Consider the following 288,358-nt stretch of genomic DNA (forward strand, 5'->3'; position numbering starts at 1 on the left):
CTGCGAATTTTCAACACCGTAATGCCTCTTCTATAATTGTCTCTAAACTCTCGGATGGGAAGTAAGATGCTGAGCAAGCTTGATTTCAGGTCAGAGCCGTCTTGAGGCCAAATTGCAAATCCGAGGCTTCGCGTGTGGCGGGGAGGCCAGGGAGACAGAAGGAGGGAACCGTCCGGCATCCGAACGGACTCTGTAAGCAGGACTCAGAACAAACACCTCGCGAGAGGCAGGAAAGAGCCCCAAAGCAGCAGAGTCATCTATTTGAGCTTTAGATTATTCACTTTCCCAACTAATCAATAATTGTTATAATTAAAATTGATAGCTGCAAATAACATGACAGAGGGCCGCTGCCAGAATACTGATTGTGTCTTTGGCTTGGAAAGATAGGCAGCGGCGTGGAACACTTAGTTTCCAATTTGCTTTTAGCTGTGCGCAAATTGCTTTAGCTGTATCCAGCTGATTTAGACCTTGCCTAGAGGTGCACGAGATTAATTGAGAGCCACACATTCATTGCTTACAGAATGGACTCTGTAATTGGCGAAATTTGTTAGTGCCAGTTATAAAATAACTATATAGTTCTGCTTTTAGCTGTCCTCTCATTACTCTTGCCGAGAGAGGGGAGGGGAAACAATTAGGACCCGTCGGACGATTAGGAGGGGCGTTTTTACACGAGGACCGAAAGGAACGGATCTGTGGTCAATATTTTACGCAGGCGAAACTCGAGGGTGAAGACGGTCCTGATTTCTTTTTTTTTTTTGTTTCAAAAACTGACAAAGTACATAGGCATCTGCTCGAGTTTTTCCATCTTTGTTGTGACCGTACCTTCGGTAAGAGAACCCACAGTGTTGGAAAGATGAGCAGACTTTTCACAAGGATTCTTTGTTTTCTCTCCTAACTTCACGGAGTTAACCATGACTTTCTTATTACCAGGTGAAAGAACAACAGTACTGAGGCCACACTTGGGTGCCCTCTTATTTGTCTGATTACTTCTACTTTCTTCTTTGGGTCTCAGCGTAGGGGCAGGGAACATCCACATTGCCTAGTTGACATATCAGATGAAAAGGTCAATGAGCATGAAAAGTCATTTTGGGCACGACCACATTTTTTTTTTTTTTCAGGAGCAAAACTTGATGGGCAAGAACAAAATAGAAGCTCTATTCCATGCTAGACAAACAAAGAGGTGTCTTCTTGGCTTTTAAAAAGTATTCTCTGTCCACAGATGTAAATATGCAAAACGGTCAATTGCATTCCTTGGAGAACTCTTGGTAGATCACTATGCACACCAGACTGTACAAAGGCTATTCCCAGACACATTCAGAAACGATATATAAATGAATATATACACATAGAGTAGAGACATCAGACAGGACTGTCATTCAGGTGACAAAAATCCCAACACCAACTCATTTCAGTTAACAACCAAAGAAAGAGTGGGGGAGGGGTGTTTATTGGTTCCGGTCGTTGAAAAAGCACAGGAGGGGGACCACTTGAGACACGCGTCAGGGGCTCAAAAATACATCGTGAAGTCCTCCCTCCAACTCTTTGCTCAACTTTGCGGCCCGTTGGCTTCACTTTCAGGAAAGCCCTCACCCCATGGAGGGCTCCATCAGACCTGGAGTTATAGTCTATCTGCCCAGCAACTACCCTGGAGTTCCAGCAAATTCTTGGACTGCAGGGAGTCACCTGCCTACTCCTGAACCACTCCCTGTGGCCAGGAGGGCAGAGTATGCCGACCAACCACATGTGAGTCTGAGTGCCACCGGAGCAGGTGTGGGGGAACCTGCCTACAGCTCCTGGACCGACAGTCAAGGACAGAGTCCCCTGGAGGACACAGGGTGAGTTTTAGAAAGCAGGGAAATGAGGAGCGCCTGGGTGGCTCAGTCGGTTAAGCATCCAACTTCGGCTCAGGTCATGATCTCATGGTTCGTGGGTTTGAGCCCTGCGTGGGGCTCCATGCTGATGCCCCAGAGGCTGGAGCCTGCTTCCCATTCTGTGTCTCCCTCTCTCTCTCTGCCCCGCCCCTGCTCATGCTCTGTCTCTCTCTGTCTCAAAAATAAATAAAACATTAAAAAAAAATTTTTTTTAAAGAAAGCAGGGAAATGAAAGCCAGGTGGGAACATTGGGAACAAATGACCACCACACGGACAAACAAATAGGTAGTAAACTGTTGGTATTACTTAGAGACACTTGTTAAACTTCATTCATTTCTGTCCTTGGCATCTAATTAAAACTAAAGGTCTTTTCCTCCAGAAAAATGCAGCTGTGACCATGTCACGCAAAATGTTGCCTTTTATTTCAGGAGGGTTCGTGCACCCCCAGAGCCTAGTTGATAACGTGGAAACTAAAAAATCTTTTTGAGGTAAAAGGCACTTATAGAACCATCTGCTCCTCCCAAGGGTAATGGTTTTAGGTTTTCGTTTTCTTTTTTCTTTCTTCTTTCTTTCTTTCTTCTTTCTTTTTTTCTTTCTTTCTTTTTCTTTCTTTCTTTCTTTCTTTCTTTCTTTCTTTCTTTCTTTCCCTTCCTTCCTTCCTTTCTTTCTTCCTTTTTCTTTTTCTTTCTTTCTTTCTTTCTCTTTCTTTCTTTCTTTCTTTCTTTTTCTTTCTTTCTTTTTTACCAAGCAATTCCGTTTGTGAAGAATTCCCCTTACACAGCTTTCCTTTTTCCTTGTTGTGGAAGAATAAACTCTGAAAACCCAAACTGTACCAAATGACTGTTTTGTCCAAATGATAGATTGTCCAGGGCCAGCCTTTCAATCGGATGACGAAGAGAGTGGCTTCAAGAGTGATGTCTGCCCTTCTTTATTGAGCACAAGAAAATGAGGATTCTGAGGTGAGGCTGTGTTGTGTGTCTAACTTAAGGACTCAGCATGAAGATAAAGACTGTCAAGAATAAACACTTTCTTTGATGTTCTTATTTCATATAAGACCATATGTGACCAGTAAGGAGGAAAAATTATACCTAATAAGGCAAACTTTGTCATCGTTGTGATCAGAAAGAGACACTGTTTAGGGGCGCCTGGGTGGCTCAGTTGGTTAAGTGTCCGACTTGGGCTCAGGTCATGATCTCACGGTTCGTGGGTTCAAGTCCTGCGTCGGGCTCTGTGCTGACAGCTCAGAGCCTGGAGCCTGCTTCGGATTCTGTGTCTCCCTCTCTTTCTGCCCCCCGCACCCCCACTCACCCTGTCTATCTCTCTCAAAGATAAATAAACATTAAAAAAAAATAAAAAAAATAACAGAGATACTGTTTAAACATTAGAGTGAATGCTCAGAACAAAACATTCCACAAAGTTTTCCCTCAGAAACGTGAATTTGGATATTTAAATTAAGATCGTTCTCATTGTTTAAAAAAAAAAAAGTTAACTGCACAGTGGAGGCAAAAATACACTGTTAAAAAAAAAAAATGTAGTACTATTCCAGAATAATCTGCACAGAAAGAGGTCCTATCCTGTGTTCGTGAGGCACCACCGCTAGGAATTGAAAACAAGGATGGAGAGAGACAGAGAGAAAGGGTGTGAGAGAGAAAGCAGCAGCTGAGCAGTTGCTTTCAGATTTGGGGAAAGAATTCAAATGAAAGCTCAAAGCGATGGACGAATTGGAAAAACTGCCACCATCATAATGGTCAACTGTTGGCCGAAAATTCTGTCCTTGAAGACAGAAGGAACTGGTCTATGCCAAGACCAGCAAGCCATTCTTCTAACAACTGGTCAACAAGTTCTGCAGCCATGGAATTAGGGCCAAGGTAATGGCAGCAGGAGATGAGGGAACTGAAAGCAGAAAAAAGCGGAGCATTAACAAAGGTCAAGATGAACGTATGAATTTCAAACTATACACTATCAATGCCACAGACACCGTGAAATATCTAGAAAGATCTATACTGACCAAGGACAAATGGTTACTGGTTTTAGGTTGCCAGGAGGCAAAAGGGGGACTTCATTTCCTTTAGCCTTCTGTGTGGCGTAAAATAGTTATTAAAATAACCATTGAGTTATACGTGATTTATGCAATGAAAAAAAATCACATAATAGAAATAAACATGTTTAAAGTATGAGAATAAAATATGTTTCTGATGAGGTGCGTCTGGGTGGCTCAGTTGAGAGAGCGTCCAACTCTTGGTTTTGGCTCAGGTCATGATCTCGCGGTTTGGGGGTTTGAGCCCCGCATCAGGCTCTGTGCTGACAGCCTGGAGTCTGCTTGGGATTCTCTCTCTCTCTGTCCCTCTCCTGCTTGCCCCCCGCCTCTCTCTCTCAAAAATAAATAAATAAGTATTTTTTTTTAAATGTTTCTGATGTAAACACAGGGAGTCTGGTTCAGAACCTTTCCCTTCCAAGAAACTATACTGAACAACCAGGACTATGAAGAAAAGCATTTTGCATAAAGCTTGGATACTACAAACTTATTATTGTTTAAAATAAAATGTTTTAATTTTTTCTTTTTTTTTTTTTTTACCGTTTATTTATTTTTGAGACAGAGAGAGACAGAGCATGAATGGGGGAGGGTCAGAGAGAGGGAGACACAGAATCCGAAACAGGCTCCAGGCTCTGAGCTGTCAGCACAGAGCCCGATGCGGGGCTCGAACCACGAACCGTGAGAACATGACCTGAGCCGAAGTCAGACACTTAACCGACTGAGCCACCCAGGCGCCCCCAAACTTATTGTCAACGCTGCCTCAAAGAGCTGAAATGAAGCAGAGCCCCAACAGAAGCATTTGGGAAGCAGCACAGAGCCACCCAGGAAGGGGTGAAGGGAACCGGGGAGCCAAAGATTCCAACAAACATAAGCACAAATACGCTTAGCCTGAAAGGAATCCGCTAAAAAAGTGAAAGACCAAAGAGAATGTTGGCCCTGAGGTGGGTGAGTTTTAACAGAGCTAAGATCACACACCAGGAGGTTCAGAGAGGCACAGGAAGCCAGTGACTGCACAGCACAGAGACGCCACGTTGAAGGAAAACCTCTCTACGGCAGCAAAGGAAAGGATCTCGTTACAAAGCCTACAATTTCATCCTGCCCTCCCTCCCACCCTTAACAAAATATCCTATAAGCAGAGGGTCCAGGAAAATCTAAGCCAATCAATCATGCAAAACATAATTAGCATGAGGCTGAAAAAAATTCAAGCATCAAACTGAGCAACAGATTAAAAGAAACAACACTCTGAAAAACATTGCCACGGGGTAGACAAAATCTGTAATCACAAATTCTACCATGATATTTAAGAATTAGTAAGAAAACAATGATATCCCTAAAGGAAGACTTCACCGATAAAAATAGGAGAACACAGAGCAGAGGAGACCAAACACCAAACAGTGACAAATATGTGCAACAGACTTGGGAAAGAAACATAAGAAAAAGAAATTTGGGAAATCACATTTTTTTTTTAATGAAAGGAGCAAAGAGGAAAATAGACACTGCAGAAAACCCAAAAAGGAATCTTAAAGCTAGAAATGAAATAAGCTAAGAAAACGAGAGAGAAATAAAGAAAAACTGGGGGCGCCTGGGTGGCTGAGTTGGTTGAGCGTCTGACTGTGGCTCAGGTCATGATCTCACGGTTCATGAGTTCAAGCCCCGCATCTGGCTCGGTGCTGACAGCTCGGAGCCTGGAGCCTCCTTCGAAGTTGGTGTCTCTCTCGCTCTGTCTCTGCCCCTCCCCCGCTCATACTCTGTCTCTCTCAGAAATAAACAAACATTAAAAAAATTTAAAAAAAAATAAAGAAAAACTTTTTAAAGAATTGGAAAGACAATAATTATAAAAGGTAAAATGTATCTAATGGCTACACAGTAAAAGGGTATCCAACCTATACACACTTGGAATCTTCAAGAAGGGAAAATGACACAGAGCAAGTATTTTTAAATCCTCAGTAAGAAAACTTTCCTGAAATAAATGAAGACTTGTACCTACATACGCAAATGGCATATCATGTACCAGGGAAAATAAAACCAGAAAAACCAACGCTGAGACATACTCTAATAAATCCATAGGGATTTGAAGACAAAAAATAATCCCCTGGATTCGGGAGGCAAAAAGATCAAATCAGGTACAATTCTTTTGAAATGCGGAAAATGTTTTTATATAACATGTTTGTAGAAAATAATGAAATAAAAATGGAGAAGAGGGGCGCCTGGGTGGCGCAGTCGGTTAAGCGTCCGACTTCAGCCAGGTCACGATCTCGCAGTCTGTGAGTTCGAGCCCCGCGTCGGGCTCTGGGCTGATGGCTCAGAGCCTGGAGCCTGTTTCCGATTCTGTGTCTCCCTCTCTCTCTGCCCCTCCCCCGTTCATGCTCTGTCTCTCTCTGTCCCAAAAATAAATAAACGTTGAAAAAAAAAAATAATTAAAATAAATAAATAAATAAATAAAAATGGAGAAGAAAAGGCAAGAGGTAGAAACAAGGTGAGGACAGAAGAATGTTATTTAATGTCGGCAAAACGAGGGGCAGAAGTGAGGACATAATTAACACTGCAAAAATGACAATCAAGTTGAAGGAAGGAGTCTATGATGGAGATAGAAGAACACCTAAGCTTGTTTTATCACTGAGGATCATATTTGAGGTTATTATATTGCATATACCACTGTATGAGGTATTTCTACCTTTCTGTAGTACAAAAGAGTTGCATAAAATATTTATACAAAAATACAAAATACAAACCTTCTCTAATGTCAAAAAAAATGTTAAAATCAGCAAAAAGAAAATGTAAGATAATATGACAGACCAGAAACAAACAAATCATTCACAGCCATACATAAAAATGGGCTAAACTTAACTATTAAGAGAACTGGATTTTCAGGTTGGAATCTACAGAGAAATTCATCTCTGGTCGGCGTAAAAGAGAGACATCTACAACAAATGATTCGGAAACCTTAAAATCGAAGGATAGGCAAAGATTTCTCCAGGCATACGCGAAATTATAAAAATGGAGGCTTGCCTCCATTGACATAGAAATATATACGAGTTTAGGAGACGGAAATAGAACATATTTGTTTTGCCTTAAGAGGTATCTTAAGCATGCTTACAGCTCCTGGCCTATCAGGTACTGCCTGTGGGTAGATGCTGAGCAGGAAAAAAAAGAAAAGGAAAGAAGTAAGACTGTTAAATCCTGGCATTAAGTAACCTTAACTCCTCACTAAACTCAATTCTTGCTATGCATCTAGGCCACTATATGTCCTCTGTCTCCAAGGGTTCCAAAGTGCCCTTTTCAAAATGGCAGCCATTATGCAGATGAGTCCACTGCTCGTGCCTCACAGCCCATCACAACTAGGTTTCTTAAAATGACGAAACTCTCTTATTTCAAAATGAGGTAAAACCTCTACTAAAAGAACTTTAGATAGACCTCTTCACAAGTGGTATATTGTATTTTTAGCTCCAAAAGATTAAGCACCATAAGAGGGTAACTGAACCTATTCTTTATTATTATTATTATTATTATTATTATTATTATTTTTATATTTGAGAGAGAGACAGAGAGCACGTAGGGGAGAGGCAGAGAGACAGAGACAGAATCTGAAGCAGGCTCCAGGCTCCAAGCTGTCAGCACAGAACCTGACACGGGGCTCGAACTACGAACCGTGAGATCATGACCTGAGCCGAAGTCGGATGCCTAACCGACTGAGCCATCCAGGCGCCCCTGAACCTATTCTTAATAAAGACATTTATTTGTCGGCAACCCCACTTGAGCACTGTCCTCATTAAGCATGTAAGCATGTAAGAGTATGCATATGATGTTATGCTAAAATACTATACACAAATAGCCAAGGACCAACTTTGCAAAATAAATTTAAAAGCAGTTAACGTCACTGTGAAAGATTCTAGAACTAGCTAATAAACATTCTCCCTTGATGTACTATATATATATATATATATATATATATATATAATTTGAATAGAGATGAATTAACTAGAGACAGTGAAGAGATAGCAACAGAAATAGAGGTAAGATAGAAGCACAGACAGATTTCATGCTACGTGATTTGTGTCCACCATTTAAAAAAACCCAACAGTTCACAATACATTAAAGACAAAGCCCCTCCCTGCTCTAGGCTACTCCCCTGCGCCCCATTCATGGAAGGTAACCACCGTAAACAATCTGAGAACCTTGCTTTCCAGGTTGTTTCTCCAAACACAAATATACCGCACACACACACACATGTACACGCACACACACACAAACCATACGTTGTGGCCACCGTATCGTGTGAATAAACACTAATCCCTTCAAGGCAGCACACCAGGGCTCTCTACCTTTGCTAGATCACGCTGATGGACATTCTAGTAGTTTTGGGTTGTTTGAAATGATGCAGCGAACATTTTTGTACGGTGTCTTCGTGCAATTGAGAATGGCGGTAGGCTAAATTCCTACAAAGGAAGTTACGTGTGCTCATATTTTTGACAAACAGCGCCAGATTCTCCTCTCACATACATCTCACTAACAGTGTGGGCACCTTAAGCCACACCCTCAACTAACACTTAACCTTTGTGGGACTAACAGGTGAAAACAAAAAAAAATTCTGGTGTCCTTTTCATTCACCATTTGACCATCTTTTTATGTTCCTGTCAGTCATTGTGTTCCTTATCTATGAACAGGTTTGTTTATATCCTTTGGCTCTCTCTTCTATGAGGCTGCCGGCTCAATGCTTTTAAAAAATAATTTCAGTATCAAAATTGGCCCTTTTGCCTGAGGCAAATGTTGCAAATATTTCTCCCGGTTTCTTGTCTGTTATTTGACTTTACTTATGATGTTATTCCCCAAATGCAACTCCAAATTCTTTAATGTAGTCAAATTACCCACGTTTTCCTTTGTGGCTTGAATCTGATGCAATCTATGTACAGAAACATCACTCCCACCCCAGAAATAAGAACAAATCACCTGTGTTTTCTTCTAGTGCTGTGATACTCCCGCTAAATGTTTGATCCTTCTAGAATTTATCTGGTTGTTAAGGAGTTCTGTTGGATTCCAGACTACTTCTCCCATATGGCCAAGCAGTGTGTTAAGGTATATTTAAAATAATAACAGACAACATTTGCTGGCCAGGCAGTGTTTCACTAAAAATAAAGATGAAATTACTTCTATGTTTTCATGCATTGATTTTCGTGTTCAGAAATATTAACAGTAGACTACAATCATTTTATAATATATATTTTATATTATATAAATATAATATATATATTATATATATCGCTTCATAATATATATGTTACATATATCATTTCATAATCTATATTTCTTTAAGAAACATCATTATCATAGGGTTATTAACTGGCCTAAGTTAAAAAAAAAGAAACACAATTTTCAATTTAAATAACATGGAATTATTCGTTCTGTGTTCTAGGAACATGAGAAAGGAAGGTATAACCCCCAAATTCTTTTGCAACAAGAGAGGCTCCTAAAAAAGTGAAATCAATTATGTTCCGCAAATTAAATTACTTCCAAGCGAGCTTAAATGGATTTTTTAGGGTTGTATATCCATTGAAATCGCTATACCCTTTAGCTTTCTGAACAAACAGTGCAAAACTTTGATCAAAGTAGTTAAATAGGTTGCTTTTCTGCCCCGGCTAACCCAAATCACAGAAATGGGGTGATTAATGCAATCCTGTTTCATTTAAAATTCATTCGAGTGGAAAAAAATAGAGAAGGAATAATTAGAATAGGACATCTTGGGGAGGCAAGTTAAGCTTACTGCAAAGACTGAATGATCAGTTAAAAATAGCAGCACCTCTCCACCTTCCAGGTACTATTTTACCTCCCGCCTTGCACACTTCTTCCGTTTAACTTCCTCCCAGAACTGGCTGTATCTGTTCCCTAGGCTGACTCCTGTCCACTCTGTGCCCAGCCCCTCCCTTCACATCATGGGGTCACTGCCTCACCCTGCGTGTTCTTGTCCCCATGCCACCATAAGAGTGAACAGCTAATAGGCAAACAAACCAAAATAATATCTATGCCTCATCACGCACAACCTACCTTCTCAGCCCACTTTATACTACACAGGCCTCTACAAAGAATCTGCTGGAACCTGCTTCTTGAATCGTTCCTACCTCCTGCCTTTCCTAAAATTTCCCAGGCATGTGATGAAATTTTAGCCTCATCTAAACACACAGCTCCCTCGCCCCCTCCAGGGTAAAAATGAAGCCCTTACGACGGCTCCCAAGATGCTAATAATAGGCGAACCCTCTGTGTCCATCAGACCTCGTGAGACGCGCATTTGCCACAGTGAGAATATGAAGTTCTACTAGAGAAGACAAGAAAACAAAGGTGATGGATGCAAATCATTAGATGTGTTAAGCATAGATAATTAAATTACTTACCGAGGAGATAGGTTAAGACAGATAAATCAAATAGAGCATATATGTGTGAACCTAGATGGAAAGGAAATGGAAGAACCAAGTAAATACTAAATATTCATGATCACTAAATATATACGAGACACACAAAGCACTGAATATTCATTATATCCTAAATATAGATGAGGACAAGAAGCACTCAATATCCACGAGGCCTTACTTCGGCCGCTCATTGATGACACTCACGCAAAGCCCACCTGCCCTGTGTCCCAGACATGCAGATAAAGGCCGGAGCTGCTAATCACACGGATGCTACAGTGCCTGGCCAGGCTCTCCGACAAGCCTGTGCTGACTCCAGACATCCTCCAGCTTCCTCATTGTCACGTCTAGTCCTCCTAACCACAGGGTCACGGCGAAGGCTAAGGCCCCACACAAACAGGACAAAAGCATATGCGTAACACAGAACTCAGGGGGCGCCTGGGTGGCTCAGTCGGTGAAGCGCCTGACCCTGGATCTCGGCTCAGGTCAGGATCTCACCAGTTCGTGGGATCGAGCCCCGCGTTGAACTCGGCGCCGACTGGGGAGCCTGCTTGGGATTCTCCGTCTCCCTCTCTCTCTCTCTGCCCCTCCCCGGCTTGCACTCTCCCTCCCTCGCTCTCTCCCCCAAAATAAACAAACGTTATAAAAAATAAGTAACACAGAACTCGGGGTGTGGGGCCTTTCCGTTTGCCCGTGCCCCAGCCTACGTGTGTTAATCCACTCCATCTCTTTCCACGGGCTTCTAACCCTACGTTTCAGTTTACGTTGCCTCAATAAATCGTGTGATTTGTGCGTCTTCAGTCTGTGAGCTTTCCGTCCCACGGCTATGGACAGCTTGCCCGGCTTGTCAACATCTACCTTATCTACTATTTGACTCCTCACCTGTGCTCCAGCAACACTGTTCTCACTCTCCCTTCTATATTCCAAACACGTGCTTACCTCAGGACCTTTGCACTGACGCTTCCCTTTGCCTGAAACACTAGTCTCCTGAACATCTCTACGTCCTGCTCCTTCATTTCCTTCGGGTAGCTATGTCCTGAACCTCCTATATAAAACTACATCGTTTTCCAGCAGTAATTTTCAGACCCTGTCCTGTGTCAGCACAGACCCCACAGGTTAAGGATGATCTCTTTTTAATTTATTTTTATTTATTTGTTTTCCTTTTCTTGAGACAGAGAGAGCAAGAGAGAAAGCGCGAGGGTGGGGAGGGGCAGAGGGAAAGGGAGAGCACAGAGCCTGCCTCGAGGCTCCATTCCATGACCTGAGAGTAAGCCAGACACTTAGCTCACTGAGCCACTCAGGCACCCCTGTTGAGACTTTTTATCAAATTTCATTACATAGTCATGCTTTATGAAATCATTGGCCATTGATGACTGAACTCAATCTCCAGTCCTCTTTCTGAGAGTGCTAACCTTCATTTTTTAAAAAATTTGTAATGCTTAATTTATTTTTGAGAGAGAGAGAGAGAGAAGGGAGGGACAGAGAGAGAGGGAGACACAGAATCTGAAGCAGGCTCCAGGCTCCGAGCTGGCAGCACAGAGCCCAATATGGGGCTCGAACCCAAGAACCTTGAGATCATGACCTGAGCTGAAGTCAGATGCTTAACCAACTGAGCCACCCAGGCGCCCCTGAAAGCTCCAGCCTTCTAATCATGTGGTTGCCTCTTCTGCAACCAGCCCCCAAGGTGAGGCTGTGAGGCTATGGAGAAGCCCTCCAAGGGTCACCTCATTACCATACAACTGGGCATGGCCACAAAGGGCTCCTTATAATAACAAAAGGCACCTCTATTACTCAGGCAATTCCAAGGGTTTTAGGAGCTTTGTGCCAGAAACCTAGACAAAATCAAATGTATAAATATTAGATATATAATATATAACACATATATATCATATATAATATCTATTACATATGATACATATATTACATACACACACATCTAATATGTATGTATTTTATATATATTATATATTATATATGTAATATTATATATTATATATTATATATGTAATATATTATATATTATATGTAATATATATTATATATGTAATATATATGTAATATATACATATATACATACAATATATATTATGTAACATACATATATTATATATACATACAATATATACATATATATGTAATGTATACATATATTATATGATATGTAATATTATATCTGTAATATATATAATAATACGTATATATTAGATGTGTGTGTTTGTGTGTATATACATATACATAAAAGAACACAAAAATAGGAATTTCCTCTCCCACACACTAGATATTCCCTGTCCTTTTGGCTCTCCTTTGCCTGTCTCTACATCATTTACTACCACCTGACATATTATATACTTGTTTGCATATTTCTTTTTTTTTTTTTCCAACGTTTATTTATTTTTGGGACAGAGAGAGACAGAGCATGAACGGGGGAGGGGCAGAGAGAGAGGGAGACACAGAATCGGAAACAGGCTCCAGGCCATCAGCCCAGAGCCCGACACGGGGCTCGAACTCACGGACCGCGAGATCGTGACCTGGCTGAAGTCGGACGCTTAACCGACTGCGCCACCCAGGCGCCCCTTGCATATTTCTTGATGGTCACCATCTCCCAGTAAAATGCTAAAGTCCATGAGGGCAGCGTTTCGTGTCTTTTCTTGATTGTTCTCTCTCCAGCATCCAGAACAGCCTTTAGTCTACAACAGGTACTCCATAAATATTTGTCGAATGAGGGACAGAGTGCCACGTCAGGATACAGGAGAGATGCCAGGGACGCGCCTCCTTTCTTTGAGAATCTGCCTCACCGGCAGTTCTAGGAGGGACAGTCCTGACTTCTAGGATTCTCTCCCACCTCTCCCACATGTGGCCAGCCACATGGGGTTACTGCAGGGGCAGAAGGCCAGTGCCCCTGTGCATCCGGGGTAGGAATTCGGAGGGGGAACGGAAAGGCTCAGTCAGTTAAGTGATGGTGGGAAACGGACCACAGTGCTCCCCAGGGCCAGCCCAAGCTGTATTCAATAACACGAGTAGGGAAGCCATGAGGAGGTACCGCCAGTCCGTCTGTCAACGGAAGCAGGGGTAAGAGATTCTGCGACACTCGAGAGAGATTGAGGCGTTTTCTAGACACCATCACTGGGACCTGCCAATTCCTTTCCTACCTTTGGGCATTATGAGACTGACTCCTAAGCTTTCAATAGACCCTCTTTGTAACTCAGCTGGTTTGAATGGGCTTCTGTTCCTGTCCCTAAGTGCCCCTTGGATGCTGGGCTTGGGCGGCACTGGGGCGGGGCTGGCCCAAAGGAGCTGGCTGAGCGGTGCGCCCATTCCCCCTCCCTGGCTCCCTCCACAGGCAGGTTCATTCACAGCCTGGCTCGAGGGACACCAGGGGGCCACTCGTGGAAATCTGGACTTAAAGCCAAGACGCTAGGAATACTGTAAGTCGAGTCAGGCCGGGCATCCAGAGAAGGAGAGAGAGCCCTGAGCAGACACAGAGCAAAGAGGCCACGATGGGGAGAGGGGAGGGGAGAGGATGAAGGAGAGGGAAGGGCAAAGGGGCTGCCAACGTGCCTGAAGACCTCGCGGGTCCCAGGGCCCGCCCCCTGCAAGCTTATGCATACTTCCTGCCCTCACTCCCAGAAGACACCTCTGCCCTACATTGAACCTGCCTATTGTGCTTAGGTTACTTTGACTAGGTTTCTGTTATTTACAACTGAAAACTCTCTGACTAAGACATAGTCTTAGCAGCAAGTCTTAGCAGCAAGCATCCGACTTCAGCTCAGGTCATGATCCCACAGTTCGTGTGCCGGAGCCCCGCGTCGGGCTCTGTGCGGACAGCTCAGAGCCTGGAGCCTGCTTCGGATTCTGCGTCTCCCTCTCTCTCTGCCTCTCTCTGACTTGTGCTCTCTCTCTCTCAAAAAATAAACATTAAGAATTTTTTTTTAATTAAAACAAACAAAAAAGGAGGAAGTACCCAGGTAAGCCTGCCAAACAGTCAGAAGACAGAGGCCCTCAGAGTTGCCTACATGGAACGTGGGGTGAGGCCGGAGACACTTGGCCTTCCCGGAGAATACTTCCTTCATATTAAATACCAGTCATCAGTTTCCACCACCAGATGACGAAAAGGAAGTCCCTCTTGGCTGACCCGGGGGACGCTACTTGGCCACCTGTAGGATCTTGGCCCACCCCACCCTCCAGTCGGTCATGGAAATGTTCCTGGGTTCCCTGAATTGTCACATGGGGTTTCCAGAAGCTTCACCGCCACAGCAGGAGGACTCTCAAGACAGAAACCTGTACAAGCTGGCCGCTAATAGGCACCGAGACTTCCCCCGGCTGTGTGTCATTTTGTGTCTCTGATTCTGCCCCTCACGGACTACCACAGAAGCCAGGCAAGGGGCACGAATGAGTCAGACATCGAAGCTTTCCACATCTGGGCATGTCTGCCACTCGCCAGCGGCCTGGGGACTGAGCTCACAGGGCCCGCGGTCAGCGGGGCTGCTGGGGACCTGTCCATGACTAATCCCGCTTCAGCCCCCAGACAGTCTGGTCACCAAGCTGTTGTCATAAAATACATCTTTCATTGTGTGTCTCTTATCACTGACGGGATGGTGGGGGGTTGGGGGGCAGCTGACATACAGGCACTTGGGGATTTCTGAGGCTGAGCACATCAGGCTTGAAGGTTTATGAGCTTTGGTCGCTGAGTCTCCAAAGCGAGGGCTCGTGTGCACATCCATCTTCCCAGTCAACAATAGGTCTGCAGTGCACTGCAGAGACATGCGGTTGATGCACAGGGAGGAGCGCCGTCCCCTCTGACTAGAAGGGCTGAGCGCACAAGGTGTGGGCACTGTGTCCCTAGGAACTACGTGGCCCTTTAGTGGCACCTCAAGATATCCATCCTGAAAGGACTCTGCTCCTGTCCTGTTCGCCCACTTTCAAAATTCCTTCTTTGGAAGGAACTGAATCCCACCCAAAGTATTGCCGGTCACTAGACCGGCATTAGCCCACCCCTCACCAACTCAGGGACCGCCACATGGAACCCCTGAGCTATCCACCCTCCGCGACAAGTGCACCTCTATACGTGGAACCGGCAACGACTGATAGAGGGGCAGGAAATTGGGGCCATTCGTCTCCCTTCTTCCTACCAACTGCTGTGATCTCGGAGAGGAGAGAGGGGGTCAGAGGTCAAGAGAACGAAGCCCTCTCTGCATCCCTCTCCAAACCCCACCATCGAGGCTACCCAGGAGCAACCCGCCTACTCTTCCCCCTCAGCAACCACAAGACTGGTTTGCAAGAACCACTCAAGGCTCTTTCTCAACCTAAAGCTTTTGGTAACCCTGTGTCAAGGACCACAAGCTAACGCCTGGTTTCTCTTTCCCTCTAGGAATCTTCCCAGGGGATTCTCCCCCCGGCCAGTGAGCTAATCTGACCTTGCTCTTGGTACACCAGTGTCTGACATTTACCCCTCCCAACGTGCCAGTGCCCTTACCGCCCCCCCCCAACCCCGCTCCCCATGACTTCAAGCTTGTATCTCTATTCCAGTAAGGAATCCAGAGATCCTCTCTTCTCTTCGGATTACAGGCTACTTGCTTGGGGAAAAGGTAGGTCCGTCTTATTTCTTACGGGCTTTAAATTTTAGGGAACTTCTGGGGCGCCTGGGTGGCGCAGTCGGTTAAGCGTCCGACTTCAGCCAGGTCACAATCTCGCGGTCCGTGAGTTCGAGCCCCGCGTCAGGCTCTGGGCTGATGGCTCAGAGCCTGGAGGCTGTTTCCGATTCTGTGTCTCCCTCTCTCTCTGCCCCTCCCCCGTTCGTGCTCTGTCTGTCTCTGTCCCAAAAATAAATAAACGTTGAAAAAAATTTTTTTTTAATTTTAGGGAGCTTCTGCAGGGAGAAAAGAACATACAACTGTGTGTGTGTGTGTGTGTGTGTGTGTGTGTGTGTGTGTGTGTTTGGGGCGGCAGTGAAGAGCGGTATCATCCTTCCCCCCCCCAGTAGAGTCCCGCTCGCTAGGTTTCTGAATCCCTTTGCCGTCTTTCGGATGTTCAGTGTGGTCCATGACGTGGTAGCTCACCCCTTAATTCCGCCCAATCACTGGATTCTCTAGAACAGAATCAGTCACAGTGGAGGGGCTCCCTGAGTTTCGCTTACGTGCCAACAACTGCCTGCTTCCTACCCATACCCCATCCTGTGTGCACACGTAGTTCAGGAGGAGCACAGGACAGCAGGAGAACCTACCCCAAGACCCACTGGGCTCAAGGAGAGGTTGATCTTCAGACAACACAACATTCTACTCCTTCCTCTTCTTCCCTAATGGAACCCTGGTTCCAAGCCCTCGTGCGTCTCTCCGAGGCACGATCCGGGGGCAGATTCTCACCCTTCTGAGCCCGAAGAAGTGGCAGCAATCTCATCCTCTTGTCCATGATGGTTCAGGAGTGAGCATGTGCCCTGATTCTGGTCAAGCAGACATGAGGGAATGTGTGTCAGGTGTCGGAGAAAGGCTTCTCAACTCCTAAGACAGAGACACAGAAAGACTCATTCCTGTCTCCCAGATGTGGATGTCTCTGGACAGGGCCCCTGGAACTTCACGGCCATTAACACAAGGGATCAAAAGACTAGAGCAAAGAGTATTCCAGAGAAGCAGACCCGGTGGCATGGAGGACTGCATCTGGGGCTCACTCTGCTTTCAGCTTTGCGTCATGGAACAGAATGTCACTCCTCGTGGGTTCAGGCCATTGGAGTCAAGGTTTTGTTACAGGCAGGGGAAAATACCCAAACCCGCAACGACCAACTCCACCAGAGATGCCGTCCCTCTCTGCGATCAGGTTGAAAAGCCATCCCTGCTGGGCTGGGATTGCACCCCTCCTTCCCCACCTGCCAACCATCACCCTAGAAATAAACCCTGGAAACTTCAGGATCTGATCTAGGAGGATGGGGGTGGGTGGGTGGATGACCTTCCCTGGGGAGGGACAGGAAGATGGGACCACCTTCTCCTTCCAACCTGCAGTCTTCTGATGATTCCATGAGGCTCAGGGTGCCTGAGCCACGTGCCTCCTGCCACCCTGAGTAGGAAGAATTTTTGAATCAAATAGTATATCTTGCCCACAGCACATATCTTCTGGAACAAAGTCGTCTCAGAGGCCAAGAAAAATCAAGGCCATTCATTTTTTTTAGGCGTCCGCTATATTAGAATAAGGTAGCAATTCCAATCCAAGTTTCTAGAAACGGGGGTACGGTTTACATGTTTACATCTTGCAAATAAATATTTCGCGCATCTCCCTCGGCACACAAAATGCACTAGAAAAGGATCTGGTTACGGGAAATGAATCTGAAGCTGTGGTTGGAACTTCTTCCTTTGCTAGTCTTTCTTTTTTTTTTCTTAGTAGGTTCTACGCCCTGCGTGGGCTGGAACTCATAACCCCTCAATCAAGGGCCACATGTTCCACCAACCAGCCAGGCACCCCCCTACCTTCACTTTTTTCAAAACTTAACTTTTCTGGGGTGCCTGGGTGGCTCAGTCGGTTAAGCATCCGACTTCGGCTCAGGTCACGATCTCGCGGTCCGTGAGTTCGAGCCCCGCGTCGGGCTCTGGGCTGACCGCTCAGAACCTGGATCCTGCTTCGGATTCTGTGTCTCCCTCTCTCTCTGACCCTCCCCAGTTCATGCTCTGTCTCTCTCTGTCTCAAAAATAAACGTTAAAAAAAAAACTTAACTTTTCAAACCCCGTTTTTCCCGTCAGCCTCTATCACACGAGCACCAGTTCCCACCACACCAAGGTTGGACTGTGAGCTTCGAGTTACCAGCTGCGTGTGGCAGTGTTAAAAGTAGCGGGGACCGCTCGGACAACCAGGAAAATAGTGTAACTTCCAGCAACTTAGGCCAGCAATGAGCTGACGACCCTCCAAGCTCTCAGGGTCCTGGGTCTGGACTGCTACCCAGCTCTGGGAAAGGCTGCACCGGGGTTTTGTCTTCTAGAAAACTCAAGACACAGACTATATAGTTCCCCCATTTGCCCCTCTGAAAATAGTGAAGAGTTTAGCAAAGAGGGGTGCCTGGGTGGCTCAGTCGGTTGAGCATCCGACTTCAGCTCAGGTCATGATCTCACACTCCATGAGTTCGAGCCCCGCGTCAGGCTCTGTGCTGACGGCTCAGAGCCTGGAGCCTGCTTCAGATTCTGTGTCTCCCCCTCTCTCTGCCCCTCCCCTGCTCATGCTCTGTGTCTCTCTGTCTCAAAAATAAATAAATTAATTAATTAATTAAAAAAAAAAAAAGAGTTTAGCAAAGAAAGCGGGCTGGGTCGTATTACTTACTGAGCGACGTTACGATCCCTCTTCTGAAACACGAGGGCATCGTGCTTGTGAAGCCTGCCCCTGTCCTTGAGGCCGCGTGGACTGCACTGGTTTTACCTCTGTGCCTCAGTTTCCTCAATTCTGAGATGGGAACAGTAATTGGGTTTTAGGAGAATTAAGTGCCGAGGCTGGGAGGCCTTGCTTTTTAGAGACTGCTTCGGTGAAGGAAAAGAAAGAATCCATGCTAAGGGCCCTGCTAAGCGCGGGCTTCACTTCTGTTTTCCCTCCTCAAGTTAAGGAAAGTAAACAACATTTACGACTCAGGCTTCTGCGGGAAGCAGGGAACGGATGACTGTTTGGTGACAAAACAATAGTAAATGGCTTCGCCTGCCTAGTCTCTTTTTCAGACTCAGGGAGGGAATGATACGACCGGGAATTATCATTTAAACCGCTGTTTTATCCTGTATCAATCATGGCCATTCCTTCTGGTGACTCTCAGACCCTTGGGCCGAAACCACAGTAAATCAGGGTCACAGCCAGGGTGAACGCAGAAGGCCAGCCTTTAACTCCCTGCGCGTTAGTGAGCACTGCTGACCAGCACGGGCAAGTTTCCACGAGAGAGCCATCTGAGATCCAAATGGGGGAACCGAGGGTTCTACGTGGAGCCTGTTCCCTTGTTTTTTTTTAATATTCTGCCGTCGATGGGACCACAGCTGTAAACAACTCTTCACTCTCATTGCTCCGTGAAGTTAATCGGCACTGTGTCAGCACTGCGGGCTTTGTGCATATGTTCAGGACAAGCTGATATGAGCGGGCCTGGAATGAATAATGTTTAGTAAAATCAATAAACCCTATTATTAGTCACTAAGGGGACTGATTTTATGTCCATAAAAGTGAAACAATTAGAACCGCATTAATGGCAGATTCATCATAGTAATATAACGGAGCCAAGTATGCCTGTCTTTTGGGAATCTTTAATTTACCATTCAGTCCTGACTATGTACTCAGCTAGAGAATCAGCACACATAATATAAACAGACCCCGGCCTTTGGCAATTCGTGTTGTCACAAGCAAAGACAACACTGTAACAGTTTCGGGGGAAGAAACAAAACTTCATTTAGTGATTAATGTAAACCAGTCATGAATAATGTTCCCCGTAAAAGCCTAGGGGGAGAGACTGTTCAAATCGCGCTGTGCCTTTGGTCATATATCGCGCTGCGCTTATCAGCACTCCTGTTTATTACGGGTGCAGAGCTAAGCATGGTCGGCCGCATCTATTTATACTCTATTTAGGCACCTAACTAGCAGTGATTAAAACGCTGATATGTAGTAAGCATACACCCAGTCATTTTGCAGCTGAAGGGGAAGACCGGCTTTTATGAAAATTGTCTTGAAAGTACTTATTGCGAAAACTAGGAAAGTCCTCAGGAACCCGTAGTGTCGCCCGGGCACCGTAAGGAACACGGTAAGTGAGCGGAAGACTTAAGGCGCTCTTGGTCTGCCGTTGCGTTTTGAACAACTCGATTGTCTGGTCTGTTCCAGAACTACGGCAGCACGTAGGCCATTAACAGACATACTTGAAACTGGGTTTCGAACAGAGGAAACATGCTTGTTGAAGCGGCATATGAAAAATTACATGAGCTCTTCAAGGATACATCAAGATGTGGTCTACAAACTGAAAACGAAAAAACGGATTTAAAAATGCGGTTACAAAATGATGGGAAATACGTGAAATTCTCTTAAGAGTAGGAAAACACCAGAGAGTGATTTTTTATCAACAGTCACGAAGACGAAATTCAAAAGGAAACCCAAGTGAAAATTCAAAGAAAAACGTCCTTCTACAGAAATCTAGTAAGAACACTGGCTGGACCCGGAAGGCGCCCGGCAAGGGTAACACTTGAAGGTGATTTTCTGAAAGTGGAGAAAACATGTGGCTTGCACAGAAACCTACCCGGTTGTGAAGACAAGGCCCCTAAGGGGGACAGCAAGACAAAGTCCAGCAACTTAAAGAACTTTTTAGAACCCCAAGTGGGAGAACTGCCATTGGCAATTAGAGTAAAATTAAAAACTTAAGAGTTGCAAAGAAGCACGGAGATCAACCAGTCCAGACACAGAAAGCACACCCCCACTGCAGCGTTTCTTAGTGGCTGCGTTGCCTCCCCACCCCCACCCCTCAGATCTGTGCATGGATCACTTCTCATCTCCAGTACTGAGGCTTCTCTGATCGCTCTATCTACACTCGCGGACTTTCACATCCCAATGCCCACTCACGTGCTTTCGGTCCGTAGTGTTTATCAACCATCTATTATACTCTTATCACATAGATATTTTATTATGCTTACCACACCTAAAAATGCATTTCCGTGAGTACAGGAATTTCGATCTGTTTTGTTCACGGCCATATTCCAGCACCTACACAGTGTCCGGGATAAAAGTAGGTGCTCGGCGAGTGCTTCTTGGAAGGGAGGGAGGATGGGAAGGGGGGGCAAGGAAGAAGAAAGGAAGGAGGCAGTTAATTCTGTACATTTGGCATAAAATCCGCTCATGGGACAACTTAATGGCGAGTCAAATAAATGGCTAGCTGACTTTTTACACACTTCACCTACTGTCCACGCATTGCCAAGACTAACTTTGCAATATCATTCCGTATCACAACCACCTGTATCTACCAATCTGTAGTGATGTCACGCCCCCTGTTCAGAGTAAAGACCCAGTGACTATGGACATGTCCTCTGAATTAAACACACCGCTTGGATGTTATACCCGCATATCATATAAGAAAACTTAGCATGTGTGTACTTCATGAACTGAACATTCATAATATCAAGAAACCACTTTTTGAAAATTGGAGTCACTATCAGCCAACTAGAAAGAAGTCGAGACAGACAAGAAGCCGTTATAAAAAAAAAAACCTTTTTAATTCTGATTGCCAAATTATTTAAGGCAGGTATAAAAAAGGAAAGCATTCAATATACATTTTACATAAAATAAACTAGATTACAGCATAAAACAAGTAACCAGGCAATGGCGTTAAAGTCTCTCTCTTCTAAAACTGGATAATTGTAAACATTAAAAAAAAAAAAAAAAAGTTGGCGGTGGGGGGTGGGGACTGTAAGACTATTCAAGTAATAGAACAATCACAGATGTCTCTGGTACGCAGGCTATTGGGTTATTTGCCACTCAAGATTATCAAAAAATGACACCTCATTATTCACAGATGCTCATTATTTCCCCATTTTTAATCTTTACATTATCTACAACACAGTTTTTGTGGTATTGGCAACCCCATGCCTTCCAAAAGTCATTTTTTTTCCACAACACACAAGTACAAACAGTGACTACAGGAACATTTTACACGGATGTGTCTTTAACGGGAGCCACCAAATAGACATCTAAATTGTACCCAAGCGTCATCATCACAGCCAGCCTTTCTGAGGGCCTTGCGGGGGCGGGGAGCAGGGGGCGAGGGGGGGGGGGATCTATGAAGGATATGCAAGGTTCAGGCACACGGATACGTCATTTATTTACAATCGAAAAGGAAAAGGAAAAGAAAGTAGGCAACCTTTTGTGGCTAACGCTTTTCAACATGACAGATACATTTTTTTACTTCCTTTACTGAGTGGTTTGCAACGGGATAGCAGACCCTGTGTGTGCGAGCCTGGTTACTGATACAAAAAGTAAAGAATATATATATATATATATATGTATATACACATATATGTATACGTATATATATATAAAACAGAAGCTTAATTACAGCAACATTTGTTACTCTGTGATAAAATCTGTAATTTACAAAAATGAAATGACTGGTTCTTGCCTGCCATTAAAGGCATTTCAAATTAACACCATGGAACTGATGTCTGTATAAAAGCGCTTCCCCATGTGATCCAGTCACATGACAACGTACATTTCCAATCTTGTTATTCTCTGCAAAGGAAAAAGAAGACCTTAGCACAGGGCTCCATCCGCATCTGACGCCGAAAATGTGAAAACCCTAAGACTGACGGGCTTATCTTAATTCTATTCAAATCATGGAACTCGCTTATTCAAGAAAGGGAATGCACACGAGGGTTATGATCTACACTGTGGAAAAATAAATTATGTTCCTTTCTGACACAACTTGAGGGATAATTAAAAGTATCAGAGAACAAACATGACCTTTAGCATTCTGAAAATAAATGTCTCCCTTTGTGACTTTATTTTGAAATGTGATAAAACAAAGGGAGTGGTGGCGAGAGTGTTTTAACAGGGCTGGGAGGGTAACCTAAGAGGCTTTTCGACTGCTTGAAAAATAAATAAATAAAAGCACTCATCAGTTAATTACTAACCTATATTACAGCTAAAGAAATGAGGGTCCGGGAACGTAAGCTGCATGTAAAGCAACGGGCCATTAAAAGCACGTTCGTTACAAGAATATAAAAACCCAAAGAGCCAAGTTTTTGGTCTAAAAGGCCTACACTTAACTGCCTCCCACCCATTAAGATGTCTCTAGGTAGAAAAATGTAGATTCAAAATGTAAGGATATTTACCTTCTTTGTGCAGGAAACATTCCTGATGCAGATGCCTGGGCAGCCACCTGCTGAGAGGCAACGAGGGCGGCGGAGGTCAAGCCTAATGGGGGAAAAAATGCAGGGTTTCTGTGACACTCGGGAAAGATAAGAGCAGGTGCAGGCCCAGGGGTGAAGGGCTGCAGCAATCCGTCCTCTCCTAAACACACACAGGAAATGTTTCACATAGAAGAGACGGAGCCCACACTGCTTAGTCTAACCCCTATCTAGCCATTTATCCGATACTCTGCGGTTTTCTTAATAGCTAGGCAAAGAGAAGAGAGAACATTCCATCTCTGTGACTCTGCATGGTACTAAATGGTTTGCTCGCATTCCTGAATAGGAAGCTCAGGAGACATAATAGGTCCCCGGCAACAACAGGAATCAAAAGTCACAGTGAATTACAGAAGCAACACGCCATTTGCTTAGCATACAATACTTTCATAATAACTTTGATCACTTCAGCATTTCCCCAGTGAACGAACACAACGCATCCTGCATCTCGTAAGAAACACAGAACTGGTGAATGGAACTTAACAACAGTCCTAACTTCTACCTTGCAAGAGAAAGACAGCAGTCAGAGAACGGAATGGCTCCAGATGGCGCAAAGCTGCCTGATAGGAAATTATTTTTTAATTCTACAGAAAACAATCCTGGAAAAACAAGAAAAAACACATGCAAAGCTAGGGAAGATAATTCTCCTTCTAAGCCCTCTATGTTCTTTCTGAACGCTACTAGTTGACTGTGAGTGGTAACGAGGGGTAAACAAATAAAAATGACCTTTCCCATGTGTAGAGTACTTCCTACTCCTGGAGGTACCTTTCACACATGGTATCTCGTATTCACACAGCAGAATGAGGGCCAACGTGGCAAGTGCTATGGGTTGAACGTGGCCCTCCAAAATCCCTATGCGGACACCCTAATCCGCGATGTGATCATCTGAAGATAGGACTTAAATAATTAAGGTCAAATGAGGTCATGATGTCCTTATAAGGAGAGACACCAGAAGGTAGCTCTCTCACAAGCTCTCCTCCCTCCACCGCTGCCCCTGCCCCCTGCACACAGAGAAGAGGTCGTTTAAGCACAAAGCAAGATGGCAGCCACCTACAAGCCCGGAACCGAGCACTCGTTACCAAGCAACCGTGCTGGCACCCAGCCTCCCAGACTCCAGAACGATGAGAAAACTTTCTGTTGTCTAAAGCCAGAGAGTCTGTGACATTTTGTCATGGCAGTCTGAGCTACCTAAGTCAGCAAGAACCTAGCGAGTGGATCTCTTGGTAGAGATGGGGCCACCACCCACCCCCGTAAGGTGACAGAGCTGGGACAAGCAGCAGGAGGTCAACTAGAACACCACAAATCGAAGGCTATCTCACAACGATTCTATGGCTTTTTCGCCATCATTAAAGTCACAGCAATGAACGGCTGAGAAGAGCCCCCGAATTACAGGGGATTAAAAGTGTTGACCCTGTCCCCATCAAATAACCACCAGCATTTTTCACAGGGCTAGAACAAACAATCCTAAAATTTGTATGGAACCACAAAAGACCCCAAAGAGCCAAAGCATTCCTGAAAAAGAATGGTAGCCACCAAAACTGGAGACATCACGATTCTGGACCTCAAGCCATATTACAAAGCTGTAATCATCAAGACAGTATGGTACTGGCACAAGAACAGACACATAGAGCAATGGAACACAACAGAGAACCCAGAAACGACCTCACAAACGTATGGCCAACTAATCTTCGGCAGAGCAGGAAAGAATATCCAGTAGAAAAAAGACAATGTCTTCGGCAAATGGGGTTGGGAAAACCGGACAGCAACATGCAGAAGAATGAAACTGGACCACTTTCTTACACCAGACACAAAAATAAACTCCAAATGGATGAAAGACCTAAATGTAAGACAGGGAGCCATCAAAATCCCAGTGGAGAACAAAGGCAACAACCTCTTTGACCTTGGCTGGAGCAACTTGTTACTAGACATGTTGCCAGAGGCAAGGGAAACAAAAGCAACCATGAACTATTGGGACCTCATCAAAATAAAAAGCTTCTGCACAGCGAAGGAAACAACAAAACTAAAAGGCAGCCTATAGAATAGGAGAAGATATTTGCAAATGACATATCTATAAAAGGGTTAGTATCCAAAATCTATAATGAACTTAGCAAGCTCAACACCCAAAAACCAAACGACCCAGGTAAGAAACGGGCAGAAGACACAAATAGACATTTGTCCAAAGAAGACACCCCCGAAAGATGGCTCACAGACACAGGAAAAGATGTTAACATCACTCCTCATCAGGGAAATACAAATCAAAACCACAATGAGATACCACCTCACACCTGTCGGAATAACAACTCCGGAAACAACCGGTGTGGGCAAGGGTGCGGACAAAGGGGAACCCTCTTGCACTGCTGGTGGGAATGCAAACGTGTGCAGCCGCTCTGGAAAACAGTGTGGAGGTTCCTGAAAAAGTTAAATTTGATCCAGCAATCGTACCACTCGGTAGTTACCCAAAGGATACAAAAACACAGATCTGGAGGGGTAGAGCAGCGCTATCCACAACAGCCAAACTGTGGAAAGAGCCCAAATGTCCATCGACTGATGAATGGTGGATTCATCGACTGATAAACAAGAAATGGATACACACACACACCCCTCTATATACACACACAATGGAATATTACTCAGCGATCACAAAGAAGGACATCTTGCCATCTGCAATGTATGGATGGAGCTAGAGTATATTATGCTAAGGAAAATGAGCCGGAGAAAGACAAACATATGATTTCACTCATACATGGAATTTAAGAAACAAGACAGATGACCAGATGGGAAGAGGGGGAGGAAAAGAGAAGACAAACCACAAGAGACTCATACTGAGAGAGAACAAACTGAGCGAGGGGTTGATGGAGGGAGGTGGGTGGGGTAGGCAAGATGGGTGATGGGCATTAAGGAGGGCACCTGTGATGAGCACTGGGTGTTGTGCAGGAGTGATGAATCACTGAATTCTACTCCCGAAACCAATACTGTGCTGTGTGTCAACTAACTGGAATGTAAATAAAAATCTGAAAAGAAAAGGTTAGACCTAATCATGTCACTCCCATTACTTTCGGGGTGAGGGTGGGGGTGGGGGCAGATACAACGTAAAAGGCCTGCAGAAACCAGTGCCATTTCACCAAAGCCTCTCATTATGCCTCCCTTTTTTCCCACAATTTCCCTCAAGCAGCTATCTGATCTTCTGATTGTTATATTCAGTGCCCCAGACACTGGCCGCCACCCTCAGTCCATGAGATAGCAGGAAGCCACCGATAACATCAACCAGTGACAATTATTAAGTGGGAGTCATTTCCTGTCTCAATAGAACACAAAGACGCGGGGAATCGCCTTCATTGTATCACTAGGAAATACTAGGAAATAAGAATTAAGAACTTATTTACTCCCTGGAGTTCATGTTAACTCGAAGCTCAGTGTGTTTATTTTAAGACGTGAGCGGTCCTTTGGGCCCATAGTTTTCCAAAGCAGAACGAACAACACAATAACGACAGAACCGCTGACCTTGGAAAGGGTCATATTGACCAGGGATGAGTGGGTAACCCATGCCCACGTGGGTGTGGTGGTGCGTGTGCAGGTGCCGCTGGCTGAACGGCGAGTGGCGGTCCCTCTCCCGTTCTGCCTCCCGCTCCCGCTCTGCTGTCGCCTTTTCCACGGGCTGCAACAGAAAAGAAAAGAAAGACGGGCCCCTCTAAATACTCTGAAAAACAACCGACAGGAGTGCTAACCCACTTCTGTCCTTTGAGCCCTATGTGTAAATGATTCAGAAGCAAACACAGAGATACTTAACATTCCTTACTAAGTGAAGATCATTTCAAAAGGCACGCATGAGTTCCAGTTGGAAAAAAGCCAAAGCTAAAGAAACGCCCCACCTAAAAGTTAACCAGGTGGCATCAGGGTTTGCCTCAAGTGATGGAAATAAAAGAACTTTTTCTTTACAGTCGCTCGAAATTGCAAGATTAGGATCTACCCGATTTCCTCCCAGAAACAACACTTATACATGGGTCAAGAAGGTTGAAAAAAATTTTCTAATGACTGTGTATTTTACTTACATTTTGTGGGGCGAATGTATCTCCCAATTCTCAATACACCTTATCCATTTTAGCCCATTGAAAATACACTTCTCGGGGTGCCTGGGTGGCTCAGTTGGTTAAGAGTCTGAGTTCGGCTCAGTTCTGATCTCACCGTTCAGGAGTTCGAGCCCCACATCGGGCTCTGTGCTGACAAGCTCAGAGCCTGGAGCCTGCTTCAGATTCTGTGTCTCCCTCTCTCTCTGCCCCACTCCCACTCTTTCTCTCTCTCAAAAATAAACAAACGTTAAAAAAAAATCTTTTGAAAAACAAATAAACAAAAAAAGAAAATACACATCTCGACAAGACAGGGCAATACCAAGTACGGGAAATCATCGCCCTGTGCCTCTGAAAGCATTCCGGAATCCGGCAGCTTCTGAAGGCTGAACGAAAAGCTGTGGTTCTCCCGAATCACAGTTTACGACTGCCTTTCCTACACGTGTCTGCCCACTAGAACCCGGCCCACCTGAGGTTCTCGTTGTCACGTGAAAAGAAAAAAAATGCCTGTGCTGGAAGGAGTACGCACAGAAATAGATTCATGAATCCCCTTTCCTCGCTTACAGAGTCCCTGCTGGACTCGTCCACATCAAAGTTCTTGGATCTTACTCCAAACTTCTTTTCTAGGCAAGAATGGCCACACCCTTTTGTGTCTCTTGACACCAGCCTTTAGGACTAGTAGTTGCCCTCTTTCACGGAGGGGGTGGTGCCGGGATGGGAGCGAGGGTGCAGCCATCTTTCACAAAGGCACGTGTCTCCCTTGCTTCGGGAAGTTACAGGGACAGGACGATGGGTCGAGGCCAAAACAGACAGGTGCAGCCGTCCCTTCCCCACGCGACTCACCCGTGCCAGTGCATCAAAATATCCGCCATCAGAAATACTTCGCGCCGCAAGCCGGCTCCTATGAATTTACATGTCCACCTAGCAGACGCCCTCCTGGGCAGTCAAGGCACGGTGCATTTTGCGACAGAAAAGCTCGCCAGCACCATATACGCTTTGACGATTTTTTTTCTTCCCCCTCGCGTGTGAAAAAGCATCTTACCTTTGAACATTGCGTTCTTTATGTGCGAGGATAAAACAGCACCTTGAAATCACAGCCGGGCTCGAAAACCATTTATATTTCAAGACCGCTTCCTAGCTTATCCCCTCTTCTCCCCCAAAACACGGTACTTTTAAGTAACAACAAAAGGAGGCTTACGGCAGGAGACTTGCTATGGTACTGGTTGGCGTGCTGCTGGAGCAAGTCCAGCGCTTTTGATTCCGATGTTGTTTTCGTGTTGATGCTAGGGCTGGTATTGACTTTCTCTGCCTCTTCTCTCCCTGACATCTTCCCATAAACAGGATAATGAAAGCCTGGAGAGAGATAGGCCCCTGCAGATAAACAACAAATGCCACATCAAGTTATGGGCTCCATTTTTTAAACAGGAAAAAAAAAAAAATCACTCGGGTTACAACGAATTTGGGCTAAGAGTCGGAGACCTTAAAATAGGGGATTACATTAAGAATGGGCTACATCATCGTTAAAGCGCACGACGGAGGTTCTCCGATTTTCTTCTCCCAGTTAATTCGTCCTGATGAACGGAGGTTATAAACAGAATTGAGCTTACAGCCATTTCATACATTTACGCATCCGCTTAAGTGAAAGGAACAGTAACTATAATGATTATGACAGTGAGCGCCGAGAATATTTTCATAGGCAATAAAGTATCTGTCAGTCTAACAGACGAGAGCATCAGAGTCTATGGAAACTAGAGCTGGGAACCGTTGACGTTTTCTCTAAGACAAAACAAAACGAACTCATGTTAAGTAAGTTTCATCCTGGGGACTTGAAGCAGCATAAAGACAAGCAAAACAAACGCGACCACCGAAGCATCTTATTTATCCTGAGCTTTTCAGTAACCACTAAGTGAATGTAGCCTCTTCCCTCTAAGAGAGCGAGAACCCGCGACACGTACCAGGGTAACTGTGCATTAGGACAGGAGAAACAGCCCGGTATGCAGGGTGGCTGGGGTCATACATCTGTGGGTAAGGATAAGCATGCAAGTACTGTATGTAGGGCTGATGCTGACTCAGAGGCGAGGAAACTGCCACTCTCGTTCCCCGAGAGTCCTTCCAGTTCACAGGCGTCTTCCGATCATCACTCTTGAGCTTGTTCTCCTCCGTGGACTGAGAATCCGGGCGCTTGGCCTCTTTGGGCTCCTCCTTAATGCTCGTTAATGACACGGGGAGGCTGGACACACCACTGTCTTTAGTGGGAGTCTTCCTGGGACTATCTTCTTTTAATTTCTTTTCCCTCTCAAGCTCTTCTGACTTTTGCTGATCCAGGTATTTGGGCTGGTATACATAATGATGCCAGGTCCTTGAATCTGGATCCTGATTGAGGGGAGGGGAGGGGAGGGGAGGGGAGGGGAGAAGGAGGGAGGGGAGGGGGAGGGGAGGGGAGGGATGAGGAGAAGGAGGGGAGGGGAGGGGAGGCGGGAAGGGTGCTAGGGGAGGGCGAGGGGAGGGGAGGGGAGGGTAGAGGAGGAGGAGGGGAGGGGAGGGGAGGGAGGGGAGGGGAGGGGAGGGAGAGGAGAAGGAGGGGAGGGGAGGGGAGGGGAGGGGAGGGAGGGGAGGGGAGGGAGAGGGAAGGAGGGGACGGGGAGGGGAGGGGGAGGGGAGGGGAGGGGAGAGGGAGGAGAAGGAGGGGAGGGGAGGGGAGGGAGAGGGGAGGGGGAGGGGAGGGAGAGGAGAAGGAGGGGAGGGGGAGAGGGGAGGGGAGGGGAGGGGAGGGAGGGGAGGAGGGGAGGGGAGAGGGGAGGGGAGGGGAGGGGAGGGAGGGGAGGGGGGGGAGGGGAGGGGAGGGGAGGGGAGGGGAGAGGAGGGAGAAGGGGAGGGGAGGGGAGGGGAGGGGAGGGGAGGGAGGGGGGAGAGGAGAAGGAGGGGAGGGGAGAAGAGGAGGGGAGGGGAGGGGAGGGGAGGGGAGAGGGAGAGGGAGAGGAGGGGAGGGGAGGGGAGGGGAGGGGAGGGAGAGAGGAGAAGGAGGGGAGGGGAGGGGAGGGAGGGGAGGGGAGGGGAGGAGAGAGGAAGGAGGGAGGGGAGGGAGGGGAGGGGAGGGAGGGGAGGGAGAGGAGAAGGAGGGGAGGGGAGGGGAGGGGAGGGGAGGGGAGGGGAGGGGAGGGAGAGGAGAGGAGAGGAGAGGAGAGGAGAGGAGAGGAGAGGAGAGGAGAGGAGAGGAGAGGAGAGGAGAGGAGAGGAGAGGAAGAAAAGAAAGAAAAGAAAGAGAAGGAAAAGAAAAGAAAGAAAAGAAAGAAGAAAAGGAAAAAAAAAAACTCGTTTTAAATCTCCATTTTTAAGCAAAACCCATTAATCACCATGACAGCATTATTACTCTTACTTCTAATGCTAAGTTAACATGTATTTATGTGCTCGCACTGTGCAAAGAGCTTTACCTTCCTCTCACAAAGTAATAACATCTGAGGTAGGCATCGTTATTAACCTCTTTTACACAAGACAAAAGCAAAGCTTTTAAAGCTCAAGGAACAGCAGGGTCGTGCTGCTGACCAGGGCGCAGCTGGGCTTCCAACTCAGGTCTGAGGGAACTCAGAGCCGGGCCCTTCGTGGGATCTTTCAACGTTAAATAACACCCTCAGACATAATTTAATCTAACCCTCATTTTCCCTTCATTGTCTCACATAGGCAAAACGAATTTGAGAATTCGTCAGCTCAGGGGGCGCCTGGGTGGCTCAGTTGGTTAAGCGTCTGACTTTGGTCAGCTCAGGTCATGATCTCACGGTTCAACAGTTTGAATCCCGCGTGGGGCTCTGGGCTGACAGCTCAGAGCCTGGACCCTGTGTCTCCCTCTCTCTCTCTGGCCCTCCCCTGCTCACACTCTGTCTCTCCCTCTTTCAAAAAATAAATAAAAGTTAAAATACATATACATATTTAAAAAACTTCAGCTCAGGCCACTGAGTCACGAATAGATCACGTAACATCATTTATGGGGAACGGGGCGGGGGGGGGGATGGAAACTCTTGGTTTCCTAATGTATTTTCTTCAACTACAGCAGCTGAGGCTTAATATAGGGGCTCACATCTCATGTGCAGACATCTTCATCAAAACAAAATTTCAAAAATTAATAGCACACATCATAGCTTTTCTTTTAGAAACCAAAGGCATCTATAACCCCCCAAGTTAGGACGCAGCCCTGTGAAGCCACGGCCTGATTCAGGCCTCCAGAATTGGGGCAAGCGAGGAGCCCAAAAGGCCTCTGCGACCCCCATCCCATTCACGACAAAAACCCCCTGGGTATTTAAGTCCTGAGAGAGAACATTCAACCTTGGGCCTGAGTCTCAACCTCTGGGCAGAAATGAGCATCAAGAAAGGATTCTGGTGCTCTGATTCACCAGAGGTGAAAGCGTGGGAGGGGGGGGGGGGGGGGGTCGGGAGGCCGGGAAACCCCAGCGTTAACTCTCGCGGGACCGTAGTGAGTCAGGATGTGTGCGCGGTGACAGAAAGTGCGAGCACACGTGTGATTTCGCGGTGGCCGATTTTCAGGTGTCTGCACAGGGAGCCTCAGGCTGGCCGAGCAGGGGCTTCCGGGATGGCTGCGGGAGGCCCACGCACCCAGACCCCCCTGTTCTCCTCACAGGCGATCGGCACGGAGCCTCGCGTTGGGGCTCTTAACCCCTAGGCATCTCAGACACCGTGTGAAAGACATCCGGGCCCCAAGTGGTAGGACAGAGCCCAGTGGGGAATGTGGGTTTAAGGCCCCGGTCTTATGCTCCTCGAGGCTGCCGGGAGAAATTTGGACACGAGAAAGAACACACGCGGTAGAGATCAGACTCAGGATCTCAGCGGCCAGGTGGAAGGATTCCCTCAGTCTGGGCTCAGTAAGAAAGTAAGGGACCTCGTCAGGTTCACAGCGAGTGACCAGCACGGAACACGAGTCTGCGACGCACAGGTGCGAAGTTCCTTTGACTACATACACAACCCAAGGCAAGGGTGAGTTAGGCACACTGGAGAGGTACACAGTGGCTCGTGAGAGGATCTTTGCGAATACGTTTCAGGAGGAGAAGGGACCAACCCTAAGGAACCCTTGGCTTATTTCCTGGGAAGAAGGCTAACCAGATCAAGCCCAGACATGTCCAAGGGTCAGACTCGCTCTCTCCCTGTGGGGGGCCACGCTCCACAATCTTACTTGTTTAAATCTCGAGGCTGGGTCTACACCTGTCTGCTTCATAGAGTCCATGACAGATTTCATTTCTACAGCCTCCTTAATAAGCTGGTGGTTTTCCATCTGCTTAGCTTTGAAGCTGTCGGCCTGAAGCTGCTGCTGGTGGCCGGGGAGAAGCTGTGATTTACCTGTGTCCTCAGTTTTATTAGGCACTGGCGGCCCTAGTTTAGAATGGGTTTTGTTAGGCTCTGGGGTAGAGGGAGCTTTTGAGATTGTGGCAGACGGCAGGCTTTTCTGTTTACTGTCCTCCTTGCCCAGCTCCTTCAAGGGGAGCTCGCTTTTCCTGTCGCACTCTCCTCGGCCAGCTTGGGCCATTTTCTGCTCTGCCAGCCTCTGGTCCTCATAGTACTTCTCATACTGCTGTCTGTAGGCAGGGCTGGTGGCCATCAGGGACTTCTGGTCCATATAGAGCCCGTAGGCGTACTGGCCGTAGTAAAGCGACTGCGCCAGCGCTGGGTGTCTCTGCGTGATCACCGACTGGTGCTGAGGCTGTAAGGGTGCCGGGTTGTGGTCCGCTTTCTTGGCATCCAGCTGCTCTGCCTTGTCTTTCCTTTCGGCCTCCTCCTCGGACTCCTTCTTGATCTTCATCGCCTGCGTGCTCCCGCCGTTCCCGGCCGCAGGGGCTCCCACCTGCCCAGGGTGCATGTAACTTGGAGAATAGTAAGGATCGTAGCCATGGTAATAGGGAGAATGGGACTCTTTCAGCTGAGAGGACTGTGCTGTAGCTGCAGGATGCCCTTTGACGACGCCCTCCTTACTGGAAATGATGTCCGACGGGGAACCGGCCTTGGACCTCACGCCCTCCGACCGGCTGTCGGACCCACCGTCGTCGGCGGCGTCCGAGATGTCCGAATAGGCGGGGCTGCTGGTCTTGGCCGCGGTCTCGGCCCCGTTCTGCGTCAGCACGTGCAGCGGGGCCATGGGCGCCTGCCCGTTCACCAGCGGGTTGCACTCCATCCTCGAGGCGCTGCCTATGGAAGGGCTGGGCGCGTTGTCCGTGAAAGTGTAAACCTTGTCGGCCTCGGCTTTGATGCTGGCCATCCGGCTCTCCTGAGACTCTGAGAGTCCGTTGGCCAGCCCTTCACTCTTGTTGAGATGGTCCTTTAAAAAATGCCCCGGTAAGTCTTTGCCGGCCCCCTTGGCGTCCTCAAGTTTGCCCAGCTTGGCATCCATTTTCGGGCTCCCCGACTCCTTCCCTTCTTTGTCCTTAAGCTTCCGCTTCTCCTTCTTCTTTTTGTCTTTGAGGGACACGAGAGCTGGGTTCACGGTGATGGGCTCCCCCATGATGGTGGGCTTTGGCTGGATGGGTTTCAACGGAGGACTCTTTGGTGTGGCCTGCACCACGGTGGTCGTGAGGGAGGGCAGTCCGGGGATGGTCCCCGTGGTGGTGCTCGTGAAGGCCGCGGTGGGTATGGCGATGAGCTGCGGCGGGGTGGGGGCCGGGGCGGGGGCGATGGGCCGCGCGGTTTTCAGTTTGGAGAGGTTCTTGTCCATTTTGCAGTTGTTGGCTTTCTTGCCCTTTTCTTTCTCTCCCGCGTTCTTCTTGTCGATGAGCCCTTCTGCTTCCAGTTTGGGCATCTCGGAAGCCAAGCTGCCATCTGCCGCGGAGCAAGCGTCTAGGGTGGCCGTCATGTTGGAGATGACCGGGAGGTTGTTCAGCTCGCCGTGAAGGCCCTTCTTCTTGCCAGAACTCTTCCCCGCTTTCGACCCGACGACAGAGCCCGGACCGTTGCTCATCAGCTCTCTCTTCCCCTTGGGGGTGCCAGGGGGGTGCCCGGGGCCGGGCGACACCGGCGCCTTCACCTGCTCGTAGGCCGCCAGACTGGCGCTGGGCTCGCTGCATTCGAGCGCCACGTGACTCAGCGCCTCCTCGCAGTCCGAGATCTTGTCCTCGCTGTCGGGCTCGAACTCCAGCTTGTTCTCCGGGTCTAGGTGCGCGTGGGCCTGGTGGTACCTCAGGCCGTTAATGTGCTTGTACTTTTTGTTGCAGTTTGGGTGGGGGCAGTCGATCAACACTGGCGAGGAGCAGCCCTGGTCCAAAAAAGTCGCCTCTGGTTTCCCTTGAGGAGTGGTCGGAGTGCTTCTGGAGTTGGTGCGGACGCGCTTCCCCGGCTTATTGTCCTCGGAGCTGGAATTCAGGTCCAGCTCCATCGGGGGCTTGTTTTTCCTCTTGTTGGTGGAGGAGGGGCTGGCTTTGATGTCCTCAGCAGCACAATTTGGGGGTGTCCTTCGCCCGCTGGCGTTGAGGCTGCCCCGCCTCCCTTTCCCATTGGCCCCCCCTCTGTTCTTGTTCTGCAGCCCTCTGGACTCCGTGAAGCTGGCCTCTGAGCCCGGAGCCGCCGCGGCAGACCTCGCTCTCTTCCCTCGGCCCCGGCCCCCTCTCATCTCCAGGTCGCTTGTCGGTGACTCGCAGAACCTAGGGAAACAAGCGACAGACGTCAAGAGGAGCATCCCCCAAAGAGCCGGGAGACAGCGCGAGGCACAGAATGCCGGCAAGAGCGGCCAACACCCCAGGGGCGCGAGGGCTGGGCCCAGAGAAGGAAAAGACACCCTGTTCTTGCGCTGACGGTTTTAATCCCTGCCAAAGAACTGGCAACGAATGGCCTATGTTCTTCTTCGGAACACCAAAGGAAAACGGCTCAGGTAGCTAGCTTCAAATCCAGTTCAAATTCCCATTTTGAGAAAAGAAGAAAACAAAGGAGAGGGGGCGAAGGGGCAGGGAGTGCATTTCACTGTGTGCAATCCTCACCGGCTCCTTTCTCTTTTGCCTGGTTTCAATTACGGGCAGACTTTTATGCATTATTAATCTACCTCTATAGTTTCTGTGCAAAGAGAGGATGGCGGAAGGAGAGGGGCAGCGGAGGAAGGAGGAGAGCAAACAGAGCCTGAAATAAAAGGCCCCGTAAGTACGTACCTCGGAGGGGCCCAGTCGTGCTTGGTGCAGTCCAGGAGGGTCCCTACGTAAGTTTTGTTCCTCCACGTGACATTGACCACTAGAACACCTGCAGGAATGGGGAGTGAAGGAGGACCACTGTTAGCACTGATGACTCTGTTTCCAGTTTATTATTAGTATTACTGTTGTTGTTGTTGTTGTTGTTGTTGTTGTTGTTGTTATTTTACCAGCAAAATTCTGTTCTCATTCGCTTTCAAAAACTGTGGTTTGCATTCTTCCTCTTTCTGGTTTCAGTGACCTCAAGTGAAAACCCACAGGAAATTGTGTGCGTGTGCGTGTGTGTGTGTGTGTGAGAGAGAGAGAGAGAGAGAGAGAGAGAGATCATGCCTGTGTGCATGCGGTACAAAAGGGTAAGACTGCGTGTGAGAGTGTAATCAAGATACTGCTGACAGAAGGAAATGGTTTTTGCCATGTCCTGCTGTAAAACAGCAACACTCACCTCTTAATTTTTCTATTATTACACATAATTGCTTTCGTTTGGCAAGCAGCCAACAAAAACTAAGCGCCAGTTACCAGTGCTTAAACCAGAAGGGGACTGAAAGGAATCGGCTTTGTTTCCCATTCAACAATATAAAATAATGGTGATTTTTATTTAGGAAAAGATTATGTGGGTGCACAAAAACAGGAGAAGGGGAGGGCAGGGGCTGAGAGTCCAGATAGCGGACAATCAGCTATGATTTCTCTTTCCTAATCCTCCCCTCTCTGGCTTTGTGAGACAAGAATCAGCCAGGGTATGGTATCTGTTTCACTGTTTGGTCTTGTTTCATATTAAGGACTCCTAAAATAGCCCTCTTAAGAAAATAAATGTGCACAATAGGTTTGCTCTTGGGGTTATCTTTAGAATCAACTTTAGTAAGCATTTGCCACAGAGGATTAGAAGGAAAAAATCTCAAAACCAACACACTTGCTTCCTGCAAGCTATTCTGCTTTTCCCAACTGCTCTGCAGACAGACAATTAAATTTAGCACTGCATCTGTGAATTACTAAACTAAGTGCACTAGTATACTAAATGTCACAGGAAATAAAATAGAACATCCTCTGATTTCTCTGGAGGACCAAGTGCCATATATTTTTTTAATCACCCCTTTACAGCGTATATTAAAAGGACCTGGGTTTTTGAGACACGCATAAAATACCAGGGTCAATCAACGCAATACTTAAGTGAGCCTTTGTTTTCTTTTCTGTACCTACCTACCCTCCATTCTATTTTGCAAACACCTAGGGACATCACTCAAAGTCTACTTCTAGCTGGTTTGCTCACTTGCTCACTGCCATTTTGAATTTTATAGAAACCCTGTATTGCACTCCTTTATGGTAAGAGACACCTCACGAGGTAAGACTAATTTCCGTGGGAAATGTTTTAGCAGCAGGTAAAAATATCTGAATGGCTGGGACCCGAGCAGTGGGGAAGGAAGGATTTCTTTCAAAAGTCTCTAAAAGAGATTTAAAAATTGTTTCCCATATGGTCTATGGTGCCATTAGGTGACAGCTGAATTTACTCACTGTAGCAATAGTCGGGGGTGGGAGGGGGACGAGAATGAAGCAAAGCAAGCACTTCCTCAAATCTCGGTTGATTCCATTCTAATTCCCTCAGGAAAATTTTCTTTTAAACCACTGAGTATAAAAATTCATATTGAGATGAGAATCAATGGTAATTAGGCATTTGGTCAAAATTTGCACAGGACAGAACAATTGGAGGAAAGGATTCTTTATGAGCACATCCCTCCAGAAAAGGGAGGGGGTGGGAGGGAAGGCGAAGGGGAAGACGGAGCTGGTTTTCTCATCATGTGCTCTCTGGGGCACTGTGTGTGGTGTCAAAGACCTTTGCAGCTGCTTAAAATTCTTTAGCATGTCAGCTATATTTACAGTGCAGGAATATATCTGTATTGCCAGAAGGTTGCTGCATTTTAGCTTGCGACGCAATAGGCTGAAGCACTGCGTTCCAGAGTCCCTGATGTAGCACAAATGTATAATTAAAATTGCTTGAAAGGAAACATGAAAGAAACAACAAACCCTCCATTCTTGCAGTAATAAAATTAAAAACAGGAAAAGTCTGCACAGACACTTAACATTTGTCTGCAGTGAAAGGCTTTTGTTATTGCTTTTCCCCCAAGGGTTTCGCGTTTCCAGCAAACGCGGGCCGTGGATTGGTCGGCGCCTGCAGGGAACGCTCGCGTCTGATTGGCTGGGCCGAGGGCGGCCGCCCGGAGCCTCGAGGCGGCGGCGGGGATTAAAGGGGCCGGCCGAGGGCAGGGGCCGCGGGGCCAGGGGCGGCCAGGAGGCCGCCCGCCGCCACGGGACTAAGGGGGGGTGGGGGTGGGGGTGGGGGTGGGGGGGGGCCCTTGGCGCGTGCGCGGCCCGGACAGGGCTACCCGCCGCGCCCCACGCGCGGCCGCTCGCGGCCCCCGGGACAGAATCGGTGGTCCCCAGACAGGACCCGGGGAAGCTGTCCCCTGGCGACGTGGGGCTGCCGCTGGGAGCTGGTCACAAAGGCTGGGCTCACGCTGCGGCCGGCGCACTGTGAAAACCGCTCCCGCCGCCAGATGGTTTTCTAGTAGCCGCCCCGGCACATCTCGCGTGGCGGCAACAGCGACACTGTAGCAGCGTGGTTCGTTCGTTATCAGCACTCGCTGGGAAAGAAAACGCCGCCAGTCAAGTCCACCCCCAACTTCAAAAGGACCTCAATCAGCCAGCCTGGTTTTTCTAGAAGCCCTGGGTCTGTGAAACGCTCAGAAGAAATGCTCTAACTCCCGGGGAGATTCTGAAGAGTCTCCATCAAGCGGGGCTAATTGAATGCGTGTGCTGGTGTCTATTTTTCTTTCCGCCGCACGGTATACTTCGATCAGCCTAGCATTCACGTGCAAGGGTACACACGCACATGTTTACACAGCCAAACTGGCAAGGAGGCTGAAGGAATGCTTCTCGCATAAACTACAAAGTGTATTGTTTCTTTGTAAGCGAGCGTGTGTTTATACAACATCCTATTGTGAGGGGCCAAGTAGAAAGGTGGTGTTTGGGCTCCAAAACCTGTGGATGGTTGATGGTTGATGGTCTTGCTCAAGTCTCGACATCTTGAGCGCTTTGTAACCCACGGGCATATAAAGCGGACTCTACTTTTTAAATAACCGAAGTGAAAATGAAGCCTTTCAAAGTTCCACTTTGAATTTTCATCAGTCTGGACAGAGTTGTGGTTCTCATTTACCTTACATTAATTGGAACTAAGTATACATTTATTCCACAAAGATTTAATATTTCATTTAATGCACCTCTGTTCTTCCAAACGTCTAACCCATGAACCACGTGCTGGGGACACTCTACACAAGCCTTTTTCGTCTTTATATTCTCCAGTGTCCCACCAGGTTTACCATCCCCTTTTCCCCACTGACTGGGCACGGTCGTTCTCAAAATGCTAAATAATGCCTGCCCCGTAACGTTTTATATTTGGAAAATATCTGAAGATTATTACCAATTAAGTAAGAATAGAGCTGAAGACATCAATGGGTGGTTTGAATGTACTCACTGACCACACAGGGTTTTCTTATTTATATTGTCTCTGTCCTACACACTGATGATACAGGATTTAAGCTACTGCCCTACCCCATAAAACATGTATTACCTATAGGGCAGTGAAGAACATGGTCTGTGTTGTAAAACCTAAGCCTGTTGCCTCTACGAGCCAAAAGAGCCCTGTTATCTCATCAGGATTCCACAGTCACAGTGTCCTATTATTTGCTCTTGTCAATACTTAGCAGTTAAGTGCTCCCAGAGAGATGGTCAGGCGCATTAAGCATTTACAGTCCATCCTTAGGGTATACACTAGGTACTTATTTGGTGCTACGGAATCAGCCACAGTTCTGGCCGGACCTCCATCCAAACTCTATTCTTCAAGAGCCTGCAAACTTGTAACAACCAACACAGGCATACCCTGTAATCCAGAAAGGGAAGTATAGTTTACGTATCACCTACACCTACAGAACAGACCTCTTGATCCATGATATTAAACTAGACCCTGGAAGAGATTTTCCTAGGGCTTGCCCTGCCCACTGTCCCCGCTCAGAGGGTAGTCCTAGGAGATAAGGCTCCTGAGCCAGTAATCCTAACCTTAGCGTCGTCTGACGGTTGCAGGGACGGGTACGTGAAACTGAGGCAACCAAACACGACTTACAACGGGAATCTGAATGAGTCACAAGGCAAGTTGACAAGAGAAGGAGAAACCTCAAGGTCACAAGGTCACAAGCCTCTAAAGTCTGAGAGGACTACAGTGTGCCAAAGCCCCAAGGGCTCAATAGCTATGATATTAGGAAGTCGATGGGTGCAATGCCCTAAGTGCTTACGTGTGTGTGTGTGTGTGTGTGTGTGTGTGTGTGTGTCCCCTCCCGTCTTTTAGCAGTGACAAGGGCTTACCAGCACCCAGGACGGTCCTATTGTGTGTGTGTGTGTGTGTGTGTGTGTGTGTGCGTGTGTCCCCTCCCGTCTTTTAGCAGTGACAAGGGCTTACCAGCACCCAGGACGGTCCTATTATTTTCCATCCATCTTGTTCAAAAGGTGTTCCTGGTTCTGAACTTAACTCTGTCTTTGAATAGCTTGGTCCCGGAGGTGTCCCTGCAGGGACAGTCTACCCATCCTCCACCTGTCAGCCTCTCTCTCACCCAGGCAAACACAATGACCACAGTAACATTCTCACCTCCAGCTCACACGTTTTTTTTCCCCTCTCCAGCCAAAAGAGTTTCTTCACCCACTACTTAGGTCACAATTTTAGTCCCCCGAAGTTGTTCTAGTCCAAACCTCCAAGGAAAGCTAACATTCCTAATGAGTTAGCACCAAAGACAGACACAGGGCAAATGTCATCTCTTCTGTGGATGCTCTCCCGTCACACACCGATGGTGCGCACCACCAAAACACGGCCACTCCCTCCTGGGTCCCCATGGCACTCCGTGCCCGGTCCTCTGGCCAAGGGACACTCACCAGAATCCATGCTTCCGTCTGGGCCCAGAGCTGGACACGTCTCAGCTTCCGGCCCAGTTAGACGTGGGTCTGTGGCACACTCGGGTCTATGACAGCTAAGCGACTGAACTGCCCCGTGCCACTTACAGGCCTGGCTCACAGTAATCTCCTGTTCGTGTTCTTCTACTTTCTTCCTCTTTCTGTCTGGCTGGGATGGAGACTGCGGTGACCTTGAAGGCCCGCTGAGAATCACAGAGCCTCCTTCACCTGGGACCCTGAATGACAAGGAGAGCCCACCCGAAGAATACCACACTCAGTCTATTAAGGAAGCAGCGACTCATTTCCTCCCATGTTTGAACACTGTTGAGCCTCTCTGTCTTGCCCTCACACACAGCCCCCTTCACATTCCACTCCTCAGATACATGGTACGCCTCTCTTCCGGCCAGACTACACTCTCTGAACACGGGGGTGGGGTCCGCACCTGCTGCACCTGTGAGCGCCGTGCCCGGCCCAGAGAGAGAGTTCGCACAACCCCTGGTGGCTGTGGCATGGTGACAGAAGGGGATCCAGACTTGAATCCTTCTTTTGACTATTACCGTACTTTTTCAATAAGCATCATCTCCCACTAGCTTGGAGACGACAGAAACTCTCTGTGGAGAGACTGTACTCCAAAGATGTTATAAATATGGTTTATGAATTACTGTTGCTGGTTATTTGTGAAGATGTTTCCTCAAGAACTGGGCAAATGCCTGATTTCCCAGTGGATCAGCATCACTCTGTTTGTATTACAGTTTAAAGACCGTTTCAGAGTCTTTAAAGTGCCTCATCCCTGGGACAGAAGTCTCTGGCAAGCGTTGCAAACGCCGAATTTGGGATCAGACATCGTTTTGTTTTTTTTTTTTTTTTTGGAACTCTTATTCAGACTACCACATCTGGATGGACTTCGTGTGCACTCATGCAGAAAACAGAAACCTCACTCTAATAACACCGAAATGTAACCCATTTATGCTGCAATCCTTTTTTTTTTTTTTTTTTTTTTTTTTTTTAAAGTTTACACATTTCTTTCCTCTCCTATATTTTTTTCCAGCAGACACATCAGTGACAGGAAAAAAGGGGCCACAGTAAGCTGGTTTCTGCGCACAGGATAAAGTTCAGACATTTCGGGTATCCTATTACCTCCTATTTTAATACATGACTATTGTACAAGGTAGGACTTATCACCTTTCCTTTGTACCCAAACGCCCTCCCCCCCCCCAGAAGTTTATTGCTGCGGTTGTGCTCTATCCAATCCTGGTACTTTTTAAAAAGCGGAGTCGTGTATAGTACACTGGTTCCTGTTTCTGGCTTCAGAGCATCTCATCTTCAGAAACATCTCTCTCCAAAGGACACAGCTGAGTTTCTAATTATTGGGGGAAATATTTAATTTACAACTGAGGTTGCCGATGAAATACCTGACGGCCAAAACACAGAGGGACTTTCCTATTCCCTATGCTAAGTATCTCTGGGGCACTAGGACAAGAAAAGTATGGTCACGTGACCAGAAAGAGCCCTACTGCTGAGCTGCATGTTTGAAGAGTCACTTTAACCACATCCTGTAATCAAACCATCTGGAACACAGTGCTGTGATTAGTCACCCTGAACATTGGGCTTTATCTGAACAAATAGCGAACGGCAACGGGGCTTGGGAGATAGGGCAGCACTAACAAAGGGAAGTGTAATGAAACACTTTATGCCCTAGTGTGTCGCCACCCCAGTCATAAACCCCAGACGCACACAGCTCTGGTGTTAATGCACTACTTTAGGAAAGCACAGTGCGCTTAAAGATTAAAGGAATGCGGGGCTAAAAATTGCTGGTTTGGATAGACGTTCTCTGTCGGCCGCTGGAACATGTTGGCACCCCTCTATCTGCGTTAATTATAACCTCTCAGATGACAATTCAGCAGTCCTTTTAGGGTCTGGTGTTATTTCCAGGGCACTGGGAACAAGGTTCATTGATGGGAGGATAGTAGTGATTCTTTCTTTGCCAGAGGTTAATCTGAACAGGGAGACCATTCCTTTTTGGTTCATCCAAGCCCTATCCTCAAATAACAAGAACAAACATCCAAATAAATGTGCTAATCCAACATCAAAAAGCGATGGCAAAATGCTGTTCTCATCTATGTTTTGAAAGATGGGATTCTTCCTTAACTGACCTCATCTCTTTCAAAAGTACATTTGATCACTGGGATGCCATCTATGGACATCTTTAAAAAAAAAAAAAAAAATCCTGAAAGGATTTCCCCCCTAAATACATTGAATAAGCCCTAAAAGGGGAAGGGGGGGGGGGGGAAATGGCTAAAGAAACCCTGTTTCCCCATGGGCCTTATGGGTTAATACACAAAAGAACACAGAGCTGTTTTTCCATCACCGTCACCTCCCCCGCAGCCTTTGTTCTGAGGCCTGATGAGCTGTATTGATTTGGGAAAATCATTGAGCTTCTTGGAAAACTAGACTCTCACTTATTCACTGCCATCTATTTCTTTCCCATGAAGACAGGTGGTCAATATCCAGTTGACTGGTCAGCTAAAAGAGGCTCTTGCTGCTTTTCTTTTCTTGCCTCCCCAGTAACATTATCCTTTCCCACTTCTGGAAAACACAATGGCCTGTTCCAAAGTCTTGTGGGTAAGAGGAGGGAGCAGAAACAAGGCTTTTGTAAGGCACCTCCGGGAACACTGAACGGCTGTCCTAGACATCTGCACGGGAGCCCACACTACATCCCTACATGCACGGCTGGTGACAGGATTTTCACTCACCGAATGTTAGGCACAAGTTCTGGCATTAATGGAAACTTTGAGAGCCCAAGATAAAACTCAAAAAAAAAAAAAGAAAGTATATGTGTGTGTGTGTATGTGTATATATATATATATATCGAATCAACACAGATCATTAGAGCTTCCTGTGAACTGCAGAAAGTGATGTTTTACTTCTTTTAATAATCGGTACATACGTTTCAGCAAGGTTTTCTCATTGTCGGATGCCCTAAGTGTCATTATAGACATTTGGGGGGAACAAAGAGCCTAAGAGAAAAAATAACATATATCACACGGAGATCTTTACAAAGCAACTTTAAACACGACGAGAACAAAAAACACTTGATTTTAGGTTACACAGGCATACACAGCCTAAAGAAACACTGTCCTGGATGGCTTGAGGCTACTTTTTAAAGGTATAAATATATACATATATATAAATATATAAATATAAACACACACACACACACACACACACACACACACACACGCTACAACCACTCACACCACAATATGTAGCCCTTAATGTTTAGGCAGTTCCTCTTTCTGCTAAGGTGCCACAAGTCCTCCCACCTGAGGGTAGGCAGGAGGACAGGTTTCAGGTGACCATGTTGCTAAGGAGGGGAGGACACGAGCCCCTTAAGCTTCCTTCCGCAGGGCGGCAGGTCACAGACCCTCAGTCGGGCTGCATCCAAAGCCACCCCTGCATCCCAAGACGATGGCCTTCAGGCTGTGGTCTCCTAAGGCTCAGCCAACACACAGTAAACTGAAGTGATATGCTCAAGTACAAGATAAACGATGAAGGGGCGCCTGGGTGGCTCAGTCCGTTGAGCGTCCGACTTTGGCTCAGGTCATGATCTCATGGTCTGTGAGTTCGAGCCCCGCGTCGGGCTCTGTGCTGACAGCTCGGAGCCTGGAACCTGCTTTGGATTCTGTGTCTCCCTCTCTCTCTGACCCTCCCCCATTCATGCTCTGTCTCTGTCTCAAAAATAAATAAACATCAAAAAAATTAAAAAAAAAAAAAAAAAAGATAAACGATGAAGTGGCCAGGGCAGGGGAGGGTGCGGGGGATGATGGCAGAGGGAAAGACAGGGAGACAGGACAGCAAAAAAATACAAAGTCTTCTGAGACAGACATTTGGTATAACTGAAATGCACAAAGCCAACACGCACACAGACGGAGCCTACGTATGTAGGTATACACTTGTAGAAGGAGATTTCATTTCTTGTCTGGGATCAAACTTCCCAGCAAGTAATGCCTTGAGGCTGGTGGGCATGGAGAGAAAGCTACGGAACCCGATTTCTGGTGCAAAGTTCTAGGCCTGAATTCTCTCCTGCTCTTTTGCAGGAATGCATTAGTATTTCTGAGAGCTGCGGAGTTTAGATGCATGGTTTGTAGTTCTTCAAACCCTCTCCTTTTTTAAGGCACAGTTTCCCCACTTGGAGTAGCGCAAGGATTTCCCATTCCCCTCCTCCCTTTCTTCACGGGAAGACCAGGATTCAATGCCAAATGTAACGGAATTGACTCATGTCGCCCAATCCAGTCTCACAAGCTTGAATTATTAGCTCATCTGGAGATCAGTTTTTTTTTTCCTTCCTTCACACAAAAGCATTCAAAATTTGGGAAACGTATCTTTCCCATAGTAAGTCGGCTTACTATGAGCCACGATAATGATACGGTTCTTATTCTATTATTACCTCCTAACATGGTGTTCCCTTAAGAGTGTCATTTTAGGAGGCAGCCGTGTACAAGGGGCCCAGGCCCACAGCACATAACCAGAACCCCCCCACTTCAACGGAAAGGACGCCGCCTCAACACAATCCCACTTTGAGACCTGCCTGCCACAGAAGATAAGCAGCTGAAAAGAAGGCAGGCCTTTCGTTTCCTGCACTTAATACTAACCACGGGATCTTTTCAGCTTACAACTTGTGCGGCCAGGATCTCTACAAGCCCTGACGTCAGCTTCACAAACAGGTAAAGAGAACAGAACAGCAAGAGCAGGCAAAAAATTAACAATCCTCCAGGCAACAAGCCCCACCCTGGACCAGTGCCCCTAAAAGAGAGCACTCGAGGGCTGAAAGTGGGGAGAAGGGTGTGAGGTGATGAGAATTTGGAAGGTCGCTTAACGGGGATCTCGGCCTCCCCATTTCCTGGTGGGGAAACCAGTCTGTTCTCTCCACGGGCAGGAGCAGGGGAGGGAGGGGCAGGCGGGGAGGCCAAGTCATCGCCGAGATGAATAAAATAGCAAGACGCCAAGGAAATAAAACAGAATGGAAAAACTCATATACTTTGGGGAAGGAGAGGAGACTCAGCAAAGGGAATATGGAGGGCTCTGCGTCCTAGCCTCAGCTCACAAACCTCCTGTGGATCAGTCTAGGTGGGTGATTAGCAGAGTTCCTGGTTTCAATGCTTGTGAATTGCTTGTCAAAATATGCGTATACAACTATAGACTATAGGACTGCGTTTTCAAGTGATTTCTTACCATCCCCAATCCTTGAGCTACAAGGAGATGGTGGGAACCAATCGACAATTATGCTCACATCAAAAAGCTGCTACTGATGCGTGCATCTCCCTGGGACCGAAGAGCCAGGCTTGATATAAATTATGACGCTTTATTGAAAGTCAGAGCGCTTATTTGCTTTTGTGCCAGCTCTGGGCCCTTTTCATCTGGAGCTCTCCCCGGCCCAGGAGAGCACACATTCCTACAGCTCTGCTGGCCACCAGCTGTGTCCCCCATAAATCATAAATCCTCTGAACAAGCCATTCTTTACAAAGACCAACAGCATTTACTGGAGATGATCACTCTGCTATTACTCCACTTGCTGAAATTTAAAATAGCAATTTACAACAGCAGCTGAAAACCAGGGAACTTGTGTGTGTGTGTGTGTGTGTGTGTGTGTGTGTGTGTGTGCGCGCGCGCGCGCGGGTATGAGAGAGAGAGAGAGAGAGACAGAGAGAGAACAGGAAGGCTGTGCATGTCTGCAGCACACAAAGGGGCACATTTTGTGTGTCACCTTCAAGTCAGCAACTCTGCGAATCTAAAAAGGAAACAAGGGGTGTAAATGTCAGAGGAACCGGACTCAGCACCCTCACAATTGAAGGCAGTGGGGTGAGTGGGGTCTGTGTCGTGGGTAGACCTCCTTGGTCTCACCCGGAAGCGGCCAAGCCCCCAAGGCAGCGTGGGAGGGGGTTCACACAGTCTCTAGTGAGGCCACATAATTATGGCTCAGGTTCAGAATGTAATAAGGAAAGCTGAAGGAATTAACTCCAATCAAGCTCAGTCTGCAGCCAATTTTATTTTGAGGACTAGGGAGGAAGACAGAAGAAAAGAGTGATTGGTAATCCCACGCAGCACCCCGAGCGCCTGAGAAGAGGTCTCTGGAGGCAGACGCACCTGGCTCCCAAGCCCGCTCTGCAGCTGCTGCCTCACCTTCAACTAAAGCGCTCGGTGCCTCAGTTTCCTCATCTGTAACACAGGGAGGATACATACGGGTATCAAATAAGGTGTGATTTGTGTAAAGCATTTAACACGGGCGCTGGCACAAAACAGTCGCGTCGCAAATGGACTTTGGCTTCCTCATCTTCCAACTCCCCTGGAGCCCCAGGTCGCAAGCTAGGAGAGCAGAGGGAGAAGCCAAAATCCTAGGAATTCCGCACTCAGAAATACCCTCAGCAGCAAGCGCCACTGGGCTCCTTCCAGGCAAAACACCCTCGGACCTGGGCGTCCACAAAGATTATCCTGGACTCCTGGTGACCAGGCCCCTGCGCATACGGCACATCGATCCTGGCGAGTCTCACGAGCCGCCAATTCCAACGTTAAGGAGTTGTGTGATTTCTACACCGGTTTCAACCGACACGAAGTTCTCCTTCCTGACAGACCTCTCCTCGTGCCACCACTCAATAGTACAGCCGACAGAGAAATGCAGTTCCAAATCCCTCAAGTCTCCCCTCTGGACGTAGGACAGGGAAACCTCACATCCGGTTTTCAGAAACGGCGACTGGAACTGGATGCCTGGCATTGGTCTGCACGACCAAAGGCAAAATGGTGACAGCAGAGGGGAGAACCCCAGCAGCCAGGCTCCTGGGATGCTGAAGGCGTTAAAGGCAAACTCATCCTTCCCAGTTACCATCGGAACAGACTAGATTTCTCAACAATGGTCAGAGGCACCCCCCCCCCATTCCGAAGTCCCTATCTTTCAGGGAAGAATAAAGCCCAGCAGAGTTACAAGTATTTCAATAATGTGCTTAGAGACCAGCTCTTTTCTGTAAACAAGCCTAATGAAGCATGACTAATAGTGCTCTCCGTAAGCAGAGCCAGGGAAAAGGGCCTTTGTTAGCACTTACTGGAGCAAGGCATCATTTTGCTGGAGCAGAACAAAACTTAGCTGGTTATTGATTGACCAGCCTCGCTCGGGTGTCACCGCTCTGCTGTCCATTTCTGTATAGTGTGTGTAGGCAATACATGTGCTTCCGTAGACGCAGAGACGTTCTGTACACACACACACACGCACGCACACACACACTCCCACGTACACAGTCAGTGCAGCCACCAAGCTAACTTTGGGCTACATTTCTCCGCAGAAGGGATCAAGTATTCCAGGCCTCTCGCTGAAACCGAATTGCTCTCCGATACTCGCGCGTCTTCTCGTCCTCGATATCACCTAACATTTCTCTCCGCGTTGTCAGGACCGTGAACCTCCTCCGCCTCCGAGCCTGTAAACCGACACTCCCCATGGACGCTTAACCGTTTCCAAAGTCACTACGATTTAACCTGACCTAGTTACTACCTACTAGAGGGGATTTCCTTTTGTTTTTGCAATACATTCACAACGGCTGGTGTTTCTTTTCCCCATTTCGCCTCGCGGTTCTGAAACTCCTGACATTTGGCTCCTAGTAACTGCCACAGACACGTTCCATGATGGCTCTAATTCTCTTCTGCAGTTCAAGTTTGTCTTAAATGTTACCAATGCACACACGCCAGCAATGTTAGCAGGGAGAGCCAAAGTTGACCTGGGCGTCTCTTCCGAACAGGCAGGAATTCGAGTCAAAACTTGCTTTCCTTGCGACTCTAAGCACAAATTTCCGTATAAATTATTGACCGCACTTTGGCCTCATCTGAAACATTAGCCCCGCAGGCTGATAAGTTCTGACCCCAGGTGGCACATCAACCCTCTCCGAAGAGGCTGGAACATTAGTGCTTTGCACTGGGGACTAAGGCGTGAGAGCCAATCAATCAAGCTCCTGACAGCTTTTACGGCCTCTGAGCATTAGGCCCAAGTCAACCTCCAAGACTCCTATTGTTCGCATTATTCTCTTCTTCTCTGGTCTGATGAAGTTAGGGTTAAGTCCAAGGCTTCGGTGAGAGAGAAAGGCTATTGTTAGTAACTCAGTCTTTATTGACTCTGACCTGCAGGGCAACCAGCTTGAAGTCTTTTCCAGAAAGTAATGCACAGTTAATTGGTGCTCATCATCAGGGTATGTTTTCTACACCTCTCTTCACTGAAAGGAGACCTGGCTGAACATTTCAGCATCTTTTCCAGGTTGCCTTCTAATTCTCCCAAGCATTACACACACACACACACACACACACACACACACACACACACGCACACACACACTTTGGACAAAAAATCTGATTTGTACCCATAACCGTCTGCCTGAAATAACTGAAGATCTTTTTCAGCTGAAGCTGGGGGCAGGGTCTGTGAGCAGCCGGCAACAGATTGCACGGCCTGGGCAGGGAGAGGACACAATCCCACACGGGCTTCCTTTGAAGCACGGAGCCGCCCTCTGAAGGGGTTGCAGAATTACTGGACCCAAAGGCTTTCCCTTTGAAAGAAAAACCAGGCACACCATTATCTCTTCCTACCCAAACAGGCCTCTCAGGAGAGAGGGAGGGGGAAGGTGGTGGCCAGACAGAAGTTGGCCACCAGAGCATCCAGTCTGTTTCTCAACAATCCTGGGCAACGGGTGCTCAGACGAGCCAGCCACACTTCAAGGGTCTTCCCCCACAACCTTTGTTTGCCTGTTGAAAGCACTGAACAACAGGCTACCCACTGAACGCTTTGAAGGAGAAATCACACGTTGACATTTTGGAAATCGAAATTTCTTGGATGGGGGCGGGGAAGCACAAAAACCAAACGGCTTTTTTTTTTTTTCTTTTTCCACTTAGCTTTTGCTTTAGAAATTTTCAGCCACCCGGCTCCCTGGGTGGCTGAGTCGGCTAAGCATCTGACTTCGACTCAGGTCATGATGTTGCGGTCTGTGAGCTCGAGCCACGCACGCGTTGGGCTCTGTGCTGACAGCTCGGAGCCTGGAGCCTCCTTCAGATTCTGTGTCTCCCTCTCTCTCTGTCCCTCCACCGCCCGCACTCTGTTCTCTCAAAAATAAATAAATGTTAAAAAAAAATTTTTTAAAGAAATTTTCAGCCACACAATCCTACATTTAGCCAAGAGACTGATCATGCTACTTTATTTAGTACATCCCGGTAACTGAATTAGCACAAATAAACGAGTACATACTTTTCCAAATGAGTGAAGAGGAAGCCATTTTTCAGTTAAAGTCTGCCCCATTTGTGTGTTTGACAGTATACTAACTCCAAGATATATGAATCTAATATTAGATTGGATAAGCTTTCCGAAAAGGCGGTAGTTAAGACAGCACACTGATAAAGTCTCCTGCTGCAAAGGATTCCATTTTCTGGTGCCGATCGTTCAACTCAACTTCAATATTAAAGAAAACTACAGCCTTCTCACTCATTAAGAATACACAGTCAAAGCACATTAAACTCATGAATCCCAGGTGCTACCAAGGCCAAAAAATGTTTGCAGACTCTTCAAGACAAAACTGAACATGCGGCCCGTTCCTGTAGAGGAGAACTTCCTCCAGGAGCCCTACTTTCTTACAGCCCAGAAGTAAGTGAGGAAAAGATGCAAAGAAAAATCAACTATAGTATTCAAGCGAGTGCTGTTCCTAAAGACCGATTACGAAGGCTAAGTCTTGAGTCAAAGAAGATGCAAGTTTCAAGGGAACAAAACAGGTATCAGCTAAAAATGTTTAAACCTAGGGGCAACTGTGGGGGCTCAGCTGGTTGAGCATCCCACTCTTGGTTCTGGCTCAGGTCAGAATCCCAGGGGTTGTGGGATCGAGCCCCGCGTGAGGCTCCACGCTGTGGAGCCTGCTTAGGATTCTCTCTCTCTCTCTCTCTCTCTCTCTCTCTCTCTGCCCCCTCCCCAGCTCATGCTTTCCCCACCTCCCCCCAAAAAATAAATAAATAAAGTTTAAAAAAGTAAAAATAAATAAAATGCTTAAACCTATAGACAAGCTCAACGCAAGACTGAATCTTGATATAGTTGAACGTGGGGTTCCCGCTGAAGCTTCAGTGAAGGCAATTCAAAACTACTACGTTTCACACAACAGGTGGTTAACATTTGTGTTACTGTCCCCAGGGAGTAAAGACAGGAAATAAATACGAGGAATTCTGCCGGAGCGCTTTACTATCTGTAGGCCATCAGTGCCCTACGAGCCAGGTCCTTTTACTGTTCCTCTTTTACTGATGAGCAAATGAACTCCAACATTGCTTAACTGCCAGGCTTGCCTCAGACGGGAAAGTCAGAGATTTGAACACAGGCAGCCCGACTTCTGATACCATACTCCTAAATGCACGGTGTAAGGTTACTTACACCTAAGTTTATAAAGAACACAATTTCATGAAGGCGCTGCATGTGCGTGGATGGGGCCCCATGAGGTTGAGTGAGTCCGTGCAGGTGACGCACAGGTGTCTTCGGAGGCTTGTGCTGTGGATAAACCAGTGACCTCACACTGGAAGCTTGGAACGGACCATGGGGAGAATACATATACCAAAGAAAACAGCAAACACTGCAATTCAGGGTGCCCCCCCACACAGCCCCGACTCCAGGGCCGGCTGTTAACCAGCACACCGACAGTTAGTAACCTTACTTTGTTGAAATACTATTCTTCTCTCCCACCATGTGACGTGTCAGAGAAACTAGGGGCCCGGGGAAAGGAGGGAACGTGGAAACCCTTCCCTATTTACGTTTAGCTGCTTAGAAGGTATCCGAAGGACAGAACTGAGGGACGATTCTAGAACCCACTGGAGACTACCCACTGTTCTACCTACTGTAGAACCCACTACAGTTCTCACTTAGGATGTTGGCTGTTTCACAAGGAGTCACAACGCACAATCCTGGATGCCTCCTGGTTAAGCACTCACACCTAATTCACTGCTCACCAAGTCATGACTACCTTGCTTCCAGGCTCCGTCCCCTCCCTCTCCCTCCAGACCACCGTCCACAGTCAGGGGATGGTTCCCTTCCCACTGTTACCACTCACCCCTCCCCCGCCTCGCAACGCCTCCAACTGCCTTTAAATGTCCCCAGCACACAGAAAGTTGCTTCAGGCTTCAGGCTCACCTCCTATCTTTTGCAGGGAGAGCCTGGCCTGCCTTCACCTTCGCAGTCTGAGTCCTGGTGCACAGAACTCCAGGCCGCCCTGAGAATGGCTGAGTGCCCCTGCGGCTATTTCTACCGCAGCACTTACGTGACATCCAGGACGCCTGATTTTTCCCTGCCAACCTCTGTAAGAGACCATGTAATAAGCACCATGTCTTTCGAATTGCCTGGCAAAACCCAGAAGCCCCATACATGTCTTTTTTTGTTTCCTAGGGCAAACGAAAAATTGAAATGAATAAAAGTGCAAAAGAGCCCCTGTGTTGTTATTAGGTACACAGATCAAAACACAGAAGTGAACTGCGATGCTGACAATTCTTTGTCACCTGATTCCGATACCTCCCGAGCAAAGGAGCCCGTCTCCGTTGATTCTTCCCACTTTTCAAATAACTGGTAATGATGCCAACGTAAACGATTTGGTTTCGAGGGCTCTTCTACTTTTGGTTGGGAATTTTTGTGAAATAAGTACTCTTACAAGGGAAACAAACCGGGGACCCTCCTCTGAAGATTTCAAAAGCCATCCGCTTTTACTGAACTTATTACGAAAGCAACTGAGGAGGTCCGTGTGTCGCTCACCTGATGCAGACGCTCTGAACACAGACCATAACCGCCCAGCCGCGGTAGATGCGGGCCGTTGGCCTCTCCCACTACACTCCTTGTAACGTAATGAACAGTCACATCCAACAAATCTCCTCCCAATGGGCTGCCAGTGGTTGTTCTCCCAGACTCTGGGGCCCCAAAGAGAGATCTGTCATTGCTTAAATAAATTTTACAGATGTAATAGATAAAGGCAATAAAGAAAACAGAGCTTTTATAAAACAAAGTTGACAGAGCAGAAAGCCATCTCTCCATAATGGGCGCGTACGCTCGTGCGTCCCGGGCTGCTTGTGTGTACCAAAGGGAAACAGACAATGAAGGTTAGGAAGCATGAAATGACAGCCTTCTTTGCCTTTCAGGGAACGTAAATTTTAGTTGCTGAATGTAAATCTTCAAGCCATGGTTTTCAATCTGCCTGGCTGATCACCAGCCACTGATTTCAAGGAGACGGAAAATAATCTCACTTATTGGCCAGCTGTGCAGATCCCTGGCTACAGGTTTGTGACGACCCACCGTGCAAAACTCGGGTGGCACTGGGAGTGATGTTTCCCTGTCGTGGTTCTTACAGGCATGGGTTACGTCACCTGCCCCCTGGGTAGTGTGTGGCTGGAAGGGGCGCCGGTACTCGGAACTGGTACTAACTGGAAGCTAACATTACTGGCAGTGCATACACGCATCGCTGGTCCTCAACAAGTGGCCCGTGACTTTTAACAGGGGCTTTCTTGGTGCCAGATTAGACAGAGACAGGGCATTTTCTGTGCCACTGTGCTTTCTGGTGTCTCATGCTCTGCCCATAATATAAGCACATTAGCTTACTTTCAAGTGTCAGGGCTTCAGGCTATTAGGATCTTGGACCTGGCTCCTCACACAGGGGAAAGATATGGCAAGAACATTCAATCCTGTCGCCTTCCTACCGCGGTAAAGAGGCAACGTTTTCCCCCAGAAGATCGGGAACCCATTTTGACTTGTTTCTTTACAACTCGAACGACCAAACTGCAAATCAGGGTTGTCGTGCATGTTTTAATCTGTCCTACACCCTGCAGCGTTTGTTGTTTAATTCCAGTTAATTGGGTGAGTCTAGTTTTACGTGAAGGCATATTTTGAAATAGAAGCTTGGTAAATATACAGAAGTCACAGTGTGCTGGTAAATATGCTACAGAGTAGAACAAAAGAACACTAATTTAAAAAAAAAAAAAACCAACACACACACAAAAAAAGTCATGCTAATAAAAACATGGCCTTAACAGCAATAATGTAAATACCAGCCATCAAGACATGGGGTAAGTATGGTCAATACGGATGCAGCATGTGTCCTCTGGAACAGATTATACAGATGCAGATTTTCACTGACTTATTATAAATTAGCAATTCAATTGAAAGCAAAAAGGAATCACCTGATCCCTGAATGCATGAGGTACAGAGGATCAATCCTTTAAAATTAACTTCTACTTAAAACGCACTTCCAACCGCCGTCATGATATAAAGGAAATAAAAGAAAGAAATTTACGAAGGTAGATTTGGGGACCGGGGAGGAGGCAATAAATATTTTTCACAAGGCATTTCCACGTGAAGTACTGTTCCCCACCATCTCTTCCTGTTGTTTACATTCTATGTGACCCCCAGAGAAAAGTGGCTTCTGACAAGGAAGGAGGGCTCCTTCGCTGCAGATCCTAAATGCGGTCATTGCCTGACCACGGCTTCCCTCTCCCCTCACGGTCACCTTTGTTGGAAGGACCTGCAGTCAAGCCTCCTGCCAGCTTGATGTGGCTGTCGGAAAGGACACACGTGGCCGTGTTAACACATGGTCAATAGTGTAGGAATACCTACTGGTGGGAGGGTCTGCCCATCGTGGAGGCTGGAATCCCAAAATACAGGGAACATGTTGGCAGGCTAATGAAAAGCATTCCTGTCTCTGCCTAGAACAAAACTCTACGGCATTGAGAATTGTACTTTTGTTTGTCCGTTTAAAAGTGCATTTAGGGCTAGCTATTGGGCACTCGTTGGAATGTCTTAGAGTAAGCTTTCTAACCACCCAGTGAGGAGGGTACTATATTCTCCCCATTTTACAAATGATGGGGCCAATGCACAGAGGCAGTAAGTCACGTCCTGAGGTCACAGGGGCAGTAAACTGCGGCACTGCGATGGAACCCAAGGGGACTGGCTCCGGTTTGTGACAAGGACCCAGGATCACCATGTAGAAGACGCCGGGGCAAAGAGGGTGAACACACACACCCGGCCCTCAATTCAAGGGGTTTTTCCTCTTGCACTAGTTTGTTGGGGTGCCAGATCTAAAGGACAAGGTGCACAATTTACTCGTTCAATTTCATCCTACCATGTCCTGAATGTTCAAACAAATGAACAGACGAAAGAAATCACGTTATTTTGGGGTGTGTGGATGGCTCAGTCAGTTGAGTGTCCGACCTCAGCTTGGGTCACGATCTTGTCGTTTGTGAGTTCGAGCCCCACATCGGGCTCTGCACTGTCAGCGTGGAGCCTGCTTGAGATTCTCTCTCTCTCTCCCCCTTCCCCACTCGCACAGGCACACGCGTTTGCGCGTTCTGTCTTAAAATAAACAAACTTTTAAAAAGTCATGTTATTTTCAAGCACAAAGGAATCCTAGAGATCATTTATTCAAAACTTGCTGTCTTTATCAAGGAGAAACCGAGGCCCAGAGAGGTTACGTGGCCGATCGTAGCCCCCACGACTAAGGAGAAAAGAGCCAAAACCGCAGCTAGACCTTTCGCTTTCTTCTCTTCCAGCGATCCTGTGGGTCCATACAGCAGCACCCAAGGTAGGTAGGTAGCAGCTAGGATGTCCGGTGATAGGCTCCCGATGACTCTCCACTGACCAAGAGGTCCCTTTATTTATTTTTTTTTATTTTTTTTTTTAAATTTTAAAAAAAAAAATTTTTTTTTCAACGTTTATTTATTTTTGGGACAGAGAGAGACAGAGCATGAACGGGGGAGGGGCAGAGAGAGAGGGAGACACAGAATCGGAAACAGGCTCCAGGCTCCAAGCCATCAGCCCAGAGCCTGACGCGGGGCTCGAGCTCCTGGACCGCAAGATCGTGACCTGGCTGAAGTCGGATGCTTAACCGACTGCGCCACCCAGGCGCCCCCAAGAGGTCCCTTTAAAGGCACTCACAGCCCGAGGCCTTTGCAGGATTTTGCCCCAGGGAGACTAACACACATCCAGATGATTAAGAGTTGCTTTGGAGAACAGAGGGTAGGTCAAGAAAAGGCTTCTTCGAGGTCTGGATAAAGACAGAGCCAGACCACCCGGCAATAACCAAAGTCCCACGGGAGGTGACACAGGATTTAATCAGTCCTAAATTTCTTGGCCCAGTTTGGAAGGCAGAAGGTGCACGTCTCAAGTTTATGGCACGTGAAATGACTGAAAAGAAAGAATCGGAAGACTCTTTGTCGCAAAGGACATACCGCGAAAATTCGATTCCTTTAGTGCCACATTTAGTGCACTGAAAGTGGGGGGGGGGGGGGAGTCAGATGAAGCTGTCCCCGTTTCCCTTCAGTGACTACGACCACAGGCTTCCTGGGACGGCGTCCTGTTGAGAGGCAACAAGTGGCAGAGGAGTAGTCTGGTGAGTCCTACCGCCCCCCACCCCGACCCCCGCCACTGCTGCCGACACCCACGACCTGCCAGAAATCACATCACACAGTACAGTTTCAATCAACTTGCGCTGACAGCCTCTTGCTCTGTTTGCTTCACAAAGTAGCCCCTGATGCCTAAAAGGTGGGGGCTACATCCCCAGTGTTCGCGGTCTTTGCTTTGGAAGAGGGGGTGTTCTCAGAATGGCAGTGGGGTCATCACACCCTTCTGGCCTTAATGGCCACGGGACACGGCCAAGGGACCTGGCAGGACTGGGAGGGTAATGAGCAGCACTCCGTCCAAACGGAGCATTACTGACAGCAAAATCCACAGGCTTCGAGGCTCTGGCTATTTCTAAACGTTAAGAATCAGGGCTCCATTTCTGAACAAAATATAGAGCAGCTTTCCAGATGTGGGTTCCTGGCTGAACTACAGAGAAATCTGTGAATCTCTTGTCTCGCTCAAACACACATGCGCACACACACACACACACCCCGCCCCTAGAAGACGGCACGTATGGGTTTCAAACCCAGGCCTCTCAGACTCTTATGTTTCCCCAAACTCCGTGGGGGCTAAAAATCCTCCTGAGTCCTTATTAAAACTACGGATGCTTAGCTCTACTCCAAACATCTAAGGTGATTCTTAGCGGAGCAACTGGGTTAACAGACTTTAAAGAAAAACGTACACCATACAAAGTAAGACACACATACACCATGTTGAGTCTTTCCAGGACAGAAACGGGGAACAAGGATTTTGATTAATTACTTGCCAGCATCTTGGGGGATGGGGCGGCAGGTGGGGAGGGGAAGGCATTATGCGATTCCTTTAGGAAAAGTTACCAAGGAGCCTGGAACGAGGCTCAGGACTTTTTATCTGCTGAGCCCTCGGACAGTAGTATTAATACAACAGCTTAACTTGGTTTAAAGAAAGGATTATTTCGCCATCTGCAATAATCGCTTCTGGCAAGAGGCAGGCTCCGCTACGGCCACTCACAAAAGATGATGGAGCCCCGCAATCCTTTCTTCACAGACAGGAATTGGGGGCTTTTCCAAATATTAATATAATCTCACTTATTAAGATAAAACGATGTGCTAAAGCACTGGAAATTCTCCCACTGGAGCCGCTGTACATTTTCTTTGACTTTTTTTCCCTTCTCCTTTTAACAGAAAGGATCTATAAATCCTAAATCAGAGTGTCCGTTTTTCCCATCACATCCTAAAATATGAACATCTTGATATGCCATGTAATCGTGTGCTCTTTTTACCAGAAGTCAAATAATTGAACAGGTCGTCGGGCAAGATAAAATAAACTGCAGTTCAGGGCCGCCTAGGGGGCTTAGCCGGTTAAGCATCCAACTTGGGCTCAGGTCGTGATCTCTCGGTTCAGGAGTTCAAGCCCCACATCGGGCTCTTGCTGACAGCTCAGGAGCCTGGAGCCTGCTTGCGATTCTGTGTCTCCCTCGCTCTCTGCCCCTCCCCTGCTCGCGCTCTGTCTCTCAAAAAATAAATACATGTTAAAAAAAAAAAAAAGTCTTTTAAAGAAATAAATTGTAGCTCCAAGGCAAGATTAATAGCAAGGCTAGCCTCTACATCGTTACAGGCAGGAGGGCCCTTCGGCCAGGGACACCGGCCTCCTCCGGGAGGGTGGGTGAGTGCCTGAGGGTAACTTCTAACTCGTCTAATCACCCTACCATAGAATCAGAGTTAACCAGTGCTTTTCATGAGGCTTGCCAAAGGCGAGGTGGACAGACAGAAAGGCAGAAAGAGCGAGAAGCAAACCAGCCTGCCGCTTCCACGCTGTTGCACCACAAAAACCTCTTGTGAGGTCTTCAAAACTAACAATTCAGCAAAAAGTGACAGGCAGAGTAACCACTGAGTCAGCTCTTGTAACTCCTCTTCAAAAAGCTGCTTTCAGTGAATCAATTTTCAGTGTTGTTTCGGTTATTCTTAGATAGAAAACTTGCTACCCCCTCTCCTTCTCCTTTGGAAATTTGGTAACCATAGTTTCTGTATCCTGCTGAGACTTGATATGTGGAGCTGTATTCTACCTGCTATTAAGCTGCTGATAGCAGTGTTTCTGTTGCAATTTATGAGCAATGTCAGTTGAAGGCAGAGAGTATTGTACACGCTATATTTTCCCAGCTGGAGATCTCCGTGAATGGAAAGCAAAAACATGAATACACATGCACTGTGGGCTTGAAGGAATAAAAAGGCAGGGAGAAAAGTCAGCAGGCGAAAATCAGGTGGGTGGTCTCGATTATAGACCAAGGAGATAATAAAATATTCAAAGGAAGCTCTGACTAAATGGCCGGGAAAAGGAGATAGGCAATATAAAGAGAAGCCTGATAAAGTCTTTTTTCTACCTGTAGGTCTCTTGCGCGATTCTTAGATTGGGGACGTGCCAAGATGCACCTTGCCGCCTGGGGTTTTAAATAAGCTGCCATAACCGAAGAGTCATTTGAAACCACAAAAACAAATCCCATTCCACATTAAGTTTCTAATAAGGGCTGCAGCTGACAGTGAGCACAACACATCTCATTTCCAACCTTCTCAATGTCTCCACACACGCTATCTCAAGAGGCAAATTTTATCTTTTTTTCCTGAACCAAAAGCATTTTATAAGGAGACAGAAACTGGGTTTTACTTTTGTGGTTAAGAAACAGACACACTGTATTGTCCTTGGACCCTGATACCTGTGTCCTCATGGAGCGCACAGGATAGGTAACGGTCCTCAGAGAGACCCAATTCTAGAGAGAGAGAAAGGATCAAATAATCAATCAGGAAAGTGCCCAGTGAAATTATTAAAGAGCCAAAAGACATTTTCTCTCCCTAAACACTCTACTGAGAAATATAACATAAAATATTAATAGGGACCTCATTAAATAAGCTTGATGTAATTCTTTCCCACCTAAATAAAATGCAGAACCGGCCTGTGTCAATGGTTCCCAAACCTACATCAGAAGTATGGGGGAAAAGGCTTTTTGTTTGTTTTTCAAATAACTACACCATACCCGCACCCCTAAATATTATGATTCGGCTTCCTAGTGCTTTTTAAAAAACATGATTTTAATACTCTTCCTCCATGAAAACAATAATCCTCTAAACAACAAGTCAAACTGCACTCAATTATATCAGGAGGCTCTATTCGCTGGAAAAAAAAACTGTCTCCAGGTACTAAAGGAAAAATGTGTCCAAAACAGTCGCAAAAAGCAAAACATTTACTTATTTAACATGGAGCATTAGTTTATGATTTTTCCCAAGTAACACTGGAACACCATGTACTAACGTATGTATTCAACTGACTTCCTATTTTTTTTTCATTCAGACCCTCACCCCCTAGTACCAACAATATAAAATGAAAATACTTGAGCCTGTTAAATTCACCAAGCCCAAAGCTAACCCAGGAGAAAAGTAATTACCATTTAAATAGCAACATGAAGTTCTTTGAAGGAACAGCCTTTTGATGTTAGCATCTCTAATGGTAAAAGCCAAAAAAAAAAAAATCTCAGATCTTAAACATCGTTCATTGTCTTCCAACCCAGAGAAAACAAACGGGTCTCCCAAAAGTTCTTTCATCACAAAGAAGTAGGAACCCAAGTTGTTTATCATGGGCTTGTGGTAACATGGTGACGAGGTCCAACTAAATTTCAGTGACACTAAGAAGAACGGCAAAGTGCAACGAACGGGCTTCTCACACGACAGAAAAAAATAGGAGCGACTGGGCACAGGCAATTAACAGATTTCTGGTGCCCCCGTCCAATGATGGGGACCCGACTGCTGCACCCGGACGTCACGACATCCCCCCCTGGGCTCACCGGCAGGCAGCCCTTCATCCTTACACACCCTTTCCAGTGCATTCAGCACCAAGTTGGAAAAGCTTGTCCTTATTAAACTCAATCTCTTAATTCACAGGAGGGATGGGGATCTTGGGCCAATGAACGATGGAAAACCTCTTACAAATGACTAGACACGGGCCAGTACCACGTGGTATGTTTCACACAGCTGCTACTCTTCATGATGGCGCAAGTGACGAACCAGTTGGTATATTCAACAGGCCGTACGTTATTCAGCCAGCGCAAAACCTTTCTATTCATCCACAAACCCCAAGACACGATCTTACGCTTTTAATCTCCTTCCTCCTGGCTCACACAATGCTAGGCACTTAACAGAATCCAATCGATGCTATCCCAGCGCTCCTGTCTTTTCACTTTTGCTCCTTGACCTGTTTTTCCCAGAAAGCTCCGTTTGAGTATCTCCACAAGACCGAAATCATGACAACAGAGCGAAACACAAACCAGGTTTTAAATTTTTTAAAACTGGGGCGCCTGGGTGGCGCAGTCGGTTAAGCGTCCGACTTCAACCAGGTCACGATCTCGCGGTCCGTGAGTTCGAGCCCCGCGTCGGGCTCTGTGCTGACAGCTCAGAGCCTGGAGCCTGTTTCCGATTCTGTGTCTCCCTCTCTCTCTGCCCCTCCCCCGTTCATGCTCTGTCTCTCTCTGTCCCAAAAATAAATAAAAAACGTTGAAAAAAAAAAATTAAAAAAGTCCATGGGGCGCCTGGGTGGCTCAGTCGGTTGAGCACCGGACTTCGGCTCAGGTCATGACCTCACGGTTCGTGAGTTCAGGCCCCCAGTCAGGCTCTGTGCTGACAGCTGGGAGCCTGGAGCCTGCTTCCGATTCTGTGTCTCCCTCTCTCTCTGCCCCTCCCCTGCTCACACTCTGTCAATCTCTCTCTCAAAAAATAAATAAACATTAAAAAAATTTTTTTTTTAATTTTAAAGTCTGCGTACAGGGGAGCGAGTAAGACCTTCAAGTACAGTAAGACCTTTCCCCCCCCTATTGGTTTTGGCTTTTAATTACCCATGACATCCCTACATGTTATAATAAACAGCTGACCATGTGTCATATTCCAATGATCAAATGCTTATCTCTGACCAGACTTTCTATTTCAACCTGTAGTTTATTATCATTTAACTAGAGAAAACTAAGCAATTATAACTGTCCACCAAAATGACATAATTGACAGCTTTTGGTTATATACAATTTTCCTAAATCTGAAAGGCTTTTGTTTTATGTGGCTCCTTTGCTCCGAGGCAAACCAAAGTACATTTTGAGAAAATTCACCCGCGACCAGAATTTGGTAAAAAACAGTTATTTCCTGGATTCGGGCCCATGTCCCCCAAACTTGCATGATCATAAACCCAACCACCCCTCTGGAGATTCTGGGGAGGGGCCAGGGAATCTGCATTCGAGGAGGCATTCCAGGTAAGTTGTACCAACTGGCAAAACCACGCAGGCCTTTCTGAGTCAGCTCTGGGCTCACGCAGCTCACACTTGAGCCCAGTGGTTCAAAAACTGGGGCGCGTTAAGTATCACAGAAGAAACCTTTCACAGAATCCTGGGGCCCATCCTACTTTAAATCCAGACCACTGAGAGCAGGCCCCCGGCGTCAGCGTCTCCTCACTCACCAGGGTGATTCCAATAGACAGCTATGTTTGTAAATGAATTATCTCTTCCAGGGCTTCTCGACCCTCACTGCTGGTCAGAACCACCTCAAGAGTTACAAAGACGCTACCAAACAAAAAAACAAGGCTAGCTTCCATCTTAAACCAACTGAATTGGACTATATGGATGTGAGGCCTCGAGCCATGGCATTTGTTTTCTAGGTTCCTAAGATGATTTTTTTTTAAAGTTTATTCATTTCTCAGAGGCAGAAAGACAAAGCATGAGCGGGGGAGGGGCAGAGAGAGAGAGGGAGACACAGAATCTGAAACAGGTTCCAGACTCGGAGCTGTCAGCACAGAGTCCGATACGGGGCTCGAACTCACGGACTGCGAGATCATGACCTGAGCCGAAGTCAGACGCTTAACCGACTGAGCCACCCAGGTGCCCCCAGGTTCATAAGATGATCTTAATGTGCAGTCTGCGTTGAAGAGAACGAGCCTAGTAGATTCCGAGGTTAGTACCAAGTATTTAAACAACTTAATAAGCTTTTATCCAAAAACGCTTTCTCTGCCTGGCACATGACTGTGTTTGTCCAATAGAATAAAATTACAAGACAAAACAGTCTCTCCTCTGAAGGCTACTGCAACTCAGCTGGTCAGAGGAATGATCTACCTAGATGGAAGAACAAGAGAACAGTACAAAGTATCAGCAAGGGTAAAGTTTACAGAACTCTGAAAACCCACACGGGGAAAGGAAAATAAACATGTTCGTGGTAAGTTTCCAGTTCATGTCAGCTAGATGCACTTATCATTCAAAAGTGTGCAGACTCTCGATGAAAAATTACTCACACTGACTTGGGAGTCAGAGGTTGGACAGAAACAAAGTCTTTTGGAGCCTTCCACCCTGACTGGTACTTTTACCTTTAAAGATTAAAAAAAAATTCTGAAAGCTTTTCAATCCAAGTTCCTTTCAACAACCTTGGGGCTCGTATACAGTCAGCAGCAGTTTATATAATGTCAGCAACACCCATAATAACAAAAATACACCTTTCTCCTTGTTTAAAGGGAATGTGTATCTACTAATGTTTTCTACTTACTACGTCCATAACCCCATTTCACAGATGAGAAAACCAGGGCCCCAAGAGTCTGATGACTCACGTTCAAGTCTCCAGCAGGATGTGGACGACATCCTTTACTTAGAAATATCCTTGGGGCACCTGGGTGACTCAGTGGGTTCAGCATCCGACTTCAGTTCAGGTCATGATCTCACAGCTTTGTGAGTTCAAGCCCTGCACTGGGCTTTGCGCTGATAGCCTGGAGCCTGCTTCCGATCCTCTGTCTCCCTCTCTCTCTGCCCCTCCCCCCCTCAAAAAAATAAATAAACATTAAAAAAAAAAAACAAAAAGAAACATTCTTAATCTAGCTGTTATTTCAGAAAAATTCATCTCCTCTATCCATTTCTACCCTTTCCCATATACTAGGCACTAGAGATAAGACTCTGTGCCCCTATGACACATGGAATGAGACAGGTAATGGCCGTGGTGTCTGGGTGGCCCAGGGGGCTAAGCATCTGACCCTCGATTTTGGCTCAGGTCATGACTTCACGGTTCATGAGATCAAGCCCTGCACTGGGGCTCTGTGCTGACGGCATGGAGCCTGTTTGGGATTCTCTCCCTCTCCCTCTCTTCCTCTGCCCCTACTCTGTTTGTGCACTCTCTCTCTCTCTCAAAATAAATAAACATAAAAAAAAAAAAAAAAAGGACAGGTAATAGTCAAGGAAGCAACTATAGTTTTAGGTACTAAGTTCTTGAAAAAAATAAAGTAGAAGAGTTTAGGAAGTGATCAGAGAAAAGCTAGTTTGAGGATGGGAGACAAGGAATGTCTTTTTTGGGGAGGTAGCTGATGCAAGACTGCAAAGGTGTGAGAAAGCGGCTGTGTGGCAGCTACGGGCAGAAAGCAAAGCAAAGCAAAGCAAAGCCCCACAGACAGCAAGACAAGGCCACAGAGGACAGGCAGGGTCCTACTTATGCAACTCGGCTCATCTTGGAAGATATGTTTGAAGAGTGGTACTCAGTTCTGGAGCAGCTAGTGTATTCTCAACGTTCAATGACGTCAGTGGAGATGCCATCCAAGGCCTTTAGTCGATGCCAATAGAGACACGACCAGAACACCCGGTGGCAAGTGTAGGCAAGAAACGCTCTATTAACTGAGGAAGGAGAGGTGAACGCAGCACATGTAAATGAAGCAGGTATTTCTTGTGGGAGGTTTTCTCTTCCTACCGGTTATCTTTTAGATCTTAAAAATTCCACTGGACTCTTCAAGCTGGAGTTCTAACAAACATTAATGAAATGCCTTTTGCAGAGCAGCAATGACTTTTATCTGGACCACTATGAAGGGTGGAAACACAAAGCTACTGTTCTTTCATAATGCTGTGCAAATATGGGCCTTTCTCTGAAGTGTGTAATCAATGGTCATTTTACAATCTAAGATACCTGAAATATTCTGTGGCCTACCCTCTTGACAAAATAAATCATTAAAAAAAAAGAAACACAAAAAACCACCAGCATAGTGTTTAAAGTAGATGGGTTTGTTTAAAAACTGCCTTAGATACCAGAAGACATGTACAAAAATGTTCACGGGGACAATGTTTGGAATAGCAAAGAACTGGCCACGATCCAAAAGTCCACAGGCACAAGAATGGATAAATAATAATGGTATATTCAAACAACCTGACACAGCAGTGAAAATGAACCAGAGCTTAATGTTGGGCGAAATGTTGAGTGAAAGAGAATTACTGCGTATGATTCCATTTATACGAAGTTCAAAACCATGCAGAACAAACAGCGTGTTTACCTAGGAATTTACAGGGATGCAGTACAACATGGGGGAAAAAAAGCCCCACGAGATTCAGGTCAGTGGCTTCTCAGAGAGGTTAAGAAGCAGAGTGGGGTGAAGGCAGGGGCACCCCAGGGGTTCTCAAAGGTCCTGAAACTGAGAGTTTTCTATGTCTTCACCAAAGTGGTGGGAAATACACATTTGTTTTCAGGTCGTTCCTTATACCGTACGCAAGTCTGAAATCGCATTTTACACACATATTTGTTTCGCATTCTGCATATATTTAATATTTGGCAAAGCCAGTGTTCAGAACTGCCTTTGAGGAGGAACTCGGCTCTTCACCCAAATGCTGCTCTGGCTTATTTCACGTGTGTATACAAATGCCTTTTTAGAAACAGAAGCCGAACGCTCTTTCTTCCATGTAGCCAATATGTTGCTGGGCGCAGCCCGAAAAAAAGAGAAGCACCTAAAAACTGCCGGGAAAACTGCACAGGAAATCCATGCTCCCTGAAAAGCTGAGGGGAAATGGAGCTCCCGCTCTCCTCTTGCACCCGACCTGGGGTCCACGAGCTCCTGACCTAAGGGACACAACAGTCCATGAGGCACACGAGGCAACATTTGCTTACGAGGGCGCATTGTGCAGGAAACCAAGGACTGATGTTCTCAAGGCTCCCAGGCAAGAACTTCCACAAAAGGGAACAAGGAAAACTATTACATATCCGTGAAAATCAAAATTCATAGAAGAGTGGCAGGCAGCCAAGCCAACTACTCCAGGTCTGCTTGGCCTGCTGACTGTCGGAAAATACAAGCAAATCACTTCTTCTGCAACTAATTCTCAACAGGGCTCCTAAAAGCCAGACTCCATGATGCAACTTTAATAAGACAGAACAGCTTATTATGATCAATAAAGCAAAGGCTTCCAGGAGTTGCAGAGCCGAAAGCTGGCTCAAATGCGTCTTCGGTGGACACAGAGCATGAATGCCATCCTTCCCCGGCCCTGCGGAAGCCCCTGGGCCAGCACACGCTCAGATACCGGGAATCAGCTCCGTCCTCACTCCCCTCCACGGATGGACCCAAAGGCTTTCTCATCCTGCTGGATTTTATTAGCCCCAATATATGGTAATTAATTTACTGCGGGCTCTTTATTCATAAATGGAATCAAATAAAGCCTTACATGGCTTTTGGCAGCTAACCCCTCACTAAATTACGGTGACTCGAAGTTTGCTCAAATGCTGCACGTAAGTCAGCCCCTTCAGCTTGTAAAGTTCAATTAGAGAGTTCTTAGCCTATTGTGTGCCTCAAAGCTTCAAAGAAGGCATTATTCATGCATTTGCCATTGCCAAAAAAAGAGGAAAGCTGGCAAAGGAGCAATTCCTAGAGTGTTGATCTAGGCACCGCTCAGAAATCTTAAAACTCCAGCTCTCAGTACCCAAACACCTCCACTTTGGGGCAAAATCTCCGTGAAGTGTAAAGGACCAAAATTAATCTGATTGACTGCGGAAATCTACATAATAATGAAAGTTCTGACCAAGAACACAGCCACCTGCTCCGGTTTCTTTTTCTATATTCCTCTTATAAGTGGCCGCTGGCAGGTTCCTGTAAATGTGGCCTGAACATGCTGGGGGCTCAACCGGAGGCCAGAAAAGACGCCTGGGAACCGCCATCCCCACCACGATGGGCTGCCATCTTGGTGCTCATGACCCGATCTCGAACTGGGGGGCCAGGTTACGACCTGACGCAGGCAGGTGTGAATCCGACCGGCATGTTCGGAGGCTATGCGTCAGGTGCCATGTGGCTCTCTTCCGTCTGCGGCCTGCATCAGGCAGGGCTTTGCCCAGGGGCGCGGGCACGAACTTTCGCTCTGACACTCCCCTTCCCGGCAGCCATGGGACTGGATGCTGCGGTTCTGCGGTTGCCCTCAGGTGTGAAAAGGGGCCCGTGTGATTTTCTCAAGAGCGCACCATTAAGCTAGAAAAGTCCCCGGCGACCAATCTCCCGGTCTGTCTGCAAAAGAAGAATCTGGGGCTGCCGGTTCTGCAAACAGCCAGCCGGTGTTCCTACTGCCGGGCAGGAGCCTAAGAGAAAGGAGCAGGAAAACAATTCCACTGTGAGCCACTGCCAGGGAGGCCACGGCTCCAAATCTCCTCGAAGCTGAAAACAAATGAGCGGCTTTGCCTGCATCAAGCCGGCCATCAGAAAGAGGCTTTTTTTTTTTTTCACTCCAGCATTACAAACTGCTCCTCAAAGATAACACTTTTAAGGATATGAAAACGTTTCCTTCGGCTTACTGCCTGTCACCTATTGACTCGACTAGCAGAACAGCACGAAACCCACAGCAGCTCCCTCGGAGCGCCAACACGGGGAGAGGGAAGGAGAGCAGGTGGCTTTTAAAGTCACGCCCGACCTGACCACCTTTCTCTTCACCACTCATTCACTCATTTATTTATTCATCCAGAGGACACTGATGGGGGGGGGGCGGGGGGGGGGGTTTGCCCATGTGCTTGGCACTGGGGACACGTGCGTGAACCAGACGGGCAAATATGGGCGCCTCATAAGATACCAACGTGATATTTACAATCATCTTTTACAGCTCTTCTAGTTAAGAAGGAAGTGTCCCAGATGACGCTAAAGTAGGTGACTAAATGAAAAAAGCCCCTTTCCAGGCTGAGAAGGAAAACCTGAAGACACAATTACATGTGCTTTGGATAAATGAGCAGAGTGCTTCCAGATACACCCTGCCCCCTGGGGCCTGGGGCCACCAGAGAAGCCCAAGGAAGGGAACTGGGTTCTAACAAGGGGTCTTCAATGCACCTGTCCGTTGCAGAAGGAAGAGCTGTTACACCTGTCTCAACTTCAGTGTCTTAGAGGTGCAGGTGTTAAAGGGCTAATCAAAACCCAAACGAATGTGACTTTTGCTAGGAACACTGAAAGGAATCCGTGACAGGGCAGTCTGGTGAACAACTTGTGTTGCTACATAGAGATAAAAAGAACAGAGCTCAAGCCCAAAATAATGACCTGGCCAGGACCCATGAGGGCAGCAGGTAGGGATGGGATTAGGAGAGGCTGTTTCAAAAGCCACTAAATTTCTTTTGTTTAGCTGACCAATAGCCAAGCAACGACAACAAGAAGAAAGTTTGTTTCATTTGTATGCCTCTGCTTTAAGCTCCCAAATTTACAGTCCATCTGAAAACGAAGTATAGCTAAAACCACGTGAGGGAGAGGGTGGCAAGTAAGCCATGGCAAAGATACACTAAATGACTCGATGTCCCTATAGAGGTGAAGGGATCGTGATGATGGCACGTTCCTAATCAACGAAAACGATCTCAATTTCAGATCATGAAATAAATGGTAACTACCAAGAAAACTCAATAAAGGAACTTGAGACTCTGAGAGTTTCCTCATCTGTATAGTGCGGAAAATACTCAAGTTACTTAAAAAAAAAAAAAAGTAAGATTAAGTTTTTACAGAATGGAGAGTAAAACCTTCACCCGTGTTTCATCCTGAAATTGGCACCCAAAAAAGTTGATGACCAGGAAATTAAAGAAGGCTTTTCTGGGGAAACTGATCAAAGCAAGAGAAAAGCCATATGGAAACCCCCAGCTGGGAGATCCCCTAGGGAGATAATCCATTCACATCTTCCCATACCATCAAAATGCCCCCCCACATACATGGGACTTCAAACCAGCTTCTGAAAGCATATTGTCCACACGCAGACAGTCAAGGATCATGGGGCATTTGAGGAAAGTCTCTAACAGGAAAGACCGAGGACAAAGCAAACACACAAAGGAACTTAGAAACAAGGCTGAGAAAATGAGGAAAGGAAGGAAGGAAGGGAGGAAACAGAGAGAGAGGGAAGGAGGGAGGGAGGGAGGAAGGAAGGAAGGGGAAGGAGGAAGGGAGGAGAAAGAGGGAAAGGGGGAGAGAAAGGAAAGGAAGGCAGGAGGAAGGGGAGAAGGAAGAAGGAAGGTTCATCCTCAGGGAAATGAGACACAGTATTCATGAAACTACAGCAGGAGGCTTTAAATCCTCTGACAACAACAAAAAGGAGCTTGCAGAAATGAAAAATTTAAGATTTTTTTTCAATGAAAACATTTAAAGATAATGAATGAGAAAAGTCCCCAAATCACAAAATACATTAAAAACCATATGCCAGATGGGGTGCCTGGGTGGCTCAGTCGGTTAAGCGGCCGGCTTCGGCTCAGGTCATGATCTCGCAGTCCGTGAGTTCGAGCCCCGTGTCGGGCTCTGTGCTGACAGCTCAGAGCCTGGAGCCTGTTTCGGATTCTGTGTCTCCCTCTCTCTGACCCTCCCCTGTTCATGCTCTGTCTCTCCCTGTCTCAAAAATAAGTAAATGTTAAAAAAAAAAAAAAAATTAAAAAAATAGAAACCATACGCCAGAGATCTGAACGAGGAAAGAAAAGGTCAGAAAAGTAGACCGATATAAGAGGTTGTTCAATGTGTAACTAAAAGCAACTCCAGAAAGAACGTGGAAACAGAAATTACACCCCCTCCAAAGAAAGACACCTATAAAATCTTTAACGCGACAGGGCCTGAGTTCCCAGTGAGAGAGCCGAGCTCGACACAAGACATAAAAAAGACTCTTGCCAAAGGATGTCACTGAAAGATATCAGAATGCTGAGGACAAAGAAGAGAGGAAGGCCTGGCAGATCGGGAGGGACAAACAGCCATCACACTCAAGACTTCAAATCAGGATGGCATTGAACTTCTCAGGGACAACACTGGGGAGAGCTCAGAGCATGGAGTAATGCCTTCAAGTCAGACAGAAAATGATTTTCCCCCATTCTTCATCTAGCCACTTCATCAGGCAACTATGAGGGTTGAAGGAAACACGTGCAAACATCTGACATTTGAAAAATTTTACTTCCCATGAATGCTTTCTTAGAAAACTAATGGAAAAGATGGGCTTCACCAAAACGACAGACAGACACACGAGCGAAACGTACACAGATCCAGGCAACAGGGCGTCCGACACAAGAATGGAATCTTCAGGGTGGAGGAGAGAGAGCTCAGTTTTTAAAACCATTTCACGAGGCCTCTGCATAATCCCTAAACTAGTGGGCCCGATGGGAGCAGATCCAAAGACTCTGGAGAGACTACTCCAAAAGATAAAAGGCACAGAATGCTGGGGGTATTTTACCAACTTCGAAGCAATTTCTAACTCTGGCAGGACAGTTCCTGGTGAATTAGTGATGGGTACATAGAGCACTAAGCAAATAAAAAAACAAGACGATTAACTCCAGAGAGCCAGCTGGGTGAGAAAAGAAAACAATCGTAACACACGGTGCGTGAATAATATGTCCATAGGTACAGTCACGTAAACGATGAATGCTGACCTAACAAAAAAATCACCTACGGTAGGCAGTGTCCAAGATGGTCCCAAATAATCCCTGCTTCTTGGAGTTGATACCCTCACGTGATACCCTCCGTTCCTGGAGTCTGGGCTGGACTTACTGACTTCTAAGGAACAGAGTAAGTGGCAAAAGTAACAGGCTGTTCTCTCAGACATGACATTACGCAAAGGCTCTCGAGTCTATCTTGGGGACTTGTTGTCTCTTGCTGGCGAATCAATGTACGAAGTCATGCTCAGCCCGATGGGGAGGCTCTTGTGCCTCCTGCCCACAGGAACCGCGAGATAATCCATGTTTGCGACTCGGAGGTACTCGGTTTTGGAACCATTTGTTACGCGGCAAGGGATAATACAACTAACTATTTGGGAGAACAGGAGGCAGGAAAATCTGAGTGGGGAGAGGGGAGTATGGGCTAACTCCCCAGCTTCCACATGAAGTTAAGATAAAATGCCTAAGACTAAAAACTTACATCAAGGAACAGCCATAGAAACAGGTGTTTTCAAACTGTAAAGAAAATACAAGCTAACAGAGTTTAAAGCAGTTTATTGCCTCTGGCGAGCGGGAGCAGGTGAAGGCCAAAGTGTAGGTTTTCTGTTGTTGTTACAGAACTAGAAGAACTCTGGCTTTTTCTATCATCAACGCATATAAGCCGAAGACAAGTTAAAAAGAAAATTATACTACCTTCATGTGTTCACGCTCAGGCAGCCCATAAATTCTCTATTTTGCAGCCGTCTTTTGGACACCTTAAGGATTTTTTTTTTTAAGATTTTATCTTTAAAGTAATCTCTACACCCAACGTGGGGCTCGAACTCACAACCCTGAGATCAAGACTCGCACGCTCTACCGACTGAGCCGACCAGGCAACCCCTGGACACTTTAAGGACTGTTTTTGTTTTTTTAAACATTTATTTATTTTATTTTGAGACAGGGACAGAGAGAGAGACAGACAGACAGAATGTCAAGCAGGCTCCACCAATGTCAGTGTAGAGAGCCTGACGTCGGGCTCAAACCCACAAACTGTGAGATCACGACCCGAGCTGACACCAAGAGTCAGACACGCTCAACCGACTGAGCCACCCAGGAGCTTCCAGGGGCTTCTTAACACCAGGTACAGACGGAATAACACAGAAGCAGCTGGAGCCTGTGAGGAGATTTTAGAGCGGGCCCTTCTGACGCAACTGATGATGCGACCTTTCGGGAGTCTTTTCAGATAATGTCTTCCGTGTGCTCGTTCCTCCTTGGAATGTACCAGGGCATAAAATACACGTCGGCCTCCTCACACCAGACTCCACTTTACCTGCCCAACTGCTAACAGTTCAAGAACGGTTTCAGTAAATAAAGAGTTCTAGAAGTAGATCCACTGTGGGACACTTGAGGCATGGCCACCTGCTGTTTGACAGGATTCGGCATGAACCCCGAGGGTGATTTAAGGGTCGTGGCCATCGAGGTGGGCTGGTCGCTAAGAATTCTCTTCAGAATCCTGTTGAGTCTGAAACGATTCCAGCAAGAACACTCTACGGGCGTCACATTCCCTCGTTCTGCACACCTAAACGCTCCCATTTTGCAGAGGAGGAAAGCGAGGCCCAGAGCCGAGGAAACGCACCTGGCTTTCACAGTGGGCAAAGGATAACGTCTGCCAAAGCAGAGGAAGCAACAGACACGCTCTAACAGAACCTCATTCGGTCGTTGTACATACGTGTATTTTTACAACAAATGGGATGGGAGAAAGCGGGGCTTACCAACACTAGCTGAACAGCTGCGTAGTTTCCATTTTCCTTTCAACTAGTCTCCCTTTTCTCTTAAGGCCAGCACACTCCAGTAACCACAGTGTCACTGCAATCACATCATTTTGTTTTAGTTTGGTTTTTCTCAGGGTTGAGCCACACATCTTCTGAGTACCGAGAACTCTGGAGGATTCTGCCACGGTACTTTTAAAAAAAAAAAAAAAAAGGGGGCGCCTGGGTGGCTCAGTCGGTTAGGCAGCCGGCTTCGGCTCAGGTCATGATCTCATGGTCCGTGAGTTCAAGCCCCACGTCGGGGCGTCAGGCTCTGTGGCGACAGCTCGGAGCCTGGAGCCTGTTTCAGATTCTGTGTCTCCCTCTCTCTGACCCTCCCCTGTTCATGCTCTGTTTCTCCTTGTCTCAAAAATAAATAAAACGTTAAAAAAAAAAATTTAAAAAAAAAAAAAAACAAGATCAGCTAAATGCAGGGGGCCCGGGTGGCTCAGTCAGTTAAGGATCCGACTCAATTTGGGCTCAGGTCATGATCTCAGCGTTCTGGAGTTCGAGCCCCACAACTGCCTCTGCGCGGACAGCAGGGAGCCTGCTTGGGATTCTCTGTCCCTGTCTCTCTCTGCCCCTCCCCTGCATGTGCACAGGCGCCCAAACTCTCTCTCTCTCTCTCTCAAAAACATAAATAAAACATTTTTTTTTAATTTTTTTTTCAACGTTTATTTATTTTTGGGACAGAGAGAGACAGAGCACGAACGGGGGAGGGGCAGAGAGAGAGGGAGACACAGAATCGGAAACAGGCTCCAGGCTCTGAGCCATCAGCCCAGAGCCCGACGCGGGGCTCGAACTCACGGACCGCGAGATCATGACCTGGCTGAAGTCGGACGCTTAACCGACTGCACCACCCAGGCGCCCCAAACATTTTTTTTTTTTAATCTGCTACAGGGATAGATTTAGAACACTGCAGCCAAAAAGATAAAGGAGAATGTTTAACAAAGCAATGCCATGTGCTTCTTGCTGTGTGTGCTCACGCCCTTCCAGGATCTTAAGAAACACAGTATTTTGTATGAAATATAAAAAGCTTCCCTTGCTCCCTTCTCATGGGGGGGGCTGTGAAGGTGCATCGGGTCTCATGTGCTTTTTTTTTAGTCAAGTACTGTCACTCAAGTTGCTTTTCGCAAATCGAGTAACCAAAAATTAAGAAGTTCATGTGCACAGAAGACAGGCTTTGGCTGCCTTCGAGCAATTTCACTGTTTTGATGTTGGCTTCTGATCAAGCATCTTACGCTTACCGACTGGCCTGGTCCTCCCACCACCCCTTTGTCACTTGGCATTAATTATCAGAAGGAAATACACGGGGCCATGACACCACACACTGAACTGTACAAGTTGAAGCTGCCAGAATTTATGGACAGAATCACACAAATGGAGACTCCCTGACGATCCCCTTCCTGCGCAAACACGTTTTTCTACTTTCCAAAGTACGTAACGATTTACACTGTGTAAATACTCGACAGTGAAGGGTGCACGGTCCGGGCATGGTATCTGCATCTCCCATGAGTAAAGCGGAGCGTCGAAGCCTGGGTCTAGAAGAATCAAAGGGGTGGGGGGGGGGTTGATAACTTCCCATCGAGCCAGAACTCAGACCCCAAGGGATTTGGATTAGCTGCCAGGCCTGGATTATTCTCCAGAAGAGGACCCCAGGGTGGTCCAGCCCGCCCTCTAATGAAACCTTGAGGTAAGCCTTTGTGGCTCACGAGACCCTTCCCAAGCCGTCACTGAAGCTACTGCAACGCTGTGGTATTAGATTCTCCTTCAGACCCTGTCTCGATTTCCACTCAAGTCATAAATTCCCCACACGTTATTTTCCTCCCTTCGTGAAAATGAAGACGGCGATGTTAACCGCACTCACACTCAACATGTCATGCCTGGTTGAAATTCCATACTTGGAAATGTGCTACCGCAAGGAATTTCAAGCTCAGGAGGACTGGTGGGGCGGACGAGATCTATTTCAAGACGATATTTAATTCAGAAGTCAGATATAAAGGGAGACGTCCTAGAGGCAGTCTACTTTGGATTCTCTAGTAACTGACTGAGGATTTTGTGGTTAATGCTCTCCTCCTGAATCACTCAAGACTTAACGTGTAGTCACTATAAGCCTAAGTCCCTCACTGCATTCTGCTTCTGTGCAAGCTGACCCTCCGTTCCCCTAATCCTACTGGGGTCATCTGTCCCAGTAGAACCTGCCACTTTTTTTAGAACTCCCGGGGAACAGGATACCGCTTTTGTGGTCACCTTTCCCAAACAGAGGCATCATGGAAGAGACAGGCTCAATATAAAGAAGGCTGTCATCAGGGCGCCGGGGTGGCTCGGTCCGTGGAGCATCCGACTTCAGCTCAGGTCATGATCTCGCGGTTCGTGAGTTCGAGCCCCGCGTACGGCTCTGTGCTGACGGCTTGGAGCGCAGAACCTGCTTTGGATTCTCTGTCTCCCTCTGTCTCTGCCCCTCCCTGATGGTGCTCTGTCTCTGTCTCTCAAAAATAAACATTAAAAAAAATTTTAAATAAAAAAAAAGACCGTCATCGTTCCAGTCTATGGCCTCCTCACTTGCCCGCCCTTGGGTATTCAAAGACCCGTGGAGCTCAAAACACCTCTCATCGCTCGTTTCCTGCCGCCAGCTCGGTTCCAGGCTCAGAGTGAGAAACCAAGGCTTCCAACCCCAACGATGGTTCTTCTGTGCTTCCAGTATTCATCCCTGCCCCTGGTACGTTTGTTTGGGTAAGAAACAATAGGTGGACGCTCGAGGTGCTAGAAGAATCCCCTCTCCGTGAGTCCCGCCTGGGACCGGCTGGCTCTTCAAATGTGCAAAAGCTGCGAGGTATTCTGGAGAAGCCGAGGAAGGCGTCGGAGAGCAGGCTTTGTGGTGCTACTCAAGCGAAATAAGACACATTAAATGTTCTCAGTCAGCTCTTGCGACTCAACCTACTTCAAAAGTTGTCTGTCAACGACTATGAGGAAGACATATACATGACAACATACAAACTGTGCAGATGTACAAGTGAGTCCCCGAGGAGCTGGCGGGACACAGGCTGCCCGCCGAGCCAGAGAATGCGTGCCGCTGCCTCTGATGTACGGGAAGCGGTTGGCCATTTTTCCTCTTGTTATGAAACGCGTAGTCAAAAAACAACATTTTGGGTATTTCTGCAAAAATATTTGGTGAATATTAAATTAAAAAAAAAAAAAACACATCTCACTCTATACGCCGAATTAAGTTCCCACATTTGAGTCAAAACCTCCAACTGACAAGCAAATGTTTATTTGCCTCGTAGCCTATTTTTAAAGTAATTGGTTGCATTCGTACATTCATACGCGCACACAGATTTAAACGCGAGGAAAGGCTGATCACATCAGGTACAAACTAGACATCCAGGAAGGACACAGAGCCATGAGACTCAGAGCGCCTGTGCCTCAGTTTCCCCGCAAGAGTAAAAGAGCTCATGAGGGGAGAAAATGCTAGTTAATTAGATGGTGTTGGCAGAGCACGGTGAAGTTCTCCAGGCAAAAGCATTCAGTTGTTCCAACTGAACGTGGCCAAATGTGCCACGCGTCATGTAAAGGAAAGGGCCGCATTTCTAACACCCAGGGAGCGAAAACACTGCGCAAGTGTTTCGGATACGTATTTGAGTCAGAAGGCTTCGCTTGAAATGAATGCCACATACATGGGTGTGGCATATTTACACCTGTTCCACTTACTACGCAGTTACAAGCGATTATCAAATGGGCGGCATGGGTCTTGCCTAACGCACATCACCTTTTATCCGACCTGTCTTGGGTCTTCTGACTGTTATATCGGACTTTGCTAGAGACTCTGCAGTTGTGCCCACGAGCCTAATTCTGCAAGCTTCTTGGGTGAGAACGGCTTTCCGCAACTTCGGACAGGCCTTCCCCTGGATTGTAGCCTACTCTCCTTTGGCCAGAAAAATATCAGCCAATCTTATCTGAGCACAGAAGGGGTGAAGAAGGGTCCAGGTGAAAACACGTTAGTAGATATTACTTTTCTTAAGTTTGTTTGTTTGTTTTTGAGAGACAGAGAGAGCGCAGGTGAGAGCCAGAGACAGCGGGAGAGAGGGGATCCCGAACAGGCTCCCCACCGTCAGCACAGAGCCCGGCACAGGGCTCAAACTCATGAACTAAGAGATCATGACCTGGGCCAAGATCAAGAGCCGGACGCTCAACCGACTGACCCACCCAGGCCCCCCTCGTAGATATTACTTTTAAAAACTACCTGGACAGTTCCTCTCACTGCAGCTATACATGGAAGCAGCCAAAGGAAGAGGCTAAAGGAAAAAGAAAATAGGGGCGCCTGGGTGGCTCAGTCAGTTAAGCGTCCGACTTCGGCTCAGGTCATGATCTCGCGGTTCGTGGGTTCGAGCCCCGTGTCGGGCTCTGTGCTGACGGCTCAGAGCCTGGAGCCTGTTTCAGATTCTGTGTCTCACTCTTCCTCTGACCCTCCCCTGTTCATGCTCTCTCTGTCTCAAAAATAAATAAATGTTAAAAAAAAAATTTTAAATAAAGGAAAAAGAAAATAAATGTTGGAAGCAGGGAGGGGGGGCAAGGCGAGGCTGGGGTGTGCTAGGGCAGAACCTGCACAAAGCCTGAGTATGTCAACCGACAAATCACAGATTATCAACAAATCACAAGGTGCAAAGGATTTCCGTAAAGGTTCTGTCCTTCGCCCATCCTTCTTCTGAAGGAGCAGAACCCAAGACTATGCATCTGACTTACAACCTCATCCCTGTTGTCATGACAACGTGTCAGTGAGCCCAAAGTCAGGAAGGTTAGATGAGAAGGGCATTCGCAACCAGGGCCAGATACACAGGTACAACATTTTGGGAAAGCAGTTACGCACAAGTATTTAGTAACGCCTATTAAAAGTGTTTGCGTCCTTTGACTCAGCGATTGTTTCCCAAACTCTGACCCTGCGATGGTAACCGCGAAGTCATAAAACGATACAAATGCTTCACACACAAACATATACCATGCAGGGTGATACTTATCTCAGAGGCTGAAGGCAATGTAAATATCCATCCTTAGAGGAATTTGCATTAAATTTTGTGTGTCCGTGCCATAAAATGTTTTATATCAACGGAAAGAACGTCTTAGAAAGCGGTCTCATAACATCAGAAATGCTTGTGGTTTAATGTTAAGATTAAAAGAGAAAGCAATATTCAAAAGCGTATTTACCAGATGATCTCAAATACATTTTTTTTTTTTAACGCATATTTAAAAAGCTAAGGAGGGGCGCCTGGATGGCTCAGTCAGTTGAGCATTTGACTCTTGATTTCAGCTCGGGTCGTGATCTCCTGGCTCCTGAGTTGCAGCGTCATGTCGGGCTCTGCGCTGACAGTCTGGAGCCTGCTCAGGATTCTCTCCCCCTCTCTCTGCCCCTCCCCCACTATGCGCACAAACACGCATGCACGCTCGCTCTCTCGCTCTCTCTCTCTCTCTCTCTCAGAATAAATGGATAAACTTTTAAAAAGTAAAATAAAATAAACAAACAGCTAAGGAGTAAACCAACAAATTAAAGTGGTTGCCTGAATAGTGAGATTAAAGGTGATTTGGTTTTTCTTCTACCTTTTGGGTGTTTCCCCTCTGCCGGTGTCCTAAAATGACCAGGTATTCCTTTTATCACCAGAAAATTAAAACCCTACCGAGGGTATGAATGACTGAGGGGAAAAAGCAAACCGAATTCTTTTGTTGCCCCTTTTTTTGGAGATGGGTCTAGGAAGAGCAAGATGGGAAGGTGAATTACAATACAATGTAATCACATTTTATAATGGCTTCCTCCCCGCCCCCCCCAAAAAAAAATCAGTGACAAAGTAGATTTGCAGAGCTGTATTTCCCAGATTGTCTAGGCCAAACTTAATTTAAAAGTAACATATTCTTGACTAGAAAGCTACACTACACAGGTATCAAGACCATACCACTGTGTTCCGTGAATTTATTCAACATTCGACAAATATGTATGGCACACTTACTCTGTGCCAGGCGCTGGGGATCCAACAGTGAACAAAACAGATGGGATCTGTGGACTAAAGAAGCTTCCAGCTTAGTGGGGCAGAAAGGGATGGTTTGTATACATCAACCCAGCTGAAGCTGATTCAGTGACTCCTGCCAATTTCAGACGCTACCCTGATAAAGAATTTCCTATCGTTCTGTGCTTAAAAATAAAGACGCCAGTGACTACATCACATCTTACGGCCCCTTTCCAAAGAGTGCTGCGTGAAATACGTGGGCACTTTTGTGCAGTGGAAATCCCGGACACCTAGGCAGAAGTAGCTGTGAAGAGTAAGGGGTCTCCAGGGCGCCTGGGTGGTTCAATGAGTTAAGTGTCCAACTTCGGCTCAGGTCATGATCTCGCGGTCCGGTCGGGGAGTTCGAGCCCCGCGTCGGGCTCTGTGCTGACAGCTCAGAGCCTGGAGCCTGCTTCGGAGTCTGTGTCTCCCACTCTCTCTGTCTCTCTGTCTGTCTCTCTCTCTCTCTTTCTCCCTCCCTCTCAAAAATAAACATTAAAAAAAAAAAAGAGACAGCAAGGGGTCTCCAAGTCTTGCTGCCTTGCACAGAGAAATCCCTTTCTAAGTCTCCTTCATAAACATACAGATGATAACAGTGCACTTTGCATTCTGTTCTAAGGATTAAAGGAAATTATTATCTAGGAGGCATGTCTAGCACAATGCCTGGTACAAACACTCAACAAATCAATCCTTTCTCTTGTCCATAAAATACACATTAAGGCAACGAAGAGTCAAAGACAACGATGCCAATGAAACGGGGGCTGGGGTAAGCGGGAGTGACTGCTGGTGGGAAACAGGGATTCCTTGAGGTAATGAAATTGTTCGAAAATTAACTGTGGTGATGGTTGCGGGACTCCTTAATACATTCAAAATAAATAAATAAATAAACCCGCTGAATTATCCACTTTAAATGGATGGATTGTATGCTGTGTGAATTAGATCTCAATCAAGTTGCTATAAACACTGTGTGTAAAAAGTTAATGAAATACTCGCCATCATCATTCCCAGGGGGGCCAAAAAACGATTCTCTGCAACCAATGAGAGTATCTTCATTTTTGTGATTAGAAAACAAACAGCCCTTCAGGGGCGCCTGGGTGGCTCAGTCGGTTAAGCATCCGACTCTTGATTTCGGCTCAGGTCATGATCTCGTGGTCTTGAGATCCGGGTGGAGCTTGCTTAAGATTCTCTCTCTCGCTCTCCCTCTGCCCCTCCCCCGGGCACTCCCTCTCTCTCACAAAAAAAAAAAAAACCAACCAAAGGTTAACAAAAGGCCTTTACACGGGGAGTTTAAAACTGACTGCTTCATTACTTAACACATAATGTCAACACCAAAATATACACACAAGTGACACAAAAAGAACAAATGTTTGGTCTAAAAACATGAAGCGGAATCCTAACAGCAGCTTATTTTTCACGCTGACCAGCGGTGATGTGACTGTGGTATTGCTTTCCAGCAAAACGTGCCATCACTCATCCTATCAGATGGTTGCCCCGTTACCTCATCAGGAAAGCATAAAACAGGTAGGTCCAGAGGAACGGAAAGCCCAGGAAGACGGCCCAGGCAAGCCCTCCCTTGGTCCCTTCCTTATACTCCCCTTCATTCATAAATCTTGACAGAGTGCACAGTGCAAGCACCTGGCCCCCATGTTTGATTTCTGATTTTTTGGTGAAACTGGTAACGCAAGTTTCTGTGATGTTAAAAAAACCAAGTAACTTCGATGTGCATTGTAACTGTTTCTAACCGACATCCTCAGACCAAGCTCGTTTTTATTAGAAAAAAAGTTTTTCGCCACCGAACACAGAACGATCACATACCCAAGATGTTATGCGGTCCAGCAAACACACAGAGAGGGTTTGCCAGCTGGGTTGCCTTTCGCCTGTGAAAACAGGTGGGACTTGGGCACTCTGGAGGCCCATCCTGGAGCTGCTCGCCACCAAGGGTGACGAACGTCCGCTTTTCGTTGGCAACCAGCACGGCAAGCGTGCCCAGCGGGGCGAGGATACAATGTTGGCCAATACACAGAGCGGCACTGACTAGTAGTTCCTCCAGCCCTCCAACCCTCTGTTGAGTTCACGTTGAACAGCAAGGCCGGACGCTTTTTTTCCACTAGCTCAGTGACTAACCGGCTGCGCCCACCTGCGAAACTCAGACCACAGGCTGGTTTACCTCCACTTAGCACATCGCTGATAGGAGAAGGGCGTGCGTGAGCCATCTTCACGTTCCCTGCGGCTGCATAGCTCTTAATCCTCCCTGGTGTGGCAGGTAATGAAATGAGAAGCGAAAGCAGGCATCTGACTCGCCTTGTGAGTCAAAGCTGAATTTATAAAATCACTGGGAAATACCTCAATAAGTAATAACATTTCACCTGGTGGAAAAAAAAGTTAACGCACCAACCCCGTGCTCCAATACCGAAAACACAAAGCGGGCCGGGATTCGTATTTAATCTCTCCTCCAATCAAAATTGAAAAAGAAAGCCCTAGTTCCAGGAACAAGTTTGGGCAGTCAATACCGCAGAATAGGAGTAACAACACCGTACGTCAGATCTGTCGTCAATTTATACAGGATCGTTTGCCTTTTAAGGACTTAACTTGGAACCCCCCTGCTTCCCATGTAAACACTGTCCTCTTTGTGACTTTGGAAATGCGGGAGAAGCAGAAGAACTGAAGAGCATCTCTGGTGGTGTGAAGACAATCAGTGACTTCCCCAACCGGTCACCTTTAAAACATTCATTCTTGGGGCGCCTGGGTGGCTCAGTCGGTAAGCGTCCGACTTCAGTTCAGGTCATGATCTCATGGTTCGTGAGTTCAAGCCCCTCGTTGGGCTCTGCGCCGACAGCTCACAGCCCGGAGCCTGTTTCAGATTCTGTGTCTCCCTCTCTCTCTGCTCCTCCCCCACTCACACTCCGTCTCTCTCTCAAAAATAAATAAACATAAAAAAAAAAAATTTAAAACATTAATTCCCAAGACTGCTGTTCTTGGAAAACACACAGAACATCAGATGGAGAAACTCAAAGAACCATTCTTCCTTTTACACCAGATGCTAATAAGTCTTCTCTAAAAAAAACACACTTACTCACTTTAATAAGCTGCCAGTTGCGTTTTCACTGTCCCCTCTGAAAGCTCCCAGTGATGCTGGGAGTCCAGTCTTTTATTTGCTGCTTTCTTATTAACTTTTCTTTACTACTCTGGGTTTCTGAACTCTTTCAAAAATGATTCGGCAGAAACCACACAGAAACGAAGGCACCATTTCTGGCTCAGTGAAGAACCACGTAGGAAGGTCCACACCACCATATTAATAAATCAGGAAGAGTGGTACCAATCGGATGTTCATTACACCCCAAAACCTCTGTGAAGGCCAGGTTCGGGATCAAACGCCGGACCCCCTTTGTCATTAGCACAGGGGTGAAATGGTGAAGTTCACCAGCCACACTACAGCATCTGGACAGACATTATCTACCCTGCAAGGTAAACAGGGCGAGGGCGCCTGTCCACTTCATCCCTGAGAAAATGAGGCAATAAGACAGTGACTTCCTTAAAGGGAAAAGGTCAAGCAGCCTGCAAAGGGTGAGGACATCCCCTCTTTCCCCCGAGACAGTGGTTCTCCATCCTGTTTGCACATTAGAATCCCCTGGGGAGTACTGGAAAAAAATAATCAGACAAAAAACCCCACCAAGGCCAGGTCAGCAAACCAGAGCAAAGTGCCATCCCAGACCAAGCCTAGAAGTGGTGCCCGGGAGTGTTTGAGTAGCTCTCCGGGTGGTTCAAAGGCACAGGGTTGAGAACCCCAGGCCTCTACCTCTAGATGCTTTAAAGGCCACAGTAAATGACAGTTGTAACAAGGAAACACAGCTGTGTAGCTGAACCAAGTATGTTCTCAGATAGGGCCAAAAAAAAAAAAAAAAAAAAAAAAAAAACAGGGAGGGAGAAAAAGTCCAATAAGAAATACGATTTAATAAAATTCCAAAAGAAAATGCGTTCATAAGAGCTAAAGAGCCAAGCTCAACAGGTAGGTATTTACACTCCACATTTTTTCTGGTTTTATGTCCCCCACGCCCACCCCCACCCCCCAGAAGAGCAAATTTCCAAACAAATAACTATACACAGGCATGTGCGTCCCAAATGTCAGGAGTGAAACGCTAAGGAAATTCTTTCCAACATCTGAGAGTAATTTTGTACAATACCTCATTGCTCCTATGTGCTCACCTTAAAGAAGCAAGAGCAGAGTAAAATAACTAAACATCCAAATGCAGTAATAGTTTTTCTCTCCTATTAAGCACGCTCTGAAACCCACTAATTATTTCCAGAGGGAACTTCTCTCGTAACATGGTACTCCAGAGGACAATTTGGTTCTCAGGCAACCAGGACTCCATGTACTGGCGGTAACACTAAGGGGAAAGTCTGTGACTCAAAGAACCCTCCAGAAATGAGAGATTCCCAGCACAAGAAATAATTAATATTTAGTGGGGATTTCATAGTTCAGTCTTGCTCTTCCCCACTACCTTCCCAAAAACAAGAAAAAAATCGTAAGAACACTCAATGTTCCCCCAAAGACTGCAGACACGAGCTCTTAACACTTCTAGGATCTTCAATATAGATGCGCACGCGCGCGTGTGCACACCACACACACACACACACACACACACACACACACGCATACACACACCTATGAATGCACCTAACACATTAGGTTTGTTAAAAACACCACCAGGTACACAATAACCTCAAAATGAAACTACAAGGGAAGAAATTTTTTTCAGCTCAATCTACAGGACATGAGTCCCAGGCAACTGACAGTTTCCTGCCTGTTTCCTAAGTGCTCAGTTTGCCTTTTGTTAATGAAACCCCCATTCTAGAAAACTAATGTGGCTTCCTCTCCCCTCTCCTTCTTCCCAAACCCATTCTCTTTTAACTCTGCCCAATAACCGGCTCCAAATGTGTTTGTTCTGTTTCTCTCTTTGTTTTTCCCCAAAGGGAAAAATTAATGGTCGAGTGGGTTTAATTTTTAAATTGGTCCAAGAGGTTTAAAGAGGCTGTACTGAGAAGAAAAAAAAAAAAAAAAGGCAAATGGAACTCTCTTGAAAATGGTTACACATTAAACACATATCTTACCGTCCAGGCTAAGGAGGGGTTTTTTTTTGTTTGTTTTGTTTTTTAAATAAGGAGAGTTCTTAAATTCTGTTGGAGATCTGAAGTTTAGGTTATTCAGCAAGAATAACTCTGTTCACTGCTCCAGCTCCTTCTTGTCACCACCATCAACATCCACACATTCCAAACCCTGGAAAATGTGAGGGAGTAACAAGAAGGCTGGGGCTGCAGAAGGTTCCATTCCCGTGTCCAAAAAGCACCTAAAGCTGCCAGCGTGCCCCATGGGGACGGAAGACAACCTTGGGGACGGATGGGTCACAGCACACAGAAGCAGGTGCACAGACTCAGGAGACGGATTTCTCAGAGAACAGAGCACAACTGGGGAGGCTGTACCTGCATCACCACCAAAAAAAACTAATAAAAAATAATAATCGTAATAATGACACACCACAAAGCTCTTTGACCGTTTGCCCAGAGTTACTACAGGTTTTGAATACAATTGGCTTTTTTCTCAGTAACCTCATCTCTTCTTAGAAGCTAAGGTTCAAGTCAAAACCAAGCAGACTTCCAAGCCACGGGAAAAATAACCCGAGACTTATAGGCATGCCAGAAAGTTTGTGGCTAATTTTACAACATGCACCGCCCAGTGAGGTCACACTGCAGGAAGTCGATCCTGTCGCACACAGGAATAAATAAAATAATGACAAGCCATAAGCCAACGGGCGCTAAGTCGTAGCTGAGAAATAAATGGGAGGTGGCACCTCACCCAAATGAGCGAGCGATTCAAGTCCAAGAAAAATCTTTCTTTCAAGTTTATGGAAATTAACCCTTAGCCTTTCCAAATCTTTTTCTGTTCCTGAATCCTCGGTACCCGGACTCATAATTTAACTACAACATTAGATTCGTGTGTCGCTTCCTTCTCTGTACTTTTCTCACCAACATACCAGTCGGACGCCCTTAGCCACCACTTTTCTAAGGAAAACCCGAGAAGACAGAGAGTGTGCAATGCAAAGAGAGGCAAGAGGAGAGGAGTTGCTCCCCACACAGAAGCCCTTGCCCAGAGAGGGTGTTTCAACAGGTAAGCAAGAGAGGAAAATTTTCATTCCAGCTCCTCCTAATCTGGTTACAGGGGGCCAAGGCTTCCCCGCTAAAAGTACAAAGAGGATGGGGCCCCAAAACACCAAGCGTTTCTAAAGCTAAAAGTAAATTTTAACTAGCACTTTCAGTTGAAAGAAAGAGAGAGAGCCCTTCGTATCTGCTGCTTTCATTCACCTTCTCTGGTTCCTTCTTAAATAATTATTTTTCCTTACTGACGCTGTCTACGAAATTTTGTACCCGATTACAAAATATACCTTTCAGGACCTCGAAGATTTTTCTACAATTTTTGCTTTTCTTCCTTGAAACGGTGCGCGCTCTTTTCCGCCTTCTGACAATTACACTCACACCTGTCACCGGATATTCATTCTTCGTTGTTGTTCTCTGCTTTCGTTCCCTCGTGTGGTCCTATTCTCACTTCTTTTCTCTCAACTACTTCCTCCCCAGCAATGATCTCCAATTATTCCCCCTTCCCATCCAGGCAGTCTCCTTGGCATATAGTTTTCCTTTCTCTCCTGGGAGTTTGAGCCCTCAATTTTTTCCCCCTTGATACAGAGGGCCCTGAACAGTGACTCTGGGTCTCAGACCTTTCTGGTTACCCTCGTCTTTGCCCTTACTCCTTGTCCCATCTGTCCATGATACTGACCCCGATCATCTCCCTTCTCCTTGACCAATCTAGCTTTGAGGCAAAGAAAAGGTTTCCCCTGTGTTCTTCACTTTTCTTTGTTCACCTGGGGCACATACCTTCCTCACCTTTTCTACTCTCATTCCCCAATGGAGCAACGCGGCTCTCTCCTTGGTATTTAGTTTTTAATGACCTGTTGGCCTCTACCATCAATGACACTGGCCATCTGAAACACACCGTACCTGATGATCGTGTGCTATGAGATGTGGCCAACCAGAGTCTGGGTCCACGGTAGGTATGGTATATGCCACATTTATGTTTCTAACAGCAATGACAGACTAATCCTAATCCATTTCTCTTGTGACTATTGGATTATACTTGCCAGATGGCCTGCTGAGCTTAGGGGCAGGGAAGGTGCTAGGTCCCCAGTCAAAGAAGAGAAATGACTGGTTCACCTCGGGCTGCAGCCTCTGACCTTGGGTTCGTTAGCCCCGAGCACCAAGCAGCCACAGCCATGTCATGGCCATGGCCGTTGGCTGAACGCAAGAACCCAAATCAGCAGGTCAATTTAAACCTCAACAACCCAAGAACAACCACATCAAGACCGAGAGATCGGCTGGCACACCGAGAAGAAAGTGAACTTGAGATCAATCCGTCTTCCCCATTCCCATGATCCCCCTCAGGGGAAAGGGTAACCCTCACCCCTGCTTCCCTGTCTTTCCGTACTGGCACTTGAAACGCAGGCCACTTTTAGGGCCACCTCATCCATCCTGAACGTCAAAGCCGCCGTGAACAGGAAAGAGAAACACGGTTCTGGTTTCAACAAAAATCCACAGACAGTATCAAAACCACTTTTCTCTCCTCTCCGATCACCGCCACACCAAGTCCCCTTACCGGTGGACATAACGAAATACATCAGGGGGGAAATAGATAAAAGTAAAGTGTATTTACCTTCTTCTGTTTCATGCCACACGATCCCTTCCAAATTCACACTGGTCCCAGGTTCACAGGGCCCAAGACACTCTGGCTCTGTCACTACTCCAACTTCACATGTATTGACACCCACGGAACGAGTCCGAACCAAAAGCTGTTCAACCGGTGCTGCAATATTGGATGAAGATGGGGAAAAGTAGGAGGGCAGAATCTGAGGCGTGAGGCTGCTGGAAATCGGCGGTGGTGGTGCTGGCACTGTAAACAGGGGGTCAACCTGAAAGACAGACAGGCTTACTGCAGGGTGCTGCATTCTCCGAGCTCCTTATAATGCAATCTGTTTATATCACTTCTAGAACACATCACCATTCCAAATTCCATTTGCAAGCAGAACAGGCTTCAGGGGTTTTCGTGGGGCCACCACGGAAAGGAGAAGAGAAATGAGCGTTTGAGGTGTTTCACGCCCGGCAGGGCCAACCCTGGGGATCCTGCTTCCGGAATAGATAGGCAGGAACTCCCAACGTCCTAAATTCACCGATGGAGAACCGTCAGCCTCAGTCGATGTGCGTGAACGCTGCTCTGCAAAATTAGCACTCTTGCCCCCTTGTGATGAAATCTTACGTTCAAAACTACAGTATTTTCCAAAGGAGAAGCTCCAATAAACGCCACAGAGGCATCACTGGGCACTTCAGCATGGGAGATGGGCTAAAATCGTCTTCAAAGTACTTTATAAACCGTAATGAATTAAATCACTACGAAAATACATTAACTGACTCTGCTGAATATGTAAAATACATCAACTTGATTATACACACTCAAACACATAAACTGGATATTATTAGCATGTATTAAGCATCGACTCCTAATTAAGTGTTCTACTGCAAAGTTTAGCAGAATTCACCTACGTGGGGAAATAAAGGCCTGTGGCCAACGTCAGCAGAACCGGGAGTTTCTCCAATGCCACATGTCCTTTAGTGGTTCGACTTGGAAAGGTCCCTGATGAGTCTGACCAAGTCCCGGGATTCCACCCTCAAAATCCCAGGAAATAGACATGACAGCCAATATAAGAGCATACGGTGCAATGCCATGTCCTTTGCACCCCTATCCTAGAAAGCAGGAAAGGAGATCTTGAACCATACAACATTCAGGAGTCTGGCCATGACGAAAACCAAAGGCTATGCATGCACTAAGTAAGCACATCTCCAACCAACCCACTCTCTCATCAGACCCATTTCGATTACAGTTATGACCGGTACAGAACAGTTTTAGCCCTGCTGACGGGTGGTCAGATGTAGAAGAGCCCAATGCAAAGCCCATCTACACCACGACTCCAGATCGCTTGCCTGGGTCCTCAAGTTACACACAGGTATCACCTACCTATAAGGGAGGCCATCTTGCGTGCTTTATCAGCTGAGCTAACAAATCCTATGTGTGCAAAGGACACACAGAAACTATTTCTGGTAAAAGGCCATCCTGGTCTGTAGTTCCTATATGCCCAATTAACCTTTGTAAGAAACCAACGCTTGGCTATTAGACGTGCTATTACATAGTCTTTGTTGTTCAAAACACACACACACACGTACACACACAGAGTGCGTTTCAAGACAAGTTATAGGAGGAGGCGTGCTCCTGGTTGAACAGCTGAAGCAGTCATGTGTGTGGGCTCCTTGTTCATATGACTGTAGGAACTATTCCTACAGTTTGCCTTTCGCTAAAATGATCAAGTGACGTTCACTTGCCTGAATGATCCAAGATGCAATAGAACAGCCCTTCGCCCATCTGCATGCTAAAGAAACTTAATTTCCTGCTCTCCAAGCTGCCATAAAACTTCTTTTGCTCCACGCTTTTTATTGTTCTGCATTCTTGATCACAGAGCCCAAGAAAGAAAAGCATTTAACGGTCCCAAACCCCAGATCTTGTGATTTATGCTTCCGCGTAAATGCAGCTTAATGTGGATCAAAGTTCACACTGATAGTTCCTATTTTAACACTGGGCTGACAAATGAAGAAAGGGGTTCCAAGGGAGGAAATGCGGGGGTGGGGGGCATGCAAAAAATCCATTGCTACCTTGTCGTCTGTATTAAACTAAAACATTTAGAACCACTTTCCAGAATTTAAAAAGAAAAAAAAAAGGCCAAGAAAAATTATAAACCGGCTACTGGGTTTTTTTTTTTTTTTTTTTGCATGTTTGCCAACAAATTCTTAATTTGTACAGTTAGTTGTAAAATGGGTTTAATGATTGCTACACACAGAAACTGAAAAGACAAAACAGAACGATACTCTCAAAATACTCTTTAGATCACGTGATTGACAGCCTACGTTAATTCCAAGAAAATACAGTTTCAATTGGAGAAACAAGAAAATAGGATGAAATGAAAGGAGGGAAGGCAGCAAAGAGAGCATGAATTCCCTTTGGGAGATCAGGATACAATGAGGCAAAGCCTGCAATACAAAGTTTTAAGGACAGGGCATGTTGGATGCTAGTATTTTGGCTCTAACTCTGACGATAATTAGCATGTGACTTCGGAGAGTCACTTAACCTCACTAAGGACCATTTTCCTCACAACTGGAAAACGCATCCTCCAGCCGCCTACTGATAACAAATCCTGTTAAAATAGAATTCCTGGGCTAAATCCCTATTTCAGTCTAACTCCAACTACGAATATATCTGCACACAGATACACACACACATGCACCTACTCCTTGGGATATGTAAGTGACTCCAAAGATCAAATTTCTAAAGAATCTAGAAGACTTGAGGGGAGAGGCGATGGTATCCTGGGCCTACGAGCAACTTAACGGTGTTTATTTCCATTCACACAATCCAAGGGCAGTGAACAAAGCTTAGTTGATAGCATTTATCGAGCAGACCTCGGAACCCCGTCCCCAAGGCTTCCAGTGAGAAGCTAAGGTTCGGAGAGTCTGACTATAAACATGAACTTAATCATAAACAGTCCCCCAATACAAGACCACACCCCAGTGGTCTAATGGCTTCCATTAGAAGCCCCTCTTCCCCAGAGGTCACCAACCACAGAGGAGGGTAAGGAATCACAGCCACTCCCAGAGGTGTTTTACACTGGGAGGTATGCTACTTTTTCAAACATTACAAATTTTCACAAACACAAAAACTTAGGGACAAGTATGAATGTCTACTATCTCTTAAAATAATAACGAGATAATGTACTGGGCTCGGCCAGCGATTCCTCGCGGCATCAACTGACAGGGCTTAGGCCTTGCAGTGACCAGCTGAGTTTGCATTTGCAGCCCTCCCCTGAGACAATCACAGAATGTCTGCCCCTAGAAGACCACGTAGCCAGCCTCCTCATTCTAGAGAGAAACTTGGCCTATATTTGCACAAAGGCAATAAGTAAGGTACCTCTGGGGGCAGCCCAAGTGAAAATAAAACAGCATCCTATAAGTAGTAGGAGTTCAAGCACACACACGAGGAGCCAAGAGAGAGGCGGAAGGGAAATAATTCAGTGTCTGAGGGCGCCTGGGTGGCTCAGTCGGTTAAGCATCCAACTTTGGCTCAGGTCACGATCTCGGGATTCCTGGGTTCAAACCCCGCGTCAGGCTCTGTGCTGACAGCTCAGAGCCTGGAGCCTGCTTCGGATTCCCTGTCTCCCTCTCTCTCTCTGCCCCTCCCCGCTTATGCTCTCTCTCTCTCTCTCTCACCGTCTCTCAAAAATAAATAAATATTTCAAAAATAATAATAAAATAAAATAAATAATACAGTGTACATACAGAGTCGCTAATTCTTTCCGCCAGCGAATGCCCCCAGTAAGAGATGCCCCCCTACAAAAGGTTTCAGTTCTCTTGTGAATCTTACAGCATCTAAAACAAAGCCACATGCACCATGTGTAAAGCAGGATCTGGAAGGATTTTCAGTAGTGTTTTTACCTCCTACCAAATATCAACTCCGCTGCGCCAATTTCCAGGTCACTGATCCATAGACGGAATCTTCTTCAACCAATGAGGCTCGTGAAGACGGAGAGAAGCAATGGTCCCTAGGAGAAGCCCCTCCAAGGGGCATACACTTGGACGTGGTAGTGGCGGCCCTCAGGTTGCGATAGGTTCAAATCCCTACCTCCCTGTTACTCGCTGTGGGGGACCCCTGAGCAAATAACCTGGCTACTCAGAGGCCCAACGTCTGCATCTCAGAAATGGGAGTAAGAATAACAATTACACCCACAGGGTCACAGTGAAGACTCAATGAGATGATTCACATAAAGTGAAGGCTCAGCAAAGTGCTTAGCTCAGTAAATGCTGGCTTGGAAAAAGAGGAAGAAAAAAAAAAAAAGTCCCTGGTCTGATATTACAGTTCTCTAACCCTGCATGCAACCTTACAAAGCTCCTTTTTATATCCTACTATATTTAACATAAATCTATAATCCCCTCCAAATGCATGGTTAAGTGCGGTTAAAGTGTGTTAAAAGTATAAGAAAAAGGGCTTAACCCTGAGAAGCGCAGCCTGGGGGAAAATACTGCTCCTTTCATACGTTGGCATCTGGCAGCAGTCGGCCCAGCCTAATCGCCCCCCAATTTTACAGCAGATCTTGATGAGCCCTCGACCTCTACAAAATCTCCTACTAATCTCCAGCCGTACCTCTTTTTCATGTGCTGCCGCTCCCCCAAAAGTCGTCTCCGAGTCGTCACAACTTGATCACATAGCCCCCCAATAAATAACGCCTACACACCCGCTACGTGCCAGGCACCCCGCGCAGGCTGCTAGCAGGACGAGAGCAGGGGCAACCCGAACGGGTCCGTGCTGTCCTGGGCTTACTGCCTAATCAGCAGGACTGTGCCACTCATCATCAAATACTCATGCAAGTACAGCAAAATTCCACCTGTAATTGCAGAACCACAATCAAGGGGCCGTCCGTAGGACCTGAGCGCAAAACATAGCGTGTGGCGAAAAGCAGGGCAGTGCAGGGATCAGTCTTCAGAGCTCGAATCCCACCTCCTTCCATTACATAACCTTTAGGCAAAGCCACCTGATCTCTCTGGGACTCAATGGCTTCATCTGTAAAATGAAAATAACCCGTGCCTAAAGGGACTACTACATGAGCCCCAACAACCCTAGTCCAGGTCTGGGTATGGAGCAGCGCTCAATAAATAAGAGCTGATGGGGCGCCTGGGTGGCGCAGTCGGTTAAGCGTCCGACTTCAGCCAGGTCACGATCTCACGGTCTGTGAGTTCGAGCCCCGCGTCAGGCTCTGGGCTGATGGCTCGGAGCCTGGAGCCTGTTTCCGATTCTGTGTCTCCCTCTCTCTCTGCTCCTCCCCCGTTCATGCTCTGTCTCTGTCTGTCCCAAAAATAAATAAAAACGTGGAAGAAAAAAAAAAAAATTTAAAAAAAAAATAAATAAGAGCTGTTGCCACGGCCAATATTATCATCATTATTACAAATATAATTGAGATCTGAACTAAAAAAGAAATCAATGTAGGATTTGCTACATTCAAAGACAACTCACCGGAGGCAATTATGAATACGCTTTGCAGGGGGAAGGTACTCTACAATACTACTAATCAGATATTCCAGGTAAAAGTCACTGGGGAATTATTAGTCTAATAATACTAACACGCAGGAGAAAAGACCAGAATAGAGAACTGGCCAGCATTAGTAATGGTTCCTTTGTCACAGCTCTTTTCTGTCTTCTTGATGGGACACTGATGTAACCTATTAGAGCCCAAAAAATAGAAGCAGGAAAACAGCCATCTCCAGTGGGGGGGGCGGGGGGGGGGAGAGAAAGAGACCCATAAGTCTAACAGCTGGTGGTGGCAGCCTGTCAAACTGAGGAAAGTTAATGTCAAGAACAGACGCGCGGCAGTCTCTCACTGTTATTTTTGCATGATTATTCCCAGGTGTTGGTGCACGCTGAGCAGTAGCCTGGCTATTTATCACTCGAGAGAGCCGAAGAGCAAGGGAGTGGGGGAGGAGGGGAGGCAGAGAGGCGGGGAAGAAAAGGTTATTTACACAGATAGCGGCACTTAGCGTGTGTAATCAGAGGGCTGGGGGGAAAAAATCCGCAGAGAGATTCTGGCAATATTTTCTCAGTTCACCTTATTTCAAGGGCTTCTTGAGCGCTGATGAGCAAGGAAGGCTACAAAGCAGGAGTGTTCACAGTAACAGCTTTGCTTCACTCCAGCACTGTGTCAGCCAGTGATGGGTTCCAATATCGGAAACTGACAGCCAACGAGGAAGGGTGCTGGGGGCACCCTGGGCCGGCACTCCTGCAGCCAAAGAGGTGCAAAGAGACGGGTGATCTGCAGCGGGATGCGGTGTAGCCAGGCAGAGGGAGAAGGGGCGTCCAGGGCCAGGGGCAGAGACAGGTAAGCCCCAACAGAAGGTCTGAACCCTGACTGGGGAGCTTGCCCTTCTGGTTGCTTCCATCTCTTGCAAAAGTCTCCACGCTCATCTGGCTCTTAACCCCTCAATCCTGGGATTCTCCGGTCAACAACAACCAGGGCGGAAACGGGGTTTTATTTTGCTCGGTCAATATTCTGTGGGCGTGCTGGGGCACAATTACTTAATGCTCACGTTTTCTCCCTATCGTGGCATTTGGCTGTTTTACGAGATTGCCCACAGTCACCTCTTTCATTTAAAACGCATTAGACAGACACTGCACTTCATGCAGGGGAAATCACAGCTCTTTGAGGGTGACCACTGCCACCGTCTCTCACTCTGCATTTTAACCACCCTTGGTGCCGGACATGGCTGCTGCTTCATTAGCGAAGAAGGGAAGCTTAAAAAAAAAAAAAAAAAAAGGGTCTCTTCTCCGAAATGAACGGTCAAGGGTGAATTTCCACCCCCGATACGGAAACCTGAACAAACGTATGCCGGGCACTCCTAACGGTGTCTTTCCTAAATGGGGTGGAGACTTTTCCTTTCGGATCCACGATCAAAGCAACCTTCCACTCTACAGCCTGGTTCTCAAACAACACGGGTGAGTTCCCAGTTCACGGTCTACTGTGCACCACACTTCAGACATTTCCTATCTCCTTTACGTCCCAACATCCCCATTTTATAGAGATGAACACTGAGGATGGACAACTGGTTCAAGGCCAAAATTTTAAAATCCATGGGCTTTCCTGTAAAAATACTAGCAACAGAGGGAGACACCCTTTCACCTCTCTTACAGAGGAGGGATTATACTCCATGTGCTCACGCTAAATCTTCGCAAGATTATGAAAGGCCAAGTATTTACATACGGGGAAAAGGAAATTTGGGAAAAGAAACTTTAAAAAAAATTTGTTTTTTTAATCTTTATTTCTTTTTGAGAGAGAGACAGAGTGCGAGCAGGGGAGGAACAGAGAGAGAGGGAGACACAGAATCCGAAGCCGGCTCCAGGCTCCGAGCTGTCAGCACAGAGCCCGACACGGGGCTCGAACTCACGGACCGCGAGATCATGACCTGAGCCGAAGTCGGACGCTTAACCGACTGAGCCACCCAGGAGCCCCATGGGAAAAGAAACTTTAAAAGGTCACTCAGGGTTGGTGGCCCAGCCAGAACTTGAACCCACAGTGGTCTAAGAGGAAAAGCAAACTCTCCTACATATCAAATACAACATGAGAAGATGGAAGGAAACCTTCCTCCTAGGGTAATTTCTGACCCTTCCTGTAGGTTAGAACTCACACACCTGAATCATTTTTTTTTTTTTTTTTTTTTTTGCACAGAGTTCAGAGCGTGCCTCTGGGGGCATCTCATAAGCAAATACTGCAGTCCCTTCCGGAAAACTCCCTCAAAGGCCTCATGGAAACCAAAGCTCAGGGTTAGTTTTGTTCTTTTAAATCAACCAATTCTAAAAGCTCCAACTACATACGATGGCTGGGAATGACACCATCATTTTCACTTTCTCATTTCGTGAAGACCAGAGGCCACCCTAAATAAAAAGCCACAGATTAAGCTGCTAAAGGGCTTTTACGGACCTGGTAGGGTTGGACCAGGGCCCTGGCCCCAGGACAGCTGCTTCCGTTTCCAATCATGCCAAAATCACAGAATGCCAACCCAGGGTCTCTCTACGGGGCTGCTTGGGGGATGGCAAGCAGCACCAGGAGGAGGTCACTGGACTGGTGAGTCACCTCAGAAGTGTCCCTGTGTGCAGGTCACAAAGCACAGACACATAAAGACCAGCCACAGGACTTTGAACAACAGTGACCAGGTTTAACTTCATTCTCCAGACGGGACAGTTTTCAAAGCCAAACAGAAGGCACAGAGTAGAATTCAACTACTGGATTCAGGGTCGAGTTTTTGTTTTTGTTTTGAAGCCAAATGGAATTCTCCTGCAGAAGGTTGTCAACTGGGTAGGCTCCAGAGCAGGGGCTTCAGGGGCAGGTGCAGGGGACACAAGGGCTCGGTCTTGGAGGTCGGCCGACCCCACCAGCCCACATCAGCTGTCATACCCTTAAGCTTCATTTGTGACCTCTGCAAACAAAACGGGTCGTACTGCTGAGCCACAGATGCCTCTTCTGTTTTAAAAGTGACACTGACATCTTCAGCTGCTCAGAGAGCTGGCTGTGCTCAAACAGGAACACTAAGGGACCAGCGTTTGTTTTTCTTTCTTTTTTTTTTTTTTTTTTATGTTGTCCATAAGGGTTCTCTGATTTTCTCTCATCCTGCTCATTTCCAAAGTTACTTAAAACACAAAAATAAGCCGCCAAGAAAGGAGACCATCAAACAGGTACTTAAAAGTCTGCCTTCTTGGGGCACCTGGGTGCCGCAGTCGGTTAAGCGTCCGACTTCGGCTCAGGTCACGATCTCGCGGTCCGTCAGTTCGAGCCCCGCGTCGGGCTCTGGGCTGATGGCTCAGAGCCTGGAGCCTGTTTCCGATTCTGTGTCTCCCTCTCTCTCTGCCCCTCCCCCGTTCATGCTCTGTCTCTCTCTGTCCCAAAAATAAATAAACGTTAAAAAAAATTTTTTTTTTAAAGTCTCTCTTCTTTCACTAATTCTTTTCACGAGTTCCTGGCCTTTGCAGAAAGCTGCATTCCTGAACATTTCCATACAAATCCCAGTTCCATCAATTCAACCTGGTTCCCAATCCCCTAGGAGTGAAAAAAGCAGCTCGGTGATAAAACTCTGCACGTCTAACTCTGGACCTTGATTAACATGGGTGCAACTATCGTACTAAACAAATCAAGTTCAAAATACCTGAATGAATATCTTAGCAGACACTGGCCATCTTTCCACTGCCCATCTTTGAATGACCCTGACTTCTCCTTGAAAGTAGGCTGAAATGAGGGAAAAGTCACAGGCCTCTCATCCTACTGGACACAGACAGGACTTTAAGGGAAAAAGGAAGGGAGGAATAAAAGGAAAGAAGGGCCTATTTGGAAAAATCACTTTATCCTTATTCTCAACCAAGAGTGGTTCTTTTCTTCACCTTATATTATAGAATCTCACTTGCAACTGCTAAAAAGAGCGTCTTCAATTGAAATTTGAGACATTTGAGTTGCAAATGCAATACATGCTCATCACAACTAATTCAATAATAAGGAAGCTCCTGAGTCACGCTGTATGGGAACCAAGATGGCCTGGGCCAAAAATCTGCTTCTCCCAAGCATGGCAGGTCACCCACAGAAGGGGACAACCTAGACTCCCTGCCCAGGATACCACCTTGGTGTCATTCACCCTCCCCCCTGCAAAATCTAAACTCTGCCCACTTAAACCCATTGCATGCCTAAGAGGCAGTGTGTGACCATCTCACCTCTCTTTCCTCTATACCTCCCACATGCTGATCCAAAAAACTGATCAATTTCAGTGAATTCATGAAAGCTCTGAAATTTTAATTTCACAGTGAACCAGAATAAATGATTCGGTAAGGCTTTCCATGGTTTGTCACAGAGATGCAGGGCTTGGGGAGGGGGAGAGAGACAGAGACAGAGACAGAGACAGAGAGAGAGAGAGAGAGAGAGGAAGAATCACCATAGCTCCTACGATCACCTACACACTTACTCTCAAGGACACTTCAGTGACACATGCATTCTTATTACGGCTCCCAAGAAAGGCAAGGGTATGTCTTCTCATCTGAAGTCTTAAGCGGTAAGTTCGACCTCTCAGGGTCAGGAAGCAAACCAGAGGCCATCACTACCCCAGGGGGGGCTGCTCTGACCTCTACTAAGTACCTACCTTAACTACTACTTTCAAAAGTTTCTTCTCACAAAGCCCCACACAGAAAGAGCTGCTCACAGGACCAGAATTCTGTTTTCCCTCCTGAGAACAAAGATTCTAGAAGCCAACAGGTCACTCTCTAGGGAGAGGCTTTCTCCTAACAGTTTCTTATGCATCCTTCTAAAAATGTGACCCGTATAAAAACGTGAAATGGGGGGGGGGGGGGGGTATCACTTTTTATTTTACAGCCTTCTGCGTGAATTTTAACCTGAACTTGTACTACGTTCACAATTAATTTTTGAAAACTAACCTTTTAATAAAAAGATGCTAAAGCCATTCTACTCCAGGATAAAAGTAAGCAAATGCCAACGCAGAGGGGGGAGGGCCTATTTTTAAGACTGTTATTTCAAGTCCTTGTGCAAAGGTCCTGAAACCAACAAGCCGAAGGTGGGATGTGACAGGAGGACCGTATATTGACCCCATGTCCTCCCCCAGTATAAAGGCTGCCATTTAAACCTACCTCCTTCTGACAAAGTCATTCCTTTCTCCAGCAAATTTTTGCCAGGTACCACTATGTGCCTAGCAATGCTGCAGGAACCCTCCGGGGGCCCCAAGGCCACAGGGGAGACCGGAAGCACGAGGGTAAGAGGTGGCGTCACCATGGGGCGGGGTGGGGGGGGGTGTGAAAGATGGGTCTTAAGGAAGTGCAAAGTGCAGCCTGGGGAGGAGACAGGAGATGAGGGCAGAGCTGGTCCATTCTAGACATCACCGTTGATTAAGGGCCTCGAAGCCCTGGAGGTAAGAAAGACAAAGCAGAATCAAACGCTGGAAAAGCGGGCCTCATGGTGAGCCTGGATATCGCCAAGAACCGGGGGGTTATGGCCAAGCTGGAAGAGAGCGCTAAGGATTTCAAGTAGGGGCATGAGAGGGTCGGGTTGTTCTTCTGGTAAAAAACACAACAGGTGGTGTGGGGAGAACGGAGGACAAGGGAAGCTGGAGGAAGGAGGGCAGTTAGGACGCCGTAACAGGAGTCCAGGGAAGAGACGGTGGGCTTGGTGTTGAGGATAGGCCATGCCCCACTAGATGCGGGCAAGGGGCTAAGATCAGAGCGGTCAGAGAGGTCGGGTGTCCAACACTGTGCACGGGTCAAGAGACGGCCGTGCCCACCCCTGAGGAGCTGGCCCACATCCTACCCCCACGCCTCCCAGAAAAGCAAGACTGCTAGCTTTTTAAAGGCTAGTGACTCTCAATAGAGTTCTTAATTTCAACCCAACAGCTACTAACGGCCACATGGTATGGCTCCAATGGCCCCTTGGAACTTTGTCTCAATCCAGCTGAAGAAATTGTGAAAATAAAAGGAAATCTCGTTTCTTAAAAGAAGTCGAGAAATTCGGCAGGTGGAGCTCTCGTGCCCTATTACTTGTCATCAATTGCAGACCCAAAGGAAGGCAGGACCTTGCAGGTGAATACTACTTTACTGCCCCCACCCCAGCAGGAGGAAGAAAGGCTTTCCTCCACACCCCAGCAACAGCCCAGCCAATGAGAGACAATCACGACTCGGCCAATGAGAAGCCACCATACTTCCAGCTTCCAGTTTCTTCCAACGGACTCTTTGTTTCTAAAAGCCCTGTGGGCGGTCCCCCTATCTTCTATAAAGGGGCTGTCACCTCCTTTGTTCTCCAGAGTTGCCTATGACTTTCCCTGTGGCTTGCTGGTCCGAGGTTGCAATTGTCCTGCTATTCCCAAATAATCCCATTTTTGCTGGTAAAATAACTGGCAGTTTGAAGTGTAACAAAATGATGACGCAACATGGCTGCTGCCACCTCTTTTCCATTAGATTCTTTTTTTGTTTTAAGTTTATTTTGAGAGAAAGTGTGAACGGGGGAGGGGCAGAGAGAGAGAGAGGGAAAGAGAATCTCGAGCAGGCTCTGCTCAGCGCGCAACCCGACGGAGGGCTCGATCCCACCACCAGACCAGACCTGAGCCGAAATCGAGTGGGACACTTAGCCAAATGAGCCTCAAAGGTGCCTCCCATTTAATGATTCTCGGTCTTTGAGAACCCAGACTCGACCACCGAATACCACTGCCCTCCATCTTTCCTCATTCCTGGCAGCCAAGAATATAAAGAGACCTTTATTACAAAACCAATGCATATCCTGAACATGCTTTTTCAAACTGTCCTCACCTAATCCTGCCGCTCCCAGGGTGATGCTCTGACACGTCCCAGCGACCTCCTCTTGAGAATCACTGCCCAGCCAGTGGCAGAGATAAACTCTCCTTTCCTTTCTCTTCCTTCCCTTGTACCTGGTTGTACCTTGTCCTTATGTTCCTACCCCCAACTATAAATCCCATTGTCTCCAATGCAAACACATTCCCTGTTCAGTCTTGGTGCGACGAGCCCTCGGAGAGGAACAGTATAAAGGGCATATTGCCTAGCTTGGGACATCGGTCCACAGTCTGGTCCAAGTGTTGGCAAGCGACGGCCAGTGGCCCAAACAGGGCCCAAACATATTTCCTCTTTAGAGTCAAAAAGGGATGAAGGCTAATGGGGAGTTGGAGAGAGGGTCACACTATCTTAGCACCTGTATTTCCAGAATATTTAATTTTACATGTGTCTTATTTCAGAACAGATTTCAGATGACTATAACAAATCATTGAGAATAATTTTAAAGCCATTCACTCAAACTCATACCTATCAAATAACACCTGCTCTAAATCTTGGTCATATATAACCGTAAGATAGCAGATCCAAAATAAATGGAACACTACAACTTTTAAAGTGGATGCCATAACCTGTCTAAGATTTCTTAACCAATGAATAAGACATTTTGTATAATGCAGCCAAAAAAAAGAAAAAAGCAGAAAACAGTATACATACTCCATATACTATGTCAAACTATAGCACCCTGTGAACCATGTATTTATATTAAAATTTATATTAAATTTATTTATGTGAAAATGCATTTCTGTTATGGTCTCCCTTAATGTTACAGTAATTTCCAGTTAGTCCACAAACACCTGCAGACAGTGTTAGCATGAGACCAAGCTAAATTTAAATCAAGTTCATTTGAATCATGATTTAAATCAGTCAAGAAGAACTGGTAACTGTTTTAAAATTAAAGAATGCATACTTATTTTTTGCCATAATAGTACTACGCTTCATAAAACTCATAGATATATATACACACACTACTTTTTTTAAAGAAAACATCATTTAAAGATGCCAGAAAAAACTTTAAAATATCCCAATTATTTTTATCTTTACTATTACCATCCAGCCTTTACATACACACATGTATTTTGCACCATCAAAACCATACTCTTTCAACAGATTTTTTTCATACTTTGCAGCTACATCAGGAATTCCAATACAGCTGCTATATATATCAAAACTAAATGCAGAATCCATTCACATCAGTAAAAGACTTTCTTCTCTAAGTTAGTCATGAGTATTTTTCCACAGTGTATTAAAAACGCACAAGCAAAACAACTTATAAACTTATAAACAACTGTTTTCTTCAGTAAAAAAGGGTAGGGGGAATCTTCTTCGACTACAAGTCAATTTAAAATAAGAAGTTTAGTTAAGTATCTTTATGCTTCAATAAACATTATTGAATCAATAAACATTATTCCTTGACGATAGTGTTTATTTTAATGATAGCCCTAAAATACAGGGGGGTGGGGGGGGGGGGTAAGTACTCATGTCAAGGCCACTCCCAAGCAGTTAAGGATTAAATGTGGCACCTAGAAGTAAGGACACAAGTTAGAAACCAAAATGAAGAAAACATTTCATGTACGTAAAAATCCCAAATATTATATAAAGGCACATCCGTCCAGCCTCCAACTAGCAATTTTAAGTATCTTTAATAATAACTCTGAAGCACTCGGAGAGCTTATCAAACTTCCGTGTATTTTGTTCTGTTTGGCTGGGCTAAGGGAAATTTGTTTCGGGTGGCTTTGGTGTTAAGTACATTTTTCCTGCATTCTTATATCCTGGAGCTCTAGTAACTCCTTAAACTGTAAACAGGTTATTAACAAAAACACTTTGCCATTTAAGTTCATTCTGAATTCAAGTCATACATTTTGATAAAATATTTAACGTCTGTCACGCCTTAAAAAACGAGTATGTCTTAAATGCAATATGTTTTTAAACCCAGGAATTCTATTTCTTAAAATCAAATAATTATGATATAGCTACTCCTTTGAAATCGAATATGATCTAAAAAAAATAAGTGAAGATGAATTAACTACTGTTAGCAAAAAGACTTTGAGGGGCTCTGGAATAACACAGCCCAAGGATATGCAAAAGTACAGAAGGAGAACAGCAAAATGATCTTGGAAATGATTTTCGCTCAAGGACACCGGAGTTTACAGTAGCAGAAGCTCCCAGTCAAAGCCCAGCATACGTGTGCAAAGTGCAACCTGGTTGCATTTCTGCAGTGTCCAGACGTCTGGCCATATGGGGGGCTCTGGGTGTGTCTGGGGCAAGCAATGTATCCCCACATGGGCAGTGAAGGAGGACAACAGATACGATTCCTGTGTAGGTTACCTCTTCTTGTAACACCTTCTTGCTTTCTCTTGCCCTTCTATAAAGCAGCGTCATACCTTGACGCCTGAGTTCAGTACGCACTACGACTGAACCATGAGGACAACCTCACGATTCTGGATGGCCGGCCCCAGTCATGTCACAATCCGAATATAAGCCCACTATTCTGAGAACCTCCTTCCCCCGCCCCCCCCGGGGCCCTTCTCTTTTTCTTCCAGAGAGACACGGCGGCAAACAGCACGGCCCCACTATGTGCACCTTAGGGAGAGCAGAAAAGGCAAAAATACAACCTGCCACCCCACCCTGTCCATCTTCCCAGGGAGAGCAGGTCATCCTTCTCTGCCTATCATTCTCCAAGTGCCTTGTTAGAGGAACAAAAAAAAAAAAAAAAAAATTCTCTTTCACATGCGTCAGAAAGTCTAATATTTTGTCAAACAGAAATGAAAAATAAACCTAATCTGAGCTGTCATAGAATCATGAAATGCCGCTGGCAGTTCTATCAAAGTATGTAGACATGCACGGACTCTTTGAAGAAATCAAACTGCAGTTTATCAAGTGTGATTTATAAGCAACACTGATGTAGCCGGTAGATAACACTGCAGTCTAATCATTAGTAGTCAGACAACAGCCATGTGAACACATCAATTATGGGCCCCACTGCCAAAAGCCCTTGAGATCTTGGAGATTAACAGCCAATCCTCTGTTTTACAAGCTCACATCAAAAAGAATATTAATAAGAGGAGGGGCGATGTGAAAGCTTGTCAGAGTCATTCAGCCACTAAAACAAGGCATTTTTTTTCCCCTTCGCCTCTCTGTTGAATTGGCCCCAAGAAGAGGCTGGCATCCGTTACGAAGCACGACGTTGCCAATTTCTTGGAAAATGTTTTTCACGAACATATGGGAACTTGCAAGGGTCTGCAAAACTGCTATTCGGTGAAGAAAGACAGGCGAGGCGTCTTCACATCCCTTTTTTAATGCTGAAAACCAAACGAGTGGAGTTATTCCTCAATTATTTTTAAATCAATATGCGCGGTACAGACACCCAGGAGCTCTTCCTCTGCCCTCAAAACCGAAAAAACGTTGGAACACCTCACGTATTTCATAGACTTCCACCATCCGCCAAAATTTAATTGACTGAAAGACACTACGAGTACCAACCTGGACCGTAACGAGCTCCCTCAAAGACACATGGTTCTTCCCAGAGTAGGACAAGAATCAAAATGTGTGGTCTCTGACTTTGGGGACTGAAATTCCTTCTTTCCGACTATCTCTGGACCACAGATATAAATCTCACTGATATCTCTGCAGTTAAGAATAAAACCAGCTCTCCCAGCGCATATACCGAAAGCATCTGCACAAAAACTATGCCACAGCCCTAGCATTTACTTCCGAGGTATCAGTATTTGACATACGCACCAGTGAGGATTGCTATATTTTTGTAAACGATCAGATTAAACCAAACAGCTGGCAACTAACACTTCAGTGGGGTTCCAGCAGGCTCCCTAATAAATGAACATAAGCCCCACTACAAAATGCACGGCCTGAGTTTCCTCTGCCACCAAGAAACTGGTTTGCTATTTTCATTCGTAGAACACTCCGCATTTACACAGTGTTTTCCTAATATTTCAATGGCTGTTCATCATTTCAAAATCAGCATGGCATAGTGGGAGACGCACGAGGGGAGGAAAAAGAAGCATGGGGTTTCTGTTGCTTCTCAGTAGTCAAGCTGTTTGGCCCCTAACTAAGTCACTTAATTCAAGGGCTTGCTGACAAGCAACTGTTAAATCACAAACTCTTTACCTAGGGTTCAAACGGCTCATGGAGTCTGAGACGCCACGTAATTACAGCAGCAAAGGTTTGCATATTTATACACTGGTGCGCTTTCTATTTTTCCTTTCCCCAGGAGAGAGAGCTCATAGATGCTCAATAAAAGTGTTAACGGTTCAAAACAGACTTAAGAAGCAATAAGCTAGTGTTTGTAAAGTCAAGGGCAAGAGCAGGGCTTCTTTCTCATTCCACTGCATACTAGTCATCAGCCTCAGTTTCTTCACCTGTTAAACCAGAGCGAGAACATGCTCGCCAACAACCTTGAAGCCCGTCATAAAACCAACAGGAGAGGTGACTGGGTGGCTCAGTCGGTTAAACATCCAACTCCGGATTTTGGCTCAGGTCATGACTGCACAGTTCTTGAGTTCGAGCCCCACACTGGGCTCTGCACTGATGGAGTGGAGCCTGCTTGGATTCTCTCTCTCTCGCTCTCTGCCCCTCCCCTCACTTGGGCGTGCACGTGCCCTCTCTCTCTCTCTCCCTCCTTCCCCCCCTCTAAAAATAAACTTAAAAAAAAAAAAAGCAGGCTATGGCTTCAGAAGCTAAATGCTAGTGGTTGTATAAAGATGAGTAATTAATGGGGCGCCTGGGTGGCGCAGTCGGTTAAGTGTCCGACTTCAGCCAGGTCACGATCTCGCGGTCCGTGAGTTCGGGCCCTGCGTCAGGCTCTGGGCTGATGGCTCGGAGCCTGGAGCCTGTTTCCGATTCTGTGTCTCCCTCTCTCTCTGCCCCTCCCCCGTTCATGCTCTGTCTCTCTCTGTCCCAAAAATAAATAAACGTTGACAAAAAAAAAAGATGAGTAATTACTGATTGCAATTTTGACATTAGAAAGGATAGAGCCTTTTGAGTAAATAATTTATCTGGGAAACTTACTTAGTTGGGGGAGGGGGGGACTCAAAAGGAAATTATTCCTAGACCTTGTTGAATCTATACTAGAAACTCACTCCAAAAGATGCAAAGTTTTCACTGATGGGCATCAGCGACAACATCTTCTAATAATTCATCCGATTAGAGTATTTTTCACAACTTCTCTAGCAAAAGCTCTTAATGTCAGAAAAGCACATGACTCGGTCGGCACGGGAACCATGGGCGTGCCTTGGCTATGTAACACAGCAATATATCAGAACTTGTTCGGGTGAAAATGGCTCTCAGAATAAACACGTAGAGTTTCAAGCTATTAAAATGTATATTGGCAAGTGTATTTTTTTGAAAAATATTTGTTAATAACATGTTGAGTTTAAATAGCCAACTTCAAGGCTAAAAAATCAAACCACTGTTCCATTTAACAACAGTTATGACCATTAATGACCAACATTGTAATCAATGATTATATACCAAAGCCATCCAAATGGGCCGTGCTCCAATTTCTTATACAAATTTCACCAAAGATAAAGGGGCCAAATTCATCTTTGAGTTCCTAAGATCTTACTACACTCCAAACTCCTGGGCTGGTTTTTTTTTTTTTTTTTTTTTTTTGGTTTTTTTCTTTTGCAAATGAGATTGTTAACTGGGTTTAAACAATTTTCCCATGGTCACACCTAAGCTTTAAGCTGTAATTGGCACTTCTCTCTTACTTGAATAATGACCTCCTTTTTTTTTCTCTTAAGAGTAGCCCTCCATTTTAACCTCGAGGGTTTTGTGAGTGACAAAAAAACCGTCAGACAAAAATCAGCCAGCAACCAGGATGCCAGTGCAATCTGTTATTCTGACACAGCATAACCCTTCTGGGTAAAGCATCTTTATCTTTATTCTTTAGAATTCAACAGACAAGCTCTACCAGACCCAGCAAAACAGGGGCAATGTAGCCGACTTTTCAGATGACGGTGCTTTAGAGAATTAAAAATGCCACATGAATGTGAGATATAAAAAGATCCGGATAATTCCCAGCAATGCTTTTTTGCCTGTGATCTCTACATGGAAGGAAGAAAAAAGATGAGGACCCAGTGGAGCCAGCCTTGAGGCCCTCCTGCTTCTGCAACCCTACAAAAAGCAGACCCAGTCGAGCAAGCATTTACTGAGCATGCCTTGCAATCAGGCACAGTGCTGGGTGCTGAGAAGATCCAAGCGCGCGAGAAGGCATCCATCCCCTCCAAGGTCTTGGGCTGGCAGGAGAAACGCACGGCACATGAACAGAAAACACCAATTACAGGGAGAGGCTCGAATTAAAGATTCCGTCTCCAGGGCAAGAGGGGGAGTGGCTGAACTCGAAGGGCACTCAGAAAACGTAATCCAAGAAAACACTGAGGCCCAGGGATAGAGTGATATTTACCTAAGATCATAAAATAAGTCAAAGTCTGGAGCGCCTGGGTGGCTCAGTCGGTTAAGCGTCCGACTTCGGCTCAGGTCACGATCTCACGGTCCGTGAGTTCGAGCCCCGCGTCGGGCTCTGGGCTGACGGCTCAGAGCCTGGAGCCTGCTTCCGATTCTGTGTCTCCCTCTCTCTCTGCCCCTCCCCCGTTCATGCTCTGTCTCTGTCTCAAAAATAAAATAAACCTTAAAAAAAAAAAAAAAAGAAGTCAAAGCCAAAGCGTCCAATGGCACCCGGTCTCCCCATTCCCATCCCAGATTTCCCGATCCACCTGGATCATGAATGAGCCAGGCAGAAATCGGAGCAAAGGGCTCCGCTCCAGAGGACCCGCTACCTGCAGACCACATGCAGCCACCACCAGCAGGATTAATCGGCTGTGCTCTGCTGACTCAGAGGACAGGACAGCAAACTGGCAGTTTTCTGAAGCTCAGCTGACCAGAAGAGATGACCCCCATAGATCAGACCTACGGCAGTAACACAAGTGCAGGCTTTACAGGCTCCCAAAACATTTCCTCCAGCCTGCCTGGAAATTACCTACACGCTACTAAACGAAAATGGCTACCTAAGCAAAACCGTGGTTCATCTTTACTGCTTTAAGTAGTTGGCTGTGCAACACGTCTCCGCTCTAGGCCTAGAGGAAACACTGGGGAGGGTACGGACCCGGCTGTGAATATTCCTAGGGCCGCTGCTGCAAATCCTTGATCCTTTCTGCCCTGCTTCCCATTGGACCAACCACACTAATTAACCACCTGTAAAGACACTTACCGAAATTGTATTTCAAGCAACAGTGTGGGGATTTTTTTTTAATACTTTATTTTTAGGTTTATTTATTTATTTTTGGGAGAGAGAAAGAGAAGAGAGAGAAGGAGGGAGGGGCAGAGAGGAGAGAGAGAATCCCAAGCAGGCCCTGCACTGCCAACGGAGCCAGACTAGGAGCTCGAACATAGGAATCGCAAGATCATGACCTGAGGTCAAATCAAGACAGAGCTTCACCAACTGAGCCACCCAGGCCCCCCCTGGGAATTTTTCTATAAAGAACCTGAAAAGAGGGGCGCCTGGGTGGCGCAGTCGGTTAAGCGTCCGACTTCAGCCAGGTCACGATCTCGCGGTCCGGGAGTACGAGCCCCGCGTCAGGCTCTGGGCTGATGGCTCGGAGCCTGGAGCCTGTTTCCGATTCTGTGTCTCGTCTCTCTCTGCCCCCCCCCCCCCGTTCATGCTCTGTCTCTCTCTGTCCCAAAAATACATAAACGTTAAAAAAAAAGTTTAAAAAAAAAAAAAAAACAGGAGATTCTAATAACCATTCCTCACATTTGCTTTTGAGAGAGGGAAAAAAAAGACATCTTCAAATAAGCTATCTGAAGCTTTTTCTAAATGCACACAAAGGAGGACCCCTGTAGAGCCAGAGAATCAGAACGGAAGTAGGCAGCCTAGAACCGGGTGGTCTGGGGAAAGGAAAAAAATTAAGCACTCTTTAGGTGATTCAGATGCACAGCTCTGATGAAGAAACGACGGTTTAAATGAAGGGTTTAAGGATTCTGGATATTTGAGCAAACATTATGTTTTATTATTTATTATAGAGGATTCATTAACACCATTTATTATAAAAGCATGACCCCAAAAGCCAATAAGGTAAATATCATACTCACCTTCCAGTTGAAAACTATAAGGAGAGCTAATGACCACCAAAGCAGTAAAAGAAAAAAATTTTTTCATCATCTCAAGAGAAAAAAAGGTCTTCTTACACCTATACAGGGCCCAGAAGCCACAGAGGCAATGAATAATAAACCTGACTACACAATTGAAGACACACAGAGGAAAAGAAAAAACTTGCATGAACAGAATCAAAACGCAAATGAAGAGATGGAAAAACTATTTTGCAAGCACACGAGAAAATTTGCAAAATGTAAAAAAAAAAAAAAGCGTATTTAATTAATACACCTTGAAATACTCTAAGTCAATAAGAAATGGACAACAACTCACTAGAAAATGAGTCAGAGGTTATGAATTGTCAATACGTAGGAAAATAAAGAGATAATGGTTTGTTAACATGAAAAGGGGAAATTAACAAGTTACTGTTGGATTAGCACAAATTAAAGTCAAATTATTCTAATTCACAGTATAAGTTACCTTGGTAGAAATACAGGCATTTCATGTCCCACTGTAAGTGGGAATGTAAATCATGCCATCAAGTTGGGAGACAAATTCTGAGACATATGTGTACAAAGATGTCCACTACAGCATTCCATAGCTGAAAAAGATTGTAAACACCTATGGGCTATTAGTGGAGAACTGGCTAAATAAATTAGGGAATCAAAGGCAGAAAGAAAACATAGGCTATCCAAGATACCCAGTTATGTGAAAAGAGCAAGGTGCAGAGCTGTTTCTTTACTTACGCTCCGATCTGCATGAGGAGACAAGAAATATAAATATATACGCTTGAACATATGGAGACTATTTCAGGAAAGACATACAAAACTGTTCAAAGTAGTTGGCTCTGGGCTCCGGGGAGCAGGTCTAAGGGGGAAGTAAAACCTACTTTCCATTATATAATATTTTAGTACAGTTTAAACTTTTATAGATTCATGTACTACTTAATTTCTTTAAGTCAATTAAATGGAATTTTAATAAATGCAACTAGTTTCTCGAGGCTCTAGACCAGTCTCCCAAATTGGAGGCATATTAAATACCCAGCAGCTATGGAAGAGGTATCCACTGGGGCGCAAAAAAAAAAAAAAAAAAAAAACCAACAACAACAAAGAATAGAATTTCTATTTATACTATTACCCCGTCATTTTAAGACTTTTTTTTAACTTTTTTTTTTAATTTTTTTTTTTTATTTTTGAGACAGGGAGAGACAGAGCATGAACAGGGGAGGGGCAGAGAGAGGGAGACACAGAATCTGAAACAGGCTCCAGGCTCCGAGCTGTCAGCACAGAGCCCGACGCGGGGCTCGAACTCACGGACCGCGAGATCATGACCTGAGCCGAAGTCGGACGCTTCATGGACTGAGCCACTCAGGCGCCCCAAGATTTTATTGTTTGGGGGCACCTGGGTGGCTCAGTCGGTGAAGCGTCTGACTTCAGCTTAAGTCGTGATCTCACAGTTCCAGAGTTCAAGCCCCCACATGGGGCTCTCTGCTGTCAGCACACAGCCGGCCTTGGAGCCTCTGTCTCCCTCTCTCTTTCTCTCTCTCTCTCTGACCCTCCCCGTTCTCTCGCTCACTCTCACAAATACGTATTTTAAAAAATCTTACAACGGTCTCGTTTCCAAGTCTAATAATGATCGATTATATTAACAAATGACACACAAGAGAGGCTCTGTGGGTCTGCACACAACTAGAGACACCTGGAAAACATTCGCTCTGAGGAAAGGACTGGTCTCTTTTTAGTGAGGAAGGGAGCCTCTGAGGAAGCTACCACGTGGTCCACTCTCTGAGAAAACACACAAACAAAAACACTTCATGATCTTGCCTGAGGAATGGAGGCAGAAATTAAGCTGAGAGTAGGTTCTCAAACCCTGAGATCCTTCTTTATAGTCACAGCCCGGCCCTCCCTCCCCCTCACAAAGCCCCACCCCTTCCCATCTCTGACTCTTACTCGGTTCCCCATGGCTCCCTGGAGCCTGGCCCCAGGCTCCCTCTTGAATTTCCTCTCCAAGCACCTCAGCTTTCCCTCACTCCGCTCCAGCACCCTGCAGTCTCCTAGATCAACCAAACACACTCCCTCCTTCAGGGCTTGTGAACAGGCTGTTCCCTTCGCCTAGAAACTTCTCAGGGCCTCCAATGGCTCCCCTCACTGGGTATCAGGTCCCTCCTCCAACACAAAAAGTATAAACTCTCCTTTCCCACCATCCCTCTCCAGCACCTCCTCCCTTCTCAATTCCCCCTTGAAGCACCTAACACCTACCAACACACATTCACTTGTCCAGAATGAACTAGAATAGAAGCTTCCCGAAAGCAGAAACTTTGTTCACTCCTGTATCTCCAGGACCCAGCTGGGGCTTGGCATACGGTCAACGTTCAAACACTGTTCGCCCACTGAAGGAACGAAGGAAGGAATAAACAGAGATCGCACTGGCACCTCCCCGATTTCTAGTATTTCTACCGTCAGAACACAAAACAGTCCAAGATCGAGACCTCTGGGTGGAGGCAGGGAACAAAAACTGTTATCACCGTTGTCCACAGTTTGTATGCAAAAGAATTCCTGGGGCGCCTGGGTGGCTCAGTCGCTTAAGCGTCCCCCTCTTGATTTCAGCTCAGGTCATTATCTCACAGTTCAGGAGTTTGAACCCCGCAACAGGCTCTGCGCTGAGGGCGTGGATCCTGATTGGGATTCTTTCCCTCTCTCTGCCCTTCCCCCCCTAGCCACCCCCCCCAACCCACCATCCCACCCGCCACCCCCCCCCCACCCTCTGGCTTGTGCTCTGTCTCTAAAAGAAAAAAAATAAAAGAAAAAATAAAAGAATTCCTTAACACGGCAAAAATATCCCGGAAAAATGATTAAAAAAAAAAAAAAAAAACAACTCCTAATTTTTGCACCACAAAACCTACCAAACCCCCTGCATCTATACATGTTTTCTGACTTTCCTCCTGTTGCACTGGAGGACCTGTCTCAGGCTCCAGAGGCCACGGATGTACCCCCTGCACCAGGTCTTTTCCACCACCGTCCCTACCTCGGTTCCAGGGCACCTCATCCCCTCTCTCTCTGGTGGATTAGCTCCTCTCCTCTACCTCCCCTGTATCATTCCCATCAGCAAACAAGCTATTAAACAGACAAAAAAGCTATTTAACCGAGTGCCCTACTTTAAAAAAGGACACATAGAATATTCCCCGACTCCATGCTGTCCTTTTCATAGAAAAGTGTGCGATACACTGACCACATTCTGTTTTCTTCACCTTCCACACAAAACCCAAGCCCTCCAACCGGACTTGGATCCCGTCCGTCCCCACCCCCACCCTCACCCGGGACCGCCTGTACTAAGGTCACCAACAACAGCCCTCTTTCCAAAGGCAGCTCTGACTTCTGAGTCTCATCTTCACCTGACCGCCTGGCAGCTTTTGACACATCCTTACATCCTTGTTGGAGTGCCTTCACTGGCTTTCCAAAACACCAGACCGGATGGGTTCTCTTCCCCCTCAATGGACACGGTCCCAGCTTCTCTACCTGATGCTCCACGGCTCCGCCCTGGCCTCATCGTTCCCAATCACACCCACTAGGGGACCTTTTCCAGCCCCCCAGCTGTAAAGCCCACCTAAACGCCACCCACTTCCCCCAATCTGTGCCTCCAAGCACTGGTCACCCCACTCAGCATCATCACTTGGCAGCCATAAGGGACATCCACAGTGTGTCCCAAATCTTGATTCCATCCACCCCCAAAATTCTAGATGTTATTCTTTTTTAAATGTTTACTTATTTTTGAAGAGAGAGACAGAGAGCACGAGGAAGGAGGGGCAAAGAGATGGGGGACAGAGGATCCAAAGCGGGCTCCAGGCGGACAGCAGACAGCCCAGTGCGGGGCTTGGAACTCACGGAGTGCAAGGATCATGACCCGAGCTGAAGTCAGTCGCTTCACCAGCTGAGCCACCCAGACGCCCCTACACGTTCGTTCGTAATTCTCATCCACTCAACCCTCACTGCCAAACACAACGTGAGCGCTTCTCCCCACCTCCATGGCCAAGTCCATTCCAACCTGTCTGGCCAGGGCCACTTGAAAAAGCTTTGTAACCCTGTTCCTCTTTTTGCCTCTGTATAGTCCATTCTCCACACAGCAGTTGAAAGCCACTTTTCAGAAACAAACCAAATCATGTCACTCCCTTGCTCAAAATTCTATAAAGGCTTCTCAACGTATTCAAACTAAAATCCAAACTCTCCACCATGACCTACAAAGCCCTGCAGGATCTGGCCCGCGCCCAACTCCCGATCCAATCTGGGCACGGTCTGCCTGGTACAAATTCTATGTGTTATTATCTGGGTGGATTTAACAGCACGTGCAGTCAGCCAAGAGCGAGACCAGGAAGCACACCCAGAAAAAAAAAAAAGTGCAAACATCCAATCTCTGGGAGAACAGGCTTTGGTTCCCCTCAAGTCACCATCAGGCGCTGAATCTGTTCTTTTTCTCCCATCTCAAGCTTGCACTTGACATAGCCCTCTACCCTGTCATTGGGCTGCAAAACCATAGCTGCATCAGAGCAGCTTCAGCCTCACCTCTTAAACACACGGTTCCCATCATCGAAGATCACAAAGAAATGTCAACAGAAGAGATTCTCAACAAAGAGGCAAATGTTCTCGGTTTTTCTAAGACGTGTCAAGGTTTCCAATGGAAAGAATACCTAACTGTGCATTTCCAAGTCAAAGCTTCAGAGGAACCTTTATAGTGCCTGCACCATGAGGACCCCCGTCCTGGGGTGAATTGAGAGGGGTTGAGAGGTACGCTGGTGAGTTTATCTTTTTGTCCACTGTCCCTAGAATTCCAGTAGCTTTGACCTTGACCTTGTGGGGCTGCCCTCACAGAACCTTTGCAGGTACGTACGTCATTTCCGCTATTCCCATTCCTAAAATCAAATTCATCAGACATACTAGAAACACACAGACTAAGAAACTACAGCTTATAAAAATGTATATGTATATGTAAAATATATTAACGTGGAAAATAGAAATATAGGACACTTATATACTCTCAAGTCCTTGGCTCCGTAACTTAATAGCAGTATCTATACTTAGGATCTCCCATGCCTATGAGGTTCCTGTTTGAAAAACACTCCTTACATTAGTTACAAAACTTCCCTAAAATATCCATTGTGAAATCAAGGCAGGGGGTATGGGGGGAGTCATGTCAGACCCTGCTTCAACATCATCACTTACACCTTGCTGCCGGCTTCAAATGCACTAAGAAACATCTACAGAAGAGGTTCTCTCCGAAACCAGCTTTGGGGGCAGAAAAGATAACTGGCCCCAAAGGTATGATGTAATTAAGAAACCAGGAAAGCTCTCCTGCCCTCTCCTCCTACCAGAAAGTCCCTACACGTGAATTCCATCCCTTGGGGTTTCACAAGTCTGCTCACAAAGGAGGGAGTGTGGCACCACCATAAAATCACCTGAAGGGTCATTCAATGGACTGCTAGCAGAGGGAGAAGCTGTTGATAAATGGAGAAAAATCACGCTGTAAACGAGGAGATACCAGAAGGCAAAAGAAGGATGATTTTATAGCAGGGACTTCACCAAGGAGGTCAAGGCAAAGACCACTTCTGCTGTGGGGGCCTTGACTTTTTGTTGATCTTGCCCTCCCATGCTATGGATGGTAATGGCCTCAAAGATCTACACTCACTCCTCCTTGGGAAGCACCTTCTCTTGGCCTCTGGAACACAGGCTTTCCATCATCTGAAAATCACTGGCTCAACACAGCTGGTCTTTTGCTTATCTTGCTTACAGTGGAAGATAACCTCATGCTCATTCCTGGTGCCACTGACACTAAGGGCTCAATTGTCAAATATTGAGGGGTGCCTGGGTGGCACGGTCGGTTGAGTGTCCGACTCTTGATTTCAGCTCAGGTCATGATCCTGGGGTCATGTGATCTAGCCATGCCTCAGGCTCGGTGCTAAGCATGGAGTGTGCTTAAGATTCCCTCTCTCTCTCTCTCTCTCTCTCTCTCTCTCTCTCTCTCTGTGTGTGTGTGTGTGTGTGTCGTCCTCCCCACTCACGCTCTCCCTCTAAAAATAAATAAATAAGCAAAGAAACAACTTTAAAAATAATCAAGTGTTGGGGGCACCTGGGGGGCTCAGTTGGTTAAACATCCGACTCTCAGTTTTGGTTTCGGCTCAGGTTATCATCTAGCGTCTTTGTGAGTTCGAGCCCCAAGTCGGCTCTATACTGGCAGCACGGAGCCTGCCTGGAATGTTCGCTCCCTCTCGCTCTCTCTCTCTCTCGCGCTCATGCTTTCTCTCCAAATAAACTTAAAAAAAATAATAATCAAATGTTAAAACAGCAGATATACAGTAAACGTAGCACATATAAATTTGCCTCACTTCTCCTTATTTCCTGAATGTTATTTAATGTGTTTATATATAAATATATGGGCATATTTCCATTCTTGTGACAGAAATGCGTTCACCTGCTTGCCTTAGAGATCACTACGCCATAAACCCTGTCCATCCCCCTGGAACAAAGCAGATCCTTTCAGGAGCCCCATGGCCTGACCTTCTCCTGTCCGTGATACGTTACTCTCCTTGCCTCTCCGTCCTCTTACGATTCCAGGTCACATAAATAAAGTTCAATATAGAGCCCTATCAGCCTAACGACTTTAAAGCCGATTTATTGACCCAACATTTAGGTCAGTGGTGTCCCAACTGTAACAGAGGAAGGGGCCAATTTCTATGCTTTCAGCTCCAATCTGGAGCAACCAGAAGAAGGTCTTGAGTAGCTCGAAGAGCTTTGGCTCCCGGCCATCAATCACAAGAACTGTGAAGGCTAAATGGGCGCACACAAGGGGCCTCCTCCGGCCCCTGCCCTGGCCGCCATCTAACCACCCCGTCCTGCCCGGGCTCCCTCTGGGAGCTGCACAGTGGCACTTCTGGAAGGGCAGGGGGACCCAGGCCTCAGAGAGCACCACAGCGAGGGGGGGGAGGGGGGGACACCCGCCAAGGCCTGGGCAAGACGAGCAACATTTCTCTCGGGTCTGATGAGGTAACCGCCACCTCTCTTTCGCCAAGAATGGAAGGCGATGGGAAAGCCCTATATTCTCAACACACCTGAGAGGAAACCTGCTTGGAGCCCAGGGAAGGCCAAACAGACGCACATGAGCAAGTACTTTAAGCAGGACACGCGAAGCCATGAGACATTTAAAAGCCATTCCCTGCTCCTACGTGTTTGTGCTGACTAGCATAAGTCCTCCACACTCCTCCTTGCCTGTGTATACACAGAGCCGTGTACTGTAGGTGCCTAAAAATACGCAATGCACAAATACGCTATATTTAGTGACTTATCGTTACTTTCCCCTCTCTTTTTGTCGCTCGGCTGTTGTTTCCTGCACTCCCACAAAGGGGACTTTGAAATCTTTCCAGTTTTTACAATTAAACCTAACCATCTGGACGAAAATCTTCACATTCACTAAATTAGTCACAGATTTTGTGGGTAAGCTGAGAAAGTAAACGCTGCGCTCAGTGCTAGGATTTAAACCACATCCACCAGAGCAAAACACTCTGCAATAATCTCCCCAATTATGCACGCACAGTCAGGCTCAAATAACACAGCAGCGACCATACCTCGCTGCACAGAATCTCTGCACAGTGAGCATCGCTCTTGGGGTCACGAAGCGACTTACAACACATCCAAAATGAGATGCTTTAAAAAAAACCAAAAACCAAAAAAACAGTCAGAATTCACTGTCCAGACAGAAAGAGAAGACAGGGCTTCTTTCCCACCCACCCCTGAATTCCCTTCCCGCTACCCGTGCATGCTGACAAGCAAGCTGCTTACCAAACTCAGAGGTGATCTGAAAAGATCTGTATCTCGGACGGGAACACCACCCAAAATCGGAGGTAACCACATCGGGCATTTTCTCTAGAGTTCCTTCAAGAGTGAAAGTCTTCACGCCCCTTCAGGTTTCACCCAAAGTGTCAGGAAAAGAAAACTCTAGGTGTTTAAGACTCAGTACAGTCAGGGGCACCTGGGTGGCTCAATCAGTGAGGAATCGGACGTCAGCTCAGGTCACCATCTCGCGGTTCATGAGTTCGAGCCCCACGTCTGGCTCTGTGCTGACAGCATGAGGCCCGCTTCAGATTCTGTCTCCCTCTCCCTCTGCCCCTCCTCCACTCATGCTCGCTCTCTCCCCCTCAAAAACAAAATAAACATTAAAAAAAAAATCCAGTGTACTTAGCAGAAATCAAGAAAAGGCCAGTGATTGTGTGCTGTCATTCCATCCCTAGTAAATACCTGTAGACATGACAGAACTTCAATCCGTCTAACAAGGGACAGCATGGTCTACCCAGCTGTCTGTCTGTCCATCTAAGTCGGCAGCTGTCTAACTCCAGCTAAGTGAAAAACACTGATTTTCACAAGGAAATAAGGCACTTGAATTTATACTAGGCTTCTGGACTCCTATGCCAGGCTTTCAAAGAAGACTTTAAGTAAGCCTTTAATATGAGCTACATAGAAAGTACTAGACTTTGGCATAAAAGTCATTTTCGGAGCATCTTAAAAAGGTTGGCATTCTCCCTCTCACATTTTAATGGGCCAAAAAACGGTACACAGAACAGGTCAGAAAGGAAGAACCAGAGACGAGGGAAACCCTTGTTACTACGCAGGAACTCAGCACCGACTCCCCATTTAAGTACACGTGAACGTGGACTAAACTCGCAAGTATATGCAGGTGGTTTTTAAAACCCTCACAAGCATTCACATTGTGGAGGCGCTGACGATTTGGTATTAAAAAAATAAAAATAAAAAATCTACCTTTCCAGGAGGGATTAAAGCTGTAAAGAGACTTCAAAGTTTGCAGAGCCTCTAGGCTGTCATAAATATTAACACGCACCATGTTTTTTTTTTTTTTATCTCAGCACTTTTGTTTTGGTTTGCTAAGTAAACCTAGGTTGAGCACGTATTAACCGTCAAACAACACCCAAAGAAATTACATTTAGGTGAGCATTTGCAGGGATTTACCCTCTTTGGTAAAACATCATTTTTGGGGGCATGATTTTTTTATTTATTTATATTTTTTTGCATGATTTAAAAAAAATATATCTTTACACCAATGTAGTCAACTTGGTGACTGTAGCAGTGCTAAATTTTGTGAGATTTCAAAGTTTAAAGTTTTAAAAATTATCTTGGATGCTCGCAGAAGTAAAATCCAGTTTCACTAATATAGAAAATATTAATAGGAAAGCATCCAGAATAAACAAAGCACAATGAAAAGTCGCTAGTTTGACAAGACTGAAACCACGTAGAACTTAGTAATCATTATGCCCTCTTTTCCTCCTGTTGCTTACTGCCCCCCAGAAAGATTTGTAAAATGAAGCTATCAGCCATGATTTTGACTCGAAAATCAACCTTTTTTTAAAACGATCATGATACCAAAATAGTAGGACCAGAACTTAGTAAGGAGAAAAACGGGGGAAAAACAAAAACAAAACACAAAACAAAACAAAACCCACAAGGTCACGGTTAAGCCAATCTGGCATATTTAAAGTTCAAATTTTCGTGTGTGCGTCAAATAACATATCATTTTAACGTTCCAGAAGGAGTGGGCTTTTTCATGGCCAGGTAGGATCCAAACACATCATACAGCAACAATACTGTGAGTATTCCGAGTTGTTATTATGGTGACAGTTTATACAGAAAAGAGTACTTGGAGCTAAAGGGTTTCACTCCAGGAAAACGAACGCAAAAATACAAACAGTGAACTGAAGAGCGTTCAAAAGGATACTTCTAGAAAACAACACTTTACTAGGGATGTACCTTAAGTGATTCATACAAGGATTAGAAGGGCAATCTACAACCACAATGGGAACAAATGCCACGATTTCTGGTCTTCTACTGTTGGATATCATCTAGTCTTAAAAACGAAAAAGACATCCTGAAATTCTGGCTTGCAGGCAAACAGCCTGTCCCCCCCCTCCCAAACTCCTATACCCGTTTCACTGCCGTTGCTGGAGTTACTCTCCATTTAGTAGCACGGCCACGAACTAATGAAATAGTGGGGAATTTCTGTAAACGGTCGCAATTATTCAAGAGAATGCATTGTCTGGGGCTGTTTTCACAAAGGCTTTCCACTCACTACCCGTTTTCCCACACACCTTCTTTCTAACGTTTACTCTCCACCTCCATCACCACCGCTCTGTAAACCTGGTAGTTCCCCCCCACCCCGCCCCCCATCTGAACAAACAGGAAAATTCACCAAGAGCCACTGTCCCTCTCTCAGCTGGAAGAACCTCAAGGTTTTTAGCTTCGGGACCAAGAAAGGACGAGCCGCTACGACCTTCCTCCCATCTCTTTACAGCCTACAAAGTACACTTGGGCAGGCAGTTCTCACCGTTAAACAGTTCATTCCCCTTTTGAGCAAAACAGGGGTAAAAACAGCTGAGCATGATCACAAAACAGAACGCTGGGCATTCAAGCCTTACACCTTACAGCCTCGTTCTTTCACTTCCTGGTCCACAGGATTGGCTGACCTAATAAATCTTAATCTGTAAACAAATGGTGTGCCCTACAATTAAACCATTCATTCTTTTGTTGTTGTTGTTGTGGTGGTGGTGGTATGTGTTTTTTTTTTTAACTGCTTGGCGGCTACCCAATCCAGAGACTTCTAGCTTCCTCCATTATTTAGTGCTCCCAATGGTTAAAAGGCAATAAGCTCATTTGGAGTTTATAAAACTACGCACCATCAACAAAAGCATGTAATGCTTCCAAGAAGCACAGTGGCTTCTACAGGCACAATGGGGAGTCGTGTGTAGTCTCCCCCAAAACAAAAATGCCCCGGCCCCAATTAAGCGCCCTGGGGGCCTTCAAAGCAGTTGTGCTAAGTTGCAAATACAGCAAGATCCACTTGAACTCCAACTGTCTTGTGTGCTTTTCCTCCCAAGGTAGGGAAAAAGCCGGGGCAGACTGACCTCATTAATGGGTAATTAGTGAACCCTGGGACTTGAGGGGCTAGCACAATCGTGTCTATTGTGAGCATTTCACTGCGGGGCCACTAATTTCTTTTCTTTTCTTTTTTTTTAACCCAGGAGGTCTCTGCAATCTGAAAGGCCCACATTTTACATTTTTAAGGGTTTCAATCTGGCCGTTTTCTACTACCAGTCACAGAGTAGGAAGAAAAGAAGCATTACAAAGAGCGCTCCCACTTCTTTTGCGGAATTCTGGCAGAGCTAAAAAGTTTTTAAATAAAGTAACGTCAATAATTTATACTCCATACATGAGAAATATTAAAATGAATTATGTTTCAGACAAAGCGAAACAAATGCCCGACTCCTGACTACAAAGATTGAAAACAGTATGTACAAAAACGACATTATAAATGCACGTAGGGCTTTTACGATTATACGTGACCATGTTGGGGGGGTAAAAAAAAACCCAACCGCTCTATTTGTATGTGAAGGTGTTACTTGAAACTAATACAAAGTAATGTGATCAACATAACCACTTTACCGTCGTTAAAATTCTCCACACCTCTTCAAAGCTCATTATTACTGTTGATATCAACCTGCCAAGATGCTGACGTCTGTGAAATACACCACTTTCCATTATTTAACAGTACCAGCTTTCTGTACATCCAAAGCCAGCGAGCGACCCAATGCCTTGGCGCTAATTCACTAATATATGAGAAAGCAGTTTTAAAAGCCAAGTAATAAATAAAGCTAAACTTGACCTTCTCGGCAATCAAGATCTAAACACCTCTAATATTTACATATAGCCAGGTGAATCAATAGTTCCCTTTAAAAAAAAAAAAAGCCACTGACTTTTTAGTTACTCCTTTGAGTAAATGGAATTGGTAGTAATGATCTCCTTCAAAGGAGAACCATTCCAAACCCCCAATCCAGCAGACGGTCTAACAGTGGATTATGTACAGGGAGAAGGGGTTAGCCAATGACTATGCCTGCTGCAGCCCCGGTTCCAAAAGCTTCCAGAGGACAGGCTCAGGATCCAAGCAGAAACCTGTAGGATAACGTTACCGCCCAGAGTGACATCTTTAATGTATTTGCTAAGCCTATGAATCACCCAATTTGTTTATCTGGGGTTTATAGCTTTTGAATATCAAAGGAAAAAAATTAAAAGTGTGTAACAAGTCTTTTGCGTTGTGGCCAAACAGACAAGCCATATTTAGGATTAAATTTGTGTGTATCTGTGTTGTATTAAAACACCACACTGGGACCCCTCCATGAAAACTTAGGCCAGCAGCCTTGTTTTGTTTACTTTAGAAATACTGCAAAATTTATTCGCATAACAAACATATGTAATACATTTGAAGAAATCTTGAAAAGATGGAAAAGGTTTGTTAAGAGATGGGGAGACCACACCATAATTGTTGTGTTTTCTGGTTTTTTGTTGTTGTTGTTGTTTTTCAAATAAACCCAATATATAAGACTGGGGGGGGGGGGACGCAAATCCTGGAAGCCATTCCAAACAGTTGGAAACTCTTCCTCTTAAAGTAAATCCAAGGGCTCAAAAAATAAATATTCAAGAGCATTAATTTGTTTCTAGATGTGTGCGTGCAAGTAAGACAGCAGTCATAATGTGGAAATTTCAGTCACATTTTGCAACTAATTGGAAGCAGATTAGAATTCCGCCTCGGGGGAACGTTGTCAAACTAGAAGCCGGAGCAAATGAAGAAAGAGGTGAGGGCGTCGGGAAGAGCTGACAGATTTACAGCGCTCAGGGCTATAAACGGGTGCTGGGCGGGAAGGAGGGCGCGCCCCCGGCGGCGCGCGTTCCCGCGCCCCCCCCACGGGAGCGCGCGCCGGCAGCGGCGCGAGCGGCCACGCCCCCGGGCCCTGGCACTCCCATCTGCTGCCTCCTGGAACAATAAACCGGCCTTCAGAGCAAAGCAGTGGTCCTGATAAGATAGAAAAACTACAGACTGATAAACTGGAGCGTGCAAAAGTCGGAGGGAGAGAAGGGTTCTTTCTTTTAGAAGTCGGAGATGGGGGGGGGAGGGGGATGGGGGGACGGTGAAGAGAGAAGGCAAACCGATTGTGGAGGATAATCCAGCAATGGAGTAATGGAAACAGCTGCTCGCTTTCTACTTCAATGTCTGGCATCTGCTACGGCATCATGGAAAGGCTGGTGGAGGATTTGGGCAAGGAATGTAAACGGAGACAAGTGGCCAAATGGAGTTTGATGCGGAAAAGCTCGATTGCTGTTTTTAAATCGTGCTGTTCCCTTTGGGGAGCAGAAGCAAACAATATTACTTAACTCGGCTTCCACCTTCAAAGCGGTGTGGAGGTTCGGGAATGTGAATGGCTTTTCAATCAGTTCCTGGAGATGGGAAACAGCATCAAGGGGGAAAACCTAGTCGTTGGAGGAGCAGTCTCCGTTGGTCAAAGCTTTCGGCTCATCTGCCAGGGCTCTTCACGGAAAAGTTACATTCAAGTACTTTCCTATGTATTGCACTTACTTTGAAAACATACAGAGATTCTTCCATCACCACTGCTTACGTCTCAACTGGCTCAAGGGACGATTTCTATTTGTTGTGCCTCTTTTCCCCTTGGTTGCAAAGATTCAGTTCTAATTTCATCTCCATCACAAAGGAACTGGCAAAGAATGAACACGCAGAAACAGAAGTGAAGGGGTGCTGTGCTAGTCAGAAGCCTATAATAAAGCACAGATTTGATAGCATTATCCATGTACTGTGGTGAACCACACACAAATAAACAGTTCTCCATGAAGAATGAAGACCCGAGGCTTCAGCCCTTCCAACTCAAACATTGTTGTTGCTTTTAACATGAGCCATCCATAAAATCGGCCAAGGAGGTGACAGGAAATCCAAAAGTAATCTGGTCTGGCCCCGCACCCTTTGCAAAACAAAAGTTAGGAGCTGTTTTCCAGCTCATCCTGATGATGTTCTAAGAGAAGGATGGGCAAAACTGTAAAACGGAGGCACGGAAATAAATTGTATTTTTATGCCAAGCGAGTTCTAACACGCGGGTGTAGCAACCCAACAAAGTACGGCCTTCCAGAAAGGGGCAAGCTCGCTAACCTCGCCAGGAACAACTTCGACACGACCTTTGAACCTCCAGTGACTGAAGGCGAAAGAAAGACAAAAAGGTGTACCTAAAGGAACCCGAGGGCCAGATGTGCTTTCCTAAGGAACCAAACCAGTTTTCTTTCATCAAAACGATGAAGTGTGACTTCTAGAAGTTTATGAAAGTGTGACCAATTGGAACTTTGGCGTCTGTTGCTAATTGAAGCATATAAAAGAGTCCATTTCTGAAAACATACTACAAACACTTTTTTTTTTTTTTTTAATTCACTGCCACATGACAAAAACCAGAATCAAGTTGACTGGTGGAAGATCGGTGCAACCAAAGACCATGCTATTATTTCAAACTGTCAGGGGAAGGCCGTAAAATTGCTACCAGGTCTCCTTAAGTTACCCTTCAATAAAAAGAAGCCATCAGGGAAATAAGAGGAAAAGAAAACACATCAAAACCTTAAAAGTCCCTTTAAGTAAAATTATACGTCTGTGGCACCAGGCCATCTGCTCTCTGCTTAACATAATAAGCCAATTCCACAAGCTAACTATCTGCTTTCTAAAATCATTAGATACAACACAAAATATAATCAATAGACTTTTAAACCGTAAAAGCTGCATTCATATGGCGTTATCGGAATATGCCTAAATGTCCCTTGTAGGCACATTTTTCTTAGGGTGCTAGCTGACAATGAGGATTCCCAGGAGGCAAAAAAGCTGGGCAACTGAGCCAGAGTAGTCACCGTGAATAATAACCAAACTGAGGAGGAGGGTGGGGATGAAAAGGAGAGAGCAGCTTTGATAAAATCACTACTGTGTTTTACTCATCACTTCAAACTCATTTGTTCTAACGAAAACCCCCTGCCCTTTGAGTTCTCTCTTACAACTACGATGTATATATTTTTATTTATTTATTTTTTTTAAGTTTATTTATTTTTGAGACAGAGACAGAGCATGAATGGGGGAGGGTCAGAGAGAGGGAGACACAGAATCCGAAACAGGCTCCAGGCTCGGAGCTGTCAGTACAGAGCTCGACGCGGGGCCCGAACTCACGGACTGCGAGATCGTGACCTGAGCGAAGTCGGCCGCCTAACCGACTGAGCCATCCAGGCGCCCCTGATGTATATATTTTTAAATCTTCATCTAGCCGGGCACCTGGGTGGCTCAGTCAGATAAGCGTCAGACTTCTGCTCAGGTCACGATCTCACGGATCAGAAGTTCGAGCCTGACATCGGGCTCTCCGCTGTCAGCTCACAGCCTGCTTCCGGTACTCTGCCCCTCCCCCGCTCACGGGCGTGCGCTCTCTCAAAAATAAACATTTAAAAAATAAAACACAAATCTTCACTTAGCTTCACCATGGCGGGGGCGGGGGGTAAAGTCTTCGAAATACCAAAAGCGATGCGGGTACTTCCAGGCCCATGACCTATTAAAATATATTTGCTTTGTGATCCTTTATTTCAGTTCTTCAGGCAAAACCCATAATCTGTTCTCATACCTTACCAGAGGTATTTCTAACCAAAATTTAGCACGTACGCAGAATCCAGCATAAGGAACAATGTGCCAATCTCAGTCCCTTGAAGATACTTTGAGTTCTCCAACAAACATTACAAACAACCCCACTGCTGGTCAATAGACTATGAAGAGTTTAACCTTTCATTCAGTTGCAACAGCTTTGTTCCAACTGCCAAAAAGCTTTAGTTTAGGTTAAAAAGAACTTGCAAGAGACACCAAGCAGGCACTTCGTGAAACTTCATCCGGTTCAGAGAACTGAGCCCCACAGGGGCCTGGGCAGTGACGACCCCATTTACTCGGTGGCGGAGTAGAACGTAAAATTGTAAAATCGAGAGTGACGCTTTTTTGTCAAGAAAAACAGCCCATACCTACTAGATACTTTCGTTCTACTCCCAACCCAGTATCCATATATGCAATTATAACCCTACTGCTAAAAAAGAGAGAACAGGCCCAAAATGGAGTCATTTATGCCAAGCCAACGTCAGCAAAACAAGACTTTACACGTCAATTAACTGCAGTTTTAGCCTCTGCCTAGGAACGCAATCTTTAGGTGATCTGGGATTACCTGCGCATGGTCAGCACGAGAAAGAAAATGTACCCAAAAGACCCTTTCTGTCCGCCTGAGGAAGGCGACCCTGCCTAAAACAAGGTAACTCCACTAATCAACTTTCTTTTCCTACACCCTTTCTACCTTTAAAAACCTTTCCTTTTCTGTGATGCTGCCTGATTCATGAATACTTCAATAAAGCCAATTTGGTCTCAAAAGTTACTCAGTTGTGTTTTGCTATTTAACAGCTTTGGCAAGAGCAATGGAGACAAGGAAGGAGAAATACAGGCGTGGTATCCTCGAAGAAGAAAACTTTTGGGTTATCTTTCTCACCGTTTCCAAAGGCAGGGCCATGGGTGAGTTCCTCTGGGTTCTGAGATCTACTCTCTTGCCTATCTAACCGGCTTTCCGCATTTCCTCATTGGATTGGAATCCCTCTCCAAATTCTCTCCCCACAGTGGTTACCAGGCGGGGTACAACTTAAAAAAACCAGACTGGATCTGATTAAGCTGTTCTGGGTCCAATGCGAGGTCTGAGGTGAAGAAAAATTGGTTTTAAGTAAAGGCTATTGCTCATGGGAATCTCTGAAGACCAAAACAAAACAAAACAAAAACACTCGCAAAAAGCCACAAAACTGATAAGCACGGGTCAAGCGCTTAAAAGCTGTTAGAGCGCTCATCACCCAGGGCAGAGCCTTCCATGTTAGGAAAAGTGGGCGGAACAGGATTAGACTGACCCCAGGTCGCCTGCCAACCTCAAGAAAACTTCCAAGCAACAGGGTATCCCATACAACACCACGCGATCCCCAACCCAAAGACACATCCCTCTTAGGTATCAGTTTGGCTCCAAGCCAACCAGAGACTGAGCCAAAAAAATGAGATCCGGAAAACCTAAAGAACACCACCTCCAGACATGCCTGTTTATTTGGTGTCCAAGAGCGAAGGTCTCAGAAGCCATAAATCGATATAAAAATGGCAACAAAACGAAACAAATGGAAAAAAAAAAAAAACCTTACTGAGCTTGTTTTCTGTGCTAAGAACAAGACAGCATAACCATAGGTTTGGGGGCCTCAAAATATAGCCGGACACAAATGTGGGTTCAACTCCACTGGTGGCCAGGGTCCTACCCAACTGCTGCCGGCCCTCAGGGGATGTAGAACGGCCTTGAAGAGGAACGCTCCTATTAGATAAGAACCCTGAAGAAGTGCGCTTAAAAGCAAGGATTCCCAGATCAAACAGACGTAATGGATTACCTATTTGAAGCCTCCAAAGTCTTCAAAATTCCAAATTGACTACACTGAAAGATCCATTGCAAAGTGCTCGTGAAAAATTAAAACTACAAACGGTACTCAAAAAACTCTAAACCTAACTCCCACTGCTCCCCTCCACCCTTTGAGTACTCATTCTATTGATGCTTTATCTAAGACCACTTTTCACTCTGAAAAGACTATTAAATGGTTTGGAAATAAGACGACCAGAGGCTACAGGTGACCTGATGAGGTTATACCTCTTTCACTCCTTGGACAAAGGCCAAACTAAGGGCCTCAGTTTAAAACTTTGCCAAACCTAGGGCACCTGTGTGGCTCAGTCAGTTAAGTGGTTATGCATCCAACTCTTGATTTCTGCTCAGACCATGATCTCACGGTTCGTGATTCGAGCCCCACATGGGGCTGTGCAGGGACAGAGGGGAGCTTGCTTGGGATTCTTTCTCCCCCCCCCCCATCTCTGCCCCTCCCCAGCTCATGCACTCTCTCTGTCTCTTTCGCTTTCTCTCCAAATAAATAAATAAATGTTTAAAAAAAAAAAATCTCTCCCTCTCCCCCATTTGCACTTTCTCTCTAAAACTAAAAAATAAATAAATAAATTTCCTAAACCCAGAAGACATCCTCCAAAGTTTCTGTAAACAGATTATCTCCTAAGATTAATGAATTAATAAAAAGGCAGAAAATAACATGAGGTCATGACAATAGTTGAACACTTTGAAAAGAAGACTATGGAACAAGACAGTAAACAAAATCTGCCCCATTAGAAGCCTTACAGACAATCCCTTAAACGCCCTTGGAGGATCCCATACAGGCCCCTCCCGGTTGACAACACTCAGGAATTTTCTTTTTCGTTTTTTGGGGTTGTCCGTTTTGTTTTCGTTTTTTAATTTGAGAGAGGGAAAGAGAGAGCGTTAAGTGGAGGAGAGAGAGAATCCCCAACAGGCTGCACACTCAGCACGGAGCCCCACAGAGGGCTGGATCCCACAACCCTCGGATCATGACCTGAGCCCCACTCAAGAGGCAGACACGCAACTGACTGAGGTATCCAGGCACCCCACAACTCAAGAATTTTCTGGTAGATTGCTGTGTTATCCCCTTAAAACGCCAAGGGGAAACCAAAATGAAAATTCATGAAAAACCTTGCCAAGTTCTGGTGCATACTTTAAACCCCCTCAAAGCCTACAGATGGGATCCTGGGAAAACTAACAAAAGCCAGCTAAGGATGAAAATCCTTAACCAGTCAGGTCTCCCAAATGTCTGTAGCACCCAGTAGAAAGAGGAAAATAAAATATGTTTTGCACTCTCTTTGGGGACACCTCTCATGTCCAAGAGGTTGTTCACTATTGCCAGAGATATTTACTGTTCATCCTGGGTGAAAGTGAAAACTGACAAGATATTTTGAAGAATTTTTTTGTTTTTAGTAGATGGCCAAATTGGAAGCTATTATTCAGAGCATGATAACCTTTTTTTAGGTCTTCTCCCCTAACCGAAATAAAACCTCACCCAGAAGAAAAGACTAGCTTTCTCAAGTCTTTGTGTAAGGGTCCCTAAACCCTTAGAAAACATAAAAACCCCAACTTTTTTTCAAGGCCACGTGGTCTACAATAATTTTTTGTGAGTGACAACTAGATTGAGCTTGTTGGTTTAATTAAAATTAAAGTTGCCTTAGAGTTATCAACACTGAATACACAGCAGACGTACAACTTTTATTCTGCCTGGGTTTGTTCATCAAGTAACTTCATGTTATCTCTGCTACAAAATTTGTCAACCAGAAAAATGACTTGGGACGATGACTGAATTTGTCTAATACCTAATGAAATTTTCATAGGTAATTAAACGTAATTGTTAAGCACAAATGATTTAAATAGATGCAAAGGAGATCAAAGTTTCTCTGTGAGCATTTCAGCAATTAGTCTCCAACATTTTTTGGCTACTATTTTTTAGCTACTCTTGCTAAGTTAAAATAAGTCAGGGGCACCTGGGTGGCTTGGTCGGTTAAGCATCCGACTTCGGCTCAGGTCACGGTCTCGCGGTCCGTGAGTTCGAGCCCCGCGTCGCGCTCTGTGCTGACAGCTCAGAGCCTGGAGCCTGTTTCGGATTCTGTGTCTCCCTCTCTCTGCCCCTCCCCTGTTTATGCTCTGTCTCTCTCTGTCTCAAAAATAAATAAACGTTAAAAAAAATTTTTTTTTTTAAATGATAAGTCAGGTCCACTGAATATCTAGATCATCTCCAAATTAAACACTGAAACGTTACTAAAAATAAGTTTATCCATTTTGTGCTTCTTTTACAGAGGAACTGAAGATATCTGGGTCTATTAGTAACCATGTTTCGTGCCACAATGAATTTACTATGAGAAAATGTGTATTTCTACAAATTAGGAAGACTAGTTATGAACTTGCCAAGCCACGAAATGCTAGTGTAAGAGTACACTATTGTTTGCTTCTTCATTTTCAGGAGAATGGAAAGTTTTTAAGGGTTAAAAATTCTAATCTATGTAAGTGAAGCTACTAGAAATAATAAGGGAAACATCTCTGTATTGCGAAGAAAGGATGTGTAAAAAAAGAAATAGATTGGGGCGCCTGGGTGGCGCAGTCGGTTAAGCGTCCGACTTCAGCCAGGTCACGATCTCGCGGTCCGTGAGTTCCAACCCCGCGTCGGGCTCTGGGCTGATGGCTCGGAGCCTGGAGCCTGTTTCCGATTCTGTGTCTCCCTCTCTCTCTGCCCCTCCCCCGTTCATGCTCTGTCTCTCTCTGTCCCAAAAATAAATAAATGTTGAAAAAAAAAAAAAAAAGAAATAGATGAGGAATGGAGATGCATTTTGTTAAAGGAAAATAAAAGTATTCTGTCCTCAAGTGAGGGTGTTTATTTCAGGATGGGGAAATAGGAAAAACAGATGACAAAATCTGAATGTAACAAAGAAAGTTTGTGGGGCACAGGGCTTGGCTCAGTCATTAGAGCATGCATGGTACTCTTGATTTCCGGGGTTGTAGGTTCAAGCCCCACATTGGGTGCAGAGATTACTAAAAATAAAATATGCAAAAAAGAAAGTCTGTGAAATTTATGCATGATCAAGCTAAATAAGATTGAATACATTTGTTATAATGGTTTTTAAATAAGCTTTAATGTCAGCAGTATACTTAACACAGAACGAAACCTTAGTATTTTTTCATCTGCTAAGTTTTCTTAGGCTATTGGTCTGTTCTGTAAGACATCATACAACTATTTAACTTTCTGTATTTGCCCCAAAAGTCTCTATTTTATTTGCTTATTTTTTTAAGTAAGCTCTATGCTCAACGTGGGCTTGAACTCATAACCTTGAGATCAAGAGTCACAGGCTCTACTGACTGAGCCACCGAGACACCTCTGCCTATGACGTCTTAACTGCCACTATGGTTAAACAGATGTTTAACCACATTTTTTCAGCGACCCAAGACCTTACTTGACGACGTATTTTAACACCTTTGATATTTTTGACAAACTTCCCAAAATTAAATCCTAAATGGGGGTGCCTGGGTGGCTCAGTCTGTGAAGCGTCAGACTTGGGCTCAGGTCATAATCTCACAGTTTGTGGGTTCGAGCCCCGCGTCAGGCTCTGTGCTGACAGCTCAGAGCCTGGAGCCTGCTTCAGATTCTGTGTCTCCCTCTCTCTCTGCCCCTTCTCAGCTCGCTCTCTCTCTCTCTCTCCCTCCCCCTCAAAAACAAATAAACGTTAAAAAAAATTTTTGAAAAAAATCCTAAATGAAGTCTTTTTGGCTTAGAACTAACTGACATTTTGCAGAGGGTTCCTAGAACATCTGAAAAGATTTGTTTTCCCTTCTTAGAAAAAGGGAGCTGTTAAACTAAGTAAGTTTATCTGGGGCACCTGGATGGCTCAGTTGGTTAAGCATCTGACTTCCTCTCAGGTCATGATCTAACAGTTTGTGGGTTTGAATCCTGCATTGGGCTGTGTGCTGACAGCTGGGAGCCTGGAGCCTACTTCAGTTTCTATGTCTCCCTCTCTCTCTACCCCTCCACCACTCACACTCTGTCTCTCTCTCTCTCTCTCTCTCTCTCTCTCTCAAAAGTAAAGAAACATTTAAAAAAATTTTTAAAAATTGAGTCAAGGGGCACCTGGGTGGCTCAGTTGGTTAAGCGTCCGACTTCAACTCAGGTCATGATCTCGAAGTTCGTGAGTTTGAGCCCCGCGTCGGGCTCTGTGCTGACAGCTCAGAGCCTGGAGCCTGCTTGGGATTCTGTGCCTCCCTCTCTCTCTGCCCCTCTCCCGCTCACACTCTGTCTCTCTCTCTCAAAAAGAAATACACATTAACAAAACAAAACTAAGTAGGCTTATCTGATATGTTAAATTACACAGGAAGCACTGTCAGATAAAAAACAATACTTAAGACTTCTTTTTTCCCTTCCCCTTCCCCAATACCAAGACTTCTTTACGTTGTATTTGTACAGACTTATATGAGTAGTATTCCAGAAACTGCATAAAATTCCTAAAGTCCAATATGTCCTGCTATAATATTGTCATCATAATTCCAGGTATCATTTTAAAATCTGTGTCAAAGAAACAACCAAGTTTTCTTGTCAATTCCCTTATAATGAACTCTCATCAGATCTTTAACAATTGACTTTTTTTTTGAGTTTTTATTTTAAGTAGGCTCCACACCCAACAGGAGGCTTGAACTCATGACCCAGAAATCAAGAGTCCCATGCTCTAGCGACTGAGCCAGCCAGACGCCCCTACCAATGGACATTTTTTAAGTCGTTTCACTTTCAGACAGTTATTGTTTTATTCAAATGCTTCCGCAAAAGTGTTCCTGCAAAGGGTATGTCATCGTAAGGGCTTCACAGAAAGAACTCTAGCAAACACAACTTTCTGATAACTTTAAGATCATAAAAATGAACTGGTTAAGAATTTCCAGAACTAATGGAAAAAGCGGATTCAAGCAGAACAAAAATTAATAGCATGGGGCTGAATGAAAGGAGGAGGATGATTATAATTTTTACGACACCTTGGTTGAGATAGTGCTAATTCTTCAATGTTATTTTTCCAGATTTGAGGGAACTTTTTCCCTTAAGCTATTAATGGCTTAATAATTTGGTGAGGTACGCCTTTATAAACAAAGATGAAACATTTACTTTCCCCCATTCCTCCAGAATTTGGAAACTCTTGGGTATTCTTTCAATAGCAAAACAGTTATTTACTTAAGTTCAATGAGAATCCCTTCTGTTTGTAACAGGACACAATTGGAAACTGTGTTATATTGCCTAGACTTTGACTAGAATCTTGTATTCGAGAGACGTGTGCTTAGACTCAGGACCAGAGTGTTTTTAAAAAAACAGGTTGACTTTATGGAGCTAGAATAAAGCCCCTTGGAAAAACCGGCATAGTACCTTGCTTACAAGGTGACAGCAAAGCCGTCTTAAAAAGAGCTTTTTTGGTCAATCACTATTTTTTTTTTATTATTTATTTGAGACAGACAGAGGGGAGGGGAGGGGCAGAGAGGGAGAGAGAGAATCCCCAGCAGGCTCAGCACTGCTATCACAGAGCCCTTCTCGGGGCTCGAACTCATGAAACCATGAGATCAGGACCTGAGTGGAAACCAAGTGATACTTACCTGCCTGAGCCATCTAGGCATCCAGGTCAATCACCACCTTTGCTACACTTATGTAAATAATCAGACCAAGTTTAAAGCGAACAAATTACTTTTACTGTAATTATCTTTGGTATATAACATGGAGATAACTGTACAGAGAAAAGACGTTTGCACGTTTATCTGTACGTTAGATTTCAATTCTATTAATTGCCTTTGAGATTCCGTTATTTACCTATAACCGGACCAGGCCCTGAATGCTTGTAGTTTCTTAAATGATCTGGCTACAACTCCAGCTGACGCTTGCAATTTTCTCGCACCCTTCTGATCTGCGATCACTAAGAACAAAGACTGCCCTTCAGTATCTTTGGAAGGGATGGACCAGGTCCCCCTCACTGCCCAGCTGGCAGCCAAACTTCAGAGACTCGAACTTCAGATACACAATGCATCTCAGAGCTGAAGAAGTCTCCCCGACAGGTCCTGTACTCCATACCCCTGCCAGAGACCTCAAAATCAAATCGACTGAGCGGCCAACATCGAGGTACGCCGCTCCTTTCATAATCCAACCTCCAAACAACGGCTGGACTTACCACTATGCTCCTGCCTCAGTGTCTCCCAAACAAATCAGCCCCTCCTCTATTTTGTCAGACTCCCTAACCCTGACGGTCCATTTCCACATCTCTGGTTAACACCCCCAAACCCAGGGAACCTTACAGCCTGGTTCGGTACAAAGAAAGGGATACAAGGCAAGAGTAACCAGAATAAAGACACCTGTGTGGTCTACAAACCTTTACACTTTACTGGCTGCCGCGGCTGCACCAAGGGGCTCTCAGGATTCAAAATCAGCTCCCTTTGGGAGGTCTCAGTTTCCCTGATTAGGAATAAATATGAGGCTATGATTAGGAACCCATCCTTAACTCCTGAAAGTATTACAGAATCCGCTGCTAATGCAAAAGCTGTCCCCCAAACATCTTAGACCCTCCGGCCAAGGTTATTCTTGAGAACAGGGCAGCCCATGCTTATCCTTGAGCTAAACAAGGAGGTGCCCATGCTACAGCCCATAGTGTCTGTTGTACCTTAATGAACACTTCTCGCAGCAGAGTTCAAACTCAGTCACCTAAGATCAGTGAGCAGGCCACTTGCCTTCAAAAGGGAGTCTTTCGTCAGTGGAGTCTTTCTTTGACTTACTCGATTTTTATTGGTTTGGGTGGTGGGTGGGGACCATGGCTTCAAAGTGCACTCCAGGCATTGGGAACTATCCTGATGGCAATAATCACAGTGATCTCCCTGGCAAGCTGTCTTCGCTCAGAAGCTTTAAAGGCATGTTCGCAACCGCCAACCACCAAGCAGATGAGCTCCCTACGACTGCAATGCCAGAACAGGACCGAAGAAAATAACCAAGCAAAAACTGGTGAGCCTGAAGCCATGACCCGAGAAAACCACCCAAAGGATCGACAAGAACTGGGAGATGTCAGAGGGTTCTCCGGCAGTGGTGCCAACGCCTTAAAGTTTGATCATGTCTCTCACAGTTCAGCTAAGTCTAATCAAAGGGGGAAAGTGTTGGAAAAGAAACAACAGGTCCAGAATGGAGTCACTTGTGCTAAGCCCCCCATCAGCAAACCAAGACTCACCAGTAATCTAACCGTAGATTCAGCTTCTCCCAGGAATGTAGCCTTTAACCCATCATTTATGGGATTAGCTGGTTAGCGCTAGTGAGAAAACCAATAGACCCCTTCCATCCCCCTTAGGAAGGCACTCTGCTAATAAACTTCCTTCTCCCGCCCCCTGTCCACCTTTCAAAACCTTCCCTTTCCTACAGCTCTTTGGAGCTCCTTTCTTTTTGCTAGATGAAATACTGCCCAATTCAGGAATCCCCGAATAAAGCCAATTTGATCTTTCAATTTACTCAGCTGAATTCTGCTGTTCAATAATTATACATACACCTAAGAAATGCGAGTTACAGGGCACCAAGCTGATCTGTAGATTAGCCTCTAAATGATGACCTAAGTCATTCCCGAGGGAAAATTGACAGAATAATTCAGGTACTGACTAAAGAGCGAGATCTTTGAAGAGCTGACCCCTTTCCCTGTCTATAACCTGAAATGCACAGATTGAGAATACTCTTTATTGGCCAACAATCCTAACGAAAAAGGCTTACAGCCACTGTGATATTGCTAGGGATTGCCCAATATCTCCTTAGTCTGGCTTCCATGTTCTACAAGAACGCTACACAAGTAATTTACGAATAAACTGTTTATGTATTCAAGCAAAACCCTTGATGTTCAGATCACTGGCAAGTTCAGAGTGCTGGCAATCAAAACTATGTTGTGCCGCGGTAATTACTATGAAAAACTTTCAGGGCTTAATATTAAAGAATAGAATAACATGATCCTTCCACCTCTTCTACACCTCTAGCGTGTGTGCAACATGGCAATTATCTCCGCTCAAGAAGTGGAGTTGAAACTGCAATGAAACTCAATTATACCCATGACTTTTTAAACACACACTTCAAAAGGCAGGTTTCATCACATTCAAATCACTGAGCAAAATCTTGTCCCCCAACTTCCAAAAAATAGATTTTTATCCCTCTCCCACGAGGCAAACTTCATGTAATGAAACGATTTCTGGTTAGCTTCTCAACCCACTCTTTTGGGTCTATTAAAACAGAGGGATGACTGAGGCACGATGAAAGACAAAGAGAGATCCCACCTGGTATAGCCAGTTCATAGGGCTCTACCAGATGTCATTACCACCCAGCTTTAAAAAAATAAAAATAAACCGGATCACACACTTGTTACGCGCGCGCGCGCGCACACACACACACACACACACACACACACACACACGGCTACTTTCCTACTTTTAAAAATGCAAAGGAACTAGGAGCAGTAGATTTATGATTTAAGTGCTTGTGGCTAAAATAGCTTTCCAATTATCAAGGGCCTCTTAGGAGGAGCAAGAATGCATTATGTGTTAATGACCACAACCAGGGGTCCCTTCTTGACTCTTTTGTCAGAACCCGAGCAGATCTTCCCTGCAGCCTCACCATTAACATGTCTGTTTCCTGTCAGCCCACTCAGAGATAATGTCATTTATCTCAGGGAGGCACAAGCCCAGTCATTAGCTTCTATAAAAGACCTCAAACAAAGGCCGGATAATGTTTCACCCAGGGCTCTTACTAAACCCAGAACCAAGCTTAGTGTCTAAAAGTCAAGGACTCAAAAGTTATCATCGTGGAAAGAATATTTTCCCCATTATCAACAATCCTAGATACAGCTCTAAAGGAGAGCGAGGTCTAGTCCAGTAAACACCGGTGGAAAGTGCTATCACACACAATTAGATTAACCGATAAACGCTGACCAGAGTTAGCCTGGAAAGAGCCTTTACCCCTCTGGCCTCCAGGGGGAAAATTGACAGAATAATTCAGGTACTGACTAAAGAGCGAGATCTTTGAAGAGCTGACCCCTCATTGTGACTGCCTGCAGGAACTGAATAGCCATTATAAAGTGTTCAATGGCTGGGCTTCTGGAAATCTTTTAAATAAAAGTGGAACTGGTTAAAATAAATGTAGGAACATGTGTTTTCACAGCGTTCCTCGTATTACTGCAATTGCAAGTTTCTATGAAGTACCAGGTGAACTTTTTTAAATTAAAAAAACACGCACTCACACACAGACACAGTCAAAATTGGAGCAAATCTCGGCCATTCAATCCTTGTTTTTCAAGCTGAAAACGAAGAACAGATGGTCCTTTCCGTGTTGTTTGAATCTGGTTATTGAACACCTCTGTGGTTAGGGAGATTTCTGCTTAGCACTTTCGGCATACATTTCATTTACGAACTATAAAATGCTGCTTAGGAAAAAATAAGTCTTTATAACACTCTAATTAAAACCATCTCGGAGCCAAGCAATTTCACCTGAAGAGCATTCTTAACCTGGTGACATTTGGACAATGACTCCCCACCCCTCTCCCCCCCCTTTTTTGTTCAGACCATTTGCCAAGTTATTAAAAGTTGCTGAACATTATTTATCTCCTTTAGCACAATCTTGATCCGTCGTGCGTAGTTTTTTTCATCTCTCCGGCACACCCGGTACATTTCCAATACCACGTACGCTCAGGACTCGGTGATCTGCCTCGGCCACACAAACGCCCCCAAGTTCCTTGGGTTCTCCCAGAGTATTTGCTTGGGGAAAGGATGGCCTCTGCACCCACCTCAAAAAGCCCTGTCACCCTCAGAGGCAGCTTATAGAAAAGTAAGGGGCGGGATCCACACTGGGAGCCACCCTTAGTTACCAACGTTTTTAACCGCTAAACCCCTTCTGTGGCTTTCCAAACAGTTTGCTGTCCGACAACAATAGACTTTGTTCTTTAATTACGGCAAGTGACCTTTCTGCCCTTTTATTTCACAGTAGATAAACTGCACTCTCTAAGCAGAATTTGTAGGGGGCACTAGCTTTGGGGGCAGAGGGGGGGACGCATATTGTCCCCAAAACTCATTCATCAAAATACGTTCTTCAACTGCTCACGCTCACTTAGAAAATGTGCCAGAATTCCCTAGTGAAGTGTAAAAGGCTTCTACAAGAGAATAAAATAAAATGAATGATATCCCTTACAGACAGGTCCATTTGTCGACACCACCTTTTAGGCTGTTAAGGACCATCTTAATGAAAGCAATAGGATATCAGAGAAGTAATTCTCTTTTCTGAATATGTACTGAGTCGTCAGAACCCTGAGACACAACTGTAAGATCTCCTGTGCCTTTCATGTCTATTGAGGTATTGGGTATTTTTAAGAATTCTTCTGTGTAGTTTTGAATTTTCCAGCAATCAAACAAAACCATGTACCCTGTTTAGCCCCGGCCGAATGCCAGTGTCTGATAAGTCAAAACTGTAAGACGGCTAAGGAGGATACATGCAGAAGAGCCTTAATACAGGCTATTATGCTTCCAAAGAAGGGGGGGTGGGGGGGGGTAAGGTGGAGAAGCAGGTTTTAACAACCCAAAGCCAACCCGTCAAATGTACTTATTCAGACATGTCACTGGTGGCTTAACCACAAAATGGGCTCTAGAAATATAGCTCAAACATCTTAGAATTATGGCATGTTTTGATTTTGCTCACGTATTAAGGGAGTGGCGACTTTTACAACATACTTGTGGTTTCCACATAAAGGAGCAGAACACTCATTGATTTAATTAGGTTTCATAAGGTCCAATTTATCATGTTTTACATGACTTTGTGTAGTGTAGAAACAGAATAAACAGCCCAAAAATAGACATTTAAGCATGCTGTGAAAATTAACCGGTGACAGCAAGTCTTATGAATCTCCTGTGAAACCTTTCAACCAGGAAAAACAACCCCCCCCCCACACACACACACAGAAGAGAAACGCGCACACATACACCCCTCCTTTGGTGTTCCACACTTGGCCCCTCGTGAGCCACATCTGATTGCTGGAAATTAATCATTTTCACTCTTGAGGCACTTACTCCTCACGAACCCCGAAAATCAAGCCAGGCTGAGATGAAAACATTCTACAAAATGTCAAAAGAAACCTTTCTCAAAGATGCCTCGGTGCTGAAATACTTGGTCAGGTAAAGCATGTCCTACTAAATCTTTCACCTCCTAAACGGAGGATCCTCCTATCATTAGGAAGTTGTCCCTAAACTGAGGTCTCATTTTCCCATCCACGAGTTGGTGGGATCAGAGCGACTTCCCTGGGGGACATCTGTCCGAGAGAGTGCCATCTCTGGGTGCTGAGGAGGCAAGCATTCTTTGGGGGGGGGGGGGGGTAGGGAGGAAAACCTAAGGACCCGTGTCCCTGAGCCAACACCTCCCTGCTGGACAGAGAATGGCCAAGACTGCAGGATTCGAGCCCCTCGGAGCCATCCCTGAGGGGTCCCTGTGCCAACACCGGGGGCTCCAGTTGGCGGCGGGCGGTGGAGTGAATCTAAAGGCGCTGTGCTCTCTCCCCTCCTCCACCCCCAGCCCCATCACGACTTGTTTGCTCTTCATTTGTGTAATTCACATTATCGCATTTATACTGCTCCCGACTCCAGATGAGTTGCACGTATATGAATAATTTAATTCTTCCATTCTTCATCCAGTTTCCTCTGTGACTGGAAAGTGAAAAGAACACAAAAACTGGAGAACCGACACCGTGCTCTAATCTCAGTTGCCATGACAGCAGCCTTTGAGATACAGAAATGTTCCGACTGCCAGCTAAACAAAATTGTTGAATGTGAACATTTGGCTGGAAGATTAAAAGGCTAAGGGGAATGCAAAAGGGCAGTACCTCCCACATTCCAGGCAGCAGTGAATCCAATCAAATGGTTCTGACTCCTTAACCACAGCCATTGTGAGCACTGGATTAGGGCAATTCATCTAGATAGTTAGAGCAGATTATAACTGCAATTGGAAGACTATTGGCAACAAAAGTAAATGCCCTACTGTACTAAGTAATAAGATTTCAGAACGCCTTTTAGCAGAAATTACGTGCAACTACGCAGTGAAATGGAAGTATCGAAACCTGGGATTTTTAAAAATGCATTTCAAGTCATCACTGTAAAATGCTGTCTGCCCAAAGGCACTGGAATCAAAGAAGCGCTCGCAGGCTTTTGGGGATGCTGGCATTATCTACACTTTGATGGACCTTCAACAACTGCTCAAATCATAAAATCAGAACTTTCTTCCTGTGCTCCCATCGTTAAAGTCTTCAACACACAAAAACAAAAATTGAAAGGTTTGAGGACAGAGCAGCGAATAACTGTACACGGAAAGAATCACCCAAAGACATCTCACAGTTCGGATCAAGTTAGACATAGCAAATACACCAAAGTATTTAAGAAGCACATTTCCAAACAGCCACGCCATAAATCACAGGATATGAATTTTTGCTTCTGCAAAGCACTACCGGCAGGATTAAAGACCGATTTTACAGAAACGTTACTCACACCCCCAGCTCTCTCCCAACCTGCAGGGTGGACAGAGCACTTTCAGTCCAACGCACCACCGTCACCAGACCAGTAAGTCACAGGCCCCCAGCACCGAATGGCACAGCCCTGGGGGCAAGTTTTCCAAAGGCAGTGTCTAACCAGACTGGTCAAATGCGACCCCAAATTCTCGTCTCCTCTGGCCGTTATCACATTTCAGGAGCACCAATCCGCCAAGCCTTTTTTTTTTTCACTTGTCTTCACCAGCCTCCCCACTACTCCCTAGGCAAGCCAGAAATCCAAAGGAGAACACTCATATCTCCAGCTAAGAACTGGGCCAGGGCACCAGGGTACAGTCCTAAAAGCCACCAAAAACATTCCAGTCATTCTACACGGCGAAGCAACCGACAACACAGGGGCACCGAGCTGGGGTTTAACCCAGGACCAATGAGAGGAACCCATGCAAGGCTGATGCCCTTTGACAGAACTATGTTGGAGAAAGTAATGGAAAAAAAAAATAATAAAAATAAACAGGTTGAGGGGGGAGTGTAAGTGAGAATCCTCGACCTACCTCCCCAGGGAGGGACCGTGAACCCTGCCCCTAAGGACACACTACCAGAAATACTAGGGCGCGTATATTCACACGTAAGACAGCTCTCCTTGGGCGAGAAACCAGGACAGGAGTCAAGTGGGTACATGAGCAGGTTTTCTATTAAAAGCACACCACAACTGGCTGACTGGCCAGAAGCCCTTCTGCAGGGTAAAAGGCACTTTAGGAACACCCAGGACCTCCCACCCGGGGACCCGAACACTCAGCACCACAAGCAGCAGCAGCAGCAGCAGAAGCAAGAGCTAAAACCGTGCACCCAAGGAAGCTCCCCCATTCCAAATTTTCGTGGAAAGGATGCAGAGGACAGAAATCTCACAAAGAACCAGAAAGCACGAATAGGATGTGTTAAGGCACACAGAGGACACCCACCCCCCCCCCCAAACACACACACACACACCCCCACACAAATGCACACAAAGAGGAAAGTGGGAAGTCGAGGAAGGCGACTTTATCCTACCTTCTCGGTTTTCAGTTTCTTGATTCGCCTGTGGCTCTCCTCCTCCTCCTCTTCCTTCTTTAACAACATAGAGTTTCCCATGAGCCCTGAATCCGGGGCACTTTTGCTAACTTCCCCTGCAGCCGCGCCGCTGCCACTCCCAGCGCCCCCGCAGTGGAAGGGGCTCGCGCCACCTCCATTGCTCTTGGCCCCAAAGCCATAGAGGTGCCCCCCGGAAGGGGCCTGGCCGCCACTGCCATTCTGGTGGCCCTGAAGCAGGTCGTGCTTGTCCTTCCTGGATTTCCCCGCATCCTTATCCCGCTTGGCACCTCGGCTGCTCTGGCTTTTACCTGCCTTCTCCTCTTTGCTTTTCCCACAGGAGGCCGCCCCCGCGGTGGCCGCGGAGGTGCCGGTGCCGGTACTATTGCCGTTTGGGTTGCTGACGCCGCCGCTGCTCACACTTTGACCCAGCGCTGAATTCATGCCAGTTGCCTCTCCAGGGCGCCCTTGGACTTCCTGCCTCTTGCCAGTGCTGCTGATCTCGGGAATCCCATACAAGGCAGCAGAAGGCAGAGATTTATTAGCATCCTTAGAAGTTTTACTCCTTTTCACTTTTGATTTGCTGGTCTCTTTGTGTGAATTCCCCTGGGGAGCAGAAGGCTGAACAGAAGCAAATTTTAGGCCATCAGCTAAGGCTGCGGTAGCACCGGCCCCGCTGGAGGCCAGACCTCCGCAATCCTTCGAGTTGCTGCTGCTAGGCGTGTTGGTGGAATTATTCATCTCAAATTTCTGTCTGTCCTTCTCCAAATCAGCGTCCAAATCGATTATTAAATTTCCAACCCCGATTTCCCAATCATCACCACTGTCATAAGCATCAACCGTATTTGGATCCACACCTTTTCCTGCAGTAGAAATGTTCACTGACATCCTGAAGATGAGCTCTCTAGTATAAAAATCCGATGAACTTTCCTTTGGAGATGAGGGGACATCCGTTTAGCTCCGCTGGGCTTTCTCTTAAAAAAAAAAAAAAAAAAAAAAAAATCTTCTAATCTTCCTCTTCTTTTTCCTGCCCCAGGAATGTGTCCAGGGATTTTACACCCTTTAGTCCCGGTCCACCTTTTCCTGTGAAGGGGGGAAAAGTCGGATATTTCTTGTCTGGGTGTTACCAGAATAAAAAACGATTAATACTGGGGAGTCAGTAAGGGGTACAGGGAAAATTGGAGAGGAAGGTGGCTCCTATATTGTCTCCACAGTCCAGTACCAGGTTTAAAAGAAAATAACCAAGCCCAAAAAACTTACCCGTGATAGTAAGCATCTTACAGTAGCTTTAAAAAAAAAAATCCCTTTATCAACAGCACAAGGATAATCACTCTTTTTAAGGCATTAAAATATCTTAAAGATCTGAGTCAAGTCCAGAAAGGTTTTTAAAAAAAAAAAAAAAAAGAGTTTAGGATTTTTTTTTTCATACATGTGATATCTCAACCCCAGAAACACAGCCTAAACACTCAGACAAGAGGGAGGAACACAGCTTTAAACATCCCTAAACGCGTCCTAGATCTTGCAATTTCAAAGACCAGACCCTGGAAGTCCTCTTGAGGCTAGTTTCAGAATTATGTTTCTAAATTTTCCTTATTTCTAATTTTATGACTTCTTTTTACAAATTGTCCGGGCAATCAGTTTTTTGTTCCCAGTAAGGAACAGGAAAAACAACCAATAACTACCTCCCCCCCCCCCAGCAAACACATACCGTCTCTTCCCCAACAGTTTATACAATTTTATTTTTGAAATACACACACACGTCTTTAAGAGCATTTCTCTATAAAAAGACAGTGTTTAAAAAAAAAAAAAGGCTGAATACCTGCCTTTTGAGGGAAAAAAAATTACATGTAAACAATTCTACCGTATTCCTAGGTCACAGACTTGCTCAATCTGTTAAATATGGTGCCACTGACTGTACAGGGAAACTGATTAAGACATGCACTTTAAGTAGTCTGCGCCAAGGTGGCCTCAATGACCGCAAATGAGTGTGTGTTTGACAAAGATCAGTTAAAACGGTTTTTAAAGGGATCAGCCCCTTTTAACAGTTGATTGTCAAGAAAAATAAATAAATATACATACACACACACACACACAGACATTGCTTACCTTTAATCCTTTATCATTTTTTAATTAGGCCAGCAAATCAAAATGCCTTTCCCACTCCACTCGGCAAACAAGCCTGTGCCTCATTTTACTTAAACACCAAATGATCAAGAAGGAAGAAACCAAATAACACATCTCAGCCAGAATAATCACTCGATAACATTATTCCACCTCCCCACCCCCCTTTTGGCAAACGGATCAGGAGTCCTTTTCTCCTTAAAAAAATGTGTCACTGTACAGCTGGAAGATAATGTTTCACATTCACAACAGAAGCACCAAAGGTTTTTTTTCCTCTTAACAAGCATCGAGAATAGTTTTTTATAGATATATATAAAAAAAAGAGAGAGCTTAGAGAAAAAAGTTTTCCCAACTTCTCATTCCGCCTTCAGTTCCAGACTTCAGAGTCACCGTGATCAGTAAGTAATGATCCCATGTAGCAAACCTACAGGCGTCCGCTAGTAACAAGACAGAATGTGCTAACATCGGGATAAATTAGTGAAAGGGAAGAAAGAATAAGAAGAAACGACTGAAAATCTGGGCTGGATTCCGCCTGTTAGTCGGGAAGTGGCATTTTTCCGCCCGTCCTGACAGATTTGATTTCTTGAACTAACTTAAGAGGAAAGGAGGGGGAAGAAGAGGGGGAGGGGAGGAGGGGGCGAAGAGGGAGGAGGGGGGAGGGGCAGGAGGAGGAAGAAAGGGTAGGATGAGAACCCCAGCCGAAGGAGAAAAAGAAAGGTGTGGAGGGGGAGGGGAGCAGATGATTCAATGAGCTGATAAACCAGTTAGAACAGCATTCGCTCGGGGCGGGGGGCGGTGGGGTGAGGAAAATAACGGCGTTTAAAATTGGTTCAGTCTTCGAAACCCAAAGGATGTGATGTTTTCCTGTTTTATGTTGTTTTAAGAAAAAGGAACCCAGTTCCTAGTATAGTCTCCGGGGGGGGGGGGGGGAATCCGCCGTCGCTCAAGCCAATCACTCATGTGGTAATTCGATAATTAGAGTCAAAAAAAAAATTTTTTTTAGGCGACCTTTTTCCGGACAGTTTTTCCCATTGATAGTCGCTGCAAACGGTGCGTCTCCCTTTTATTTATTTTTCTCTCCTCCTCCTCTCTCACCCACCCCCCTCCTGTGTTTAGTCAGATGGCCCCGGAGCTTGGCTTAGTATTTTTAATTAGCTGGCGTTTGGAAGCTAAAAGCAGTAATGAATTGTTGATGGATTGGAAGTGGAGAGTCGCTTTGCTGGAAATGTCGGGGCTGGGAGAGGGGGATGGGCGAGTTAGCAACAACCAACCATCTAAAAGGAGCGATTTTGTTACAGTGCAAGCCTTTCACATCACGTGAGGATCAAGGGCTCAATTGGTTGTCGTGAGAACAAAAATGGTGACAAGCGTATCAAGAAAATACTGATCTGGTCTTTAAAAAAAAGCTGAAGGTCTCTCCCCTCCCCCTGCACACACTCCCCACCCCCCGCCGCCGCCTCCCCGCGCCCCCACCCCCCTGCAGTGGGCGCAGCTACAAGTTATGAATGTGAAACATTTCTCGCAGATCTAGGCTCTCGGAAGTTCGAAGGAGTGAAATGTAATGAGCACAAGAGCAAAGCAGATGTTTTAAAGAAACACCTTATAAACCTCTCCTCAACTTATCTCCAATTTGTCGGCTTTCCCGAGGGGCCAGGGATGGGGACGCCTAGCAGAGGAGGGAGGGCACCTCCAAGCTACTTGGGTTTTAGGGACCCCCTCACGTCTTAAACAAAGAAAAATATTTTGCTAGCTCGCGAGCCAGGTCATGTAATAAACACACCATTGTTACTCTATTTGTGGGTTTGTTTGGGTTGGGTGGGGCGCTTTTTTTTCCCCTTAATGGTGTTTTTGCTGCTTGCTTTTTTAAGGAGGTGGAAAATGGTAATTATAACCATTACATGTAATGGGTGACTATTCCCTTGTTTAATATTAAATTATTGGGAACTAGGATGTGGCAAGAGATAGAAATCGGCTTGTTCTGCCCTTGCCCCCATTTTCCTGGCTCGGTTTGGAAGAGGGTCTTGCCCAGCTAGGACAGGAGAGGGAGGGGGCGAGGTGAGCTAGGGAATGGACACTGCAGATCAGGATATGTAACTGTGTCACTTTTATTCTCCTTGGGTTACAGCCCAAAAGGTAATTTACTCTAAGTTACCCCGAGTGCCCAGTCAAGCTTAATTTGTGTGAAGAAGTTACAAATGCTTCACCCTCCACTGAATAAAATTCACCCTTCTTGGGTTGTTGTTCTCAATGCAAAAGCCAAACCCTGTAACTAGTTCCTCATTTCAATGCATAAAACTCGCACATTCCCCACGCAACCGTACTTACGGTCTGTATTGGATCGAGTTGACCTTTTCCTTCTAACTGCATTGAATGTGTTTGGTTGCAGCCGCTTTATTTTGGAAATTATAATCTCTTCAACAAATTTATTATTAAAGAAGATGGACCATCAAATGTCACAGACCGTCCTGTGTATTTTTTGTAAAAGCAAAAATTAACATAAAAAAAAAAGAAAACAAAAATCCCCCTGGTGCACACACACAACAAGCTTGTTCTGCAACACTGAAATCAGGACTGAAACACAACACACACACAGGGGGAGTGGAGCAAAAGGAGCTCTCAGCCTCTATACCTGAAAGGGACTTTTCTTTGTTCCCATTGCCCTTTCGCATCGGGCCAATCAGAGAGCAGCTTTTATGAAACTGGGCTCTCTCATTGGCTAGCTGCTTTCTCTTGGCTACTGTAGGGGGTTGAGATATACACACGTATAAAACACACACTGAGAGCGGGTGGGGGTGCGGTGGGGGGTGGTTGTGGAGACAAAGCGTTTTATTTTCCAACCAGATTGGGGATGGGGAACCTCCTGCAGTAAGAAGAAAAAAAAAATGGTGCGCCCGTTTCAATTACTACATCATTCACATAAAACACTTATTTATTAAAACAAATCTCAAACAGGCTGCGAGGAAAGGATGTCGGTAAATACAAGTTTGATTGTGTTATCTTGGGGGAAATAATGTATGTGATCGCTCGGTGGCAGAGGGAAGCCAAATGAGCCACTAGCGCGTAGCGAGGAGAAGAGGGAGGCTGGCTGTGTGGAAATGACTGCGAGCGTTTTGCTGGCTTCCCTTCCTTGTTGCAAGGACTCAGCAGCGCGAACTCCCAAGAATGATTTTCTGTATTGCAGCTTCTGGCTTTCAACCCTCCCCCACCACTTTGCCCTTCTTCCAATTTTTTTTTTTTTTTCCCCGTGTCTCTCTTTTTGCTCGCTGATTAAATAAGAAAAATCGATCTGGGGGTAAAGGCGGCGGTGGGGAAACAAGTAACCCTTTTGTTTCCAGTCTTCTGTTGTACAAGCACTTAAGTGTGAACGCTGGCAACCATTTAACCGCCACTACGTGAACACTTCTTCCCTGGAATTTGTAACAAATCTTTTCCACCTGGTTCTAGGCGGCTCCAAAAAAATTAAAAAATAAAATAAGGTCCCAGCCAACCATATTAACACCTCGGGCCAGCCTCGTTTTTTACCAAATCGATTTGTGGGAGATAAATATACTAGAAAGATTAACCCGTTAAACAGTCCCAGTATGCATTTTTAAACGGAAAGATTGTCAGAGTTCCCCTTCCCCCAGATCTTTAACCCTATCTTGGGGAAAGGAGTTGGGGGGGGGGGGGATGTGTCAAAGTCGTCTGACCGCTAGCCAGCTCAATCCACCAAGAATAGAGAAATATTTTACAATCTATTATAGGACGAATGCCAACAACCAAGTTAATGGGACTCTGAGGTCACAGGATAAGAGAGGTTATATAAAATAACAAGTGCAGTATTGTACTGTAACAGCTAATATACTTAAATTAATGTATATATATATATTAAGCCTTTAAAGCACTTTTATTTTTTAATTTTTCACTGTTATTTGCCATTACTTTTAGGAGCTACAAGGTGGAAACCTTAAAGTCAAAGATGTACTCTGAATTTCACTGAAAGCATCATGATCCCAAGCATTAAAGATCCAACACTACTGTAATTTCCACATGACAATTACAATTTGAGGATGTGTCTTCAGAGTCAAGTGGACATAGAAAGTGGATTACTGGTAGCAAAAGACAGCTTATGATGTAAACACTCAGTGATGACTTTGCGGGTCAATAAAAATATTTATGTCACCTGTTTTAAGTAATGTCTATTGACTCATGTTTGAGCTTCCAATATATTTAGTTCTTTTTAAAAATGGCAATGTGTTGTTTCACTACCCACGATGAACTCAACTTGACGCTGCAAATAGTAATAAACAGCACTTTGCTGAGGTATATAAACTAGAGGAATGCAATCTAGACTAGTCCTGAGATCTCCCTAAAGCGATCTGTATTCAAATCAACGCGATACATTAACAAATAAAATGGGGCAAATTAGCCACCTGATATCCACTCACCCTCCATTTTAGCTCTGATGTTTGTTTCTATTTTTGAATACACAGATTTACAATTTTTTTTAATGTTCAATTGATAGGAATAGCACCATATGGTGATTTTTTTTTTTTTTTTAACTTTTCTTCTTTTGGAAGAGTGGTTCCTCAAACGTCCAGATCATTCCTGGGCACTTCCAGTGTCCCTGGGGTATGTACTCCATTTCAGCCATTGGAAGACCATGGCTACCCCCCCCCCCCCAATGTTATATCAGCTTAGAAAAATCAACAGCTAGCTCTTACAACTGGGACTTCAAAAAGCACAGAAAATAAGACCTGAATTTGTGAAGCTGGAAAGGGTAGAAGCAGCCCTCTAACACCGCCTTGGTAAAAAGCAAATCCCTGAGTCAGGGGCATGGATTCAAGGATAACTAAAACCAAAGCTCAGGCTTCCTAATACTCAAATTAATCTGATCTAACCCTAACATTACCACCTAACCTTAAATCTTAAACTTTTTTTGTTCAGTAAACCCTACTGGTCAAAGGTAGGGGCTTATGCCAAACTCCTTCACGAATTTAACTCAAACCATTTTCCTGCCGTCCCAACATCTCCACACTCCATTTGCACCCCACCCCCCATCTCCTGCCCTCCCCATTCTTCTCGAAGATTTGAATAAGCCAGAGTTGTTATGCTGGCTTTGCGTGTGTTTGTTTTGTTTTGTTTGACAAAGGGGGCAATCAAGAGACATCAGAGGGCTATCAGCTAATTGATGAGTGAAACGAAGATAATTAACTAGCAGCTTTAGAAAGTCAGGGCTGCTCCCCTCACAAAAATCGGGACGCTCTCAGATTTTCGAGAAGAAAGTTTTAGCTCTGTCTCTTATCAAGATAACAGGACCACGCCAGTCTCCATATTAATATCCACATGCACATCCTTGGTGACGCTGGCAGACTATTGCATGACACGAGCACTTTGTCATTTTAGTGCCTGTCTCCCCAGAGATGTGGTAGTGGGGAGGAGCCAGCTGGAATTGGAGTCTAGAAGGAATGGAGGGGTGGAAGCCGCTTGAGGAACAGTGGGTAAAGGGGGCAGTTAAAGAGTGTTCTCCAATCACCATCACCAAGAGCCCTGCCCCCCAGGATATTCTGCACCAATCACAAGGTGCAGAAGCTTGCGGCCTAGGACTTTCCCCACTATTTACGAGCCAAATAGCTCAATGCTGAGAAGGCCAGGGCCTTCGAGCAGTTAACACAGAAAAACACAACAGTAGATGTGTCTCCGGTTCCAATTTCCTCTGAATTATGGTATATGAGGGATCAGAAAAAAATTCTCCAGCTTTTATTCGGATGGGAGTGTATACCTGGTCCTAGCTTTTCCAAAAAATCTCTGTCAACATGGACACGTCCTCGCTCAGGACCAAGTGGGAAAAGCGGAAAGCAAAGTTATAAGGAATAAAACCGACCTGGAAATGGGCTTGGTGTATGGGAAAAGGAACTCAATTTAGACATAATGAGAAACTTTGTGGCTGCCCAAGAAGATTGTGGAGAAAGATTCTTATCTGTGTGGGGTTGTTTATGAACAGACCGGCCCCAAGGTAGTGGGCAGGTGACCTGCCCTGGTTTCCAGGGAATGAAAATGTAGAGTTGGTGATTTACACGCCCACACAAACACTAGAAGGTCTTCACTCTTTTTACCTACTGGTAACATTCTAGCTTCCCACTTGCACAAGGTCTTCTAGAGAAAACTGTTTCTCTGCCTTTTCACACCTGCTGACTAACTCCACTTTGAGTTTGCGGGAAGCATTTTTAACGCTATCCCTCCCTAGACAACTATCACCAAAAAGAGATGAGCAGTGTTCTTGGTTAAACATTTGGCATGTTTGCAATGTCCTGAAATATCGCCGGACCAAAATAAAGTGACAAGAAGCAGGTGTCCAGTGGAAAGAGAGGACCTGTACACAGAAATATTTCAGGCCCTTCGCTGGGGGGGCAGAAGGCAGGGGGAGGTAGGGTGGGATCCATAAAGGAAACACACTGATGGTATTCACCCTTCCCGGGAAGACTTGGGGATATTCAGATAACACGTTTTGTGACTACGGACATTTACACACACTGTGTAACACAGCTGTGCTAACGTCTCAGGTCATTTCTATGCACCATTCACCTTCCATTTAATCTCCTGAGAGTCTAACAAAAGGGACCCTCCATTGAGGGGAAGGAGATTAATGGCTATCTTCACACATTTTCATACCCCAGTTTTGTTTCAACAAATTGAAACGATATAAAGCACAATTCCCATGATCTGATGTAAGACTACGATGGAGTTTACTAGCAAAGAAACACAGAGCTAAAGAAGATGCTTCCCCCTCTATGTGTGTGTCTTTCCCCGTCTCTTCTCCCAATCCTCAAACTTGCAGGAAAAAAAGAAAACACAGCAGATCGCATCCCTTTCAGGCCCTGCAGTGCTAGAGAAACTAGCAAATATCGCAAAACAGTGCATTCTTCTAAAGGAAAACATTTGTATACGGCTCACATTGAGAGAACCGCAATGTAGGTCAGTGTTAAGTGTCTGAAATGGAACCTCTGCTTGGAGCAGGCCCTTGCAGCGTCGTGCCCGCTACTATATCTGAACGGGTGCCCAAGCAAGGTCTGCGGATCAGTTAACAAAGTAAGGCAATTTACATCGCATGTAATGAAACCATTTCTGGAAAAGGATTTTTCTTTTATGCCAGTGGAGACTGGGTACATAAAGAAGATCAAAACACAAGCTACAGTTTTTTAAAACTACTTATTGGAGATTGCTGTTGCTGGTTTTATTACAATATGTATTTTACAGATTTAGGTAATAGCCCTGATTTTTCAAATCGACCTCTGTTTAGACACGTTTCACTTTGGGCTGTTTCTTGTCTGCAAAATTACAGTCATTTGCACGTTATTACAGTGAGTAGGAGACAGATTGTATTTAGCGTTGGGTGGGGGAAGGGTTATTATGGGAAGTGTTCTGCTACGGTCAGCACATAATTTCAGCCTGAAGAAAATTGCTTCTGAATGGCTGGTCTGTTAGCTAGCCAAGGAATGGTCACTGGGAGAGACTGAAAAAATACTTCTGCTTAATCTGCATTATAGAATTACTCTCATTTCCAGAAAGATGGTCTGTGGAAAGAATGATCGTTAAAGGCAACGTGAAAACTTGTAGGTGAAATGTTGTCACAGCTCTCTTTGAATCTAAAACAATTCCGACCAAAGACGATGCCACCAAGAAGGAAAGGGCCCAAAGGGAGCCCATACAGCCATTATGTTCCAATCCATCTTTCTTCCTTGCTTTGCTTTCTCAGCTCCCCCTCTTGCGATTTACAAAAATCTCTAGAACCTTAATGACAGTGGGTTTTTAACATGCGTGTCAAATTGTGTAAGAGTAATACAAAATTCACGGGCAAGTATATCTCTAGCTCTCACACATATATGACTGCAAGAAAAAAACATTCCCAATACAGCCTCTTCTTGGAAACAGTAACAGAATCCCCTTAATCGTGAAAGTATTTCATGTACTTTTGGCGCTAGAATTTCAGAATTTCTCGGCACTTTACAAACTACATTCCATTTGTGCAGATTTCAGAGAGCTGCCAGATGAATCAAGCAATGACGCTGTCGAATTTTAATTTAAATCAAACCCTTACGCATCTGCTAAAAAAGTCTCAATATCTTGGTTAGAAGAAAAAAAAAAAATCAGGGGACCAAAGTTCATTTTAAAAAGTAAATAAATAAAAGAGTACCATTATATTCCGCTCCTTTGGCTGAGGAGTATTACTTTTGTTGTGAACAACTGTGCCTCTTTTGTTTTCAAAACAAGCTTTCCTAAAGGATGAATCACTACAAACTTGTGGAGACTAGGCAATGCACGACAGAAAGCCAGAAAGTGATCGTGCTATTTCCTGCAGTATCCTCTCCACCCATCCTCTCGGCTCAGCGAGCCTCCAGCCCACCAGCCAATCATCATTATGGAAATGTGCTTCTCAGCCTCCTGATTGGCTGACTCTTGGGCCAGTATGTTCAGGTTTCTACAGCTCCAAGTACCATTCTTCTGCACGCCAGCCTGCTCTGTGGACCCTCTCCTTCCAAAAATATTTTAATCACTTATTCTTTGCCTTGCTTTTTTTCCCCTTTCTTTTTTTTTTCCTTCTGCCTTCTTCTTCTCCTCCTTCTTCTCCTCCTTCTTCTTCTTCTTCTTCTTCTTCTTCTTCTCCTTCTTCTTCTTCTTCTTCTCCTTCTTCTCCTTCTTCTTCTCCTCCTTCTCCTTCTTCTCCTTCTCCTTCTTCTCCTTCTTCTTCTCCTCCTTCTCCTTCTTCTCCTTCTCCTTCTTCTCCTTCTTCTTCTTAAGATTCTTCAAATTATCCAGGGAATCACCTTTTATTATTATTATTTTCAACACCTTTAAAATGCAATGATCATACTGAGGAACTGCTAGGAATAGAAGTTAAGGTATGAGGACCTTTATTCTAACTACATTTTAATGTTTTCTGTTTCTTTGTATTCTTACGGTGCTTCCTTGGATTTTAGAGGAATCCCACAAAACTTCAATGAACACGTTTGTTCTACCATATTCTTGAAGTTTTATATTCTTAACATTATCGGTCCTGACTAGACTTTTCCCTCAGATCTGTACAATCTGAAATATTTAACTAAAACAAACACTTTTTTTACAATGCTTATTTATTTTTGAGAGAGGGAGAGAGAGAGAAAGAGCAGGAAAGGGCAGAGAGAGAAAGAGACAGAGGATCCAAAGCAGGCACTGCACTGTCAGCGTGGAGTGAGATGTGGGGCTCATACTCATGAACCCTGAGATAATGACCTGAGCCAAAATCAAGAGTCAGGTGCTTAACCGACTGACCCACCCAAGCGCCCCTGAGTTAAAACACTTTTACTTTAATGCTGAAATGTTTTTCATCTGTTTAAATGTTTTATTTAAATGTTTTAAATGTTTTATTTAATTTTGAGAGAGAAAAAGAGAGAGAATGCAAGGGGGGGGAGGGGCAAAAGAGAGGGACATAGGATCCAAAGTGGACTCTGTGTCGAGAGCAGAGAACCTTACGCAAGAATGGAACTCACAAACCATGAGATCATGACCTCGGCCTGAGTCGGCTGCTCAATGAACTGATCCACCCAGATAGGCGCCCCACCCCATTTTTAGGAGCAAAGGAGACAACGTATGTTTGTTCATAGTTAAGACATCGTACATTTATCCATACTTTTCAAGTGTTTAAAAGTTTTTCATTCTTATCCCCAAAGACCCCCAAATATCTTAAAGATGCACAACTCTTTGAAACTGAAAAGAGGTTTGTAATTAAAAAAAAAAAAAAAAAAGAATAATGAATATATGTATGACTCAAGCATGTTCCAGAAACTCTTCTTAATTGTTCATATATATTAATTAATCTTCATAGCAGTCCCATGAGGTAAGTATTATTAGCATCAGATAAGGAGACTGAGATGCAGAAAAGATAAGTAACTTTTTCATGTCTCACAGCTAAATCTTGGTGGAGCCATGATTTAATGTAGAAAGCTACCCTGAATCTGGCCACTTAGATACTGTGTTAGACAGCCACCAGAACATGGCTCCAGACAACTATTCTACCCATTTTCTTGAGCACAGAGACATTAGCAGGTGGCTGATGACTTCTCTTCCCAAAAGAATAATCAATGGAACTGCTTTTCAGTCAAAGGAAAGCCATTTTGATCGTTTTCCACCAGAGATCAATAATATGCCAAAGCTGCAGACATGGCACTTAAGGACTCAGTTTTTTTTCTTTTTTTTTTAAGTTTATTCATTTATTTTGCGAGAGACGGAGAGAGTGCGAGTGGGGAGAGGGCAGAAAGAGAGGAAAGAATCCCAAGCCGCACTGTCAGCACAGAACCCCACACCGGGGCTCAATTTCACAAACCTTGAGATCAGGACGCTGTATGCCTGAACCATTTAGACGCCCCAGAACTCAGGATTTTTTTTTTTAAATCAGTTTATTGTTATTACTCAATTGAAAATTTTTAAACATCAGAAAATATTACCATAATGAGTGGCAGAGTGAGGTTAAGAAATGACATAAGACTGGTTATTACTGATACTGCTGGTACCTATACTGGGATCATAGTATTATTCGTCATGTAATATACACATATATTTGGGCATTTCTATATTAAAAATCAAAAGGAATAAAAGCTACATCTGGGAGAAAGAAGGAGCTATTCGGAGACAGTTTATCCCTTGGCTTTGGAACATTTTTTGTCATTAATCCAAGATTAATCCAAGATTGTAAAAGGGTCTCAAATGACACCGCTGTGTATACAAACAAACAGCAGATTATACTCGCTTCGTACCATTTGTTTACTCAGGTTTTTGTTTATTTGTTTGCTGGTTTTAGGTCAAATTCACTTGGCAGGCCATATATGGTGAAGATCTGTAATGTTCTGTTTATGCGTGCACTCAGGAGACTCCGTTGAACACTTTATAACTTTCTTAAACTATATTTCAATCAATAAGGAAAAAAATCAATCCCATATAGAAATATATTCAATAGAAATTAAGGAATGAAGATGCACTATTTCATTGCAGGCCTATTACATATTGGAAGAAAGGGAGAATATGGTAATTTAGATGTCTTCAGTGCTTTCCATCTTATTCAAAGAAGTAGAATCATAAAAATGAAGCCAATGGTTTGGTCGTAGCAACGTATAGTGAAAGACACTAAATAATATAAGCAACGTTGAACAGAATTAGACCAACTGAAGAGAAAAAAATGTTTAATCTTTTCACAAAAAAGACTATGACGTTGAGATTAAAAAGAGCATTGAAGAAGTTGAAATCATGGTAACAGTTACTATTCTTAACAAATAGGGTATAATTTTGTGAAATAATGAGATTATAACACAAGGAGTGCTGATAAAACTCTTATAGAAGAAAATGGATAAATCATTACATGTAATGAGATTTAACCATCACTGCAAGAGAAATGATATGTAATTAGAAAAAGAAATAGAATATAAAAAGAAAGCAATGTTTCTAACCATGGTTCCACATTACTAAAAGGCTAGTGATAAAAAAGAAAATACTCTGGGTCTATTAATAAATTATGGACACAATCATTAATTATAATAACAATAGTCCTCTCAAATCCAAACTTGTGTCCTATCAACCTTTCATTTTATTTAACAAACACCTGTATAGCCCCTTTATTTCACTCTGTGAAAGGCACGACGCTAAGCATTTTACAAATATAAACTCATTTCTTGTGATTCAGTTTGAGACATTCATTCAACAAATCTCTATTGTGTTCCCCAGGTTCACAGAAGATACAAAAAGGAGTAAGACATCATCTCTGCTCTCACGATGCTTCAGATTTCATAGCTGAGTTAAGACACTTGCCAAAAAGGATTTATGATAATAAGGACAAAATGTATCCCTTTGGGGAAGAAGAAAAGCTAACTTTATCTAAGGAATCGGTGTAAGAGCTTGGGAAGAAGTAAGCTAAATCTTCACGCCACATTAGATGGCAATGGAGACAAGGTCATGCCAAGGAAAGCAACACAATGAACGTAGGTATAGAGGCAAAAAAGAAGAGGAGAGCAGTGTTAGCCCAGCTTAGCTAGATCAAAGGGACCCGGAAGGGAAGGAATGGTGGTCAGGCCATAGGTTGAAGCCTTGCTATGGATAGAACCATTGTGAACCTGCACAAAGGTGTTTCGGTGAGGAAACAATGGAAGATGCCATCCAACTCATGCTCTGCCCACCAAGCTATATGCCCTGCTCTGTGCTGTGCCAGCCTAAGAAAGGGCAGCCTTTTATAATGTATTAAAAGGTACTCTCAGCCAGACTGGGTTGGAAGACTGCCTTTATGCTCTATGAAGAAGAGTTTGAGTGTAGCACATGGCAATGGATGGCCTAGCTCTAGTAGGTCTATAGAAAACCCTTGAATGTCTTCTAAATTAATTTACAGTCATAGAAATATACAGAAGTGCTAGTCAGAAAATGTCCAGGAAGTAGTCAATGCATTATATCTCCCATGTGTGCTTCAGACCTTGAACTGGTCTATTGAGACAATATTTAAGCCAACAAGTATATTCACTGGACAAAGAAGAATGCTAAACATGTAATAAGCCAGCTCTGAATTTAGAAACCCTCAGCTTAGAAAGAACAAATTCTATAAGAATACTCCACAGCCACATTAAATAAACTAACCAGAGCAGGGAGGGGTCTTTATGAATGCAAATCTGTTGAAAGATAGGTCTTTATGAATGAAAACATGTTGATTGAAGCACAAGTTATGTCAACAAAAAGAACATAGGGTCAAAATGGGATCCCTGGGGAACAACAACATCTAAATTTGGAGCACAAAATATAACAGCTTGGATGATGAATTTAAGTGAGGAGACGCACACATACACACACACACACACACACACACACACACACAAATCCAACCAGGTAAGGGATACCTCTGACAAGAACATGACCAACAACTCCAAATGCACCAGGGAAATCAAGTAAGTTTAAGACAAAAAGCCTCCACTGCTTTTTAAAAAAAAAATCTTCTGTTTTGGTTTATTTATTTTTGAGAAATAGAATGTGAGCAGGGGAGGGGCAGAGAGAGAGAGAGAGGGAGACACAGAATCTGAAGCAGGCTCCAGGTTCTGAGCTGTTAGCACAGAGCCTGACGCGGGGCTCGAACTCAGGGACCGCGAGATCATGACCTCAGCCGAAGCCAGGGGCTTAACTGACTGAGCTACTGAGGTGCCCCCGCCTCCACTGTTTTTATTTGGGGGAAGGACTTAGTGATCTTAGAAGCAACAACGTAAGTAAATTGGTAGCAAACACCAATGGCTTCCTTCACCACTGAAATTGAGGGGACCAATGGAGAGATCAAAGGAAGCCTACTCTTTTCAGAAGCTTGCCCTCGAAAGGGAACAGAGAAGGGGAGTTTGAAGAAAGAGTCTGGGAGGAGACTTTTGTTGTTGTTGTCTTGTATTTTTCTAATATGAAACAGCCTTCAACATACGTTTTGAGAGAAAAGAGCCAGGAGAGAGAAAAAATGAAGCTTTAGACATTCATTGATGAACAAAGTTCCTCACTGATAAAGAAGAGAAAGGGAAGGAGACTAGATGGTTGTGTCTTTTCCAAGACCACCCAGCCATGACCAAGGGAGCAAGGATTTCTAGGACAGGAAACCCACAATGGGGGGGGGGGGATGAAGTGGAGACCTTGGGAGCTGGCTCAACAAGGAGCTGCCCCCACGCACCAGTAACATAAGGACATCGGTGGAGCCCAGAACAGTGTCAGCAGGCAGTGGAAGTGAAATGGCGAATATGAGTAGACTGACATAATTTAGAATTTTTTTATGTGGACACCTAAAGCTCGAGTTAAGGGGAAAAGAAACTTCACTGGGGATATTATAAGAGATCTGTCTTCTCAGAGTATAAAACATTTAACATGTATTGTCCTAAATGACTCCGTTTTTAACAGGGTTGAGCTGACAAAAGTAAGAAGGAACTTTAGGGCTTTTCTTTGCGCTCCAACTTTATATAATGCTAAGGGGAAAGGCTTCCATAGTTACCCAGAGAGCTACGGGCAGATCAAAAGTGATGCCGTCATTGATCATTGATCATTGATCATTGATTCATGCAAAATGAAGCTGCTCACGTTAAAATCTCACCAGTTTATTTTATATCGCTATTTTATTCATCTACTTAAACACCATTTATCAAACACCGATGATATTCCAGATGCTGGAATGCAAAAAAAAAAAACCAAACAAAAAAACTTGTTGATGCAAAAAAAAACCCAAAAACCCCCCAGAAAACAAAAAACTTTGTTGGTTAATTCTTAAAAAGGATCTATTTTTAAAATATTTTTTCTTTTTTTAACTTAAATTCAAGTTAGTTAACATATAGCATAGTAATGGTTTCACGAGTAGTATTTAGTGATTCACGACTTACATACAACACCTAGGGCTCATCCCAAGGGCCCTTCTTAATGCCCGTCACCTGTTTACCCCATCCCCCACCTGCCTCCCCAGCGGTAACACTAAGTTTGTTCTCTGTATTTAACAGTCTCTTCCGGTTTGCCCTCCTCTGTGTTTTTTATCTTATTTTTCCTTCCCTTCCCCTACGTTCATCTGTTGTGTTTCTTAAATTCCACGTATGAGTGAAATCATATGGTGTTTGTCTTTCTCTGACTGACTTATTTCACTTAGCATAATACACTCTAGTTGCATCCACGTTGTTGCAAATGGCACGATTTCATTCTTTTTCATCACCAAGCAGTATTCCACTGTATATATAAACCACATCTTCTTTATCCATTCATCAATCCGTGGACATCCAGGCCCTTTCCAAAATTTGGCTATTGTTGATAGCGCTGCTATAAACGTTGGGGTGCATTTGCCCCTTCGAATCAGTACCTTTGTATCCTTTGGATAAATACCTAGTAGTACAATTGCTGGGTCGTAGAGTAGTTCTATTTTTTAATTTTCTGAGGAACCTCCATACTGTTTTCCAGAGTGGCTGCACCAGTTTGCCTTCCCACCAACAGTGCAAAAGGGTTCCTCTTTCTCCACATCCTTGCCAACATCTATTATTTCCTGAGTTGTTAATTTGAGTTATTCTGACAGGTGTGAGGTGGTATCTCATTGTGGTCTTGATTTGTATTTCCCTGATGATGAACGATGTTGAACATTTTTCCATGTGTCTGTTAGGCATCAGGATGTCTGCCATGGAAAAGTGAGAAAGAAAGAACTTGCATTCAAGCCCAAGTGGAGGGAGGGCTGAGAGAGAAAGAGAGACAGAGAGAGAGAGAGGAGAATCCTAAGCAGGCTCCACACTGCCAGCACAGAGCCTATGCAAGGGCTCAATCTGATAAACCATGTGATCATGACCTGAGCTGAAATCTAGAGTTGGCAACTTAACTGACTGAGCCCCCCAGGTGCCCTAATATTTTATTTTTATTTTTTTAATTGTTCTTAATATGAAGTTTATTGTCAAGTTGGTTTCCATACAACACCCGGTGCTCATTCCAACAGGTGCCCTCCTCAATGCCCATCACCCACCCTCCCCTCCCTGCCACCCCCCATCAACCGTCACTTCGTTCTCCTTTTTCCTAATATTTTATTTTCAAGAAATTTTTTAAAGTTGGTTGGTCTCTTAGGGATGAACGTGTGAACATAATTCTACAAAGTCATTAACCTTTGCATTCCGGAAACAAGAAACTAATGAATGTGCCCTTTGCACCCCTTAGTGGAAGCAACTGGGTACAGGACGTCCAATTCCTGAATCCAGCCTGTCGACACTTCAAGTAGAATCAGGTCACAAACACAAACAAAAGAAAAAAAAAAAACAGAACAAAACATGAGGGCGTTTCCGGAAGAGAACAAAACAAAAATAACCTGCAACCTCAGCGTCCATCTCAGAAATAAGTTTATTTTTTTGTTTGTTTGTTTAATTTAAGTTTATTAGTTTATTTTGGGGGGAGAAAGAGAGAGAGAATCCCACGCAGGCTCCATGCTGTCAGCACGGAGCCCAACGTGGCCTCAAACTCACGGACTGTGAGACCATGACCTGAGCCGAAATCAAGAGTCGGATGCTTAACTGAGCCATCCAGGTTCTCTTGGAAAATTTACTTAAATGCGAGAGAATGAGTCGTACAGAAAGAGCAAAGTTCCTAGAATGATAAATACCATTTTGAGGCCAAGTTTAGTATAGGCTGAAGATGATGATACAAATATTCTAAAAATCTGTCCCAAAACATTCAAAGACACTCTAATGAAAAAAAAAATTGGAAGTGGTATATTATTCAGAGAAGGAATCAGAAAAGATTTATGGAAGCCATGAAATATAACTCTGGAAAATACGATACAAAAAAAAATGTAAGACTTAGATACGCATAGAATATCTGACAATAGTACAAAAACGATTAAATGACTTAGCCATTGAAAAACAGGTTACCTAGGGTTTTTCATACCATTAAATATATATTACATCTATTTTTTTATTTGAAAAGTTTGCCATATAACTTGTGTCTGATCACCTTTTAAAAACAACTTTACTTGGGGCGCCTGGGTGGCTCAGTCGGTTAGGCGGCCGACTTCAGCCCAGGTCATGATCTCACAGTTCATGGGTTCAAGCACCGCATTGGGCTCATTTTTTTTTTTCTTTTTTTTTTTTTTTAACTGGAAGATGTATGTAATGGGAGAGAGGACAAGAGAGTTGGAGTGGGAAGAAACAAATGGAAATAGGACAGCGGGGCCCTGTGCTGACAGCTCATATCCTAGAACCTACTTTAGATTCTGTGCCTCCTTCTCTCTCTGCCCCTCCCGTGATGGAATGCATGCTCAGTCTCTCTAAAATAAGTAAACATTTTTTTACAATGTTATTCACCTTCTAGATATACCTGAAAAATTTCCTGCAGAACTTGATATGAGAAGTTCAAGATATGATAAAATCCTGATGGATAGCTCACATGATCTATCTCTAAACTTTAATTCTATGAATAAGAAACAGAAAAGGCATCCGGAACTCACTGTTGGTATATCTAGGTTGCACTTAGATGACTGTATTCCAAGAGAATCTCACATCACTTTCGCTTCTGATTCATTCATTAAATTTCACAATATGTGCCGTTGTGGGTCCTTTAAAAAAATATTTTTATTAGTTTTCTTTATTTTTGAGAGGCAGAGAGAGAGAGAATTTGAAGCAGGCTCCAGTCTCCACGCTCTGAGCTGTTAGCACAGAGCCCGATGCGGGGCCCGAGCTCAGGAACCCTGAGATCATGACCTGAGCAGAAGTCAGACGCTCAACCGACTGAGCCACCCAGGCGCCCCATTTGTGGATCGTTATTTCATGACTCTTGCTCAGCAAACCTGAAGCTCTTTTAATTGGCAGATTTTTATTTGTCTCACTTTCTGACACTATTTGCTTTCTTCCTTCCTTCCTTCCTTTCCCTCTCTCTCTCTCTCCCTCCCTTCTTTTCTTCTTTCCTTCCTTTTTCTTTCGATTAGTCTTGCTTGCAAAGTGTTTATTAAGTTCATTAATCTTTTGAAAGAATCAGCTTTTGACTTTGTTCATTTTCTTTGTTGCTTATTTATTGAATGGTTCCTTCTTGGGCTGCCTGGGTGTCCCAGTTGGTTAAGCATCCGACTTTGGCCCAGGTCATGGTCTCATGGTTCATGGGTTAAGCCCTGGGTCAGGCTCTGTGCTGACAGCTCAGAGCCTGGAGGCTGCTTCGGATTCTGTGTCTCCTCTCTCTCTGCCCCTCCCCTGCTTGTGCTCTCTCTCTCTCTCTCTCTCTCCCTCTAAATAAACATGAAAAAATTTAATTGTTCCTTCTCTGTTCTTTATTTTTTTTTTTTCTTACTTTGGGTTTAATTTGTTCTTTTGTTTTAAGTAATCTCTACACTGAACACGGGACTTAAATTCACAACCCTGAGTTCAAGAGTTCCATGCTCTACCGACCGAGCCAGCCAGGAGCCCCTCTCCTGTTTTTAAAGTTTTATTTATTTAAGTACTCTCTACACCCAAGATGTAGAGATTGTTGATGGGAGACTGACCCCAAGACCAAGAGTAGCACGCTCTTCTGACGAGCCAGACATCCATTATTTCTGTTCTACCCATACGGAAGGCTTATTGAATAAACGTTAAAACTTCTGGGTATATCTTCTGTGTGTCGTAACTACTTTCTCATAACTCCCATGATCTTGTCTGTATTAGTCAGCTAGGGCTGACTTAAGAAAATACCACAGACTGGGCGGCTTAAACAGAAATTTATTTTCTCACAGTTCTGGAGGTTGGAAGTCCAAGAACAAGGCCTCTCTCCTTGGCCTGCAGATGTCTGCCTTCTTGCTGTGTCCCCGGATGGCTTTTCGGCTGTGGGAACGCATCCCTGGTATGTCTGTTTGTGTGTCCAAATTTCCTCTTGGTACGAAGACATGTCCAGTTTTCATTAGTGCCCACTTAAATGACCCAATTTAACCTTAAGTACCTCTTTAAAGGCCCTATCGGCAAAGGGAGTTATGTTCTGAGGTGCTGGGGGTGAGACTTAAACATGAATTGGCGGGGGGAACACAGATCAGCCCAACACATTGTCATTTTGTTCTGCCTTGTGGTAAGAATTCTGGGCTCGGGGCGCCTGGGTGACTCAGTTCATTAAGTGTCCTACTCTTGGTTTTGGCTCAGCTCATGATCTCACAGTTCGTGGGTTCGAGCCCCGCTGTCAGTGCAGAGCCCTCTTGGGATTCTCTCTCTCCATCTTTCTCTGTCCTTCCCCAACTTGCTCTCTCTCTCTCAAAAAATAAACATAATTTTTTTTTTTTTTTTAAGGAAGAAACCCTGGGCTCAATTTTCCTGCTTATTCATTGGATCATAGAATATCCATTCTATTTCTCCCATTAAGGATTTTAATCTCAATAAACGTCATCTTTTTTCCAACAATTCTAAAGTTTTCTTTTTCGTATCTTCCTATCCTTTCATGTCGACAATATTTTCTTGAACCTCTCACAATAGCGTTTTGTTGTAGTTTAAATAAATGATTCTGTTATTTGAGACTCTTCCCTGAGGACTTAGTTCTGCGGCCTGAAGTTTGAGCCTCTTTTTCAGAGTGTTTTTCTTCATATGTCTGGTGACATCTCACCATCTGAAAAAGAAGAGTGTACCCCTGGCTTATCTTCCGGGTTGGGAGCTCCTCTTGGCGTTTGTTAAGTTCCCTGGGGGACTGCCTTCAGCATGCACCTGTAAGATCTCCCACTTCAGGGACCCTTGTTCAAGGTTTTATCCTAAAAGGAGGGGTGGTTGAATGCACCATGTGTCACCCTCCCCCCCAACACACACACACACCCCTCAGCAGACCTTGTGTTACACAAGGCTCCTCTCCAACCTGAACTTCGTGCTGGAGGCCTTCACTATCTGTTTCTTACTCTGTTGCAAAAGCAGTTCGGGTAACCATCTGGAAGTGGAAAGCCTTTGCATTCTACTGTTCAGTTCATGTGGTGAGGGAGCAAGGAACTGGACCCTAGTCACGCAGCTCTTTCACATGTGGATCTTGGGTTGTCCCGAGGATCACACTGGGACCCCTGTGGACCCTCACGAAGTTAGGTCATTGTTGGGATCGCCGCTAGGCCCACAAAGATCCAACGTGTTTAGTGGCTTTCTTCTACCCCTATTTTTCTTTCCTGGTTTCTATTTTCCAGATGTTTCTTGAAGTCTGTGGTCCTTTCATGGTAACCCAGGTTGTTTTGCAGCATTCTTAAAGGTGTAATAGTGTATTATTCTCCATTTCAATGGAGCTTTGGGTGTAAGGGGAGTTAAACAGCTATGCTTTGTCCGCCATCTTTTTTTTTTTTCAATCTTAGTTCAAATGTTTATTTACTTATTGAGAGAGAGAGAGAGAGAGAGAGACAGAGAGCGCATGCAAAAGGAAGAGAGGGGCAGACAGAGAGGAGGACAGAGAGAGAATCCCAAGCAGTCTCCACACAGAGCACAGAGCCTGACGGCAAGTTCAGGGTCACAACTGTGAGATCAGGACCTGAGCTGAAATCAAGTATCGGACGCTTCACTGACTGAGCCACCCAGATGCCCCTGTTTAGGCCACTATTTTAATATAGTCCCTCTTAAGTTTCAAATGGAAGAAATAAAAATAATTAGGTTCATCTTAAAAATTTTTGAAAGGATAAAATACATAGGTATATAAAGCAAACAAGCATATGCTTCCTATAAACGTCCTGCTGACCACACTCCCTTCTCCAGTAGAAACTTCTCCTAACACTTTACTATGCACCTCTCCATACCTTTTCTCCATGCATTTACAAACAGATACATGCTATGCAGAAGGTTTTTTTTTTTTCTTGCTAAAACTGGAATTGCACCATTACAATCTTCCTGCAATTACTTTTTCACATTAAAAAAATTTTTTTTTTTTAATTTTCTAAGTTTATTTTGTGAGAGAGAGAGAGAGTGCACCATTGGGAGCAAGGCGGGGGACGGGGGCGGGGGGGAGAAGGAGGGGCAGAGGGAGGGGAGAGAGCAAATCCCAAGCAGGCCCCGTGTTGTCAGCCCAGAGCCCAACGTGGGGCTCAAACTCATGAATCCACAAACCGTGAGATCATGATGTGAGCCAAAATCAAGGGTCAGACGTTTAAGCGACTGAGCCACCCTGGGACCCCCACACGCTTTTTATAAAGTTTTATTTATTTAAGTAATCTCTACACTCAATCTGGGACCCGAACTCATGACCCTGCAGTCAAGGGTCGCATGCTATTCTAAATGAGGCAGCCAGGCACCAAAATTACTTTTTCACTGAAGAATAAACAAGAGGGGGGCGCCTGGGTGGCTCAGTCGGTCGAGCGTCCGACTTGGACTCAGGTCATGATCTCACAGCTCGTCAGTTCGAGCCCCGCGTTGGGCTCTGTGCTGACAGCTCAGAGCCGGGAGCCTGCTTCTGCTTCTGTGTCTCCCTCTCTCTCTGCCCCTACCCCACTCACATTCTGTCTCTGTCTCTCTCAAAAATAAATAAACATTAAAAAAAAATTAAAAAAAAAACGAATAAATAAGAGGGCTCCTGGGTGGCTCAGTCAACCGAGCAGCCAACTTTGGCTCAGGTTGTGATCTCATGGTTCAGGAGTTCAAGCCCCACATCGGGCTCTCTGCTGTCAGCGCAGAGCCTGCTTCAGATCCTGTCTCCCTCCTTCTCTGCCCCTCCCTCACTTTCACACGTGCACACCCCCATTCTCTCTCGGCCTCTCAAAAATAAACATTAAAACAAACAAACAAACAAACAAACATTTCCCCAGGTCAGTACGTATAAACGACATCATTCTTTTTATGGCTGCAAAGTATCTTTAGCATGGAAATACTGTCGTTTCTTATGCCAACTCTCCAATTGATGGATGCCATGGACTGAATATTTTGAATATCCCTTCAAAACTTCTGGGTTGAAATCCCAATGGCTAATACGATGGTATTTGGAGATGGGACCTCTGGAAGGTGCTTAGGTCATGATGGTGGAGCCCTCACGGATGGGGTCAACGTCCTTATGAGACACAGCCCGGAGAGCTAACTTGCTGCTTCTACGGTATGCGGACATGCGGAGAAGGCAGCGGCCAATAGGAAGCACTTCGCTCACTGAGGAAGTGGGCTCTCTCACCAGACAGGGAATCTGGTGGCACCTTGATCTTGGACTTCTAACCTCCGGAACGGTGGGAAATGATTTTCTCTTGTTTCCAAGCCACTCAGTCTATGAAATTTTGTCAGTGCTGCCTGCCCAGACTAACCCCGGATAGTTTGTTTCCAAAAAGCTTAGGGTTTGCTTTTACCCCCTCAACGGGTTATCAAGGTATGGTATGAATCGAGAGGATCATATAAACGTTTTATGTCACTATAGAAAATACTCTTGGGGCGCCTGGGTGGCTCAGTCAGTTGGGCGTCCGACTTCAACTCAGGTCACGATCTCGCGGTCCGTGAGTTCGAGCCCCGCGTCGGGCTCTGGGCTGACGGCTCAGAGCCTGGAGCCTGTTTCCGATTCTGTGTCTCCCTCTCTCTCTGCCCCTCCCCCGTTCATGCTCTGTCTCTCTCTGTCCCAAAAATAAATAAACGTTGAAAAAAAAATTTTTTTTTAAATAAAATAAAAAAAAAGAAAATACTCTTAAACCACTCTTCAGTATGGAAAATGGACACTATTCCAGGAAAAGTAATTTCATTGTCTCTCTTATGCTTGGGATTAAATTTATTAGACAGAAAATACTAAGTTACAGTGGCCACGGCTGAGCATGAAAGCAAACATCTCCTCAAATATTTGCTTTACATGGGTCATTTGAAGTCCTATCAACTCTGCACACATTGCCTTAAACTGCTGAAAGTCCAAAAATAGTTGTGCCACCGCTCTCCTTATTGTTCCTACTCCTCCCGTATCAGCTTACTTCCGCGAGATGTTGTGTCCTAAAATTTATTTAGGGGCTCGCTGGGTGCCAGCCATTCCACTGAGCCTTTAGTCAGAGGATTTCACTGAACCCAGACACCCAGGAAGGTATTAACCCCATTTTTAAACGCGACAGATTCTGTTCAAATCCCAGTTTTATTCTCTGTTGGCTTTGCGCAAATAATACAGCCTCTGTGAGCCTCGGTTTCCTTGTAAAGAAGATAAGAAACATACACCAGCATTAAATAATTAACAAACATTTACCAGGGTCTTACTGTGAGCCAGGAATTCTCTCCGGCACTGCGCCGCAAGGGAGTCTGGAGGATTAAATGAAATCATGCAGATAACATATGAGGCACACAACGGGCAGGCACATGGTAGTCATTATCATTGTAGTTAGAAAGACACCAAGTGTGAATTTGAATCCAAGTCCATATAAGGCCAAAGGCGCCCCCGCCTCTTTTGAAATGACTCCATGCTCTCTTCCTGAAACCAACAACGTGGGTCTATACCTACAATTGACTGCTCCTTCCACTGGTTTCCACAGTCCAACTCCTATGATTCTTCCAAAGCTAAAAAGCAAACTGGAGGGCTCCTGGCTGGTTCAGGTGGTAGAGCGTGCGACTCTCGATCTCAGGGTCATGAGTTGGAGGCCCACGTTAGGTATAGAGATTACTTCAAAATAAAATCTTAAAAAAAAAAAAAAAAGGAAACCCAAACCTACCATGATTTCGGGTCACGGAGGTATGCTTAATTTTAACCCATTTTTTATTTTTCCAACTTCGCTATTTGTTTGCACCGTGTTCTGCATGATCTAGTTTTCCAAAGGTTGGCCTCCATTTTTTCTCCAGTGCCTTCTTAAACGTACCTCCTCTTTCCAGATTTCACGTGGACCGTACTTTCTACTGCTTTCATGTTGCCTTTTTTTAAAATTTTTTTTAATGTTTTATTTATTTTTGAGACAGAGAGAGACAGAGCATGAACAGGAGAGGGGCAGAGAGAGAGGGAGACACAGAATCGGAAGCAGGCTCCAGGCTCTGAGCCATCAGCCCAGAGCCAGACACGGGCCTCGAACTCACGGACTGCGAGATCATGACCTGGGCCGAAGTCGGACGCTTGACCGACCGAGCCACCCAGGCGCCCCTCATGTTGCTTTTTACAGGCTTACGCTGTGACTACACATGAGGCAGACCGAGCAATACGCAAATGCAATCTGATTTTACGAAGTCTGCAAATCAAAAGAAAGGGAAGGAAGGGCAAGTGTGATACCTCACCGGTGGGAAAGAGGGGAGCCGAGTGCGACAAGGTGGTAAGGGGCAACTTTTAAACGTATTGAGGCTTTTTGAAGTTGAAAGAGATTCAACCAGTGCCTGTAATGTTACAGTAATAAAATTGGGAAGGTGAATATAAGTCAGCGTGGGTAAACATCTGACCTAACGTCACTCTGTTGTAAACAGAAACACCGCCCCCCCCATTCAAATGGTAAGCGTTTTTCACTGCTTCCCTTAGGCAGTAATGCTATTCCTTCTTCACTAGACCCCTAGAGTTTGCTTGTTACCTTTAGTTGATTATTTGATGATTTCTAGACCAGGATTCATACCAGAAGAGGCAATAAGGTCATAAAGCCAAGTATAGCCAGAATTTTTATCCCCAACAACAACTTTCCTATTTTCAGGCTATAGTTCCTTGACTAATTCTACCCCTAAAAAGCAATGTGGTCAGTGGGTAGAAGAGATCTCTTACAGCAGAAGACGATTTGGTGATTTGCTCTTAGTGGAATGAGTAGGCTGGCTGAGAATGGGGACAGGCACCATGGAAAGAACCCTGGATTCAGAGTTAGAATCCTGAATTCTTGTCCTAGATGTCACTAATCAACTGTGGTGCCTAGGGCGAGCCACTTAAGTTTTCTGCTGTGCCCTAGTTTTTCTTGTTATAAATTGGGACAAGAAGGCTTGCTCCACTTACCTCATTAGTTTGTTGCGAGGGTCACAGGAGTTAATGTGCATGAATGTACTTTTAAAAGATAAAGCCATCTGTGAAGGTAATGCATTTTCATTTCCTGTGTGGACTGGTCAAGCGATCAAATAAATGTGTGATTGAATAATACTCCATCTTGACTACGGTGGGTCATATACACAGGTATAATAAATATGCTTATAGTATATACTGAAACTCTATTTCCAGGATTAAGCTGATTTTCAGTATGAACTGACAGAAAGTTTTAGTCATGTGAACTTAAGAGCACTTTAGAAACGGATATCCTAGTGGGATACCTAGGTAGCTTGGTCAGCTGAGTGTCCGACTCTTGGTTTTGGTTCAGGTCTTAGTCCCAAGGTCATGAGATTGAGCCCCACGTTGGGCTCCATGCTGAGTGTGGAGCTTGCTTGAGTTTCTCTCTCTCTCTTTCTGTCTCCCCCCTTCTGTCCCCTCCCCTGCTTGCGCTATCTTGCTCTCTAAAATTAAGAAAAACTAGGGGCGGGGCGCCTGGGTGGCGCAGTCGGTTAAGCGTCCGACTTCAGCCAGGTCACGATCTCGCAATCCGTGAGTTCGAGCCCCGCGTCAGGCTCTGGGCTGATGGCTCGGAGCCTGGAGCCTGTTTCCGATTCTGTGTCTCCCTCTCTCTCTGCCCCTCCCCCGTTCATGCTCTGTCTCTCTCTGTCCCAAAAATAAATAAACGTTGAAAAAAAAAAAAAGAAAAAAAAAAAAAAGAAAAACTAGGGGCAACTGGGTGGCTCAGTCCCTTAAGCGTCTCACTTCGGCTCAGGTCACGATCTCATGGTTCATGAGTTCGAGCCCCACGTCGGGCTCTGTGCTGACAGCTCCGAGTCTGGAGCCTGCTTCCGATTCTGTGTCTCCCTCTCTCTCTGCCCCTCCCCAGTTGTGTTCTGTCTCTCTCTTGCAAGAATAAATAAAAAAATAAAAAGTAAAAATAAATAAATAAATACATAGATAAATATTAAAAAGAAAGAGATATATTAGAGACTGGTGGCAAGGCAAGAGGAGATATTGAGACAAAGATATAATAGCGAATATGAAATCTAGATCAGTTTAACATTTGATTAAATAATAATGAAGGTGAGTGTTTTGCTCTAGTGGGAATTATTTGAGAATTTAACCTAAACGTATACGAAAGGAAAGGAACGGCCGCATAACTAGAATCAAATGTTTCCACTTGGCAAAGACCTTAGAGAATATTCTAATCCAACTCCCTTCATTTCGTAGCTGAAAACACGGAAACTCAACTTCCTTGTGTTTTGTCCAAGACCGCACGTCTGAGGTAAGTGGCAAGATCATTCTAATATTCCGGCTACTCAGAGCTATCTTTGAAACCATTTTTTAAGTGCAAAGGGAGAGACTGGCTCCAGGGGGTGGCTAGAGTAAGGATCTGGGATTCCAGAAATAGGTAAAATGGCTATGGGTGATGTGACTGGTCTAGGAGACTATGTGAAGTCCATGGAACAGCCATGAGCAAAGGCAGCTTTGTTGAATGATTCTTTCCAATATAGAAGCAAAAGTGGGTCAAACAAATTCTAAAGGAAAAACAGGCTGGCTGAAGAGAGACCTTCAGCTGGAGACAATGTAGCCCCAAGGAAGAGCTTCCAGAAGTTACAAGTGGCTAACCCAAATGCTCTTGGGAAGAACAGCAAGAGAATGATAATACTACTCCCACTACTGTGCTACTATGACTTATAGCTAACTTTTATGCCTTTTTATAACATAATTCTGTGGGGTTTTTTTTAGGTTTTTTGGGGGGGGGGGTGGAGAGGGAGAGAGAACCCCAAGCAGGCTCCCCACTGTCCGTGCAGAGCTCTATGTGAGGCTCAAACTTACAAGCTGTGACGTCATGACCTGAGCTGAAACCAAGAGTTGAACGTTTAACTGACTGAGCCACCCAGGCGCCCCCTCTTAATTCTGTTTCTAAAATCTCACACAGATGGGCACCTGGGTGGCTCAGTCGGTTAAGCATCCGACTTCAACCCAGGTCGTGATCTCACGTTACGTGCGTTTGAGCCCCACGTCGGGGTCCTCACTGAGAGCGTGCAGCCTGCTTGGGATTCTCTCTCTCTCTCCATCAGCCTCTCTCTCTCTAAGTAAATAAATAAACATTAGAAATAAATAAATAAAATCTCACACATATATACAAACTTGAAAAAGCAACTATTATCTCATTTGGGGGGAGGAGGAAATGGAGGCAGAGTGGGAGAACTGGAACTTGCATAAGTTCAACATCCACATGCTGAACCACATTGGGCCATGACTTCCAAAAAAGGGAAGGACAGTAAGAGAATATGTGTTGGGTTTAGCAATACCAGACCTTGACTCCTAAGTTTCTTGGTAGGGGTGCATTGTATGACTTCCACACGCTATCAATGAATCTGTATACAATAAACTACCCAGAACCTACGTTAACACTTTGTTTCAAAATTGTAACTTCAGGGGAGCCTGGGTGGCTCAGTCGGTTAGGCGTCCGACTTCAGCTCAGGTCACGATCTCGCGGTCCGTGAATTCGAGCCCCGCGTGGGGCTCTGGGCTGATGGCTCAGAGCCTGGAGCCTGCTTCCGATTCTGTGTCTCCCTCTCTCTCTGCCCCTCCCCCGTTCATGCTGTGTCTCTCTCTGTCTCAAAAATAAATAAAAACGTTAAAAAAATTTTTTTAAAATTGTAACTTCACATATTAGCATCCTGCACCGAATCAGTGTAATTCCTATGTATATGGTTTTCCATTTTAGTGTAGACATGATGAAGTGGTTACAAAGTGGCCATGGACACTGGCTTGCAATTAATCCTAGTGGATTGATGTTTACACCCAATAACAATCAGCATAATCAGGTCATTTCTATACGAGTTAAATATTTATAGAATTATAGGGTCAGAAATTTATCAATTGTTGATATATCATTTTAGGAGAAGCTATTTGTGGACATTCACCAGAGGACCACCATTCATTCATTCCTTCTTTCAACAAATCTTTTTTTGTTTTTAGTGTTTATTTATTTTTGAGAGACTGAGCACGAGCGAGAGAGGGGCAGAGAGAGGGAGACACAGAATCTGAAGCAGGTTCCAGGCTCCGAGCTGTCAGCACAGAGCCCAACGTGGGGCTCGAACTCACTGACTGTGAGATCATGACCTGAGCCGAAGTCGGATGCTTAAATGACTGAGCCCCCCAAATGCCCCTTTCAACAAATCTTGACTGAGCATCTATTGTGTGTCAACCTCTGTTATAAGCACCAGCTATATCTGTTATATATAGCAATGTCCCTGCTGTCATGGAATTTGTATTCTAGTGAAGCTGAGAAACAATAAGAAAGTAAACAGGTAAATATATATGATAATTTCAGATAGTAAGAAATTTTTTTTTAATATATTTTATTTTTAAGTCATCTCCATACCCACTGTGGGGCTCGAACCTACAATCCCCAGATCAGGAGGTGCCTGTTCTGACTGAGCCAGCCAGGTGCCCTTCAGATAGTAAGAAATGTTATGAAGAAGGGGCACCTGGGTGGCTCAGTCAGTTAAGCGTCCGACTTCGGCTCAGGTCATGATCTCACGATTCGTGGGTTCTAGCCCCGCGTCGGGCTCTGTGCTGACAGCTCAGAACCTGGAACCTGCTTCAGATTCTGTGTCTCCCTCTCTCTCTGCTCCTCCCCCATTCATGCTCTGACGCTCTCTCAAAAATGAACATTAAAAAAAAAATAAAGAACTGTTATGAAGAAAATAGAAGAAAATGGCGCGCGGGAACATGATGTGGGCAGGAGGAATTTTAACTCCCTAACTGCCCCCACTCCATTAAAAACCAACAACGATCTCCTTTCCTGTACATGATTCATTCCTCTGAGTTCCTCTGAAATAGGCACCAAAAATATGCTTGCTTTAAAGGGAATACTAACATTTGAAACAGAAGCAGCCCCAGAAAAATCGTATCTTGGTTCTGTGTGGCCAAGGGATGCACAAGAAAGGGCTCCCGAGGCATTGTCCACTCCGTCATTGGCCATGTGCGGCTGCCTCGTTGGGAGGCAAAACAACGTTGGAATTCCAATCAGCTATTCAACAAAGATAGAGTAACAATAACTGCTATGGTCTGGTTAGTTCCAAATGAAGGCACAGCGCATCAGTTTCCTTTGTTCTATCATACCCATCGGACGCAGAGATAAAATTCGGCTAAGCTGATAACACAGACTGGCATTCTGAAGTCACCAGGAAGCTCTCCATATTGTCCGGGTCATTTTCATAACGCTGTCCTTTCCTTTTCGTAAGCAAAGAGGCTCCACTAGGGGAAGAACGCCTGTGACCCTGTGCACCTATGTTCCTTACAATCAGGGAGTTCCCTGTATCAGGTTTACCACAGTCTTACTGGTCGCTGTTCTTCTTAGGACAACAGTACCAGCAAGATCAGTCACCTTTGAAAGATTTCACATATTAACATAAAAACAAAAAAATTTTTTTAACACTTATTTATTTTTGAGAGACAGAGAGGGACAGAGCAGGAGCAAGGGAGGGGCAGAGAGAGAGAGGGAGACAGAGAATCTGAAACGGGCTCCAGGCTCTGAGCTGTCAGCACAGAAACCGACGTGGGGCTCGAACCCACAAACCACAAGATCACGACCTGAGCTCAAGTCGAAAGCTAAACCCACTGGGCCACCCAGGTGCCCCGGGAAAGATTTCATTCAGTTTGTACCCAGACCACATAGACTCTGTGAGGAGACCTGGCCCCCGGTGTGTTTCCTCAGAACCAGCCCAAGGAACGTATTTTCTCTCAGTCGGTCCAGGGCCCCTGTGGGAGGCAGGCCCCATCAAATGCAGATTGACATCTATTTGTAGCACAACTAGAAAAGGCAGTTCCATTCTGAATTATTTAACATGGCAACATTTTGCACATATAAATCATGTCCAGCTTTATTAGATTAGGCCAATTGAAGAAATATATACACCTGCCTGTCATGTAAAGCCCTTCATCTTGGGGAGCCGACTCCCCAGGGGGACATCCCAGGAGGTAAATTGAATACTGAGTGGTTTATCTCGCGATGTGGCCCGGATGGGAAATTGAAATTCCCGCACGGACGCCGAATTTCACATCAAAAATGAGAACCCAGTTCATCGCTCTCGGTTACCAGGGTACTAATCACTCTCAAAACTCGGATTTACATGACCGCGGCCATTCTGTGCCCTTTATGTTGGAGCTGGGCCCTGCCACCGTGATAATGTTCCTAAAGCCCTTTGAGGTCCTCACATGAAAGGCGTTTTGCAAACACAAACTATCACTTGCATCAATCAGCCAAGGAGCTTGATATCGTTTCCCTCCATCACTGGGTTTGCCAGAATGGCACGGGAGATAGCAAATGGCATACAGTGAGACGAAAAGAACAGAGATTTACAGGGACTGGCTGCTTTTTAATCAGGCAAGGCCTGATGATGCATAGCTGATAGGCCTGATTTTCCGTTATGAGAAAAAAAAAAAATACACCCAGGGTTGTTCTCGTACTCGAGATCTCAGAGAAAAATCTCTTTCATAAAAACAGGCTGTACCTCAAATGCTCTTCCTAAGTTCAGGGAAATCAAAAATCAGTGCCACATATGGGGACAGCACTGAGAAAATGGGATCCTATTCCTGCTCCCCGCCCCCCGCCCCCCCCTCCTCCTTTTTTAAGACCTTGTTAAAGGGAGAAACGATGCATTTGAAAAGAAAAACAAGATAAGGAGACCCAGTGCCATTACTCTGGATAGCTGAGCGGTGGAGAATGGAAAACCTATTGGTCTCAGTTTTGCTGCCACAATGGCCTTTTATGAGCGGGATTAGATACGCCGAGAAGTGGGACAGCATTCACTGGTGCCCCCACGACAATCTGGAAAAAGGACGATAAAAATCAGTTTGTCGGAAGGTTAAATCACCCAAGACTTCCTAGATTGGCTTTTCAGATTGTTTTTCCTTTGTAAAGAAGATGAAACAAGAAAGAAATATGGGCTGAAAGCTGATTTCCACCCCCCCCCCCCCCCCCCCCCCGTCCCTTTTTCCCCCCTTCAGTGCAAGATGTAGCATTCAGAAACCATGTTGAGCCAGTTGAGACATTAAAAAGATCAGTCTCTGGCTGTTGAATGAAAGGCTGCTATGCATGTGACTCACATACTAAATGGAAACCTGCCTTCAAAGCCTATTTTACTGCCTAATTATATATACACAAAATGTAGCTGTCTGTTTCAATCAAATCATAGGAAAAGGAATAAAACTCCTCGAAAGATGCAATTTTCATGGTTTGTCATAACCTTAGAAACACTGCTAATGCAAACGGAGGACGTACAGCTGCATGGTCCAGATAAGGTTCTAGTAATTGTTTTTTCTTTTAATTATTACTTTATAAAGACATTATACCTCCTACTCTGAAGAAGGAAAATTAGTGTCCTCTGTCTCCTTTTTTTTTTTTTTTTTTTCCCTTCCCCTCCTCTCCCATTTTCACACCAGGCTTGTTGATATGCATTTCAGATGTGGCTAGAAGCCAGTGTAGCTATGGAAATAATATTTAAGTAACCGCCATAACTACAGGCTTTCAGAGGGTTCCAGGGAGGAAGCCTTTTCCAAATTTATGTTTTGAATTGAGTAGAGCTTTCCAAAGCACAAAACAGAGTGCCAGGGATCAGGATAAAGTGCTTACACCCAAACAAATGTTTGCACTTGGCTTTCACGGAAATCGTTTCTATTCGTAAGAGTGGATGTATTTATTTTTGAAAATTATTAATTGCATAAACATTTTCATTGTCGTCATCCTCGCTGAAGGACCGTGTCATAAAATACACAAAAGGCTCCCCCCCCCCCATTTCCTACGTACAGATCTTTCTTGTGCAATAACCCGAAACTGTAAAGTTTAATAAGCCATTACTAATTTACATATTTTCATAGATTCAAATCATTAAAATGCAATGATATTTTAATGGCTTAATATATATCTAATTGCAGATTAAAACTTTCGAACACTGGAGATGGCAGTGAACGTACCACCACGGGATTCCGTGTATCTAATTCAGAAAACATTGGCAGCTACCAGCCTTTCCGAGGGAAACACAGAGTTCATTACTAGATGAATAAATCGATTATCTTGTAATGTGCCTCTTTTAAAAAAGTCATCATTGTAAGTATACCCACCACTCTGAATCTCCTCCCACCTACCCCCGTTATATTAATTTGGAACCTGCTGTATTAATCCACATAGTAAACAATTTGATTAAGAATTCTACGATGAGGGGCGCCTGGGTGGCTCAGTGGGTTAAGCGTTCGACTTCGGCTCCGGTCATGATCTCACGGTTCGTGAGCTGGAGCCCCACATTGGGCTCTTTGCTGTCAGTGCAGAGCCCGCTTCAGATCCTCTGCCCCACTCTCTGTCTGCCCCTCCCCTGCTCTCTCTCTCTCTCAAAAATAGATATTTAGAAATAAATACTTAAATTTTTTTTTCAATGTTTATTTATTTTTGGGACAGAGAGAGACAGAGCATGAACGGGGGAGGGGCAGAGTGAGAGGGAGACACAGAATCGGAAACAGGCTCCAGGCTCCGAGCCATCAGCCCGGAGCCTGACGCGGGGCTCGAACTCACGGACCGCGAGATCGTGACCTGGCTGAAGTCGGACGCTTAACCGACTGCGCCACCCAGGCGCCCCAGAAATAAATACTTAAAAAAGAATTCTATGATGATGAAGCAAAGCTACTTTCAATGATTCTGAGAAATCCTAGAGCATGAGAGATAGGTAGAAAATCAGAAGCAGGCAAGAACTGAATGAACTGATATGAATGAACTGAAATGAACTGATATGAATGAACTGAAAGAACTGATATGAGATTTCATATCCCAAATTCCAAAGTGGGAGTTGGGACCTGTTCAAAAAAGAATGTCCACGAATGTTCACAGCAGCCCTATTCACAATGGCCAAAAAGCAGAAACAACTCAAATGTCCATCAACAGACGAATGGATAAACAGATTGGTTACACACACATGCACATATAAACACACACAGCAGAATATTATTCAGCCACAATAAAGGACAAAGTACTGATCCATGTTATAAGGCGGATGAATCTCACAACCATGCTAAGCAAAAAAAGCCAGCCGTGAAAGGTCATGTACTATATGAATCTATTTACATGAAATATACGGCATAGGTCAATTCATAGACACAGAAAGCAACCAGGTGCTTGTCAGGGGCTGGGGGAAGAGAGACTGAAATGTAACGATTTAGCGGGTAAGGGGATTGAATTTGGAGTGATGCAAATGTTTTGGCACTGGAGAGAGATAGCACCTAAGCAATACTGTGGACTGACTACATGCCACTGTGTTATTCACTTTAAAATGGTGAATTTTAGGGCACCCAGTTGGTCGAGTTCCCGACTCTCGCCTTCGGCTCAGGTCATGATCTCTCAGTCATGAGATCGAGACTCCACTGGGGCTCTGCCCTGAGCGTGGAGCCTGCTTAAGATTCTCTCTCTCTCCCTCTGCTCCTCCTCCCCCGTTCACACACGCTCTCTCTCTCTCTCAAAAAAAGTTAATTTTACGTGTCTTGCACTTCACCTCAATGAAAACAAATTGTGATCACATTATTTATCACTCCCTTGACTCATCCATTTACGACTTCAAGGAGCATCTATTTACCATTGATTCTGTGTCAGGCAATGCAGTAGTGGCTAGAGCTGTCGTGTTGAGTTAGCTAGGCTCGCCTCAGGGACCTTGTGCTCTAGCTGAGGGGCAGAGAAAGCAAGCCAAGTCAATAGTTACAAACAGAGTTACCTGACAGAGTCCGTGGCATGGATGTTTTAGCTGCAGGGGTTAATGAAGGCCTTTCTAAGCAGATGACAACTGAGTTCAGTCTTGAAAAACAAGCATACATCAGCGGAAGATGGAATTCTCTCTCTCTGTCCCTCCCCCGCTCGCTCTGTCTCTCTCTCTCTCTAAATAAATAAATAAATACATAAATACATAAATTAAAAAAAAAAAAAAGGAAAGAAATACATCAGGGGAAGAGCATGACTCAGAGAGAGAAAAATACATACGCCAAGGCAGGAGTTGGTCATTTGGCAGAAATGAACCCAACTGGTAAAGCAAAATGAGTTCCGGGGAAAAGGACGAGTTGAAATCAAAGACGTAAGCAGGAGCCAGTTTACGTAGGATCTCGTAGGTCATGTTCAGAAACGTAGATTTTACTCCAGTTGTGTTGGGAAGATACTGAAGAGGTTTAAGCAGAGAAGTGACATGCATTTTTCAAAAGATAGTTACTGTGGACAAACTAAGAACCGATGCGAGAGGAGCAGGGCAGCGGAGGGAGGTGTAGGAATAAACAGACCACGAGTAGCCTGCCGTAGTAGAACAGATACAAGATCATGATGGCCTGGGTCAGGGTGTGGGCAGAGGAGGCGGAGAGAAATGGACAGATTCAAGATCCACCTTGAAGGTAGAAGAGTCAGAATGTGTACCGAATCAGGTAGGTAGAAAGTGGATAACAGCGAAGGGATGACACCTATTTTTGTCCTGGGCAGCTGGGCAGATACAGGTGCCACTTCCTGGGAAGAGGGCCGTGTTAGGTTTCTACTGCCACTGTAATAAACAACCAAAAACTTAGCAGCTTTGACACAACACAAATCTGGCACACCAGGGTGGCTCAGTGGGGTGAGTGCCCAGCTCTGTAACTCCGCTCAGGTCACGATCTTGCTGTTCGTGGGTTCGAACCCCATGTCGGGCTCTGCACTGACAGCACAGAGCCTGCTTGGGATTCTCCTTCTCTCTCTCTGCCCCTGTCCTTGACTCATGCGTGTTCTCTCTCTCTCTCAAAATAAATAAACTTCAAAAAATAAAACCGAGGGGCGCCTGGGTGGCTCGGTCGGTTAAGCGTCCGACTCCAGCTCAGGTCATGATCTCACAGTTTGTGAGTTTGAGCCCCACGTCGGGCTCTGTGCTGACAGCTCGGAGCCTGGAGCCTGTTTCGGATTCTGTGTCTCCCTCTCTCTCTGCCCCTCCCCTGCTCACGCTCCGTCTGTCTCTAAATAAATAAATAAATAAATAAATAAATAAATAAATAATAAAACCATTAAAAAAGTAAAAGAAAAATAAAGCCAACACAAACGTATCATCTTCTTGGATGAGGAGTCTGACATGATTCTTAGGAGGCTCAGATCGGGGGTGGGCAGCACTGTGTCCCTTTCTAGAGGTTCTAGGGGACAATTTATTTCCTTGCCGGGACTAGCCTCTAAAGACCACCCATGCTTCTTGGCTCATTTCATCAGATTTCTTTTGCATCTCTTCCCTCCGAGCTTTCTCTTCTTATTTTGTCTCCCTCTGTCCAGAGCTGGGAAGAGTTCTGTACTTTGAAGGATTCAATTGGGCCCATGTGGATGGTCACCTTGCCATGACCTCTAGTTTTCTTTCCCCTTGTTCCATGTCCTCTCTTCTACCTCCTCCTCCCACTTTTAAGGACCCTTGTGATGACATTGGGTCTCCTCAGATAATTCCAGATAATCTTTCCATCTCAAGGCTTTTTTTTTTTTTTTTTTGAGAGATCGAGAGAGAGATCGAGAGAGAGACAGCTTGAGCAGGGGAGAGAGAGAGACAGAGAATCTCAGACACGCCCCATGCTCAGCACAGAGTCCAACAAAGCGTTCGATCCCACGATGCTGAGATCATGACCTGAGCCAAATCAAGAGTCAGATGCTCAGATGACTGAGCCACCCGGGCGCCCCTGTAGGTCTTTAATCTTCCTCGCATCTGCAAATTTTCTTTGGCCACAGAAGAGAACATAGTCGCAGGTTGCAGGCATTGTATGTGCACATCTTGGAGAGAGCAAGAATTCTTCTTACCACAGGGGTAACTAGGAGAAGACAAGGTTTAAGATGGTAAGTAGAGATTTAACTCTGAGATGACTGGGAGATACCCAGTGTGGATACTGGAACTCCAGTTATGTCTAAAGTTCAGGAGAGCCGTCTTGGCTAATAGGTAGAAATGTACAAGCAGTGGTACATAAAACCATGGCACCGGGTATGATTGATTGCCCAGAAAGAGAAGGAGATAGAGAAGAAGGTCTAGAATCAAGCCCCAAGACGCACTCTGGCGTCTAGAATTTGGGAGTGGGAGGTGGGCAGAAACAGAGTAAGAGGCAATTGGGGAATCAGGAGGAAAAACATCAAAGAACATGGCATGTTGGAAACTAACAGAAGAAGAAAAGCATGTTACTAATCTTCATGTGGTAGAGAGAGAGAATAAGTCAGAGAAGCAACCTTGGAATCTGGCAATATGGCAACCACCGGTCAGCTTGCCCAAAGAGGTTTCCGTGGTGTCAGACTGAACATGAGGTGAGAAAACAGAAATCATGAGATTAGGTAGTGTTTTGAGAAAGTGTGGTTCTGAAAGACAAGAGGAAACTAGGGCACCATTTTGGGAGGCATTGGTAAAAGTAAAGGGGACTTGTCGTTTGGTCGTTTGTTTCCTTGTTTTTTCAGTAAGATTGAATATACTGGCTTGGTGCTTCTCAAAATGTGGTCCCCAGACCAGCAGCAGCAGCAGCAGCTGGGAACTTGCTAGAAATGCAAGTTTTTGACTCCCATTCCAGATCCAGTGAATGAGAAGTTCTGGGGGGTAAGACACGGCAATCTGTGTTTTAATGAGCCCTTCGGTGCTTCTGACACAAAAATCAGGTTTGAGACCCAAGACTGCAGTGGTGATGGCTCTCATCTAATGAAGAAGGAGGACCGATGTTACAAAAGAGGGGGGGAACGCTTGAAGTTTGCAAAACGATACAAGGGTGAGACGTCAGTCAAATTAGGGGTGTTTTCCCCTGGACACATCCTCTTTTCTTTTTGTTTTTTTAATGTTTATTTAGTTTTGAGAGAGAGAGAGAGAGAAGGAGGGAGAAACCAAAGCAAGCTCTGTACTCTCAGCGCACAGCCCGACGCAAGGTTCGATCCCATGAACCTTGACATCGTGACTTGAGCTGAAACCAGGAGTCGGATGCTTAACCGACTGAACTACCCAGGTGCCCTGTAACGTCCTCTTTTTTAAGAGCTAAGTTAAAGAAGATGGGTCCAATTGGAGGCGAGCCTGAAGGTCAGACAACAAGATGATAGAAGCAAGCCATGACCCATTAATTTCTTTTTATTAAAAAAAGGGGGGGGGTTGACTAAATAGGCAGATATAAAATAGAGTCTACAAACATTTGATATCTGAATTTTAGGAAGACATATGACAAACTGTCAATTAGCTGCTGAGAAAGAATGGAGACCTAAAAATTGGGGAACAGGAGAGTTGAAGGTGGCGGTTAAGCACCGAGGGGGATTTCTAGCAGTAGAATAGTGGCAGGTCTCCATAGAAGGATTGCCCTGCCCAACCCATTTTACCCTCTACGTTGCTGAAGGCAAAGGAAGTGTACAAATCAAATCTGAATGTGGTATAAAACTGGGAAGTCCACGAATGTACTGGAGGACATAATGTAGATTTAGAACAATGTTGACAGAATAGAACGATGAGCCAGAAACGGAAGCTAAAAGTGAACAAGGACAGGGCACCTGGGTGGTTCAGTTGGTTAAGCCTCCGGCTCTTGAGGGCAGCTCAAGTCATGACCTCACAGTTCGTGAGATCAAGACCCGTGTCAGGCTCTGTAATGACAGAACAGAGCTGGCTTGGGATTCTCTCTCTCCCTCACACTTTCCCTGTCCTTCCCCTGCTCATGCTCACTTGCTCTCTCTCTCTAAATAAATAAATAAACTTTAAAAAAAGTGAACAAGGACAACACTTATGTATTTATAGTATTTTAAAGATTGTTTCTAGGGACAGTTTTGGGATGGGATAGGACTGAGATTTGGATTGACGGAAGTTGGTAGGAGAAAACCCTAGGAATTTTAGTTCCATACGAGCCAAGTAACTCAGTCTTAGCTTCCATTAATAAAAGTGAAGTAACCAGATCAAAAGATGCTTCTACTCTTCCCGAATTGTCACCGAGTCTACCAGGGGGAATTGTATACAGAACAAGAGGACACCCAGGACTAGAGGACATCATGCATCAACATATGAGCGCACAGAGAAGTCTGGAAGTCTTATTGTAAGCGGAATCTTCAAGTTACGTGACCTATGGTGAATCACGCAGCACGTATTTCTTGAGCCAGACAAAGCTCTGGGCGATGGTGACAGAGTAGAAAAGAAAAAACAAACAACAAAAAAAGAATAAGGAATTAATCCAGTTAAGTTTATTTATTTATTTATTTTGAAAGAGAGAGAGAGAGAGAGCGCATTAGGGAGGCACAGAGAAAGAGAGAGAGAGAGGGAGAGAGAGAATCCAAAGCAGGCTCCACACTATCAGGGAAGAGCCTGACGCAGGGCTCGAACTCACGAACCATGAGATCATGACCCGAACGGAAATCCAGAGTCGGACGTTTAACCAACTGAGCCACCCAGGTGCCCTTGGACTAAATCCTTATTCTGTCCCATGGTACTTATAATCTAGTGGATAGATGAAAACAGATCAAAAACAATAAGCTAACTAAATAAAAGAGATCACTTTAAATACTGATCATTCCCTAAACAAATTCAGATGATGTCACTCAACTTGTACATGATGTATCAGTAAGTGCCCACTGCTGGTTGAGACATATAAACTGAGAATTCAGAACCCTCCATGATGAGATATGAATTTACCTTACCCTACAGTCTTTCCATTTATGGGCCCTTTTTTTTTTGTAGATCCAGCCACCAGAAAGGAGGGAGTAAGTTCAGTTTTTACAATGATATGATATTCCATGTATTATTGTCCCCATTTCATAGCAAGATGGCTGCAACAATCTTCCCGTCTCCATTCTCATGCTTTTTGCACTGTGACTTTGTTGATGTCTCTACCCATTGAATCTAGGCTTGGCCAGGAGCCTCACTTTGGCCAATGGGCCATTACAAATGTAAGCAGAAGTTTGAAATCGTTTCCACATGGGTTTGCTTTCTTTTGCTTGTGGCTGCAACTCGGAGACCACTGTGTGAATAAGCCAATTCAGCCTAGTGGAATAGTTATAGGGAAAATCAAGTTACCCCGGACAGACATGTGGGGGAGACCGTCGTAGACTAGGCAGCCCCATTGAAGACATTGTTTGACTTGATCTGCATGGCTGACCCCAGAAGAGACTGGACAAACTGCCCAGTGGAGCCTAGTCCAAATTGTTGACCCACACAATAATAACAATTTTTAAGAAAGATTATTATTTCACACCTACTAAATTTGGGGCTGCTTGGTTACACAGCAATAAATAAGTAATTGCTATCAGAAGGTTCAGCGAATCGCTTATAACCTCATGGGAAGTCCAGCGTTGGAGCTGGGATTCTAACCCAAGTTTGCTAACTGCACTGTCTGTTTGCCAGGATATACACTCATTCTCCCGAAGCGTCCCAAAAGAGCCATCAACGAGGTTAAGCTATATGTGAGTGAAGAATGCATGATTGCACGTTTAGCAATGATCCAAACTCAGGGAACCCGTTCTCTTAGAACTGGCTGTGTGGCAATGTGGTTGGCTTGTTAAATTGAGCAAAGTCACATAACGTCCTTCGCCAAAAAAAATAGGTTCGTCCTAGATTCGGGAAAAAGAACCCTGACCCACTTGTTTGCTGCTTCTAGAAAACAAAATACCTTTGTCAGATGCCTTTTTCCAGCCTTTTCTGGAGCCTCCAGCCATCCCATAGGATTTGAGTTGGAGAGTGGCCCTGGTCTTTCTGCTCTTAGAGCTGCTGGGCAGGATGCTTGTGGGGCACAGAGGGGCAGGAAGAATGGTGAGGTCTGTAACAATGACAAGCCTTCTGAAAATCACGAGTAATTTTGCATTTGCTTATCTCTTTTTTTCTTTTCTTTCCCGCTCTCTCTTTAAAAAAAAAAAAAATTTTTTTAACGTTTATTTATTTTTGAGACAGAGAGAGACCGAGCATGAACAGGGGAGGGGCAGAGAGAGGGAGACACAGAATCTGAAACAGGCTCCAGGCTCGGAGCTGTCAGCCCAGAGCCCGACGCGGGGCTTGAACTCACGGACAGTGAGATCGTGACCTGAGCTGAAGTCGGACGCTTAACCGACCAAGCCACCCAGGCGCCCCTCTCTCTCTCTCTTAAAGAGACCCATCTCTTAAAGAGAGAGAGAGAGAGAGAGAGAGAGAGAGCCCACGTGCAAGTTGGGGACAGGGAGAAAGAGAGAGAATCTCAAGCAGGCTCCACATCCCGGGTGGAGGCTGACACAGGGCTTGATCTCCGGACAGTGTGACCAACTGAGCCACCAGGGTGCCTGGCATTTGTTCATTTTCAATCGGAATGAGAAAAGCGAACCCGAAGGGACTGCAGCTGGCAGGGAAGGCAGACGCACAAAATCCACCTTGCCCGCGAAATCTCCAGGGGCGCTAGAGGTTGCTGAAGAACGGTCACAGAAGTTACCAGCCTTCCCGTCTGAGGGAGCTTGGGTCCTTTCTGACGGGCCAAGGACACCACGTGTTCAGTGCAAGTGTACTGAGTACCTAGGGTGTGCGGAGCACAGCAGGCATGCAGACAAACGGCAATCTGCGAATGTGTGTGTCGTGTCTGTCATGAGCTCTGGCCGGGGCTCAACAAGCCTGACTCTCCAGGGGAGACTCTCCCTCTAGGGAGGAGCCATGAGCCAAAGAGTTACATGAACCCAGCTAGCATCAACCACTTTTCTCGTCAGCACAAAAAAAGCCTACATAGAAGGAGAAATCTATTACCCTGGACATTTTAAAGCCATTAAAAACCTAGACGTAGGCTCACGGTTAGACCACGCGCTGATGGGGAGGATCTGGAACATTACAACGCTCCAAAACGGGAAAGCCATGGGCTGTGCGTCAGAGAGAACTGGGATTGTGTCCTAGTTACAAGTACCACGTGATCTTGCAAGTCCCAGTCTTTGAAAAGTAACGTAACTTTTAGGATCGCGCTCACTCAAGATTGTATTGTCTGCAAATGCCTTGGTACATTGCCTGGTCCCTGGCGGGTCCAAAATATGTGTCAGTTCGGGAGTATGTTCCAGTTAAAAATACATTAACTCCATATTTACAGGGTATTTTTTTTTGAATAGCAGACATTAAACGTTCTTGGGGGAAGCGGATCTTTAGGCCACCACATGGATGAAACCTGAACATATTACGCGGAGTGAAATAAAAGACAGAAGGACAGATATCGTGTGATTGCCACCTACATGAGGGGCCTAGCATAGGCAAATTCATAGAGACAGAAAGTAGAACAGAGGCTTCTGGGGCCGACTGGGAGAAGGGGGGGGCGGTTGGTGTTTCATGGGCAAACAGCTTCAGCTGGGGATGATGAAAAAATGCTGGAGATGGATAGTGGCAATATTTGCACATGATGCATGTCCTTAAGGCCACTCAACGGTACGCTGCACAGGGTTAAAATGGTCAACTGACGTTAGGTAGATTTTGCCACAAACCCATAACGAACCAACAAAAAAACCGATTCAAGCCGCTCGGGATTAAGCAAGGCATGAATGCTAAGTCCTGTGCAACGTGTCACTGAGGATATAAAAGACAAAAGGCCTCCACATCTAGGAGGATAGTGTCAAGTCAGCTTGGGAGGCTAGCTTTGAATGTTAACTACTTTTTTTTAATATCCATTCTCTTTGTCATCATCTCCGCAGCAGGTTGAATGAGAACTGATGAATCGGAAAGCAGTTGGCTCCACCTCTGAGCTTAGAGGTCAAGCTCTCAAAGTGGCTGAACTTATCCGTTCTCTCACTGACTCCGCTGGGACCCATCTCACCCTACGCCGGAAGACACATCTGGAGAACATAAGCAGTCGATAGCCGAATAGGCACAAAAGTTACACGCAGGGCAGGTGTGAGCGCTGGTGACCATGTCAGGGGTCCTGCAACTATCGTGGCAAGAAATCCCGCTCAACCTGGCTTAGGCAAACCAAGGGAATTTATGGGCTTACGAACTGAGTCCTGGCTTTGTGGGAGGCTGGACCCACCGCTCCCAGGATGTCACCAAGGACCCGCATGCTCCCTCTCCCTATTTGGTCCACTTCACTGCAGACATCTTTCACTCGACAGCCCCAGGCTCATAGCTCCCAGGGGCCATTCCTTCCTAAGGCAATTCCTGACCTCGTATCCTCACGCCACATCATCCAGAAGAAATCAGGCCTCTTTGGGTAGCTTTCAGGAACTTCTTTTTGCTAGAAGGGCCAGCAAACATCTCTTCCTCATCTCATTGGCTCTGATTGGGTCACATGCCTATCCCTGAGCTAATCTCTGTGACCAGGCAGATAGGGATACCAAGAGGCTGCAGCCCAGTGTGTGGTTGTTCCAAGGTTATGCTGTAGCCTATACACGAAAGGCTCTCTCTGAAACTCTACAGAGCCCAGCATGCATAGCCCATCAGAATAGCAACCTGCAAATTTATACCGTCTTTTCGCCAAGGGTATGAATTCCCTGAATGTTAAGGGTAATGTCCCCGCCTTATATCCATTCACAGAATCTGACACATTATGGCTGCTCAGCAAAGTCTTATTGAACGAATACATGATTGTGTGAGTGAAGAGAAAACTAGCTGGAATGCATAAACCACTCACAAATCGGGTCTCTGAGGTCGCCATATATCACTGACCTTTCCAACAATTTCTTGCTACTGGACGATAACCAATTGTTAAATTTTTAATATGAAATGAAGGTGAGGCCGAGCACAGATGAATCCAATTTCAACCTTCTGATCTCTTGGAAGGTGACATTTTTGGATCTCCCATTTGCTGTATCTAGGTTGTTAGGAAAGTTGAGTCCTTGAAACGCAAAGCTCCTTGAGAAAAAACTAAGCTCTTACCTGAGCCTTCTCTCCATACTCAACATGGGAAAGAAAGCCACCAAGTCTGATGGGTTTGTGTGTGTGTGTGTGTGTGTGTGTGTGTGTATGTGCATGTGATAGAGTAGTAGTCAGACTGTAAACACTAACTTTGTGTGTATTTTTATGATTTAATTTCTCCTTTTTATGGGTATATAAAACATATTTTTAAAAAGAAATAAATCTTTAATGGAAGTGTATGATGCTGACATGGGAAGTATGTAGATCTATCACATACAATATAAGAACGTATTTAAATATGCAGATTATGAACATGTAAAGCTGCAATGGTTCAAAATAATATTAGCCTCTTACAGGAAATGTTATGAGCCCACCGGCATCTTAAATACAGATGACATTTTACGTAGATAAGCAACCAGTGGTAAAAATGTTTTTTTAATTTTTTTGAGAGAGAGAGAGTACAAGTGGGGGAGACGGGCAGCGGGGCGGGGGGGGCGGTGGGGAGAGAAGGAGGGAGAGAGTCCTAAGCAGTCTCCATGCTCAGCAAGGAGCCCAGTGAGAGGCTTGATCCCACGACCCTGGGATCATGACCTGAGCTGAAATCAACACTCGGATGCTCAACCAAATGAGCCACCCAGGAGCCCCAAATATTTGTTCTTGCATGTTCTCTTTTAGAAACTACTATTCTACGTGTCGAGTTTACTTTTCATTTAGATAGAGAAAAACATAAAAAAATCCCCCGAGCCTCTACCTGCCTTTTTCTGTATGTGAACCCTGGCATACAAGTGATTAAGAGTCTCCCATAGCCCCTTTCCTAGCCTGTCTTTCCTCCTATTTCTACCTTCTTCCCGTGGACGCTCGCATCTTCCCCTATGCTTCAACCACGTGTAAGTTAATGACCCCAAATCACTGTATCCGGTTCTACCATCACTCATCAGTGCCAGAATATTATGTCCAACATCCTAACGGAAATCACTGTTGTAATGTCCCAATGATCTCAGGGGCCTTGGTTGATGGCATTCATCATCTACGAGTCCCACCCAGCTAGATCAACTCGGATTCCTCTTTCCCCCTCATCTATTCTGTGGCTCCCCTCGGTTTCAACTCACACCTGGTTCCATAATATACGTCTCTCTCCATTCCGTGGCCGTGTTTAACCTGCGTTCGCTTTTCTGGACGACTGTATTCTCTACCTCTTTGAAGGGAGTGATTCTAGTTTGTTCCCAACTAACCCGTCATCCACCTGCCCTCACCCTCATCATAATAGGTTTTGAATACGATCTGATTATTCAAATTTTCCTCCTTAAAATTCTTCACAGTCTTCTCACTGCTTTTAGAATAAAGTACACGTTCAGAGATTTCTGTAATCTGGCTCTGGCTTACTGTACAATCTCACATTCTGCTCTTCCCTTCAGTTACAAGAGCCCTCTGCTCCCACCATCTGATCCCTGAATAGTCTGACAACACTCCCCAGGACTCCAGGCCCATCCCTCTGCCTAGACTGCTTTTCTCACATTTCTTCCCCCGTACAGTTAACTTCAGTCAAGTCTTTGCAGACTTCCCACCACAATTAATCATTCCCTCCTCTGTACTCCCACAAAACTCTGTTCAGAGCGTGCACATCTGGTCCCAGTCTTCCTGGGCGCGCCAAGCACTTCTTGGAGGAGGTGGGGGAGAGAGGAATGGGTCTCATTCATCTCTGCACGGACAGTTCCTAGCCGGTGCATGGTGGTTAACATGTACTAAAAAAAATGTTCAGTGAATGAGTCTTCATTTTGAATACTCAGCAAGACTTAACTTTGACCTACAAACTCCCCAAAGGAGGAAAAAGGAAGCCTGCAGGTTCATCATGGTTGTGTTGACCACACGCACTAAAAGCAAGCAAGTTATAAAGACAAGCTACAACAGAGTAAGTCCATTTTGCTACAGTCCCTTCTGTCTTTTAGGAAATGTCTAACTTGAGATCCCTTTCCCGTGCTCCCTTTCCAAGGTTTAATGTACGTGATTAATCTTGACTTGCCTTAATACCGCTAGGAATGTGGCATTGACCTCAGCTGAACACCGGCAAAGTGATTAATGTTACATGAACTGGACGAGATTTTTTTTTTTTTTCTTCACTCTAGATCCTGAATAAACACATTCATGCAAGATTCGGTTGCAGACCTTTGCTCAATAGAAAATGTACCGTGATTTCAAAGGGTAATGTTTCAGATGCAATAAACAACGTTAAAGGAAACATGGCTCTTGTTAAAGAAAATGCTGTTTCAGGCTAAAGTCCCAGTGATCATAAAAGATTCATGGTGCAATAAACAAAATGAACCACAGGCAGGCAGGTCCATTCGGCGACTAACCACTGATTGAATTTCCCAACACTCTTGGACTTTCTGAGAGATAAACTATTCACAAAAGGTCTATGTTAAATATAAGGCTGTCATTTCCTTTTTATGTTTCTAGAGAGGTCCAAGAACAGTAGAGCCCCCCCTTCTTTTTTTTCCCCCCTATTGGTTGTTTGTGTTTTTGAATTTTTTATGATGTGGGAAGACTGGCAAACACTTGCTATGATTGTCAAATGCCTTAAATCAAGATGAGAAAATGCAATAAAACACAGTTTCCATGGTAACACATTGTAACCTAGTACCTCTGGATTATGAGCCAGCTTACATCTGTGATCATTACTTGTTGACAGGCATAAATTGAGCCTAAAAGCATTAATTTTAGAGATAAAACTGGAATGTGGAGCTAAGTTATAATAATGTTTAAATATTTCCAAGGTAGTGGCAGCAAATCAACACTGGTTATGTCACTATTTAAATAATGTTAATAAACTAAGCATAAACACTTAAAAAATTTACAAGCTTTTTTCTAAAGATGGTAAAACACATTTATATAAGCTCTTGAGGCAGCAAGTGGGAGCTGACATGTTTTCAGTGAGGTTACAAGAAATCCAATGTCAGCAATTAAATGGTATGATAGATAGACTTTTTAATGAAGGAATGTTTTCAATATGGAAATAACCCTGAAAAATCTCAGTCGTTTACTTCCTAAAACTATCTTAGGGCAGAAATAGACAATGTTTCTGGATGTTTCTCAGTAGACATGGTTTCTTTTTCTTTTTTTTTTAGGAGAAACCAAAATAAAATATGAACTATCACCTTAGAAGGTTTTCACGCATGCTTTTCTACACATTCACTCCCCTGTTCTCATTAGAAGCATTCATACGTCTGTCAGACATTGTAAGGCTTAAAAACAAAACAAAAAAAAGAATGATTGTCTCTACAGGCTGCCTCCAGCTGGCTTCAGCAGTTAGCCATTAACCAATACGATCAACAATCAAAAAGACCATTTTTTTCAAGGCTATTTGTAACACTTCTAAATATGTCCTTACGATAATCAAGGTAGTCTGATAAGCTACGGCATGATTTCATGCGATACGGTAATAAAACAATGGCTGGTTTTCTCCACGTTTAGACTTTAAGAAAAAGTCCACTTCTCTGGAAACTTCTGAGGTCAGCTTCCATGCTAACACTTAAAAGGATCATGGGAGGGGTGCCTGGGTGGCTCAGTTGGTTAAGGGTTCGGCTCAGGTCATGATCCTGTCGTTCATGAGTTCGAGTCCCGCGTCGGGCTCTGTGCTGACAGCTCAGAGCCTGGGGCCTGCTTCGGATTCTGTGTCTCCGCTCTCTGCCCACCCCTTACCGTTACCGCTTCTCTACAGTGGAGATTAGACCTACTGTATAAGGTGGTTATGAGCACCTAGTGAGGTGGACATGTGCAGGGAGCTGAGACGAGTACTTGGGGCACGGTCAGCCCTCTGCAAAGGTTAACCCCTATGGTCACCATGGTCACTATCACAGTGTCACCCGAGGCCTTGCTCTGTGGCTCTCACCTGGGGGTGCCTGGTAAATGTTAAACTGAGCAAGCCAGCTTATTCGACCGGGTATTGTAAGAGATGACTTATAACTATTTTTGCTAGAATATATAGCGCTTTCAGGAAATTGGGCCAGATTGCTTTTATTCATGTGCACTGTACCTCTCTGAGATTCATCAGACCCCTGGTAAGAGAGCTCACAGAGTTATGCAAGAACCCTATGGCCCACTGTTGCTAATTTGTAGAATTAAACCCTTGGGAACACTGCAGGGTGTCTGATCCAGCGTAACACAGACTTGTGTTTAACCTATTGACCCGGGAAGGGCAGGGATTTAAGAATCCTTCATACTTTGAAGAAGTAGCTTAGAAATATGCCAGCTACTTCCACTTTCTCAGTTCTTTTTTTTTTTTTTTTTTTTGCCCCCCTTCAGCCCTGCTTTTAAAGAATGTAACCATTTTAAGAAGGAAGAAAGCAATTTGCTTCCATTGTAATTGGTACAGATCCTGGATTATGTCAACCTGGCATTTAGTTTGTCCAAAATTAAAAAAAAAAAAAAAAAAAAGATGCTGGCCTCTGCATATCCAGCTCTCAGGGCTCGATGTACTATTTTGCATTCCCTTTTTTTATTCTTCGTCATTTTCCGTTCACCTTCCCCAATGCATACCCCCAAATGCCTACCCACTTTTTTTTTTGCCTCCCCAACTTTTAATCAGATCTCTATTTTTTTTGCAATCTTAGCCAATGACCTCATCCTGTAGACACAAAAAATAAAGGCTGTCAGATGATATCCTGCTCTCTTTTAACAGCACCCTCACTTATGAGAAAGTGCTAAGGTATCACATGACGGATATGCAAAACCATCAATAAATGTCAGCTCCCTGTTTAAAGAAAGGAGTTGCCCAGTTTAGGGGAAGAGTGTCTTTATTTTCTCTTTCTCAGGTTAATCCTTCAACCTATATGCCCAGCTGGTTCCTTATCATCTCTTCTCTGTACCCTGGTTCAACTTGCTATTCCCATTTCTGTATTTTTAGGACATTTCTCTTTTCTGATTCTTCTCATGGTCTTTGTCCTCCAAATCCAGTCTTCCTTCATCCCAGGGAAGTGCTTGGCCCAAAGGGCAGCAGGCGATAGATCAAAGGGTCTAAGCTTTCCCCAGTCGGGTCATCCAACCGAGTGTCTCTGAGCCACCTTTACAAAATTTCCCAGGGAGAGGCACTTGGGTGGCTCAGTTAAGCGTCTGACTCTTGGTCTCGGTAGTTCAGGTCATGATCTCACAGTTTGTAACGTTCGAGCCCTGAGTCGGGCTCTGGGCGGACAGCACGGAGCCTGCTGGGATTTCTCTCTCCTTCTCTCTCTCTGACCCTCCCTGGCTTGCTCGCTCACTCGCGCGTGCACTCTCTCTCTCTCTTGCAAAAAATAAAGATAAATTAAAAAAATAAATAAATAAATAAAAATAAATTAAAAAATTTCCCGGGTAAACCAAAGCAAAACAGTCCTTCCTCCTTGTGTATTACTACCCCCTTTTCATTATGTAACAATGTGTGTAGTTGGTCTCTATATTATCCACACCAGCGAAATGCTGATCATCAGGCTGTTGGCTTCCCCTGTTTTTCCTAAAAGGACATCATTTTCCTGCTCTGAAACTTTCTGGAAGCTTGCAGTAAAGGAAAATGAAAGCTGAGTTCATTGTCTAGCTTGCCAGCCAAAGGGACTTGAACTCCTGAGAGCTCTCCATTCCATTTCTCAACTCCAGGGCCCAGTGTTGGCTTCCTGACTTTGACGTGTCCTAGGGGATATGGTGCTGTCTACCAAGGACTGGATGTAGATACCTACATTTACCACGTTAAACAGAACACCACGCCCCAAATGGCATCACTTAGTACACGGAGACTTAATACCTAACCTAAGTGCAGTTTCAACTCCTAGGAATGTGACCTTTAGCCAGTCAACAAGGGAATTTCCTGGTCAGCACGAGGACATTTATTGATAGACCCTTACCATTCCCCTTAGCAGGGCGACCTTGCCTAAAACAATGGATTCTTTGCTAATAATTTCCTTTTTTCCCCCATTCCCTCGCTACCTCTGAAAACTTTTCCTTTTCTGTAGCCCTTTGGAACGCCCCTCTACTTGCCACATGGGAGGCTGCCCCATTCATGAACTGATTAATAAAGCCAATTAGATCTTCAAAATTCACTCCGTTGACTCTTTGTTACTTAACAGTCTAAAAGAGCACAGATAAGGCATTACCTTTACTCCTCCGAGTTTATATTTCTATCTATATTCTTCTGATGGTTCCACTACCGGTAAGAGACACCTCATTACTCTAATCATTAACTGAAGCATTCCTCTGAATCACAGCTTTGAAACTTTCTCTTCAGATTTTTTTTTTTTCCCCAGGACGAGACCTCTGTTGCTGTTGATGATTTCCACACTACCTCGAAAACAGCTGATGCTTATTGACTGGCGGTAGAATTCAATTGCCTTCCATGTATTCACTGCCAAGTACATACAAACAGCCAGAATGGAACAGCCAGTCAGCACGATGACATCACATTCTTTCTTTGAAAGGCGCTTTTAAAAAAAGAATCTGTGGAACTCAGTTTGCAGGGTCCTAACCTAGCTTTGGCAAATGGCTCCACCATCACCATGAGGCAAAAAAAAAAAGGGGGGGGGGCGGGATGGTTGAAATTCAGATCTTTCCAGATTAGGTGAAAGAAGGAAGGGCAGCTTTGCTTTCTTGCCCTTGGGCTGCCTCCTTTCATCATTAGTAATTCTATCCCTCTCTTATCTGATCAGGCAGGGACACATTATCTCACCAGCAAATGAATACACTGTGGAAAAACTCCCCAAATGCAAATGAACAGGGGGAAAAAAACCCAACAACGTGCTGCCGCTTAAATTACTGTAGCTTCCCCCCCCCGCCCCGCCCCCACTGCCTGTGGATGGAGAAGTTATGGATATTCTGAATTAATTCCACCTCTACTTATTCAAACTTTGTCAAGATAAACCTTTTATCTCATTGTTCTAACTGTTACATAGAGGAGATCATTTACATGACAGTAATTACGTTGCTATATTTAGTAGCGTGCTCTTGGCCCATTTCTGGTAACTTCCCTTTATATAAAACATTGAATGGGCTTTTCAAAACTTGGAAGGTATGTGTATGATATTATTTAAAACATGACAGCTAGAAAGCAGAGCAATTCGGGTAGATTTTGTACACCTCACAGCTTTGGGGGAAGATCAAAAGAGGAATAATAGCTCTAAAGTTCCTTTTTTAACAATGTGTACTATTAGAAGGAAGCTTCTCTAAGTTTTATTGGCTTTCTCCTGTTCCCACAAGCAAACGATATTTTCATTTTTTTTAATATATTGTGTCGAGCTACCAGAAGCTTTTTTTTTTTTTATCTGACATTGATTTATTTTTCTTCATCTCTTAGGTTAAGAACAATGAAGAAAAAGAAACTATTCCTTTGGACCAAACAATTTATTTGAAACTTGGACTTCAGAGAGGCCCTGGTGGCATTCTTTCATTTGTTTCAAGGTGTTAGTTGGCTTAACCCTTTCTAACTTGTCCAAACACAGGGATTTCACTGGCAACGCGGGGTTTGCTGGCCAGCTGAACCTCATCACCTAGAGAAACCATGAGCCCTCCTTTTCTGGTGCCCATCGTTCTGAAGTTTTTAGTCGAGAGAGCATTGCCTCCCGTCTTGAGATGTCTTGTTTCAGCTGCGAGGGTTACCTGTTTCTCCAAATTCTACCTCAAGAATGACGCTTGATTATTCTCTTAGAAGCTTGTAAAGCTTCACGAAATACAAGGTCTAATATGCGCTGACCGTGCGCCATATTTCCTCCATGTGAGTTACCAATCTGGAGTGACTCCCAATCTTCCTAGGAGCACCACCAAGTTCCCCACATTTCATTTTAGTTGCTGAGCTGAGCCTCAACTGGCAACTTCACAGATTTCCCTTTCAGAACTAGAAATAACTAGCTCCTTTACAACACTGTGTTCTTCAAAATACGTTAAGATGGGGGTGCCTGGGTGGCTCAGTCGGTTAAGCCGCCAACTACGGCTCAGGTCATGATCTCGTGGTCCATGAGTTGAAGCCCCACGTCGGGCTCTGTGCTGACAGCTCAGAGCCTGGAGCCTGTTTCAGATTCTATGTCTCCCTCTCTCTCTGACCCTCCCCCCATTCATGCTCTGTCTCTCTGTCTCAAAAATAAATAAACGTTAAAAAAATTTTTTTTTTTTTTAAAATACGTTAAGATGGAAAACTTCATTTAGGCTTTCAGTTGATCTTTTTCTTAATAATAATAAAAAAAAATTGCATGTGGGGTGGGACGTAAGTGTGGAAGAGGAAAAAACCCCAAGTGTAAAACTGCAGGGAGACCATGTGTGGGGAGCATTTTGTATATTATCGTGGGATTAGGATATAAGCTCTCTGATAAGTTTGTAAACCATATGATTGTGTTACATTTCCCACGGAGGTGGGAAATCTGCAAGGCAGCAGAGCCTTCGAAGTAAAACCTTCTTACTCCCACTCCTCATGGGCATGAGTTGGAAATGGTGCTTTTATTAACAGCATAGCCCTAAAGCACGATCGGGAGACATCCTCGGCCAGCCTCTGCCCCAGCTGATTCCCCTTATTCCCTATTTCCATTCGTATACTATTCTTCCCTCTTATTAAACTTATTTTTCCTTTGGACTTTCCTGTGCCTTCCCTGTGCCCATTGGTCCTTAGCCCTTGGTGCACCAAACACTCAATAGTGTCCCGACTCTTAAACTACATCAAGAAAAGTCACAAAAGGCTCTTCAAAGGATCAGATAGAAATACTGCGCCTAAAAATACTGCACACAACCTCAGAAAACAGCTGGAGAGGCCCTCTAATTGTTCCGAGCCTTTTATTAGAATCCCCAGTGCTGGCTGGAGCGGGTGATTCTGTTTTGAAACATTCTCAGGTGATTCCTGTTCGCACCAAGATCCCCACTGAGATCCTTCCCCAGATACCCACGGAAGCATCAGAAATCACAATGAAATGCCAGATTCCACATGACTGTTTTCACGGTGGAAAACAATTTTGCTTCAGTGGGAAACTACGTGCGGTCTGCACACGGCACACCCTTCCTGTTACCTGATTCTCGCCTTTCATTGTCTTTGAGCCATTTCACAACTCACCTGTTACAGGTAACTCAGCGACATGCAGGTGCTTCCCTGGCTGGTAGAGGTTCACTTGATTTCCCCCCACTGCCCCTGGGAAAAACCAGTTTTGAGCCATTTGCATACTTATTTCAATATTCCAGGTCTGTAAACGCGTCGCTTCAGATTCTCTTCAGCTGGTTGTCACATCTGTTGGGTCCTTCTTTGATTAATGAGTAGAATCAGATCCTTAACATGTATATGTTTTTATATCTCAGAGGGTCATGATGTTACCCTTTTTTGAAAATTATGTTTTAACACCATTCTCCCCATCCTTCCCGCCTCATTCTTTCCCTCCCTCGGATGGTTCCTTCTTTTTACAGGGAGGGTGATTGGGATTTCTGAATTCAGCATTTGATGGGCATATATATTTTCATGGGCACAACGGGCCACAGTTGGGATGTATTAGGTTCATCTAGTCCCCTCCATTACTGGAACTAAGTCAACCAAAGCCCAGAAAAAATGAAGACTATTTTCAAGGTCTTTTTTTTTTTCAGGTAGTAACAGAATGGAATTTGAAACAAAGTGTGGCTAATTCCAGACTTCAAAGCCTTTATTACTACAGAAAATCCATTCTTCCTCAAGGGGTGGGGGTGGGGGAGGGGATGAAAACACAAACCTGAAAGTTACCCTAAGACTTTAATGAGAGTCAGAATGTAAAGCCGCTGTAACACCGTGCCTCACGCATACAGGCCCTCAGTGAATAAAACAGAATGACAAAGGAAAGGGTGCCATTTCTGTGTCTGGTTGGTCAACCAATCTCACTGATGCATACAGACCCTTCACACGTCACTTATTTTCCAACAATGCTTGGGCACATAATAAACACTCAATAAAACCCCGGTGACTAGAACTAGGAGCTATGCAAAGGCACCCCTGCTGATTTGAAACAACGCCTCCCTGAACTGTAGAACTTCAAGATGATGGCAGGTTGTTTTCATCCCCAGTTGCTCTCTAATCCATGCGTTAACCGTAAATTCTAAAAGAATCCAACCAGACTTGTCATGAATAATTTACACTCTAGAGCCATTGTTGTAACTCAATATCCCGACCTACTTTTTCTAGAAAATCACTTTACATTGCTGTTCGCACGGGAGTATTGTCATAAACCCTTGCGGGTGCGGGACAGCCTATTTTAGGAAATTGGTAGCTGCACTTACATTGGTTACTGCTTCCTTCCTCAGCAAAACTGCCCAGGTGGACCTTCAGTTCAAGCAGATGACGCGGGGCCACATTCGCAAAGGCGCTCTAAAGCATAGATGCCGGAGAGCTCTTTAGACTGCGTGCTAACAATATTTTTATATACTCTGTTTCCACCCCCCACCCCCCAGCTGTTTCCTTTGCTGCCTGAGCTGTCTGGCCATGTCTGAACTGCAGCTGATGAAGGCCTTTTCTGGCAAGTTGCCCAGGGAGCAGCTCTCCTGTAGATTCCGCCTCTCTCCAGGAGTTGCCTGCCTTCGGTATAATGGGCAGCATTGAAAGCTGCGAGGCGGTCGGTCCACAAGGTCAGAGTGCCTTTCATTCCTGCAATAATCAACCAGTGTAGCTCTTCCTCAGACCTGGGGAGAGAGAAGATAGAGGTCAAAAGAGCAATTACATTTCACATTGACTCCAGAAAAGGCTTGGATCACAAGACTGAAAAGAAAAACGGATTCTAGCCTCCTTCGTATCCATTCCCTTTCTGGTCCTCTTTGTTATTAACACCGGCCCGAAACCATAACAAGTTTTAGCTTGATGACGTGAAAAGCGCATTTTCCGCCTGCAGATGAGATCTTTCTTCGTAGACATTTAGCACTGTCAGCAGATTGCAAAAGAATGCAAATGGGACTGCAGGGTCTATAACCAGAGACAGTAAGCAAAGGCCATTAATTATGTTTTTAAAAAATGTTAACCCTCGCAGACTGGAGAACAAGCAATTGTGCTCATTTCAATCTGTAATCAGTCCCTACATTAGCATAACTTTATTTATTTAGCATTAAGGCAACAATTTAGAGAATATAATTTAGTTGGAAATGTCAGTAATTTTGCAGCGGCAGATTGTTGTGACAAAGCTACCTCTGTTTGACCTTACAGCTGCCAGGACTAATTACTTTAATTGCATTAATTGCACTGACCATTCTGGTGCTCAGCGCAGCGGCTGTGACTCTAACCACTGAGCCAATCAACCTGGCTGAATTCTCAGTAAAACGGGCTGTTTCCTTATAAATCGCCTTTGATTCTTTGCTGCATTTCGAGAACCCAGATAATCCACCGATTATCAGGGCTGGCACTGGGATCAAGAATTTTGAGGAAAGTCCTTGAAGGAAAAAAAATATTTTTTCTATTTCCTACGCGATCCTTATCGCTCATGGCCGACTCGATGATAAAGTAATGCCACCAGTTCACTAATGACCACGAAGTGTTTTCAAAAATGCTCGTGGCAGTTTGATAGTCAACTCACAATCCCTTGTTTCACATTTTGAAATGCAGTGGTTTTTAAAAGTCTGTTTGTTTCAAGGTTTGTTTTCACCTTGTTGAGTGAATGAATACCCACTGTTCCCTGGGATTTGACTCAACACAAGGAGAAAGGCACAGCGAGGCCCTAGGTTAAGACCTGTGGCTTATGAACCTGAAAAAGATATTTTCTCCTGATAAGGAAGCCCCTACAAGTCCTTTAATGAATAATTTGCTACCGGGAACGGATCTCAGCTGAAATGAAGATCTCTTGAAATACCCATTCTTATACATGAAACCATGGAATCAGAAAGTCACAAAGTTTACCAATCGTCCAATTCAATGCCCAACCAAGGCAGGTGTCTGCTCCTCCTTGTTTCTTCCGGATGATCATCTCATCTCTGGCTGAACACTTAGGGCTCTTTTTCTCAGATAACTCGGATTACCTTGTTCTACAATTTGGACTGTGAAAACATTCTATTAGATAACGCTACAAACCTATCTGTTTTATTGTAACTTTTTTTTTTAATTTTTTTTTTTCAACGTTTATTTATTTTTGGGACAGAGAGAGACAGAGCATGAACGGGGGAGGGGCAGAGAGAGAGGGAGACACAGAATGGGAAACAGGCTCCAGGCTCTGAGCCATCAGCCCAGAGCCCGACGCGGGGCTCGAACTCACGGACCGCGAGATCGTGACCTGGCTGAAGTCGGACGCTTAACCGACTGCGCCACCCAGGCGCCCCAATATTGTAACTTTTATTCACCAGGTGCTAATACGTATTGAATGACTGCTGTGTTCCAGGCACTGTTATTATAGACCCCTGACCTGCGTTTATATATTCGTCTCATGCGGCCAGCAGTGCTATGCAATATATATTACAAAATGTTGCAGTTGCTAAACATACCACATAAACATAGGACATAATGGAAATCAATGGAATTCATGGCGGAGCCTGGATTCAAATCCAGATATTTGGGTCTGGAGCCCCTGAGCTTGATCCGGATGCTTGACTGCCTCAGTATGAGATCAAATTCCCCCTCCGTAGAGGAAGGGTTCATAGATCTGATAACGCAGCTCTCCTTCTGTGTCAGTGACTCCTAACTAGCTGCCTCTGGCTTCTCACCTGGCAGAGCTTCCAAGTGGCAACATTTCTCGGGAGAGCGAGGCACCCAGATCCCAAGAAAGACTTAGCACTCCCAGGGTGTGCAGTACTTAAGGCTAAGTTCTACTTTTCTGCAAGCGCTTAGCCCGTATATCATGTCCTCGGGGGAAGTTTTCTTGATCTCTGGTTTACCTTAGGAGGTCTTCTTCTTATTATCGTTATTTAAATGATTATTTATTTTTGAGAGGGGGGAGGGGCAGAGAGAGAGGGGGACCGAAGATCGAAAGTGGGGCTCTGTGCTGACAGCAGACAGCCCAACTCGGGGCTCGAACTCACGAACCACAAAATCATGACCTAAGCTGAAGTCGGACACTTAACCTGCTGAGCCACCCGGGGGGGCCCCTAGGAGCCCTTATTATAAGCTCTGGTGGGACGACAGAGCTTTCTTTATTAGCATGAACTCCCTGTAATTCAACACTTAAGTAACCCGGATAGCCCGCCTTTAATAGGGAAAGAAGTGGTCCTATTCGTGTTCAACAGTTGTACCATTCGTGAGGCAATCCCACACAAAGCACGATAAAATTTGCAGACCTCTCGATGCCTTCAGGTTTGAGCTGTGTATTCCAATCACATGGTGTCCCCAGGAAGAGGTCTATGAATGGCTCTCTTCGTTTTCTTTGCCCCAGCGCGCTCTCAGCCCCTTATCGCATGTGGAGCCCTTGTTGTGAACTTTCTGACGGATAATAAACCCTTTGCACCTAGACTTTATCTTTCCTTCCGTGGCTGCTTTATATATCCAGCTATTTTCCGGAACGTAACCCGTGACTCTGGCCAACCTGGATTCTCGCTGTGTGTGACACTTACCCCAAACTTCTGTCTCCATGACTAGGCTCATGCGGTTGCCCGCTGCCCACATCCTTCCCTCCCCCGTCTGCTTTCTGCTTCCAAAGAAGATGTGCGAAACCCTTCCCTTTTCCACGCCCACCTCAAACAGCACAGGCACATCTTTTTATTTAAAAAAAAAAATTTTTTTTAATGTTTACTTTTGAGACAGAGAGAGACAGAGCATGAACGGGGGAGGGTCAGAGGCAGAGATGGAGACACGAAATCCGAGGCAGGTGCCAGGCTCCGAGCTGTCAGCACAGAGCCCGACGCGGGGCTCGAACTCACAGACTGAGAGATCATGACCGGAGCGGAAGCCGGACGCCCAACCGACGGAGCCCCACATGCACATCTTTTCTAGGACCTTTCTGATGGGCTGTTCTGGTAATTCTATCATCCCTGGCTCTCTCCACTACCTCCTTTCTCTGTGCCCTGGCACCTCTCCTTCGTCACCTCGTGTGGTGGCCCGGCTCCTGGATGTCCCCCCTCTGTGGTCCTGCGCCCTGCTGCCGTCCCCCTAGAGAAAGTCACGAAGGCGCTCGCCACCAGCATTTACCGCTTTGCATTTTCAGTCCTCGGCGCATCTGCCAGGCATCTTCCCATGTTGGGTCTGAGGTCATTCTTCTGGCGGAGAAGACAGAACCCAGCAAGAGCCGAATAGTTCCATTGCCTCTTTGTCTTGTTGACGTGACGTCACAGTCGCAACACTGTGACTAAGAGTTCCTTGTTCTGCTCCTTACACGCTGGTCCAAGTCATTTTTTCCCTTATCCCTTCCCCCCTCCCCCTCCCCCAGCAAACTTGAGCCTGTTTTTCTCACTTCGTCCTTTATACTACCATTCTTCCAGGTTTGTGCCTTTGCGTTGCTTTCGTTCTTGGCCGCAAGTTCTTCGATCTTTCCAACAGGCTTTCCAAACTCGCTGCTCGAAGGAGAGCTCTCTCAGCAACCGAATCGACTTCTTCAGTTTCTCTAACATATTCGGCTCCTTATTATTATATAGTTAGAATTTCATTTTCTATCCCTTCTGGACCTATCTCTGCCTCTTGGAAACCCTGTGGCCGTGGGACCAAACATGCGTATTGTTTCTGAACTTTTTTAAATTTGCTTTTCCACGGTCTAGGATGCCTGTCAGATACTGATGAACTTTCCTGTCTTTTGCTCATTTGGATGCTAAGATCTCATTTCCTCTCAAGTTTTTCAGCACTGCTTTGTTCTACACGTGCCCTTTCTTTTAAAAAAAAAAAATTTTTTTTTAATGTTCATTTTACTTTTGAGACAGAGACAGAGCATGAACGGGGGAGGGGCAGAGAGAGAGGGAGACACAGAATCGGAAGCAGGCTCCAGGCTCCGAGCCATCCGCCCAGAGCCCGACGCGGGGCTCGAACTCGCGAACGGTGAGATCGTGACCTGGGCTGAAGTCGGACGCTTAACCGACTGCGCCACCCAGGCGCCCCTACACGTGCCCTTTCTTGAAGATCAGAATCAAGCGGAGATGCTTCGGCTGGTGACGCATCCGACTTCGGCTCAGGTCATGAGGTCGTGGTTCACGGGATCCAGCCCCGCAGCAGGCTCTACGCTGACAGTGTGGAGCCTGCTTGGGATTCTCTCCCTCTCCCTCTCTTGCTGCTCCTCTTCCACTTTGACTCTCTCTCTCTCTCGAAAATAAACATTAAAAAAAAAAAAAAAGAATCAGGTTGAGAGTAACTGTGTCTTCCACATCCAAGCTGAGAATCTACATCTCTTTTTTATCTGCTGGGTTGAGGACCTCTGTCCCCAGAGGCCAGAGGGGCCCCACTCCCCAAACTACCTAATACAATGGGCGGTCCTCCCAAGCTTTGACTCCTGTGAGCAGGCACCAGCAAAGAATGCCAGAGGAGTAGAAGGGGAGGCAGCCGCGGGAGAGGTACCCAGCCTCCTTCGCTGGAGGGAAGGCTCCCAGGTCAATCGCTTCCCAAAGTCCTTGACTACTGCCATCATCCTCTGTCCAGAAGGATCGCTCTACAGCTGTAGAGTGGAGACAGCAATGTGGAGGAGGTAAGGGAACTAACATGGGAGAAATGAAAAACCATGAACCATGGACGGAGCGGGAGGGGACTGGCATCCACTGAGATGCTTTTGTGTGCGGGCAACTCCACACACGGATCACTTGTTCCTTCCAGTGCCATTTTGCCACATGAGGCAATGGCGCCTCAGGTACGTTGCTGGACTTCTCTAAGTCACGGAACCAGGGAATGCAAAAGCCGGGCCTGAATCCTAAAGTTGAGGATGATGTGACAACCAAACCAGGAATTTACAATCCACTGGGCAGCAGATAATCTCAGTTACATGTTTGCAATAGTACCGAATTTACAAGGGACACATACGTACAAATCAATGCCTAGGACGACCCACCTCCAGAACATACTCATTTTGTTGCACACGACTAATCATTTTCACGGATAGCACTAGAATGTCATCAGATCGTCTTTCCTGAAACCGGTAACCATTATTTTAGTATTTTTGCCAGGCAGAGTTTTCTATTTGTTTGCTTTCATTTTGTCTTAGTTTAAAAATCTACCGGTGACATTTCTGGGCAAAATGGAGAGAAAAACGAAGGGACACCAAAGTGATAGTCATGTAATTTGTGACCCTTAAAGGAACTGGTCTTCTTGGTACATTACTGTCAGCTAAACATACAAACGTTCTTTGAAAAGTCTGCTTCCAGATGTTAATGGAAGTATTGATTTTCACCTTTTTTTTTTTTTTTTAAATAACATCTATTTACCGTGCTACCTCCTCACCCCCATTCTGAGCTCTGTTCTCCTGAGTGTCAGTGTCAGAGGCAAGTGCCAAGATCAAGGTGACTAAGCGGGTGTCAAACCAGTTGCAGAAACAGAGAGAAGACAACTAATGGCATTGGTCTTGCAAGTCAATGGACCCTGTCTCGCCTAATTTCATTATCAATTCACCACAGGAGCCTGACAGAGTCAGTATGTTAAGTCAAATTCAAAGCCTCAAAAATGAAAAGAGAGGGAAAAAAAAAATCCAATTCCAGAGTCAGGTGAAAACATCATAATTCAGAGAAAATCTTTATTATTGATTTATAGCTGCAAACTCTTGTCCAGAGGTTTCCTCTTTAAATTAAGAATGCTAATGATTTCCCATCCCGAAATTAATCCAAAAGTTGCACACGTTTTAAAAAGGCACTGATTGGGGCGCCTGGGTGGTGCAGTCGGTTAAGCGTCCGACTTCAGCCAGGTCATGATCTCGCGGTCCGTGGGTTCGAGCCCCGCGTCGGGCTCTGGGCTGATGGCTCAGAGCCTGGAGCCTGTTTCCGATTCTGTGTCTCCCTCTCTCTCAGCCCCTCCCCCGTTCATGCTCTGTCTCTCTCTGTCCCAAAAATAAATAAACGTTGAAAAAAAAAATTAAAAAAAAAAAAAAGGCACTAATTGTTGTACTTCAACCTGGGAGCGCCAATGCCTCGCCTGTTCCTTTCAGCAACTGTGGTCGATGACGCACCGTGGCTTTCTCAAGAATCGTGCTTCCTTGGGAGGCATTCTTGTGTGTGCCAAGAGGCCATAAATTTGAGATGGAATATCCTGTTGATTGAGGCTCCTATACATGCAACCCAATTGCTCTCTGATAAACAGATCTGCTTCAGACAAAAGGTCCTGCCTAAGTAGTTCGGAGACTTAATTGTCCTGGTGGAAGAAGACACACAGTCCCCATGGGCAGATAAGTCAGGCAGTCTGGGGCCTGTCGGAGGCACCAAATCAGTTCCAGAGGAAACCCAAGAGAGCCAGAAGAGCTACAGTGACTTAAAACAGATCTGCAACCAGGAAAAAGGAAACAGTTATTTGCGGGGAGGAGGAAACAGATATTAAGAGGAAATTGACACACAGAGATACAGTCATGTTGCTACTGAATATTTTCATTTACCCTGGGCAGCGGTATGTAGTTTTGTAAGCCATGTTAAATTATTTAAAAAATAATGTGGGGGTATAAATGAATAAGTGAAGTCTCCTTACAACACTTGAAGTTACTGGGGCGCCTGGGTGGCTCAGTCGGTTAAGCGTCCGGCTTCAGCTCAGGTCATGATCTCACGGTTTGTGAATTTGAGCCGTGCATCAGGGCTCTGTGCTGACAGCATGGAGCCTGGAGCCTGCTTCGGATTCTGTGCCCGCCCCTGCCCCCTACTCCTCCCTGACTCGTGTTCTGTCTGCCTCTCTCTCAAAAGTAAATAAACATTAAAAAAATATTTTTTAAGAACGTTTTAAGTTATTTTCTTAAAACAACAACCACCAGAGATTCAGAAACTTTCTCCATGTTGCCTAATAGAAAAAAAAAAAAAAAAACAGCGGCTGATATTCCTACTTAATCATCCACCTGTGTTTGGTAGATTGATTGTATCAAAATATTGGAGTCCCTCTGCAGCTACCTCAGAATTTGCCTTGAGGATAAGTTTACAGTTTTGATTGGTGCTTCCATTGGAGAGACTTTAATGTTAAAAGCATGCCTTCCACAGCCTTCTGTTTGTGTACCTATTAAGGTACCTTTGTGTCTGTTTTGTGGTTAGTCATTCATATGTTGTCTTTCCCATCAGATTGAATTCTTGGTAGGATCGCAATGTCCTCAGCACCCGAAAGGGCCCTAACAGAGACAACACACAGTAGACCCTATCTGGGATTAATATTAAATAGTACAATATAACTAATTTGCAGGATAGTTACAAGGATTAAACGAGAAAACATAAAAAAGTCCACCATATGTCTGAATCACAATAGGAACTCAGCATTAAAACAATTTTTTTTTTTCAACGTTTATTTATTTTTGGGACAGAGAGAGACAGAGCATGAATGGGGGAGGGGCAGAGAGAGAGGGAGACACAGAATCGGAAACAGGCTCCAGGCTCCGAGCCATCAGCCCAGAGCCTGACGCGGGGCTCGAACTCCCGGACCGCGAGATTGTGACCTGGCTGAAGTCGGACGCTCAACCGACTGCGCCACCCAGGCGCCCCAAAACAATTTTTTTTTTTAATGTTTATTTCTTCTTGAGAGAAAGAGAGACAGAAAGCACAAGCTGGGGTGGGACAGAGAGAGAGAGAGAGAGGGAGACACAGAATCTGAAGCAGGCTCCAGGCTCTGAGCTGTCAGCACAGAGCCCGAGGCGAGGCTCGAACTTACAAACTGCGAGATCATGACCTGAGCTGAACTCTGATGCTCAACTGACTGAGCGGCCCAGGTGCCCCAGAACTTGACATGTTAATTCTCTGCTCCCTTCTCTGAATGAAAGGGGGAAAAAAAGTTCTTCAATTTTTAAAGCACTGTAGAATGCTAAATATCAAATTTCATTTAATAAAAAATATGTATGCTGCAGAACTTGATTCGGTCGTAACGATATCCTCTGTTGCGTATTTAGACATTCAAGGCATAGGTGGATGAATGGGAGCAGAAAAAAACAAAAAAGAGAGAAACACAAAATTTGGCTTCCTTCCTGTCAATAACTCAGGAAGGGGAAGTAGCCTGAGGAAGATGTTGGTCTCTTCTACCTTCTCTTCTCAGTTCCTGAAACTAATCTGAATCTTTTGTCCTTCGTGGGTGGACTCCCAGGCCCTCGGTGCAGGCTAACTTTAAGAGAGCTGTGGGAGGGGTGCCTGGGTGGCTCAGTTAGTGAAGTGTTCAACTCTTGATTTGGGCTCGGGTCGGGAACTCACGGTTCGGGAGTTTAAGCCCCACGTGGGCTCTCCCCCTCTCATTCTCTCTGCCCCTCCCCGGCTTGCCCTGTCTCTCTCTCTCTCTCAAAATAAACAAATAAAAAACAAAACAAAACAGAGAGCTGTGGGAAATTTGGTACCAGTGGCCCCAGTCAGTGTCCCCTCAGACGGAGTCACTCAGTATACGTATGGCACACATTTCACCATTAATGATACGTACGCCTAGAGATTCGTCAGGCAATTTACACGCAGGTTAAAAAGTATCCGGGGTAACGTACATACAGGTGAAAGAGAGTAATTGGTTGGGCCACGAGCGGTCTGGACTATTCTTGTGAAAATGACCACTTGGCTACACTGAATTTCCATCGATGGGTGATTTCCATCGGACTAGAAGTAACTACAAAAGATGAACAAAACATGTCCTTTTCTGAAAAAACGTCTCCCGTTTTAATGACGTCTAAACCCATCTCTCTCCATCAACCTTCTAGCTCTTTAAATTGCTAGCGGGAAGGGGCTTAAAACAACCTGTCAGTGATTCCTGCTTCTTAGGGTTGTAATTCAAAGGGGAGCGGAGCCTCTGATCAATTAGAATAGATTTCTGGAACGAACAACAACAAGGAGATTGTCTCACACTGGTTTCCGTGTGTCACTGACACACATGGGTCCCTGGGCCGATGGGAACAGCACAGAGGGGATTGTATTGGCAAGAGATTCCTCCGCTTGCTTTCTCAAAAGAAAGCCGAACAGCCTTCCGTGCAACTCTCCTTTTCGGCATCTGTCAACAAAACTCCCTGGTCATCTACATTTTCTCGTTGGAAGAAATGGGCTGGATTTGACATTTTGTGGTCTGTGCACAAACCAGAAAAGAAATGAATCCGAGAATTTGAGGCAGGCACGGGCACTGACCTAACAAGGCAACCTGCTCCATTATGACTCTGGAAAAAAAAAAAAGAAAGAAAGAAAGAAAGGGAAAAAATTCTAAACACTTTTGGTCTCTGGAGTATCCAATGCAAAGCTTAATATTTGACCATATACATGCACCTTAGAAACATCGGAAGCATGAAAAAGGTAAGGAGAGGAAGAGAATAAAACACCCACGTCAAAGAGAATGAAATACACTTGACAGAAAAACAAAATTCAAGCCACATAAAACAATATGCAGTGAAAAAATGTTCTCTTCCATCTCAGCCTTCGGTTTCCCAGCCTCTAATTCCCTCTTGTCTGGGATTTAAAAATATATAGGTATCCAATCCTTATCTCATACCTCTCATACAGGTGATTCCAAGAGATCCTATACTTCGTCACGTTAAGAACCACCGATCGGGCCACCTGGGTGGCTCAGTCGGTTAAGTATCTGATTTTGGGTCAGGTCTTGATATCTCAAGGTTTGTGAGTTCAAGCCCGGCGTTGGGCTCTGTGCTGACAGCTCAGAGCCTGCAGCCTGCTTTGGATTCTGTGTCTCCCTTTCTCTCTGCACCCTCCTCCACTCATGCTCTCTCTCTCTCTCTCTCTTGCTAAAAAATAAATTAAAATATGAAAAAGAGGTTTTAAAAAAAAGAACCACCGATCTTTTGGGGTACCTGAGTCGCTCAGTTGGTTAAGCGTCCTACTCTTGGTTTCAGCTCAGGTCATGATCTCACCGTTTGTGACTTCTGGCCCCGTATCAGGCTCTGCGCTGACAGCGCGGAGCTTGCTCGAGATTCTCTCTCCTTCTCTCTGCCCCTCCCCTGCTCTGTCTCAAAATAAATAAATAAACTTGAGAAAAAAAAAAAAGGACCACTGATCTTTTTTTTTTTTAATATGTTTATTTATTTATTTATTTATTTTGAGAGACAGAGAGAGTGTGTGAGCAGGGGAGGGGCAGAGAGAGAGGGAGGCAGAGAATCCTAAGCAGGCTCCATGCGATCAGTGCACAGCCTGACGTGGGGCTTGATCCCACGAACCGTGAGATCATGACCTAAGCCAAAATCAAGAGTTGGACGCTCGACTGACTGAGCCACCCAGGAGCCCCTAAGAACTACTGATTTTGACGAGGTGATCAAACTCCCAGGACCCCCGACTGTAGTGAGTGCACTACCCGACGCACGGGCTCAGGGACAGAGCGCAGAGGACTTGCGAACTGGAAATCCCGGGGCGCCTGGGTGGCGCAGTCGGTTAAGCAGCCGACTTCAGCCAGGTCACGATCTCGCGGTCCGGGAGCTCGAGCCCCGCGTCGGGCTCTGGGCTGATGGCTCGGAGCCTGGAGCCTGTTTCCGATACTGTGTCTCCCTCTCTCTCAGCCCCTCCCCCGTTCATGCTGTGTCTCTCTCTGTCCCAAAAATAAATAAACGTTGAGAATTGGAAATCCCTTACTGTATGTGCTGGTGGGGAAGGGGGGGGGGGTTGTACAATTGTTTAAGAGACCGGGTAATACAGTTAAAACCAAACAACACAACAGTCAAGCAAATGTACTGCCCGGGACTTAAGAAGAATGTCCAGCTGTGACTTCGCCAGTCATTCCACGTGACATTGTCACCCCCCGCACCCCGCCCCCCTCGCCCCAGCTCCCATAGGAAAAACTGACCCTCAGAAATCTGTAAACTGTGCTTCTCTAATCTTCTGCAGGATAAAAGGCTGCCGGCCTATCCTGGACCCCTTCATACTTTCTTCTTCCCAATAAATTCCAGTTTTATTCAAGTATCTGAGTCCCTTGACACAGCTCCCATTCCTCAAGGGAAGCTGACCCCCACATAGCCCAGCAGAGAGCCGAGTGGCAGAGGGCTAAGTTGCCTTCTCTCCGCAGTAATGAATATGTGACCCAAATCCGGTTAATGCAAAGTGATGACAGACTTTCGGGAGGTGTGTGAACTATGAGAAGCCTGGTCCCCCCTCCCACCACTAAATGAGAATAAGAACACTCCATGGCTGTGATGGCTACAGTCGCAATCCTGCGTAGGGGGCCCTAATGCCGAGCAAACACTCATTCTGCAGAGAAGGAAGACTCAAATAGCCTATGTCTATAGGCCGACCCACCAAAGCCAGAGCCTCACTTGTACCTGGACTTCCATATAGATGAGCCAATAAATCCATTGTTTCCGCTATTTTATTTTATTATTATTATTTTTTTTAACGTTTATTTACTTTTGAGACAGAGAGAGACAGAGCATGAACGGGGGAGGGGCAGAGAGAGAGGGAGACACAGAATCGGAAACAGGCTCCAGGCTCTGAGCGGTCAGCACAGAGCCCGACGTGGGGCTCGAACCCACGGACCGCGAGATCGTGACCTGAGCCGAAGTCGGCTGCTTAACCGACTGAGCCACCCAGGCGCCCCTGTTTCCGCTATTTTAAGCCAAGCTTCCTAGTACTTCGAGCTGACGTCTTCCCAAGCCATCCAGCCTTTTGAAGTCGGAATCTCTCACTGGACGCCCCAAGTCACTCCCTGCCGTCAGGAGGTGTTCCCGTGTGCCTCCTCTTTCCTTGTATCATTTTCAGCTCTATGACCCCCCTCCCCCCGCAGATAACTTAGTGACTACTGATTTGCCATTTTTATCATTTTTTTTTTCTCTGTTGACGCCTGTCCCATCGCAAATTAGCGTTGAGGAACATCGAAGTGGATCTATAAGGCACATTCTTGTTTATAGCAAGCGGTGCTTTGCCCAGTGACAAGTGGAGAGGGAGCTTACATTCAGATGGTCCCCCAACTTCAGAAATCTAGGGGTGTCTGTCAGACGTTACCAAAATCCCCTCTCGCTTTTACTAAGAAAAGGACCACTTGAATCTTAATGTCAAATGGACAAGAAAAAGATTGTTTTATAAGGAAGGTAAAAGTTCTTTCTTCTTTATCTTGGGAAAGTGACTTTATAGGAACTCAGGGAAGAAAGGAGAAGGAAGGAAAGAAGGAAGAAAGGAAAGAAGGAAGGAAGGAATCATTTTTTTCCTAATCTTCTGTCCCAGGGTGCTTTCATATATAACTTCAGTCACATCTTACAACAAGCCTGCAAGGCAGGTTATTTTTATCCCCACTTTACATTTGGGTCAAGTGAAGCTTAGAGAAGTAATTTCCAAGGCCACTTTAGTGCATGTCAAAGCCAGATTCATACCAAGGGCTGTATGACTCCAAAGCCATATATTTTCTATACCTTCAATATTTTTATCCCTTGGGGCACCTGGGTGGCTCAGTCGGCTAAGCGTCCGACTTCAGCTCATGTCATGATCTCATGGCTCGTGGGTTCGAGCCCTGCGTGGGGCGCTGTGCTGACCGCTCAGAGCCCAGAGCCTGCTTCGGATTCTGTGTCTCCCTCTCTCTCTGCCCGTCTCCTGCTCGCGCTCCGTCTCCCCCAACTGAATAAAAACGTTAAAAGAAATATTTTTATCCCTTTATATTCCCCTGGAAAGGTTTTTGGACGTTTGCAACCCCCTCAGACTGTCTCTTTGCTGAACAAGTAGCTGGCATCACACGGGCAGCCTTCTGGCGTCTGGATGTTGGGTCGTCCGTCTCTGGGTTTTTCGTGCTTCACCTCAGGCTCACGGGAGCCGGTGGTACATTTGCCTGGTCCTCTCCCAGGTGACTGTGGAAAACTCTAGGTCACTGAACAAATGTCTGATCATGAAGCTGTGTTCCTGTCACGTATTTCCCTGACTTGATTCCTCTACAGCACTTTTGTGGTCTCATCTTGTCTTGTGGTCACCACATGTGACCAAATTACAGCCTGGCGACAGCCCCCAACCTGGGCTTGTGGATCATTGAGGTTTAGTGAGTTATTCACAAATATTTACTACCCTGTCTCTCTGCGGCACGTTTTCTGCAATCTATGAAGCAATCTGTCCCAGCTCTTAGTGACCTCTGCCATAGCGCCCAGGAAGATTGCATTCGTAGTGCTCTTTGACCAAGTCAAGGTTAGAGTTTGATGAGTCGCACTGAGCAGCGTGGTGCTGCTTCCTTTCCAGAGCGATCACTCTTCATGACGTCAGGGCAGTGCAACCCAACGGAGACGGAATGGATGGGGGGGAAGATCTGGATTTGCGGAATGGACAGAAATGCTGATACGAATGTTACCAATTTTGTCCACACAGAGGTTGCTGTAGTTCAGTGATGTCAATATCAACCCTTCTGAAAATGATATTTAAAGACTAACAACCGCACAAGACCAAGAAGTGAAAACAAAGTTACTACCAGGATTCTGAGCTGCTGTAGGCAGGTGGTCATTCTCCTGATTGAAGTGACTATATTCTGCTTATCTTGATTCTCTCCCTCATTCCAGTGCTGCCAGTGGCTGGAGGGAAACGGCAGAGGAAGAGCACAGATGGGCACATTTCATGGTTTGTTTTCTTTTTAATGTTTATTTATTATTTTGAGAGAGAAAGAGAGCACATGCGTGAGCAGGGGAAGGAGAGAGAAAAAGAGGGAGAGAGAGAGAGAATCCCAAGCAGTCTCTGTGCTGTCAGCAGAGAGCCCAACGCGGGGCTGGATCCCACGAGCCGTGACATCATGACCTGAGCTGAAATCAAGAGTCAGATGCTTAACCAACTGAGGGACCCAGGCGCGCCTCATGATTGTTTCTTACATGCCAGGAATTCTTACGTTTATAACTTCATTGGTTCCTCACAAAAACCCTGCCGTGAAGGCAGGTGGAGATTATCATAATCCCCGTTTTTTTACAGTCAAGGTTACCGAGCTCAGATCATTTGAGCAATGTTCTCTACCATCACTAACATTTGGTTAAATAGAGACTTGAACTTGGTTGGTACCAGACTCTCCACATGCACTCTCTTATTTAAACTCTCCAACACTTTCAGGGGGTAGGGGCTGTCCTCGCTGGGTTCTTCTGGAGGCCAGAAGTCTACCTATTTCCCAAGAAGGCTGCATTCTGAGGTTCTGGATGAACGTGACTTTCTGAGAGACCCTGCTCACCCCGCTACGGCAACGGGCTGCTTACGATCACACACCTGTGTGGGCTAAAGATCTAATTACAAGCTATATTTATTTGATGGTAAGTCTTGTTTATCAGAACTTCAGACACGAGCCTCGGGGCTTCCCAGAGTTCAGTGGTGGGCTTCACATGAGGCGCTAGGGCTCGGTATAGCAGGCAGGAAGGAAAGCGAGGGAAACGCTTCATGACGATTACTGGGGCTCCATCCAAGGGCAGCCGCCTAACAGGTGTATGCATGTAGAAATGCTAGGAGGCACGGGAGCGTTTCTGGTCGAACAGCTACAGCAGAACCACGTCTTAAGAAGCTCTGTTAGGAAAAGGGGTTAATGTATAAAGAGCATGTCACATGGGACACCAAATGATGTGAAGAAGGAACGACAAAGAGGACGCCACGAAACTGTGACGACAGAGAGCTTAAAGCTCGCACAGTGAAGGGAGAGGCTGCCAGGAATGTTCGGGCTTAGCAAATACATCTAAGGGCAAGAGGTTTTCAGTGAATTAAGGAAAACTGCATTCTTGGATTGGTTTTTAAAAATTTTTTGGAATGCAAAATGTTTTTAATGTTTTGTTTATTTTTGAGAGAGAGAGAGAGACAGAGTGTGAGCAGGGGAGGAGCAGAGAGAGAGGGAGAGACAGACTCCGAAGCAGACTCCAGGCTCCGAGCTCCCAGCACAGAGCCTGATGCAGGGCTCGAACTCATGGACTGTGAGATCATGACCTGAGCCGAAGTTGGATGCTTAACTGACTGAGCCACCCAGGTGCACCATTTTTTTTTTTTTTTTAGTTTTTATTTATTTTGAGAGAAAGACAGGGGAGAGAATGAGCAGGGGAGGGGCAGGGAGAGAGAGAGAGAGAGAGAGAGAGAGAGAGAGAATCCAAGCAGACTCTGCTCGGTGCTGAGCCTGACACAGGCCTCTGTCTGATGACTGTGAGATCATGACCTGAGCCGAAATCAAGAGTCTGATGCTTAACTAATCCACGCAGGCACGCCAACATTCTTGGATGTTTAGAGTGAGAAAGAGACCGATAACAATTAGGGAGTTACGTTTTTGGCTGTGCTTCTTTAGTTGAGATACATCTCCCAAACTGGTCAAAATGTTGGTCACGAATTGATCGGTATTAATACACAGACGACACAGCCATTGGTGGAAAATTCCGGCCATTCTGTTAGGAGTTTTCTACCTTCTAAGTATTATCCAACTCTTGGGAAGAAAAGGTATGGTTCAAATATCAAGAGGTGAAGGGATCAGGGAGAGGTCAGGAGTGGGGGAAGGGGAGGGCATCCAGCCAGTCTAGCTAATGAAAAGCCAGGAGCTGAAATCTGATAACATGAAAATCAGATTTACAATGGTGAATTAAGCCTAGGATTCCAAAGCGGTCTCTAGACTCTCTTACGAAACATGTTTTTTCTTCGACTTCCTTATAAACTTCCTTCTGCCCATATGAGCCACAGCACTGTCACTAGAGACTGCTTAAGCCCTGCATTTGGGGCACCGGTTTCTAAGCAAGTCGGTGAAATCTAAAGAAAGGAATGACTATGTGCCATGCCGTCAGCAAAAGAAAAGAGATCCTTGCCACATGTTTGCGACCAATGAAATCAGGTTAACGAACTTCCTTAGGTTAACCAAGGAAATCCCAGATTGGATTTACGAAGTCATAAAAACGCTTTATCCCAAAGTCCTCCAGAGACATCCACACGGGTTGTCTTTCATTAATATGCTCCTTTCACAAGGGAAGTATGGCAGCTGGAGGGATGTGTCTGCTTGTGAGGCTAAGAGGGAAAATGGGTTTTTCCTCAACAACCGGGTACCCTTTCAATAATGGAGAGATTAGAACATCAAGTAAACGTCTGATTTCACCTAAGCAGCATCGCGTGTGAAAATTTATTTTGTCCCTTTTGTGTTTGGGCTCCAGCAGTTTGCCAGAGACTTTGGAGAGTCTCGAAACATTCTTCGTGTTTTGAGACCGGTGCTAAATTGTTTCCCTTGCAACAGATGTAACAAGTGAAAAATGGAGGGCTTTTTCTCGTTTTCAGACATAATCTTGGCAGGGTGTTTAAAAGAAAGATAAACAAAGTGTCAGGAACACTTACAAAGGAACACTAAAATGGAGTGGCAAGGGGAGGCAGGGAACAGAATGGATGGATGCTGTCACGCAAATGGTGGCCGCTGCTAGAGTGGCCGTGGCCGTGATGCTGAGCATTCTCCTTTGGGACGATGGACACTGTAAGCATTTCGCATAGCCCTGACAAGACGGGAGGAAGCTCCCCTCCCTTTCTTCTCCGCCACGCGGGGTAAGTCATAACGTCCTTCTCGGCACCACAGTCGTCCGCTTGCAGAGAGAGGTTAAGAGTCTAAGTGTGAGAATAAGTGCTTAGCTTCCTAAATTACCTTGTTTCCTGGGAGGCTTTTTCGAGACCTCACAGAATCTGCATGGCTGTCCCAACCCTGCCTGTTCTCAGCGCCCACAGATGTTCTCTCTTGGCACAGACAAGAAGCATCTAGGATTAAATGTTACCGTTTAATAATTAATACCATTCAAACTCTCCCTCCCTTCTGCTGAAAGTTGGTCCTTTGGCCTAACTGCTGACGTGCTGACATCCGGGAAGGCCGGCGTGCCCATTGCCATGCCATTGTAACATTATATTCAGGATAAAAGTGCTTCCATTTCCCAAGATGTACGGATTGTACCTTTCACGAACGGGGCCCTATGTTGGAATCTTGCCTCTATACCTGCAGTTCGTTACATTTATATAGAAAAATTGGCTAATGGGTTCTTTCAAAGAAATTGTGCATGTGGCTTCCCTAACATCCTCCTGACTATTTTGCTTGTGAAATCCCTACCTTTGTCTCATCTGTGTAACAGCACACCATCACAGAACGGCGTAAGACCATGCCTGTTTCGGAACGTAGAATTACCTCCCTTTTCCCTTAAATCATGCTACACATCTATGAGAGGTAACCTCTGGGGGAACCGGAGTGAGAGGTGTCCAGAGAGCCTCTGTATCATCCTCTCCACTTTTGTGGAATTCTGAAATGACGTGAACAGGGCACGTCTTTGAAAAATCTGAACCAGGGGCGCCTGGGTGGCGCAGTCGGTTGGGCGTCCGACTTCAGCCAGGTCACGATCTCGCGGTCCGTGAGTTCCAGCCCCGCGTCGGGCTCTGGGCTGATGGCTCGGAGCCTGGAGCCTGTTTCCGATTCTGTGTCTCCCTCTCTCTCTGCCCCTCCCCCGTTCATGCTCTGTCTCTCTCTGTCCCAAAAGTAAATAAAAAAAAGTTGAAAAAAAAGAAAAAAAATTAAAAAAAAAAAAAGAAAAAAGAAAAATCTGAACCATACCCGAACTAGCTTGATACGCACCCTTTCAATAAGGCGAATCTTCTGTTTTATCTCCCGAAGCAGAAACTGAAGTAAAGCCAACCTTCTCTATACAGAAAACATTTAGATTAAAGGCTCTACACTACTACCTATAGAAACATAAAGTAGCAGATACGTTTGTTGTATAACTAACAAGGTCACAGGCTGTTCAGCTGCTGGAGCAAACTCGATTAAGACCGTGATAATCTTTTGAAAGATTGTAATTTATCTCCATTTGAAGGGCATTATCCTGGTTCTTCAGCTATCACTGGGAGCAAGGTTAACAAATACTCAGCGATGAATTTTTGAAAGCTGTAGTCAGATCTTGTTCTCCGAAACCCTTCTAAAGGGCTGTCAAAAGGCAGTGAAATAAAAATTGTCAAATTTGTACACAGACTTGCTTAATGGCTGTTATCTGAGAAAGTGGTTTATGATTCATACAGTCACTACCTTTACTTAAGCAATTTCTCGTTTGCTTTAGATGGAAGACAATCTGTTCCCATCGCTCACGTGGGAGAGATTACCACAAAAGGCTCTTGTTTACTCGAAATAAGAAGCTATGAGACACAAAATCCACCCAGAGGGGATCTGTGCCTTCAAAGTAGTCTCAGACTTTTGCTAAGGGTCAGCATTCTTTTTTTGTTTGTTTGTTTGTTTGTTTGTTTGTTTTTTATTTTTGGGACAGAGAGAGACAGAGCATGAATGGGGGAGGGGCAGAGAGAAAGGGAGACACAGAATCGGAAACAGGCTCCAGGCTCCGAGCCATCAGCCCAGAGCCCGACGCGGGGCTTGAACTCATGGACCACGAGATCGTGACCTGGCTGAGGTCGGGCGCTTAACCGACTGCGCCACCCAGGCGAAGGGTCAGCATTACTTGACTGTCTTCTTACTAAGCGGACTTCATTGAAATGGGGGGTTTGGGGTCTATAGATAGTCTCGACCATTTCAAGTGGGTTTTGATACTAACTTTTAAGGAGGAAGGAACGGGAATGATCGAGCATGTTCTATGTGCTCGGAGTTCGGCTGAGGAAAACCTTAGGTCACCCTCACTGACTTATCCCAACAAGCACCCAAGATGCACATTGGTTACATCCTACAGATGAGCACCTCTAGCATGCAACGATCAAGTACGTGCCACGCATCCACACAGTGAGTTACTGGGAAGCGAACCGGGGAAAGATCCACCCAAAGGTTGTATCTTTCCACTACTATGCCTGCCGGCAACTCTTTGTCAAATGTCTGTGCATACCTTTTACCCAGTCATTTGCCCAGGTGACTGACTTTTTTTCACTTTACGCTGGGTGGGGCCACTTTCTTTGAGGTGGAACGTATCTATGAGGTAGACCTGGAACAGACCTGGAAAAATCTCAGTAATATCCACTAACATGGCCTCACTTCTTTTGGAGGAGGGGAGGCCGGAACGGGGCAAGTGAAGAGGAGATGAAACTGAGAGGCCATTCCCTGTGTCTCGTGTATTAAAAATTCCCAGGAGCACCTGGGTGGCTCAGTTGATTAAGCGTCTAACTTCGGATCAGGTCACCCTCTCACAGTTCGCGGGTTCGAGCCCCACGTTGGGCTCTGTGCTGACAGCTCAGGGCCTGGAGCCCGTTTCAGATTCTGTGTCTCCCTCTCTCTCTGCGCCTCCCCTGCTAGTGCTCTGTCTCTCTGTGTCTCTCTCTGTCTCAAAAATGAATAAACGTTTAAAAAAATATTAAAAAAAAAAAAAGAATGCCAAGACCCACTAGTTTTCTTTTTTCTTTTTCTTTTTAAAGTTTATTTAATTTGAGAAACACAGAGGGAGCACGCATACGTGTGCAAGTGGGGGAAGGGCAGAGAAAGATGGAGAGAGACTCTCCAGTAGGGTCTGTACTCTCATGGCGGAGCCTGATATAGGTCTTGTACTCATGAGTGATGAGATCATGACCTGAGTCAAAGTTGGACACTTAATCAACTGAGCCACCCAGGCGCCCCAACCCACTAGCTTTCTAATACTACCTTATGAACTTAACTTCTTGCCACTGTTATACTGGGGGCACCGACTGGAGAACTGGAGGTTGAAGGAGCATAGTGCAAGAGAAATCCAAGTTAGCTTTTTGCAAAAAAGTCTTGTGTGTGAGCGCTTTGCTTTTCTATTTTTATTTTAGCAGTTTTTCGGTGTTTTTAGTTGCACAGAACCTACCACATGTAGGTTTTGGCCACATGATTTGGCCAAATCTTTTCCACATAGGAAAGACACCAGGAGTGCCTTGCTTTGTTGATAGCCCTACTATAATGAAAATAATGAAGCATGGTCCAACAGGCTGAAAAAAATAGAGTATATTGAGAGACTTACACTGAACAAATTTAATGCTTCTACTGGTAAAACATGAAACGCAGATCATATTCTTGCTGTTCATAAGATAACTGCAGGATTAAAGATATTTTCATTCATAGTAACACAGTGAAAGCTTAAAGGAGTGGGATGATAGGAGTCACACACACCTGAAAGCATTTGTCAAAATTTATCAAATGTACGTTTAAAAAGAATGATTTTTTTAATGTAAAAATTTTACCTCAATAAACTTGACTTAAAAAAAGGTTACTATCTTGCCAGTATATTCCCATGAGTGTATAACCTTATCTGAAGCTATTGCTAAAAACTTATGCTTGAGTCCTTTCAAGAGCGTTCCGCCCAGGCAGGGTCTGATCGTCTACCTGGAATGCTTTGAGGTGATACTCACGTGGCTTTTTCATGATAGAAACCCAGGGCTTGGTGGAGTATCAGACACATGGCCAGGGAACATTTGTACCTGTTGATGGACAACATGAGGGTCCCTAATGGTCTACTGGGGCACAACGCCCAGGTGACCCTGTTCACTCTATATCATTCTTGTACCAAAGGTAGCCAATATGCATAGCCATATTTTAGGATCCTAAAGATCTTTATAGATATTGGTGCTACTGGCCATGCATTGGTCTGTTCTAGGACATGATCTAGATAGAATCTTCTGGGCATTTTAGATCCTCTTTCATCCAGAGGGTAGTCACCAAGATGCTCTAGACACCATCTCCTTGGTGGTAAGGAACTGGGACATAACTTTCGCCAAACACAAGAACATTGGTACCTTGAACCCATCCTGGAAAAAATGAGGAGCAAAGTCGATGTACCTGGAAAAGCATATTTGCTTCATCATTATGTTTTCTGCTTCGATAGTGATGGGTAATTACTTTGGGGATTCATTTTGCTTTGCTTGCATAGACACAATTTTAGAGTTAATTCTTTTTCCAATAGAGCTCAGATCTCGAAACAAGAAAAGCATACTATCCCTATAGTCACTGTTTTGACAAAGTGCTATATATATAAATCTCCTTTAGACTAGAGAAGTATTTATAGTGACTCCTCCCTAATTACTCCTATTCCTAATTGTGAATTTTATTATATAAGATCCATTTGAGGAAAGAGTGGTATAGAACCAACAGAATATCACAAACACTGTGGTTGTCTTTAGTTATTTATATCTCAGTATGTAGATGGAATAATATTATAATGAAATCCTTGCACTCTAAACATAAATACACACAGGTTAAGCTACATCAGCACATTTCTCCAGGAAATTGGCTGAATTCTGTTTTCGCCAGTCAATTAAAGGGAAGACATGCAATTATGTGGGAGTACTGCTTTCCTCTATGAAATGTAGCCAATCATAAGTGTTAACTGCCCACCAAATTTCTAAAGTCCTCCAAAGTCTTACCTTGATGGTTTTGGTACTTCATTCTGGAAAATACGCCCTGTTCTTTTGATATATCACAGAGATATCTGCTCTGAGCTCTTTCTCTCTCTCTCTCTCTCTCTCCCTCTCTCTCTCTCTCTCTCTTTATGTATAGGCGTGATGATAGGGTTGGTCTGAAGCAGCTCATTCCGGACTAATTTCTCCCCTGGGAAAAATCTGCAGGGCCGCTAGTCAGGCCAGCAGCTTCCCAACTGGTGGAACCGAAGGTTTCTAAGAACTGAGCGTTCAGTTTTGAGGATTTTGGTGAGCTGGCTCTTAAACACCGTCATTCTTAAAAAGTCAGTCATGTAAATGTACAATTAAATATATTAAATAATCGAAGGTAACGCACCACAAGTTAGCACTCGCTAATCATTTCTATGACCTATCCTTTTGCAGTTATTTACATCGATCGTGTCTGCAAGATGGAAATAGAATGACGAGCTACTTCATTGCTCCCCCCATCCATGCTCAGTGACATCGCGCGGGGAGCTTGAAACAGGCCATTGCCGGAACTCAGCAAAGAACTCAGGGCTGCCTGCCCACTCCCTCCCCCAAACACCCGTCCTCTCTTGCCTCCAGAAGTTGTGAGGCACTCCCCAGCACATTTAACAGCTTTCTATTTGAACGTAATTGGACAACAAAACAAAACAAAGAAGAGGGAAACCCCATGACTGTAATCTTTTCTACACATACCATAGACATTATCATTACACAACTGTACTTACAGAAATTATCTACCCATCCCTCCATTGATTCAATATTTACCTAGTGCTGTTATGTACAAAGCACTGCGCTAAGCATTGTTGTAATTGGAGTAAACAGACACTACACCACTCAACAAAGAAATGGTGAGTAATGAAAAGAACATGTGCTTTGGATTCAAAAGGATCTGAAGTCTGAACCCAACTATGCAGGGTGACCCATCTTCCCTGTTTTCTGGGGACTGTACTAGTTTTAGCAACAAAAGTCCTGTATCCTGGGAAGCCCTTCCATTCCGGACAAAGCAAAACAATTGGTCATGCTACAACTACCACACTTGATGATTCTGCAGACTCGGGCTAGTGTCTGTGAACCTCAGTTTTCCCATATATGAAAAGATGTGAAGATCAGTATTATTATCAGATTCAGCTGATGTGAAGATCAGTATTATAGAGCACCCTATATTAGACCGTGCCGATCTATAGAGGCACTTAGGACAATGCCTCGCAGATGCAATGTGCTCAGTGAATGAGTGTTTATTATTCAGAATAAAACGCAGAATCAAACAGGTAAAGAACTCTTATAGGAGTTGAGATGTGCGTGTCAATTCTAATTGAAGGTTTTTAGAACGATGTGATAAAAGGGCAGCGTTAGATTTTGACCCATTACAACAGAAATGGCCTTTACCCATTTTCAAACTATATCTTGCCTTCTGATGCTGCTATATTGGTTTTCAGCACTTGACGATGATGTCCTCGTTTTCAGATCCTTGCCAACCTTACTATGAAACCCAGGTTACCACTCTCTACCCCCGCTCTGTCTCAGGCCCGCTCTTCCTTAATGCCTGCAGTCACTCAGAAGGAAGCAGGTATTTAAACCCTGGGCTCTGAAACCCTTCAATAAAATGATATGTTCAGCTTACGTATTCTTGGGATGAAATTCACTGGGAAAAAGGAAACCAAGGTATGATTTTCAGTGACACTCGAAAGGTACGAAAAGTTCCCAAACGTTAGTCGGGCCTCAAAAAATGTTAGTTCATATTCCCACTTCAGCTCAATTACTTTCCAAAGCCTACATAGCTGATGAAATAAATACCTACAGGGGGTCACTTAAAACCGTAAATGGAACATAAGAAAAGCATCACTGTTGTTTGAAAACCTTTTGCAGAAGGACAGGTATAATTTTGAATAGACATCAAGGTCAGACACAGAGGCTAACATGCACCTCACTGTGGAGGAGGGAGCTTCAGAAAAAGGCTTCTGTTGTTCACCTGCCTCTCCCTCCAGGCAAAATTACTCTTACTGTTCTTACTTTGTGCCTTAGGACTATACAGCTGTGATAACCCATGCTGAAAGATCACTTTTTGAGGGGTGGAATGTGAAGAAACGGGGTGGATTCTTGAGGAAGGCATTTGCTGACAAGGTGGCAGGTCTGTCCGCGTAGCCAGGCTCCAAGAGAGACCCCACCGACCTTCCCCTTGTGGCACAACATCCTTCTGCGGTCTCCTCCTACACTGAATCGGAGCTGCTCTGTGCGGCCCCAAACTATGGCACAGGTGATGGTGATCTGCTTTCTGAACCTGGCTCGAAAAAGTTCGGTGGCCGAATCAAATGCCAGTTAATTTTACATTTCAGATAATTGACAAAAAAACTTTTAGTACAAATACACACCAAAGGCTGCCTGTGCCATATCAACACCAAAAAATGACTTCTTGCTCATCTGAAACGCAATTTAACTGTGTGTCCGGGATTTTTCTTTGCTAAATCTGGCAATGCCACGAAGAGCGTTTTGGCCTCTACCTTCTTCTCGGGGTTGTTCACCGTGTTGTGTAGGTCGATGCTCAAGCAGCCTGGGGCCCATGTGAAGGAGAACTGAGGTCTTCAACCAATGGTCAGTGAGAGAATTTGCCTCACACTTCTCATTTGTTTGATTAGGTTCTTCGTGGCTACCACAGACTGTGGATTCCACTAGAAGAGTCATGTATGTGTTTGCTCCTCATTGGGTGCCAGTGCCCACTACAGCACAGTGGCAGGTACTTAAACAGCTTTGCTACATGGTGTAAAACAGGCTCTGACTCTCACTTGTGACATTTGTAAAATGGGATACCAGTGAAATCCACCATATAGATAGGGAACAATCCCATTTACAAGTGCATCACAAGGACTAAACTAGTTAGGAATAAATGTAACCAAGGGGGCAAAAGACCTGTACTCTGAAAACTATGAGACAATGATGAAGGAAACTGAAGACGATACAAATACATGGAAAGATAGACTGGGATCGTGGGTTGGGAGAATTAATATTGGTCAAATGTTCATACTACTCAAAATGATCTACAGATTCAATGCAATCCCTATCAAAATACCAACGGTAGTTCTCCCAGAACTGAAACAAATAATCATAAAATTTGTATGGAACTACAAAAGATCCTGAAGAGCCACTGCAGTCTTAAGAAAGAAGGGTAAATCTTGAGGTTTCAAGCTCCCAGACTTCACACTATACTACAAAGCTATAGTAATCAAAACAGTATGGTATTGGCACAAAAATAGACACATAGATCAATGGAACGGAACAGAGAACCCAGAAATAAACCCACAATTATATGGTCAATTAATCTATGACAAAAGAGGCAATAATATGCAATGGAAAAAAGTCAGTATCTTCAATAAATGGTATTGGGAAAATTGGACAGCCACATGCAAAAGAATAAAACTGGACCACCTTCTTATACCATATACAAAAATAAACTCAAAATGAATGAAAGACCTAAATACACGGTGTGAAACCATAAGACTCCTAAAAGAAAGAACAGACAGTAAACTCTTGTACATCAAACTAAAAAGCTTTTGTAATAAAGGAAACCATCAGCAAAACACCAAAGCAACCTACTGAATGGAAGAAAATATTTGCAAATGATAGACCTCATAAGGGGTTAGTATCCAAAATATATAAAGAACTCATACAACTCAACACCAAAAAAGCAACCAATCTGACTAAAAAATGGGCAGAGGACCTGAATAAACATTTTTCCAAAGAAGACATACAGATGGCCAACAGACATAAAAAGATGCTCAACATCACTCATCATCAGGAAAATGTAAATAGAAACCATAATGAGATATCACTCACACCTGTCAGAATGTCTAGTACCAAACAGACAAGAAACAACAAGCGCTGGCAAGAATGTGGAGAAAAGGGAACCCTCACGCAGTATTGACGGGAATATAAATGGGTGCGGCCAAAGTGAAAAACAGTATGGAGTTTCCTCAAAAAATTAAAAATAGAAATATACGATCCAGCAATTCTACTTCTGGATATTTATCCAAAGAAAACAGGGGCGCCTGGGTGGCTCAGTCAGTTGAGCGTCCGACTTCGGCTCAGGTCGCGATCTCGCGGTCCGCGAGTTGGAGCCCCGCGTCGGGCTCTGGGCTGATGGCTCGGGGCCTGGAGCCTCCTTTCGATTCTGTGTCTCCCTCTCTCTCTGCCCCTCCCCCGTTCATGCTGTGTCTCTCTCTGTCTCAAAAATAAATAAATGTTAACAAAAAAAATTAAAAAAGAAAACAAAAACATGGCTGATTTGAAAATATGTATGTACCCCTCTGTTCTTTGCGGCATTATTTACAACAGTGAAGATATGGAAGCATAGAGACACAAACACACGCACACATAAACATACAGTGGAATATCACTCAGTCATAAAAAAGAACAAAATCTGGCCATTTGCAACAACATGGATGGATCTAGAAGGCATAATCCTAAGTGAAATAAGTCAGTAAGAGAAAGATGGATACCATATGATTTCACTCATATGTGGAAGTTAAGAAACAAAACAAAACAAACGGCCAATGGAGAAAAGACACAACCAAAAAAAAATAGACTCTTAAATATAGAGAACAAACTGATGGTCACCAGGGAGGTGATGGGTGGGAGGATGGGTGAAAAAGGTGTAGGGGATTAAGAGTACCTTATCATGATGAGCACTGAGGCATATAGAGAATTGTTGAATCATTTTATTGTACACCTGAAACGATTATAACACTGTACATTACTTATGCTGGAATTAAAATTTAAAAAAATGTACTGCTCTTTGACAATGCACCTGGTAACCCAAAAGCTCTGATGGAGATGTACAATGAGATGAATGTTGTTTTCATGCCTGCAAAAACACTACATCCATTCCGCTGCCCCTGGTTCAAAGATTCATTTCAACTTTCAAGTCTTATTATTCAAGAAATACATTTACTATGGCTACAGGTGCCACAGAAAGTGATTTCTCTGATGGATCTGGGCAAAGTAAATAGAAAACCTTCTGGAAGGGACTCACCATTCTAGATGCCATTAAGAACCTTTGTGATTTATGGAGAGTGGTCAGAATATCAACTTTCAGAGAAGATTGAAAGAAGTTGATTCCAACCCTCATGGATGGCTCTGAGAGGCTCTACAGTTGAGTGGAGGAAGTCATTGCAGACGCGGTAGAAATAGCAAGGAGAACTAGAATTAGAAGTGGAGGCTGACGATGTGACTGACTTGCTGTGATCTCATGATCAAAGCTGAATTGCCAAGGAATTGCTTTTCCTGGATGGGCAGAGAAAGTGGTTTCTTGAGATGGAAGCTCCTCCTGGTGAAAACGCTTTGAAGATTGCTGAAATGACAACAAAGGACTTCGACGATAGCATAAATTTAGCTGATAAAGCACTGGTAGCGTTTGAGAGGATTGACTCCAGTTTTGAAACAAGTACCACTGTGGGTAAAATGCTGTCGAACAACATGGTAGGCTTCAGTGAAATCATTCATGAATGAAGAGTCCATTGATTTCACAAACGTCAATGTTATCTTAAGACAACCATACATTTTTGTTGCTTGAAGAACTTGCCACAGCCACCCAGCCTTCAACAACCACCACCTTGATCACCCACAAACCATCAATGTCCAGGCAAGACCCTCTACCAGCAACCAGAAGATGACCGGCTGAAAGCTGAGATGATGGCTAGCAGTTTTTAGCAATGAAATTATTTAAGTTAAGAATTTAATTTACCCTGTTTTATTAGACATAATGCTATTACGCATATGATGTACTACAGTATAGTGTGAACACAAGTTTTATCCGCATTGGGAAACCGAAAGCTTCTTGACTTGCTTTATTGTGGTATTTGCTTTATTACAGTGGTCTGGGACTGAACTCACTGCACCTTCAAGGTATGCCTGTACGGAGCCCCATCTCCCTGAGTTTCTGATTCTGTAGGTATGGGTATGGTCAGATCATGCTGATGCTCCTAATTTTGAGACTGAGCCACTGTTTGGGCTTAATGCTTTGAATGGCTGTGGCCATGCTGGGAAAGTGCCTCCTCACTGCTGCTTATAAATGATTTGTGTTGGCTGGGCACAGACCTCAGCCCAGGCAGGCTTGTCAAGAGTGTGAAGTCTGAAATCTCTTAACATTCAGTAGGCACAGAAGTCTCTGATTTATTTCTGATTATAATCAATACCTCTAGATCGAGGGATGCTCTTAGCCTGTGGGAAGTTTAAAATAGAAAGAAAGCAGCCTCTGTATTAAATTCAAAGGTGAGCTCTGTTTAACTACTATTGTTTTTGCTGGTTTCTGGACTCTGGTCTCAGTGTGTTTGTAAGTCCATGTATTCAGCTGAAGACCATGTGATACCCCAATGTGGGTAGGAAATTCATAGTAAATAGTCGGTAAATATTGCTGCAGATGGTCAGAAGCAAACATCTTTTTGTTCTCCTAATTGGCACAGGTTTAAAACATTAAACAGTTTCTTAAAAAAATTTTTTTTAAAGTTTATTTTTGAGAGAGAGAGAGACACAGAGTATGAGTGGGCAAGGGGTAGAGAGAGAGGGAGACACAGAATCTAAAGCAGGCCCCAGTCTCCAAGCTGTCAGCATAGAGCCCGATGCAGGGCTTGAACTCAAGAACCCCAAGGTCATGACCTGAGCTGAAGCCAGATGCTTAACCGACTGAGCCACACAGGTGCCCCAACATTAAACAGTTTCTCAAAGCTTTCCCTGTCATGAGTTCCCTTCCAAGACACAATCTCAACTCCAAAGCAGTGTAGGGGAAGAAAATTTTTCCTCTACTTTCTTAGATTCTTTTTATGGGGACTGCAAATTAAAATGACAAAGACAGATTAGTAGGAGAAAGGTCATATCAGTTTTATGAACATTTTTACATGAATGGAGGCTTCACAGAAAACAAGCAAAAATCCAAAGAGTTGGTTGGACCTGGTGGCTTATATACCATTTTAACACAAAAGAGACTACATTGTGAAGAAATGTCTACACATAGGAGAAGGAGGGTGCAGTCGTCTGGACTTGGGGGCCGTGAACGTGTGAATAGCAAATGAATGGTAGCTAAGGGTTGTTCAGGAAGATTTGTTATGTAGACTCAAGTTGTTTCCACTGATAAAGTTAGAAAGTTTTCATTTAAATGCATTATAAATAACCATCTTTCAATTATTAATGTGATAAACATTTTTCTGTTGTATATGGCCGACACCTCAAAATCTTGTTAATTTCACCCCTGGTAATTTACACATCCATCAGTCAATCATTGAAACAGCATTTACCCAGCATTATCCCTGTGCCATTGAATGTGGACATACTGATTATCTAATAGCACCCATTTAACCTCAATTACAGTGGGCTTTAGTAGATACTTTTTACGGCCCCTAACTTTAACATTTTATGTATCTTGGCTTTAAAAATGCAAACCTAGTTTTTAAGGTACCAACTGATGTAAATTTCACTTGACTTCCATCATTTCTTCAAGAAGTGAGCCTTAAAAATGAAACTCTTTGTTCTTAGAAATTAATGTTTGAACAATTACCATCTTACACATGGGAAACCAAAAATGTATCTGATGAAAGTAAAGAAAAATCAAAATTACAATATACGGCTTATGAAAATGACTTTGTTTATGAAATGAACTGTAGTAATCTCCCAGTGAATACAGTAATTTAAGCAAATTTTGCATTAAGAATGAATCATAGTAAGAATTTTCTATTGTGACATTGTAAGATTTTAATGGCCATTTGTTTTAAAGCAAGCCTCTGAAAAGAATTGGTCAAGTGCCAGAAGCTGTTTGTGATGACAAATTGCTCACAAGGAATTGCTTTGAAAGAAAACACTATTTTTTGTTTTTGAAACAAATTTGTGTAAGTACTAGACATATTCCACTATCTGTAAATCATCTTCTCTGACCATAAACTTAAAAGGCCCAATTTTGTCTCTTCTTGTTTGTTCCTTTCAGATCTTTCTAAACCCTCTACTTCTATTCTTTGTGGCGACAAAGAGTTGTCATGTATCATCTTTGCTAGTGAGACATCATTCCTTCGCATGTCCTCATTATGCAAACACGCAATGCTTTGTTGATTGGCTTATGCTGTTTAGTTCTTCAAGCTGCTCATAAACATGTGATTTTTACTTCCCTGGGATCCACACTGATTTACAGAGATAACCAGTGTTAAATTGTAATTGCCTGTATTTCAAGGACTGTTATTTATAGTATGATCACATGAAATCAATGAGAATACAAATTAATATTGTCCGTTTTCACAAATGAGCACGATCAGTTGCCAATTTTCAAAGAGCCAAACATGTGTCTTCATTTGATGGAACGGTTCCACAGTTATTTTTATGGATTCAAAGGAAAGCAGGGAACTTGGGGAAGGAGAGATTATTTCTTTTTGAGGGCCTTCATTTTGCTTCTGATTTGGTTGCCTTAATCATGTTTGACCCATAAACTTGGACCACCTCCAGGGCCAGATCCACGCTATGTAGGATTTGATGATTTCACAAATTGGAGGGCCCTCTTTAGGAAAAAAAGTCTTAAAAATTATTTTATTTATGCAAAATTTACAGAAACAGGTGACCACTTGAACTCAATCTTAGGGCTCGTTACCCAGCTGCCCAAGGGGCCCATTCCAGGTGCAAGTTCTAGGCCTGAAGATGAAGCTTTGTTATTGTCACAGTAAACGTGTCCCTGGACTTATACACACATCAAAACTGGAACATGAAGCTGTGATAACCTACCCATCAGAAGCACAGTGTGAGTGATTTGTCTATGATTTACGGAAATCAATTTTATTATTTAGTCATGTCATGTAGAAAAAGCACTGGGGGAAAAAATCCATATTGATAGATTGGTAAAAGGATCTTAGCACACGGCAAAGCACTTTGTGGGATCACCACATGAGAGAGAGAGTGCGAGCGAGCAGAAGTAGGGGAGGGGCAGAGAGAGGGAGACAGAGGATCTGAAGCAGGCTCCGCGATGCCAGCACAGAGCCTGATGTGGGGCTTGAACCCATGAACCGTGAGAACATAACCTGAGATGAAATCAAGAGTCGGATGCTTAAATGACTGAGCCACCAGGCGCCCCCCCCCATTATTAGGGTAATTAAAGGAGAAATTAAAAAGCAGTTAATGTTTAGTTTTGTCATATAAAATTAGTGTAAGGTCTTCAAACTTACTGGCTGTATTACACAACAAACAATTCAATCACCTTTATGGACAGATAAGTAGTAATATAAGGTAGTCTACACCATGGGCAAATACACAGCAGAGAAAAATCAATGCTGCCCTATCAGAATTGGAGAAATGCTTAAGTCCTATGGAACTCGGAGAGTTCACAGAAACTATGGAATTGTTTTACAGCAAGAATAAGGATGTGTTTTAAGCAGAAGAAACTATTCCAATACAGATGGGGGCATCAATTTGGGGCATAGCGGAGGGAAGAGTTTCAGCCAAAGAGGTTCCTGCGAAGGAGACTCATGGATAGCCATTTGAAGAGGCAGACGAAGACCACATTATTATAAGAAAAAGTCTTGAAGGTCGTACCAAAAAATCTAAATGTAAAAAAAAAAATTTTTTTTTAACGTTTATTTATTTTTGAGACAGAGAGAGACAGAGCATGAACGGGAGAGGGGCAGAGAGAGAGGGAGACACAGAATCGGAAGCAGGCTCCAGGCTCTGAGCCATCAGCCCAGAGCCCGACGCGGGGCTCGAACTCACGGACCGCGAGATCGTGACCTGAGCTGAAGTCGGACGCTTAACCGACTGAGCCACCCAGGCGCCCCCCAAAAATCTAAATTTTAATGTCAATGGTCCTCAAAGCTTAGTCTCCAGACCCAGCATCAACCCTACCCCAGAACTGGTTATATATATCCACTGTGAGGCCTCATTCCAGTCCTCCTGGATCTGAAACTCTGGGTTGGGGCTCAGTAATCAGTTGTGACAAGCTCTGTAGGAGATTCTGATGCTCACTGGAGGACCAGTGTTCTACGTTACAGTCAGCCACAGAAGATTTCCAAAAGGAAAGGAATGCTCTAAAGTGGCGGTTCTGGAAGATTAAGCTGGCAACTATGGGTTAGACAGATTGGATAGAGAAGGGATGGAAGGCAGGAAAGTCTATTTTTTCAACCTAATGTCTCAATCAGCATAATATATATGAATTATGATGCCTGCTGCTGAATTCCAAAGCTGTTCTTTGTCAGGGTGTTAGCATCTTCATTTTATGCTACAGTGTATTAGACGGTGGCAATATACTTAGTGAGTCTGCTTTAAGTTTTTTAACGATCAATTAAATGCTTTCATTTTATTAAAGTGAATGCTAATTTAACGACTTGTAGCCAGTAAAAATTCAGCAACCTTGTAAACACACATTGGCCAGGTCGAGGACCATTTTTTTTTAGAATGAATCTTGGTGTGTTAAAGGAGCTTTAAAAGAGACACTCCCTCCGAGACACAATAACTTCAAAAAAAAATATATGTGAATTTGTAGTCATGCAGGTTATTTAAGAGAGAGGATGGGTGGCCTGGGTGGCTCAGTGGGTTAAGCGTCTGACTCTCCATTTGGGGTCAGATCATGGTCTCAGGGTCATAAGATCAAGCCACCCATTAGGCTCTGCCCTGACAATGGGGAGCCTGCTTGGGATTCTCTCCCTTCTCCTCCGACCCTGTCCCATGTGTGCGCATGCACGCTTTCTCTCTCCAAATAAACTTTGAAAAAACAGAGAGAGAAAGGAAGAGGGTGGAGGAGGGGAATGAAGAGAAGGGACAGAATGGTATTCTGAGCGGTAGACGTGAGGGAGGAGAAGAGTATGTATAAAAAGGGAAGAAGAGGGGCACCTGGGTGGCTCAGTCGGTTGGGCGTCCGACTTCAGCTCAGGTCACGATCTCGCGGTCCGTGAGTTCGAGCCCCGAGTCAGGCTCTGGGCTGATGGCTCAGAGCCTGGAGCCTGTTTCCGATTCTGTGTCTCCCTCTCTCTCTGCCCCTCCCCCATTCGTGCTCTGTCTCTGTCTCAAAAATAAATAAACGTTAAAAAAAAAAAGGGAAGAAGAAAAAGAAAGGGGAGAAAAGCAGCATGACGGTATAAAATAATGTGCCTCAAAAGTCAGTCCAATCTGTCAGTGGTTAGGTCTCAGTGAATCAGCAGAGCAGGGAAGCAGCGGGGCTCTAAGCACTTGGTAATGAGTACCACCTATGACAGCCTAGCTGTAAAGAACTTACGCTCCTGTGCCTCGGGGCAAAAGAAAAAAAAAATGACTGTAATGCTGCTGGACGGCTGCCCTTTAAGTGTTTTCTTAAGTTTGAAATCTTGGCACTTTTTTATATACCCATCCATAGAAAACCTGCTGTGTGAGAAACACGCAGAAAATGTACTTATGGAACCCCATGTGTGAAGCGAGATTGTTTACATAAGGCTTACACAATTTGAGAATAACGCAATTTGACAGAAGAGACAGGTTGATGAAATGTCTGCGGTGTCTTTTTTTTTTTTTTTTTTTTTTTTTTTTTTGCATAGAGTTGAGCGGGTAGAATATAACCATGGGAAAGCCAAGAGCTGGCCCCGATTTCTGGCTCTGGCACTGACATCCTGTATGATTCAGGACAAGAGACATGGCTTCAACCCCACACTCATTACGGAGCAGGACCTGGGGGCAGAGGGGTGCGTGGGTTTGTACAGGGCTCAGGCATTCTTATTTTTCATCAGATTAGAAGGTTGTTCGGTTGACGTCTAAGCCACATGTGCCACTGCCCGTCTCCCCGCAGATCAGGCTGTGAAAAGAGAGCTTTTCATCAAGACCAAACCTCGAATACTGTTAATGCTCGAACAGGTTCGGACAGCTCGTCACGGGAGCAGGGGAAAGGCCTGGGAGAGTGTGATAAGTAAGGTTTGGAAATTGGTCGGAACCTGGCATAAGTGCCCCAAAGCATTAGGCAAGCTGCAAGGAAGGTGGCTCCGGGAGCCACCGAAGAGGCACAGAATCAGACCACATTATGGGGGTTCCGTGTAAAATCAAAGCGTGGGGCAGTCAGGGACCAGATGCTAGGGTAGGGAATAGTAACACTCACTAACGTGTACCCAGAGCTCACCGTGCGATCTTAGCACTTTGGAGGAATTAAGTCATTGATCCTTAAAAACCTCCTAAGGGGTGGTAGATGCCTATCACGCCCATTTTACAGATGAAAGCACTGAGGCTCACAGAGGTTAAGATGACATCACCAGGCAGCCACTCAGAGTCTGGGCACGCTTGAATTTCACAGGAGTAGAAAAAAAATGGAGGTGGTAGGATGTGTGTAGATCAGAAATAATGTCCCAGTCACAGAATGGAAAGGCTTACAGCAGAGCCAATGGCCCCCACCCCGTGCCCCAGAAAGCGGCTGCATGAACCTGTTCTACTCTTCCCAGCCCATTCCGATGTCTGGATGCGCAGCCAGCCCCCAGGACTCGGGATCAGTGGCCTCTGGGCAAGGACAGGAGAGTGGGCTTGGTCCTATTACAAAACCACCGCTTTAACTAACAACCTCTGTGTTTACTTAATAGAAACGTTGTGCAATTATGTAGCTCCTACCGACCACGGAGTCATCCAAACTGGGTAATTCAACTCTCAGACACGGACCACGCACTGTGGGAAGGGGCGAGGACGTTCACTGCACAATTCAGAGGAAAACATTCACTCTCGCATGCACGCAACTCTGAGCGAAATGTAATGGGCAGATAACATACTTGTTGGGATTCTTTTGGCTAAACCGTATTTAAGGAGAGCACATCGGTGGACAATTTTGAAAAATAACACTAGAACACTCTGCCAATTCTCACAACACTTAACAGTGATATTACAAGTAAATACGCTTCACTTTCCAGAAAGAATATGACCTGCGAGGATTATGCCTTGGGCACTCATTTCTCTGTCCAGCGGTTTCTTTGGAGCAACGTCAGTTGCTTTTCAGATGAATGTCCTGTTAGTTTCCTGTTCCCTCCACGTGAGAGAAGAAATTTCAGAGCTTCACAAGTGAACTTTAAAAAAAAAAAAAATCCTCAAACTTTGGATCAATCATGAACCATCACATAAGCTTTGGGGAGCAGAACTCCTGAATTGGCTAGAGCCATTAAATCATGGAATTACAGAAGTGGAATCACATAATTAGAGGTTTTTATTTTACAGATGAGGAACTAGACCTCATATGTGTCTCAAAAGCTCACAAAGCTGGGAAGTCACTAAGATGAGTCTATTCTTTCCACTGTCCTCTGCTCTTGCTGTGCTACCCACGAGAATGAAAATTTTTCGCAAATGTTTCTGGCAGTGTCTCCCCCCCCCCCCCCCCCCCCGCCCCCCGCACAGATGAAACAAATGTCACTATTCCACTTTACTATTTAAAGATACATGGAAGGGGCGCCTGGGTGGCTCAATCGCTTAAGCATCTGACTCTTGATTTAGGCTCAGGTCATGATCTCACAGTTCATGAGTTCAAGCCCCGCATCGGGCTCTGCGCTGACAACTCAGAGCCTGCTTTGGATTCTCTCTCTCCTCCTCTCTCTGTCCCTCCCCAGTTTGCGCGTGTGCGTGGGCACATGCTCTCTCTCTTTCAAAAAAATAAACTTAAAAAAAAAATACAGGGGCGCCTGGGTGGCGCAGTCGGTTAAGCGTCCGACTTCAGCCAGGTCACGATCTCACGGTCCGGGAGTTCGAGACCCGCGTCAGGCTCTGGGCTGATGGCTCGGAGCCTGGAGCCTGTTTCCGATTCTGTGTCTCCCTCTCTCTCTGCCCCTCCCCCGTTCATGCTCTCTCTCTGTCCCAAAAATAAATAAAAAAAAAAAAAACGTTGAAAAAAAAATTAAAAAAAAAAATACATGGGAAACAAGAGAATTGCAGGCAAGGACTTGAAGAGATACTCGGAGACCCATGTTCATAGCAGCATTGTTCACAACACCCAAAGCTGAAAATGTCCATAGATGGGTAAGGGATAAACAAATGTGGTCTGCACATGTGGTGGAATATTACTCAGCATAAAAAGGAAGGAAACCCTACCGCATGCTATGACAGGAATGAACTTTGAGGACATTACGTTAGATGGAAGAAGCCAGGCGCAAAAGGATGAACGCTGTCTGATTCAACTCACGCGAGGTTCCGAAAGGAACAGGTTCCCAGAGACAGAAAGTAAGATGGTATTCCAGGGGCTGGGGGGAAGAGAGAATGGGGAGTTACTGGTTAACGGGCACAGAGTCACAGCTGGAGAAGATGTAGTCCTAGCGGTAGATCGTGGTGAGGGTTGCAAATCCATGTGAACGTATTAATGCTACTGAGTTATACACTTAGAAACGGTTAACACGGTGGGGGTGCCTGGGTGGCTCAGTCACTTGAACGGCCCACTCTTGATTTCGGCTCAGGTTATGATCCCAGTGTTGTGGGATCGAGCCTCACGATGAGCTCCACTCTGAGCACAGAGCCTGCCTAAGATTCCACCCCCCCACCTCTCTCTCTCTCTCTCTCTCTCTCTCTCTCTCTCTCTCTCCCTCTCCCCCCTCTCCTGCTCTCACTCATTCTCTCTCTCAAAAAAAAAAGAAAGAAAAGGTTAAGATGGTAAATTTTACATTGTGCATGTTTCGCCCCAATTCAAAATAATTTACATAAAAACTAAAAAATACATGGAAAAACGGAGTTATCTTTGCTCTGTGTGAAAAGACGGACCAGGCTCTTATGATCGCGCCATTGTTTCATCCTTTAAAAAACTCTGCTTGGGGCGCCTGGGTGGCTCAGTCGGTTAGGTGTCCGACTTCGGCCCAGGTCATGATCTCACGGTTCGTGAGTTCGAGCCCTGCGTCGGGCTCTGTGCTGACAGCTCAGAGCCTGGAGCCTGTTTCAGATTCTGTGTCTCCCTCTCTCTCTGACCCTCCCGCATTCATGCTCTGTCTCTCTCTGTCTCAAAAATAAATAAACGTTAAAAAAAAATTAAAAAAATTAAAAATAAAAAACTCTGTTTGATTTGCCCTTTCACATATTGACTTCGCTGAAGTGATACTTTCAGCTTCTCAAACTTACCTAGAAATAAAATGCGGATAGGTGCTTGATCCACGTAAGCAGTTTACGTGATAGATTTATCAAATCTCTTTGATAAAGGGGAAAAGATCAGGAGTGCCTTTATTCCAGTGGATGGACAGCAGGGAAGTTTAAGTACAGAAGGCAATGGAATCTTCTCCCCAGAGCCGCATGTGAGTACTCTCACGGCATGTGTGCATTTTGGACGGACGTGTTCACCACCCTTGTGAACAAAGATTCAAGGAGTAACCTAGCATATTCTGGGTTGTTCCACTCATAAATCAATAGTTAGAAATTCTACCAAGAAAGCGGGAGGCATAGATCTAAGAATGAGAACTAAGAATTGGAACTCCGGATAAGACAACACTCCATTTTAGGGGCACCTAGGTGGCTCGGTTAGCTCAGCGTCTGGCTTTTGATTTTGGCTCAGATCTTGATCCTAGGGTTGTGGGATTGAGCCCCACAGAGGGCTCTGAGCTGAATGTGGAGCCTGCTTAAGATTCTCCCTCTCTCTTTCTCTCACCCTCTGCCCCTCTCCCCTGCTTGTGCTCTCTCTTCCTAAAATACAAACAAAAAAGAAAAGAGAAGAAAAGAAAACAATCCATTATTATAGGCTGCTTGAATCTGGCAAAGTATAGCATGATGCCTACAGATTAAAGGATATGACCTGATTCTCTACAAAAAAATGAGGGCACTATATACCTTAAACTGTACATGTAAGCCATTGTGTCCATTTATTTAAGGAATGGTATAATCTTTGTCTAGGCTTACTTCAGGGGTTGTTGTAATTAGCAAATTATCATTTTTATTTTGAATGGGAACATGTTATATGAGAGCAAAGTACTTCTGTCATTGTGTCGAACGGAGATTTTCTGACGGTTAATAATTTTAAAAACCATTTTACGGAGGTACCTTTTAAATTCAGCTTTTCACAATATGCTAATACAGGGTTAAGCTCTATTGGTTCTGTTTTCAGCTGTTTAAAACTTATGACATATCTGAAGGGTGAATTTGGCATTAAACCAACATTTTCCTATTGTCAGCTCTGCGGAGTCAATATATCATAGTCCCAGAAGAGAAGGTTGTGTTCCTCCTTGCCTCCACCGTCATTAACAAAGCTGACAGCAAAGCCCTAATTCCAGAACTGTTCCCGTGTTATCGATGTGTAAAGCAGAAAGGACTGAGCCTGATTGTCAGATGTCAGGCCGGGTTTCCGTTATTGAGAAGTAAACGCCTGCGCAGTTTGGTTGTAAAGAAGGGTCCAACCGATCAGAACGATGCACCTCAGAAAAAAATGTATAAGAAAAATGCAATTATGGTGCCTTTTCAGAACTTTTTTTTTTCTTAACACAAAAAGGAAAAAACAGGGGCGCCTGCGTGGCTCAGTCGGTTGCGCGTCCGACTTCAGCTCAGGTCACGATCTCACGGTCCGTGAGTTCGAGCCCCGCATCAGGCTCTGGGCTGATGGCTCAGAGCCTGGAGCCTGCTTCGATTCTGTGTCTCCCTCTCTCTCTGCCCCTCCCCCATTCATGCTCTGTCTCTCTCTGTCTCAAAAATAAATAAACATTAAAAAAAATAAAAAAAAAGGAAAAAACAAAAGTTTATTTAATTAGTGAATGTATTTATTGAGAGAGAGAGAGAGAGAGACAGAGACAGAGAGAGAGAAAGCAGGGGAGGGGCAGAGAGAGAGAGGGAGAGAGAGAATCCCAAGCACGCTCCATGCTGTCAGTGCAAAGCTCCACGTGGGACTTGATCCCACACACCATGAGATCACCACCCGAGCTGACATCAGGAGTTGGATGCTTCACTGTCGGAGCCACTCAGGTGTCCCCATGGAGAAAATGAAAGTTTAAATAAAAACAAGGGTGCTTGAGGGACAAACAAAAACGAAGGGAGGTTTAATACACCAAGAATTACATTTTAGTCTTTTTTCATCGTTTGAGGAAAAGAAACACAACATTCCTCACAATTGTTACATTGCTAAAGGCTTCGTGAGCTGTTTTTAGGTTCATCTTCTCTGGGTCTGTGGCTACTTCGGGGCAGACAGACAGATTCGAGTTCCTTCCTCCAGTTCCAAAGTGATACAAGCAAGCATCCCAATGGTATGGTCTTCCAGATAGGGTTTGAGGACTGTTATTGGTGGACTCATAGATTTTTCTCTAAAAGGCTTTTAGGATTTCTCCATTATGATCCTCTTTATCCCTCCGGACTGCTAGGAGGTAAGTGGCTATGGGTTGCTCACCCATTCTCGGTTACCCAACTTCCTTCCAAATAGAACTCTAATTTTGTTAGGGGAAAAACAATTTGCCCTGCTGACAAACTTTCACATCTTTCTTCTTCTTCATCTATTACCTCCTCACCATCAATTTCTCCACCCTCCCCCACCAAAACCCCGCCCCGCACGTACTCACGCGCGCGCGCGCACACACACACACACACACACACACACACACACACACACTCTGTAGGCAGAGGGGGCCATAGCATCGTTCAGGTCACCCATGTGGAGGTGGAAATTGCTGAGTACAGCTTCCAGGCAAACCGTTCAGAAAGGAAAGTGATCTAGGGGCGCTTGGGTGGTTCGGTTGGTTAGGCATCCGACCTCGGCTCAGGGCCTGATCTTTCCGGTTCGTGAGTTCAAGCCCCGCGTTGGGCGGGCTCTGGGCTGACAGCTCAAAGTCTGGAGGCTGTTTTGGATTCTGGGTCTCCCTCTCTCTTCCTCTGCCCCTCCCCTGCTTGTGCTCTCTCTCTCAAAAATGAATGAACACTAAAAAAAAAAAAAAAAAAAATTAAAAAGAAAAAAAAAAAGAAGAAAGGAACGTGACCTAGCTGTAGCTGCCCATTGCCCCCTTCTTCCTGTTTGAAATACGGCATGAAGTTGGAGTGAAGTAGTCATGAGGGCACCCTAAGCGCAGGCTGAGCAGAAATACAAAACACAAACACAAAAAAAGCCTGGAGTATCAGCTCTGGGCAGCTCCCCTCTAGACTCCTGGTTACGTGAAAATCGTAAAAATAATGATCATCCCACCCCACATTTGTTTCAGCTTCTTCTTTTCAGCTTCCTGTTGCTTATAGACAAGTTTCCTTCTTAGTCACAGGAATATTTGAGAGCGGAAAATTCAAAAGCAAAATACACCAGAGTCTTTAATGAATGGCATTTCCCTAGGCTAACTTGCCTAATTATGAGGATGTTTGGTTAATATACAAATTATGAAGCTTGAAATAATTGGCTCTGATCAGCATCCTCATTATTATCATTAAAGAGATTTTTATTCAGAACTCATTTGCATGAGGAAGCTCGCTCAGCTATTTACCTGGTGAATGGTTTTCCATGTTGGTAGCCTCTCTCAGGCTTGGAAATCATTGAGAAGAGTCTGCAGGCTTCAGGATGATTTCGGCAAGGGTAGAGAGTCCCACAGATGAGTAACCTTCTCGGAGGAATCACAGCATGCTGACACTGTTTCCATGGAAGTTGTTACAAATGATCTTTTAACAAAGACTAGTTATTATGAGATTTGATATGATTTCATATCTTTGTATATTAAAGCAAATTCAAGCCTGTCACATCATCACACGGTTTGTGACAATGTCATTCTCATCCCGATTCCTAGACGCTTTCTGGAGCGGGACAGAAAATGATGGTGTTCCACTGATCAAGCTGGGAATTTCTTCTCACTCTGGGCATGCCCACGGGTGTTTCACATGGCGAATACGGTCTGTTCTGTTTCTTGAAACGGGGGGGGGGGGGGGGGGGAAGCTGAGGACTGCTTTATACACAAAGAACAAAACTCCCTAACGAGTACCTTCAGGAGTAGAAACTAGGCAGCAGTCGGGAACTCTGTTCTACTTATTTTCAGCGGGCATGGTTGGGGGCGGGTTACTAACCCTTCAGGGACAGATCATTATCTCAAGGGCAAGGGCTTGGAGCTTTTTATGTTTACCAGAAGTGGCGTGAAATAAAAAGTTGAGAAACACTGCCGAAGAGCCTTTGTACAGTACGTCTTTCTTGGCTTGTGTCCAGTCCAGGGACTTGGCTGTGGTGGCCTGAATCTTCACTGAATTGAGAAATTTCATGAGGCTGTATTCAGGCCCAGGGGGGAACGAGCGCAGTGATTGTCTTTCTGGCCTTTGGGCATGGCTCCCCTTGTCCCACTGCTATCCCCTTACCCTTTTGCTGACTAGGGCACTTAAGTTGAAATCATTCCCATTAGATTGTGTAAACAACCTTGATCCACCCCTCCGCGATGTCAGTACATCTTAGGCACTGTATCGATCTATGTCTGGGGCACCTGGGTGGATCAGTTGGTTGAGCATCTGAGTCGATTTTGGCGCAGGTCATGATCCCAGAGTCGCGGGATCGAGCCCCATGTTGGGCTCTGCATGGAGTATGAAGCCTGCTTAAGATTCTCTCTCTGTCTCTCTCTCTCTCTCTCTCCCCCTCTGTCCCCCTCTCCTCTACTTGGGCTCTCTCTTCCCATCTGAATTAGCTGGGATTAGCTTTTTCTACAAATACTGGCGAGCCCTCAAATAACAGTGACTTAAATAATATAAAAGTTAGATTCTTTTCTAAGTAAGGTAAACCTGAAGTAGTCAGTCCAAGGCTGACATGGTTCCTTCTAGTTTTCTGCCCAGGAAGGCTCTACGTTTTCACGTGATGTACGGTAGGACGAGGAAGACGGCAAAGAAGCTTGCTTGCCTTGCAAGGACACTTTCTGTGCATACCATACAACGTGTGGCTTTTGTATCATTGGTCAGAATGTCCTTGCGTGTTCACATCCGACTACGAGGGAGGCTGAAAAATAGAGTTCTATATCTGAGTTCTTGGATATACTCTGATCAAGTCAGGACTCGGTCACCGAATAAGGGGAGAAACTATTGGGACGCGTTCATTGTTGTCGCTGCCATTTGCAAATAACTGTAATTGTGGGGACAGCTATTTGTAAATGCACTGATTTCAGCATATGGGCTGTAACCCTTGTCCCACTTAGCATCTGAAATGCTTTGTCCGCTTCCAAGGGATTTATGGAAGCCAGATGGTGGCCAGCTACCAGCCATAGGGGTTTAAGTTTTCTCCACTGCTTTTGTTTGTCTTGATTCTATAGATGACAGGGCTCTAATTTATCTTTTTTGCTCCCAAGCCCCCTTCCATTGAGTGAAATTGCTGTGTAGACAGGATACACGTCTCCTCCTGGCATGTTGGATGCTTGATTATTTCAGAAGACGATCAGGGTGCTCTTCAAACGTAGATTCCCTTGCAGGGCACATTCCGGGAGCTCGATCATGACGTGTATTAAAAAGCTTTGGTTTCCAGAGGAAGAAGTGAAATAAAGGCACACCGGGAAAATGTGGTAAAAAGCTTCTAAACTCTCCTGGTTGGATAAAGAATGCCAACCTAGGGATTATCAGTGGCAACTACTAGGCAGAGGAGACCCTTTTGTTTCAGAGAGAGTGATGACATTCTCTTGCTGCTCACTCAGAATTCAAGAATTCAAGAGCAGCTCCCCGTGTGCCCCTACAGGGGCCCGTCAGTGAGAAGCTGTAACAGGCCAAGCAGTTGGACTATTTCATTCCAGATTTCCTGAGTTTTCCTAAGAGCAGATTTTGGTATGTAAAATATTTATTAGATGCAGTTCTATTCCTAGAAGGGCCAGGATTTCAAGAATAGATTAAGATATGAAGGAGTGATAATTCTGAAAATAAAGGGAATGCATATACCCATCAAGAAAATAACGAAAAAATTCTTTTCTGATTCAGTCAACTACTGAGAGAATCGTAATGGTGTAGCCTACCTGTTCTGGACATTTTGGGTAGAATGTTCACTGGGATGGGGCTTTAGGCGATTCAGCTGTCTTAAAGGATAATGAGTTCAGGGCGCCTGGGTGGCTCAGTCAGTTGAGCGTCGGACTTTGTCTCAGGTCATGATCTCACACTCTGTGAGTTCGAGCCCCATGTCGAGCTCTGTGCTGACGGTTCAGAGCCCGGAGCCTGCTTCAGATTCTGCGTCTCCCTCTCTCTCTGCCCTTCCCCCACTCACATTCTGTCTGTCTCTTTTAAAAATAAACATTAAAAAAAAGATTATGAGTCTTTGTATTTTATTGTTAAGCCCATGAGACTGAAGGCACCACATTGGCACAAGAATAGAGATATGTTTTAACAACTGCTCAACAATTCCCATATGGCTCTCTTCAGTTCACCTCAATTCAGTTCACTGCCATAAATCAATGGAATTTAATTCGATGAAACACAAACCGGTTCTGCGGAGGGGGTACAAAAAGAGACCATTTTGTTTAGGAAGCACACGTCAATGCATGTAAGAGGAAAATGTAAGACAGGCTGTGTCTTAATGCCCGAATATTTGCAACAGGACATCATTTTTAATAGGGCAGAGAGAAAGGGAGAGAGAGAGTCCCAAGCAGGCTCCACGCTGTCAGCACAGAGCTGGACTCGGGGCTCTAATCCCACGAACTGTGAGATCACGACCCGAGCTGAGATCAGGACTCGATGCTCAACCGACTGAACATCCCAGATCAGGCATCCCAGATCTCATTATTTTTAATCCCTTCTGCTGAATCGACTGTAAATCTCTGCACACAGACCCCAAACTTACGTGGTGAATCGACTGAAATGTAAGAGGGGTGTTAATTACATCGGCGTTCTCTTGATGAGTGTCAGCTGGTACCTGGTTCTTGGGTGCTAAATGTCAAGGAGAGGCACTCACAGAGAACAGAGTTAATTTAGGGCTGAATGCTAGTTACAATCTGGCCTGTACCCTCCTTCCCCCCCTAGTTAAGATGTGTGCTTCGTGAAGCCGGTTACATTTGTTTCCGAACCTGTTTAAGCAAGTTGTAATTGCTACTGTAATTATAAAACCTAATTAAAATGTACATGAACCAATAAAATACGAAGTTGGAAAGAGACTTGTTATTTCAGTGAAAACTAAGCTGAAAGTGTTGAAAATCGTACGGATAAGGCGGTTGAACAGGTATGGTGGGGACAACTGTGAATATTATGGGGAGGAGATCCTAGAAATCTAGAAGCGATTTGCATTTAGATTGCTTCATAAATGTGTTTAAGTTTCTCCTACAGAAAAGCAGGTGAAGCATTTGGGGTGTGATTTAAGCAAGAAAGCCCGCGTAGGGGTGCCTGGGTGGCTCAGGCAGTTGAGCAAAGGATTCTTGGTTTTGGCTCAGGTCACATCTCTTAACTCCTGGGTTTGGGCCTGCGCTGACCGTGGGAAGCCTGCTTGGGAGTCTGGCTCCTTTTCTCTCTGCCCCTCCCCCACTCACACTCTGTCGTTCTGTCTCAAAAATAAATAAATAAACACTCATAAATAAAAAACAAAAAACAACGGGGCGCCTGGGTGGCTCAGTCAGTTAAGCGGCCGACTTCGGCTCAGGTCATGATCTCGCGGTCCGTGAGTTCGAGTCCCGTGTTGGGCTCTGTGCTGATAGCTCGGAGCCTGGAGCCTGTTTCAGATTCTGTGTCTGCCTCTCTCTGACCCTCCCCTATTCGTGGTCTGTCTCTCCCTGTCTCAAAAATAAATAAAACGTTAAAAAAAATTAAAAAAAAAAAAACACCAAAAAACCAAAAAACAACAAACCAGTGTTGAGGTCCCTGATCTCTGTTCCATGTGTTTTCTTTTCTTTTCTTACTTTATTTTATTTTATTTTATTTTATTTTATTTTAAAATATCTTTTATCAGTCCCACTTTTTTTTTTTCTTAATTTATTTTTTAGAGAGAGGGAGAGAGAGACAATCCCAGCCAGGCTCTCCACCATCCACAAAGAGCCCGATGCAGGGCTTAAACACACAAACCATGGGATCATGACCTGAGCTGAAGTCAGAGGCTTAACTGAGCCACACAGACACAGAGAATGTTAGGTAAAAGCATTATAATTCATTTGTGACATGGTTTAGTTAATTTTTATCATAAACAATGACATGAAAATTTTTTTTCCGAGGTTTACTCATTTATTTTCCATCCATTCATTCATTCGCCTGTTATTCAACAAAGACATATGCACAGGGCAAAGCGCTATGGTATGAATTACATATAGGTTGATAGATGCAAACAAATGACCTAGAGCTTTCTGCTTTAGATGTGGCTAGACTGTTCTAGAGCAGCATTTCCAACCCTGTCCCTATAGTGGAGTCCCCTCTTAGCTGTGAAAGCTGTGAAAGCTGTGAAAAATACTCATGCCTGGGCTCTGCCCCCGTAGACTCTGATTCAATTTGTTGAGGGTCGGGTCTGGGCATAGGGCTTTTCAAAAAGCTCACCACCCAGTGCCAAGACTGCATCGTCTGTGGGGACCTTTGAGAGACTGGCCATTTACTCACTTCCTCTTAATACACATGAATGAACTGTGGTATAAACCCAAACTACAATCGAGTCATCTTGAGGAGGGACTTTGTATGCTCTCATGACCAAAAAGTAGGTGACGGTGCTGAACAATGATATTTTAAACTGAACACCTGCCTGACAATAGACAAGTCTGAAGCCGTCAGGAGCGGAAACTTGCTGACTGGCGCTAGAACAATGTTATGTCCCTTCCAACCGACTTTCTCTGACTGAATTGTGTAAGGGGCAGATGTTTTTCATTGGATCTTACCAAGAAAATGCAGGGCAATAATCAGGAGCCCTGACGAGAGTTGGTTTCATAGAGCATGTCTATGTGGAGAACATCTTCTCCCTTCTCACCACCTTCCTCTCCCTCTCCCTCTGGACACCTGCGCTATTTTGCATGCTGGAGACTCTGTTGTTCTGATGATGCTTTCATCCTTTTGTCCGCCCCCTTGTTCTCCTTGCCTGAGTTGGAGGCACCTGGGCTCCCAGATATATCCTAAAGCCACAGTGTTGTCGGTCTGTGGCTCAGCACACCGAGCTCTGTGCCGTGTCAGGATTTCCTGTTCCCTCTCCTCGCCTTTTCCTCATCGTGCTAGCCAGTGAGCTCCCGATCTTCATAGGTTTGCGGGGAACAATATAACGAGGAAACCGCAGACCTCTGGGCAAGCGGGGAGGGGCTGGAAACTGACTTCAGTCACCAGTGGCCAGTGACTTCATCAATCACAACCGTGTGATGAAACCTCCATAAAACCCCCAAAATGGCAGGATTCAGAGAACTTCTGGGTTGGTGAGCACTCAGAGAACACGGACACTCCTTGCCCTTTGCCCGTCCATTGCCTTGCGTGTCTCTCCCACCTGGCTATTCCTGGGAGAGGCTCTAACAATTTCACACCTGATCTTAGCCAAACAGCCGAGAGGCGATTCTAACAATTTCACTATCCCAAGGAGGGGATCGCTGGAACCTCCGATCTGCAACTCTGACAACCTGCCCTTGGCGACCGGCATCCTGTAGGACTGAGCCCTTGACTTCCGGGCCGTGATGCTGTTATCTCCAGGGAGACAGTGTCCAGATCGGAGTGCATTTTAGGACACCCAGCTGGCGGCCGAGAATCGCTCGGTGTGGAGGAAAACCCCACGTGTCAGAATTGGTGACCGGAATCATTAGCTATTAATACAGATACTATGAAAGCGTTCATTTGTGGTAATATATATATTTTTTTCCTGATGAGAAAAAAATGAAACGTTGCTTGACGTGCCACTCCCCAGCACCGCCTCAAAATGTCCCAGATTTCTCTTAGACATTTTTTTATGTGGGCGCGCTATAAAATTTGAGAGATGAAACTGAGAACCCCAGCAACCGCGTGTTGCTTGATCTCATACGGTGTGCCTTGCTGGGCTCCGTGTTCCTGAGGGGGGTCAGTCACAGTGCCAGTGATGTCACTCCCACCACCTCTGCAGAGATCGGTGCGGTTCCAGTCAGGGACGCGTATGGTAGCAATTTGCATCATGCTGTGCTATCCGAAACTCCTCTAATGTGTCCCCCCCCTTTTTTTCCCAGCAGCTCACTTCTAAAGTCTCGCGGCCCCCACGCTTGTTTTAAACTTCTCTCTCACTGAAGTCTGGGTCCCCGGAGAAAAGGAGGCACTCCCCAATCGAAGATTCCTGAGTGCTGCCCGCACCAGCTCTTTCTTTGGAAAGCGGTTTGGGATGTTGGCTCATAAAGAGCACAAAAATAAAAATAAAAACCACTGCTGTTCCCATCCACTGTATTCACAAAGGGGAATGGTACTGTTGCCCCACATACTGAATATTCATCAGAATTATGAGTAAAGGGCAATGCCGATCAGTTCGGAGCTCCGGCCCCTCTCTGTGGGTCTCAGTGCTGACGATTTTTCCAATGGCTTTTACGACATGGTACCTTCATGAATTTCGGGAATAGGAGTTTGTGTGGTCGTCCCTTTTGAAACATATCCCAGCGTCCCCGTGTATAGACCGAAAGGCTTAGCAGCGTGCTTGTTAACACATTCTTCCCAGTAATGGTATAAACCATGTGGTTTGACTAAACGTGGATGAAGCTGTGCTTTTAAGGGTCCTCAGCCACGCTACCTCATGGACTGCATGGCCAGGCTCAGTATGAGGGTGAGAAACAGCGATAGTTACCATTGGTAAAGGTAACAAAGAATGCAGGGACAGTGGTCAGGATTCAAGTCAGTAACTGGAGTTGGATGAGATCTCAGAAGGTTAAAGACAAAAAGCACCAAAAGGGAATACATGGCAGGCTCACTGGGCATATGTGCCAAAAACAGAACATGCTGCCTTCTAGGTCATGGTTTGAGTCCTGCCCAGCCCCTACCCCCACCCCGCCCCAGGTCATCGGCATTATCTCCATCGTTGTCATTATCACTGAATTTCTCTCAAACCCGGAGAAGGGCTGTTGAGCAGGTGCGTCCGTGCCTCGGATTGCTCTACACCCTGAGTTATTTAGAGCTTGTTAACGGTGTCATCCGGCTTTTAATTGGTCAGCTGTCAAAAAATGTGGAAAATACTGAATCATCTCCCCGAGCGAAATTGGGGCTTCTGAGCTTGAGGCGCGTCCTACTGGGAAACAGTGGGGCTGGGACGAGTCAAAGGCCTCCCTCAATCCACTTACAGGGCTTCATGTCATCAGGGCGACTCACCTGTCACTGTCCATATGGTGCCCGAGGCAAAGGGTTAGTGCTGCTGATGGTGACATAGCCTACAGCGGTGGCTGCAGCAATTAGCTGGGAGTCACATTGTATTTGCAGTTTGTTTGGATGGACGGATGGACAGATGGATGGATGGATGGAAGGAAGAAGCTGCGGGTCAACATCAGTTTTTTGGTCAGACTTGGCAGATAAAGAAATAAAAATATGACCACAACTCTTATTTAAATTTCAGCTATTATAAGGGCGCCTGGGGGAGGGGGGGCTCAGTCGGTTGAGGGTCCAACTTCCGCACAGATCACGATCTCACGGTTTGTGGGTTCAAGCCCCACGTTGGGCTCTGCGCTGACAGCTCAGAGCCTGGAGCCTGCTTCGGACTCTGTGTCTCCCTCTCTCTCTGCCCCTCCCATGCTCATGTTCTCTCTCTCTCTCTGTCTTTCAATAATAAATAGACGTTAAAAAAATAAAAATAAATTCAAGCTATTATATAATCTTCAGTCTATGCGTCCTTGAATCCGTCCTTCTGTTTCTCAAGTCTTTCCTCCATAGAACTACATCCTGGAATCATAGACCACATGAGCCTTACTCTCCTCTGCATTGCCATGCACTGTCTGCATCAGGCTTCGTCCACCACTATCAGGCATAGGGACAGAAGAGGAAGGAATGATAAAGGGAATCCAGGAAAGTGATTTAAGGATGATCTTAAACAAATGAACTCAGGGGCACCCGGGTGGCTCAATAGGTTAAGCATCTGACTCTTGATTTAGGCTCAGGTCATGATCTCCTCTATTCGTGAGACTGAGGCCCTTGTCGAGCTCTGCACTGACAGTGTAGAGCCTGCATGGGATTCTCTCTCTCCCTCTCTCTCTGCCCCTCTCCTGCTTGTGCATGCATGTGTGCATACTGGCTGTCTCTCTCAAAATAAACATTAAAAAAAATGAACTCAAATAATGGGCAGAGGTAAAAGGGTAAAGAAAAAAAATAGAAAGTGTACTGACAGCAGTAACATAAAGAAAATTTACAGAACAGAGAATGATACAGCAAAGCCCCAGAAGGTCTTGAAAGACGCAGAAAGGAAAAGGGAGAGATAGTACATCTAAATGCAAGGCATTATAACGGATGCCCCAGCCACTCCATTTCTGGTTATCATCCCAAAAGAAGGGAAACACGTCCACACAAATGTTCAAAGCAGCATTATTCATAATAACCCAAATCCAGAAATGACTCAAATAATCATCAACTGACAAATGGGTAAACAAAATATGGTAAATCCATAGAATAGAATATTATACTCAATGATGAAATGGAGTAGGTATTGATCTACACAACAATAGGATGAATATTGAAAACAAAGCATCACGCTAAGTGAATGAAGTTAGCCCCATATTGTATTTGTTGTATTTTATACTTATGATGTTCATGTGACATGTCCAGAATACCCAAATCCATAGAGATTGAAGGTGGGTTGGAAGATTAGTGCTGGGGTAGAGAGGGAATAGGGAATAACCCTTCAGGGGTATGGGATTTCTTCGTGGGGGTGGTGAAAATGTTCTCAAAGTAGACAGTGGTGGTGATTATACAACTCTGAAAATAGTAAAGACCACTGAAATTCACACTTGAAAATGGTGAATTTTATGGTATGTGAATTACATCTCAATAAGGCTATTTTTTAAAATTTATGTTTTGATTTTGAGAGAGTGCGCACACATACGTTCACGTGAATGGGGGAGGGGCAGAGAGCAAGGGAGAGAGAAAACCCCGAGTACGTTCCATTCTGTCAGTGCAGAGCTCACCGTGTGTCTTGAACCTACAAACCATGAGATGGTGACCTGAGCCAAGATCAGAAGTCCAATGCTTAACCGACTGAGCCACCCAGGCGCTCTTCAATAAAGCTGTTATTACATAAAACCCATTGTATTATTTCTCTTCAAGTTTCCAAGGTCTTCGACATGGATGGGCCCTGGAAGTAGGCCTGAGGCATAGACAAAGGGGAAGGAAAAGAGGGGAAAAAGAAAGGTCGGGAGGAGTTTGATAGAGAAGAAAAAGCAACAGAGGAAAGACTTCCAGTGAAGCTTGGTCAACTGCAAGGAACAGAGACTCCCGTTAACTCAACAGCAGGGTCCACTGGGAAAGGAACTCAGAGGAGACCTCGAAATGACAAAGCCCAAGGCACAAAGGCAGTTGTTGCGAACGGCTCTGCCATGATGGTGTTTCACAATGTTTCTATTTCTCTCTGTGTATCCGATCCATTTGTTCTCTAACATCTGACTTTCTCTGCCTTCTCCTAACTTCAGCCTACAGATAACGTTGACATACAATGTCGCTTTCAAACGTGACTCTACGTCACAGCATTCTCAAAACAATCGTTGCCCTCTGCTTCAGTGGGTGTATGATGCAGTCCCCACTTCCTGATTCGCCTGTTCTAAAACAAGATCCCAATTCGTTCACATCAGATGGGCGAGTCAAAACCTGGATCATGGGATCATGGTCAACTAGCCAGTCTACACTGACAGTCTTTGAATCTTGGGACTATCCAGAAAAGAATCAGCATTCATGGGGAAGAGAACAGTGGGCGTAGCTGGTTCATAAAGGGGCACCGTAGGCTGGAGGGAAGAGAGAGGGGAGAGAGTGAGAGAGGCATTTTGGTAAGGGACACTGTGGATGAGCAGTGGAAAACCTTCCCAGCACTCTAGGGAGAGGAGAGGTACATAGGAGGCTATGTCACCGCCCCAGCCAAATGAGAACCGTCCTTAGGAAATGTCAAGTTTTTGCTTCATCCACCATCAGAGGAATATATTAGCCATGTTAGGGTGTTAGTTTGGACCTAATTTCTGTATTTTTGCCAGAAGATAGTTGTAAAGAGGCTGAATACAGTTTCTTCCCTCATTTTTGGAAGACTCAAGATCTCCCTGTAACTATTGAAATAATTGAAAGACAACAAATAACAAGGTTTTGGAATGGAATCCAAGCAACTAGTATCCAGTATTTGCTAAAAAATAAAATTCTATTCCACATCTTACCTCACGGATAAGGGCCTGGCTAACATAATTATTGCATATAAAAACTCTACGCTTTCAATGAGACTTCTAGGTGTATACGCTAAGGAATTAGAAGTCGAGGCTCAAACAGATACTTGTGCAACAGTGTTAGCGTTATTCACAACAGCCAAAAGGTGGAAACAACCCCAACGTCCACCAAATGGACGAATGGATGCATACAACAAAATGTGTTATGTACAGATGATGGCGTATCATTCCGCCTCATAAAAGGACTGAAATTCGGATATATGCTATACTATGGATAAATCTTGAAAACATTATGCTAAGGGAAAGAAGGCAAACACAAAGGGACTCATAGTGAATGATTCCACTTATACGACATACCTAGCAAGGCAAATTCGAAGACAGAAAGTAGGATAGAGATCACCAGAGGCTGGGGTGTTCTAATCCATTTGGGCTGCTATAAGAAAGCACCACAGAGTGGCTTATAACCAATAGAAATTTATTTTTTGCAGTTCTGGAGGCTACAATTCCAAGATCAGGGTGTTACCTGCATGGTCAAGGGAGGGCCCTCTTCTCTGGCAGGTCATAGCCTTCTTGTACCCTCATACGGCGGGAGGGGCGAGGGAGCTCTCTGGGGACACACACACACACACACACACACACACACACACACAAGAATAGGAAGAACAATAAAAACTATATATTGTGCATGAGTATTTCTTGGTGAAGATAATTTCATTTTTCATGAAATTATTGCAAAGCTGTAATTCCCATTAGATCTTCTTACAGACATGTTGGGGTAGAAATAAGAATAAAGGTGCCTCATCCCCACGTGTATTTGCTTTGCTGCCCAGTGACCATGGCACGAAGCTACACAGGGTTTTTTTTTTTGACACACATACAATAACCCCCTTTAGTCTCATCAAAATATCAGGCCCTGCGTGGAATCTTGATAATTACATTACTGTTAAAACATCTAAATTGTTGCATATCGTAACGTGTTCCCTTTAGAAAAAAAAATTACTTATTCCAGTTTTTCCTCTATTTTTGTTTTTATATATCATGATGTTTGGGAGGCTTACCTGAAATTGTTCAAGATACACATTTTTAGTTATTAAAACAAGGAGCCGTGGGAATCAGGCAGAAGGTAGGGATTTCCTATCTCTGCTCCCATCCCTGATTCTAGGCCATTACTTTCCTTTGAACGATGTGGTTTTCTTGTAATAAAAATGAAATGTAACTCACTTAGATATGGTTTCTGGCTCTTAACTGAAGAGGCTCTTTATGAAGAAGAAATAGTAGGAGCTTGAAATTTTAAAATAAAGGTTGGGAAGATATTGGAGCTCGCCTGTACAAAGTTCGTCAACTGCCCTCCGTAAGGGTTGACCCACATGGGCTTTTATGGTTGAGTGGACAGACGCAGGCCTTTGAGAACTGGCAGGCTGGCCAAGATCTAATGCTTCTGGGAGCAGCAGAGCGTAAATACTCTAAATTTTCTTTTAATTTAATTTTTTAAAGTTTATGTATGTATGTATGTATGTATTTTAAGCGAGAGCGAGGGAGAGAGAGAATCCTAAGCAGGCTCTGCCCTGTCAGCACAGAGCCCGACGCGGGGCTCAAACCTAAAAACCTTGAGATCGTGACCTGATCCCAAAGTCAGAAGCTTAACCGACTGAGCCACCCAGGCGCCCCTAAATTTGCTTTTAATTTTAATGGTGGTTATATTTATTACCTTTGTGTACACACTTCTGTTTTGTTGTTTGTGTTCTTCTGGAAACCTCTGGCGTGAAGTGAGCCTTCAGTAGCCCAACACTGTTTTCCTTTTCTTTCTAGCTCATTCCTCTCCTGCCCCCTTCCCCTCCACCCTGCCCACAGCCAGATAACACTTTCCTGCTGAGAAATTTTTAAAGTCACCACACAGCTCTGGCAAATGAGGGCTGTCAGAGTTTTTGGATGAGAAAATCTACTGCAGCTCACACAGATCTAGGCGTTGATCGTGGTTAATTGACAGCCGGAAGGACTTGGTCTCCTGGCGGAGTTAGAGGGAGGGGGTGAGCCCTGTGGGTTTCATTTGGGCAGAGATAAAACAGGTTTTTATTCAGTACTCATGGAGAGAGCGTAATTAACCTTTTAGAAGTTTAAGGATGATCAAATTGTTATTCATTTTGCAAATGAGAAGAGAGAGCTTCCCTTCCTGCCAGCAAAATGCCAGGGCCGATTTCAAGGTCACTGGATGATCTCTTTGAGGGAAAAGAAAGCAATAAACACATACACACATGCGCGCGCGCACACACTCACACACACACACACACACACACACACACACACACACACACCACCCCCCAACCCACAGATTTAGAAATGTCACCACGAAAACGTTCAGGAATGAAAAAGAACAAATGTTCTTTTCTATCAAGCTCCACAGTGAAAATGAGAGCTAATGTTTGCCGCACATTCACAAGGGCCTACTGGATTGGAATGGTGCTACCCTTGTCAGAGAAAACAGGATATATGACTCCAGCTGGTAACTCCTATGCTCTGGTATGTTCTGATGTTTATTTAGAGGATGGGGGAAGGGGTTTTTGACGTCCAGGCATGTTTTAAAGATGGCGTGCATAACGTTGCTACCACATGAGAACTCTGTGGTGTAAATAATGAACTCTGTTTCTTCAAGATTTTTTTTTAAAAGGATTTAGCCAAGTCTATGCATGAAAGGAAGTGGTTTTCACCAGGCATCACGCTTTAAAGATGACTATGTTTGTTATGTGAATGACCTTATTTTGCAGCTATGGGCTTTGCCACATCACAGGCAACACTATTCACGAGTGCTTAGGAAAAGAACACTCTGTGGCAGTTCTCTTCTTAAGAAAGAAAGAAAGAAAGAAAGAAAGAAAGAAAGAAAGAAAGAAAGAAAGAAAGAAAGAAAGAAAGAAAAGAAAGAAGAATGAAAACTCAAAACTGTGTGATAATTTCAAACATACAGAAAAACTGCAATGATAGTACAAAGAACATATAACAGTACAAAGTATACCTTTAAACAGATTCACTAGTTTTTAACATTTTTGTCACTTGCTTTAATATTCTTGGGGTGCCTGGGTGGCTCAGTCGGTTAAGCGGCTGACTTCGGCTCAGGTCATGATCTCGCAGTTTGTGAGTTCGAGCCCAGCCTCAGGCTCTGTGCTGACAGCTCAGAGCCTGGAGCCTGCTTCCGATTCTGTGTCTCCCTCTCTCTCTCTGACCCTCCCCCGTTCATGCTCTGTCTCTCTCTGTCTCAAAAATAAATAAACGTTAAAAAAAATTAATATTCTTTCCCCCCTCTATATATTATGTAGAAATTTTCTTTCTCTTTATATATATATATATATATATACTTGATAAACATATATATATATATATACCAAGTATATATATATATACTTGATATATATACTTGATATATATATATACTTGATATATATATATATATATATATACACACATGTACCTACTATATAAGCTATTTATATTTTTACTCTATTGCATAATGAGGATGAGTTAAAGCCACACATAAGACATACATATGCATATAATTATTGTTATGATTCATTTTCCTGAACCATTGAAGAACACAAGGCAGACAGAGTGTCTCCTTACCCTTAAATACCGCATTGTGTATTTCCTAAGAAGAGGGATATTTATTCACATACCAATGATACAATGGTCAAAATGAGGAAGTTGAAGACTGATAGAAGACCATTATCTAATCTACAGATCTTTATTCAAATTCTCCCAATGGCCCCAGTGATGCCTTTGTAGTAAATTACCCCCCAGTTCTGAATCTAGTTTCGGATCTTGCATTTTACTTAGTTATGATTCATCTGGAATGTGTCCTTAGTCTTGCTTTGTCCTTCATGATATTGTTTTGAAGAGCACAGATCAAAAATTGGTAAGACGAAAAACAAAAGAGCACAGACCATTTGTTTTGTCGAATATCTCTCTGTTTGGGTTTATCTGAGGTTGCGGTAGGATAAGATTCAGGATATTCATTCAACCCTTTGAATTCCTAATAACAAACTCATAGAGAATTTCTTGTCGGGTAAGTGGTGTGGGGTATTGTGTCCTCTTCCCGTGATGCTGTTCGTCTCGTCCTCGGTGATCCTAAATTGGGTAAGGCGGTCCTTGCCAGGGTCTTCCATTGTGTAGTTGTTCTTTTCCCCTTTACGATTAATTAGTAAATTGTGGGGAGAGTCTCTTTTTCTTTGTGGGCTTTGCCGTAAGGAAAAGAAGCTGCGGGGAGCTGTTCCCAGGTATTTTAAGAGGAGGCTACATAAGATTTCTTAAATGGTTTAGAAAATATGTTGACTAAACATGACTGGATTTTGTTTTTTCTCCCTCTGTGGTGTATAACCCTGTACAGAATCAATCAGGACTCTTCCCTTTCTACGGCCTCATCCGAAACTCAAAACTCATTATTTGCTGACAAAATAATCAGGGAACTCTCCTCCTCCCCGCAGCACTTTTCGAGAAGGAATGTGACCGGTATGCAAAGGAAATATTCAAATGGAGTAGGAATGAGAGATGAGGGGGAAACCCATAAATGCTAAGAGCATAATAATGATGGGTTACAAGGTCTTCCCACGTAAATTACAGGTGCACAGACTCTGCTTAGCCCTTTCAACCGAGACAGGTCCTAAGTCATTCATTTCTCCCCATCACATTACTCTTACTTCCTTCTATTGTTTTCCGTTCCAGTGGGAACCGTGGCATCTTCCTGCAGGAAACACGCTCAGTTAAGCTGACACAAGGTTTATTATCAGTTTCCTCAAATTGTCTTAGTCATATTGTTGAGAACATTTTAAAAAGTAAATAGTCTCGGGGCGCCTGGGTGGTTCGGTTGGTTAAGTATCCAACTCTTGATTTCGGCTCAGGTCTCGATCTCATGGTTTGTGGATTTGAGTCCCGCACTGGGCTCTGTGCTGACAGCACGGAGCCTGCTTGGGATTCTCTCTCTTCCCCTCTCCCGCCCCAAATAAATAAACAAACTTAAAAAAAAAGTAGTCTTACAGAGATGTTGGAAGATGAAAAAATAAAGTTGATTTGCTAACGGAAGACATGTGTGGGTGTGCGATCTACACTGTGGATCAAACTCAGTGCTGAGGAGAAACACAACCCCTCGGGGCACTGAGACCTAAGAGAAGTTGCCCAGCAGGTCCTCACGAAAAACACACTTGATAAAGAATCCCAGAACGCCTGTGGCAGCATCCCTACAGGAAAGCAGCAAATGAGTTACAGGGCTGTTTCTTACGAGGTCTCCTCAGTGTGGCTGGGTGCCTAATGTCAAAGCACAGTGGGTAAAAAGAAATCAGAGCCAGTGACAATGCTCTCTGTAGTGTGGTTTACTCCAAGGTTAACTTGCAGACTATCTAAAGCAGTATCTCCAAATGTCCTTTTTATCTTCCTCAGCCACGTCCTCGGATATGTCAGATGGGAATGATAAAGCTTTCTCATCGATGGCGGGGAGGGTTGCGTGAGGTAAACCGATGGGAACCACAAAATACAAAGCCGGTAAATGTTAGGAGAAGAAATTAACAAATGGAAGTTATTATTCTTCTTCTTGTTTTTCAGGGGCGAAAAAAAGACTGAATGAATAATCAAGGCTCCAAAGAGAACATGTCCATAGGAATTTAGCTGGATTTTTTTTTTTTTAAGCTGGAAAAATTTTAAGCAGTTTTACTACTCCATGCCATGACCCATGCCACGAGAAATGATCTTTGTAAATGATCTAGCAAATGTCTAGTTTTGTGTGATTCATCTTTCTAGTAAACCGGGAAAGGCAGCATATAAAATATGTCCCTAGATGACTTAGAACGCTTGCTGTTCAGGATTCTTAGCTATAACCCAGTTATGTTGCTGCTTGGGCGCTGGAAAAGCACACAATTTTCAGTGGTTCTCAAAGTGTGGCAACGAAACAGCCCGCATCAGCACCATCTGGGAACTTGTTAGATATGCAAAATCTCAGCCCTATCCTGGATCTACTGAATCAGAGCTGGGGGTGGGGACTCAGCAATTTGCATTCTAACAACGCGTGCAGATGATTTGACGTTGGCTAACGTTTGAGAATCCCCGGTCTTGCGCTGTAACTAAATAATCACCTATTAAAGCTTCTCTCAGACTATGAGGCCCCTGCCCCCAAATCCCATTGTCACATGGAAGGATATTTAGTTTTCCTTCACTATGGAGAAGTAGGAGGCACCGCATCCGGTTTATGAGAGTGATATTATGAAGGTCTGTTACTAAACTCAAGGTTACAATGACGGGGGATCAGGCTACATGTACCCTTAAGTTACCCCGGTGGAAAGTGTTGTAACTCTTGACTCGGCCTTTGATACTGGCTTGGCCTAAAACTGGTTTCTATTTACAGATTAAAGGCTGAGGGACACTCAGTGAAGCTGTACGTGATTCTATAAAAATACCCTTCGTGTATATCAGAACAGCAGTACTCAACCAACTTTTTTCCTCGTGTGCTGGGCAAGGACACTGAGATGTCGCGCGTGTGCTGAGAGGAACAGAGGACGTGTATGTCTGATCTGCGTGTGGTGCTGATGCTTGAGCTGTAATTGGGCTCCTTTCTCTTCCAAGGAGCAAGGCATAGTGAAACACAGTCACGAGTGTGCTGTATTGTAAGATAACTCTGGAATCCCAACTGATCTACATTTTTTAAAAATTTTATTTCAGAGAGAGAGAGAGAGAGAGCGAGAGCATGTGTATGTGTACATGCGGGGGAGAGGTAGAGGGAAAATCTTAAGCAGGCTCCACGCTCAACATGGGCTGATGCAAGCTTAATCCCACAACCCTGGGATCCCGACCTGAGCCGAAATCCAGAGTCAGAGGCTCGACCAGCTGAGTCTCAGGGGCCCCTCATTTCTATCTTTTAAAATGTTTATTTCTTTATTTTGAGAGAGAGGAGCGGGGTGTGTACACATGAGCAGGGGAGAGGCAAAGAAAGAGAGAGAGAGAGAGAGAGAGAGAGAGAGAGAGAAACAACGAATCCCGAGCAGGTTCCACGCATCAGCACAGGGTCCAATCCAGGGTTCGAACCCACAAACCGTGAGATCATGACCTGAACTGAAATGAAGAGTCAGACATTTAACCTGCTGAGCTATCCAGACGCCCCTTTACATGTTTATTAATTGACTCCTTTGTAACCTCTGGTACTTTATGAAGAGTAACAAATTTCTAGCAGCACCCACATAAACCAACATCACTTTGTAGAACTACGCCAGTGCATTTAGGCACAAACGGGGTCTGAGCAGCAAGGTACAGACCTTATTGTGAGTAATTTTTTTTTTATTTATCAGACGCTCAGTCTTCATGTGCATATACTCAGGTTGCTAAGTACTAGAGAGGATGCAGAATTCAGATTCCCACATAGAGACAGGGGAGGAAAATGAACACTTTTTCTCATGTGCGGTGAATATTTAAAGCGAAGAACATGCTAACCAGAGAGAAGAAGGAGGAAAAAGTGGGGGTGGGGGAGGAAGGGGTAATATTTGCAATTTTCACAACAGTCAAATCATTCTGTCATCCCAAGGAACCTGGTTCCCCATGCACACCCCGGAGTCAAACTGCCGCGGTCGAGAATAAAAACGCAGATGGTAATGACCGTGTATACATGGGTGCCTCATCAGGTGCACGCTTTAAAGACAGATCTTGAACCATAATGTCGGGCAGCGTGGGAAAAAGTGGGTAACTCCCTAAATCTAATTGCCTTTCAGTTTAGGCTAAACGTTCAACAGTAAATTTTAGGAAACAACAGCTTACTTTTAGTTCCAAATTTGGCTCATTTAGCTAAATGTCATATCTATTTCAAAAAAGAAGAATGAACGACTGGCTATCTTCAAACTCGCAGGAGGCTTTTAAGGTTTTCCATTTTTAAAAACTTATTTAGTTTTTACAATATGAAAATTATAGACAGAGTGACATTTAAACCTTTGCTTTTCATAGCATTTCACACTTAGACCATTTTAAAAGACAGCTATTAACATTTACAAAAATCTTTCAGAAACCAAATGTTCTAACATGCAGAATTCCAATTATACTGTGTAAGAGGGTTATCAACCATTCTTCTACAAGAATACTTTGAAGGGTCTGGTATTAAACCACGAGCTAAAATGTCAGTTGCACATAGACAATAAATTAGGGTTTATAAAATCTTGTAAGATTTATTTAATATTACAATTTTGACCTTTAGGCTGTCCTCGCCATAGCTTACTTAACTTTCTCTCTCTCTTTCTCTCCCTCCCTCTCTCCCTCTTATCCCTGGCATCTTACTTGAATGTTAAACAAAGCTTGTGTTGCAAGTTACAAGAAGTTATGTGACTCGTTCACGCTCTGGGTGAACTCCCCCGTGCCTCCCGGCTCCTCTTGGTTGGGGTCCGGGAATCCTGGGAGGCACTGCCCACTTCTCCACACAACACACTAGTGGGGTCATCCCTGGAATGTTAACCCCTCGAGTGGAATGTTAACAGCAGGCCGCCTCGTCCAGGAGCAGGAAGTCCGTCTACCTCTTCCAGGACTGATGCTTTGAAAATAAGCCTGAGGAGGTAAGGACCCCACTCAGACTTCCCAACTATTTAGCCAGAGAGATAAAAGGCAGTGGTGTTTACATTTATTGCGCTCACCATTCGGGATGAGATGTGCTGGAATGTGCAAAAAGAACGATCAAAAGAAATTCTGATCATTCCCACTGAGCTGAGGAAGCGTCAGGTAATTTCCTACCGAGGATGGGCTCTAGGGGCACCTGGGTGGTTCAGTGGGTTGAGCGTCCGACTTCAGCTCAGGACACCGAGTCGCGGTTCACGGGTTTGAGCCCCGCGTCAACTCAGAGCCTGGAGCCTGCTCAGATTCTGTGTCTCCTCCACTCTCTGCCCCTCCCACACTCATGTTCTGTCTCTCTCTGTCTCTCAATAATGAATAAACGGTAAAAAAAAATTTTTTTAAATAAACATTTATTAAAAAAAAAAAAAAAAGGATGGGCTGTAGTCCAGGGACCCTTCCTTTCACATCTTATGGGAGGTTCCTACAAACCAATCATTTTCATTATTGGGTCCTTTTCACAGGAGCGTGGCCAACGTGCAGGGGAGGGAGGACATCACAGAACAGAGAAGTGACTAGTCTGACTCGTTGCTCTTCCCTGGCCATTGGCGGTACTGAAGATGCTTTTTCCCCACTACATGTTGGGAAGGAGCTGGGACCGTAGTTTTCAGGAACGCTTTTTTCAACCACTAATTAGATCTTAAAAATATCAGCAAGCAGTTTTGACGGAATTTCTACAGACCAGACTTCATCTTGAGCACTTCACGTATTTATGTCTCATCAGGACTCTGGATTTACTGATGAGTCACCAAGACATGGGAGGTTGAAGCGATTTGCTCAGGGTCAAACAGCGTGGGGATGATGGAGTCACGATTTGCACACAGTCTGCTTTAAGCCCGTGCTTTATGGATGGCAAGGTTCGTCCTTCCTCCCTTCCTTCCTTCCTTCCCTCCTCACTTCCTCCCTTCCTTCCTTCCTTCCCTCCCTCCTTCCTTTCTTCCTTCCTTCCCTCCCTCCTTCCTTTCTTCCTTCCTTTCCTCCTCCCTTCTCTCCTTCCTTCTCTCCTTCCTTTCTTCCTTCCTTCCCTTCTCTCCTTCCTTTCCTCCTTCCTTCCCTCCTCCCTTCCCTCCCTCCTTCCTTTCTTCCTTCCTTCCCTCCTCCCTTCCTCCCTTCCTTCTCTCCTTCCTTTCTTCCTTCCTTCCCTTCTCTCCTTCCTTTCCTCCTTCCTTCCCTCCTCCCTTCCCTCCTCCCTTCCTTCCTTCCTTCCTTCCTCCCTCCCTTCTCTCCTTCCTTTCCTCCTCCCTTCCCTCCTCCCTTCCTCCCTTCCTCCCTTCCTTCCTTCCTCCCTTCCCTCCTTCCTTCCCTCCTTCCTTCCTTCCTCCCTTCCTTCCTCCCTCCCTTCCCTCCTTCCTTTCCTCCTTCCTTTCCTTCCTTTCCTCCTCCCTTCCTCCCTTCCTTTCTTCCTCTCTTCCCTCCTTCCTTCCCTCCTCCCTTCCTTCCTTCCTTCCTTCCTTCCTTCCTTCCTTCCTTCCTCCCTTTCTTTTTTAATGTTTGCTTATTTATATTTGAGACAGAGAGGGAGGGGAAGAGGAGCAGGAGGGAGGGGCAGAGAGAGAGAGAGAACAGGAGAGAGAGAACCCCAAGCAGACTCTTTGCTATGGGCTCAGAGCCCCACGTGAGGCTCAAATTCCACCAACTGTGAGATCATGGCCTGAGCAGAAATCAAGAATAGGACGCTTAACCCACTGAGCTACCCAGGCGTTTGTGGATGGCAAGGTTCTTTCTGAGAAACCCCTTATCCAAATGGGTCTAAAAAAAAAAACAAAAACAAAAAACCGCCAGCCTATTAATGCTCTTACGCTCTTTACCAGCAATCTGCGAAGTTACAAACGACCCGAAGTAAGGTCGTATGCTTGAGCCTTTGCAGAATTCATTTTGTCACCTGCTTTTGAAAGCGGCTTTGCGCTGAAGCCAAGACAAGCAAGCGAAAACTAATAGCGAGGAATTGCTTAAGTAAGTGGTTCTCTCCAGCCAAGTGCCAAGTCAGACGCCTGTGAGCAACTTGCAGCTGATACATTAATGGCACTCCTCATTTGCGGCAGATATGACTTTCTTCTATATTTTTGTTAAACAACATATTGTGACATATTGCGTGAGCACATTTCTGAATGCTAGCTTCTGAGATCTCTCTGTGTAAAAAACAGATCAGCATTCATGAACCCACAGAAGGGTTTCTTGCACCGCGAGCCTACATTTTATGATTGCAGGACAAATCGAATTCCATTTCGGTGAAAGGGATTCAAAGACTTCTCACCCCACTTATGTGACAGTCCACTTATGTGAAGCAATATTCCATAGAACAATCTGCTAACGTAACCATGGAATTGGGTCATTTCCTTGGGGTCCACTGAAAGGAATTTGGCATGCGGCCCTAAGTTTGGCCCTGTAAACAGAACCACCCACCATCCGTTCACACTCATTGTGATCTACGTAGGGCTTTCTTAAGCCATGCAGAGATTTTAACGCCTCATACAATTCTCCTGGATCATCTATGCACTTAGGACACTGGGAGACAAACACTTGACGTATGAATGAGCCAACTAGGTGTGAAATCATTATTTGCCTGCTTCCGTTTCTTAAAAAGCAACTATCTAGGGGCACCTGGGGGGCTCAACCGGTTACGCGTCTGACTTCTGTTCAGATCACAATCTCACGGTTCCTGAGTTTGAGCCCCTCATAGGGATCTCTGCTGCTAGTAGACAGCCTGCTTTGGATCCCCTGTCCCCCACCCACCCACGCACCCCCCTGGTCCCTACCCCACTCATGCTCTCTCCGCCTCTCTCTTAAAAATAAGTGAATAAATAAAACGATGAAGAAAAACAAAATAAAACAAAACAATTTCCAAGTGTGCCTGGCTGGTTTAGTTGGTAGAACACGTGACTCTTGAGCTCAGGGTCGTCAGTTCAAGCACCACGTTGGGCATAAAGCTGACCTCATTAAAAACAACAACAACAACAACAAATATCTATTTCTTTTTGATGGCTGCCGATAATATGGATGCAACCCCTGTTCTTTTTCTGTCACTTGACATGATGTCGCTTTTTTCTGCAATTAACAAAAGTGCTATCTTCAAGAATAGGCCGAAAAATTATGGGAAAAGAGAAGCAAGCGCACTGTGGGAACTCTCAGGGTTCTCCGGAAGGCAGAGATTGCACCAAGCCTTTGATATCTTATTTGGACTTAACTTTCGAAACACTGGCCTTTGCACTTGGCAAGTGGCCCTCTTTCAGGTAAATTCTGTCATTTACTAGAAATTTACCTCTAGTGCTAAACACAAACATAGGATGCCAGGAATCACAGTCATTTATCTACTTTTGGAGCTGTGTTTCCAGAAGCCATTTACAAAGAAAGAAATCAAGGTTGTGAACGTTTTTTACCAAAAGGTTTAGATCGGAGTGTCAGACAGATGTAAATATGAACACAAGTTAAGGATTTTATTTATTTCACTAGTGCGGACACTAGTGAGCTGTTTTCAACAAGTTCGAGGGAGAATGTTCATCGAAGGTCACATTCATAGATCAGAATGGGGCAAATGGCGGCAAAACCGGCCTCTTCCACCATGAGAAAGGAAGGAAAGCCAGCGGAATCTCCACGAGGCAGAATCTATGCGTTTGTTGACAAGAATTATTTTACGGCCCTATCACTTGTCTACCAATTACCGAGTTGCAACATAGCTTCAAGACGCTGAAAGACTAGAGTCAGATAATCTGGGAAGGTGTGATCGGAATGACGCATTCTCCCCTGAAGCACAGTTTTCCCCGCACTAGCCTGAAATCCCTGCGGAAAACCAGAAAGGGAATCAGACACGGACCTCTCTCTGTTTGCCGACCATCTGAGCAGTTACAAATCTCTAGTGCGGTCCCTCATTACTGCATCGCTTCTCACCTGCATAGGTGCAAAAGCTTCCTACCTGCTCTCTCTTCTTCCAGACTCATCTTCCTCCAGTTCGTGCTACATGCTGCTGTCAGTTTGATCTTCTTAGGGCACTTCTGTGATTGTCACAAGCCCCTTAAAAAGTGTAAGTGGTTCCCTGCTGCCTGCAGATAATATTGGAAAGTTCTAACCTGGTCCCCCAGGATTTAACCTTGTATCAGTGAGGGTTCCACGCTGCAAGTTACAGAAACCGACTCCGGTTGATTTAAGTAAAAAAAGAATTTCTCAAAAGGGATATTGGGCAGCTCACAAAATTGCTGGGAGGGCTGGAGAACCAGGCTCAGAAGCTTACGGTGCCAGAACGAATTCTCAAAGTCATGCCGAGGAACTGGATGGAGGAGGACACCACGGCAGCTGCCACCGAACGCTAGAAGAGGTAGTTCCCACGCGGTGTTGGCATGTTCACGGTCTTCCACCCTCCACCATCCTATTGCTAACCCACGCACAAAATTCTGCAAGTGTCACCCATGCCAATGTGGATTTTCTTCTGTCCCTGCTTCTTACAAGTTCCCTATTCAGAGATGCAGGGGATGGGGTGCATCTGGTTGGTGGACCTCGGGTCCCATGTCCATGCCCTAGCGGCAAGGGAGGTCGGCAAAGAGGAGTTGACAGATTGGCCACCTTTAAGGGTGGGTAGGATCCGCCTCCTTCCATGACTCAAAAATGGTGAATTCCACCAAGGAAACTGGGAATTCCTCAAAGGAAAAGATGGGGGGGGGGGCGTTCAGATACTGGGTAGATGAGAAATATTCATTACACGTTCACGCTGTCTTCCCCATCTAACGTCCCGCGATTCATTCTCCTCCATCGTACGCTCCAACAAAGCCCAACAACAAATTGTCCAATCACTGTTTCATGTAGCAAACATCCAATGGCGTCTGTACGCTAAGCACCGTGCGGGGTAACGCAAATAGAGAAGTAAGGGACACATCAAGAAGATTATAACCTCCACAGGGGCCCCCACAAGTAAGGAGGCAATCACAACTGGGTGCTGTGAGACAGGTGAGCTCAAGATGCTTCGGGACTGTCCGTGAGGGGGTACTTATTCCAGATGGAAGAAACCATCATCCAGTTGTAACGGTCACTTCTTCCCTCCATCTAGACAAGTGAGAACAAGAAGGGCTGGCCATGCCTCTACACCTGCTCTCATCAGCCATGAAACCATGTTGCTGACTCTCTATCTCCCTGGCACTGCTTATGTCCTGAGCCTGCGGAGGCCATCATTTCCCTACTCATCATCTCCTCCAATGCCTGTGCCTCGACCCTCCTACTACCCCTGTTGCTTGTTCCCAGAGAAGCTGTCCCTACTCATCGGCCCCAGAAGTACTCATCACCAGAACTCTGCTCGGGCAGGCCTGCAGAGTAGCACTGACCCGGCCCTGACCTTTAAAGTTACCTGTAATGTTTCATCTTTCTGCCTCCTTCTTGACGAGTTGTTGGTATTTTTGCCCGCCTTTGGATTAGTGGATGATTTTCAGAGATCCCAGTTAAGATAATCTTAATGCCATTTTCATCCAGGGAGTGGCTGTGATTTTAACTAATTCTTCTCTCGGCTTGATAAAAAGTGAGGCGTGACATTTCAGTTCTTAGAGCACGGTTTCAGACCACCTGAACTATATTTATAGTGTCATGGGCCATCTTGGCGGTTGGATGCTGGCTTGGAAATGCTGGTTCCCTGCCGACGGCACTGTCTTGCTGCAGTTTTTTTCACCACTTCTCAACTTTGCTATTAGGGAGGGATCCAAAAATACGTTGATGGGCTGTTTCAACCGTGTCGCCGTGAAATTTGCGTTGCATGGCGTATAATGGTGCCATCGTATTCTAGCCTTTTATGGCTATGTCCCTGCAAGACTGTAGATCTCCAGAGGGCAGGGTCTCAGACTCCTTTTGGTAAGACTCCGAATCTCCATCACACTGCCCTGAACTCTAGAAACAGATGTCAAATACATGAATAATTGAATAAATGGTCTCCTGACTAATGAAGAAGTTGGCAGCCTACGTTTCACAGGATGATCTGACCTACTTAATGTTTTCAAACAACCTGCAGTGTCTCCACAACCTGTAATTGGTCTGACTTACATCCAAGAGCTGGAGTGGATGCCAGTTCTGGGCCCTGGCCCAGGGGTTTGCTGGCTTATTGGCTTTCCGAGCAGGTGAGGAGTGAAATGCTCTGGTGATGAGCAAAGGGATTGGAAAGAGCACTTTGTATTCTATTCTTCCTTTTTTTGCTGTCACGAAACGAGACGGCCTGCTAGGATTAAGTCCAAAACAGGAAGTGACTTCATAGCCACTAGTCCCTGAAACTATGTGCTTTTTGAATGGATCTTTATAAAGATGTTGTTTCTCTATTCGCCGACCACCTAAATATTAAGTATTTAATGTCTTTCACATATTCATACACATAGAGCAAGTGCATTAGGCATCATTGGACCCCTGCTTGAGTTATTCTGGAGATAGATACTAAGTTCTATTGAGATATCCTTTGCGCTACTGACCAGGGCATCTGGATCTCCTTTCCCACCCTGCTGCTTCTATCTCAGCTGGGCCTTATTAGATCTCATCTAGACCTGCAGTATTCCTCCAGCTGTTCACCCCAGCATCTACTCGTTCCGCCATTTATCTAATGCATGAGGTTGGATGTCACTAAGTACATTTTGGGAGGCGTAAAGTTCTGTTTATTCGTTCCCGGGCTCGGCTGCTCAAAAATTCTTCCATCGCGTTTCCAATATGACCGTAGCCCCTCAAAGATGCGCAGAGCCCCATCTGCACCCCTGTAATGAGAGTCGCGCCCGTCAGACTTGAAACTGGCCCCGAATGATCCACAGCGCGTGATATCCTCACGATATCCACAGCCATGTGAGCTTAGAAATGGAACCTCCAGCTCCAGACAAGCATCGGGTGACTACAATCCAGATTCACAGATACCCTTGACTGCAGCCTCCTGGGAGACCCCGAGCAGGCCTGAGTCAGCCCGCTAAACTACACCAGATTTCTGACCCAAGGAAATTACAAACAATTTTTTTTAATGTTTATCTATTTTTGAGAGAGAGACAGAGCGTGAGCAGTCGGGGGGGGGGGTGGGAGACACAGAATCTGAAGCAGCTTCAGGCTCTGAGTCACCAACTCAGAGCCCAACGCGTGGCTGGAACCCACGAACAGTGAGATCACGAATTGAACCGCTATCAGATGCTTAACCGACTGAGCCAGCCAGGCGCCCCACCCACAGAAACTATTAAATAATAATTAGTTTTGCCCAAAGCTGCTAAACTGGGGGGGGGGGGGTAATTCCTTAAGCAGCAAAGATGACGAATACAAGAGTCCTGATGTTGTCACGCCTAACCCTTTTCCCTTCTCCCTTACGTCCTTATGTATGTTCTACGTTCCAGCCACAGTGAACTGGGCTTTTCCCAAACGGGAACCAGAGGACACAGGCTTCTAGATCCACACATTTTCCCCAAGATGCTCTTCCATCCAAAACACCCTTTCCTGCCGTCTCCACTTGCCAACATCCTGTCCTTTGTTAAGACCTAGCTCACGATCATCTCGTCCTTGAAGTCTGTCTGGTGGCACCTGCTGAACGGACAGAACTCCCTCCTTCTGAGAACTCGAAATGACTTTTGCTCTTCTCAGGTCATGTAACTTTTGGCGTCTTGGATGTGTCCCTCTGACTACATTTTTCTGGCCGTATGCGCTGGTTTGCCCGGAACAGGGAACACACAAATATCTGTCAAAAGAGCAAATTACCCCTCGAAACCTGAAAAACAAGCTCGTCTGGCAGGCTGGCTTTTACTCATTGTTACTTGAACTGTGTCTTCCTGCCTGTGCTGAACAAGTGGGACATCGGAGTCGTGCCACCACGGTCAGATTGGCTTTTTCACCTCGATCGGAACGACAGGCCTTTAGGAGTGAGGATTTCGAAGCAACATTGTTTGCTGGACAAGAGTAGTTTCCACTTTCCTTCGCTTTCCACGGACACTCTAAATGAACAAAAAAGTTCGTGGAGTTCCTTATGTCTGATCATCTCCACAGACTTGCCTGGAAAACACAGAGCCTTGCTACTGGGCCTTAGACTTCCGCTTCGATTTCGTCAACCTATGTGAAAATCCAAATAAATGTCCTCATGCACCATCATTCACCAACTCCCTTCACTCATGTGTTAATAAGTAAGGTGCTAATGCCCGAAAACGACAGTACAAATGAGCAGCCGAATCTTCTTTGCAGCTGACTCCAGCGGTGCATTCTATGGGAAACCAATCACACCCCAATTTTTGTCTCCCTTGGTTGTGAAATCAGGCTACCATTTTTGCCTTACGGCTGTGAGGGGACAAAGAAAACTACCAAAGCAAATGGGAAACTGATTCAGGAAGAGGAAATGTAAAAAGATGATAGGTGGTTAAAAGTGAAGAGATCTCTACTTTGTTTCCATCTGACAGCCAAGGCTCAAACATGTAACAGGCCCCCTCTTACGTGGGAAATCATGGGACCCAGACTTTTAGGGGAAGTGGATGTAAAATGACTCCGGGCAACTTGAGAAATGATGTTTGGGAGACTGGAGGGAGAATGGCACGAGCCAGCCTGTAATTAATACATAAGGGAGAAGACGAGATTTTGCGGTAGGAATTTAAACTTTTTCCAATTGGTGTGTCACTTCAGTGAACCAAGAATCCTAAGCTTAAAAAAACAAAGCGGCTTCAGAGAATGAGAGGACAAGCTAGAGACTGGGAGAAAATGTTTGCAAAGGACATAGTCAATAAAGCACTGTTATCCAAAACATGCAAAGAACTCTTAACAGTCCAAAACAAGGAAACGAGCAACACAATCAAAAAGGAGCAAAAGAGGGGCGCCTGGGTGGCTCGGTCGGTTAAGCGTCCGACTTCGGCTCAGGTCACGATCTCATGGTCCGTGGGTTCGAGCCCCGCGTCGGGCTCTGTGCTGACCGCTCAGAGCCTGGAGCCTGTTTCAGATTCTGTGTCTCCCTGTCTCTGTGACCCTCCCCCGTGCATGCTCTGTCTCTCTCTGTCTCAAAAATAAGTAAACGTTAAAAAAAATTTTTTTTAATAAAAAGGAGCAAAAGAGGGGCACCTGGGTGGCTCAGTCGATTAAGCATCCAACGAGTCATGATCTCACCGCTCGTGGGTTCGAGGCCTGCGTCAGGCTTTGTGCTAACAGATCGGAGCCTGGAACCTGCTTAGGATTCCGCATCTCCCTCTCTCTCTGCCCCTCCCCGTCTTGCGCCCTCTCTCAAAAATAAATAAATAAGCATTTTTAACAAAGGAGCAAAAGAGCTGAAGAAACACTTCACCACAGATATACAGACAGCAAGTAAGCATATGAAAGGATGCTCAACACCCTACGTCATTAGGAAATTGTAAATTAAAACAATCATGGGATCCCCCTACACACCTGGTAGAATGGCCAAAATCCCAAACCCTGACAACGTGAAATGTTGATGAGAATGTGGAGCAGCAGGAACTCTCATTCTTTACCAGCGAAAAAGCAAAATGGCGCAGCCACTTTGGAAGGCAGTGTCCTAGTCAGTTGAGGCCACCCAGGTGCCCCTCTTTTGCTCCTTTTTATTAAAAAAATTTTTTTTAACGTTTACTTATTTTTGAGACAGAGAGAGACAGAGCATGCACGGGGGAGGGTCACAGAGACAGGGAGACACAGAATCTGAAACAGGCTCCAGGCTCTGAGCGGTCAGCACAGAGCCCGACGCGGGGCTCGAACCCAGGACCCTGAGATCGTGACCTGAGCCGAAGTCGGACGCTTAACCGACCGAGCCACCCAGGCGCCCCTCTTTTGCTCCTTTTTGATTGTGTTGCTCGTTTCCTTGTTTTGGACTGTTAAGAGTTCTTTGCATGTTTTGGATAACAGTGCTTTATTGACTACATCCTTTGCAAAGCACCAGAGACTGGGTGGCTTAGAAACAACAGCCATTTATGTCTTGTAGTTCTGGAGACCAGAAGTCCAAGATCAGGGGACCGGCACAGTCAGGCTCCAGTGAGAATCCTCTTCCAAGGTTCAGACTGCCAACTTGTCATTGGATCATCACAGGGCGAGAGAAGACAGGGGAAGCAAGCTCTTATAAGGTTCTTAGAAGGCCACTTGTCCCATCCTTGAGAGTTCCACACACACGCCTTCATCTTACCCTAATTTCCTCCCAAAGCTCTCCAAATACCATCACACCGGGAAAGGGGGTAGGAGTAGAGTTTCCATGTATGAATTTTGGAAGGCACAAACATTCAGTCCATACGAGAATGTGGCATTTCCTTAAAAAATTAAACAGACTCGGGGCATCTGGGTGGCTCAGTCGGTTAGGCGCCCAACTTTGCTCGGGTCATGATCTCAGAGTTCATGGGTTCAAGCCCCGCATCAGGCTCTGTGCTGACAGCTCAGACCCTGGAGCCTGCATGGGATTCTGTGTCTCCCTCTCTCTCTGCTTCTCCCCCACTGGTTCTCTATCTCTCTCCCTCAGAAACAAAATAAACATTAAAAAATTTTTAAAAAAATTAAACAGACTCTTGCGGCACCTGGGTGACTCAGTCGGCTAAGGGTCTGACCTGGGCTCAGGTCATGATCTCACGGATCGTGAGTTCAAGCCCCACATCGGACACTCTGCTGTCAGTGCAAAGCCCGCTTCAGATCCAGTCCCCCTCTCCCCCACTCAAGCTCCCTCTCTCAAAAATAAACAAACATTAAAAAAAAAATTAAACAGGCTCTTACCACACAATACAGTAAAAGCACTGATGGGATTCAGAACATACTACCTCAAAATATGGGCCCTTGGCGTACTGAATATTTCAGGCTAAAGGAATTTGAAAAATGGCATGTGCAGGAAGGACCTTCTGATCCTTCCCCGAAGCAGGTCATAAAACCTTCCTGTGAGAGACGCCCCCTCTATACCGAGAGGAAAAGCATCCTTATCTCTGAAGATGGAGGGACAGAGACAGGAATCTGAATGAACAGGGCTTGGTGAATTTCCCCATTTCCACTCACCTCACAATCTTGGCCTTACCTTATCTTTCCACAACTTTCCATTCTTCATTAAAACTAGCATAAAAAAACCTCAGATTTAACTATGTTGGGGGGGGTCTTTTTTCCACAGAAAGGCTTCCATGCCACATAAAACTTTATACTAAAGAAATTTGTATGCTTTTCTCCTATCAATCTGTGTTAGTAGGTTGAATTTTCAGGCTCAGCCAGGGATCCTAAGAGGGTTAAGAAAAATTTTCCCTCCCCTACAGCACTCATTGCTACGTACCAAAATGAGTGAAAAAAAATCTTTTTTTTAAAACTTTATGCAAGTCAGTTAACATAGAATGTAATAATGGTTTCCAGAACAGAATTTAGTGATTCATTACTTGTATATAACGCCCAGGGGTCATCCCAACAATCCCATCACCCATTTGGCCCACCCCCCCCCCCCCCGCCCAACACTCCTCCAGCAACCCTCATTTTGTTCTCCATATTTAAGAGTCTCTTATGGTTTGTCTCCCTCTCTGTTTTTATCTTATTTTTCCTTTCCTTCCCATATGTTCATCTGTTGTGTTTCTTAGATTCCACCTATGAGTGAAATGATACGGCATGAGTCTTTCTCTGACTTAGTTTGCTTAGCATAATACATTCTAGTTCCATCCATGTTGTTGCAAATGGCAAGATTTCATTCTTTTTGATCATCGAGTAATATTCCATTGCCAAACGAAGTGAAAATTTATGTCCGTGCACAAACCTGCACACAGATGTTTATACTAGCTTTATTCAAAGTTTCCAAAACTCACAAACAACCAAGATCTCCTTCAGGAGGCAAGTGGATAAACGGACTGTGGTACATACAGACATTATCAGAATGTTACTCCGTGTTCAAAAGGAAACGAGCGATCAAACCCAAAAAAGACAGGGAAGAGACATAACCACGTGTAATTCAGTGAACAAAACCCATCTGAAAAGGCTACACACTGAAGGATTCTTACTATACAACATGCTGGAAAAGGCAAAACTGTGAAGACAGGAAAACAACAAGCCCTTGCCGGAGACTGGGCAGGGGAGGGAAAGATGAATAGGCAGAGCACAGAGGATTTTAAGGCAGTGAAACTATTAGGATATAATGGTGGATATATGTCAATACGTTTGTCAAAACCCAGAGAATGAAACAAAACCAAAAAGGAAATGCAATGTAAACTATGGGCTTTCAGTGCTAATGACATGTCAATGTAGGTTAATCCATTGTAACAAATGTACCACCATGGTTAAGGATATCAATGGCGGACGAGGTTGCATGTGGGGAGAGATAGGCAGTATGTAGAACTCTCTGTACATTCCCCTCATTTTTATTATAAACCTAAAGGTGCTCTCACAAATAATGTCTGTTAAAAAAGAGAGGGAGGGGCGCCGGGGTGGCTCAGTCAGTTAAGCGTCCGACTTCAGCTCAGGTCACGATCTCGCGGTCTGTGAGTTCGAGCCCCGCATCGGGCTCTGGGCTGATGGCTCAGAGCCTGGAGCCTGCTTGCGATTCTGTGTCTCCCTCTCTCTCTGCCCCTCCCCTGTTCATGCTCTGTCTCTGTCTCAAAAATAAATAAAACCTTAAAAAATAATTTAAAAAAAAAAAGAGAGGGAGAGACCAACACCCCCCAAAAATGGCATAAAGAACCAAATTGAGATACCTGAACTTGAAAAAGTAAACTAGCTTAACCTCTAAAATTTGTATTTAAATTTACAATGTGATCTTGAGCATCAAAACATATTCTTATGTGTTTTCTTGTTTTTTTAACATGGCCTGATTCTATTAAGTAGTTATTTTCTATCAAGTGGTACGACAACTGAATTTTTGTAAATACTCACATTTTTAGTGCATTTGTAAAATAGGACATTTTCAAAGCATTTTTATTTGCGTTATTAAATATTCCTTAATATCTCATGTAACACTTGAATATATGCCTGTGAAAGGTCAGTAAGAACAAAACACTAACTTACTAAAGGTGGTTACCCCTGTCGAAGGGAGAGGGAAAGTCCATTATTTTGTTTTACTCTTTTCATATTACTTGAATTTTTTTAAATGTTTACTTATTTTTGAGAGAGAGAGAGAGAAAGAGACAGAGTGTGAGTGAGGGAGGGGCAGCGAGAGAGAGAGAGAGACATAGAATCTGAAGCAGACTCCAGGCTCTGAGCCATCAGCACAGAGCCTGATGCGGGTCTCAAACTTACGAACCATGAGATCATGACCTGAGCTGAAGTCGGACGCTCAACCGACTGAGCCACCCAGGTGCTCCGCTTGAATTTTGTTTTAAAAAAAACATGCATTACTTTTGTGGTTTGTGAAACACGAATTACTAATATTTAAACAATTTAAATGCTCTAATGTGCCTTGTTATTTTTGAGTCCGGTAGTAACTGAGTTTCTTTTGGAATAGAATTTTAAGTATGGTGTACCTTTGTTGGTTTCATTTGAATAATCACTTTGATTATGATGTAATTCGTGTTTGGACTGTAATTTATCATTTCAATTTGATCCTTCCCTCCACCCTTCTACCACTCTGCAACCAAGGGAAGCATCTCAGAAAATGACTCCATATTTCAGACAGTTCAGGTTAAAAAACTCTGGAGTCATCCTTGACTCCTCTTGCCTCCCAAATCCAAAATCGTGCCTTCCCAATCTCTAGAATCTCCTTCTACCAAAATATATCTCAACTATTTTTACCTTGTCTACTACTATCATTTCGGTCCAAGTCACCATGATTTTTGCCTAGGTAATTGAAAGAGCTTCATTTAAAAAATTTTTTTAAGTTTATTTTGAAAGACACAGAGACAGTGTGAGTGGGGGAGGGGCAGAGAAAGGGAGACAGAGTATCCCAAGCAGGCCCCGCCCTGCCAACACAGAGTCTCATGCGGAGCTCCTCCAACTCACAGAACACCCACATGATGACCTGAGCCAAGAGTCGGAGACATAACCGACTGAGCCACTCAAGTGCCAATGAAATAGCTTCTTTTTTTTTTTTTTAATGTTTTTATTTATTTTTGAGACAGAGAGAGACAGAGCATGAGCAGGGGAGGGGCAGAGAGAGAGGGAGACACAGAATCCGAAGCAGGCTCCGGGCTCTGAGCTGTCAGCACAGAGCCCGACGCGGCGCTCGAACTCACGGACCGCGAGATCATGACCTGAGCCGAAGTCAGACGCTCAACCGACTGAGCCACCCAGGCACCCTTGAAATCGCTTCTTAACTGGCCTCCCTGTTTCTTCTTTTGCCCACCGATAACCTATTCTTTTTAAATGTTTACTTATTTATTTTGACAGAGAGAGAGCGCACAAGCAGAGGAAGGGGCAGAGAGAGAGGGAGCGAGAAACCCAAGCAGGTTCTACACTCAGTGTGGAGCCCAACATGGGGCCTGATCTCACAACCAAGAGATCATGACTTGAGCTGAAATCGAGTCACCCAACTGAGCCACCCAGGCACCCCTCTGTCAATAACCAATTCTTTTTTTTTTTTTTAATTTTTTTTTCAACGTTTATTTATTTTTGGGACAGAGAGAGACAGAGCATGAACGGGGGAGGGGCAGAGAGAGAGGGAGACACAGAATCAGAAACAGGCTCCAGGCTCCGAGCCATCAGCCCAGAGCCTGACGCGGGGCTCGAACTCACGGACCGCGAGATCGTGACCTGGCTGAAGTCGGACGCTTAACTGACTGCGCCACCCAGGCGCCCCTCAATAACCAATTCTTAACACAGCAGATGGCGTGATCCTTTTAAACAGAAATCCTGTCCCTTTAGTTCCCTGTTCTGACCCCTCTAATGGTGTCCCATCTCATGCAAAATAAAATACACACTCCTGGCAGTGTTCTTTGTACCATATAGAGCTCTCCAGTTCGGTTCATTAGAGCTCCAGTGGCCTCCCTCTATAAGCTTGTACCTCACTACGACATCCCCTCATCACTCTAATCCAGATTTTTCTTTATAGCTGCTATGTTCACCTGACATATTATTACCCCTACTAGATGATAAGTACCATAGAGGCAGGGATTTTTATTTGTATAGTTCACCATTCTATTTATTTTTATTTTTTAAATGTTTATTTATTTATTTTAAGAGGGCACATGCGTGAGTAGGGGAGGGGCAGAGAGAGAGAATCCCAAGCGGGCTCTGTGCTGTCAGGGCAGAGCCCTACATAAGGTTCCGTCCCAAGAACCATGCCCTGAGCCAAAATCAAGCGTCGGATGCTTTACTGACTGAGACACCGAGGCACCCCTGGCTCACTGTTTTAAAAAAAACAGCTTTGTTGAGATATAATTCCTATATTACATGATTCAGCCATTTAAAGCACACAATTCAATGGCTTTTAGTATATTTGCAGACTGGTGTAACCATCACTACAATCAATTTACAGCACTGTCAAGGTCTCCAAAAGAAAGTCCATCCCTCCTAGCCATCACTCCCCCATTCTCCCTTTCTCTTCTGGCCCTAGGCAACCACCAATCTGCTTCTGTCTCTGCAGATTTGCCTATTCCGGATGTTGCACATAAATGGAATCATGGAATACGTAGTCCTTTGTGACGAGCTTCTTTTACTTAACATAGTTTTGTCAAGATTCATCCATGTCACAGTAAATATCCATACTTTGCTCGCCCCTCCCTTTTTCTTTTTCTTTTTCTGCCAAACAATATTCCATTGTATGGATAGGCTGCACTTTGTGACTCTGTTGATGGACGTTTGGGTTGTTTCTACTGTTTCCTATTGTGTGTAGTGCGGCTACGAATATTTGTGTACAAGTTTCTGTGTGGACATTGTGGCTCAATTCTTGTAGGTACATACTTAGGAGTGAAATTGCTGGATTATAGGACAACAATGTACTTAATCATTTGAGAAGCTGTTAGACTGTTCTCCCAAGGAACTGCACTATTCTCTATTTCCATTAGCAGTGCCGCAGAGTTCTCGTTTCTTTTTATCCTTGCCAACGTATTTGTAAAAAAATTCTTGCCATTCTAATTAGTGTGACATGATATATCATGTGGATTTGATTTGCATTATCCTGATGATTAATCATGCCAAGTATCTTTTCATGTACTTACTGACCAGTTGTATACCTTCTTTGGAGAAATGTCTATTCAGATCCTTGGCTCCTTTTAGTTGGGTTATTTGTATGTTTATTATTGAGTTGTAAGAGTTCTTTATATATTCTAGATAGAAATCCCTTATCAGACATACAATTTGCAAATATGTCCTCCCATACTGTGGACTATCTTTACACATTTTTCATGTTGTCATTTGAAGCACACAATTTTTTATCTGATGATGTCTAGATTATCTGTTTTTTCTTCTTCAGTTGCTTGTGCACGTTATCTATTTTTTCTTCTTCACTTGCTTGTGCTTTTGATATCATGGCCAAGAAATCATGGGCTAATGCAAGGTCATGAAGGTTTGTACCTATGTTTCCTACGGAGAGTTTCACAGTTTATTTAGTTTATTTTAAACATTAGATCTTTAGGGGCGCCTGGGTGGCTCAGTCGGTTGAGCGGCTGACTTAGGCTCAGGTCACGATCTCGCGGTGCATGAGTTCGAGCCCCACGTCGGGCTCTGTGCTGACATCTCGGAGCCTGGAGCCTGTTTCGGATTCTGTGTCTCCCTCTCTCTCTGCCCCTCCCCCGTTCATGCTCTGTCTCTCTCTGTCTCAAAAATAAATAAACGTTAAAAAAAATTAAAAAAACAAAACAAAACAAAACATTAAATCTTTAGTCTGGTTTGAGTTTATTTTCATCTGTGGTGTGAAATAGGAGGTATGGTTCCAACTTCATTCTTTTGTACGTGGATATCCAGCTGTCCTGGCACCTTTTCTCGAAAAGACAATTATTTCCCCGTTGAATTATCACGGCTCCTTGTTGAAAATCAATTGACTGTAATTTTGAGGGTTTGTTTCTGTATTTCAGTTCTGTTCCATTGATCTATACGCCCATCCTTGCAGCAGTGGCCCATGAGCTTGATAACTAGAGATTTGTACTTAGGTTCTGACATCAAGAAACGGGAGTCCTCCAACTTTCTTCTTTTTCAAGGTTGTTTTGACTATTGTAAATCCCTTGAGATTCCCCATGAATGGCGTGATCACCTTGGCAATTTCTGTAAAAAGGCAGCTGGGATTTTGATAGGACGTACAGTAACTTTTGTAACCACGGTTTTTAGTGGGTGCACCATCAATAGCTGTCGAGTGAATGAATTTTACTTTGTAGCAACGGAATATGTGCTTCTCATCTACAGTGACTCAGACTTGAGAATTTTATAATGGTTCTAGCTCGACGATATCTAGCAGATAACCCACATAACTTAGGTTCCTAAGACAACAGCACTAGAATATACTAGTAAAACTGAACCCTACAGCCAACCTCTGTGTTTAGAGACTACTGAAGAGCTGTTATTGAAATACCATCTTGCCTTGGTTAAGACCCAACAGTTGGCAACCTTTTCTTTGAGTTAGGGATACAACGTCAAGGAGAAGTAACGACTGGAATAGAAAATCTGTAACGTTACCCTCAGTATCACCTCTCAGATTGACATGTGGTTTTAAAAATGAAAAAAATCATTGGGGCGCCTGAGTGGCTCATGCGGTTAAGCATCCGACTCTTGATTCGGCTCAGGTCATGATCTCACAGTTTGCGAGTTCAAGCCCTGTGTCGGGTTCTGTGCCGACAGCATGGAGCCTGCTTGGGAGGCTGTCCCTCTCTCTGTCCCTCTCTCTCTGCCCCTCCCCTACTCACGCTCTCTCTCTCTGTCAAAACAAAGCTTAAAAAAATACACACAAAATCAAAACAAAATGAATGAATCATTAATTGCATGTACCAGCAGACAGAGGATGTTAGGTTTACATCTTATTCAATAGGTTATGTTTTAAGACGATGGCAGAAATGGGTGATGTGAATCCCTTGGCTGCTGTATATTGACCAATCCACTTCAAATTTGTTGAAAATCCTCATTTAGCGTCCCGTAAGAAAAAAAGCTTCTTAATTTAGGATTTCTTAAGAAAGAGACAAAAGGTAGTGTAGTGTACCGGTCTAGAGGATAAACTCTTGGCTAATTTTCACTGGGTTCAAGTCCTACCTCTGTTGCTTATTAGCTGTGTGTATTTTGTGACCTAGTTGATCACTTTTAATCTGAGAGTAAGTGATAATACTCATTTCATAGAGTTGTTTATATACTATATTCTAAAGTTCCTGGAAGAGTGCCTAACATTATATTTTTACATGAAGTGAAATAAAATGAATAAAATTCAACAAAAACTGTTAACTACAGGGGCACCTGGATGGCTCAGTGGGTTATACATCTGACTTCAGCTCAGGTAGTGATCTCACAGTTTGTGAGTTCGAGCCCCGTGTCAGCCTCTGTGATGATAGCTCAGAGCCGGGAGCCTGCTTCAAATTCTGTCTCTCTTTCTGCCCCTCCCCTACTCGCGCTCTGTCTCTCTCAAAAATAAATAAATAAAATAAAAACATTAAAAACAAACCAAAACATTAAGTACACGCAGGTCATTGCAAACTGCCCAGTTTATCTACCTCCCTTTACCTTTCTCATGATCTGCCCTCGACCTCATCCAGTTATCAATTAATAATCATGATTCTACCACTCCTACCCAGAGAAGTCCTAATTAGATTGTTACTGAAAGATTTCCAGTTTCACGCACGACACGCATTTACTCTGTAGAATACCGACTATGTGGAAGAAAATATCTGTAAACAACCAGACTTAAGTGTGTTTCACTTTGGGGCCAGTTACTTGGGAAAAAAAAAAAAAGAGCTCTTTGCTTTTGTTTCAATTTATAGAGTCACTGGTGGATCAGCTCATTTAACGAGCTATAGCTGAGAGCAAATACTCAAGGAACATCAAGTGCTAAAAGTTCGGAGGATTTGATTTTTTTCAGTCCAGTAACCAAAAGCATTTGATCTTTTATTGACTGAATATGGTTGCTGTAAAAAGAAATGAAATGTCCTAAGTATTCAGGGTTGAGTAACTACGAATGCTTTCTATTTTCACTGTTCAAACACCCTTAACTTTACGCTGCGTATAATAATATGCTAGCACGTTCAGGCTTTGTAAGGAAAATATACTTTTTGTCTGACAGTATTAAAATGGCCTAAGGGATGAAATTCTCTCAGTGTTGTAGATCTTTGTATTAACAATTATTTTCCCAGATTACTATTCTATTTTACCTAGGTGGGACAAGTAAAATGAAAGTAACATACAGGGATGCTTCCTGTATTGCAAAGAGGGAGAGAATGTGGTCTTCATCCAGATTGTGACTTCCTTTGATAAATGTGCCGTAACAAGATTCTGGAAGCTCTGTAAAGTGCCCTCGGGAGCTGCACGTAGACCAGCCTGGCAAATCTTCCCAGGAGGCCCTGGAGACAGTCCCACTGGGATAGAATAAAAGTTCCATTATTCAGCACAACGAAGTCTATCACCCTACTCATTAGCATAGTGTGGAGGTTAAACAATGGTGTCTCCTCCTACTTATTCATTATCGAATGACTTCACGATGTTTATTTAGACTACTGTCACAGAATCAACGGCACCAAGTTATAAAAACACGACTTTCTGAGACTTTGGTGAAGAAAATGCTCCATGAGGAAAGTTCTCCGGACAGGGACAGAAGAAATGTATTCTTTGCTTTCAAAAAATCCATTCCAATATCTGTTTCAAATACCTCCAGATGACTCTATGGGATATATAAATTGCTTTTAATAAAAACTAATAATGAGTCTTAGAACAGTGTCCTTTAAATATTTATGTAATTAATGTCACCTCATAATCAACTGAAAATATTACCCACACTTATAAATGACAGTAATAAATGAAAAATCCATTTTATTGCCAGGGCCTGCAACTAAAATGTGTCTTTTGCATATGGCGGTAGAGAAACATAGAGGGAAACCAAGATGTGTTCGTCAGTTTTTAGAGGGTAAGGCTGGCCTGGTCTCATTCAACTTTACAGTGGGAAACAATTTCTACTTACTTTTTCAAAAGTCTTCGTGAATGATTTAAAGGAGGGGCGATGACCTTTGGGGTAAGTTTTGGCGTTTGAAACAGACAGTTTACTTTTTATTTTTAGCCCCTGGAAAATGGATCAGCTTGGTTAGTCTTTCACTAGGAAAATGGCCGCTGATGAGGTAACTTGGAAACACGCTCTTATTTCTTAGCTAGCAGGGTAGATCTGCCCCATGAAGTCCGTTTCTACCGTAAGTCTGGGAAGTAGTTACTGTTAATCCTGGATATGGGTCTACCCAAAGGTGCCCCAGATATCGTTTGCACAGAGGAAGCAGAGATTATGGATAGGTGTGTTGAGAGAGGACCCTGCTCCTGGGTATGTGTGGAGTGAGCTGTGACAGTCGTCTTTAATAATGAAGTGAGCACCTGGGCAACCCCAGATTCGGAGCAAATTCTGCTCGAAAGGCAAGCCGCTGTGTGATCATTTATCTAGTCTTGGTAGGAAATGGCTTATTTTACATTTTTTTCAAAAGCAGACTTGAAGTTTGGGTTGTAATGTGACACATTCCCCATGCTGAAAGAGGAATGAGGAAAAGAAAACTTAATACAGGAGGTCAGCTCTGCCTCTCCCCTCACTAGCAGCATGCTGAAATTTGTGAAGAGGCGAAGTTGCCTTTTGGGGGTATTTTCTTTTTTAATGTTTTTTTTTTTAACGTTTCTTTATTTTTCGAGAGAGAGAGACAGAGCATGAGCAGGGGAGGGCTGAGAGAGAGGGAGACACAGAATCCGAGGCAGGCTCCAGGCTCTGAGCGGTCAGCACAGAGCCCGACGCGGGGCCTGAACTCACGAACCACGAGATCATGACCTGAGCCGAAGTCGGACGCTTAAACGGGTGAGGCGCCCAGGTGCCCCTTTTGTGGGGGGTATTTTCATCTTGCAGTTGGCTGTTAGTACTCACACAGATGAGGTGAAATTCCACGACTTTCAGGAAGATCAGAACTTGTGTCATCTGCAGAATACACTTTTTTTTTTTTTTTTAGATCACGACTTTTACAGCCTTCCAACCACCCACCTTCTCCAAGTATATGCGTTAAGGCAATTTTTAATCAGAAGGGCTGCAGTCAGTCTGTGAATTTAGGAAGAGAATCATTTCTTTACATGTTGACTTTGCATTTCAAGTCACCCCAAAAGGAAGCTCTACTGCATTTGAAAATATCTTGGGAATTACGCAAATGTAGGCAATGCATCTCAGCATTATCTTTGGCTTCTCTGCCGTTTACTGAGAAACTGCACATAAACAGAACCCGACCTGCTCGTGCAGGCTTCGATCACACCGGGAATACGTTATTGTGCGTCTGTTTAACATGCGGTCTTGGTGAAGGTACAAATTTGATACAGTCACACTTCTCTCGCCTCCAGTTTACAGTGGAGCAGTGCGCCTTTTTGGTGCTGCCCGGGAAATGAGATGGGATGAAGCTGGGAATACAGCCTCACAACGTGCATAATCCTGGCTCTGCAACTGAGGGAAATCAATGAGGAGAAGCATTGATCTCCTTGCAGAGGGCAAATGCAGTTAGCGCAGAAAGAGTCTGTCTGGGATTTTGTTATTCAAGTCATTCCACTGCACGTGTTTTCAAACCAACCTCTTATCATGCAGCAGCTCTCTAGAGCTTAGCTCTAGTTACACAGGCACAAAAACCTTGTCTTCTGGAAGGAAAAAGAACTGCGTATCCACGTTTCGGCTTCTGTGTTTGCTCAAGGCTAAATGAAATAGCCTTCACTTCAGTGACACTTCGCTATGTCACCATGTCACTGGGTGGAGAAAACTGCTGCAGGAAGGTGAGAGTATGAATCATTTCAGGAAAATATTATCTTCAGCTATGATGAATTTGATGTTCCTCTAGGCTGCCTGGCCAATTTGTTTCCCTCTTTTTTTTTTTTTTTAGTAAAGAAGTAAATGTGACCAAGACATTACCTGGAGGGCCCCCTAGAGATAGGCACGTGTGTGCTGATACACCCAAAAATGAAACATATTATATAGCCACATGCAGCGTGTAGAAATATATATATTGCAATATTTCATACTTGTTAGTGAAAATATTTTTACAACATAGTGCCTCCCAAGTGCAGGAAATAAATCAAGCCTTTTAAAAAGTGATTGCAGATGATTCATTTAGTGCTGTCATAATACAGTGTTTTCTTTAATGAAAATTTATATAGTTTTTCCTGGACGCCGTGAAATAAATTTATACTGAAAGATGAAAGGCACCAATATATCCAATATTAAGCACGCCCTATACTTAACAATACACAGGAGCTTGACCGAGTGAGGCACAGTCTGACGTCACTCAAATGCACCTTTTCTAAGAGTTCCCAAGTGAAAATCATTGTATGAATGTACTAGAAACTGGTGGCATTTGGAAAGGAGGCAGGGCACTTTTAGATCAACCTTATGCTATCACAGTAAACTACCAACAGAATGATTCAGATAATAGATTTGTGTTTTACATTTATATATACACACACACACACACACATATATACATATATACATAGACATATGTGTATATATATGTATATATGTGTATATAATTTCTTTGTTTATTTCTTTTTGAGAGCGAAAGAGAGCAAGACAGAGTGTGATCAAGGGAAGGGCAGAGAGAGAGGGGGACAGAAGATCTGAAGCAGGCTCTGTGCTGACAGCAGAGAGCTCCATGGGGGGCTCGAACTTAGGAACCATGAAATCATGACCTGAGCTAAAGTCGGAGGCTTAACTGACTGAGCCACCCGGGTGCCCCGGGATCTGTGTTTTAAACAACGTGCTTGCGACTGTTAACGTCTGCAGCAAGAGACAAATAAAGCTAGCAACCGCAGCCTCTTAGAGCATTTAAAATTGCAGACAGCTATAAGAAAATGTGACTAGAAGAGGATGGCCAGCATAGAATGATCGAGAAAGGACAGCAACCGGACATGTATTTATTTATTTCTTTTTATTTTTTTTTCATGTTTATTTATTTTTGAGACAGAGAGAGACAGAGCATGAACGGGGGAGGGTCAGAGAGAGAGGGAGATACAGAATCGGAAGCAGGCTCCAGGCTCTGAGCCATCAGCCCAGAGCCCGACGTGGGGCTCAAACTCACAGACCGCGAGATCGTGACCTGAGCTGAAGTCGGACGCCCAACCGACTGAGCCACCCAGGCGCCCCTGGACATGTGTTTATATGTGTATATGTGAATATACAGGCATGCCCCCTTTGGTTGTGCTTTGTTTTACTGCACTTTGCAGAACTGCACCTTTTACAAGTCAAGGTTTGAGTCAACCCTACATCGAGCAAGTCTATCAGTGCCTTTTTTCCAACAGAATTTGCTCATCTCATGTCTCTGTGTCACATTTGGGTGATTCTTGCAATATTCCAAACTTTCCCATGATTATTATATTTGTTATGGTGATCTGTGATCAGCGATGACGCTTTGCCAAAAGCTCTGAAGGCAGTTAGCATTTTTCAGCAATAAAGGATTTTTAATTAAGGAATATATGTTGTTTATTTAGACATCGCGCTATTGCGCATTTCATGAATGACAGTACCGTGTAAGCCTAAGTTTTTAATGCACTGGAAAGACAAAATATTCATTTGAATTATTGCAATATTCACTTTATTGTGGTGGTCTGAAACCAAAGGCGCAATATCTAAGAGGCAGACCTGTGTATGCACATATTTAATTTTAGAGTCCTGGAATATGTAGTAAGGACTCATGATAAACAAAGAGCAGGCATGTAAAGTCAGGACTTAGGATAAACACATGAGGACTGAAGAGAACAAAAAATCTCTGATACATTCAAAAATATTCACAGAGATTGTAGTTCAGAGGGCAGTGATCTTAAAATTTTAATGACAAAACAAAAAGCTGTTCTGGCTAGGGATACGGTGGTGATAGGGGGTTGGTTTTAAGAGGGGAGTAGGGGGGCGCCTGGGTGGCTCAGTCGGTTAAGCATCCGACTTCAGCTCAGGTCACGATCTCGCGGTCCGTGAGTTCGAGCCCCGCGTCGGGCTCTGGGCTGATGGCTCGGAGCCTGGAGCCTGTTTCCGATTCTGTGTCTCCCTCTCTCTCTGCCCCTCCCCCGTTCATGCTGTGTCTCTCTCTGTCTCAAAAATAAATAAACGTTAAAAAAAATTAAAAAAAAAATGAGGGGAGTAGGTGGGAAGGGGGGGAAGGGGGAGAAGGGGCATCCATTATCACTGTTTTTGGGACCTCACCTTCATAGACTCTGGGAACCGTGTGGCCCATCATGGACTGTCAGTCATGAGCTACAGGTACCAATGGAAAACAAGCCAAAGAAGTCATGGTCTGATGCTAATGTTCTCCGGGATTACGAGTGTCAGAGTGAGGGTGACTTTTTGTTTGAAGTAAAAAGTGATGTTATTATTCTTCCCCTATGACAACCTATCTTGGAACCTCAAACAAAACCTTCAGTACTGGATCAGTCATGGTGCAATCAGGAGAGAGAGGCCAAATAGTAATTTGAATAGGAAAAGTTCAATATAAAGAACTTCTAATTTAAGAGGGGACTGGAGTAATGAGGTATCTGCTAGTAGGAGGTAAAGAGAACTCTAAAGAAAGTAGGAAGAGCAGACATACTAGCACATAATACTCTAACACTGTACTATGTCCCTTACACCGTGGCTGAGAGAGAGAGAAGCCAAGGGAGAGTCTCCCCAGAGCTGAGATCTAAATATTGAGAGGTCATGGCCATAGCTTACTAAACGGATGAAAAGCTGCTAGTCAAACTTTGTGGCAACCCATCCCCTAGGAGACCAGAAAAAGCCATTCACGGGTGAATGGCCTGGGTGGTTCCGTTGGTTAAGCATCTGACTTCAGCTCAGGTCACGGTCTCACGGTATATGGGTTCGAGCCCCACGTCGGGCTCTGTGCTGACAGCTCAGGGCCTGGAGACTGCTTGGGATTCTGTGTCTCCCTCTCTCTCTACCCATGTCCCTCTTGCACTCTGCCTCTGCCTCTGTCAAAAATAAATAAATATTTTTTAAAAATTAAAAAAAAAAAAGCCATTCATGAGAAGGTGTCTCACTCAAGGTAATCTAGGGAAGAAACACCTGAATCAATCGTCAGGGGAGGCTTCAAGGATTCTGCCCCAGGGGCGCCTGGGTGGCTCAGTCGGTTAAACATCTGACTCTTGGTTTCAGCTAGGTCATGATCTCATGCTTTGTGAGTTTGAGCCCCACTTTGGGCTCTTTGCTGACAGCTCAGAGCCTGGAGCCTGCTTCAGATTGTCTGTCAGTCTGTCTGTCTGTCTGTCTCTGACCTTCGCCTGCTTATCCTCTGTCTCTCTCTCAAAATAAATAAACATTAAAAAATATATTAAAAAGAAGGAGAAGGAGAAGGAGAAGGAGAGGGAGAAGGAGAAGATGACGACCACCACCACCAGACCAAATAGTAGCTGGGTAGGCAGGACAAATCTCTTGACTTACAAAAGTCTAGATCAGTCCTCTTGCATCATTTACACCATGTTCTGAGCACAGACAATGAAGGGATAGAGCATTAGCCGTGCTTCCTTTTTCACTACTTGTAAAGGGCAGAGTTAGACACACAGATAAATGACCCAGGCTTAAGCCCCTTCTTTCCCTTTTCATGAAATTGCTGTTAAAGAAATGTTCTTCGTTTATGTTCTGTAGTGGGACGGCATATGCCTTTGCCAGTGCGGCCGTAACAAAGCACCACACACGTCTTTTCTCAGAGTCCTGGAGGCTGAAAGCCCAAATCAAGGATTCAGCTTCTTCTGAGGCTTCTCACCTTGACTTGTACATGGCTGTCATCGCCCTGTGTCTTCACACGGTCTCTCCTCCGTGTCTGCTTCTGTGTCCAAATTTCCTCTTCTTATGAGGACACTAGGCATATTGGCGTAGGGCCCACCCTAATGCCCTCATTCTAACTCAATCCCGTCTTCAAGGACGCTCTCTGCAAGACAGTTACAGTTTGGAGCATGGGGGCTTCGGGTACACAATTCAGACCATACCAGGTGGTTAACCATGGGGGGTGGTGGTTAACTTCAGAATGCTTAGGTTCACATTCCAGATCAGCCAGTTTGGTATATCAGCCGCATAACACTGGGCACTTTACTTCCTCACCTCGAATCTCGGTTTCTTTAAATTTTTTTTTTTTTTCAACATTTATTTATTTTTGGGACAGAGAGAGACAGAGCATGAACGGGGGAGGGGCAGAGAGAGGGAGACACAGAATCGGAAACAGGCTCCAGGCTCTGAGCCATCAGCCCAGAGCCCGACGCGGGGCTCGAACTCCCGGACCGCGAGATCGTGACCTGGCTGAAGTCGGACGCTTAACCGACTGCGCCACCCAGGCGCCCCTCGGTTTCTTTAATAACTACTTTGCAAGTCCGTTGCGAGATATAAGGTGGCACAGGCAAAGTATTTAGAAGAACTTCTGGAGTATACGAAGAGCAACAGATATCAGCTATTGGTCACGTTGATATTATTTTAAATCGCCTTTTATTAAAGATAAACACACAATGGGTACTTCCCGGATGACGTGATACCTCTGTGTATAATATCGTGGGAGGGGACACAAACCAATAATGACCAAGTTAAACTTGTGTTTTCCTCAGGACCTTTGCACATGCTGCGCTTGATGCCTGCACTGCTGCATTGCTGGCTTCTTCCAGCCTTTGCCCGGATGGTACACAATGAGAGAGGCCTTCCTCGGCCACTCTGTGTTAAGGAGGTGCTCGCTCATTCTTGCTGTCTATCCTATTGTCTTCTTTTCCAGTATCCTGAGTGTCAGTTCTCTGTCTTGTCCCCTGTAATGGCAACTATTTTTCTCATTGCTACATCCTGAGTTCCTGGCATGCTGAACATGGCACACGGATGGTGTTCAACGCGTGCTGTTTAATTGAGTAAGATACAGAAAGCTGTGCAACACCGTCTGTGGAGGGAAGTACCGGGTGAATCAAATTTGCAGCCAGATGCTCAAGAACATAAATGGAAGGTCTCCAAAAGAAGAAAGGAAGAAAGGGATACATTCACTACATTTTGGGAATACTTACATTCTTGTAAGCCAGCGATAACAATATTCATTGTTTTTATTGCTGGAAAACCTTTATTCCCTTCCAGGACACTAGCCCCCAAATGACTACAGCAAGGAGATGGTATCTTATAACGTTACCTTGGAAATCCATACACAGAGAGGCCCAACTCCTTCAACAACCATTGGAATCAAATGCAAATGGCACAACGATGTGAGCGCTTAATGAGCTCACATCTCCTTTCCAGTCCAACCCACTCCAAAGCATCAGAGCTGATCTTCAGGTTACCACAGACTTCCAAGGGGGTCGTGTCAGCTCTGCAGGATCCAGAGAAAAGAAAAGCAAAGTTCCAGAAAACACAAAGGCCATCAAGCCCAAACACACATTTCTTTGACCGAGTCCACAGTGCATGAATATCGCGACGACGATTAGCTTTGGTGTAGGGTTGTTTTGTCAGGTCTAAGTGGTCAGGCGGGCCATTTATATGGTCCCATTTTATTTTACTAACACCAAACAGTTATGATCAGGTCAGATATGTTTTTTGCACGCATAAGTGAGCATCTGTGCACCTTTTTTTTTTGCATGAAAATTTGAGCGCAATTCTTGTTAAAAAGTCTAGCTCAAGTTATGAGATGATTTGAATTAGGAAACATTGCATGTATGTAACTTTGTCTGCCATGAGCCTCTTATCACTTGTAGTTTTATTATCACTATTTTCTTTTCTTTTTTTTTTTTTTTTCCAACGCTTATTTATTTTTGGGACAGAGAGAGACAGAGCATGAACGGGGGAGGGGCAGAGAGAGAGGGAGACAAAGAATCGGAAACAGGCTCCAGGCTCTGAGCCATCAGCCCAGAGCCTGACGCGGGGCTCAAACCCACGGACCGCGAGATCGTGACCTGGCTGAAGTCGGACGCTTAACCGACTGCGCCACCCAGGTGCCCCTATTATCACTATTTTAATCCCATGGTTGGATATGAAAGCCTGTCCAAATGTGAGACCGCGATTTGACGATACTTTTCAAATGCAAATTGAGATCATCTGACTCTATTAATATACAAAGAAGACTCTTAAAAATCAACTTTAAGGGCACCTGGGTGGCTCAGTCAGTTAAGCGTCTGACATCGGCTCAGGTCATGATCTCACAGTTCGTGAGTTTGAGTCCCGCTTCGGGACTCTGTACTGACAGCTCGGAGCCTGGAGCCTGCTTCAGATTCTGGGTCTCTTTCTTTTTCTGTCCCTCCCCAGTTCATGCTCTGTCTCTCTCTCAAAAATAAATAAACATTTAAAAAATCAACTTTAAATTGAAGAAAGAAAAAAAATTGTCGGCAGTCGGTACGGCAGTTCGGGTACAACAAGGCGGACAGTCATGCAGGGATCCGTGTGAGGCACAATTCAATGTGGGACCCACATGGGATCAGGGGCAAACACGATCATTTTCTCCTAAGCACTACCCGACCAAGGAGTTCACCAAGCGAAACACTGAAATTAGCATCTAAACCACATAGTATAAATGTAATGGACTCATTACATTTAGTTCATGTCACATTATGGATTTAATTCTTACCAACTCTTCAGCTTTGCTGACCTTTACAAGATGTTTATAAGGGACACCTGTACAGGCGTATGAAGGGGACTTTCCTTGACAGAGCTGGACTCACGCCATTAGCGCCATCAAGATTCTGGTGCCCAGAAAGGTAAGTTCGATTTGTTCTTTCCAGAACAATAAACTTGGCAAAGAGTAGTCTTTGTTGTTGGTTATTCTGAAAGCATGGCAATTATTAATGTGGGTGGGGGTAGCAAAGCAAAGACCATTTATTTTGTCTGTTTTACAGAACGTCTAAAAGTGAGGTGCCATATACAATTTTTTCTGCCATTATCAGTTCCTAAAAAACTTCATGTTCTGAAAAATTGAGCACTGAAAATAACACGGTCCAATGGGTATATAGGGTCAGGTCAGATCTTTCAAACGTATGCAACCTTGCAATCAGAGCCCACTAGGAACACGTTAATGATCTTTTTATAATAAAAAAAAATCTTTTTAAATGTTTATTAATTATTGAGAAAGAGAGAGAGAGAGAGAGAAAACAGAGCACGAGTGGGGGAGGGGAAGGGAGAGAGGGGGACACAGAATCCGAAGCAGGCTCCAGGCTCTGAGCTGTCAGCACAGAGCCTGACACAGACCTCAAACCTATGAACCATGAGACCATGACCTGAGCTGAAGTCGGACCCTTAACCCACTGAGCCACCCAGGTGCCCCCAACATGTTAACGATCTTAATAAAAATTCTAATACGGTTAAAAAGACATTTGAGGGGCGCCTGGGTGGCGCAGTCGGTTAAGCATCCGACTTCAGCCAGGTCACGATCTCGCGGTCCGTGGGTTCGAGCCCCGCGTCAGGCTCTGGGCTGATGGCTCAGAGCCTGGAGCCTGCTTCCGATTCTGTGTCTCCCTCTCTCTCTGCCCCTCCCCCGTTCATGCTCTGTCTCTCTCTGTCCCAAAAATAAATAAACGTTGAAAAAAAAAAAATTAAAAAAAAAAAAAGACATTTGAAATTCCTAATCAACAAATACTTAAACAAACGTAGGATTTTATCCTTTTTATCCTTCTAAGTTTCTTAAAAATGTATTTTGAGAGAGAGAGAGTCAGTCCCAAGCAGGATCCAAGCTGTCAGCACAGAGCCCTGTGTGAGGCTTGATCTCACGTCTGATTATGGTCTGAACCAAAATTAAGAGTTGGATGCTTAACCAACTGAGCCACGCAGGCATGCCGGATTTTATCCTTTTTTTAAAACGGAAGTGAAAGGTGCTCAAGGGAAGCGACTCGAAGGAAGAACCAAGGTTGCCACGGTACAGAGATGAGAACAAAATATACCAAGAGTAGGGAAGAACCGGGCCAAAAGCACCTACATCAAGTTCTGACTAAACTGAGTCAAGGAGAGGACGGTGTGGCAAATGGTCATCACGTGGGAAACTCTGTTTCTCAGTGGTTTGCTCCATCCAGCTCTTGTTACTTGGTGACATAAAACATTCATGGGAGGAATAATTCACTTTACATGTCAACTTGACCGGGCTAAGGCATGCTCTGATAGCTAGAAAAACATTATGTCTGCGTGTGTCAGTGAGGGTGCTTCTGGAAGAGATGATCAGCATCTGAACTGGGAGACTAAGTAAAGAAGGCTGCCCTCGCCAAGGCTGGTGGCACCGTCCAATCCACTAAGGGCCTGAAGAGAACAAAAAGTTAGAGAAATGGCAAATTCGCTCTCTGCTGAAGCTGACACATCCACACTCTTGGTTCTTGGGACTTTGGACTTGGAATGAATGACACCTTGGGAGTTCCTGGTATTCTATCCTGGAGATGGGGGTCATGGGACTTCTCGGTCTCCAGAAGCACAGAAGCCAATTCATATATATGTGTGTGTTATATATAAATATATGTGTATTAATAAAAACTCATGTAAGAACTAACAGGACTTCCTTGTAATATTAGCGATGTTTTCTTATTTATAATCACATATGAGCTTGTGCCCATCGGAGAAGCACGGTGGGGCCAGACCAGACTGCATTTCACTTGTAAGTATGTGTACTTATCTCTACAATCACTTGTTGATTTGAATCATTGCCTTTCAAACAAATCTTACTAAGTTTGGCTAAACAGTCCATATTCCTTTTATTGGATCTTGAGATCCCTACAACCCATTTCCTTTCTTTCTGGGCTACAGTTTTCTTCTCACCTTCTCTGGTTTGTTACAGGTCAGGGTTTCCAGGTACATTTTCTCTTCTTCCTTCCTCTTCTCACTATTGTCTGCTTAGCTTATTCTTTATTAATCATCCTGTTCTTTTTTCTTTTTCTTTTCTTTATTATTTTTGAGAGAGAGCACAAGAGAGCATGAGCAGGGGAGAGGGGGAGAGGGAAAGAGAGAGAGAATCTCAAGCGGGCTCCATGCTGAGTGAAGAGCCCAAAGTGGCTCGATCCCACAACCCTGGGATCATGACCTGAGCCGAAATCAAGTGTTGGACCCTCAAATGACTGAGCCACCCAGGTGCACCTTATCCTTATTCTTTTATTTATTTATTTTTTAATGTTTATTTATTTTTGAGAGAGAGAGAGAGAGAGAGAGAGAGAGAGACAGGGCACAAGCTGGGGAGAGGCAGAGAGAGAGGGAGACACAGAATCCGAAGCAGGCTCCAGGTTCCGAGCTGTCAGCGCAGAGCCTAACCTGGGGCTCGAACTCATGACCCGCAAGATCGTGACCTGAGTCAAAGTCAGACGCTCAACCTACTGAGCCACCCAGGCATCCCTTATCCTTATTCTTCATGTAACTGTGCTTTGATGGTAAGACATCTCATGTACACCTATATTAAGCGAGCAGTGTTCAAAGAAGCAACAATGTGTATTTAAAGAAGTTGAAACTTGCAGGCACACTTCCTGCAACATATGACCAACCCACTTTTCAACTAGCTTGTTCTCTTCACTGTGTACACAAATATAACGCTTTCAGATCTGTGTGTCCGCTTTCCAGGGCCGCCATAACCCATCACCACAAAGTGGGTGTTAGTTTTACTCTCTCACAGCTCTGGATTCCAGAAGTCCGAAGTCAAGGTGTTAACACTCTCTGATGCTCGATGGCCTGCAGACGCATCACTGCCATCTTGGCCCCTTTCGCCATGTTGAATTCTCCTTTGTGTGCATGTTTTCTTTCCTTCTCTTCCCTCACAACACCCAGCATTGGTTTTAGGGCCCACACTAATCCTGGATGACCTCATTTTGAGATCTTAAAGAACATCTGCCAAGTACCTCTTTTTCCAAATAAGGCCACATCCCAGGTCCCGGGGAACGTACCTTTTTGAGGGGCATCATTCAACGCACTACAGCGCAACTGACGCAATTTTTGTTGTCATGGAATGATGATGACGGATTTTGTTTAATTGTTGATAGTCTGTTGTTAAATGGCTGGTGTGGTTGGGACTAGACTCAGTGGCTGGGAGAGTTTTACTCTGTTTGAAATTAACTTATTTTTATTGATTCTACGACCTTGTTTGTATGAGTTGAATGCCCCATGAGAAAGCACGTTGATTAGACAGACGAGTTCACTAGGAAAAAGTGACTCAGTAGGCCCAACAGTATTCACTTTGGCTCTCCCTCACAGGCAATGTAAGTCTTAACAAGTCAACTTCTTTACAGCAACTGGAGTGTGAAAGCATTCATAAATTACACAAATTCTCATAGAGGGAAAGTGAAATTTACCTGCAGGGAAAAATACAAATGTAAATTATGTTCTAGAGTTTATTGTGTTTGTAGCAAGAGATGATGATTGTTTCCACTTCTGACCCTGAATACAACATACCAACACACGCACAGGTACCCCCACACCCACACCCACCAACACACATACACAAATACACACACACACATACAAACACACACGAGCACACACATACACACACAGGTACATCAACACATAATACACCAATATACACCAACATACACACACTTACTTACACACACACACACACACACACACAAACACACCAACCTAACTGAGCAGGGTTAGACTCAGACTAAATTCCCGAAGTGATGTTAAGCAACTCACACGTATAGATACGGCAAACAGTAATTAAAAGCAATGAATGTATTTACTTTAGTTTTTCCTTTCAGTACATTCCAGAGTCTTTTCTTAATCTTCCATTATTGCTCACTTAATTAATGACAATGTTGCCACATTTCTTTTACATAATATACCATTCCCCGGAGAATGCAAGGAGATCTTGGCACACAAGGCTATTGTTTCTCTTTTCACTGTTCTTTCTGTACAGCACCGAGCAATATGAGTCCCAATTATTTTACCCACCGAGAAAGCAAAGTTTAAATCAGAGCCTTTAATCAGAGGGCTACCTGAAGCTTTGACATCATTAGATGAAACTAACTGCATAACTTTAGTAACTGAGTTTACATACATTACCAGAATTTTACTATTATCATTTCTGTTAGCATCTGCTGTTTTTGTTGTTGTTTTAGCAATACCAGGGTTCCTGGGGCACCTGGGCGTCTCATTCGGTCCAGCGTCCGACTTCGGCTCAGGTCATGATCTTGCGGTTCGTAGGCTCGAGCCCCGCACCGGGCTCTGTGCTGACGGCTCAGAGCCTGGAGCCTGCTTCGGATTTTGTGTCTCCCTCTTTATTCCTCCCCTTACACTCTGTCTCTCTCTCTCTCTCTCTCAAAAAAAATAAAGATTAAAAAACTAAAAAATAATCATAATACCAGGGCTCCTGGTAAAGCGTAGGTGACTCTTCAGAGACCTGAGTCAATGTCCAAAAAAAATCTAGTTTTTGGGGGGAGCTTCTTGTGTGGTCAGCTATAATCGCTTTTCCTAGACCCACGGGGCATGCTTCCAGGTCCGAAACGTGCACAGGCTATGGCTTGACCCTTCAAGGTGCTATCAAAACATAAATACATTTCTTTGGAGAAAACTCCCTGCTCCAGCATGGCCCCTTGAAACTGTCCAACTTGATCTGTGATTCCTGCTGAGATATGCATTACATCATGGTCTATTTTCGGCTTGTTACATTAATCAAAACCTATGCCATTTATTAAACAGCTTCCTGCAGCTCAGGCATTTGAAATGAAGAGTGCCAGCAAGCAGCTAGCTGCCAAACACCATGAACGAAAGAGGTGGGCTGGATTGGAGTCATGTACAAATTGAATTTCAAGTGACTGAGCAGCCTCTTTATCTCTGGGTGACACAACCGGGGACTGTGGCCGTGTGCTTGAGGAAATGAAACCCAGAGCCACGGTTCAATCATGGGGTGGTTACCAGGGCCCTGCCCAGCAGTCTTTCCGGAACCGCTGATGAGTGTGACCTTTACAAAAATGCACAAAGCCTTGATTTCTGCCCGGTTAACCTTTGCAAGCCGGAACCCCTCTGTGAAACCTACCCACGGCAGAGGGAAGCTTCAGAATCAAAACAGAAACACACATTTTATGAAAGAGCGAGTACAAACACCCGCCCGCCCGCACGTATTCTCGGAGGATGAAGACATTGAACCCGATCTCAATTATTCTCTCAACTGTGTGTTTTCAGGCATTTACCCTCCTCTTCCTCTGGAGCAGGAAAGTACCGGTACTCAATGTAGTGTCAACCCTGTACTTCAATTCGTTTGCTCCACTTCACAATAGGCTTGGCCGAAACTGGTGGTGAGAATGGAAATTACGTATGTTCGGGAATTGCCGAAAGTCCCTGAGTCCATTTGCCCACTGTTAAATAATGACCGAGTGCACGTGCTGAGAGAAGGGGCAGGTATTCAACTGACAGCCTCCCTTTCCACCACTGATCCAACCAGGAAAACCATGGGGACTGGAGAGCGTTTGAAATGTAAGGGATTTTCATGGAGAGGGTGGAGGGCACAGAGCGTTACGACGGTGAATCTAGCAACATTCGTACTCTATTATAACAATGCATCAAACCTTCCTTCCTTGGTTCCTATCTGCTTTTAATAATATTTTGTTTTTAAGTGAATCTAATTTTGCTGATTATTAATATACTGATTCAGACTAAGTATCTGAATCACTAAGTACTGATCACTAAGTATCATTCATCACTAAGTAAAAGTAAGTCAAGCAGCTTATCTAACCCTCTTTTATATTTTTAATGTTTATTTATTTTGAGTGAGAGAGAGAATGAGGGAAAGGCAGAGAGAGAGGAGAGAGAGAGAATCCCAAACAGGCTCTGCAGTGTCAGCACGGACGGAGCCTGACATGGGGCTCGAACTCATGAATCAGGAGATCGTGACCTGAGCCGAGATCAAGAGTCAGACGTTCAACCGACTGAGTCACCAGGCGCCCCTGACCCTCTTTTGATATCTAGTTCTAGGAGTTGCATTTTCACTACTAGGCTTTTCTCTTGACTGAGTTCTTTGCGTACCCCATCACGTGACTCGCCTAGCAAGCAAGCCCATGAAGCAGTGAGAATAGGCTAAGTTATTATTATTGATGAGAAAACTAACGTTCAAAGAGGTTGAAGAGCATGTCAAAGGTCAACATGGCAAATCACTAGTAATCCTGGAATGTCAACCTTCCTGTTCCGTGATTTCTATGAAGAACAAGGGAGCCGGCAGTAAGGCTATGGGGAAACCGGTGACTTCAAAAGACAACTCTGATTGTCTTTACAGACTCTCAATCTGCAGCTTCCTGTTTACCATATTCACTGGAGAAACCTTGTCAAAGTGCAGGAAACCCCTGCTCTGCAAACACCCAGCTTAGAAACACCATCCAGCCAAGTGATCGACCATGAGATACTGCGGGGAGGGGGCAGGGCAAACTTTTAGAGACTCAATTTAGAAGTAAAAAAAAAAAAAAAAAAAAAAAAAGTAGGAGGGAGGATACGCTGCAAAAGAAGAAAGAAAGAACAGATGACCTCCACCATGGTTCATTCATTCGCGCAGCCGCCATGGGTTAGGCAGAAAAACTGCCACAGGAGAGAGTCCGTGAAATTCACAAACCCCTTTTATTCCTCCTGTTTGAGGCACTGCACTAAGAGCTGAGAATACAGATCCAAGATGGTCTATAAATAACTCCAAGCAGAGGCTGGGTGTGAAGAACGCTACTAGGAAAGTACTAGGGAAATGAGAACACAGAGGTTGGAAAGTTTATGTCTGGCTGAGGTAACTGGGGAAAGGCTGTGAGTCCAAGGCTGGGGCTGTGACGGATGAGCCGGGCTCCCGAGTTCTCAGAAGTCGGCCTCACGAGGTATTACTCCCTGGATCCCGATTTGAAACCCAAAACGGTTTTGTGGGGGGTGTTTTAGGAATCCAGACGCTTTTATAAAATGTAAAATACGTAAAGCAGTGAACACAGCATGAAGCAAATTCATACTGCTATGTCCTGGCCCTTCTGTTTTCCAGGTATCTATATCGTGGCTCGTTTTCCCCTCAGTAGACATTATAATACCGTTTTACAGAGGGGGGCACTGAGGCTTTAAAAAGGCCAAGTCACTTCACCTTCACTAGGAGCGGGACATTAATGTAGTTATCTTCAAGCAAGTAGAGTTCTCAAAAAATGCAAAATGCTCTTACAAATCATAACCCGCACAGATAACCCAGCCCTACTGGCTATGTAGGGAACTACACGGTGTCAGGTCGTCCACAAAAGAGGCTTGAGATGGTGAATTTTGTCAGTGTACGTGACCCCCGTTTCAAAGCTCCCATGTATAATGCAAAACTTTCCAAAATACATTTTCTTTTCTGTAAGACAATGTCTCTTTTACTTTGACTAAGTATAGTTTCCCTCCCTCCTCACTGTTCAATACAGGAGGCATCTGTCCCCAAAGACAGGACTTAGCTTAAGTTAAAAATAAAAATGAAGGGGGGTGCCTGGGTGGCTCAGTCGGTTAGGCGCCCGACTTTGGCTCAGGTCATGATCTCACAGTCCGTGTATTCGAGCCCCGCGTCGGGCTCTGTGCTGACAGCTCGGAGCCTGGAGCCTGTTTCGGATTCTGTGTCTCCCTCTGTCTCTGACCCTCCCCCGTTCATGCTCTGTCTCTCTCTGTCTCAAAAATAAACGTTAAAAAAAAAAGAAAAAAAAATGTATAAAAAAAAAAATAAAAATGAAGGGGCACCGGGGTGGCTCAGTAGGTTAGGCACCCAACTTTGGCTCAGGTCATGATCTCACGGTATTGAGTTCAAACCCTGCATCAGACTCTGTGCTGTCAGCTCAGAGCCCGCTTCGGAGCCTCTGTTACCCTCTCTCTCTGCCTCTCCCCTGCGGGTTCTCTCTCTCAAAATAAATAAAAAACTTGGGGCGCCTGGGTGGCTCAGTCGGTTAAGCTTCTGACTTCGGCTCAGGTCATGATCTCGCGGTGTGTGAGCCCCAGCACCGCGTCGGGCTCTCTGCTGAGGGCTCGAAGCCTGGAGCCTGCTTTGGATTCTCTGTCTCCTTCTATCTCTGCCCCTCCCCGACTTGTGCTCTGTCTCTCAAAAATAAATAAATGTAAAACATAAATAAAAAACTCAAAATACAAATAAAAATAAAAATGAGGGTGTGTAGGGTATATGTAAGTGTGAAGGCTGATCCCACTTGAGTGACTGATGAGTGCCCTGGGGGGAAAGTATTTTATGCTGTCAACTCTGGCCTGTGTCTTCAGAGGCAGGGCCTCAGTGTATTTGCTGTTTGCATTGCTCTGGCTATGCTGCTTTAAATTTGGGGTCCCTAAGAAATCCACGTGGGCAACTTTCTTGGAGCCTTCAAAGTAGAGCCAAAGGCTTGGTCCTCAGCGGGAAAGCGACTTTAATTAATTCTGGACGACCTTTCCATTGAAAAGCAAAACACGCCCGCCGGAGGCTTTTCACAAAGGTTAGGCTATACCTTTTCCCTCTTATTGTTTATGAAGCGGATGTTAGGGTTTGTCACACAAGTCTCTATCTCCTGTGTTGCTGTGGGCGAATCCGCCTTTTAAAATCTTTTTTTTTTAAATTTTTTTTTTTCAACGTTTATTTATTTTTGGGACAGAGAGAGACAGAGCATGAACGGGGGAGGGGCAGAGAGAGAGGGAGACACAGAATCGGAAACAGGCTCCAGGCTCTGAGCTGTCAGCACAGAGCCCGACGCGGGGCTCGAACTCATGGACTGTGAGATCATGACCTGAGCCGAAGTCGGACGCTTAACCGACCAAGCTACCCAGGCACCCCTGAATCAGCCTTTTAATAAAAGACAAACAAAATAAAACAAGCAAGCTGCAAGCAAAAAAAAAAAAAAAAAAAAAAAAAAAAAGCCCGTTTATAGCCAATTAACTTGTCGATTCTAGCAAGAACTAAACCAGAGTATAAAATATTCCATCACAATAAAATATGACTAAAGACCTCATCAATACTCATTTAGCAAACGCTTCGTACTGGAC

At 44.9% G+C, this 288,358-nt stretch overlaps 1 protein-coding gene and 1 long non-coding RNA gene across 8 annotated transcripts; one reads left to right on the top strand and one right to left on the bottom strand.

Moving 5' to 3' along the window:
- Window positions 1-21,471: 21,471 nt before the first annotated feature.
- ZNF608 (zinc finger protein 608) lies at window positions 21,472-141,067 on the bottom strand. 7 transcript variants are annotated; one of them, XM_030317167.1, is made up of 10 exons: window positions 140,829-141,067; window positions 136,694-137,465; window positions 136,365-136,421; window positions 35,373-35,460; window positions 32,423-34,874; window positions 29,199-29,616; window positions 28,442-28,614; window positions 26,681-26,834; window positions 23,108-23,189; window positions 21,472-22,505 (listed from the first exon to the last, which is right to left on the bottom strand). In XM_030317167.1, the coding sequence occupies exons 2-10, from the start codon at window positions 137,268-137,270 to the stop codon at window positions 22,499-22,501; spliced, it is 4,008 nt and encodes a 1,335-aa protein (XP_030173027.1). In that variant the 5' UTR covers window positions 137,271-137,465; window positions 140,829-141,067; the 3' UTR covers window positions 21,472-22,498. The 7 variants fall into 7 exon arrangements, with proteins under 7 accessions (XP_030173027.1, XP_030173026.1, XP_030173022.1 ...); XM_030317166.1 differs by adding an exon at window positions 85,022-85,277 and having other exon boundaries at window positions 28,442-28,596; window positions 136,365-137,465; XM_030317162.1 differs by adding an exon at window positions 85,022-85,277 and having other exon boundaries at window positions 136,365-137,465.
- Window positions 138,811-142,659, top strand: LOC115515387. The gene is made up of 3 exons (XR_003969238.1): window positions 138,811-138,901; window positions 139,507-139,553; window positions 142,431-142,659. It is a non-coding gene; the product is annotated as an uncharacterized LOC115515387 (long non-coding RNA).
- The last annotated feature ends 145,699 nt before the right edge of the window (window positions 142,660-288,358 follow it).

This window comes from Lynx canadensis, chromosome A1, assembly GCF_007474595.2.
Source record: "Lynx canadensis isolate LIC74 chromosome A1, mLynCan4.pri.v2, whole genome shotgun sequence".
NCBI classification, from domain to species: Eukaryota; Metazoa; Chordata; class Mammalia; order Carnivora; family Felidae; genus Lynx; species Lynx canadensis.

What these genes read in the sequence shown, in the direction of transcription:
- ZNF608 (XM_030317162.1), bottom strand. Translation starts at nt 137,270, where the DNA reads ATGTCAGTGAACATTTCTACTGCAGGAAAAGGTGTGGATCCAAATACG. An exon ending in CACGACTGGGCCCCTCCGAG is followed by an intron (nt 34,875 to 35,372) that starts GTACGTACTTAC and finishes TTGTTTCCCTAG; the next exon opens with GTTCTGCGAGTCACCGACAA. An exon ending in CAGCCTCGAGATTTAAACAA is followed by an intron (nt 29,617 to 32,422) that starts GTAAGATTGTGG and finishes CCCCTCAATCAG; the next exon opens with GATCCAGATTCAAGGACCTG.